Genomic DNA, 281,804 nt, shown 5'->3' on the forward strand with positions numbered 1-281,804 from the left:
TTTTTTAAAATAATTTTTAAAATATTCTGTACAAATAAAGAGATACTTTTCTTCTTATTATAATAATTTAATATTCTACTTGTGGATTTTCTGTTGTTATTATTATATTTTCAATCAATAAAGATTTATTTATGTTTTTGTTAATTATTATATTGAATTAAAATCTATTAAGTGGTCATATAATAATTAGTTGCTTCAAATTTTATTTTATTTTATGTAGACGTTCTGCGGAGCTTCTTGCACATAGGCCGTAATGTAAACCCCGTGGCCGCCAGTTTCCAATGGAAGGAAAAACAGGATTGGTTAATATTTCAAATTGCAGACTAAACCGGCCACAGGATTGGTCAATTTCCTTCGCTCACTCGCACACAAAAAAAAAGAAAGGAAAAGGCGGGACCGAGTCCAGCCCATCAATGGGCGGCCTCAGTTATTCGTCCGTAGTAAAAATGACGTTTTGTCTTCATTGACGAGGGACGGACCAATTACGTAGCTATTCTGGAAGAGGCGTGGACTTCTGACATTCTTTAGTAGCCGGTCCTTCCTTACCGGCATTCAGTATTGTCCCGGACAGGGCAGACGCAACTTTGTGATATTTATTTATTTATTGAAGTTTTAATTTACCAAAGATGCTCGGCCTGTGCCTTTACGTCCCCGTGTCTAACTCGGACCCGATTGAAGTGGAATATTTCGAGTCTAACGGACTTCCATCTGAGTTGAAGTCTCTTTTTAACAAACTCAGCGTGTTCCTGCCGTCCCAAGAGTTTTCAGCCTACCAACGATGGCGAAAGGTAGGAAATAAGTTAACTAACACAGTCAGAATAACCTAGTTCGTAACATTGATTAGTCTGAGCGCCACAAATCCGTTCACTCCGGCGACCGGAAAGATTAGCGCGCAGTAGTAAAAGCCTTACGACTAGGCCGCAAAAAAGACCGGTTTCGAGAAAATTCACGAGAAGATTCCGGGCATTTTTGCTGCAACTTTAACGTAACATCTGTATTTAACCTAAATGACATTGAAAAGTAATCAATATTTGTTGATTTAAGCCTGTTACTGCAAACTTTAAAACTTAACCGAGCCGGTTCGGGCTGAAAAAGACTGCCATTCAGCTTACATGGGGAAAATCCACCCTAAAAAGGAATTCCGGCCATGCGCTTACACTGAAAGAGGGCAGCTAGAAGCCGGTATCATTCGCTATATGTAACTGAGAAAAAGTAAATCGTGTGCATAAGTACAAAAGTTGTTTAATTAGCTGTTCCCGTTTCTAGGTCATGCGTTTCTCCCTGATGTCCTTGAGGTCTTTTACTACTCTGAAACTGATGGTTTTGGGGCAGGCAGATCCCATATAGCTATGACTCGTGGTGCATCTGTAATCCTAGGAATGCTGACCCACCACTGACTTTTCATGTTTTAATTTCACGATTTCATAACAATGTGATTGTTTTAAATGCATCTGTCAACACAAATTAAATTATTGGGAAGAAAAGGTTTAGAAACCACTCTAAAAAAAATCTGTCATTATTTCAAGTTTTAAAAGGTGCCCAGTGCCTTATCCAGTACATTTTATCTATGGGCCTTTTTGGGGGGTTAAGAGGCTGGGGCTCATTAGGATTTGCTCATAATTGTGTTTTTAAACGTGTTTTAATCAAGGTTATGCAAAGACTTAAAGTCTGCAGCAGTTTGTCTTTGGCATCTCAGGCTTCATGAACTGGCACAAAATGGCCCTTTTAGCTGTGCTTTAAGTCACACTGATGCACTCCTGCAGGGAGTAGGGTGCAAGCTGCAAATATCTGCAGTTTGGGTATCGGGTTCAGTCATATGCCTACAGGCGGTCTGGGCAGCAGGTCAGGCGGTATCAGTCAATGATAGCAGTATATCCCGGTCTTATTTTAGCCCTGCAAGTTTCAACCTAGACATGGATTAAAGCAGTTGGCTGGGTCAGCCTGCAGTTGAGGGTGAAGATGGACAAGGGTGTTATTACCTAATACCCTAATAGGCCCAGGAGAAATAGATGTCATTCAAGAAAGCCAAGAGGCTTGTGGCCTGGCAAATGGTCATAGCTGCCCTTTGGGTAATAAAAATCAAGCTGAGGGGACACCTTTAATGCGCCAGTGGGTCTCCAGGGCTGGTTTATGGTCACTTGTCTAATCATTTGGGAGGCATCAGTTACAAGGTACATTTCAAACTTGCTGTACTTGTTTCATAAGACATTGTTAAACTCTCAGGGGAGATGACTACTGCATACCATTGCTAAATGTCACCTTCTACTCCTCCATGAAGCTGACTCACTGGATTGGAATCAGTAAATCAGATTATTCAAATTCTGCCGTCTTGTCTGACTCTGGTTTTATTTCTTCTTCACAGAAAACATTAAAAAGGGAAGAAAACAACTCGGACGGACAGCTGGACTTTGAGGAGTTTGTTCACTATCTACAAGACTACGAGAAAGACCTGAAGCTTGTGGTGAAGAGTCTCGACAGGAAGAATGCAGGTATGTGGCAGGAGATAGAGTCATGCTCTTTGTTTCACACGAAACTCCTCGAGTGGTTTCGAATTTCACTTTGTGTCATTTCTGCAGCTTTAAGTGTGAAGGACGCATTTTCTCACAACGTGTCTTTGCTTCCTTTTAAAGGCCGCGTTGACCCTAAAGAGTTCATGCAGTCGCTCCGTGACCTTGGTGTGCATATTTCTCTGCAACATGCGGAGAAAGTCCTTAAGAGGTAAAAAAAATATATATATATATATATATATATATACATATATACATACATACACACACATATATACACACACACACATATATACACACACACACATATATACACACACACACATATATACACACACACACATATATACACACACACACACATATACACATATATATGTGTGTGTATATATCTTTTTAATCTTTGGGATTTTAGATTTTGATTTATTTATTTATTTTTAAGGAAACAATGTCTCATCATTTTATACATTTATTTATTTTAAAGCATGGATAAGAACGGCATGATAACAATCGGCAGTAAAGACTGGAGCAAGTATGCCATGGTGGAGAAGACGGAGAACATTCCTGAGATCATCCTTTACTGGAAACACTCCACGGTTAGTACTTCACACTGAAACCAAAAGTTTTGCCCAAAAAAGGGAACAAATCTGCTGCTTTGACCTTCAGAGCCTAAAACTAGAGACAAATCATTAATGTGCCAAAATTAACTTTATTAAAGAGAAGTAGAAAATTCTGCTCTTGCATAACCTTTCACATGTCCTACTTTTAGCTATTCTTGGTTGATAACTTTATCATCATATGCGATAACAATAACATAGCAAAGGCAAAAGTTCTTACACCCTCCTGTTGAGTGGGTCAATTAAAGAGCAAATTCCCAGAAAGGCCATGAGCACAAACCATGCGTCAGCAATTAAGCTCTTAGGCCATGAAAGGAATTGGGCTCTTTCCTGCAGGATTATGTTGGAAGGATTTGTCTCGGTGCTGTTATGTAAAGGAGAGCAGCAGCAGCGGTCAGAGCAGGTGCAGACTGGAGATGTAATATAGCACAGCTCCCGGAGGAACACATTCTGATCTCAGGGGCAGAACAAGTTATTTTAGAGCTAATGAGACTAGCAGACTCGCCTGGCGGCACAAGCCGGCCTCAGGCTGAGCAGAGATGTAAAGTGCTGGATCATTTCAGACTGCAGAAAGTCAGGTCAGATGTCAACCTGCACAGTTTTATCTCCATAAGAGTCCCAGAGAGAGAATAAGAAGGCAAAATGCTTGAGGTTTGTTTTGTTTTTTCTTTTAAAGGGGGGAAAGCTAGAGGTTTTAAACAGATCCCTGACCTATATTCTCAACATGTCTTCCTTTGAAAACAATCCCCGTGTTCTGACATTTGCTGTGCTGGTGGGGGGATGCTTACACATTTAACCTGCAGTCACACATGAGCTCACCATCATGTGGCCCACATGAGAGAAATGTTCAGATGTTAACACAAAGGATTTTTACCACATGTTGGTTAAGAATAGAAGCTTGACACAAAATGGGTCCTGTTCCAAAATGTTCAAGAGTGGTCCATGTGAAACTAACCTCCACTCTGTCCTTTGTAATCTCTTCATGTATGTTTCCATAATGAGAGTAATTTCTGTTAGTTGCCGAGACAAAATGACTAAAACCTCTACTAGGGGTTTTTTGCTCTCTATATCTGACCATTCCTGTAATCTTCTGATCAGATATTCGATGTTGGAGAGAATCTCATGGTCCCCGATGACTTCACCATTGAGGAGAAGCAGACTGGGATGTGGTGGAGACATCTGGTCGCAGGTGGAGGAGCAGGAGCAGTTTCGAGGACCTGCACTGCCCCCCTGGATCGACTCAAAGTCACGATGCAGGTAAGATCGACTTGGACCTCTTAATACACTTGAAGCAGCTGTTGATCAAGTGCAGGCACATGATGGGCCTGTGAAGAGGAAGTTGTGGAAATTTCTCCGCTTGTGGGTCTTATGACTAAAGCTGTCGGGCATTTAAAGTGTCCGCTGATGCATGACATGTTAAACGTTACTGAGATTTTAGCTCTGAGTATTTGTGACCATTATGGTTTGAAATTGCTCAAGCGCCCGTCACCTAACGCTCACAAGCAAGTTAACGTTTAACAGTGTGTAACGGCAAGGGGCCAGAGTCCAGGCAATGACCAATGACTGCTCTCAAACCGCTGTCACACCCTTGGCTTCATAGTACTCGCGTCATCCAAGCTCAAACTACCCATACTAAATGTGTCATCATCCCCATGGTGTGCGTCAGGAGACTTTGTCCTATTGATTAGATATTCACCCAGTTGGCTTAGATTTGGTTAAAAACATGATGACCCACATGGCACCATGCCCAAGTCATCCCATAATTAGTGTAGTAGTTTAATCAAATACAATATTCTTCCTCCCCCAGGTTTACGGATCCCGAACCAACAACATGTGCATCATGAGCGGACTCATGCAGATGATCAAAGAAGGTGGTACGAGGTCCTTGTGGCGAGGAAATGGTGTGAATATCCTCAAAATTGCCCCCGAGTCGGCCCTCAAGTTCATGGCTTACGAGCAGGTATGATGGATTTATCAAGGGACGGGTTTAATGGACGAGGCACAGTGTTCTTGATGTCATTTGCTAATCTGTTCTTTCTCAACTTGCTTCTCCAGATTAAGCGTTTAATCGGCAGTGATAAGAAAGCTCTGAGCATCCTGGAGCGGTTTGTTGCAGGATCTTTGGCAGGAGTGATTGCCCAGAGCACAATCTACCCCATGGAGGTGATTATCTCTTTAATTAGATCTATCCTGTAGCGTTGTGATGCCTCTGTCGCGACTGTACAGTCAAAGCTGACGTTATCTGTACTGAATCTGTTCCAGGTGCTTAAAACCCGTCTCGCTCTGAGGAAGACCGGCCAGTATGCTGGTATCACTGACTGCGCCAAGCAGATCTTCAGAAGAGAAGGCCTCGGCGCGTTTTACAAAGGATACGTCCCCAACATGCTGGGCATCGTGCCCTATGCGGGCATTGACCTCGCAGTGTACGAGGTGAGCAGTCACAAGCATACATTGTTTGGAAATCCCCAGAACTCCTACAAAATAAAATTCAAACTGAGACTGTAGATTGACCTTTTTGTTTTCTCTCCATAGACGCTAAAAAACACCTACCTCCAGCAGTACGGCACCAACAGCACAGACCCCGGTGTGTTCGTCCTGCTGGCCTGCGGCACAGTGTCCAGTACCTGCGGTCAGCTCGCCAGTTACCCCCTGGCTCTGGTCCGAACCCGCATGCAAGCACAAGGTGAGGCCTCAATACTGACCTGTTACTCCATCAGTAGCAGACGGTTTTATACATTTAGTAACTTAAAAATAACTGGATAGTAACTGTATTTGAACACAAGTCTAAGCTTGTCCATTTTTAACCCTTTCAGCTGCAGTAGATGGCGGCCAACAGCAGGTGACCATGTCCAGCCTCTTCAGGCAGATCCTGCAGAACGAGGGGCCCACTGGGCTTTACAGAGGCCTGGCCCCCAACTTCCTTAAAGTCATCCCTGCCGTCAGCATCAGCTATGTTGTGTACGAGCACCTGAAGACACAGCTGGGAGTGACCTCAAGATAAGGCTCCCTAGTCCCCCACCCCTCACCCTCCCAAGGCTCATGCTAGGAATCCCCCCGGGGGCTTTCAGGCCCCTCCAGAGGTTCGCGGAGCCATTTCATTCTGTGAATGTCAGCTGATGAAAGACTAGAAAGGACACGACGAGGTGGAGGTTATGGACTCTGTGAGCTCAGGATGTCGTGACTGCTGCTATTACCTTTAAAGAGAAGCTGAACGGTGACTGTATGAGAAGCAAGGACCAAATATTTTTGCTCTTCTCTTGAGTGAATCTTGGTGGATAAAGCATTAAAATGCACGGAGTGAAATGATTGTCCCAGACGGGAAGATTTTTGCACACAGTTTGAATTTCTCTCCACCCCTGAATGAATGACTGAGTGACTGACTGACCGGAGTATTTATTACCACCCGTCCTGTATTTATTGTTTTATTTAGAAAGGGAAGTAAATCTTGAGCCAAAATGTGCAACTACATAAATCAGCCTTAATGTTGATAACTACGTGTAGTTGTCTGAAATGGTGAAAACGGGGCGGGAAAAGAAACTTTGCTGATGCAATGAGATCGTTGATGTGTTTAGTCGCCCTAATTCTTGTTTAATTGAATGTTACTTAATGTTCACCTCAGGTTAAAGGGCTGCTTTTTTTTTTTTTTTTCTTCTTTTTTTTCTTTCTTCATTTTAAAGAAGAGCATGTGTATTTAGAAAGTGAAAAGACAGACGGCATAATGCACTTTAATTAAAGCTAGTAAGCCTCTAAATGATGTTGTCAATGCTGACTTAGTGTTTTAATGGACCATTTTCGATGCAAATAAATGGAAATTATAAATCTGTCTCATTTCTCTTTTTTTCTTTTCCCCTGAAATTCACACACTGAAGCTCAAAAAGGCTGAGGGGTACACTTCAGCTCCAAACAGCAAACTCCTCCAGACTGAGAAGTTTGGTAGTCTTACATATTTGTGGTGTTTGGAGGGTTTTCCTAATGCAGATCGTGCATGTGATGAAAACAGAAGTGGAACCTCAGCAGACAGGCTTCTTATTTTTAAACTGCACATGCCTGGGTGGTGCATCTGTAATATCCAAAAGTGGATCTTTTCATTGCTTCCAAAACAAGAATTGAGTGATTACGTGGTATATAAATGCACACAATGGCTACGATCAGCAACATTTATAGAGTGAAGTGACCCTGAAGTGTCTGGCAGATGTGATAACTGCATGGTTCCAGACAACTAGTCCAAAATATTACCTCCTACCTCCCTTTTCCCAATCACTTTTCCTTGAACTCATTTGTCAGTTTTTCTTGGGAAGGTTTGTGAAAGTATCTGGAATCACAAGCTTTCCTTTCACAAACAGTTCAGTTATATAGGAAACATTGAAGCTCTTTTTCTTTTTAGAGATTTTAACTAGCTCTGATTGTGGCTACAGATTTTTCAGGGTCACTTCACACCTGGGAACCTTCCTGGAGGATTTGATGTTATGAGATTATTTCAGAAAAACTTCATGTTTTGAAGAAGAGCTTTGTAATTCCTTTCTTTTATTCCTTTTATTTTCAGTGTCCAGGGTGCGAGGGGTCCTTGCTGATGATACTGGCTTTCTGTTGAAGTCTGCCAGTATAAATGTCTCTGAGGGGGATTAGTGAAGTGTCAGTTGCCCACTCTGCTGCCCTCACTGCCCACTACAGTTTTCTCTTGTCCTCCACAGTACAGCAGTAGGTCAGAAGGCTCTCGATGGTGGAGCGGTATAAGTTAATTAGCAGTTTTTGTGGTAACTGGGCCTGTCGCAATTTCCTCAGAAAGTATAATGTAATTATGTGCAGTGTTGTGCAAAAGTCTTGAGCCACTTATTTCTTTATATTTTAAGTGGTGTGTTTCTATCCAGGCATGCTTTTACTGCACTGACAGTGTTTTAGGGATCATTGTCATGGTGAAAATCTGATGCTTTTCCCACCCAGTTTCACATCTCAAACTTCACAGTTTCAAATGAAGCTCAGAACCATGACAGAGGCTGTAGACACTTACATACTGACTCAAACCAAACATTTTAGATTTGGATTCATCACTTCATAAAACCTGTTCCCAATGATTTTCTTCTGCTTTTCTTGTGCACGAATGATTCATAGGTCAATATTCATGATTTCCCTGAATACGGTCAGTTACGAGTACTGGACTGTAAATGAGAGAAAAAGCAGGGCATTCAAAAAGCTTGGAAAACTATTGCTCAAGGGCACCTAAAAAAATAGAAGAAAGTCTGGCTCCTTGGAAGTAAAACAAGAAGAAATGAAAAGACTTTCACACTGAACAGAGTAATACACACACCTGCATGGACTACACTCATTTGAATGTTTATACCAGTATTTGTTATCTTGTAAGTGTTCTGGTCTGTATCAGGTTTTGTCCTGTTCTCTGTCCTATCATATGTTTCAAAAACAAAAAGAAAGAAAAAAGAAAAGAAGGATTGGCACCCTGTGCACACTGGAACAAAATTAAAAGACTGTATTTTATTTTCTTATCTTGCATGTGACAAATTATTATTGTTTGCAAACAAAAACACTTGGAAGCTGCAAATCTTAAGTTAAAATCTTGAAAAGAGACATTGTGTCATAGTGAATACTTTCGGTTTTGATTACTTAACACAGGACATTTTTCTTTAACCTTGTGGCATTTTTATTTTTAAGTAAAGCACCTACTTATATCCACCACTGGGAAAAAACCCCCCACCAAACCAACCCCCCCCGATAATTATATTATTAATATTAATATAAATTTGTTGACTTGATAATTTCATGGCGCTCTCAGCAAGATGATTTGTGGCTTACACAACATTTTGATTATATGTCAGATTGTTTTATAACAACATCTTCAATAAGTGCTATATAATAAAAAAAAATACCTCAAATTTATAAAAATGATGTTGATTTAACCTCCCACTAAGTCTTACATATTTGTAAGTAAGTGTGTGGCACATTAACCCTCTAACAGTAACGTTTCTTGACACTTCCTGTGCAGTTTCCGATAATCAGCTGCTTCCCAGAAGCTTCAGACAGTTTCTAGAAGCTTCTCGGTGGCAGCCAAAGATAAAGAGCAGGCTAAACTCTCTGCGCTCACTTAATTACAGAAATGGATTAGCCATTACCCGCAAAACTACCTGTGAGTTAATGAAACAGATGCTCGTGTCAACCTTTTTTACACACACAAAAAGGGAGAAAAAAGTGACGTCACTGTTTTCTAAGAATTTTTATTGATGGGGAAAAAACGATTTTTAAACTCGAAATTAATCTTTTTAACCCTTCTTTGGCCCTGGGACCATTTTTGGTCCCTTTAGTTTTTCAGTTACAAGCCATTTGCACTGTGTTGAATGGAATATAGCCAAATTCTCTAAAAAAAAGTTTGGCATAATTTCATTTCAAAATTCAAGTCTGACTTCCTTAAAATAAACGGTGCTTTAATGTAACATTAGCCGACGTATTTTACTATTGCGAAAACCTTTTGCGCATGGTCAGTTCGAACGGTTTGACCTATACAGGCCGCCGTAGGGAAACAAGGAAGTAGACTGAATGAACAACATAAAAACAGAAGTCGGTTGTTTTATTTTTGATTGAATGCGTATTTACGCCTGTAATCGACTCCAGATTATTTTCTACATTTCTACATTTGCTTTGTAGTATATTTAAAAGTTTCTCGGTCTTTATTTAATATATATGTGTTTATTTCGGTAATGCTAACCTTCTTAGCTGGCTCGTTAGCAGCGGTGACAGGTGACAGGTGCTTTTATTAATATGGTGCAGAACGTGTTTCGGAGCGGGTTTCTGGTCCGGGTCGCTCACACACTGCTCACCTGGATCATAACCGTCATTCTGTTCCTGCACAACACTAGTAAGTCACTCAGACTGCAACCAGCTAGCTTTTAGCCGTTAGCAACAGGATGGAGCTGAATGGTAGTTGGGCTTCAATTACAAGGATTTTTATTTTACTTGAGCATTTTCGAGTATCTTTATTATTTATATTACCTACATTTATTAAGGGAAATTATGTAGTTGTTACCACCTGACATGTATCTGTCAGTTGCTGTTACAAGTTACTCCACAAATTATAATATTTTTATTTAAAAACACAAGAAATGAGCCTAAATAAAAATAGATACATAAACCTCCAATAAATATATATTTTTTGGGGTTAAAAATGGTCATATCATAATTAAATATTTTTAAATTAAATATTTCAATGCAACGCCTTTCCAGACTGAATAATTTGTCATATATATTCAAATAATAAAATTTTAAATAAAAATAAAAAAATAAAATCCAATATCTGATGTACAGTGGCCTTAATATACTCATATGAACCCATATAATAATATGGGTTTTTTTTAAGTTGTATACAAGTAGAGTTATAATGAAGAAAAAAGTAATTTCCCATTTGTTTTAACAACTTGTGACTTTACAGTCTCAACGAATATGAAGATTTTTTTGTTTGTTTTGTTTTTTTGTCTCTTGTACATTTTCAATATCAAGATTAAAATAAAGTATATTATCCCTGAGGGGTAGTGTGCTTTGTAGTCAGCAGCATAGATAACACATACACCCTGAAACCCCAACAAATCACATAATTAAAAATTAATAGTGGTAGGAACAAGTGAGAATTTAAATCTGTTTGTTCTGCAACAAGTCAAAGAATACCTCCGCTCTGAAGGCAACAGCTGATACTATGAAAACAGTGGATGTATGCTATGACCCAAAGTCCTTTCCGCTGTTAGGGTTGCCCTCTCTCTACACAGGAGGGCAAGATTATTTAGCTGCCACATTTCTACATAAATCTTGGAGAATATCTTACTTTTTGTTAGCTCTTACGTGTGTGTGTGCGTGTGTGTGTGTGTGTGTGTAGGCTTGCGGAGATGTGAGGAGCAGGGAGAGCTGCTGCTGCCGGCTCTCTTCTTCTTGCTGGTCGTTCTGTCAGTGCTGTTGTACTTTGCCGTTTCCCTGATGGACCCCGGCTTTGTGCTCAATGACACTGTCAAGGTGAGTTTAATTAAAAAGACTTGGATTACAAATTCAAAGTAGATCCTAATTTGAGGGCTGGCTGTGGCTCAGCAGGCAGGCAGGCAGAAGGTTCAATCCCTGGCTGCTCCAGTCTGCATGCCAAAGTATCCTTGGACAAGATACTGGACCCTGAGTTTCTCCTGATGCGTTTATCAGAGTCAGTGAGAACATTAGATAGAATGGATGAATGAGACATGTTGTGTAAAGCTATTTGAATGCTCAAATAGAGTTGAAAAGCACTATATAAGAAGCAGTTAATTGACCTTCTTTAAGGATTAAAACACTTTGTGAAAGGTTGGTTTCATAATGTTTTGTAATAGTGGTGACCACTAACTGCCTTTTCTCTGCTGCGGAGAGGTCAGCAGTGATGTGATGTTTTCTTATCAGCAAATGGACTAAAACCTGTACTAACCTGTGATTAATGCTGAAAGGTTGCAGTGTTTCTGTGTGCGTGTGAACACTTGTGACTGACGTCTGTTTGTGTTACACAGGGCGCTCAGAGTCCGAATGAAGAAATGGAGGCGATGATCCCTCAGTCATCGACCCCTCGTTTGAGGCGCTGTGGATACTGCCTGCTGCAGGTAACCAGCTGCTGCCAGCTGCTGCCAGCTGCCAAATTCCAGTGCTCACCAAGTTTGACGTGACCGCATTTCCAACTCATCAAATTCTGTGTGTTGGGTTTAAATGGTGTCTTTCTGCATCATATGTCAGGAGAAGCAGCTGATATTAAAATGGTGCCAAAGACACAAACATCCTCCTCCTGAAAGAAACTTGGCTTTCAAAATATTGTGAATTTGAGGCTACATCCACACGTACACGAGGATTTCTTAAAAACTGGAATTTTCCTCTTTTGTTTATAAGACCCCGTCAACAGCAACAGTGTTTTGCATCACAAGTCACAAGAAAAAACTCAAAAACAAAACGAGGCCATGAACTGTCAAAAGTGCCACAGCAACAGGTGGTAACATAACTCTAACCATACAGGAATGTTGACCAATCAGAAGCCTAGGTGTATCACTAACAAACAATAAGACAACACACAGTCTCATCTCACAAAAAAGGTGACACTGCAAAACAAAGTCTTAATTTTTCCTGAGACAAAAAGCTAATGAAAAGCTCAGTTTTCAGCAGCCTAATACCACCACTTACATGACCTGTGTGTGTGGACAGGACCTCAGGCTGACTGTTGGTTGGACTGCGTGAAAGTATTTGATGGGACGATGGAAGCTACATGGTAGCTGAGCTTACTGGAAAGCAAAAAGTAAATAAAAAGAAGTATCTGTTGGAATAGAGGCCATTTCTGTGGCTTTGGCTCTGCTTTTAACGCGCCTTTGTGCACCAGAAATCTGCCCAAGTATGAAACACGCCGAGGTCTTAAAATGTGAAATCGAATGGGTAATGTCACCGCAGCTTTGTCCAGCTTTTATTTGTTGGCACGCCTGTTAATCAAAGCGTCCACACCTCTGAGTTTAAGTTATATAAAAAAAACAAATAAAAAACATTATCTAAAAAGGTTAAAACTGTTTTTTTCACCAGGCTATAAACATGTTCTGCTTTGAAGTTCAGACTTTGCACCTGCCAGTCAAGAAGAGCCACAGACTCACCTTTGTCATTGTTTAAAGATTTATGATGTCCAGTCATTTTCTTTGGTTAACAACCAAACTGTGTTTTTTAAATTTGCTACATTAAGTCTCATTTTATTTTTTCTTCTATAATTAAATAAGCCCTGCAAACTGGCTCACAGACACTGTCAGAGTTTGCAAAGACTCAGTTGTAGGCCAGCATTAACCAAATTCCCCCTGTGCATTGGTTCATTCAAGTATGGAAGCTTGTTTCCATCATGAAAGAGAAAAAGAAAGTTTTGCCAGACAAAGCTCAGTCAAAACCTTTTGTACTGTATTTTTTCAGTGGCAGAAAAATGTTCTCTGTGTTGATCTCAGCCACACCCATGTATCTTACCCCTATTTCCTTATCAGGGACTTTTACAGCCCAACAAATGTTCTTACGGCCCTGAGGCGTTGTCTGCGAGTCTGTTTGCAGCACTGATTTAATTGCAGAAAGAGCTGCAGATTGATTTTCTTTTAATCAACTAATCAGTGCAGCTGTAGAAGGATTTAACTTTCTCTTTTGGTTGCATTACCCAAAAGAAACCATCTAAAAAATCTGGAGAGCGATCAACCTTTCCTAGTAACAGCACCTTTATTTTATTTTCTCTCCATGTGTGTCAAGCAGCAGCCAATGAGAGCGAAGCACTGCCACATGTGTAAACGCTGCGTCCATCGCTTCGACCACCACTGCCCGTGGATTGAGAACTGCGTGGGAGAGAGGAACCACCGCTGGTTCATCATCTACCTGCTGGTGCAGCTGCTCACCCTGCTGTCGGGCCTTCACGTCGCTCTGTACGTCTGCTAAATGCCTCCGCCCGTCTCCAGCCTCTAAGATAAATGTCCTTATCTGCTGGGAATATTTGTGGCCTCAATTTGCCTTCCAGCAGTGACTCAGTGAAAACTTATCTTGTACTGAGTGTACTCTGCTCTGCCGCTTTATCTTTAGAAGGAATTGGGTAACTTGTGACTTTTGGAGAATTGTGACTTTTGGAGAACATCACTGAACTGAGTGGTTAAATTGTGTAAGGATGATCTGTGACAGGTTGCTTAAGCACACTTATAAAGTTCAAGTCGTCTTCATTTTAAGGTTTCCAGTTAAAGGCACCGCTGTGGAGCAGAGGTTTATGTGCACACACAGAGGCAGAAGTAAGCTCTGTGGTAATTAAACTTTACTGGGTAATAATCAGAGATTATCAGCTGAGTAAAGCATAAAAGAAAACACTTGGGGTAATGTGGGCAAACCTTTCAACAATATTTCATGACATTTATTGAAACCAGTGTTGCCCTGGACACAGAAGAATGAATTTAAAAAAAACATGTCAGTTTACACTTTGCAAGCTTCTGAGTACAGGCAGCCAAACAGCTGGCAGCCAAACAGCTGGCAGCCAAACAGCTGGCAGCGTGGTTGTTAAACACCCATTTTTATACATCTAAATAAAATCTGAAATGTGCCTTTAGTCAGGAGAATTGGTGACAACAAAGATGATGTAGCATGTTCTGTTTCAGATTTTGTTAATTCATTCACTCTCAAAAATACATAACCGATATTTCGTGTTGCCCTGTGAAAAATGTAATATTTTAAATTACTCTATCAAGGTAATGTAATGTACTACATCCCGCTTAGTTTTATAGCAGATGTTTAAACATTGAGACATGCATGTATTCCCTCTGGCCTACAGCGATGTCCCCATCAACCAAAAAAGAAACCATTAGTGTTTTTGTCCTGTCAGGCAGCAGGCTTCTCATCAAAGATAAATCATAGACTGTATATAAGCGCTGGACATAACCACTGTGACGTGACCAACGCTGTCATTTTTAAAGAGTCATTGTTTTTTTTTTTGTGTTACCACTGCGTTGCTGTTTTGCTGTGTGCCGGTCTCTGTGGCAACACTAAAAATTGAAGTTCGTCCAATATAGTAATGAGTAAATGGGATTTTTATTGAACTCACCAGTTAATCCAGGTGTGCTGTAGCAGCTAGTTCTCCATTGGGCCTCTGAACTGAACAGTTTGAGCGTTTTTATGCTTTTGATGCCTTTTTCGAGCATTTTTAATGGATTTGACTAAAAGTTTGTGCTTCAGTTTTGGTGGTTGCGCTTCTAGTATTTTGTTATTAACAGATGCATATGTGGCTGTGCTCTGCAAGCGTCAAGAAGCTGATAACTTCTTCAACCTTGATTTCAGTTTCAAAATATGGCATCCAGATCAGTGGGTGACCTCACTATGGTTGCAGACTATCCATAGAAGGCAAGCAGTTTGTTTAAACTGAAGCAAGCCTCAAGTGGACTTTAGAGGAACTGCAGTTTTTTGCATTTCATCATTGTCTTCTGCTTTGTTTGTATATAAGATTAAAAAAAGAAGCATGCATTCTATACCTACTAGTCAGTATTCAGGGTGAGAACAGGCTTATGATGTTCAGTTGTTTGCTTATCAGCAAATTCTGTGAACAACCAAACTGATGATGATTTTAATCTTGCTAAATTATGTTTAGTTTTCTTATAAACAACTTTTTATGGGACAAACCAGTGAATTAGTCCAGATTTTTTTTCTTATGATGAACTTCTGTTATAGCCAAACAGATCTAAGTTTATTCCTGTTGTGTAATTTCCTTGTGTTTCAGGTCAGGCATTTCTCCTGCTCTTACGTGGGAGCAGTGGTTCAGGGTGAATGGCTTTCTGCTGGCAGCGTTGTGCATAGTCGGGATTTTCTCTGTGGTTGTGGTGGTGCTGCTAGGCTCCCACTTGTACCTGATTTCTATCAATTGCACCACCTGGGAGTTCATGTCCCGCCACAGGATCTCATACCTGAAGACCTGCAAGGACGAGGAGAATCCGTTCGACCGTGGCGTCCTCTGCAACCTGTGGGATTTCTTCTGCATCTGCAGGACGGTGATGTGGGAGAAGGTTTACCACAGAAACACGTTGAATCCAGTCTGACCCCACAGAGGCTGGAGTCAACTAATCTCTGACTGGTTTTGTATTTTCACAAAGATGAAGACAGGAGAATGAGAAAGTGTTTGTCTTTAATTGTTTTATCCAGATACAAAAATCAAAAGGAAACTTTTTGGACTGAAACAGCAGACCGTCTCAGGAGGATTGTAATCACTCTGGTGCTCCCAGCAGTTCCTGTTCTTGGCTGGAAACTCGGACTTGTTTTCATGTAACAAATTAATCCAAACCTCAGAGGTATCTGTGCGCAGTGTTGCCTTAACACAATCCCTTTACCCGTATTTACAGTTAACATTGAAACACACGTTCAGTGTTGGTGTTTCACCGTGTGATGCGCAACAGCTGATGTCACGGGTTTGCATGTGGGGGTGTTTTTGACGTGTGTCACTGGCTCCGTTTGATTATTCCAGCTACACTTTGAGGTCAGCGGACGTAAATAAATAAAAGAACCTGATAGTCCGCACATCTCTTAATATGGAAAGGATAACTGGAGTTGGACCTTGTTTCAGTCTCAGCACCTTGTTAGTGCTGCCTGTGATTTTATGAACCAAAAGATGCACTTAGTGTTAACGGCACATTAAAGGGCTCATTTTTATTCTTGGATTCTAGACTAGCCTTCCATGATTCAAGGCTCAAAATAATCTTTGGTACAGCCTCTCAGTTCGTTCTCTGTCTGAAACAAGCTGCTTTAACTCCTCCCTCTTTAAACCAACTGTCTTCTGTTTGGCTGTTATCTGCAAACAGAAGGTTTGAACACCCAGTGGGCGGGGCTTCTAAGCTAAAAGAGCATAGGCTGTGTATAGAAGTTGGATTTAGTTGATGTGATGTGACCACTGGTTTGCAAAGGCTCGTCTTAAACACTTTCCCCCATAAACAGGACATCTGAACACTTAATGAAGAGTTATTCTTCGTCTAGCTATCGTCTTTGCTTGTTGAAACCAGACACCAGTCACAAAGCAAACCACGCTGCATCATCATCATATATTAGGGATATACAAAGAACAGAAGAACAGTTTGAATCTGAGCATTAAGAGCAGTCTGAAATCTCAGCTTTTGGCTCTCAGTTATGTTTGACTCTTCAGTCAGAAAGAGGAAGAGAAGGAAAAGCAGATCCATGTTAAGTGTTTTCTGAATGTCAAACTGAGCTCTCTTGCCTTGAAGTTAGGTGGTGTTTAAAATATCAGTGTACAAGTGGCACATAAGTTGTTTGGGTTTTTTTAAAAAAGTTGAATAAAAGACAAAAATAAGCACTAAATGTGATTGAAACACTCAGGTTTGGTCACTGCTCTCTGTAAAGCACGGTTGTCAAATATAAGGCCCGGGGGCCAGAATTGGCTCAGCAAAGACTCCAATCTGGTCCATGTGTGAAATTTGTAACGCTGACAGAAGGGAGAAGTTTGACATCCCTGCTGTGAAGGTTTCTGTTGTTAAGTGATGAGAGTGGTGACCCCACATTATTTACACTAAATGCCTTTAAACCTGCTGATGTTTGGTACCTGCCTGTAAACTGATGTCAGTAAGTTCATTTTTTACCAAGTTTTAACTGTAATGTTCTGTTTGTATTTATTGACAACAAAGAGTACATTAAAACACAGATGATATGCATATCGTTATAGAGTACATCTGTACACACTGACATTCCCAGTCAGGATTCACGTACATACATAGAGTACATAAATACATACAGTACTGACACAGAAGTAACATGTAATATTCAGCAGCATAAACTTAAAGTGCTACAACAGTTAAACCACTTGACTGCCCTGCTATGGTTTCTTAAATTAGCTGACAGCAAGTGCAGCGTTCAGTGTCCTGCTCAGAGGTGGCCTTCAGAGCTGTTAAAGAGCAACATAACACCCTGAATACATCCCTTTATATGATCAAAATGGTGTGTGCTATGGTTAAATAACTGCAAAACAATATTTGAGAGAGGGAAAGCAGGCCCTCCAGTGCCAAGTTGATGCAGTGATGCAGATTTTTCTTTATTGGGGGCTTTAACTCCAGTTAAAAAAACAAAACAAAACTTGAACAGCACTGAGATGTGAAAGGTGGAAAGCTGCCTTTTTTAGAAGTCTTTATGTCCCAGCATGTGAATTCATCCAGCCATCTTTCTTTTTCTACCCATGTCAGGGTTGCAGGGCTCGGACTTGGCGTCCACAGATACAGGATCAACAGGGAAATGCACAACTACTGACCCTGAATTTAAAACCCAGCCTATAAGGTGACAGTTCTAACTACTGCACCACAGGTGTGAATGTAAGGTAAAATAGGAACTCTTGAGTTGTTAAAAAGATGCCTAGAATCAGTGAAATAAACCCTTTTTCCTCCCAATCCTGGATAATTTTTATTCTGGTGCTGTCACCAGTAGAGTTCCACTTTGGCACATTACGGCTCACCTGGTTGAGCAGGTGAGCAAGCCGCATTTAGGTCCTGACTCAAGTCTTGAACATGACACAAAGCCCCTTCAGTGTGTCATAATAAGTATCTTTGTAATTATCTGTTTTTTTTACAATACAAATGTGATAAAGAAGCTCTGAAGGTTTGAAGTTGTAACTTTGACTTTCCTTATTGAAAAAAAAAAACAAATCAGGAGAAAATCCCATTCACCCTTTGGGTAAACTTCTAATTTTGTCAACGAGTTGCTCAAATTAATGGCTTGTATGCAGTTTTGAAAGCTTGCTAGAGTAATCTGCTGCTCACTTCTGAACCTAATTCGACTGGATTTTGGCCTCAGTAACTGTGACTGTGAATTCAAGTCTTTGTAATAGCCAAAAAAGACATTTCATCTTTCACTTTATTGGATGTCAGTCTTTTTAAGCCTGTAACACACTGACCAGATTTAGCCCAGAAAACAATATTCATGGATGTCTCGTGCTTAGGCCGTCAATATCTCTCTGAAACCGGATCAGTGACCTGTACAGTAAACATGACTGAATATGAAATGCTGCTGATCAAACGATGGATTTGGTGTTAAGTTACACTTTAAAGCCCCAGGCCTCATCTGAACCCCAGCTCGTCACCAGCTGCAGGCAAATTCCAGGATTTCTAGGAGCACATGAACAAAATCAGGGCTTTTTCCTCCTCTTTTTATTTTTTATTGCCTTGATATCAGTAGAGCTCACTAAATATGAGTCACTAAATTCAAAATACAGATACTTTATCACTAGTATGGCTATAATAGATTATCTATGGCTTCTTTTATACTGCTAGTGATTACAGGATTTTCTAGTGCACGAGTTCACCACAGTGCCATGCGCTTCCTACTGCTGTAACAAAGGAATGACTTCACACATGTTGGACTGAAATTAACACTTTTTTTAAAAAAGGTTTTAAACCAGAAGTCAGAGTAGCTTGTTTCATCTGTTTGGTCAAGGCAGTGGGCAAAGCCTGTCACAGTGATGCATAGAGACGGCAGCACATACTGAACCTCTGCAGGAGAAGAAAATGATAAGCAAAGGCCACAAAGCGAGCTCTATCTGTCGCCAGCGCACAGGAGGCCTGAAGAGGCTATGAAGATGACTTTATGCTCCCAGGTTTATCCATGTTATCATCTGAGTGGACATAATCAAACTGCAAGCACATTTATGATAAATATGCATCAGGAAGAACCAGGAGGTAATCCCATCTGACCCCTTCAGAATCAGATGATTGTTTAATTATGACGTCCACATTTACAGGCCCACTTCAAACTTTATAAGTACCAGAGATGAGAAATTTAACCAAATTAATTCTATACTACAAAATCTGAACTTCACTATCATGTAAATGATCATAGTTTCAATAGTAAACCTGCTCTGGTTGAATGTGTCCGTGGCATACAGGAGAGGAACAGAAACAAGTGTTGGGACAGGTAGCTGCTCAGAACAAGTAATAGCATATGAAGTCAGCTTTTTACCTACATTTACTACTAAATTTGTTACTTTTGATTATCTCCTAGCTTTGGTTTCTTTAGTGTTAAAATCAGGACTTGACAGATGGCTTTGGGATGGCTCATGATTTTCCTTTGGAATAATCTAGTGTTCTTTTTACTCATTTTAATAAAGTTTCGATGGGATCTATTTGCTGCTCAAACACATTTTCTAAAACTTTGGTTAATTTTCAGGCTGTCGATTTAATCTGAGTCTTCTTCAGTGTTTTTGTGTAAGTTACCGCAAAGCGGTCTTCCTCTTTGTAGCTTTCCTGTGTGATATCATCATGCTTGTTGTGATATCATGTCATCATACATGAGACATTTCGTCTTTCATGCATGTGGTAATTGCTTGGCACTGATGCACGATCAAGTGAGAATGAACAGTTGGGGAAGTGTGTGACAGTTATTCACTTCATTCATTTATAAATAAACATGAAGGAACCCAAATTGTTGCTGTATTAGAGGCAAATTTACAAAAACCACTTAGTGTAAAACAAAGCTACTTCACAAGGATCGCCACAGCAGGCAGCTGCACATGCCTGGTTTTATGCACAACCCTCTGACGTAGCCGCTAAAGGAGAAACCCGTGTAGTGTCGCAGAGGAAATAACAGCGACATGAGGTGAAGTCGTAATAACAACATGTGAGGGCTTAGTTGACACAAGCCAGGATATTTGTAGTTCAGCATTTCTCTCAACAGTTTAAATGAAAATCTATTATTAGAGTTTAGCTACTGTAAATTCAGAACTATATTTTGAACCTCCTGTTTTTGATCTGCACATAGCATATTTATCTAGAGGTGATAAAGGTATAGACTCTTCAAGCATCCCGTGTCTGTCTCTATCAGATTTGTTTCAACCTTTCACCAGATCTCCGAAATAAACTACGAGCAGGAGGAGGTGAGAGCAGGCTGGCGGTCCGGGCAAACTTTGGCTCTCTGCAGAGATTATAAAGGGTCACTATCACTTTGTTTGCTCAGTCAGAAACACAAAAAAATGATGCTGCCTGGTTATTTATTTATCTTTGTTGTGCTGTCAGATCAATGACAGCATGAACAGTCAGCGTTTTTAGCCATGGGATCAGTTTGAACATGATGGAGCTGCAGAAACATTTAGAGTCAGCATCAAGACAGGCTGGGAAACTTTCATTGAGCTGGAATCAAGCAAGATTTATGCTCGCACTTTATTTTATGGCACACTAGTAAGACGAGAAAATAAATAATAAATATGAGTATGGACATTGGCAACCATGGATAATCATCCAAGAGTTATGACCTGTATCTGATCAGATAATTATATTACATTTACAAACTTCACAACAACATCCAGGCTGGAAGGGATTTGACATCCATCCACCCACCTACCCATCCATCCATCCATCCATCCACCCATCCATCCATCCATCCATCCATCCATCCATCCAGCCAGCCAGCCAGCCAGCCAGCCAGCAGACTAAACCTTTTCCTTTAGATCTTCTGGGGGGACAGCAAGGCAAGTCCTAAGCCAGCCAAGCGATTTATTCCCTCCAGCCTGTCCTGGGTCTGCTCCAGGGTCTCCTCTTACTTAGACATTCCTAAAATACCTCAACTAGGATGTGTTGAAGAAGCATCTTGGTCAGATTCCCAAACCACCTCACCTGGCTCCTTTCCATGTGGAGGAGTAATGGCTCTACTCTAAGCTGCTCCTGAATGACTAAACTCCTCGCTGTATCTCTAAGGCAGAGACATGATCCTGAGACTGACATGCTTACACCCTCCTCCCTTTGTGCATGCCTTAAAATTCAATCCAAAGAAGATTTGAACAGAATGGATGACAAATGGAAGCCTTGGCACTCACAGGGAACGATTTGAACTTACTGCCATCTCGTTAAGTCTCATCAGTGCGGCGTAAAATGAAGTGCAACCAAATCTGTAAAGTGCAGAGTCTCGAAATCGACTGATATCACTGTCTGAGCCTCTGCGCTTATTTCTCAAAATATTGAACTATTCGTTTAACCTACTCATTCGTTTTTTTGTAGTTTTTATTTACAATCTCTAAGCTGTCAAAAGGTATCAATCACAGGCCACTGGCAATCACAAGTCTGAAGTCAGACCTTAAAAAGGGATTGAAATTAAATGGTAAAAGGAATGCAATCCTCACAGCTGTAGTTATAATCTGCAAATGTTTCATTTTTATTTTTATTCCTATTTATTCTATTTATCCCCTTCGTATATTTTATTTATATTGTCTCTGTATTTATATATATATATATATATATATATATATGTGTGTGTGTGTGTATTATATATATATATATATATATATATATATATATATATATATATATATATATATAATATTCTGTAACTTCTGTCGGTGCTGTGCTTTTTTGGAAATCGAATTTCCCAGAGGAACCCACCCGAGGGATTAATAAAGTTCTATCTAATCTAATCTAATCTAATCTTCTGTACTCAATAAAGGACTCATAACTGATCGATTTTAATGATTGACTGATTAACCAATCAACTAACACAACAGCAGACCAAAATATAAAAATATAAAAGTCCTGTCATTGTTCTTGTAAACCCCTACTAATGCATTTTAATGCTTTTTATCTAAAAATATATAAATAAAGTAGCTTGCCATAGGAGGGTTGTGGTTATGATAAACGTGGGTTACCTGCCAGTGTGGACACTAACCTGGACATTCTGGTTGTAATTTACCCCTGCGGTCACGTCAGTTTAATTTTCACCCATGCAAGGCGCAAAAGTCAAAGTCCGCGAACACTTCCTGGTGCTCGGCGGAGAGGCTGAAGGGCTTGGAGGGAGGCGACAGGGTTGGCTGGAGTTGAGTGAACTCGCTGTCGAAGTTGCTGACATCAGTGGGCTCCTTGATCGACGGCAGGAAGGGCGGCGTTACTTTCTTCGCTAGCAGGGCTTCCCAGTCGATGGTCTGCAAAAGAGCCACAAAGTTAAAAAAAAACAGGTTATCCCTGTGAGACTATGCTACCTCCTCAGTTTCAGGCAGTTTTTTCTAATCCTGGCAGTGTATGATGTCATCAAGAAAATAGTTCAAACTTTGTGTTGTCGAGGGTGAGGCAGTAAGAAAAAAATGCTAAAAACAGCTAAAACAACTACTTTGTGAATGGAGTGGCTGCAACAAGGCCCAGTTTGAGATAAATAAGGATTATTTTGAACTGTGAATCATGCAAAGCTACTGTAGCAGAATCAGAGAATAAAAACATGGAGCAGAAAACAACAATAATAGGTTAGCTTTAGTACTTTGACTCATCAATCAATAATTTAGGAGATAGAGGTGCTTATAGAGCTTTGATGTGTCTGCACAGGTTAAGTCACCGTCTAATCAGTACTAATCCGTGCTTCATCACTCATCAGGCTGAATTAGGAGTAGTAGACACTGATTATAACGACTACTCAGCTTGTTTACATATTGTTTAGATGTTTACGTGTCGGAGAGTAGTTCAGTGGAAAGAAAGTAAAGACAAACAGTTGATATGGATCCGATACCTCAAAGAATTTCTCTCCTTTGACCTCGTTTGCGTCCCTCTCTCCAGCTCCGAGCCTTTTTAGTGGATTCTTCTTCAGCAGCTGTGAACAAACACGGATGTTTTCAGGTTTCTGGTTGAAATACATTACTCGCCGTATTTTATACTCAAATTTAAATCAGTAATTACAGGTTCTAGGATTAGGTTCTAAAAAGTGTGTGGTGCATTATGACGTTTTCACCAGAATCTTTCTGAAATATTATTCAGAAGTAAATATGAGTTATGCAAAAAAATAGTTCGATCACCTCATTGCAAAAAGGATCTACATATGAACCTCCTGGAGTAGGGATGGGTACCGGTATCCGGTGCCATAATCTGACATAAACAGTAGTAACCAGACCGAAAAGCAGCGCACATTTCGGTGCTTTCTTTCTGTGCTTTTTTTTCCTGAGCTGTCATACACTTTGGATTCTAGCCAATCATTTTACCTTTCCAAGGATAGTAGGCGGGCCCAGGTACGTATGTTCTTTTAGAGCAGAGCTACAGATTAAAAATGCCCAAGGCGAAGCGATCAAAAGTCTGGCTGTACTTCACAGCAAAAGAGGCAAACTCAGCAGCAACAAGTGCTTTAAGGTGATACTGTGCAAAAGAGGTAACACCTCGAATCTGATGAAACACCTGGCGACGCATAGCGTTTTTTTAAAAGCCGAGAAATGCGCCGTATTTGATAGCTTACTGCGAGACCTCACACCGTGCACATCTACTGCGGGTGTGGTAAATCTCCATTAGTGAGTTAGCGCGGATAGCCCCGTGCGTGGGGCTGGACAGTGCTTATCATTTTGCAGATAAAAAGAGACTGCTAAAAATAAAAACATGAGAGGTTTTTGGACAAAGTTTGTGTTCTCCATTCTTTAAGCACCAGTTCGAGCACCATTTAAGCACCAGCACCGTTTCAAAAGTACCGATTTGGCACCGGTATCGGATAAAACCTAAACGATACCCATCCCTACTCCTGGATGAAGTGAGTTTTCTCTGTGAACTCTAGCTGCCTTTTACAGTCATAAGAGATGTTTTTTACGGGTGATTCTAAACATGCTGTAGGTGCTGATGTGATAATGTGTGTTTATTAGCCTAGATGGGAAAATGGCTATAAAAATAGATGCTGGGGTTTTTGTGGCTCATAGCGCCCTATTTGCACAGCTGGTTGGTTGACATTTAGATAAAGCAATGAGTCTCTATTGCCTTATGGAAGAGTTATCTATGCATATTGTACTTAACATTTCATAAATGGCCAAAATGAATTAAAATCCTGTCACAACTTGATGTGTGACTTATAAAAATAATCGAGAAATGCAGGACGCAAGAGGTCAAATGAAGGCAAATACCTTCTGGATGATGGCGACAGCATTGGGAGGAATGCAGGTTGGATACTGCACGTCGTCATTAACGATGCTGTCAAACACCACCTCCTCATCTTCACCAGGGAACGGAGACTAGCAGGAGGGCGGAAAGATGCTGAGTTAGGCTTAACTGAGATGAACTGTGGAACTTTGCATTGATCACTATGATATTAAAAGCTTTCAGCAAAAGCTGAACTGAATATGAGGTTATATATGAATAACCTCTCCAACAAGCATTTCGTAGATGAGGACGCCCATCCCCCACCAATCCACTGCTCGCGTATAGTTGTCGTCTGTCAGGACTTCAGGAGCAAGAAACTCAGGAGTCCCACAGAAAGTTGAGGTCCGATCGCCGTGTCCCATCCCTGCCGATACATCACACACTTCAGTCCTCTCAGATGGAAGTATGGAGAGTTTAAATCGTAAAACTGATTCTGTTTGGGTAGTAGTATAAAAGGTAAGAATGTGGCTACTGCTACTTGTGCTGAGCCAGAAATTAGAGTACAGACAGGTGTGCTGAATGGATTCACCTTCTTTACAAAGTCCGAAGTCTGTGATTTTCACAAATCCATCTGCATCCATTAACAGGTTGTCCAGCTTCAGATCTCTGTGTAAAACACAGAGTACACAAACTGAAGGGTGCCAAATGTTTTCTTGTAACGTGAGATCACTTTGGCACTTATCACCTACCGATAGATGATTTTATTCAGATGCAGGAACTCTAAACCAAGCAGGACACATGCTGAGTAAAACCTGTACATGATAGCAACAACAGATCAGAGATGTTGGATAACAACACCTTAAAAAATACATTGATTTGATTTGTTTTCTTTGTCAGGGAAAGAAAACAAATCAATATTTGGAAATCCCTCAGGCAGTATGTTTACTCTTTTTATGCACACCTGGTCTGAGCCTCGTTAAACACATCATTGTGGATGTGGATCATGAGGTCACCGCCGGGTAAATACTCCATGACGAAGCAGACGTGGTCGCTGGTCTGGAAGCAGCCGTGGAGGTTGACGAGGAACGGGTGCCTGGACGCGTTGATCATCTCAAAGATCCTCTTCTCGCTCATAAGACTGCAGAAAAAAATACATCACTCAGCTATTATCCTCAGAGCTGCAAAGAGTGAGTTTTTCTTGTCAAGCTCAGTAATAACGTCCATGGCTGCAGTTCCACTAATGACCACTTGGGGCTGGCTCCAAAAGGAAGTCAATTCCCCTTGACTCCAGTGTTTAAATGTCCAACTTTACAGCATTAAAAAGCACGATTAGAAACTAGATACAAAAACAGTTTGGGCCTTTATCTATAGGCCATAACAGACACTGAGTGAAGGCAAAACTCAAACGCATCCCATTGATCTATAATCTGAGCTTTCTTATTGATAATCACGTAACGTGCACCTGCATGCAGATTTAAAGCATTCTTGTCTTTCCTTCCACTCACCTGTCCACTTCATCACGAGTCACAATGTCTCTTTTCTTCAAAGCTTTGACAGCATACAATTTTCCGGTCTTCTTAAACTCTGCCAGCAGGACCTGGAAAACATTCACAGCAAATCTAACCCTGATCAGCTGAGGACAAACAAGAGAAGACGCTTGGCTCAGTCACAGTGTTTTACAGAAAAGCTTCAAACTGTTACCTTCCCAAAGTGTCCTCTGCCAAGAACTGAGATATACTTAAAATCTTCCACCTGCATCCTTTTGGGAAAAAAAGAACAAAAATAGAAAACAAGGATGGTGCTTAATTCCTAATTTTTAGAAGAGGACGTGGAGTGAAGTGTGTGAAGATGTGTGTGTGTGTGTGTGTGTGTGTGTGTGTACTTTAGAGCAGATACAGGCTGATCTTCGCTTTCTTCTACGGAGGACTGCAAATAAAAATTCAATGGCAAATTAGAGCTCAATAAGAACATGTTTAGATCTTCTAAAAGCTGCTGTTTAAACCTGTGATATCAGCAGAAAAATTTATGTTTTTGGCCGTTATCACATCACAAAGCTGCCAGTGTGGCTTTAGATCCTTACTCTTAGTGCTTATAATCTGTTACTGGATACGGTTTCACTCTTCTAAAGCTAATTTGTCTCTCGCTACATATATAAATGTGTAAACTCTGAATGCACTGGCATGTCAACTATTGCTAATGACTTACCAGTTTTTCTTGCAGTGTGGGCACAGATGATGTTCGGTGCACTGCACTGATGATGCCAGCTGTGTTTTCTTCCTGGTCGAGGATGTTGGGAGAGGGCTGATCCTCAGTGATGCTCAGTCTGATTACTGGAGCTTCGCTGCAGCCCCACAGAGACAAGTGTTGAAAAATGTAGTGAGATAGTAGACAGTCAAAAAATACTAAGAGAGGCCAGGACCTGGAGGCAAACTACTGACATTATCATTGGAAAAATTTTATCTCCTCACAGTACTATATACATAAAGATAAAAAAAATCAAGCTAAAATACACAATAAGAACTATCTATCACAATGTGAGATGAACTTATGATTAGTTCATACCTTGGCAGTGAAGTGGTAGTTTGAGGCTCCTTTTCAGTTGCATGGGGGGCATTGTTGGCCACCAGGTCAGGGGTCGCAGAGAAAGATGAGCTGAATGTGGTGAAGGAGCTGTAGCGAGGGAGGATGCTCATCATCAGATGACCCCAAGTGGCAAAGTTCATGTTCATCTGGGCTGCTCTGAGAAAGTTCTTCCCTGACAAAGAAAACAAATCAAATCATCATTTCACTGCAGAAACACAAATTCAGTCTGAATAAATCTGTTTGGGGGCTTTTGTGTTTGTACCTCTCTCTTTAGTGAAGATGCACCGCTGACGTCTCAGCTTTGGCTGCCGTTCGAGCACAGTGTCAATAAATCGAAGCTGTAAAATACAAATCAAACAGATTTCTTTTAACTTTTGAGAAATTAACTGCATTTCTATCCAACTGGGATGAAGAAGCATGGCTAATATTGCACCTTATTGGCTGTGATAGTTGGCACTATCTGATTAATGTGTGGATTAATTTGAGACAGAAAAAAGGCAAAGTGTCACAGTGAAAGGCTCAAAGCTGTGAGTGTGGTGCCAAAGCTCACCCAATGTTAGATTTCTGTTCCTCGATAAGACTCTACTTTGTTGAATCAGAACATAATGTGGAGCATATTAGATTTCCTACAACCACACTGAAATCTGTCAACATGCAGCTCTTTATGGGACTCTGAAGTGTGTTGGATTAATGTGAGAATGTTAAAATGAAATAATATTGACTTTAAACAGCTCATTGAACACTTTTAAAGCACGTTTGCATCTGATTTTCCCTCCTCTCAGGGCTGGATGACTAACAAAAGACTGAGCAGATTAAGTTTGCCACTTACCACTTGCCACCACATCTAAAAACCTCCTTTTATAACCCTTCCAGAACAAGAGAAAAGGTTTGGAGATGCACAGTATTCTTTCAGTCTGGTTTCAGAGAGTTACACTCCACTAAAGAGCTCTCATTAAAGTCTCCAATGACCTTTTGATGGCTGCAGATAAGAATGACTGTTCCAAGTCTTTGCTTTCATCAGCCTTTGAAACCGCTGATCATCAGCTTTTGATCCACAGGTCAAACAGCATGGCAGTGATTTTGGTTTACCTCACTGGTTTACTGATTTTTGGGTTCGGTGGGTGAGTTTTGGTCTGATTTTGCTTCTTTATCATTCAGTTTTCTTGGTTAAGTTCTCTTTTATATTCACTGTATATCCTCATTAGGTCATATTATCAGCAGTTTTGAAATAGTTTCTTATCATTTTTATGCCAAGATCATTCGACTGTACTTCTCTTTGAAACCTCACGAACTGGATATCCAGCTCAATCGACTGTCTTAATGCAATCAGGGTGCAAGGCTAGGTGACAAATAATTGCTCCTGAGAACATCAGTGCTCAAGCAGCTAGTGGGGTCCCTGTCATTCACAGTAAACTCTAACATGTGGAACCGTGGGATCATTTTTGATCAGTCCTTGATGTTTGATGCTCACAAAAAGTCTCTGACCCACTCTTGTTTTTTCCAGTTAGTAAATCTTGTTAAACTTTAGTCTGAAAAAGTGATTTGGAGATGCTTGTTCATCCTCTCACTTGGATTATTGTAATCCACTGTTTTTTCATCTGTTAATCGCCTCCAGTCTTTTTGCATTGACTTCCTGTCAGGTTTAGTGTTTAGTTTAAAATCTTAAAATCTCCTGCCTTTCTGGATGTGACCTGTAGGAACTTGGTTTGATGCTGAGGCTAACTTTAGTGGATGACTTATCAGGCTTAATGTCGGCATTTACTACAACTTTTTCTGGTGTATATCTAGTATAATATGATTAAGCCGATTGCTCTCTTTATGCTGTATGTGTGCATCTATGTTTTGTTGTTCTTTGCCACTGCACCGTACACAAGGCAGGTGGTTGTATGTACCTTAGTGTAGAGGAGGCCCTGTGGCTCTAAAGTTATCCCCTGGTTGATGATTGGGTTTTCCATCATCTCCTCCAGTCGCAGGAACTTGACTGCACACATCGCCCTCTGGTCCCGCCAGAAGACACCGACCTCCAGCTCCCGGGACTGCCAGCAGAGCAAGGACCAGCAGAGAAAACACAGACTGAAGGTTTGAGCGGGAAGTGAGCACCACCATGACTGAAATGGTAGTAGCAACATGTTGTGATTCATTTCTGTTGCAATTGAGAATCTTTAGAAGAGGTTCAATCATGTTTGTGATCACTGACTCATTGTTGTGAGGCTGTTTTTATCAGATTAAAGGAAGCCTGTGAGTATTTGCTGGAGTCTTTAAAGTTTCACTGTGGATTGGTGAGAGGAGTAAAGTTACTTATTATATTTCAGTTTAACTGAGTGTTTCTAATTAATAGAGCCAAAGGTTGTTTGCAGCTGTTAGTGAATAAATCGTTGATGTTTTTAAAAATCAAAATGTCAAACAATATCTTCAGCAAAGTTAATTGTTCTTTGCTAATTTCAGGATGTTCTTCTTTTTCTTACTGTACTGCAAATTGGAAACCAAGTTCTTGAAACAAACAAGCATCTACAGTACTAAGCATGTCTTTAGCTCAGGCTGTGATGAACTAATACCTGCAGGTAGAGGGCGACCCCTGCTGCTCTCAGACTGAACTGCAACAACAATTTAGTCTATGGCGCAAGAATGTTCACTGCTGGAGTAATGGGTAGGAGGGTTCGGTTCATCATGATGCACAACAGCACCCACGATACACTAGAATTTAATGGCTTCCTGCCAGTGAAACATGGAGTAGGGCTCAGCAGATGAGGAAAAAACTCATTTTACTAGTCACTTTAACTTCATGGAAAAAGTGGCAAAAACAAGGAAAGACGTGAAGGAACATAACAAAGGCTGTAATAAAAAAAAGAAAGAAAGAATGAAATAGCTTATAGAGTGAAAAGATGAGTGAAAAAAGTGGAAAAACTCCATTATAACCCTAAAGACTGCAATTATAGCTCTTAATCTTTATTTATATCATGATTTTTATACATTAAAAATGTTGTCACAGCAAAGTAATGTTCAGAATTTATCTGTGGTTATTACCTGCAGTTGTAGGTTCAGATTATCATGTGAAATGGAAAACACATTAATGATGGCTCAGTGTATCCTCTGCTATAATAAATGAAGCACTGAAGCACCTTTCCTGCATATTTAAGAAGCTACAAGCAGCTCTTATTATGGCTGCAGATACGTCAGGGTCGCTTTACTCACTGCCCACAAAACTGTATTCATCTACAAGATTTTAATACAAGACCTTCATCAGGCAATCAGCTACTTTATTTTAAAGGTCATATCTATACATGTGTAGATTGTAGATTTTAACTGTAATTGTTAAGCATTTATTGAATAACTATTATATTAGATATAATTTTCATGGTGCTGGACTTGTTGTGATGGTTTTTGGAATTTTATTAATTATTTTCAGACCCCTTTGTTCTCAATCTTCATGGTTATTTGGTGATATTTTAATCTCTTAAGCTGGGATTCGTGGCTTATATGGTTGAGGCAAAATGAGGCGCTCGCTGAGAGTAAAATCTCAGAGCAGCACAGAAGTGTAAAGAAGCATCCAAGGGTGGAGTGAAACAATAATTCAATACGGTAACTCGACTCCATCACTGGCTCTGCGTTATTTAAGGTTGCAACCACATCAGATTTTCTCTTTCTTCCTCATGGCAAAAGAATTGCACTCAAAATAAGAGGATGTGCAGAGCATCTGTATCCATAACTGCAGAAAAGATCGCACTGACTGAGTTGTCAATGTGTGCTAAGGCTGAAAGTGCCAATCAAAGCTCACCAGGAACACATCAGTCCCACACTGACATGCAAAACCATCAGCCGACGTCTTATAAGCATTCAGATGGTTATGTTTATAGTAAAGCATCCAGCCAAAGTATTGTAAGACTTCATTCACACTCACCGAATTTAAACTACAACAATGCATAAAAGCTTAATCTATTTGTTTTAACTGGACTTTTTGACTGACCTGCTCTCTGAGATGTATTTTCACCATTTAGCTGCATCTATTTTTTTATTCCCCCTCTCTCATCTCCACTTTTCATTTGACCATCCATTACGCTGGAAGTCGCCTAATGTGCTGTGCAGAGAAGCACTTACCTACTGCAGCCGTGCCGGGTGAAAAACAGAGAGGGCTGGGCTGGGCGAGGGCACACAGTGTAAGGTGAATCTGACGAGATCCTTCTACTCCTGACTTTGTCTATTTTGTCCCAGTTCTTCTGAACTAAACTCAAAATAGTCAAGAAGTGTGCTTCAATTAATTGTGTTCTTTCCAAAGGAACTCGTTAAGACCTTGGGGCTGTGTTTTGGTTTTATGTTGTTTCTCCCAGTTCATATGTCCCTGAGAGGAGCCTCTTCATACTGTCATGGTCTTTGGCTTTGTGTTGTTTTGGGGTTTTGAATTCTTAATTAACATATTTGGGTTTCTGTTTTGGGGTTTATAGACTGGACTTTAGATTTCTGTGTTTGTTGTTTATTATCTTTATTCAGTCTTTGGTTCCAGTTTTATACTTTAAGGTTTTCATGGTAATAGCTTTCTGTTTTGTGTGTTTTGGCTCCTCTTTGGGTGTTTCTGGTTTCTTTTATTGTTATTCGTTTCTTCTTAGTCTTCTTGTTTCCACCCTCTTCTCTTTAGTCCAGCTTTCTTTATCATTGTCCTTCTGTTCCCCCCGAATTAGTCCATTCATGTTTAGTCTTTCTTTGTTTCAGAAATGGTTGGTTGTTCCTTTCCTGTTTTATTTTGATAGATGTCTGTCTGTCTCATTGTCCTCACCTGTGTCTGATCCTAATCAGCACTCTGTGTATCTGTGTATCTTCCCTCTTTTGATGTGCCTGCCCTTTGCTGACCTCTTTGCTTTTGTGGATTTTGTTCTCATTTGGACTTCATTTCATTGGCCATCAAAGCATGCTATTTGTTGGGGCTTTCTGACTTCTGCCTCCTACATGTGGGTTCTTATTCCTGCTCATTGCGATACATGTGTGTAGTCTGATTACTCTCTGACCTGCACAGCGCCCTTGTACAGTCTATATGGTTGGGTGCTTGCTATATTGTTCTTGTCAGCACATGAAGTGTTACTACAGCATGTACTAAGCTGCTGATGCTGTTTTTATCTGCATCAATGTCACACAGACAAAGGTCATAACAAGAAGAACAGATTGTAATGGATCTTGTTTCCTTGAAGTGTGCTGCACAGCAACTGAACAGTATTCAAACAGCGCCTCATTTCTGTAATTAGAAACAGGATGATTGGGAGGGAAGTAAATGGGCAGGAAGGCCAGTTTGAACGTGGGCGGTGTGGATTAGAGCGAACATGAAAAATGACTCACAAATGCTGAAAGCTGGCTCGCCGTCGCAGCGGTTTAAATCATGGGGAAAACGAGAGGAAAATATGTGCTACTCTGTTTTTCTGCAGTTTAACTTCCCACTATAACTGATATGATCAAAAAGTTTAGTAAAAGCTGCCAAACATGAGCGTGCCCTGACATGATGTTCCAGAAACTCGGAGCTAATTAATGCTGCGACTGGTAGCCCTGAGATTTTTGATTGCAGAAATGCTGATCAGAGTTAGTTCAATCAACTCTGAGTATCGTCACCCTGAGTTAAGGCCATGAGTAATGAAAGAAAGCCCTCATTAGTGGAGCTCGGGTAACTTAATTCACCACGGCAGCAAGTATTTAAAGGGTAGGGCCTTTTATTTTTTCTGCGTCGTCCAGTCATTATTTACCCAAATTTTCATTAACAGATGAAGCCGAGGGGTGTACTACGGAGTGAGACTGGTGGGTTAGGGAGCAACGATGAGTTTAAAGTCAGTTTTACAAGGGTGGCCGCGGTAAGTTATGCTTCTTTCAGTTTAAAATTGGAAGCGTCTCCTCTTAACTCATTCTTGTATTTACAGCATGTTTGAGCGATGATTGATCTAAGAGCGATCCCTTTTTGCAGAAGACAAGTCATGTGAAACATGAAATGCCCCCTTTTAGCCTGAAGCAGAATCCTGGTTTGACACAGACCGTTCATAACCCATGTTCAACTGGGGTTTTTCGTTTTGTCGAGCCAGCTAACACAAAGAAAGCCTGTTTTTACAGAATTCACTTCTTAATATATACCACTGGAATTTGAGCAGATTTTACATTTCATTTGTAAATCAAATTATTCAGCTGTAGCCTGACAGTAAAGACGTGTAGATCACACAGATTACATGGTAACTGAGTCAGAGTTTACGTTAATTCTCTTTCTGGAACAGAAAACCTAGAGTTTGCCTGATCTCAGGATTAATAAACTCTTTTCACTAAACCTGCTTCTGGAACAAAGCCCAGGTTTCTGACAGTCCCCTGGTGCTTAAACTCCAGTTGCTTTAATTCATGCCAACCTGTTGTTTCAGTTTCCTTGGTTCAAAATCTGATTCTGATTGAATTTTTTTGTTTTACTGGTGCAGGCTTCTTTTAAACCATCCTCACTGCTTTCGTCTCCACAGCTTGAGGTAAATATGTTTGATTGTGTGACGTGGCAGACTGCAGATGGTGAGAAACATGATTCTGATTCACTAACATGAGCTCTGTGGTCAGAACAAAAATGACTAGTGAACATGTTTCATGAATCTGATGGTAATTTTGAATGTGCACTTTGTGTTTAGTGTATTAACATTTCACTGAATGAGACCCATTATGACAAAAGAGATGAGCAACAGTCTGATAAATTGACATAATTTATGCTAGGAAATAAAAATGGACTATTACTTTGTTGTTTTCCCACTCCTCAGTTAACGTGGTTAACTAAGTATCTGATGGTGTGTAGGGACTCACCCGCTCTAGCTGGATGTAGAACGTCTGGTCCCAGCTCAGCCTGCTGACGGATGCCCAGCGCGTCCGGCCGACCACTCTGCCGTCCAGCCTGAGCACACCACTGATCTCTGCGGTGAGACAAACATTTACGTTTTACTGGCTGTGTCCTGAACAGGCTTGATTTTTACAGCAGTGAAGATTTACATGAATGTTCATTTTATTTACTAGGTGCTTTTAATTTGTAAATCCAACATAATTCTAATAATTCTGACAACTTTGTCTAACTAATCAGGGGCTTTTATACTGAAAATATGACACTAAATCATCCTGATAAATTTTGTATTACTAACTGAAGTCTTAAATTTTGAAAATCCAACATTCAACCTGAGAGCTTTCTATAAAAGGTTTTTATTTTCAGAAACTGGGGTTAGTCTGCTGGACCCACCAAAGCAGTAGAATATGGATGAATGAGTAATAAACAATAAATTAATGCGTACCCCTGCACGCAACTTTTTCTAGATATTATTTTTTGTACCTTTACATTGAAGGTTCAAGGCTGGTTTTGAGCAGCTGCAACGCATAAAGGTGCTTTGTACCTTAATGAATAAGAAACACCTGTCAATGGTCCAGCAGCACTACCTTAGAGGGTACCTCCCAGTAATTATCCACCGTACTCTTAATGGTACAAAAGTACTTTTCTGAGAGTATCATGTGAATCTGACTGGAGCCAGACGGTTCGCCTTCCAAAAGATCAAGCTTATGAAATCATGCTGGTTTATTTATCTTCTATTTTAGGAAAATAACAACTAAATGTCAGGGCATTTAACAAAGGACCTTTCAACATCCTTGACAGAGGATATGATATAATTTAAAGTAATAAGCTCACTTATTGTAATAGATTACCTTTAAAAGCACTCCATACTTCACAAAAAAGTAGGTTAACCCATTGAGCACGGCACCAGATTTCAGTGTTCGGCTGTGACACTGTGGCACTCTCATACTGATGTAAATGTCTTTTTAAAACAGAGACCGGGAGTCACACTATTCATGCAGCTAAATGTAATCTCACGTGAGCTGGAATTAATAAAGCTGTTTAATAATCTTTCTTTTATTGTGCAGAGTATGCTCTAAAGTGTTTGCATTTACTGAATCCATTTAGAATTTCAACATTATGCACTCCACTCCACACTGTATATAAATGCCACTTGTTTTGCACATATTCAACTCTGTATATTTTATATATTTTATTATTATTATTATTATTATTATTATTTTTTTTTTTTTTTTTTTTTTTTTTTTTTACTATTTAATTTGTAAAAATGTGTATACACACACACACACACACACACACACGTAGGAAAATATTTAGTATACACATCCAGAAATGCATACACTATTATATATTGTACATATATTTATTAGTTTCAGGTTGGCCATTCTTGTATTTTGCTCGTTTGTGTTGTTGTGTTTGCACATTTCTGTTGCTTGTGGGGCTCGCACACAAGAATTTCACTCGCATGTGCTGTGCCAGTGTGCCTGCACATGTGATGTGACAATAAAAAGTGATTTGATTTGATTTGATTTTGATTTGAAAACACTGTAAAAGTGACCAGATTGTCAAACCTTCTGCTTGCAAGAGACAGCCAATCAGAAGAAAGTTGGCTTGTTGGAGAAGTTAGGATGTTGTTTGAGCTTGTTTGAGTCAGAAGATGACCTGAAGTGCTGCACAAAGGCTCAGTGTAAGTTAAATAAAAATTATTTTGAATTGTTAATGATGCAAAGCTATCCTAGTAGAGTGCAAAAGCAAAAATGTGGCACTATAAATGAACATGAAAACGTCAATTTAATTATTTCCTTGTTCCAACTAAGATGAAATCACTCGTGTCCAAGGAAACATTTCAAAAATGCAAAATGTCTGCTTACCTGGAGGTCCGTCTGGTTTGTGAGCAGCTGGTGTCTCTGCAGGGTTTGGATGGTCTTCTTGCTCTGAATCTCCCAGAGGTTTCAGTAAATCCTCACATCCAAGAAGCCGGACTTCAAGTTTGCCTAAAGACATTTTTAAAAAACAAAACAAACTTTAAGATTCTAAAAACATCCTGAAATGATCACTAAACGATTATATTCTCACAAAATACTTAATCACTACATTATGTAACAATGCCTCCCCTTCCCAAGTCCTTAGTAATGAATTGCATTTAAGACCAAAATGAATGGAGCCTTTTAAAATAAAACCTTTTCTTTTTCTGCATGAATAAATCTCTCATGCTTCTAATCAGCGCTGTCTGGAGCTGCTCGCTGAGCATTCACATCCTCATTTTCTCCCTTTCTCCGTACTGCTAACAGCTGTGAAGCACAAAATCACCCCGAGTGAGACCCGATCTGAATGCTCGCCGCATACAGAGCAACTCCAGGATTTGTCTCCTCGTTACATCATCATCATGAGGCTTTTTTTTGCCTTTTTAGTCTCCAGCAGGGAGAGATGGGCTTACAAGTGAACTGTCCAAAACCAGCAGATTACATGTCTGATTATCCACTGCCAGAGGTCAGCATATGGTTAGCCATGTTCCAACACTGGGCAGGAATGGTGCCGCTAGAAAGAGCTGTGTGTTAGAGAGGAAAAAAACAAAGCTTTCTTTGAGATGTAGGTGTTTGATTTTTAAAGGTCAGTAATAATTTCACACAGATTTCCTGGGAATAACTACTTAAAAATAGTGTTTAATTAGTAGACTTGCAATTAGTTAAATCCAGTTATCTTCCGGTCTTCTGAATGTACTAACACATAAAATGTGTCTATAATTAAACATATGATTCTGTAATAAGTGAATGATTTGTGTTTAAAGAGAGCCGTTCCTTCATGAAATTCACTTTCCTCTGTAAGCTTGTTTGTTAGTTTCTTCCAGGAGCAGGAGGTTATTATGGAGCTAAAGAAAATAAAACGAGAAGCTGAATAATCCCTTAAAACTTGAAAATCAGGTCTGTCTCATAATCTCCAAATGACTGAGTGGGTTCATTTATGCACGCATTTTGTTTTTAACATTATTTTATTGTAATTTTCCACTTCTGATCACCACATTATGTTTAGTAGTGAACCATGGCCAACAGACTATAATAAAGATTAAAAACAACCTGATTATGATAAATTCGATAAGAGCAGAATGACCAGATTGGAGCAACGTTTCCTGGTCTGCTGTATGAGTAGATGGTGGGATCAGAATCTGACATAAACAAGAATTGTATTGATGGTTTAGGCTGCTGGTGATGTGACGTGTATGATAGTCAATCTTAAAGTAGTCATGGAGAGAGATTTCAATTTCAGGTATTTAAACCATCATTAATAATGACAGGCTCCTCCTCCTTTCAGCTGCTCCTTTTAGGGGTCGCAATTTAGATCATCTGTCTACATCTCAGCCTCTCGCTGGCATCCCCTCTGTCAAACCTCTACATGTCATCCTTTATTACATCAGGTGCCTGGAAGCTCCACATTCAACATCCATTGCCCAGTTTATCCTCCAGTTTATCCTCTCAGTCCCGCCTCTAACTTTGTCTCCAAACCGCTCATCCTCAGCAGTCTCTCTGATGTCATTATTTCTAATCCGGTCTATCCTGGTCATTCCCAATAAAAAACCTCGATATCTTCACCTCTGCCACCTCCAGCTCTGCTTTGTGTCTTTTTCTCAGTGCCACCATCTCTAAACCATACATCAGAGCAGGTCTCACTACCATCTTATAAACCTTCCCTCTCACGCTCGCTTCTATCCTGCCACAAACCCACCTGACACACGTCTTCACTCACTCCACCCTGCCGACACACTCTCCTTCCCCCCTCTCATGCACTGTCCATTTTAGCTTTAGATAATGCTGACAGGCTAATTCATACTTAATGCACTGTGCAACCTTCACTAAAAACTGTGTTATGTATATTCTTACAGATTTTTGGGGTCAAATTATTGAAACATTTGACCCATGACTATACCTATATCTGAGGTATGATCTAGTAAATTAATTTGCAAACAGAGCTGTCTCTAAAAGTACACTTTTAAATGTAGGTACTGCTCAGAAAAAGCATAGTTTGTGCTGGTACCGGTTAAGGAGGCAGGTCTGATGGAGAAGACGGATGGCGAGGTGGAAAGGGGACACCCAGTTGTGGGGTTTTGGGTAGAAGGAGGTCCCCCTCCTGCAGGCTGCTGTAGAGGCTCCTGTTTCTTTTCCTTCAGGCATTTCTCCAGGGAAAGCTGCAGAAGACCCAGTTTCTGGGAGGATTCCTGCACCCGAGCCTGAGCCTGCAAAGAAGATAAAGACTATATTGTTGTTTGGGCCTTTTAAATATAGGCTGTTTAGTATTTTTGGATATTGTTTGTGCTGCTTTACTTCCAACATAAATATATTTTTCAGACTTTATATTTTATATTTTTATTTATTTTGCTTTATTTTGTGTTTTTATTATATTAGCTAATCAGTGAAAGTGATGCTCAGAACACAACTAAACACAAACCAGAGCAAACATGAAAGTTAATATTTAACATTTCCATGTTTTTTCTTACCCTATACTATAATAGTCTTGCATGAATCACACTTCAAAATCATCTTTCTTTATCTGATACTGGACCTTGGTGCCGCCCCTCAGTTCATCCTCTATCTGAAAAAGCAGTTTTAGCTGCACAGTACAGCCAGTCTCAATTTTTTTCTTTCTTTCTTTCTTTTTTTTTTTTTTTAGAAAATTCTTCAGATTTTTTAGACATGCCTTAAAACAAACTCCTTTCTCCTCTGACGTACTTTAAAATAAATGTGACTGAGAGTCCTACCTCAGCCAGGGCCTTCCGGTCCAACGATGAGATCCCTTCAAGCTCCTTCACCACATCTTTGGCCAGCACCAATGCATCTGACTCCCTCTGCACATAGTGCTGCAACTCTACCAAGCGAGCATCCACGAGACTCGCAGTGAGGGGAGATATCCCTGAGAGGGAAGAGAAAGAGAGAGTCTTGATACCTGCTATCAGTATTCCTAAATAAGAAGTAAACCCTTTTGTCTTAAATGTCACTGAGTTAAAAACACTACATTTTCTATGTGTCTGGCATTCAGCTGACACTTTTTTGAAATGTAGAAAAGCTCTAAAAGGAAGGATTAAAACATCGCAGCTAGGGAAGACCCTTCAAATGTTGCTATGTTGATACAAGAAGAAGAACACTGCATACTAAATAAACCCAGAAGTGAAAGAATCCTGTTTTCTCTTGCTGCTTGTTTTTTTGGGGTGGGGGTTTAAACGTAATTCTTAAAATTAATCAAAACCAGTGACTGACAAGAGCTGCAGAGTAATTACACTTGTGTTCTATTCAATTGATTTTATTTTGTTTTGAATTTTCATTAGTCTGCTACTAAAAGTAGATGTTTGCAAACTGGATCCGGTGACCCTGAATCATCCATTAGTTATGCTGCTATAGGCTCAGGCAGTTGGAGAACTTCCCATGATGCACTTAGGTAGCATTTATTCTACCATGCCCATGCATTTACACACCACTACTGCATTAACTCGAGTCTTCTCTCTCCTGTAATTGGTGTTGTGTCCTTGTCTCTCTCTTCTTTCTTTTGTTTCCCTGCCCCCACCCCTACAAGTCTGGTTCTCTTCCTATTAAAATGAGTTCTTTCTTCCCACTCTCACCAAATGCTTGCTGACAGGGATCATCAGATCACTAGAGATCTCTCTCTTTTATTTATATACCTTGCATAGAGGTAAATGCAGTTCAGAACACTTCATGGATGACTGACCTAATTACTGATAATAAGACATAACAAAATGTAACAAAAATGGGCAAATTAAAACAGTGGTTGAAACATCGAAGACATTTTAAATAATTAAAGTGAACCAAATAAAACTGTAAACAATCAAAAAAAAAATACAATACTGAACAGAGAGAATCATTGTGCAATAGAATAAACTGTACAACACTCAAAAAGTGGAGCTGCACGCTGTGGCGACCCACTGTGAATAAGGAGTACCTAACTATTAGTAGATTTATGCTGGATGACCAGAGGGGTTGTACTGGTTCATTCGCTGTCACCATGTCTGACATATACACTAGAGTGAGACGAGGAAGTGCTTTAAAAAAAGAGTAAAAGGGTATTTTTAATTAATATGGATACATATGGAGGTCTACTTAACAATATAACTTGGTTCGGATGACTGTTGTTGTCACCTGAAACATGAAATATATTTAGGAATATTTTTGAGAATTAAAGGTATCAATAAATTTAACCAAAGCAACATCAATGGAAAGGTTGCTACCGCAACAATAATGCCAATGTAATGTATGGTCTCAACTCAACCATAAGTCAATGAATTATTATTGTCTTGGTCTCTGGGTTTGGCCTGTGACTTAGTGAATCACACTTTTTCTGGCCCCTCTGAGTCTGAGGTGATGGTTTTCAGTCAAAAGTGAGGAGTGCTCACTTGGGGTTGGGAACGAGTTGCTGTCTTAATTGAAGGCGTAGTTGAAGTATCTTGGGGCTCTTGTTGAGGGAAGGAGGGAAATAGAGGTTGAAAGGGGGATTTGTGCAGCTGCTGTATTATTTCAGATGCTGTACTGGTCTGCTGTAGGGAACTGAATTTGAAAGCAAAGGTGTTGATCTATATTACTGCCCTCACCTATGGCCACAAGCTGCTGGCAGTGACCAAAATAATGAGGTCACGGATTCAAATGACGAACACAAACTTTCTACAAAGGGTGTCTGGTGTTTGGTAGGGTCTCAGAGTAGAGCTGCTACTCCTCCACATCAAAAGGAGCTAATGTTTAGGGATACCTCCTGGACGTCTCCTATGAGGTGTTTTAGGAATATCCAACCGGACTTGATTATGTCTCTTGACTGGCTTGGAAATCCATCAGTCTCCCATCAAAACAGGTGAAGGAGGCGCATGGATGGGTGGATGGATGGATGGATGGATGGACTGAGAAAATCATTTGCTAGAGTCAGCCTTTGCTTTTACACATTCTGCTGACACTTGGATACAGTGAATGAAACTGCCTGCTGTAGTAAAGAGGGCCTTTATTAGCTGTAGATGATAACATTTTAAGAAATCAATGAGAGGAAAAGAGGTCAGAGGTCCAAGAAAGGAAATGGGACCTGAGGAGCCATGGTATAGAGTTACTTGTCTCATATTCCGTCAGGCAGGAATCGTTTTTTTTAAACATTACTTTCAGAGTTTCACAAATGGCACGTATCGCCAGTTTAGAATTAAATGTCACACTTACACTCTGTCTCTAATAATCCTGTCAGAGCAGTTTCACTAGTGCAATATACTCTCATCATAACTGGGACAGGAGACTGTTGGCAGGAAATGTTAAAGTACTCACGTCACAGTATCTCTGGATCAAAAATGCATACTTTTTCACTTACAAGAAAAGCTTTTGAATTGTGATCTGTTGTTGGAAAACATTAGTCAAACAGATAATCCCCTTTCAAAAAATGGAAGCTCTGGCAAAACCTTCATTAAAGCGCTAAATTTTCAAACCACATATCTGCATGCACTGGAAACTCGGTTGCTCCTTCTGGGTTAACGAGACAAGTTATTTGAAAATCTGACAGAATTGTTGTGACTGGCCACGGGCAATATAATAGATGATTTCACGCCTCTTTCAAGGTAATTTGCACACTTAAATAAAGTAGAAGAACAGAGTATTATAGGGGGACTCACTTGTCCCAGCACTCTGACCTCCATGAGTGGAGCTGTTAGGGTTTCCACCACCATCAACACCACTGCTGCTGCTGCTTCCAGCCTGGGCGACTTTTATAATCTGCAGTCGGATCAGCTCAATCTTAGAGCGGCTATCCTGAAGCATCTGCTGAGCCGTGGACAACATCTGATCCTGGATAACAACATCACATCAAGAGACAACAAGCCTCACTTCATCACAGACAGGTCAGCTGGGACTGGAGCAGCATGCTGATTGAACACAGACAGAGTTTAGTGGAACGTGTGGTGTAACGTGAGGAATTCACCAGAGAGAGGGTTGCACACACACAACTCATTTACATATTGGACCAAAACAAGAGCGAAAGTAGACATGGATTAAGTGTGAATAACCTGCACAGATCAGATGGAAACACTATGACTTTGCACTTCACTCACCTCGGGGTGATTCTTCGCTCCTTGCTGAATAAGGATTAATCTGTCATCCTCTGTGGAAGTGGCGGGAGGGGACTTCTCAGGTTGCGCCTCTCCACCTTCACTATCCTTGAACCACAACAAGTCCCCTGATGTGATGGTGCGTTCACAGACACACTGACTGCCTGCTTCCTGGGATGCAGCTCCTACATCTTTAGACCTTGATCAAACAGCCTGTCCTCTTGTTTGTTTTCCTCTTTCTTCCTCTACAACATGCCATTCCCACTGCATCCTCATCCTCCGGTCTGTAATCAAATCCAACCCCCCCTCCCCTGTCTCTTTTAGATGGGTTTCTTTCTGCAGAGTTCCTTTCCAGTGCCAGCACTGCTGCTGCTGCTGCTGCTGCTCTGACAGCACCGATTGCCTTCTCAGGGCTCGGCATTGGCCGTTGCATGACCACATGTTCCTGCTCTGCCACCAACCAAAAGGCAAGCAGAGCTGCTGGTGCTCTCTTTGGGACAAAGCAGAGAAGAGCCTGCGGTGCTTAGGAGATTTGTTTAACCTCCTCTAACAAGAATGAGATGAGAGACTTAAATAACTACACTGATAGCAGGAGGTGGGAAATGAGTTCCTGGATATAATGATGTAGCCTGTCTGGCTGTTTTTTACTGACAGCGTGGATTAACAGTCACGCATGACAGCTCTGTGGTTGTGGTCTCCCACTTTACTGCCTGTCAAATTGAAAGCAATTAACGTAGCTACACAATAACACACTTGAACAGACAATCCATCACACTTGCCCTAATTAGGCTGTTACACATCCACCAGCTTGAAATTGTCTCATTAAAACGTGTACATGCCAAAAGGTGATTTCTAGTATTTTTTTTATTTTTTTTTAAAAAGATTGTGAGTATTTAAAGTGCTGTAAATGATTTGTTGGCCTATAATTTGTCCAACATATGTCTCATGAATTATAATGAGTCATTCTGAGCCAGAAAGAACATTCCTATCAAAAGGTAGGTTTTTGGCAAAGTAACTATTTCATATGCCTTATTTATCCAAATATAAAATGTAAATTACATTAAAAATCAATTTTCCAAAAGAGATCTGTCCAAGAGGGCGCCACAAAGTTATAAAATAGCAGTTCTAAAAAGTTAAGTAAAGTAGCCAAAAAGGACTGGATTAATTATAATGTAGAACAATAGAAGGTACAATAACTCTGTATTAAATATACTTACTAAACAGGTAATTTCTTCATTTTATAAGTAAAGCTTTCATAAATCCTGTCGACTACAGTCTATTTACCAATATCAGTAAAGGTATTAGGCATAAATAACAAACAGAAACATTGGCAATAACTTTCTGGCAGACAGACACTTTTTGGCATGCATACCAAACGTGTTTGTAGTCGTAAACCCTGCTTATACAGTGAAGACTACAACAGTTACTCGACAAAACCATCACTACATTGTAAGATTTTTTTATACGTAAATCACAAAATTACTTTGGGTATAACTAACAAGAATACAAGAATGAAGTTTCTACTTTCCACTTCCATTCAGATGTAATAAACCTAATTGATGACCACAATTAATTCTTTGGAGGTTTTTGTTCATTTGCGGTGTGATCTGTAGAGGAGATGACAATAAATGAGCAGTTTGGGACCATACACGTGTTGTAATCAGGCTGTTACACATGGTACATTGTTTATCAACTCTTTAAACTTGCAAATGGAAACCTTATTTTTTTAATAGCTTTGTCTATAGGTAAAGTGAATAACTAAGAAAGCTACTGGACATAACCTTACCTAAAGTATGTTCTTTATTCTTATCAAATTAAACATTTACAAAAAATAGCTCAGAAGAAGAAGAGACTACACTAATAGGTGTGGTACACCGCTACCAGCTTTAATGTTTCCTTATTAAACAAGCAAATACGTTTTAATCATAGATTTGTTTATAAATGTGGTGGATAACTAAGGAAGATACTGGACATAGCCTTAATAAAATATCATCCTTATTCCAATTTAAATTTTAAAAATGTAGCTAATTTTCTAATACTAATTAGCACAGACTAGCTCCTTCTTCCAACTTACAGCTTTATTTTAAGTTTGCTTAACCGTAGCCTGAGTAAATATAACAGATGACTGTAGTTAATTTGATGATCAAATATGATATTATTAAGCTATTATTCATTTTTGTTTTTTACACTTTTATTTGGTTGGGATTCAAAGCGAACAGATGGCAGTAGATCAGTAAATAGGGACCTTACTTACTTACATCCACTACCTGTATTTTATTTTCCCCCTTGCCAAAACTGCAAATACAAATAAATTTTATCATAGCTTCATTTGTAAACACAGTAGGAAACTAATCAAGCTCCCGGGCATGACCTTAACTAAAATATATTCTCTATTCAAATCCAAATTTAAATAAAATAAATGGCGCTAGAGTCAAAACCATTCATAACAGTTAATTAACACAGATCACCAGTAAGGGGTTCCTTTTTCCAACTTACAGTTAGTTTTAAGTTAGAAGCTTAGCACTGGCTGAAGTACACACAACAAATGACCGGTTAATTTGATCATCTGAAATTACACACACACACACACACACACACACACACACACACACACACACACACACACACACACACACATATATATATATATGGCAGTAGATGAGCAAATAGGAACCTAAGACATGTAATTATGCAGTTACACTTCAACTAGCTTGTCTTTTTCCTTACTAAACCAGCAAATACAAATATATTATCATACATTCGTTTACAAGCACAGTGGAGAACTAAGCAACCTTCTGGCCATAACCTCAACCAAAATATATTTTGTATTCATAACTAAATAAAACAATTGAACTGGAGTCAAATCGTTCCTAACAGCTAATTAGCACTGACCACCAGAATGAGGCTCTTCCAACTGACATTCAGCTTTTTTTTTTAAGTGCGCAAGTGTGAGTCGGCAGCTTCGGCCTGGCCTGAGTAAATCTAACATATTACAACAAGTTAATTTCATAATCGAATATGACATTAATAAAAGTGATAATTGCAGGTTTTGCTCATTTCTGGTGTTATTTTAAGAGAAGAGACGGCGGTAAATCAGCAAATTGGAGCCAAGTAGTAAGACCTATTTTGAGAGGCGGAGCTGGTCTTCTCCATTCGGCGAGGCGTGTTCGTAATGAAAGGAGCGCGTGAGCGGCGCTTGCTCTGACTTCCTCGCTCATCGGCAGCTACATTGTGTGGAAAGCAGCACGTTGTTGGCTTCTGCACGCTGAACTTTACGCCGAATAAACGTTCTCCTGTTTAAGGAGAAACCGGATTCAAAGCTACCAGATATTTTCTCAGACGTCTGTAAGTTACCCCAGCTTGCGAAAACATGTCGGCCTCGGCGGCAAAAGTGAGTAAAAAGGAGCTGAACTCAAACCATGACGGAGCGGATGAGACCTCCGGTAAGGGGAATGGCGGCCTCCTGTTCACCGCCATTTTCACTTTCTTCTCTTAACATATTTTTGCATTGCCACTTTGTGCATTATTCCTGCTAATTATTTTGTGCACTGCTTTGATTTTTGCATCACGCCACGGGAGCTTCTTCATGGCTGGCCACGGCGGTTGCTGCGTGTATTCGCGCTGCGCTAACGGTGGCTAGCTCCGCAGCTAACATGCCGCTTCTCTTGCCTTCTGTTGTTCAATTCAGACCGGTGCTGAGAGGCCATGTTAGCTCCTTAATTTAGCATCATCAGCGTGGCCAGTGATGTCGAAGGCTCCTAACTGAGTGTCCGTGTGTAATCTTGAAAGAATATTTTTCTGTGTTTGGGAGTAAAATCACTCCACACTATCCGATAAAGGGTTGCAGCTAATTATTTTTTGTTTTAAAAGGGTTAAAGTTGGCCGTTTCAATTAGCAGTTAGCCAGCCTGTGTGTTGTTGTTGTAACGTTACCTAATGCTAGCAGACGACGCTGTGTTTTGTTACCGCTAAAGATGCATTTAAATCAACTGGTCACGCAGTCAGGTGAACCGGATAATTATTTTATGTGGACGAAAACACACAGGATTTCTACTGTATGGGGGACGGTTTCACAGTAATGGGGGGTATTCTGGCATCTGTCCCCGGTTTTGGTCCCTCATGTTATCGCGGCTCTGTGTGTGTGTGTGCACTCAGATGTCCCACATTTAAACCACGCGGCCTTATAGGTAGCAGCCGGCAGGAAACGGTGAGTGTCTGAGCCGCTAGAGCTGCAGCTATTGGCCGCTTACCTTACGTTAACCTCCGGGGGATTTAATCAGGCATATATCTTTACTTACACTGTACTAACGCAGAATTAAGTTGGGTTTTATTTGCGCTCCGGTAGGTGTTGGTATAAAATTACATTTGGTGTAAAAAGAATTTTCAGATAATGGCAAACTTAGTTTCTCTGTAAAATAAGTTTGTATGAAGGACTGACTAAAAGTAAAAAATAAATAAATGGATAATCGAGGTCCTACTTGACTGTTGCTGTGTGTAATTTGCATATAATAATCTTTTAACAATTTTTTGTTTCCCACAGAGAAAGAGCAGCAAGAAGCTATTGAACACATTGATGAAGTTCAAAATGAAATTGACAGGTAATAAACCTTTTAAGCTAAACGTGTCCTTATAGGGGTAGATTTTCTGCCTTTTAGAAATCTCGGTGATGTTTGCTACATGTTTTGATGAAAAGAGGAACTATGTCGCTAAATTAACATGCTACAATCTGGAAACCTGCATAATCACTGAACTGCATTAAGATGCAGTTATTATAGTGAACAGCCAGAATATTAAATATGACATAGCTTAAAGTGGAAGGGTTGAATAAATTGAAATGCAAGGCAGCATTGTTCATTGTGGTGAAAATGACACTAGAGCATAAAGTAAAATATCAATTAAATATAATTAAACATCTAAATATAATTTAGTGAGGGATTTAATAGGCATATGTCGAAATGTAAATTGGGTTGTTTTGGTGTAAGGCAGAGTTTGGGCTTTTCTTCTATTGAAGAAAAATGAAACTTTTCTTTTAAATTGAATGGTTTTCCTTCAATTTTAAGTACAACTCAAATGAATGTGAATTGAGCTAAATTGGATGATGTTCCAAAAGGTAAACTGAAAGCATATGAGACAATAAACCCTTTTTAAATAATCAATAAATCCAAAATGCAAATAAAGTTTGGGCACAACACTGTCCACTGTTGGACACGCATATGTAAATAAATATAGCATTTATCTATATGTTGACATTACACTTGGTTACCTGGATTGTGCAAATTTTAAACTTCTCTTTTTCTTGTTCAGGTTGAATGAGCAAGCAAGTGAGGAGATCCTCAAAGTAGAACAGAAATACAACAAACTCCGTCAGCCATTCTTTCAAAAGAGGTCAGAACTGATCGCCAAAATCCCCAACTTCTGGGTCACCACATTTGTCAACCATCCACAGGGTAAGCAGATAATCTAAGAAATTTTATTACTCTAATTTGTCTATATTTAAAAATGGCATCACAGTGCCAAGTGTGAGTGATGTGGACAGTGAATCAAGTTTTAAATCTGTATAACCATATGTTCTTCCTACAGTATCAGCCCTACTGGGGGAGGAAGATGAGGAAGCGCTTCATTACCTGAGCCGAGTGGAGGTGACGGAGTTTGAAGACATCAAGTCAGGCTACAGAATAGATTTTGTAAGTGTTTAATGGTTTCACGTAACACTTTAGTGACTATTTTTATTTTTTTAATTATTTTTCCTTTATTTGCAAGTTTTCTTACCTGGGTGCATTTTTAATTTTTCTTTTTCCTTTTTTTAGTATTTTGATGAAAATCCGTACTTCGAAAACAAAGTTCTTTCCAAAGAGTTCCATCTGAATGAGAGCGGAGACCCATCTTCAAAGTCAACAGAAATCAAATGGAAATCAGGAAAGGTATGCACAGCTTTCAGTTTGTCAACCAAAGTAAATGAGTGGATCACCACTTTGACCTATCATGTTTATCAGTGCCAGAGCAAGCTCATTGACTAAACACTCACGATTGACAGTACTCCTGTTTGACATAATGAAGTTAATTTTTTGTTTTGGATAAGACTTTAAACCTACAACTGGGACCATAGACTCATCAGTGAGGTGTTTACAGAGACCAGAGATAAGTCAGAAAGGTGATCATAAGGAGTTGCCCTCTGCTGGCAAAGAAGTAGTAATGCAGGTTAAAGACTACTCTATTTTCATAACCCAGAGCTATTAAATCTACAGTTTATAGATTTTATTCAGAATTGTAGTGAGTTTGTGACTTTTATATCTCACATTGTTAGTTTTAAATGTAATGTGCTGATAATGGGTAGTGCTGAGAATTTTTTTTTCCTGTACCAGTCACAAACTGTTTGGTAACTCCTGATGTTTTTAGGACCTGACCAAGCGCTCCAGCCAGACACAGAACAAAGCAGGAAGGAAGAGGCAACACGAAGAACCAGAGAGCTTCTTCACTTGGTTCACTGATCATGCCGACGCGGGCGCTGATGAGCTCGGGGAGGTCATCAAGGATGACATCTGGCCAAACCCTCTGCAGTACTACCTGGTATGTTTATGATGTTTAGTCTGTATTACAATGTTCTCACATCTTTCATCAATCCATGAAATGATAACAATGTAAGAACCAGAGCAAGAAAATGCTTAAGATTTCCTCATCTCTAGGTTCCTGATATGGAGGATGAAGAGGGTGAAGGTGAGGAAGATGAAGAGGATGAGGAGGGTCTGGAGGACATTGATGAGGAAGGAGATGAAGATGGCGAGGAAGATGAAGAGGATGATGGAGAAGATGGAGAGGTAATCTACTAAAAGCTGAGAAAATTGATGTGAGTGGTGTGGGGTCACCTCCCCTCCCTCTTCACTTGCTAACTGCGTGATGTCTCGCTCTTTCAGGACGACGAGGGAGAAGATGACTAAGAAAACCACCATTTACCAAGACCCTCAACCTTCTATTCCCTGTTCAGTTTTTCCACTCATGTTCGGGAGCAAAGGTTTTATTTTATTTTTTGTTACTTTTTTTTTCTTTTCTTTTTTTAATCCGTGTGTGCTTCATTTTCCATTCTGAAGCCTCTTTCACTTGTTGGTGCCATTTTTTGTTATCCCTCGACTCATCTAAGGCAAATGCCACTTTGCCCTGAATTTTGAGTACCATCCCCCTCAAGTCATCTAAAAATGATAATAAAAAAGTCTAAAAAATAGAATCAGCACGGCATCCTAAGTAGATTTGAAGACTATTCACACAGAAGTTCTTCTGTTCAAGGTTGTGTGGTAAATTGATTAAAGCCATGGTGTAGTGACCTAGCGCTAGCAGACCTCTAAATATTTTCTTTTCTTTCATTTTTTTAAATTTTATTTTATTTTTTTTCATTTGGGATGTTGAATCCTTAAAACTTATTTTCCCCTACGTGCTTAATGAGTACCAGCTCATTCCTTTGACTTGTAATGTTTAGAGGGAGGGCAGGGTGGGGCAGGAGTATGTTGGATATTGGGGAGAGTGGTTATTTTGACACCATTTCTATGGGACTTTTTTTTTTTCATTGTATTGTTTTACAGATATCCATGAGATTTGAAATGACATTTTTAATAAAGAACAAAATGGAAAAAAAAACAAGCTTGTAAATTTTGCCCCCCACTGCTTCATGGGTTTAAAAAATGGACCTGTTATCTCAGAATTTACATTTAATCACCCCTTTTCCTTTTTCGCTTGGGGTGGGGGGGAAGAAATTGTTTTAAATTTGAGGTGTACAACTTGCTTTGTTACGATAATAAAACTTACTGTGTATAAATGTGTGGGTGCATTCAAATTTAAGAAAATATAATTCAGGTAGTGGCAAAGGCACCAGGGTTAACTACTTGTAAAGTCTGTCAGCTGGAGAAGGATTTTGGAGTCATAAGCAGGCTGGAAGCAAAGTCCTCTGTTAGTAGGCGATGGGTGATTAAAGCCAAGAAGGTGTGCTCCGATTCCTTGAATTTGCTTTTTGTTATCCTGTCAGGCCAGTCACTTGGCTGGAAGGCCCAACCTAGAGAAAAGTGACAAAATCAGTTACCTGAAAGCAAGATGTAACTTGTTCAGGTGTTTCAGAGAAGTGGGATACATGTCAGTGCAGGTTAACCATAAAAGCCTGAATTCAGATGTACTAAATCCCGACTTAAAAATGAACTATTTTCCAGATCTGTATTTAATAACTTCAAGTGCTTTAGCTTGGATAAAAAACACACTTGAAAGAAATGTGCATGTCTCAACGTTCATTACACACAAATGCAGTCAGCTGTACCTTTAAAAAGTAAGGGGTGAGTATCTAAGGAAACATCTAACCTATATAAATTTGTTCAAAACAAGCATCTTAAAAGAAGGCCTAGTCATATCTCTAAAGTTGTGGCCAGGTAGGGCTCTATATGTGACTGAGTTGCAGTCATCTAAGGGATCAAATTCATGTTTCAGATTGTGGCACAGATGGTATAACACAAGGCCTTAAACCTGCATTCTTTTCAAAGGCCACCAGGGGGTAAATCTTGTGGCCTCAACGGGACTTCTGGTCCTTTACAAGTCTATGGGAAAACTACCCTCTGCTCTGCCCCTGGAAAACTTTTTTTTGTGGTGCGCTAATGGCTCAGTCGCTCATTTTGGGGCATAATAAAACATTTCATAAACGGGTCATTCAAAATGTCAAGATTATCCAGGATACGCAGATAGGAAATAGTTTGGCAGATTGCAAACAATAATTTTTCATCTGTTTAGATAAGGTTTTACTACTAATATACAGTTAAAATATATTGGATTAACTTGTTTATATGACTGTAAAGCACAAAAATATACAACTAACATATAAAGACGTAAAACAGAGTTATTATAGTTGTTTATTTCTAATTTATTTTAAGTTTTTATTTCCTCGATCAGTAGATCGACGTTTCGATTTAGCTTTCTCACACATGAGTTTAGTTAACTGTAATAACCCTGATGTGTAGGTTTACCCACCTAGGTGAGTGTTACACCTGGGACAGGTGGCCACGGTCCAGGAGAACCCCGGGAACCAGGAGAAGCGCTTGTCTGACGGCCAGTGCTGAGTAACGTCGGCTTTTCTGAACGTGATCACCTCAAACCGGTGTCCGTGGGGATTTTCAAACAGCTGAACGTTAACCCTTCGACCCCCGAGCAGCGTGTCGTTGCGGCTGGAGAGCGCCAGCCGGCTAGGCACGGAGCGGATGTCCGTCCCGAGTGCTAACTCGTGTCCGCAAGCCCTGCACAGGATCAGGGTGTCCGTGCTGCTAGCTCCTCGGTCCTGTGCCTCCGCTGCAGCAGCCGCAACACACGCTTCACCGAGCTTGTGGGCACTGGGGTAAAACAGGAGCATAAAGAAAACGTACTGCCCCAGCATGTTTGTTAGCAGCCACGCGCACATGGAAGGCTAACCACAAGCTAAGCTAACTGAAACTCTTAGCAGCTTTGTTTTTAGCTGACACGGCGCATGGAGCGAGAATCAATAATTGGCTGTCAGATATCAGCACAAATGATAAAACATATAAATCTCTGACCACTAAATTTTTGTGTACATTTATTATATCGTTTCGATTGGTGGACTTTGGAGCGGCTGGCTAGTATAAACGTGTTAGCTTAAGATTCGGAAGTGCCACAGAAATAAACAGGAAGTGGATTCATCTCTAGCTCATCTCAGACGTCGAGCACTGCGGTGTTATTTAACTGGAAAACGGCTATTTACTTTAGCAGAAAAGCCACCAGTATACATGATCTGAATTTGAAAAGTAAAGCATTTAACAATATGTTCATTTTTTTTGGTCTGGGTTTTTTTTTTTGTTATAACGGTTTTGTGCTGCGTTCACGTTACATGGTTTCAAACGGAATTCCCGAAACCGTCATAACAAAGGTATCTGCTGCAGCTCCATTGTTGCTATAAATATGTAACAACTGATCTCATTTTATAAAGTTTAAGAGATAGATTATTCCTATTAGAATTGAAGCGTGAAACCATTTAAGAAGGGTATTAATTTATTTGGATTTTTTCCGACACCACCTAAAGGCAGCGTGGACTTCACGATTACTTTTAATGGTTACCACGGACAACGCTTGCACAAAACTTTCCTCTCAACCAATCACAAAGCGGGATCTTGCAACCGAGCCAATCATCAGGCCGGTCGTTTGTCAAGCCAAACAACCGTTTTCTTTACTGGGAGAAGCTGAGATTCATCTTGGAAGCAGACTGTGTATCATGATAAAAATGTGCTTTTTAATACTTATTTTAACGGGTCATTAATGTGCCCAAACGGGGTCTATGAGAATGAAAACCCGGGATTCACCTCCGTCGCCGCCACCGGTTCACCTCCACGTACTGGAGACTACACCTATACATGTTCACATGAGGAGGAGTCCCAGCAAAACCCCACAGGTTACTGTACTTTATAGATTCGGGGAAAATACTGCTGATGTTAATCACATGTCGTATTTCTGCTGCAAAGATTTGTTAGTTTTCTTCTAGACAGCCCTCGCCCCACCTTTTCGCAAGCTTTCAAAGAGTTTCCAGAGGAACAGGACGCTACGTTAAGTCTTGAAGCGTTTCACCTGAATCTGTTTACCTTTTCTAAAGAGTCGGGAAAAAGGTGCCCAGGTGAAGGGCGACGGAGGTAGACCAAAGGTCCGGAAGCCGTGGATTCCTCCGGGAAGGCTGTCCTGCAGAAGAGATGTGGACTCCCACAAGTGCCAGGTCTCTTATTACTGTTCATCTCTGTTAAATGTACTGGGATCTGTGGAGAGGAAAGATTTTCTGGCAGCAGCTTGTTTCTTTAACAAAACAGATGTACCGAAAGTATCAAAAAGACTACAACCAGAACCTATACTCTCATTTCAGGGCTGATTTACAAATTAACAAAGGTAGCTGATATCCATTACCATGGACCATCCGAACTACCCACGCAAAGAGTATTCACATATCACTTTGAGCTTATATTCCTTATTTTGACATGTTCGAGCGATGTTTTTCTGTTATGCTGTCTACCTGCCACTGATGGCACAATATGCACAACATAGGGCCATTTACAAGAAAAAGTAGAAATGAAGTAAAATAAGTAGAATTTAAGCAAGACATAAAAAAACTACAACCATGGGACTTGAGGATTTTAAAAATGATGTCCAGAGCAAGAGAAAAATGTCATAAATATCCACAGACATAGAAAAAATAAAAATAGTGAGCTGAATAAAAGGAGTTGGATACATTTTAACCCACAAACACTTAATCACACAAAGAACAACTGCTACAGTGGCTAACGTAGCAGGCGTTAAAAGACTTCAACTCCCACAACACCCTGCACATCATAGAGAGCAAGGAGTTCCCCTCCTAAATAATATTTGCATATGACAGACACATCTGGTCAACCCCTCACTGACTGGGATGTATTAATCATAGAGAGCCTAAGACAGGACCACCTTTTTGGCTTTAATTTGAGGATTAAACATAATTTTATTTTTTCTAAGACACAGTCGAGGATACTTTGATGAACATGTACCTTGTTTCTTTTGGTAGGTGCAGCTGTTTTCAGTTTATTTCTGTCTTCTTTGAGGCTGATCCCTGAACCGTATTTCTGTTTGTCGTGATTAGACGAGCCGAGTGCGGCATCAGACAGAAAATGGGATCAGACATCAGAACGAAGCAGAGGAGCAGGAGGAAGAGCTGGATGCAGTGTCCAAGGACCTCAGCATCCTACTTAGAGAGCAAGAGAGCTTTCGCCGTTTGAGGAAGTACGTACAGCTTCAGCAGTCTGACACACAAACATTTGTACTACTGACCTCATATCCAGAGGAAGTTTAACCAAACTGGTTTAGTTGTACAGTTTCTCTGAATCTTCTCACAGGAGCACGAAACAAATGCTGAACGAATTCATGTTATAGCAATGATTAGGCAAAATGAATAATGAAATTAATGATGATGAGTGCCATTTCTCCTATTCCTATAATGTAAAAGCTGCAATGGAAGAATATGCAGTTAAATCAGATTTTTTTTTATTTGGTAAATCTGCCAAAAAAACTTTTTACTACAAAAGTCTTCTACTGTAATCTTTGCGTTGCAGAAGTCTCTTTAATGGGTGGCAACAAGTTTTTACACATATCTTTGTAAAGCAATAAAAGGAGGAGAACTAACAGTGAGTTAGTTACCTCTTGGGAGCTAATGTTCGTAGATTAAGGTGTTTTAGTTAATTTTATTTATTTTACAATTTAATGGACTTAACCAGCGGTGTCAAACTGCAGTCCTCGAGGGCCAGCAGTCAAGTTCTATAGTCTTGCTAATGACCTACTAATTTTATTCAGGTGTGTTACAGCAGGGACACATGGAAAAGTTTCACTACACCGGCCCTCAAGGACTGGAGTTTGACACCTGTGGACTTAATGAACTATACGCACCTGTATTGGTAGAGATTAGTATGTCAAATGCCTGATAAACTACCAGTGTGCATGGTTACCAGCACAACACTGAGAAAGATGACGTAGCAGAAGGCTGCTCACCCAGAATCAAGGGTGCCCTGAATAACTGCTGCACCTTTAAACAGGTGGTGTGATTGATGCAGGTCAACTGGAACGGGGACTGGGTACCAGAGGAATCACACAGTGTTGGCAGTCAGGGGAAGAGAAGGAGAACAAGTGGATTTAGCACAAGGAAATACAAGTTTCAGCTTTCAGTGACTCCTGCAACGATACTCTAGTAGAGGAAACGAGAATAATAAGGCCAACTTTTACTCCAATATACTTTCTGCTGATGCACACAATGATATTTCAGGTCTGCTTTGTTTACAGGTCAGATTCTCGAGGTCAACACAGAGGGGCAGATGTGCTCCTGAGAGCCCTCGTTGAAGCAGAAATTGACGGCGTAGCTGTAGCCAATCAGCTGACAGCTTTGAAGGAAACTATGGACAGCTTTGCCAAGGTAAAACCTGCACTGGAAGATATTTTACTGATAAATCAAGTGGATGAAGAAATGAGGCAGAAGGAATAGATTAGGACATGTTTGGATGTGCATGTTTATTTATGTTTTAGGACAAGACGCCATCAAAACTGCACGCAGCTTCTCTGGAACGGCAGCAGAAGTTGTTGTTGGAAAAGATCGAGATGTTTGATAACACACACCACGGCCTCCGACAGCTCCTCAGAGAGTGGAGTGAACATGAGGTACAGGAAGAAGACAAACATTCCCAGCCCACTGTTCCTTCAGTGGGCTGGTTTCAGTCATTATGCAAATGTACTGTTTATAAGATCGGGGAAACCTGCAGTCAGCTGAGACTGAAGAAGTCACTTGGATGAGTGACGAAACTCCCACAAAACGCTACATCCAGATGAACAGAATCAACTTTTGGAGATTAAGGAGTGGGACTGTCAGCGTGCCTTCATTCACTCCTGACTTTTACTGTATCCACAGCGGGAATCACTGGTGAGGTCAGAACAGACAGACACCCTGAGAAAGAGACTGGCCGACAGTGAAGCAGACAACATGGTGAGTGATTATCACCCGCTTTTTACCTCATTTTACATCAGAGAAAATTTCTGAGAAGACGTTTCTTCTTTTGCAGCGCCTTCTGGCCAAACTCACCCACAAGGAGAAAGAGGCCTCAAAGCTTGCAGAGCATTTGGACTTTGAAAAGGTTTTCCACAACTAACTGATACCTCTCAGACAGACGTGCGCACCCTTAATGATCTCTCCCGCTCATCCTCTGCTTCCCTCTCTCATTGCAGGACAATGTGAAGACAACCGAGGAGCTTTCAAGAATCCTGGAGTCAACTCGCAGCCACCTGGAGTCTCAGCTGAGCCGAGCAGAGGCAGAAAAGACCCGACTGGCCGCTCAGATTCAGGTCTGTTAACACAGAACGCGATCATATGCATTAACACACTGGAACAAGCAGACATAGACTACAACCAAAGACTTAAAAACCCTTTTGATATCTCAGGCCACATTTACTAGTCAATGCAATTAATGCGATCGCAAAAAAATGCACAAGTGAGAGTGCAAAGTTCTGCAATTTAACTGCCAAAAATGCCACATGAAGGAATCTAAAGACATATTTGGTGCAAAACCTGGGGTGTGCCATAGCAAATACTTGTAACACTTTATTTTCATCTACGTTTAAAAATGCCTGAAAACAAGTTACACTGAATGAATATACAATATATAATAAAATGAAGGTTGTAAAGAATAAAAAAGTAAAAGTAAAAACACAACCAGACCATCAGCCACTGTGTGGCTTCCTCCAAACTCTAATTCATTCCACCTGTTTAGCTGTGAACTTCAGTAAACAGGATATATGACTAATCTTAATACCTGTACCCCCAGGATGAAGTTACTACATCCAGTGTTTACACTGTTCCAGACATCAACACCAACTTAACACCAAATGACCATTGCAATTCCTGGAGGAATCTGCAATCTGCTGAAAACAGCACAAACTAGCAGGTCAAAAAAAGATTGACCCAATGAGGGAGCAACAAATCTACTGAAATAATAATGGAGTGTAGGCACTGGCACATGTTTCTCCCCAGAAACAGCAGTTAGGGTCAGTGAGCGCCAGCTGAAGGAGAATCAGTATGTTCTAACATGAAGGCAAACTCCTCTGGGACTGTGTGCGGATAAATGCGAGGCTCTGGATCAATCTCACAGCTCAGAAAGAGGAGGGCTGATTTATTACAGCTGCATAATCTTGAAATCTGTGAGTAAGAGCTGACTTACGTATGTGTAAGAACATGAAACAATATTTCTTTGACTCTCAGTTATCGTGCCAAGTGTGTACATTGCTCCTGTATTTTTTTTGCATGGCATGCGAGGCTGCATGTATTACATGTTGTACGATTGAGATATCTTGACACGCTCTGTGAACGTTTGAGTCACACAGATCTGATACAGAAGGGAAACTTGTGCGACTACAGTTTTCATTATGGATGATCTCTGTGGAAATGTGACTAAAACCTGGAGCAATGAAGCCTCCACTACGCTCATGTTCAGGTTTCATGAGTGTGGTTCAGTAATGGGTTTAGACTGGCCACAAATATACAAGTGTTCACACCTTTCAGTTACAAAACAGACACTGAAGCTCTTTCTTTAAGCCAAAAGAGGCTTTTCCCAGGACAAGTAAGTCTGGCACAATCTTTTTAAAGTTTATAGCAGCACTTTAGCTGCTTTGTTTCTCTCGTCCTTGTTCTGAACATATGTTTTCTTTCATGTATCTGTTGTAAATTGTCCACATAACAGTGCATGTCAAATAAGTAACAACAAGAGTCTTTTGATGTGCACACTTTGCCAGTGAAGGTAATTCAGAATCCTAAACTCACCCTTTAGCATTCATTACTCTTTAAACCAGCTTTCCTGCTTCTCTCTCTCTCTGTAGAGGATGCATCAGAGCCAGGAGCAGCAGCAGAAGGAGCTCCAGGTGCTTCAGGAGGAGCTGCAAACTCTTAGGGAGCAGAGGGAGGCCGAGGAGAGAAGTCTGGCCCTGCTCACCGAGCAGGGAGAGCGAGCCGAGGAGGCCGCCAGGCGGTTCGCGGACAAACTTCAGGAAAAGGTCAGTATGTGCAGCTCGTGTGATTAAACCTGGTCACTGGTTTCCTAAAGTCACACATTACCTACATTACATCCTGTGATGAACTAAAAGCTATTTTCCAATCCATATTTTTAAAAATCTTTTCACAGTATTTCATCATTTTCTGGTATTGCAGTAGATTATAGATGGAGAAGGTGGTGGAGAAAACATGTTGGTTCCTTTGTGTGACCGTCACACCTCTGTGTGGTTTCTTCTGCATGCAAATGAGTTTTCTCTGCGGTGTCTTGTCCGATCATGTGGTTTATGCAAATCTGATTCAAAGGAGAGCCGCTTGGCCAAGTGGCAAGTTTCCAGTGAAACACGCAAGCAACAGAGGTGAGGACTGCCTGCTGAAGGAACAGCAGTCTGACTGAGCCTGTAACAGGCATACAGACACTTCCTGCTTACTCTGTTCATTCTCTTTCACCTGTTCACCTTATTGAAGGTGACTTGTTTATGAGGAGCACTTGAAATAATAAATAAGGTCAAAAACAAAAGAAGAAAGTGTGTGAGTGTTTTTGTTTTTTCTTAAAGGAGTCCCAGCTGGCTCAGGCTCTCTCTACATCCAGTGACTGGTGCCTCCGTCATTCCAAGGAGGCAGCGGCTAAAGGACAGCTAGAACAGGAAATCTCTGCTCTCAAACAGTGAGTGCATTCATGGAAACACTCATTTAGTTCTTGTTTCTGTAAATAAATCGATAAATGTAGCCCAGCATCATCGGACAAAATGTGAGTCACCCTGAAAATTAAGGCGGCCGTGGTCAGTTTGAAATTTATGTCTTTATAAGGAATTTCAAGTCCAACTTTGTCTGGTTTGCTGGAGACCTGGAAGATGACAACAATGAGATGTGTAAAGCAGGGGTGTCAAACATAAGGCCTGAGGGCCAGAATCGGCCCTGCAAAGACTCAAATCCGGCCCACTAGACAGCTTTGGAAAATATGAAGGAGTACATAGATTTTGACTTTGTGACTGTATTTTCATAAGTTGGACAACTTTTCTTATTGATAAAGGAACCCTCCCCATTTCTATTTCATAGTACACCAAAGTAATTAAGTAACAGATAAACAATTACATGACAAAAAGTCCCTGCTTTTTCACTATCAACTATAGAAATGTCTGTCTCCTTATTTGATATGTAAGAAATGTTGTTTTTATAATTATGGGACAGTCTGGGGAATCAACAAACAGAACCTTTTCTGTAATTTCACACATTTATCACGTAGTTTCACTGGTCTGGCCCTCTTCAGTTCAAAGTGGGCAGAATTTCTAGTCTAAGGCTACCATGAAGAAAAGGAAACATCTTGCAATATCAGAAGTCATCAAGATGGAAGAGGAAAGCTACAAGCCCAAAGCTGTGAGCCAGTATTAGCAAGAGAGCTGGGGGCAGCGGGGCCATCACATGGTCCATATCTGGAGGATTCCCCAGGCACGGCTGAGCTCGCACTGAGCTGGTTCAGTTCCTCCAGATATCAGCCAGATATCCTGGTCTGGTCCACGTCCTCCAGAAAAGCCATGGTGGCAGAGCCGACTGTTCCATGGGAGGAGGAAATGGAAGTGGCTTTGGAGAGAAAAGCCAAATGCTGACAAACAGGGTGGAGTTGCGTTCACCTTTCCAGCTGGAGATGGATGCAGAGGTTTCTTAAATGTCTTTGTCACAGGTCGCATGAGGAGGAGAGCTCTCTAAGGTCGCACAGAGGAGCCAGAGCAGGGGAGCTGTAGTCTGTGGAGGAATGATGTTGTGGGATGAGGATCCTAGGACAGGCCGCAGGGGCTGCTCCGACACACCGAGACCTTCCAGGATTAAAGGAGAAACCTCGGGGGTGGGGGAGGGGTGGCAACACACTGACAACCCTGCAGCTTAGTCTGTAGCACTTTTGGAGATGCTTCAGTGTGCAAGGCAGGTGAAACCAGCTGTGCTTATATCAGACAAGCATACATTTACTGGACTTTAAACTTTTTTTTTACAGGGAATTTCCTTCCCTTAACATATGTTAAATGGAAACCCAATTTAAGAAATGAGGAGAAAAGGATGTGGAAGTGGTGGGCAGCGTGGGGTCATTTGGTTGGACCACAGACTCTTGACTGTGTTTTTTTACTGTAACCCTGTCGAAAAATCCCACCACAGCAGAACGTGTACGAGGCCGTAGAGATGCCCAGGTGGCAGCGGACTCGTGCACCTCAGCAGCTGATATCGTTCACTTAAGGTTGTTCATTACTGTAGGTAAACAAGGATCTGTGACTGGTATAATCTATGTTCCTCCTGTTCATGCTGGACTTGGGAAATCAGCTCTCTGGTGTCTCTTTATCTGCTTCTGCTTCTTGAAATCACTAGCAGTAAGATGACTGCTAACCCTCCCACCCTACAAAATCACCCATCACACAGTTTTTATAAAGGAGGGAAAAAGCCGGAAAAAAACAAAAACGTCTTTGTATCCGGCGCTTTTTTATTTACTTTTATTTATTTGGCACTTCTGTATCGGCTCCATTTTTCAGGCCCAGAGGGTGTCACTTGACACAAACTGGTACTGAAACTGAGGCTACTGACACTTTGGAGCTGCAGCATCTGTGTTATGGCCAGAAACTGAAACAATGTTACTTAGAAAATTGTGGTTGTTGAGTAAAGTAACCTTTTATACCTGTCTATGTCACAGTCAGGTGATCGAGCTGCACGCTCAGCTTCAGTCAGCGGAGGAGAAGAGTCGGACAGAGAGGGAGGAGCTCCGGGATCAGCTGCATCATCTCAGTGCCGAAAACGCCTCCACCAAGCTGCACAATCAAAGTCTCAAGGTATGTTCAGGAGAGTTAGCAGCACGCTATGGATTTGGTTGATATGAAATAAAAACTGTTAAAGAAAAACCAACAGCTAATGTTGTTTCAAAGCTTCTGTGGTCTAAGGGAAATGTATTTATGTGTAGTTTATGATAAACATGCCTCACATTTAGAGTCAGCTGACGTCTTCTGAGGAGACACAGCGAGGGCTTCAGTCTGAAGCTCGTCAGCTGAAAGCGTCGATCAGGAAGTATGAAAACCTGGTGGAGAAGTACAAGAAGAAGGTACAGATACGCTCACTTTAAATACAGATTTAACATGAAAGTCAGATGGTACTTTGTTCTTACATATTATAACTTTTAAAAATGACTTTAAAGTCTCTGTGCTGAAATCGAACCCGTGTCGGGGTGATAAACCTCTCTGCAGGTCCAGCAGGCTCGCCTGGAGTCCGAGGAGTACTGCCTGAAGCTGGAGGCGGTGCAGAAGGAGGCGCTAGACGTGCACGTCAGCCTGGACAGGGAGAAGGAGCAGGTGAGGCGGGAGCTGCTGGGGCGGCTCAGAGAGCTCGAGACTCTACCGGACAGATTGAGGAAGACCGAGCAGCAGCTCCGAGAAGCCCAGCAGGAGGCTGACGCACGCGAGAGGAGGAACATGGAGAATAACTCCGCCCTCTCTGAAGTCAGGCACAAGGTAGAGGTTTCATTCAGACCCAAAAGACCCAGCATACTTAAAAATCTGGAAAGATTAACAAGTTTGATGAATATAATCCATGCAGAGTGTCCCCAGGAACCCGTCATGGCTGACATGTTCCACTAAACGTTTTCCTTTGCAGGTGGAGCAGCAAGGCACTCAGCTGGAGACGCTTCAGCAGAGGAACCTGCTGCTGCAGGAGGAAAACAACGTCTTGAAGGAGAAAGTGTACAACTTCGAGAGGTAACAGTCACAGAGAAACTGCATTTAATGGACGTTATTCAATTCAAGTTTATTTATATACTGCAGAGCCAAATCACAACAACAGTAATACAGATAAATCTGTATTATATCTGATCTTTTCCAAGCTGAGACACTAGATTTGTGTGTTGGTTGCAGGAGGCTGGAGGGCTTGAAGGCAGAAAACAGAGAGATGTCTCAATCTCTCGCTTCGAAGGAAGCCAGTATCCACAGCATCCAGCAGCAGCTGGAGGAGAAGAGTCACGAGTGCAGCGTCCTGTCCAGACAACTGCAGCAAACTCTGGACGACGTACAGAAACAGGTACAGACACGTGGAGTCACGGAGGTCTCACAGTTCCACAAAACATCACACACCAGACGGGTGAATGGGTTAGCGATCTGCGATGAGTTTAAAGCCAGAGGTTTCAGCATCAAGACGGTGGCTCTCCTTCAACTTCTTAACAGCTACCAAGATGCTGCTGAACTGGTTAGAAGTGGAGTTTGGTTCACATCTACCTCACCCAATAAAATTCTCCTAATAGAATAACTGTAAAAGGAAATGCATGTAAGAGAAGTGATTTGACAGGTAGCATCACTCATGATCCTGGACTTCCCAAACTCTAAAGTGTTCAGCAGTGACCTGGAGGATGTTAAGAGATTGCCATGGTTACTGGTGCTGAACACTTAAGCTTTTCTGAAGCAGGTTGCGTTTGGAGTTTTGGTTTAAAATCAGCTGGAGGCTCCACAGTGTCACTAATTCTTTTATTTTGATTTAATAGCTTTTATACCTGTCCCCGGATTGGGAGGGAGGGATGGATGTTTTATGCACACTGCTGATCTGTATCTCACTAACGTCACTGAGTGAAGTCCTGCAGTGCAAACACTGACACACAGCTTGCACGCATTAACTTGGTGATGCAGAAGGTGTTTAGACTGCTGTTAAGTCTGCAATTAAAGCAGTAAAAACTTAGACTGCAATTGAGATTAGAAAATCAGTCAGTCGACTTTGTTACTACATACATTACTTATTGCAGGCAATATAAATCAGTACATTTAATTTCACATTGATGTGGTCAAAAAATCTAATGATTTCCATCTCTCCTTCATTGGTCTGTGGGTCAGTCAGAGCTGAACACAGCAGGCAATCTTTAACTTAAATGGCGAAACAAATGTGTTAACTTGTGATCGAGCAAAATTGTCCTTAAGTCGCGATTAATCCTGTTAGTAAAGTGTTAGTGCTGCTAATGTGGGTGAGGCTCAAAACTTTGGTTGGTGTTTCTGTTCTGTATTAAACTGATGATCCAGAGTTTACACCTCCTCAATGTGAGCTGTGTCCACGTCCACACTGACTGCTGATCATTGAGTTAAACTGGGGTAAAAACTAAAGCTTTGATTTAGGTGTTTGTACACACTCACTAAAGATAAGGTCAAAGAAACTAAATCATCAGTTTTTCCCTGAAGGATTTCGGTGCTCATATGTTTATTTTTCATGTTCGGCCTGCAGGTAGACGACAGCATGCAGAGGGTTTTAGCCAAAGAGAGATCGTCTCAGTCTAAAGCCCTGGACCTCCAGAGCCAGCTGAGCCGAGCCAAAACGGAGCTGAGCCAACTGCAGCGAAACAAGGAGGAAGTAAGTCACCGCTGAATGCTTCTACATATGCAGGCAGGCTTCGATAAAACCAAGAGGCCAGCACAAAAGTATTTCAGGAAAGCTCCTTCTGGCCCATTTGGGTCAGTGGCAACAGTTCCACCAACTTTCTACAGCAGTCAGCAGAGGAGGTGTTTGAAACCTGTGGCAAACATGGAGAAAGGTGGAGCGGGAGCCACTTTTCACGTTTCGCTCATTTGCAAATAAAAACATAGTTAGGACCACGTGTTCATGTAAAATATTTTAAGATTAAGGCCAACTAGCCTTTCAAAAAAAAGTTTAAAACACAGCAGCTCCTCCGTCACAGCTCACTGAGGAGCTCCAGCCTCGCGCAGCAAGTGGCAACATGACGGAGACAGCAAGCTCAGGTGTTGTGAACGTAAATGTGTTTTCAAATTTCCAGCAGCAGCGCTCGTTACTATAATCACTATAAAAACCTTCGCAGGTAAAAAGCCAATCACGGTCCTTCATTAAACCACCTGTTCAGCAATCATAAACGTGAAGACAGTCATCCTTTCAGCTGCTCGCTGTTTCACAGAGTTTCAGGATGAAGAAAAAGCATGAAGACAAACTCCCAGCTCGGTTTCTCACTCTGGAAATCTGGAAGTCTTTGTAAACTTTGCTGCAGGCTGACAGCAGCTGTTCACTTTCTCTCTATATATTTCTGTTACTCTGGTTCATTGTTCATTAATTACCATCAGCTCCTCACCCATAAATGCTTTGAAGAAGTTACTGTTGCTGTGACACGTGTAAATGTGCGCATCACTCCTGTTTTTTTTTGTCCAAAGACACACAGAGACTCTTATTGCTTTCACTGGTTTTGTCCTTTTAGTAAATCTGGGCAGATTTAAGGCAGCTTTGGTACTGAAACTGATACATCACATGATAATGATGCTCAAAGATGGTCAGAGAAAAAAAGGTGATGTTGTGATGTAGAAGTGTATCCCTGCCTTTGTTTCCCAGATGGAGCGGCGCTTCCAGAGCCAGCTGCAGAACATGAAGGACCGGCTGGAGCAGTCGGACTCGACAAACCGCAGCCTGCAGAACTACGTCCATTTTCTCAAAACCTCCTACGGAAATGTGTTTGGTGACTCTCTGCTTGGAAGCTGACAAGCAAAATTTATCCAGCCTGACCAGCAGTGATCCTCCCGAACTATCGTACGGGACATAAACCGCATTTATTAAAGGTCTGCTTTTGACTTGAAGGTTTCATGTTTTGTATGAAATGAATAAATTTGAATTTATGGATAAATTCTCAGTTATTAGTAGCCCAAACATTTTATTTATGTATAACTTACCAGTAACTTAGCAACTGCAAAGCCAAGATAAGAAACTCCAATAAGAGTTTTTATGATTTACAATATTCTTTCAGATTTACAAACATAAAAAATTATGTGGTTTATATTATAGCATTTTGTATTTTACACCAGAGTGTCATTAAAGTCAATGTAAAAAAAAAGAAGAAAAACAGACTTGTTTCATTTATGTTAGGAGGTACTTTTGGAACATTATATCTACATTGTAAGACTACAATGTAGAGAAATTGGACTAAAAAACCAGCGTTTTAGTTCACCACAGCATGTTTTACCCTGTTGTTTTATGCGTGTCAGATAAACGAGAACAGTCTGTGAAACATATCAATACAAAGACTGGATGTTTAAAAAAGAAGGAACATCTAGGGCCTGATCTGCTAACGGTCTGCGGCAGTGCAGTCTTCTTTTGGCCTTAAAAAGCATGTTTTATACCTGTTATGGTTATGATGTTTGGTTCTAGAAGTTTTTTATTTTTATTTTCAGTTTCCAGTCCTATGATCAGTACTACTTGGATTTTTATGAAGCAGCAGAAATGAACTTGTTTCTTGGTAGAATGCTGATTAAGTAAACTGGATAGTCGTATAGAAATTATAGAAATATTACTAGAGAACCCTGCGACTGCATGTAATGAAACACATGTTATTTTCTTATGTTTTCCTGCTGAGTACTGAGCCAGTAAAACCCTTTTCTTCTCCCTTGTTTAGGATTTCTATGACTGAAGTCAAACATCACAGTAAACATTAATTCATGATAATCCTACAGGCTCGAATGCAAGAATAGACCTTATCAATCCAAACTGAGTTATACTGAACCTTGAAAATACTTTGATCAGTTAATATAGCTCATAATCTTGATTTAGAGAGTTTGTATAAATCTATGTTCTTCACGCGAAGCAACTGGAAAAGAAGCAGATTTTCTTACAGCAGTTCAGCTGTGAACTATAGGAAGGCGTTTTCTAATTTCCTTTCTTAATAAAGGAAAGTGAACCTCGGGTCACGTCACTCAGTTAGGAATCTTTCTTAGCAAAATGGACTGTGGGAACCTAATAAAGAAATTATCACAGTGCATAATAGAGTTATCTCTATCATTTTGTGATGTGTGATTATACAAATAGCAAAGAAATAAATATATAAAGGTCCCAAATGGGAACTTAGTAAAGTCCGGTGGTTTCTCTTCGGATTGTATTTTATGTAACGCCGTATGGCGGATTCAAACTTGACTAGCATTACTGCTAATCAGTTGTAGTTTTTTGTGTTTCGCGATGCCTTCTGAAAGTCTACGATGGGAAACTTTACAGGCCTTAAAAAATTCACCAAAGGGGAAAATCTCCTTCGACCCATTCTGGTTGGAAAGGGGAGAGGTGAGTTGCCGCCAGGTAGCTAAAAAAAAACAACTAGAGCTAGCTAAACGGTAGCTAGTTAAAGTTAGCACGCTACGCTTGTTTAGAATAATCACTACAAGGGTGGATTTTATTCAAAGTGACAATTTAATCATTTAGATCAGGCAGTAAGACGTCAGCTCGGAAGCTAATCAATAAACAGTGGTTGAAAACAAAGTGTTAAGAGGCATTTACGCAAATAACGTAGTATAGTTGCGTACTTTTTTTATTTTTAATCTTCAGACATCCTTTTATGGATTTTCATCAAATGACTACTTTTATTGCTACTTTTATTTGACAGATAACTAATGTGACTTCGTGACTTCCGTTTATAAACTGTGAAGCATCTATCTATCTATCTATCTATCTATCTATCTATCTATCTATCTATCTCGCTAAGTCCAGTAGGACTTTCTTTGAAAGGTTTTTATTCTATTTTTTTTTTTTTTTAAGACCAAAGTTGATTTTTTATGGCGCTTTTCGAGTTTGGGAGGCTGAATTCCATTTTCGGTTCCAGATTTTCACACAAGGGCAGTGGACAATGGTCAACTATAATCCCGCTCTTCTTGTTTGCGGTGGTGACATGCAGGCTGTCAGATGAGGTCAGGCAAGAGTCTGTATACACTGTGAGGTTCAGGGATGACATTGTGAGACTAGTGAGGAGGGAGTAGGTGGCGATATAGGGAAAAGGAATGTGTGTGTTTGAGAAGGAGACTGGTGCAACAGTGAGGATGTAAGGAGCAGAGGTAGTGAAGGTAGAGGACTTTAAACCATCCAAAGAAATGGACAGCACACAAGAAAGGGGAGGCAGGGGACGAGTGTCAGGGGTGATTTGAAACAGATTTCTGTTGTTGAACTCCATGTTTATAAAAGCAGAGGTATGAACTCACTGATTCCTCATGAAGGTGTTACATGGAAAATCCAGTGTGTTTGTTTTGTTAAAATCATTTCAGGCTTTAAGAAGTCCTACTTTCTGAAAGGATATGGCAACATAAGTGATGCATACAGTTTCTGTGTATAAACCATCTGTAAACGAAGCCCGCTTGTGTTCTTGTAGCCTCTTTTAGCAGGTTGTAAAGACTCCCCAAGCTTGTCTCCAATCGCTGGTGTCATATTGGAGCGTCTCAGCTCGGCTCCCCTGCAGAAGTCATCATCCTTCCTGGGCTCCAGATCCGGAGACTCCAGCCCTGTTCTCTCAGAAGTCTCTATTTCTTCTACCGGATCTGTCGCCGATGTCAGCGCCAGGACAGCTGCATTTTCTGCAGCAGCGTCTGTAAAGAATGAGCGAGAACAGGCAAGTCCTCAATGTCTCTCTTATGTGTCATGTTGTAAAACAGTTTTCCAATTTAACTGAATATCTGACCCTGATGGTTTTTGCTTTGTTTTTTCCTCATGCTGATGCTCTGTAGAGTCTTAGTGATAAGGTGAAGGATGAAAGTCCAGAGGCAGATGTCAGTGGAGTTTCCAGTCCTACGTCACTTCCTGCCATTTCCCTCCTGTCTCCCAAAGCCATGGAGATGGCTGGCTATATCATCAAAGTTCAGGAGGAGCATCGAGAAAAGGCTAAGGTTCAAGTTTTTGACAGTGTTTTTTTTATTTTAATTTTTTTTTTTACTGAAAAACAGCTTAACAGTGATCATCTTTTTTTTTACATTTAATTTTATTTGCAAACCTAACTTCAAATGTTTTTTTTTTTTTTTTTTTTTTTTTTTTAACTCTTATGATTTTTGTCATTGGCAACTTGTTTTATTGTATTTATTTTAGTTTGTTTGCTTTCAGCTTTTGTTTTTAGAAACTAACATGTAATCTAAACATATGAATATGTTCAGGATTTCCAGTTACAGTTTATGGAAAAGCATGTAATGTTAGACGCTTACACATTACTGGAAATGGGTCTAAACTTCTTCATACTAACCTCTGCTGGCTTGCTGATCAGAGTTATATATTTTGCATGTTGACCCCTGCGTACTATATACTTGGTAAGGGTCTCACCAGACTGCCTTCTATCTATCGACTCAGTTGGCCCTCAGGGTGCGGCAGGAGATGCAGGAGAAGCTCGTAGCGGCGGTTGCGAGCGCCGAGTCAGAGCAGCTGAAACGCTTTGAGGAGCTCATGGAGCTGAAGCAGAGGCAGGAGTACCAGAGTATGAGGGACATGATGGAAAGAGAGTAAGGGAAATCATGACTCATTCGAAATGATTAAAATGCTTAAAAATGTCTGAAACGTTACATGCGATTAAACACCTGGTCTGGTTTTCCACTTCCTGTACTGCAGAACGAAGGAGAGCATCGGGCGTCAAGAGAAGCTGAAGGAGGAGCAGCGGCGTAGAATAACGGTACGTGGAAAGTTCAGGAAACGTGAAGCTTAAACCCCTGTTTGTCAAGTTGTTTACTGAAGTCTTTAATTTTGCTTGTTAACCTTACAAAAATTGTGCATGTTTCAAAGTGTGAAACAGATTGTGAGATGCTGGATGTGCAGAGCTCTGCAGCAGGAGAAGTAGATGCTCTTTATTTTTGGTAGTCTGCTGTAGTAATGATCTCCTGCACATACAGGGGCATTTCTTGTGCTCAGTGGGGTAGAAAAAGTTATCTCGTTCCTGTGCTGTTCATGCTTTTTGTTTGTCCGTCAGCTCGTCAACCTACGGCTGAGGGAGGCAGAGCAGCAGCGTCTTCGGGAGGCAGAACTCGAGAGGCAAAGGCAGGCGGAGGGCAGGGAGAGACTGCGTAGCCTCAACAGCATCCAGGAGGAGATCCTGCAGCTCAACCAGCTGCTTGAGCCCTCCACCCAGACCAAGACGGACCTCCCACCGGCCAGCCTCAGCTCCTACAGCACCCGAGGGAACCAGCTGTGCTCCCAGGTGTCGGAGGTGGTGCGAAAGACTGCAGAGGTCGGTTTACATCGAGATTTTTAAGGTTTATGCTCCTCCTAATTTCTGCTTGTACTCATGAAATGCGTGTGTTCTGCCTATTTCAGGGCAACTTCCCCAGCTTGGAGGACATGACTGTGGCAGAGCGAGCCCTGCACGAGATGAGAGCGCTTATTCGGCTGATGCAGGAGGAAGCGGCCAATGTTCGAGAGAAGAAAAAGAAGGAGCAAGAGCAGGAGGAGGAGCGCAGGAAACAGGCGGAGCTGCTGGCGAAGCAGGAGGGGGAGAAGAAGGCGGCACAGCTGGCCAAAGAGAAGGCACAGAGGAAAGGTGATGAAGGAGAAGGCTTAGCTGCGTCATGCATCTGTACAGCTGGAGGTGTTGTCAGCAGCTTGTGCACAAAACAAAACATCCTGTTTGCATAAAATAATTTGGAGAATAAATATAGACCAAAGTATGGATTTTGACTAATTTATTTATTTACCCCCCCTTATCCAGATATATTGCTGAGTGTTTTCACCATTTCATACTGAACCTCTTCCTGCAGGGTTGCAGAACAGCGCTGAAGACGTCACGCTGAAGTGGTACAAGGATCTGCAGGAGGCGGCCTCTCGGTGCGCTCAGTCCTTCGAACAGCTCAGCTCTGCAAAAGACGGACAGGTGGGTTTGTTCACATTCAGATGAAAGACTTTGAGATGACGGAGGAAGGACTGTGACATTCTTAAAGGTTTTTACCTACAAAGGTCCCAACAAAGACCATTCCAGCAATATTTTAATTTAATAGATTAATTCTTTAAGTAGTGAATCCATAATTTATGAAATGATGGACTTGGTTGATGGTTTCTGTGTCTGTGTAGGCTTTTACTTTAGGATCTGGACTTTGAACTAGGAATTATTTAAGTGATGACCTTAAAGATCTCAGTCCTGGTTCATGTATCATTACTGGTGCAAATGAGAAATGTTTTAACACCGCAGGTCACTGAATTCTCAGGGACATCGAAAGGAAATTTCGTCCTCTTTTAATAACTCTGTGACTGGCCTCTTTCCATTGTTCTCAAAGCATGTTTCCATGTTTGATATGAGGGGTTCCCACCTGACCCACTCAGCTGAAAAGTATTAAAGACAGCATTTGGTCATTAAAAATTCAAATTTAGCTTTGACACTGAGTGTTATCTGAGTTATAGGCTCACCAATTACCCAAGGACCAAAACTGCCAAAATAAATACAAAAAAGAAAGTAAAAAATATATACTGTTGCAATTCAATTAGTTCACATAAATATTTGTATAATGAATTCATAAAATTGATTTCTTTCATTTGTTATTTGCCCCCTGTTGTGGCACTCCTTGGACACAGCACTCTGTTGTTCAAAGTCTAGAGAGCTGTTTGTCCTTGAATAAATAAATAAAATGGAATAAAATAAAAATATTTATCAAATTATAAATAAAATAAAAATAAATAAATGCACAGAGGTTAAATTGAAAGGGAAGGAAAAATAAATAAAATGAATTAATAAATAGCAAAATTTACATGGGAATGGGGGAAAAAAAAGATGCTAAAACTGAAAAGTACACGTAATAAAATTACTGAATTACATTCGGAGGATTTAATAGTATAGATTTTTATTTATTTATTTTTTAATATATAATTACTCAACTTATAATATAATAAGTTGGGTTATTTATTTTTTAATAATAATTATAATAATAATTATTATTATTTTGGCTACCATTTTCGAGCCGTAATAACTTTATCATAGGAGCTGATGGTGTGAAATCATCTCAGTTTGAAAACTTCATTTAATTCTTTCATTAAAACATTTTTAAAAAGCAGCTCAAACACAAGCTGACACACACGAAACGTCTTCACTGTCTGTTTATGACTCGAGTGGTTTAATTTCTCCCAGACAAAGAAACTGAAGCTGGAGCTCCAGAAAGCTGCCACCATCCCTGTCAGTCAGATCGCCAGCAACTCCGGATCGCAGCTCCGAGAAATCTTCGACAAGATCGACAAGCTTCTGTCGGGACGGCCGGTCGTGTCTGGGGGGAAATCGGTATCCACCTCACAACATCCGCAGGGTCTCGATTTCGCCAGCTACAAACTGGCGGAGAAGTTTGTGGTGAGCGTGCGCACAAAACGAATGATTCGACACAGAAGTCTGTTTTTGTTTGTTTGTGAAGTAATCCTTTGTTAATTTGATATATTTTGTAGTATTTGTATAAGCAAGAAGAAGCTGTGATTTTTCAATTATTATTTTTTTAATATCTTTTATTTATTTATTTATATTTTGGCTGTGTAGAAACAAGGAGAGGAGGAAGTGGCGTCTCACCACGAAGCGGCCTTCCCCATCGCCGTGGTGGCTTCTGGAGTCTGGGAGCTGCACCCTCAGGTGGGAGACCTCATCCTCGCCCACCTGCACAAGAAATGCCCCTATGCAATCCCTCACTACCCTCCGATGAAGGAGGGCACGCCCGTGGATGAATACCAGAGGATTCTTGGTTACCGTGTAGACGACTCTGGGGTCGAAGGTCAGGACAGTTTCTTGAAGAGGATGTCCGGGATGATTCGCCTCTACGCCGCCATCATCCAGCTGAAGTGGCCCTACAGCTCCAAACAAGGGGTAAAAACGGTCCCGCTTCCTGCTTTTATAATGTCAAACAAGCAAAACTTCAGACTGAGGAGGCAGAGATTTCTTCCTGATTCTTATTAGGAAACGAGAAAGACTAAAGACGCAGTTTGAAAAAACAAACAAATAACGGGGGAAGAGAAGATATATTATTTCTGTGCATCGAGGAGGTTTTCAGGAGAATTGATTGGTCTCAATCATTGGGCGTAACTTACTCTGGAGCATCTTAGTTACCATGGCAATGAATTGTCCAAGGCTAAACCTAAAGTTGCCTATAATGTCTAAAAGTCCCTCACTTTTTCAAAAATGTAGTTATTTATTTTTTTGTTTCAGCCCGTTCCTCATGGTCTGAACCACGGCTGGCGTTGGTTGGCTCAGATGCTCAACATGGAGCCTCTGGCAGACGTCACAGCGACTCTGCTGTTTGACTTTCTAGAGGTGAGTCTGGACACATCCTGCACATTATCAGGTGTGTTTGTTGCTTCAAACAATCAGCGGCTTGCATTACCGGCCCATGAACCATGAAAAAGTGTCAGGTGAAATGACCACAGTCCCTGAAACTCTTTAAACCTAAATCTAAACTTCAGTTTCTTTGTCGCTGAAAGCAGCTGTGGATAACTCCTGAGCGTTGTTTCCTTCAGGTTTGTGGGAACGCTCTGATGAACCAGTATCGGAGCCAGTTCTGGAAGCTCATCCTGCTACTGAAAGAGGAATACTTCCCCAGGTAGAAAGCACGTTTTAACAGTAAACATTTCACCTGCAGCAGTCATGTGAGAGGTTTAACCTAGAAGTGTTCCTGTGCAGGATTGAAGCGGTGACCAGCAGTGGACAGATGGGCTCAGTCATCAGACTCAAACAGTTCCTGGAGGTATGTGACCCCCCCCGACATGTTGTGAAGGTTTGGATGTTAGCTCAATGAATCCTTAAAACAGACATGTGCAGACTGTAAAGGAATTTATGAGTACGTGAGTGAATCCCAAGCAGTCTCTGCTCTTCCAAATAAAAAGATTGATAACACTGATGAAAAGTGACTCCTGCTAGTTCTCTGGTACCACGATTGCATCCGAGAGGAGGGAAATGGTAAATGGGCCTGTATTTGTATAGTGCTTTACACATCCAGTCATCCACCCATTCACACACTGGTGATGGCAAGCTACATTGTAGCCACAGCTGCCCTGGGGCGCACTGACAGAGGCGAGGCTGCCGGACACTGGCGCCACCGGGCCCTCTGACCACCACCAGTAGGCAACGGGTGAAGTGTCTCGCCCAAGGACACAACGACCGAAACTTTCCAAGCCGGGGCTCGAACCGGCAACCTTCAGATTATAAGGCGACCTCCCAACTCTTGAGCCACGATCGAAAGTGGACATACTTGACAAAGGAGGTTTAATATGGAGCTGCCAGGCATGAGGATAAGGGGAAGACTACAGAGGCGGTTCATGGGTGTATTGTGACATGCAGAGGATGGTGGGATGCTGTGAGATGAAGGCAGATGAGCAGGTGTCAGTTTGTAGTTATTTAAAGAGAGGGCTTTTCAGTGTACACAAACACGTTCCTGTGCAGTCCTCTGGGAAACGCAACAGGGAAGGGAGCGGCAGGAAAACATGGAAAAGCATCAAATAAACATCCAGCTTGAAAACTGCAGACAGTATCTGCAGTGGAGACGTTGTTTTTATGGTCTGCTTCACTTCAGCTCTTCTTCTTTTTTCTTTTTCTTTTTTTTAATGTTTTTTTGCCGATATTAGATGGTCGAGAGTGAAGGGAAAATATTCAGTAAAGTTCCTCGGGTCAGATTCACACCCTGGCCACTCTGGCATATGGTCGCCTGCTCACCCCGTGAGCTAAACTGGTTCCCTCATTTTAGCTCTTTGCGTGTTTTAACTTCACTCTACTCCACGGCGAGCTGATGGACCGACAACGGCACAAATGAGAGTAGCCACCAGACCAGTTGACTCATACTGCGGACACAGCCTCCATCAACAGACGCTCTCTGCGGGTAGACGGGCTGTCCGAGGCTCCCTGCGGTTTTCCAAGGCACTGCCAGCGAGAACCATGCTGAGCCCTTCGGTCATCACAGGTCTGCAGCCATGAAGCTGCGACTGAGCGAACAAACCACACGATGGTTAGAAAATGCTTCAACAACAGCAGTGCTCATTACTGTAATCTATATAAAAAAACAAAACAGTAAGAGTTTAATAAGCTGTTTGGTAAATGTGAAATTTAACTGGCAAATAAAGGGAAGCGTCTGAAACTAAACCTGCAGATTAACGGCTTTAATATCGATCTGCTGTAAACCCAGAGAGAAATATTTCCTTCCCTGATAAAACTCTGTAATTCCATGCTTGGGTTTTTTCTCCTTCTTGCACCTCCTATAATTCAAACTGCTGAATTATTCAGAAATAAAATTAAATAAAGGCCAAAAAGAAGTTGATTTACAATTCAAAGTGCTGCATGGCAAACAGTAAAACAGTTGGGGGGGTAAATAATGATTGTAAAACAAAAGGGAACATAATTAAAACCGGTGTACTGTTTACAGAAACGGGTGTGAAGTAGATCTCGTCTGGATTATGAGGAGTGTTTACAGACTGGTGGCCTAATCTACTTGAGCACTTAAAAGTGAAGCTATAGAAAAGGTTTGACTTCAGCTACAAGTCTTATTTTAGAGACTCTGACTTTGAAAGCAGACGGAGCAAAAATGGCACAGATTTGAGAAATTCTGTAATATTTGAACTGAACTGGGTGACGCTGAGCTGGATTAAAACTTTGGAATTAAGTTGTATTCTCACTGAGCTGAGTTTAAACATCAGCTCAACATTTTAAGGGGCTTAATGATGAGATGCTGTCTGTTATTACACACAGTACCAGTGCAGTGTTATGCTTTTATTGAAATGATTGTTTTTGTGTTTTATCTCAGACATCGCTGCAGAGACGACAGATCAGTCCGCCCAGAGGCCAGCTGGGCTCCGGGTTCTGGAGGTCTTGACCGATGAGGACCTGCGCTGGGTGACGACGCCATTGTAGGACTGAGTCAGGCAGAAATGAATTGAGAGCATTTGTGAGTGGAAAGAGGGGAAAAAGTTGTCCTGTGGTTTTAGTTTTTATCTAAATGAGCACACTGACGTCACACACTGACGTCACACACTGACGACACACACTGACGACACACACTGGAAGCCTCACGAGTCCTCTGCGTTTGTGAGGTCACATTTTTGAGGTCACATCTGCTTCTGCTGACCTGAAGCAGACCTGTAGACACCTGTGGGGTACTTTTAACCTTAACTTCATTGGCTGCTTTTCTGCTGAAATTCTTGAGCTTTTCTTAAGGGTTGTGTTTTTGTTTTTTTTGTTTTTTTTAATTCCCAGGTGTGTCGAGTCATTCCTCCTAAAGAGAGACGCTTTCACAGCCTTAACTTTCACGTTAAATTATTTTGCTGATTCAGATAATAATTTTTAATAGTTTACCTTCTTGTTTTTCTCCTTTTTGTGGCACAAAAACAGCAAAATCTCTATTACAAAAATAACTGACCAGTTTTAAAGTGTTTCAGCTGCGCAGACACCGGCGAATGTCGTCTTATTTGTCGATACTTCGGTGCATTTCCACCATTGCTGCTCACGCGTCTATCGCCTTACTCACGCAGAGTCTGTGTAGGCAGCTGGCAACATTTGATCATTCAGATCTCTGACATACTGGAACAAAATGTGGTGAGATTGATTAATAAAAACTGGATTAAAAGCTACTGAAATCAGAAAGTGAAACAAAATTATTTGTCGATGAAGTAAAAATCAAATGATTGATGCTTTTAAAGGTTCTTCTTGAAAATCCCTCTGTTTTTAAAAATGCTTTAAAACCTTCCAAAATTGAAGCTACCAGCAGAACTGCTTTGACTTTATCATACTTTATTTTAGAGATGAAGAGAGATCTGCTGAAGTTAAACTCAGGCTGGGTTCTAATGCTGTGCAGTATCAATTTTATACCACCAGATGGTGCAGTGAGTAAGTTTAACCTTTATTTAACCAGGTAAACACAGCCTGACAAAAGGCAAAGCTTGTAGAGGAAATGGATAAAATAATAAAAGAGCAGCCGCACACGTCTCTAAACACTTCAGCAACGCTGCTGGTAAAATGCTGCCCCCTGGTGGTGAGGGGTTTAGATCCCGCAGAGGGCAAATTACAAAAATTACCTTTAAAGGCTGCTCTGTTAACATCCGACCTGAAGAAGCAGATTCGGGTCATCTGCTCAGGTGGCCAGATGTGCCTGCTTTGATTTCTGAGTGGAGTAAAACATGAGAAAATGAGGACGTGTTGATTTTAATGCGTCCAAGTCAGTGAGGTTTCCAGTGTCGTCGTTTTGTTTACAGCTCTCAACATAAGTTTCATCATCCTGAAGAGAGAGAAGCTGCTTACTTGCAACGTTTTAGCAGAGCAGGTAGAAATCTGTTTATTCAGCCTTAATATTTTCTGTTCAAATCAAATTGTGTCAAATGATTTGGACTTTTTATTTATTTTTTCACTGTGTGGAGCAAAAATTCATGGTTTGAAGTGTTGTTTTAAATCATTGTCCATGAGAGAAACCAAAGGTTTGATCCAGAAATGATCGCAGACTGTTTTGTAAAGTGAAACTCAAAGTGATTGTTTTCTGAATGTGATGAAGAATAAACAAATGTATTGGTACCAGAATTAGTGCAGTCTACAGTTGTTGAAAATGTGCAAACTAAATGAAATAAAATCAATCAACACTTAGTGGAAAATTTCCCTTTTGGATTTCTTGCTTTTGCTCATCGCGTTGTAGAAGTCTGTCACATTATTATTATTATTTTTTTGCTTTAATCTTCTAAAATCAGATTATTTGGGGCTTGTTCTGTGTATTTTAAACTGTCTGACATGACATTTTGAGCAAATTTGCAATGTACAGCTGTCAGAAGTTTATATGCACTGATGAAGATGAATGAATGCAATTTGGGGCTTTGATTTCTGGAAGGAATGTGCAGCTTGTCTTCTCACACAAGATCAAAACTGTAGATGCTATTTTACTATTTCTCTGAGAGATGTGGTCTTTGTATCTTAGCTTCCATTTAACTGAACCTCTTCAAACATGGCAGCTGTGTTTCAGAGGGTTACAGTATGTTTACTGCCAAGTTTGAGGTCATTTGGATGAACTGTTCTTATATTTTGGCTAAAGGTTGTCTGTTTGCAGTGTTTTATCTGCAGTGACTGCTCCCTGCCCCACTTTGCATGTAGGGGGCTCGACATGTTTGTCTTCACAAAGATCCAAGACCTGCTGTCATGTGTAGTTTGGAGATGGTGTCACTATGGAAAAGAGCCGAGCACAGCTGAAGATGCTTAGATTTTCACTGGGAGTGACCAGGATCAGAAATAAGTATTTCGGAGGCCGGGCAGTTTGGATGAGTGCAGAGGAACAATGGTGGATATACCTTCTAGAGAGACGATTCATAGATTTAGTGAAGGACATGCAGACGGTTGACGTGACAGAAAAGGTTGCTAGGATGGGTTGAGATGGAAGCCAATATGGCGAGCCCAAAAGGAACGCCATAAGACAAAGTGAAGGTGCTGACACAGAGGAATAGTCTAAGATTTAGGGTTTCCAGGAAGGCCTTCATAGGGGGACATGGTCCTAAAAGGACCTTAATTCCTTATGCTACAAATAAGATTTTAATTTGCATTAAAATGTCCTGAAACAATTTTTCGTAAGATTTTAAATGCCTAAAGTAGATGAAGTGAGACTGAAGTGTAATTCAGTAAAAACTGGTATTCAAGCATGTGGCTTAACCCTTTAAACCAGGGGTGGGCAATTCCAGGCCTCGAGGGCCGGTGTCCTGCAGGTTTTAGATCTCACCTTGGGTCGACACACCTGAATCACATGATTAGTTCGTTACCAGGCCTCTGGAGAACTTCAGGACACGTTGAGGAGCTAATTTAGCCATTTAAATCAGCTGTGTTGGTTCAAGGACACATCTAAAACCTGCAGGGACACCGGCCCTCGAGGCCTGGAGTTGCCCACCCCTGCTTTAAACTCTAACCTAATTTACCCCTTAAACCAGGGATGGGGAACTCCAGGCCTCAATGGCCGGTGTCCTGCAGGTTTTAGATGTGTCCTTGATCCAACACAGCTGGTTTAAATGGCTAAATTGTCTCCTCAACATGTCTTGAAGTTCTCCAGAGGCCTGGTAATGAACTAATCATTTGATTCAGGTGTGTTGGCCCAGGGTGAGATCTAAAGCCTGCAGGACACCGGCCCTTGTGCTGCGGGTTTTAGATCAGAAACACACATTTTTATAAAACTGTAACACATTAACTGCACCAACATGTGGTTTAAAAAGAGACAACCTTCATGTTTACCTTTTTTATTTGACCTTTTTACATCTATGCACACGGAGTCGTTTTTATTACAGTTACTTCAGCTGCGGCTGAAATATTGCATATTAAACACATTTGGTGCCAGCTCGATGATTATTCGTACATTTTTTTACCCAAACAGTCGCAGAACATATCGATTCGTCATGGCTTGACCGACACTGCATCAGAGGAACAATCATCTGAAATAAATACAGAGAACATGAACCGTTTTTCCACACAAAGCTGCAGAAACGAGCCTCAGACTCTGCAGTCCTGAGCACAGACGATTTTGATTTCCAAGATTTTCCCATGTGAGATAAGTAGGCGTAAAACTCTAGCTCAGAAATAAACAGTGTTACAAGAAATAATTTATACAGCCAGTTTCTAAATTCCTATGTTCAAAAGGACAAACCAGCGTAGGGAACAATCACGTCTTTCCTTCACACACCAGTCTCGACCTGGAAATCAGTTTAATTTTGTTCATAGCCACACTGTAGACTGCCTGATGAATGAGAATGGAAAAAACCTAAAGTAATTCAAAAATATGTGGATGAAGAAGACTAGCTGCATGAATATGTGCAGATTTCTCCTTTAACCGTACTCTGAAGATGTGACTTTTCTGTTCCTTAAAAATAACAAAACAAGATCAAGTGTTTCAGTGATATTGTTGTTGCAGTTTGTCTATTTCACCACTAGAGGCCAGTAAAAATGACAGACCTTTAAACGAGCAGATTTGATCCACAAAAGCAGCCCTGTTAATGATGGAGTCAATTAAAAACCCACTCACAAGAATTAACAGGTTCAGGAAGTTGAGTGACCACTACAAGACCTGGCGGTGGTCGTCTTCTGGTTGCCGTCCTTCAGGAGCTTTTACTGTTCAGTGTTTATAAGGCTCAGCGTTAAGACCCTCGTGGTTGAGCGTGGCGCTCTCCATGCGTCTGTACCAATATTTCACTTTGGTGTTCGCCATCATGTCATCAAACGCCTGCAGGCCCTCCATCACCCTCAGGACTCCAAACACTGACTGTAACAGAAGAGCACAGGTGCAAAGCCTGAAGATTAAAAATAACTTTTTTCCTAAAGTTTACTCACTGTTAAAATTGTGGCTGCTTGTATGAAACATGACCAGAGTTTCAAATAATTAGGCAATCCCTGTGAGCCAAAAGCTCAGGGACTGGTCGAAATGCCGTATTTCAGGGGTTTTTTCTGCTCTTGGATCTCTGTGATGTCATAAAGGAGTGGATATAATGGACTGTATACTAAGGATGGACATAGTGAAGCCATTTTGTCGTGTTTTTAAATTGGATGTTAGAATTGTGAGGTAGATCTACATGCTCATTGGCTAATGGTTGTCAGTCACACAGTAAAGTGTTCCATCCAGTGCTATCTGCCTGGTTTTGTTACATAAAGTAACTAAAATAAAAATACTAAAATTGTGTAATTAAAGTGTTACTTTTACAGTAACAATAAACATTATGCTTTAAAACAAGCACAAATACAAAGAGTAACTTTCTTGATGGCACTCACATTGATGTGAACACCAGCAAGAAAATGATCCTTTTGAACTACAGATGTTTAAAGGAAAGTACACACATTTTTTGTAAACGTAGAACAAACTGGGCACCAATGCAGCGCCTCCATCTGGGGGAGTGTAACCAAGTTATTTTTGTAACTGTCCTTTATAGATGGTCTGCAAACACATCACACACTGTGGCGAGCTCTCGCTTCTGGGGGTTAAGACTTAGTTTTAAAGTTATGTTAAGGGTTAACTTAGTGGTAAGAGGCTTGAGAGGGCAATAATGGGATTGAATGTCCTCACAATGTCAATCAAACCAACATGGATCAGCGTGTAGCAGGAGTAGTCACCGCAGGGGAAACGCTGATAACAGAAACCAACTTTTAGCCAAAATAAGATGAGAACAGCTCATCCACACAACATTAAACTTGTTACAGCACTTATTCAGCTCGTCAGCATCACACCTGCCGAGTTTAAGTGAGGTGGAGCAAATCAACAGCTGGAGATACACAACGAACAGGCACATGGACAAAATATTAGTAATCTAGACCTAAAATTTGTATTCGAGGCCATCAGTGCGTGTTTTCTAAAACATCTGCAGAACAAGATGTATTATTCAAGCACCTGCTGACCATTACAGAAAACAGGTTTAAGTTGCTTCAACACTGGCTTCACTTTTCAGACCTGAAAACTACCTCTTTCTATCTCTATCAGTCTGTGGTGAAGCTTTAATCAGGCTAATTTACGTACATTAAATTAGTAACAAGCCTAAGTTGGACCCTGGACCAAACCTGAGCTGGACCTAAGCTGCGTTTCCTCACCAGGTCTGCCAGGTTGGGCTGATCTCCACCCATGAACTTCCTATTCTTGCCAATGGCTGCCACCCAGTCGTTGACAGCCTTGTAGAGATCCTCCCTGACGTCGTCCTGAAGATTGTGTCTGTTGGGTCAAAGGAGTGAAAATTAATACCTCACGTCCCCAAAAACCTTAAAATTACCAGAAACGCGATAGCCTGTTATCTAACACCACATACCGACTTTTCAGCCTTTTGGAGATGACAAACATGGCCGCAGCGCCAACATATTTGGCGAAGAAGCCTTCAAAAGTACCAAACTTGCCCTCACGTACGATATAGTCGAAGGAGGCCAGGGCCTCGTTGGTGGTTCGGTACACGTTGGGAGATATGAGGTGTACGAGCCAGTCGTCAGCCCACTGACGCCACTTCATCTCCTCTCTGAAATCAGAGCAGAAAACATTTACGATCCACAGAAAAGATGGAGTCGCGGTCTGATGCGGACCACATGACTTTAGTTTGCAGAAAACTCCACCACCACCACCACATTTTCATGCAGATTTAAGATTTTTCCTTCCAACAGATGCTCATCACACAGATCTTCATTAGAATGATGAAAACAGAAATCTCCCATTGCTAAAAGTAGAGGCTTCATATCAGCTGACCAATCACAAGCCTGAGAGCAATAATGCTCCACAGTCTTTGGGTTACACCCACGTGCTACCTTTCAAAATAAGAGTCCGCTAATAATTGCGTGTGAGAAACAGGGCTTGGCTTACTTCTGCATTTCCTTCTGTGGGTAAACTGCGACGGTCTCGCCCTCGCTCAGCATCAGCCAGTACTTGTTGTTGTACTCGATCACCTCCTTCCCCCTGTCATTCACCGACTTCATCTCCGGGTAGCAGCGAAGGATGTCGGACATGCTCTTCTTCCTGCAAAAAAACCCCAAAGGTAAAGATTTTTTGATGCCTCCAACTCATTTATCCAGGTGGATGAGCCCCACTAAGAACTGTTATGAAGAGAGAAACTATCCACTCTATTTTTTGACAATATATTTCTAGTGTACAGTTTGACCATTTAACACGGGGCATCTATAGTGACGTGCTCACTTTTGGATCCAGCCTCATGTGGCCACAAGAGGAACTGCAGTTCCTCTTGTGGCCACACTGGCTTACTGATGCCATTTCAAGACAAGAACACTGAGCTGGATAAAAATCACATCCAAGTGTATTCCACACCAAAGGAAGTAAGAATGAAACATTAAATTATGTTTTTACAATTAGTATTAAATAACAACACACTTGCTGCAGTGGGTCACTTAACCCCCCCCACAGAAATTTTACAAATGTTTTTCTTAAAATATTAACCCAAGCATCCAAACTGTGAGGTTTATTTAAATGTATTGCATTGTTACTTCTTTGGAAACCAAAATAAGAAACCCTGCCCTCAGAACACAAGACCAAGGATTTAACTAGTCGAATAACAATCAGCATATTTTCTAAATTCTAATATTTTCTCAGTAAAATATAGAAATAAACTTCACATACATCAAGTACAATAATAACATTATAATAACATTTTTTAATAACAAGACTTTTAAAATAGTTTTTTTCTCCATTTTAGTTTTAATGCTCTGATCAGGGTGGGATGTATTTGAACCACAGAGTTTCCCACCTGAGATTTTATAGATTTTACACTATCAAATTATTTCTCAGAGCTTTATTCGAAGTGATTAACAGAAAATCTAAACAAAATTCCTCATGAAATAACAAGTGAAGGAAGTCACAACTTACTTGTTGACTAAATAGGTCTTGAGCGAGCTGATGATGACAGACGAGTCATTCAGTTGCTGCAGATTTAAAAAAAAGGAAATAGAGCAGGACATGAAGGGTTTCACAGGAAAAACCGGCACATTTTTTAGGTACTTAATTAGAGACTGGACAAAGGTTTCTCTTCTTTTTTTTGCGGACATGCTTTTCTTTATTTTCTGTCATACAAATTCTGTGAGTAAGTGACTCCTGTGAGCCAGAAGCCCAGTCCTCAGACTGCTCTTAGTGTTGGGATTTTAAGACAATATCCTTAAAATAATATAAAATATATAAATTGTGGTGAGTGAGGGTTATGAAGGCATGCCAGAAATTAAAATCTGTCTGAATGTTTGACAAAAACATAACAAGTCTTAACTTTGTTCTCTCAACAGTGCGCGCCCCCCCCCCCCCCCCTCTCAAAGATTTAAGATGACATCAAATGTCTTACCACCTCACCATCCACCATCAGGATGGGCACCTTTCTGTAGGTAGACCACTTAATCTCCTTCCTCATCACCGGGTTCACCTCCACGATCTCATACGGCAGCCCGTGGTAGTCCAGGAAGGCTCGCACCTTGCTGCAAAACGGGCAGGTCTTGTACTGGTACAGGGTCAGCTTCAGACTGCCTCCTGGAGCCTGGAAGGAGGCAGCAGAGGAAAGGAGAGCGCTATGAGGCTAAAGTATGTGGACACTTAAGAGCTGCCACCCCCAGCTTGGCAAAGGGCTGCTAAAAAGAATGCAAGCTTATTTTTCTGTCCATCTTTTATACTGTCTATGGATCTGAAAGAACTAATACTACTCCACAACAGGCTAATGGAAGCTGGCCAATCAAAAGAAAGTGGGCTTTTAATAAGGGGTGTGGGGCAGGAGGTGTTTAAAGAGGCAGGACCTGAATATAGCTACTGAGGGGGAGCATGAGAGACAAGTATGAGATAAGGATTATTATGAACTGTGAATTATGCAAAGCTAGTGGTGCTTGATAAGGTGATAATACTGCTTATAAATGCTAAGTTAAACCTGCAACACATTGCAGGTGGGTGAATAGAATACCTTTTATTATCACTATACACATGTACAATGAGATACAGAGCGTCTCCTACTCAGTGCAGGTGTGTGGGAAAGAAAGGAGGGTGAGGTGCACAATTCTGCGACACTAATAAATATATATATATATATAAAAAAAAAAAAAAAAAAAAAAAAATTATATATATATATATATATATATATATATATATATATATATATATATATATATATATATATATATATCTATATAACCATGTGCAAGAACACCTCAAGGCTTCAAGAGCAAACGTTTGTGAAGCACAGTGACTGCAAAGGTTTATTGCTGATGGCTATTACAGCTGTGCACGTACAGATAAAGGGGATCCAGGCCCAGAGTTTGGAAACGTTTGCAGACACACAGACAGCAGTGATCCACAGCATTTCTCCAGCCACTAACACACCGTAAAGCAGACCGCCTGTAGTTCATACAGAGCAGATCCAGTAAAAGCAAAACGTTACAGACAAATCTGTAAACTTAATTTTAAAACTAAACAACAGCGCATTTTGAAAGCTTTTATTGTGTTTCTACTCCAGTAGAAACACAATAAAAGGCAGTATTCAGAAGAAGTGGCAGATGTCCGCAGCCGCTGGGGTCTGACAAGTGACCCGGGCTGCACACACCTCAGGCAGGTGAGCTTACTGCAGGCAGACGGTGATGATCAAAGACACCCACTTACCTCACTGACCTTCCTCTCCTCCTCGGCCAGGTGCTGCTGGACGGACAGCTTCACAGTCTGATATAAACCCAAACCTCCACCCAGCAGGAAGGCGCAGCCCAGCACCCTGCCTCCCCCTTGGCGCACACCGGAGAGCAGTTTGGACCGGAACCCCGCTCCACCGGTGCCGTACGCCCTCCTGGATCCGTGCGCGCCCACATTCCCCAGCAGGTAGGAGAAGGCGCCGGACCGACGGGCTGCTGGAGACTCCAGAAAAGACAAGCCGACCTTAGTGAGTGTTCTGGCGCAGGAGGCTGCCATGTTGGCTTTACATAAAGTCCCAGAATGCACCACGAGGGATAGGGTTTGGGCGCCCTGAGCTGAGCCCGTCAGGGTGTGTGCCGCCCCCAGTGGCGCGCAAAGGCAAAACCTGAGAAAAGGTGCAATGAAAAGGGAACCAAGGGGGTAAAAAGACATCAAATAGATGCAAAACCGCTAAATGATGAACAGAGAAAGGCAAAATCACCACAAAGAGATATAAAATAACTGTAAAGAGACAAAAACAAACAAACAAGCAGATAAAGTTAGAGAGGTCAGGTTGAGATGGTTTGGACATGTGCAGATGAAAGATGGTAACTTTACTAGATAAATGATGTTAAATGTGGAGCTGTAAGACAGGAGAAAAAGAGGAACACCCCAGAGGAGGTTCATGGGTGTAGTGCAGAGGGCACGCAGAAGAAGATGCTGGGAATAGGGATAGGGTGAGATGGAGACAGATACAGATGTAAAACCAAGAGATGCAAACATGACATCATCACAGACCTCAGAGGACTACAAAGACCTGCAAATTACAACTACATGGAAAACAACAGGATGCGAAACCGCCATAAAGAGATGCTAAAAATAACCAAGTGGAGACTAAGAGTCACTGCAAAGATGGAAACAATAATTAAATTGTAAAAGCAACCATAAAGAACATAAAACAGACACAAATAGATGCAAAATGATCTAAAACTGATACTGAATAACAATAGCAAAGAGATACCTTTTTGTCTTTTTATTTTGTTTTGCTAATATTCACATTATTCCTCATTCACCTTTGTTTTACTGAGCTGAATGTTTTTGTTTTTTGTGTGTGTTGTAGCTGCTTTATGACAGGATTTTTCTCAACTTTTGGAATAAATTAAGTATATATATTTCCAGACCTGTGGAATTATGTGGGATATCACATAAATTAAATTGAACTGAACAGTAAATAATATTGGACTTCTGACGACTTCTCTGCAGTTTTAACACAGACATCCACTGGCCAAGTTTGCCCCTTTAAAGGGCTATTTCCGGCCCTCGTGCCATAGGTTTTACACGGCTTTGTGTTTAGATCGTCGTTGTTAGTTTTGTTTTATTTTAAATAATTGATAAATGTGTTTTAAATGCAAAATATTTACATAATTGAACTGAATTGCACTGAATTGAATTGAGGTGTGTTCAGGAGCGCCTGTTTTGCCCTGGATGCGTCGGTCTACGTGTGGTGCATTCAGGAGCGTCGTTTTTCCGACTTTCTCTGTGATCGCAGCAGCAGCAGCAGCAGCAGAGGACCGTCCTGCTGCCCTGCTGAAAGCGGAGAATCCCCCTCAGCCAGCAGCGGCAGCAGTACTACCAGCATCATCCATTTTCACTGGTCGAGCCACATCGCATCCTTCTCCGCTCGGACTCTTCGCTCCGCTGGGATGCCGCCGTCGAGTAACGGCGGCAGGGATTCGCTCGGGAGCGCCTGAGCTGGAGGACACCGTCCCCGTGCGGTTTTTGGAGCGTGACTGGGATGAAGGCACGAGGAGACAAATAAAAATCTGATCATAGCCGGCTAACGCTAGCACGCTAACGTTAGCTGCCCGTTTTCCCCTCCCTGCTCACTGACCGATGTGTTTTCCTCCATGAATAAACACTCCTTTAATGCCCCCCCGCCTTTTTTTTTATTCTTGCGAAGACATGCTGAAGTCACCAAGGACATTTATCTCAAGGATAAAACATCGCAGGGGTCTCCTAACCTCCAAAGGGTAACGCCAGTTAGCCATTAGTACCTTTTATTTTTTTACATTTTTCTCGCTCGTCCGTGGAGATGCTGGCTGAGGAGGAGTGTGTCTAGCGCTGAAGCAGAACTCGCATGGATACTCACTCCATGAAGGTCATGATACTGAGAGAATGATCATGCTGGAAAAACAGGTAAGAAATCAGCACAGAGCCGTGAAGTCAGCGGGTTCGTATTTAAATGCACACCTGAGCTCATTTGCGTATCGTAATTAGGCTACATGGGGCGCGTGCTGCACCCCTGCCACAGCTGTGATCTGATAGAAGTAACGGGCTGTAAAGGCGAATTTATGCAGGTGATCAGCACATTTTTAATGATAATAATCCCCCCCCTCTCTCTTTCTCCCCGGCTTAAAAGTCTGCCTCTCTCTGCCACTCTCTCTCCTGCTGCTCTTTAAGCCATAGACTGTATATAAAGATGTAAGACATAGCATTTACAATAATTAAATGTGTTTTTGATTTTGGGGGGATTAAATTGACAAGACATTATCAATGTTGTGAAGCTAGGGTTGCACGATTTTGAAATTTTAGGTCAATAAAGACATTTTGTAAAATAATTAGGACCTAAATCGGATCCCCCCAATCATTTATTTATTTATTTGTTTGTTTGTTTGTTGTTATTAATTCCCACTTGCGTGACTGGAAAGAATAGATCTGTACTATATTATTTGTTCGAGTCATCAGTAATTATGGTATGAAAAATTCTAAACATCTCACCTACCCAACTGAAATGGAATTTCTTCACAGATACAAAATTTTGTTATTGTTAAATTAGGTCCATGTTAACTCATTCACTGCCAGCCATTGGCAGTGAATGAGTTAAACCCATTGACTCATTCACTGCAATTGACGGCTATAGACGTCAATGGCAGTGAATGAGTTAAGTATGTTGAACCTGACACTTGGAAAAAAAATACAAATGGTGTATGTAATGTTGCATTTGCAGGGGGATGGTGAACATAATGTAGAAGACAAATCAAAATATAAAAACATTTAAAAAAAAAAACACATGTTAATATTTGATATATATATTATATATGTGCCAAGTTTTGTTCAGATTGGCCCACCTGGCACTTAAGACACATATACCACATATCTTACAATCATTATAGTAGGATTAGGGATTCACCAACTGTGGAATCATAGATGAATACCAATGTTTTTTGACAGATATCGGGTTCTGATGCCGATATTTTTTTCAGTCCCTTTTGGTTTTGTTGATATTCAGGGTTACCCTTGTTTCTGGGAGGCAAATTAATTATAAACTATTAGGGATGCACCAAATTGTGAAATTCTGGCAGATACCAACAGGCAAAAATAATAATCCAAAGTATATCTAGTTGTGATGCCAACATTTTCTTTTCATTTTTTTATTAATATTTACATTCACCTCTGTTCTATGGAACAAATCTTATAAAATTTTAGGAAGTCACTGCTTGTTAAACAGGTCAATTCTAATAAATAATATCTGATGTTTTTTTCTTTGTTTTCTTGTTTTTTATTCCCTCCCATGTGCCTGGGAGAACAAATAAATCTTCATTATAAAATATTTGGGATGCGCTGATTGTGATTTCTGTGCAGATATTTTATTAAGCTCGTGGCGATACCAATGTATTTTTTCTTTCTTTTTTTTTGTGTTATTTATGTTCGCTCTTGTTCCAGGTAAACAAACAAGCCCTCGTGCTGTAATGGGAATTTTTTGGCCAATACCAACATTTAAAATAACAGTTTGTCAGGCATCCGCTCCTGATGCCGCCATTTGTCTTTTTTATTTTGTTACATTAACTTTTGTTACATGGAAAAATAAATTGTTATTGTACAATGTTAGGTATGAATTGAATGAAGTCCTGGATGGATAAAATTGTTATAAAATACCAATTCAACCAATATTTTTTCACCACTATGTTTATCTCCAGTAAAAAAAAATAAAAAAAAATAAACAACCAAAAAATAAATAAATAACTGTCCTATTTTTTAACAGTTTTTCAAACAAACTGACAAATAGATTAATTAGATATTGAAGGTTTAAAGTTGGAAAATGGATAAAAACCGAACATACCTCAGTAAATTCACTTAAAATGTAAGTGGCAAATAAGAAATCCTAATAAAGACGTGTCTATGGTTACATTATTGGCCAAAAATTTCACTGAACAGTTTTTAAAACTAGTAGGCAGATGCTTGTTTGTCTCCTAGGCTTATAAACTGAAGTATGAGTTATTTTTAGTGATAGTTTTCTGCTTGTTGTTGCCTCTTGGTACTTGCTTCAGGAAATGTCCTTCAACCAATAGAACTCATAATCTTATCTGTCCAAGAACGGAGGGCAGGAGGTGGTGTTGACGGGATGTTGGTGGAGTTACTTCCTCTTGTTTGCTTCCATAAACAGAGCGTTAATGTTACATCTTACCGTCAGAGATGTGAGGAGGTGTGTCTGATTTTAATTCTTTCAGTCACTCAGTGGGAAGTTAATCAGTTTCCTTAAATTGTTCCTGTTGATTAATTTTGTTTTTGCAGTGTTTACTCTCCTGGTGTCTAAAGGCGTGAGCTGGAAAATCTGAATTGTATGCAGGTGTTTGTGTTACTTTTTGTAAAAATATTTTATGATTCTAATAATGGTATAAAAGTCAGTCAGTTACAACCAGTCAGCTCAGAGAGGCCCAGAGTTCGATATAAACTTTGGCCTAAAGTCTAGCTAAAAAGAATATGTTGGGCAAGTTGATTGCAAGCCTGTTTGGACTTGTGTCGGTGTTTCCATTAATTATAGTTAGAAGCACTGTTTTCAGAATCTTAATTAGTCTCAATAAGCCGTGTCATGTTCATTATCAGGATTAAATATATTTTGCAGCTTCCCGCTGATTTAACTAAAAGAAAAGGCCTCTCTTTTAGTGGGAGAGGTTGCTGTGATTTGATGCTGTCATGGTATTTTCTTGTCTTTTCTATTAAAAGTCCCAGCTCATAACTGTAAGACAGGGTTACAGCCTCACTGTGTTGTTTCTATAATTTTTCCATGCTAGAAATCATCAAGTAAACCCGATGAATCTGTGTCAAAGGTCACTGCTGAGCTTTGTCTGCGAGGCGAGCAGGATGGATGTGAGGCTTCCCACCGCCTCCGTTCAAAGGCTGCGTTTAACCCTCAGCTCTCACTGCCTGGATTTTACTGTAAACACCCTTATTCTTCTTTGTCTCCTCCATGTAAATCCTGCTTCCTGCTGCTGGTATTATTGATGTTTATCTGCTTCTGAAACATTTATTTGCACTCCCAGTTTTGGTTTTTTTGTACTATTGTAGGAATCGCAGATAAAGCTGTAAGCCTCTCTGTCGCTCCATTTTCTGCACAAACCACTCCATTCTTGAGCTTGACTTCACTCCAAGCATATCGGACTTTTTTGTCTGATGGAATGTGACAAGAATCAGACTTTTTTTCTCCAGTTTTTAGTCCTCGGGGTTTTTCTTTTCTTTTCTCCTTTTTTTCATTTATGTAGAGGAAGGGCTTGTCCTTGAAATCTCTTTTCTGAAGAAGCCTTTTTGCACTGCTGGGCAAAGTGTATGAATAGTGTTGCAAAGTGCAGGAGCTGTGTAACATTTCCACTCGTTGATGACACTTGTTTTGCCCCACTCTGTTTTTGTTCGGTCAGCAAACAGCTCGAATTTTTGTGTCAGGGCTGCCAACATTTGTCCACGTTTGTGACAGGATTAGATTTGAGTGTGTAGACACTGTAATCATTTGCAGGCGTGTTCATGCTGAGTGAAGGCAAATTTTTCCATCCAGAGACTCTGCAGGCCAGAAACAAGATGATTTCAGGATACAGAACAGGCAGAAGAGTCCGGAAATTTCTTTGTATGCCTGTCTCTGCTCTTAGGAATCATATGTGATAGATAGATTATATTTTTAGTATTTTCTTTCCTATCTGTATACAGTTAGAGCCATGAGTTTTTGAACGGTGACACTTCTTTTTTTGTAGTTTTTGCTCCATACACCTCCATAGTGGAAGTACTGACTTTCCGCTTTAATTCAGGGAGGGTAAAAAGGTATTGCATTAACTTTGTTAGGCAGGCATTTTATACACCACCCCCCATTTTCTGAGGTTCAAAAGTAAGTGGACATCGTTGACTAATGAGCTTTACTGTTGTTGCATGACAGCAATGAGTAAATGGTGTCTTTTCACTGGAACTCTTAGTATGAGGTCAAAAGAGACGCTGATGCAAGTGAAGGAGGCTGAAAGAAACAAAGTAAGCCCAACAGAAAGATTCCAGAAACTGTCCTGCTCATGAAAAACAGCTGAAGACATTTAAAGTGCATGAGAATTATTACAGAATTACTTCCATGGTTTATCATCCAAGTATCATAGAGGCTCCTTGAACTTATTTAGTCATTTTGGCTTTAGGCTTCATTTCAAAAATCCTGCTAAAAAGCCAGTTCCTTCCTCTTTGGACAGAAGAAGCTAATATGAACTTGGACCAGAATGATGGGAGGAGTAAAGCAGGGAGAAGGAGAGAAACAGCTCATGATATGAAGCATATCACATCATCTGTCAAACTCAGAGGAGGGATTGTTATTGCATGGGCATGTATGTGTCAGAGGAACTGGGTCACTGGTGTTTGTTGATCATGTGACTGCCGAAAAAAGTAGCAGGATGAGCTCTGAAGTGTACAAGGCTACACTCTTAGAGAAAAAGTCAACTTTCTATTTGTGCACATGGTCACACATACAGTTTACAGTTGGCACGGATCTACTTTAAGTCACAATTATGTAGGGCTGTTCGATATATCGTTTGTTTTGTGGCGTCGCAAAATAAACTGTTTACGGCAATATTATTTTTACACTTTTGATGGTCGCTGTAGTGGCTATATTCATTTCTTAAAGTTCTCTCTTTCTCTTATATTTAATATAACCACACTACCGACAGACAAGCGCCTGTTTTTATGCGTTGTCGTTAGCAACAACGACGGTAACACCATCGCGTGTCCGCTTGTTTATTTTCCACATAAACCTTTCACAATAAAGCTCAAGATCCTGTTGAGACTTTTCAAAATAAACTGAATCACGTGAAAAAGTATGCAGAGTATTTACGGATGAGAAACAAAAAAGAGGCGTCAGGTGCCTAAAAATAAACCTTAGACTCAAACGTTAGAACAGGTTTTTCCCCGCAGCACGCCGTGTAATAAATACTCACAAAGAAAACGGCGGCCGTTACAACTTATGTCTAAAAATGTATAGCTTCATGCATCGGTTAAAACACTCGACTCCAGCTACTCGACGCCCAGCTGGAAACACTTCACGTAAGTCGAGCTGCCCGAGATTCACAGAATTTACAGAAAATGTTAAAATTTTGTAATTTATATCGTTATCGGGACGATAGATGTCTTATGTCGGTCATATCGCACAGCCCTACAATTATGAGTGAAATCCTCGTTCTGTCCTGCACAACCGGCGTCGCCTTCCTGCTGTGTTTTCCAAAAGACTAAGAACAAACTGGGTATTTCAGTAACCTTAAACTCTTATTTCAATGTGTAATCAGGCTGCTGACATTAAGAATAAGAATTATTTGTTACTTCAGCCTGATTGCTCCCAAAAAAGGAACTCAAAGCTGTGATTGGTTGGATTACCATTGCATTCGGTGCCTATCCTTATACTACTTTCTTCTTCTACCCCATTATAATTTGGATGCAGGTTTTGTACTTTGCACTCCATGCCACTCTGCAGAAATAAACCTGCCAATATATGATGCTGTTATATTATAGATAAATCTGCAAAGCATTAAATGAGCAGTGTAAGCTGTCTCCAGCAATCAGATTTAAGTTATATACCAAGGAGTGAATCAATGATTCTAATCCAATAATATTATGAATATGATTCTGCATTATGAGTATGTTCAAGTATTTTTAGTACATTTTAATGCTAAAACCTTTGCACGATTCCAACTTTTACATAAGTACTTAAATGTTTGTCTCATAACTGTACAAAATATTTTTTTAAACCTTTCATGTATTTCATATGTATCAGAGCACCGGTCTGCACATGAGCCTGAAAACCTTAAAGTCATTCTGATCTAATGTTCTGCTTTCCTTTTAGCACCTCTCTCTCTTCATCATAGGAAGACATCATTCAAATGACTCATATTTAATGCCTTTTCAAGTACAGTTTGATTTACATAAAGCTCTAAACCATTACCCCCTAAAAAGTTAAATTAACTTTTATAACATTTAGTTAACCAAAGGAATATATTTGATCACAGTTCTACCATGGAGCCAACTCACAACCACCTGTTTCACAAGCCTGATGTGACAGTTAAGGGGTGGAATGGAACATTTTGTAAAAGCAAATAAATCCTGAAGTAAAAGCAAAATAATGAATTTTAATTTTTGACCTTGAAGATATGTTTACAAGTTCTTTGCAGCCTAAATATGACAGTGTCATAGTTGTGCAGGAAGTTGAACACATAAGCTTCACCCCTTTCCTTTTCCACCTCCTGACATCTTTTTCTCATTACTGATTGGTTCTTGTGTTTTCTAAGTGAAATCACCTGCCACACATTCTTTTTGCCTTCCATAACTTCCAACCATCCTGTCCATCTATCCATCAGTCCATTTTCTCACGCTTATCTGCTCATCTATCTAAGCATAGAAGCCCAGATCTCTCCTTCTCTCTCCCCAGCCTAGCCTTCTCCTCGAGCTTTGCCGGGGAAACACCCAGGCATCCCAGGCCAGCTGAGAGATAAAATCTCTCTAGCATGTCCTGGATCTGGCCCGGGCCTCCTCTTGCTAGAACGTGTCCAGAACACTTCACCCAGGAGGCATCGTGTCAGATGCCCGAACCACCTTAACTGGCTCCTTTTGATGTGGAGGAGTAGCAGTTCTAGTCTGTACTCCTATCAAATGACTGAACTCCTCAGCCTGTCTCTAAGGGAGAAGCCAGCCACCCTTAGGAGAAAGCTCGTGACTATAGGTGAGGGTAGGTATGTAGATCGCTTTTTTACAGTTCAGCTCTGTCTGACAGAGAAAGAGTGAGCGTAAAATACCTAATCATTTTTTCTGAAGCATGTTATGATGGCTATATCCTTTATGTATCTCATAGGATGAGCACATTGCCCAAACCTCCTCATTAACTTAAAACAATGTTTATTTATCCCAGCAGCCAAAATATTGAATATAGCCTAAAACGAAATAGCTTAAATAAACTAGAATAGCTCTATAAAAATAAGTATAGCATGACAGAAAATATATGAAAGGGTTGGTTTAATAAAAAAAAATGAAAAAAGTGAATGTTTAGTGTCATTAAAATAATCTTAGCCAAACCTTCAGCTATAAAACTGCCTGCACATAAAAGTGAAACTTGTCTTTACATCTCCATCATTTTGAAATTAGCTTCAAAGACACATATTGTTCTGTAGTTCTCTTTTCAGTTCATTGACTTTCTGAAGCCTGTTTCTTGTCAGCAGCACAATAAGCCTAACCCTCTGGATTGTGGATGCGAACATCAAAATGACAAATTTGATGTTTACAAAACAAAAATGATCTCATATCAAATAGATACGACCTCTTTTTATGCTCAGAGAAAATCAGATAAGATTAAAACATTTTTATTAATTTGCAGATTATTACCATTAATGTTGTTGAAAGTTGTGAGGAGCAAAAAATTATATTTAGATCAGTTTAAAAAGTGTGAAGGACCAGATTTACCCTGTCCTTGACAGGGTCTTAAAGATCTTCTTGATTTAAACTAGGTTACAGGCCAGTTTTCAATAGATAATTTCTGTTTGTTTCTATTCTTTGCTCAGTCTGCTGAGCAAAGAATAGAAACAAACAAACATAAAGGTTATATTTTCCTGTTTACATGTTTCTTTTGATCTTTCCTTGAAAGTCTCGTGTTAAGAAGTCAGAACAAGTACTGTTGTTGTTGTTGTTCTGTAATCTGTAATCATTTGTCTAAAAGCAGCGTTTAGCCGTAATAACAGGTTTGCACCCTGTAGTCGTGTCTCGGATGAACTGACTTCTCGTGTACCTGCACCGCCCGTCCTGTCTTTGTCTGAGTCCGCAGGAAGCCGAGCTGCAGGTTACACTCTGGCTTCCTGTCCTGGCTGTGTATCTATAGACGGAGGAGGAGGAGGAGGAGGTCTATCTTATATAGCCCTATGAAGAGCCAGCTTTGCCTCCCTGTTTCCATGACAACCGCTCTCCTACAGTATTCATCCGTGGGACGGTCTCTGCATCTGAAAGCAGTTCCCAGTGGTGTTTCAGGCCCTCTCGCTCTCTTTTCCTTCAGCTTCTTTGCTACTTCTTTTACTTCTTAATAGTGTTTTTAAAAAGCAGCGGCAGTTCCTCATCTTTACTGGCTGCTGTACTTTTAAATCTCCATGTTGAGGATCATTGAATTCAGCACTTTTTAAATCAATTCAAATTTTCTACTCAATTCAATTCAGTTTTATTTATACAGTGCCAAATCACAACAGCAGTTGCCTAAGGATGCTTTATACTATAAGGTAGACCCTGCTATAATTCTTCAAGTTCCTCAAAACCAGCGATTATTATTTCAAGAGTGACCTGTGCACAAAGGATGTGCAATAATATAGAGTCAGACAAATAATACAAAGACACATTATACATGTTCACAGTTTTAAATAAGCATGTGTAAGAATAACTGCAGATACATGTAAACTTATACTTCAATGAAATAAACCCCTGAACTGAAATAAAACCAGTACGCTGTAACAGAAAGAATCAAGTGCTTTTTTCCATATAAACAACACCACCATAAATATCTTTAAGAGTCAACAGTTTCACTTTTGTAACTATGAATATAACATACAATATAAACCATAGGCTGGATCATTTTAACATGCACTCAGTCTTATCAGAGTTTAGAACAAACTTATGTCTGATTAGAATTTTTCTGAAATGCATGAGATGTGATACATTTAGCAGATGTGGTAAAGTATTCTTTCTGCCTGCACTATACACAGTGCGGTGTAGTTTAGGTAGAGCACCACTTTTCCCTCCTGTGTCGCCTGATGGTTTGCCAGAATCTCTTCGAAGGAGTCTGAAATTCTTTTTCCGTGGCCTCTCCAAACTCCTCCCATGAATTTTTGCTCCAGCCACTGCCCGAGCTGCGCTCCGCTTGGCCTGTCAGGACCTATCGGCTGCCTCCGAAGTCCCACAGGTTAACCAAGCCCGATAGGACTCCTTTTTCTGCCTAATGGTTCCATTCACCACCGGAGTCAACCATTTAGTTTGGGCGTTAGCACGGTGAAAGGCACCGAGCACCTTGTGGCTGCAGCTCAGTGCAGCAGCTTCAACAATGGAGGTGCTGAACATGGTTTATTTGGACTCGGTGTCCCCAGTCTCTCTCGGACTGCTGTTAAAGCTCTGCTGAAGGTGGGAGTTGAAGATCTCGGAAATGGGAGCCTCTGCCTGGCGTTCCCAGTGATTAGAAAATCGACCCGCAGTCTAGGGTTTTCTTGGTGCCATGTGCACTTATACACCCCTGTGACCTGGAAGAAACCCAGAATAAGTGGAAGAAAATGGATGGACGGAAGTTTTGTTGATATAAATAATACGTTAGGCTCTTGGCTATGACTGCTAGGCACCATGATTACATCATAATTTCTGATGTAAATAAGAACCTTCAGGGGTCTAACATATACCTGTGCGCCAAGTTTGGTTGTTCATCTCCTGATTTCTTTTTCTAAAGTGTAGAAAAAGAACTGCCTGTAGCTCGATGGCTGCAGTTTGTAGGTGAATAAAAGTGGACCAGGAGAATATCCTTGTGGAACATCTGCAGGAGGTGTGAAACCTTTGGAGACTACTGTCTGAGTTGTACCAGAAATACAAGAATAAAACCATTTAATGTGCTGTTGATCTAAGCCAGCTGAGCATATCTTTTCTACCAGAATACCATAATCTGCCGAATCACATGCATGTGATAGGTCTACAAAAAATGCATGAGAAAAAATGAAAGACTTTCAGAAACAAAACGTGTCTTCACAACGCTAACCCTGTTTTTTCACGTCAAAGCAGACTTGCTTCCTTTCTATCAGCATTTCAGCCATTTAGGGTAACAGCCGTGTGACCTACATACAGCGACTTTCACAAGAGGTATTTTGAGTCTTTGCAGAAGCACATTAAAGCCTTAAGGTTCAGGCTGCAAACACGACAAAGATATTATATCAGAATGTCAATACGGAGTCCAGCTGGAGGCGAGATGGTTCCCGGTGGGCTCTGAATCAATCCTGCTGCTGTGGGGAAACCTGCACCTACACACAGCAAATAAAAACATGAAAGACACTCTGAGAATATGTCCTGAAAAGGTTTGTTTTATCTCAGCCGCTCCGCTCTAGTTTAAACTGAATACTTTACTTTTACTTCTTTTTGTTTGTAACCCGCAGCTTCAATAACAAGCTTGTAATTACCTCATGGATCAATAAACGAGCAGATAATCGGCCCATGTGTCTCCTCCACTGTCAGATAGAGCTGATTCACAGACTGTCGTCTGACACCTCCTTGTTTCAAGTGATAATTGGTGACATTTTCATGGTGCTGCTCAGTAATTTAGCTTCAAAGCTTCAACATTTGCTGGTTTAATGAAGCCAGAAGTGAGCATATTTGGAGAGGGTGGAGAGTTTAATTATCAGCTAATTCTAGCATACTCCATCCACACACTCTACAGGTATAAAAGTAGAATGACGCAAATACCTGCTAATTAGTGCTAAGTAAAAAACTACTCAGTCAATTTTTTGGATGGCTTATACTGTCCAAGAAAGACATTAAAATGCTCCAAAAGGCACCAACAACACAAATGTAGTTGAGAGGTCAAGTTCAGGGACAATGAGGCCCAGTCAATAGTGTCCATGCCCCTGACTCCAGTTTTCCCCTACAGTCATTGGAAAGGGGTAAACTCTGCATAGAGGCCAAAACCAATGTTTTGTACCAGGTAAACATGTTTAGTTAGATCGTGACATGGGGACACTTTTTGGAGCCATCCTCATGTTTCCATTTTAGGAACTCCAGTTTATGGGCTTGGAGATTTTGATTAGTTTGTTTTGTTGTCCTTTTATTTGACATCCAGTTTGATAAATTTGTATATTTGACAACAATAATGTTTTTTTAAGTACAAAGTGGCCACGCCCTAAAGCATTCTGCGGTATCATTATCTTTGAGTCTAATAATAATTGTTGCATTCAGTAAGACTAGTGCCAAAGATCATAAACCCATCAGGAAAATGTTTACTGAGGTCAAGAGAACATTTAGGTCATTTTTACCATAAATTTCTATGAAGTCTTTGTTATACTAGAGGCATCAACTGCATGTTGCAGGTTTGAGGCACACATGCTGTTTTTTAGTTTCAGGTTGTATTTGCAGTAAGTCAAGTTAAATGTGAGTTAATGTAAATTCTGCAGCAATAAAGCTAAAATTGCATTGTTGAAAATATCTGCAAAAGTCAGTGCTGCCCACGTGCAGTGAAGGAGCACAGCAAAGAGACCATCAAACATAAAATTTAACACTAAAATCCAACCCCAAAAAAAAAGAGAGAGAGAGAAAGGACTTTGCTAACATCCTGTTGAAAAGATCTTCAGACTTTTAGACTCTCATCAAACCCATAAAAGAAAAATAAGTTTTAGAATAAGGGCTGGTAACTCAGCAGAATGCGTGCCTTCACATTTACCAGCGACATTAATGAGAAGAGAGTCTGATTCATACATCAGCCTCTGAAGCAGTCACCCTGCTTCATCTTTAATGGGCTCACACAGACCGTCTGGCACTACAGGAGCAAAACAGAGCTGGTCCTTCTCTCCTGATTAAATCGCTGCAGCATAATGAAGCAGAAGCGAGTCAGACAGCAACTCGGAGGACCCTCTGTGTACTTGCTGCATTTTATTTCATTTGGCGAGGTTTTATTTTTTCCGGGCAGACGTGTGCTTTGGTTCGGTGGCGAGTCCGAGCACCTCCGTCTGAATGTGAGAGCACTGCGGTCGTGGCAAAACAGCTGAGTGGTGTTGGGCAATACCCCCAGAGGACGGACGGAAAGACGAGAGAGCAGCTGCTGACAGTTAGACGCTCCTTGGTGAGGAGGAGAAGGAGGGGAAGAAAGGCGAGAAGAGGAAGAGGAAGAGGAAGAGGAAGGGGAGTGGATGGTTGTTGGTGTTTGGGGAAAAGGAGGTGGAGGGGTTTCTTTGAGGTGGATTTCTTTGCAGTCCTCTGTGATAGGACTGCGAAGCGAGCAGCCAGACTGGGGAGCTCCTCCTTTTTCATTTTTTCTTCTGGTTTTATTTGTGTTTTTGTTGTGGTTGCGTGCAGTCGAGCGTTGGCTGCACGGTGCGTTCAGGGCACAGCATGGAAGCCAAATCCCTGTTCAGCCTGCACAGAGCGCTCGCTCAGCCTGTCAAGATGTGCATGTTCGATTTCCCCGTCACCATCCTGGACGACCTGGTGAGCTCTGATACCGCGCCAGGCTGGCTGGGTGTACGTGTGTGTGTGGATGCAGCGTGTGTGTGGAGAGGAACATAAGTGCATTCATACATACTGTATATGTATCTAGTTAAATTTTAATTGCTTGAGTGTGTGTGAGTGTGTTCCTGTGTACTAATTGCATATTTGATACTGTAGCATATATTCGTGCATGCTTACTGTAAAAAGAAGACTGAATGTGTATTTTAATGCAGTATTAACGTCTGTAGATTATTTTAAAATGGACACAGGTGTGTTTCTTAAGCTGTATACATCTATTAATTTGTTTACTTGTATGGCTGTAAATGATTACAGTATTGAGTGTGTGTGGTTTACAAGTGAAGCTCTTAGTGGACGCAGAACGATAACACTCACCATTCTCTGCTTTTACTTATTTTCTTTTTCTGGCCAGAGAAGTTAATTGCGTTGCTCTTTTATGTCTTCGTTGTTTTGTTTGACTCGTTGGAGCAGTTACAGCCACTTAGAGCTTTTGGACAAGTCCTGTGACTTACAAGCAGTCAAATTGAGAACATTTTTGCTGCCATTATTGGGTTAATGTAATTGGAGTGACTTTTTTGGTTCTGTTTGTTGGGACAGGTTATTTTTATTCCATCAAAGCTGCTGGTCTGTCTCAGTTATGCAGGAGGTCCGGTTTAGCATTAATGAGAAGGGCCAGTACCTTCCTGGTTATAATATATCAACACAACTAGTGTTGTGTGAAGATGAATATCTTAAGCCAAAAATGAATTGTGCCTAAATATAACTGAAAGGTTTCTAGTGGCTGAGTGAAAGGGACGGTGAAAAGCAATTAAAAAGGAAACAAATTAGCAAGTGGGCAAAGAGAAAAAACGAAGTATTACCTAACTGGAATATATACGTATATAAAAACCCTGGGGTTTGTCTGCACCCCTTTACTAAAGGTTCTGTCAAAATGTGCTGAGCCCAGGTTTGCAGGTTGCGTATGTTCACCTGTTGACCTGCATGTTTCCGTTACCTTTTCACCTGATCTGTCAGTTTGCCTTCAGGTTTTGCTTCTGGCTGTATTTCAGAGTCTGTCACACTCTGAAAACATGGTTTCAGGCTGTTTCTTCACATGAATCTGTTTGCATGGGGACGGATGCTTATGTGTTTATTACTGCCAAGTTTTTTCTTTTCATTGTTGCAGAGCTGTGACATAGCATCGTCTGTGTGTGCGTCTGTGTGTGTGTGTGTGTCGGGCTGCTGCTGATATAAAACTCTGCACACCCAGGAAAACATCTCCCTGCAGATAAAGGTGTGCCCCTTGAAATCCTGACATGTTTGGTCGTGTCTGTAATGATCCCATGGTGAATGTAGTGAATGTGTTGCTCTTAATAAAATGTGCGGCTGAAAGAAGCTCATGATTTAAATGGTTTACAGGGAGTTCTCTTTAGTTGCACGTACACTGGTGTGAGGGTTGCGGGAGCTTTATCTTCAACAGAAGGATTTTTTTTAAGTAATACGTTTTAATAGTTTGATTATTATTTTTTCAGTATTAAGTCGTTAATTATTCTGTTCTTGGGTCTTCACCTGCAGTTAGTCTTTGGCAGCTATTTAAATGATAGATTCTTGGCTAAAATGAAGCTGCAGTTTTAGACATGCAGGTATGGATGTAATATGACAATTGTGGAAACAATGTGAGCTGGCAGCCCAAGCAAAAACTATTCCAGACAGCCATTTTTCACAGTTTGAGCTAAGCCACACCAGCTTTATCAGTGTTTTTGTGCCACAACATCAAGCTATCCTCCAGCGTATTGCAAGCCCAGTGGCCCTTTAAACTTTAAACATGTCGTTTTCCCAATACGAAGCCAATGCACCAAAGAACCAAAGAAATTGTTTACCCCATTTATCCAGCATCTGTGGGATTAACTGGAAGACCAATCATAGGCCAGAAATTTTCACCTTATTATCAGTGCTGAATGTCACTAATAGATTTGTGTTTTAGTATCACTGCAGGCGGCTTAAAATCTTCCTGGACAACATCTTAAAAAATGGGGAGACATCAAGAATTAATGTAACAGGGGTGTCCACATAGTTTTGACCGTGAGTTATCCAGTCTTTCTGTTTGAGGTTTCAAGTGTAAACTGAATGAAGTTAGGTGTGATGGTGCGTTCGTGTGCAGGTAGGTTGGCTGCACAAACCGTCCTCCTGTGCCTTTGTTTGGCAGTCTGCTCCACCTGTGAAATACTGAACATGTTTGAACTAAACTGCAAAGTCTCAATGTTTCCAGTGTGTGATTGGAAACGACAACGTAGTCGCAGTTTTCAAGGTTAATCAAGGACAAGAAAGTTTTTCTTTCATAATGTTGTTGTAGGAAATCTGCTCTAACAAAAATATTTAATTAGATGTGATCCTCTGCTGTGCTGTCAGTGTGAGAGGTGGATATGTACTGTCAGCTGATCGTCTCTCTCTAACTCTCACTTAGTGGCTCAGCTGTATCACCGGATTGTGTTTCATGTGGCCCGAATTCTTCTCTGGGGTCAAACAAAGTCACTTGCGCTCCCTGCTGTTAGGCTTTTGGTGTAGTTACGGCTGGATGTGGCTGAAAAAAAGTGGAGACTTGCAGTTGTAAAGTCTTTTTATTATTAAAAAAATAGAGAATTGACTCTGGTCTTTTGTCAAGTTTGAGAAAGAAAAACTAATGAAATCACTTTGTGTTTTCAGGGTTAGCCATGGAGACTAGAAATTTATAACAAACATGTTACAATGACTTTAACAAAATGGTTTTAGGGGCTTAGAAAGTCACACCCAATGCACCAGCACACACATGTAATGGTATGCTAAATTAAATAAAGGCTCTGCATGTCCATACTGGTGTTTTGACTCATTAGACCTCAGGTTAAGGTTGTCTGAAGCTCTAGTTGTGTTTCCATCCACCTCTACTAAAAAGTGATGTGTGTGATAAAACACTGTGTATTCCAAGCAACAATGCTATACTCGGAGATCCCACTGGACCTGACACTGCTCTCAGATGACTGTAAGTAGTTGTGGTAGACTTGTAATAGACTTTCTTTACCTACTCAAATTAGTACTGGGCCTTTTCCTCTTTAATTTGTTGAAGGGTTCAACAGAGTTTATATGAAATTGCTCATTTAAGGCTACACTGATGTTTTCACTGACTAGATCGCTGCTCGCATTAAGGATGGCAACTCTCTACTACTGTATCATCCAGCTGTACTGAAAAAGGGTTTAGGTAGTATTAATAAAAGCCAAAAATGTCATGTGTAATACAGGTGAGGGTTTCAAACAAAACATTATTCAGTATTAACTGTGAGCTACTCTATAGGGCAAATAACACGTTACACCTTTGGATTGAAGCCCATGCCACGAAGCTCCTGGTGCACAGTTTTTGTGCTGTTAATGCCAGAGAGGACTTTCATGCACGAAACACCTGAGCAGTCAGTGATCCTGCTCCGTAATTTTGTAAGATTAAGTTTTAGCTCAATTAATTTGTCTATGTGGTGTTTTTGGCTGCTCTAATGTTAGTGCCATTTTTGTAACTGTACCTCATAGGCATTAAATTTGTTCAGTGTTCTTGTTAAAACTGTTAGATAACCCATGATATTGATGGTCAAAGTTCAAAATTGATTTGTTTGCAGCTTTTACCAGAGCTGCTTTTTTCAACCTACAATATGAAGAGGATATCTGTTGTATTTAGGACATTTTGTGGGCTCAATAATACTGGAAACTATAAGGCGAATAAGAGTTTTGACCTATTAACCCTTTAAAGCCGGTCGGAGCGGACACGCTCCATTTTGCGTAACTATTTTTAAATCCCGTAGCACTGCAACCACGTAAGCTAGCGCAATAATTTTTTTTGCATATGAAACCGGAGGAGTTGTACTTACATCTTATGCCATCAGCTTGTCCTAAGTCACAGTTTCCTTCCACATATAGCTTTGCAAAAACTGCATAAAAAGCACTTGCAGCAACAAAAACATAATATTCCAGAAACACGCTTTGCCGATCCGATCAGCTGTTTGTAACACTTCCTACGTCCATCAGCGTGAACTATCGCATGTCCGGCATGAACTGCCCGAAACCGGAAGTGACGTACATTGCGGAAATGTAGTTTTTTACCTTCGTGGCCATATGAGCCTCTACTTGTGTTTTTAAAAGTTATGTTTGACTTTATGACTTTCTGTGTCGTTTCTGGGATGCTTAGGACTCATATTGCACTGCTGGAAATATTTTATTTTGATGCATATGCTGTTATTTTGCAAATTTGCACTATAATATATTTTTTTGTTTTTCCTGCAGTATATGAAAATTGGTGTATCTCAAAAATAAAACTATGAAGACACTTAAAATAAATTTCCTGTGGTGGGAAACTAGTTTGTGCAACTTTTTTGTATTTACAGTTTTGAGGGATAAACCTCTTAAATTTCTCTAACTAGAAATATATGTTAAAAAAACAAAAACAATTTTAAATTTTTTTGTAGTTTATTGCACTTTTTTGCAATTTATGTAATTACTATGCACTTAATGAATACATATTATTAAATTTTGGGCTATAATGGTTGTATTGATGTATAGCAACTTGAAATACTCCAAAAAATGGCTCCACAGCATGTAAAAATATACTATAAGCTCTGGCAGACTTGGTTCTATGGTAGGTCTTAAAGGGTTAATAGATGCTTCTAAAGAGCCTGCAACTTTGTGTGGTTGCCATTTTGCATTGGATTGAGATTCCACACATATCCCCAAACAAACAAAACAGCTGATTCTGAGGGGATTAGGTTAATTTTAATGGAATAACTGTGCTGTAATAGCCTTGCTAGCTTTACCAGGCAGATTTCAGAGCTGTTTGGTGGCTGTAGTGTGTACCGTTCACAGAACATTTAGTATGACCACTCCATGAAACCATGCTTTATTGGCCTGTTGGCTGGTAGTGTTATTCTTAATAAAACGTCTATTCCAGTATTTGAAAATCACAACCACCTCTTGTGTTCCCTAGTGTTTCTTCTAGAAAGACAATAGCTTTCTGTATTTGTGGGGCATTGCTGTCTTTATTCTAACCTAACCCCAGCATGCAAAGCTGTTCACAGAGTGTAGCAGTATTTTATGGGCAAACAGCAAATATTGAATGCAGAATGCATTATTCTCCTGTTTTATGGGAAACAATGTGTTACTGTCAGACTTTCTTAGAGTGGTTTGATGCAGTTTATTTCCATATTTTCTGTTTTAGTTAAAAACTGTAAACTTTGACAGACTGTGATCAGCTGTTCCTGCAAACAACATTTGTTTTCTGAAGCAGGTTAGAAAACAAGGATGTGCAGCACACTGATGAGTTGCTTACAGCCAGTGATCAGGAAGAAAAAGTTTAACTGTCAGATGTTGTCAGTTGTCAAACTATCAGTCGACTCTGAAGGAAGCATCTGCAGACGTGTTGATAATGTTCACTAAGCAAGGCTGAGGATCTGAGCCATATTATAGCCATATTTAGAATCAACATTTAGACAGTTTTCAGCAGTTAATGAGTACGATGAGTGCAGCGTTTTGTTGTTGGACAACAGTATCCAGACTTTCTTTCACAGGCAGTCAGTGTACTATTAGTCCTTTGCTCTTAGCTCCCACTGCAACCATGAAGCCGTCAGCAATGATCATCCATTTCTGATGTGGGTCATTAAACAGGAAGTCCTGAGGGGCACACGCAGGCAGGCATGGGTCCAAAAAGAGAAAGAAGAAGAAGCAAAAACAAGGCGACTTGGCCAGACAGAAGGCTGGAAATCTACAGCTCAGATAGCATGATTGACAATTTGGCAAGGAACTCAAGTGTGGGTATGCTCGCTGAAGGACCCGAAGAGGAAATTGGAAGCAGGTGTGCAGGTGGATGTGGAGGTGGAGGTGATATGGAAAGGCAGGAGTACACCGGAGACATTTGGACTGAAATAAAGTGGCACAGCAGAGCAGGAGTTTCTTTTCTTTGCTTTTCCATCTGTTGCTGTGGTTTCTTTCAAGTGGAAGATGGTTTATACCCCGGACTCATTAAAGAGCAGAACACCACGGAAAATAACATTCCTGTTTCCAGGCACAACCCGGAATAAAATGTTGATGGTTGTGTTGCTTGGTTGTGCAAGTTTTGACAAGAAGGATAAATGTTTGATATAAAAAAAAGGGTTGAGTTTTCCTTCGTCTGCCATCTTGATATTCTGGAGCTAACTCCTCCAGCCTCCAGTTGTAGACCTTTTGGGCTTTTTAAAAGTGGAAAATTCTCACTTTAGGCATGAAATGGACACAAATCAGCACAGACTTACTGTAGCTCCAGACTCAGAGGCACTTAAACTATGTAAATGTGTAGTGGCTTACATGTTTGCCTAACAGTTTGATCCCAGGAGGTGACACACATCCCTTTGGGGTTGCAGTAGGAAGGGCATCAGGTGTAAAAACTCTGTGATGGGCCCTTGTGAATACAAGAGAAGCCAAAAGGATCTTAAAGTCTTGTAATGTATGTCAACTGACAAGAAGTGCACTCAGGAAAAAAACAGCAGTCCCAGGAGAGGTTAATGTTGACAAGGTGAATCTTCAGGATCCTCATACGGCTGACCCTGATGTTAGTTTAGCTGCTGTATTTGTAAAATATTGAGCTGACAGTGGACGAGAGAAAAGACCTACGATGATAAAGATGGACAGAGCAGAGAATACAGCCATGCTGTAGTTGGAGAAGAACAATGGGTGACTGTATAAGACATGCAATTAAGCTCACAATGAGTAGCCTCTTCAGACTGGTACCCTCTTCCCCCTGGTAAAAAGCAATATGGCGCAATTTCCCTAAATTTGGGGAAATTAATTTCAGGTCCTGTGTAATATTTGTCATTCAGTTGCATTAAAATGATATAAAAGTCACCAGCATCACAGAAAGACTTGAAAGGTCCAGTTCATTGACTTGAATTAGCAGAACTGAGACCTAGAAGGCCGTGATTGAGTGCAGCTACCTGTCTCTGCACACTTTTCAGTCAAAGCTTTTGCCAAATCCAGATGGGTGAGTTATAACCAAATCATCACAGGCTGTCATGATGGCTGAACATAGCTTTAGGGACCACAACAGGATTGTGCACTGTGGTGTGAATATGGTTACTGCTGCTGCAAAGTTGGACTTGGACATTGGAGTCTATGGGATTGAATCACCTTTCAAGCCTGCTTCTAGTGCAGGGGTGGGCAACTCCAGGCCTCGAGGGCTGCTGTCCTGCAGGTTTTAGGTATTACCCTGGGTCAACACACCTGAATCACATGATTAGTTCGTTACCAAGCCTCTGGAGGACTTCAGGACATGTTGAGGAGGTCATTTAACCATTTGAATCAGCTGTGTTGAATCAAGGACACGTCTAAAACCTGCAGGACACCGGCCCTCCAGGCCTGGAGTTGCCCACCCCTGTTCTAGTGGATACTAGAGGATCTCCCTTGAGGTTTCCACTCGATCACAGGAGTGTGATCCTAAATCTGTTTTTGAATGGGTGAATAATGCTTGTAGTATAGAGCGCTTTTAGAGAAGAACAGCACTATAAGAGCCATTTAGCATCTGATTTGGTTGTCATCGTGGAGAAGTTGTTACAAGGTCACTTTGTGCAGTTTGGACAGTTTCATTCAAACTGCTTGACTTAAACTTACCACTGAAACTTTGTGTGGTTGCCAAATGTGTTTGATATTGTGACGGCTCTCAGAAAGACCAGAAAAAGACACGGCCTTTAATTTGTGCAGGTTAAAGCCTTGAAAAACATCTTGGGCTGACAGAAATGTGTCACATCAAAAGAAAAACCAAAACAACAAACATGGCATTAAAGTGAAGGGAGTCGAATTTAAAGACGACACTCGGTTTGATGATCAGTCATCTTTAAAAAAAAAAAAAAAAAAAGCAGAATAATTTTTCTGACAATACAATTTCCAAAACAAACACAGGCTGGTTTATTTTATTCTCAGCCTGTGCGACGGTTGTCAGGATGCCTCAGAGCAGAGCTGCCGTCCCCAGGTGGCTGCAGTTGGCATGAGAGAGCATTTTTAAATGCCAGGAGCTTGGAGGAGCACCTGAATGGCTCGACTGGCTGAAATAATAGCAGGGGATACATCTAAAGGCTGTTAGAGGCAGCGCAATCTGGCAAGCTCTCAGAAGCTTCTTCTTGTATGTGTCTGTTACTGGGAAACTCTCCTGTGTTTGTTTGTTTTTTATTCTTGCTGCAGTAAAAAGAGAAGAGGCTCCGGAGGGACAAACAAAACCTATTATTGAATTCTTGAGAAATTAGGTCTAATTAATCTGTGATTTATAAGTTATTTTCTTGTTTTTCTTTTCTGTTTTGAACTACAAGATTAGATATACCAAAATTACTTCTGTTGCTCAAGCAGTTAAACAAGCTTTCATCATCTGTACAGAGAACACGCTGTTTATGTTTGTTTAATCAGCCATGCGGCAAATGTGCTCTGTAGTTCTTTCAACCAGCTCTGTGCACTTTGACAGTTCCAAGTCCATGAAAACTGTGTGACTACGATCCCATAAAACCCTGTAATGCTGCACTGTAAGATGTCTTTACCGGTTAGTCATAAAAAATGCGTAGAATAAAGAGCACATATCCAGGCAGGGTTTCATTAAAAAACAATATATGTTGCCAAAAAATGTATTTTGTGTGCACAGGACACACAATATAAAATAATCACCCAACAAAATAATAAATAATCTGCTGTTACAGGTACTAGTTTATCTGTTCTTGTTTGTTAATGGATCATTAAATCAGCTCCAGAGACATTCTTTAACAAATTATTGTTTATTTCATAAGAAAAAATGTAATCTTCTCTTTATTTAGTGCTGTAAGTTAAATGCTTTTTTTTTTTTACTTTAAAAATATTCAGTTTCAGAGAGGAGGTTCACACTGAGCACACGTGACGGGTGTGAAAGAGTCTGGAGGCGCTCTGGTGAATGTTATCAGACATCAGGGTACCAGAAGCAAAGCTGCCAGTTGTGGTGTTGTCTGCCGAATGCCGATCAAGCTGCGTGGGGCTGAGCTGCGAGCACAGGTCCTGCTAAAGGACGCCGGGACCCGTGTTCCCCTTCGTGGAGTCTGAATCTGACATTTTGGTCAGAAACATGAACCAGCGAGCCTGTCCAGCTCTCCTCACATCTCCATCTTGAAGTAGTAACCTGTGAAACCTGAATTATCTGCAGATACTATCGCATGATGACTGCAGTGATAGGGACATTTAGATGAAAAACAGTCAGGAGGGATAAGGAGAGGAATGGGCTGTAGCCACCAGCTGCTAAAACATTCCCTTTGTGGGGTTTGTCATGTTGTTGCCTGTCCAGTGGACCTGTTGTCATGACCATCTGCACCAAAGCAGCTGAAATGGGCTCACAGTGGGTTCTGCTTACCAACTGGAGAGATTGATAGCACTGAAGTTTAGCTTTGTTTTTTACTGTAATGGCTGAGTGTTCCCTTCACTTATTGACCAGTAAATGCTTGTCTCCCATTTATTAATTTATTGTTTTTTATCTTGATTTAACCAGGAAGGTAGTCCAGAAATCAGACTTTTTTATTTGTTCCCTGAGTTCTTGTGCTTTATTTGGATTTTTGTTTCTTTACTTTTTGGACTCGCCTCTGAGAAAAAAAAAAAGTGCAGGCCTTCTATATTTTTTTGCAGCATTAAATATGTGTATCTGCAAACTGAGTCAAACAACACTAATTAAAAAAACAAACACCTCTTCCTCTGGATCAAGGTGATGACAACAAGTGCCCTGAGGTGTCAGAGGAACAGGTTCAGTAAGTTGTTTTCAGTTAGAGGTGTTTGAATTTCTTAAGACGGTTCCTGTTAGTCTGTTTTCATTCGTCCCTACAGGTTGCCTAACGCTCACATAGCTTCAGATGACCTTGTTAAACACGTAAACTACCTGGAGATAATCCCCTCCTTCAGTTAAGCAGGAAATTTCTTCGAATTTTATTGCATCATGTTGAGGTTTCATTTTCTCTTGAGAGCGGTAACAGCAGGACATTTGAGCGTCGTAGCCTCACGGTGTTGTTGTTGTTGTGGAGGTCATTACCAAGCGGTCTCTCTCCACCTTTGACATACACGGACAGATGTGAGCCTCTTCTAGAAAGCCTTTTCCTTTTTTCCTGGCATAGGTTAATTTTTTTCTAGTGTTGTTCCTCGTGTTGTTGACACAGCTGTTAAAGTAAACATGCATGAGCTGAGCGTTGGCGGTTGGGGTTCGGCCAATCTGTGAAGAGGGGAGTGGGAGCCCTGGAGTCGCCTTCACTGAGGTTCTGCTCCTCCAGGATCCTCATGTTTTTTGGGACTGGTTGTCAGCAAAGCCGTGATGTGGTGCTGGAGCCGGTGGATCTGTGGACTGCTGGCCGGGACCTGGGATGGCGAGGATTATTACAGGACAGTCGGAAGAAAAGAAAGACAGGTTGGAGCTCTTAATGTTTGCCTTCACTCTTAAGTGTAAAGAGGCTGAGTTTGTAGTTCAGTGTTGGGCTTGAACTGAAGGACTGGCCACATTGGCTCCTTGCAGGTAAAATAATGCCACCCTCTAACAGCGAAGGAAGTTGTAGTGAAGCGGAAGACACGTTTAGACGGATACTGGTTTATAGTTCCAGGGAAAGCACTGGAATTTTTTTTTTCAAAATAAGTCCCAGTTTAAATTAAACTCTGGTTGAGTGCTCCCCAGTTTAGCCCCCCGGTATAAATAGCACTGACTCAGCATTAGTTACCTGTGTTTATTTTACTGTTTAACCTTTGCTACACTTTGCCGTTAATGCTAATGCAGTTTAATACCACGACTTGTTTTGAACACCCTTTTTATATTAGTGATGCATTATGAGTGATAGTCATATTTATGAGTCATAAACCTGAATTAATGATCTGTGCCAATGATCTGGGTGTGCTCGCTGCAATTTCTTTAAACTCTGTTGGTGAATGTAAAAACAAGCAGGATTGGTATCTGCTCACTTGGAAGTAGAGAGTAAAAAACAGCCAAACAGCTCACTGTTCGGCTGTTTAAACTATGCAAATAATTCAGTAGAAACTTGAGTTGTTTTGAAGTGATGCATGTGACACATCACAGTGGCACGCTTGACATTCTTCTGATTAACAGATATGACCTGGAGTGGAGAGGTTTTAAAGTGTGAGAGCTTTTTGTTTGTTTATTTGTTTTGCTTTTTACCAGTCAGATGCTCTTTCCATTTTTAATAATTTTCTATCTGTAATTCTGCTCTTGTTTAAATTAAGTTTTCCCAAGTGTGGGCTGCACTCCTCTGCTGGCCGTGTGAAGGATTTGGAGTCTTACGTTTAAGTTTTTAAGTGTAGTTTGTGATGCTGTTGTTAAAGGGACCTGTTATGGTTCTTTACAACTCCATGTTTTTGCTCTGACCTTTCCACATGAGCTTTGCATGATTCGCAGTTTAAAATAATCCCTGTTTATCTTATACTCGGCCTTTGTACAGGCAATCTCCTGTCTCTTTTAAGGTCCCTGTCTTCTGATTGGCTGGGTGGGGCTTCTGTGCCTGGGATAACCATATTAGGGGATCTTTGACTCTTAGTGACATCACACAGAGTCAAGAGTAGAAAAAACTGTTTAGGCTTCAAGCTTTGGACTCACAGGGATCACTAGCACACTGACCAAGATTAATATCAACCCGTTTAAGCCTGTGAGTGATTTTAAAAAGGTCTTACTTAAAATATGCTCCAAATATCTTAAAGATGTGGTACAGATACGCATCCTGCATGTTTAAAATGAAATATGTCCAACAGCCACATAATATTGCTGCAACAGTGGGAGCGCTCAGGTCGGCTCTTGAGTTAATCTGACTTCACAGCACGACATGTCTGCACCAAGAACCAATCGCTACATGTGAAATGAAAGAATAAAGGCCTCGCTTTCTATAATCTGCTCCCATTAGCTGTCATTACAGTGTGCTGGCTTCACAGAGACATGAAGCAGCACAGACGCCTGACCTCAGCTGTCTGTGCTGCTTAGAAGCTGTCAACCTCAGACGACAGGAAGTACAGGAAGCCAGACCTTTTCTTTGTATGACTCACACTCACTCGGGCCTTCAGATTACAGAAATAAGAAAAGATTTTACTGGTTTTATTGTTATTTATAATAGAAGGCAGCTCACAGGTGCGATTAAACTGTGCCAAGATTGGTTGAATGTGTTCTTTAGGCTTCTGTCTGTCCTCAGCTCTGAGCCTTTATCTGAGGTAGAAGAAAACCTGTGCTCTGTGCAGTTCTGCAGACCATGAATCAACAGCTGTGAACGCTGGTGTTTGTGTCACTGAAGTTGAATTTTACAGATTTAGCTGATTTCATTAGGAGGAGGGTTTTGAACATGAATCTTTATTTTTTTCTTGTATTAATCAGTTTATCGTGATTTATGGGCTTGTTATTTTCCTCTTGTTACATAACTCGATATCCAGTCTATGTCTGGCTCTCCCTTTGGCTTTTATTTGTTTCAGGTTTATTGTTCGTGAAGCACTGCAGGAAACATTGAGAGCCTGGCAGCAACCCAGGATAACCACCCAGCTTTAATGCCTTGCTAAATGGTCTCCTGACAGGAGGAATAAAGAACTTTCTGCACTGCTCAGTGTCAGCAGGACTAAAATAAGCCGCTGATGTCACTGCCCTAATTTTAATTTTACCCTCGTCGTGATGGGAATCTGTCTTTGGTTAGTGACGTTTGGATCTGCCCTCCTCACATACTTCTGTGAAACTTCTTCTGTAGGTCAGGGGGTGCAGTCTCTCAGTAAAAGCACGAGTGTTTCTGTGTGAGAAAATAAGAACGTAATGCAGGCTGTTAGCGTCACCGTCCTCGGGGAGCTGTAAAACATCAGCCAGGCCCGCAGCAGCAGCACAACAACATCCTCTGGTGTTGATTTCCAGCAGATGGAAAAAGAGCTTCAGTTAAATCGCAGCAGACTCAGAGTTGGCCGGCCCTTCAGGCTCTGTCAGATTTCTGGGATTCAGCCCATGTGGGTTATTTTGTAGGGCAGATATTAGTACCAGTGCTTGTTATTCTGTGACTTTCACTCTTTCTGCTGCTCTGTGCTCTGTGCAGATGAAACGGGGAATAGTCACGTCTTGCTCGACGCTATCTTTCAAACCGATCTACCATCCGGGTCAGGCTTTGTGTTCAACAGACTTTAGGATGTTTTTCAGGCTGTGTTTGCAGTATAGTTTTTGCTGCTCTGTTGTATCTTAATTGCCCCTTGGGGATAAATAAAGTCTCTCTGATTCTGATTAATGATAATAAATAAAGCCTCGTGTTTCTGTTGCAGCCTGGCAGAAAAGCACTGGACAGGCCACCGAGGATCTGGGAATAAATTGGTACTAAAATCTTTAAAACAATATGGAAAGTGTGGATATTTAAACATTTAAATAAGTGGAAATTTCTATCTTTTTTAGACAAAAACTTTAATAAAAAGCTTTCAAATAAACATCTTGGAGATTTGTGATAAGCGAAACAGCAACAGCCACATTTTATCATATAGCCTGCACGATCAGATGCAGCATGCAGAGCTTTTTATGAGGTCACAGAGCCTCATATGGACTCATATGGTTTGATTATTGATTATTATTTGCAATCAAGGATACTTGTAAGTGATTTGTCCAGTTATAAAGGAATGAAGTCCATCCATGCATCCTCTTTCTTCCAGTCTGTCGAAGGACTAACACACAGAAACACACAGCCATTTCGAATCACCAGTAATCATAACCCCAATGCATGTCTTCAGACTGTGAGGGGAAGCAGAGAGAAAACCTGCAGAACTCCACACAGAAAGCCCCAGCTGTCCCGAGGATTCAAACCCAGGACTTTCATGCTGTGAGGGGACAAAGTTAACCACTGTTTTGCCCAAGAGGTACAAGAAATGAAGTGAAATGAAACCAAAACCTTTCTTCAAACACTTAAAACATGTTATATCAGGAAACCTGCTTTTACAGGACCTGGCTCATTGGTGTGGTGACAATAATGGAAATATGTCTGGAAATATCTCCTTTCCCACTTCTAATCACTAGACTGTAATCTTCCACAGTGAACCATGGCTGTCTTGATTTATTGGAAACTTAAATCTGTATAAACCTTTAGAAAGCCGTGTTGCTCCCTCACTCGTCTTCTTCATGTCGGGCAGCTGCAGATTTCTGAGTTATGATGCGCAGCCGCTTGGCGAGGACAGGTCGGCGAGGTCGGACGTGCTTGTGGTTGCATTCAGCTTCAGCTGGTGCGGCAGATGTTTTCCTTAAATGTTCTAAAATGCTTTCACACCTGTCAGAGCCTTGGCGTGGAAAAGCAGTGGGTTGTTTCAAAAAAATCCAAAAAGAAAAACATGTGAATGAAAATTAAGGTTTAATAATGTAACAGTTAGGTAATGGTTTTGTTCTGCTGTTTAAAGCAGGCTGCGGTGAATTTAAAAGATTTGTTCTCACTGTGATTGGAGACGTTTGTTCCTGACACTGACCAGTAGGAGGCGGTGTTAGACGTCTTCAGGTTCTTTCTCTGAAGTCTTAGCCTAAAATTCCCCCAAGATGCATTTGTTGAACCACAACACAAACTAATTCAGTTTACTAACAGGGACTTCCTGATGGTGCTTTCAGGTGCTTTCTGACTGTTAAAGTCAGGTTGTTTGTTTTCATGGTGAGCAGCAGTGCTTTGACAAGGTGTGTGCAGGATAACATTGTATAACATTGAGATCTTTGTGTTGAGGTGGTTCCATTGAGGATTTTGTTTCATTTGCTCCTAATTGTTTGCAGCTGAAAAGTTTGGTCAGTGAGCTATTTCGATATTAATCTGTAATTTGGCTCATTTATTTTGGAAAAATTATTCTTTTCTATCTTTTCAGCTGAGGACCTGCTGATTTTCCCTGTTGTATTTTCTAAGTATAGTAAGATCAGACAGGATGTGTTTATTCTAAAAGTTGGCAAAGAATTACAGCAGCTTATGACAAAACAGCTTAAACAGACTAGAAAAAGTACAGTGACAAAGCCAAATAGATCAGTTGGGTAAAATTTACAAAAATGGAAAAAAATCTAATAAGTAAAATTTAAAAAGCAAAGTAAGTGAAGATCTAAATAAAAATAATATAATATAGTACTTGTGTAAAGTAAAAGCTCAGTACATTTGATTAATCAAAATAAAATGGAATAAAAATGTCTTAAACGCTAAAATGTAAGTTGAAAAATGCAGATTTTAGATACACAAAATTAGACTTTTTCCCCATTTAAATACATACTTATTTATCATCTTTCCACAAATATGTTTAAAACTCAAATCAGTCACCTAAAAAAGACCAAAAAAAACCCCAAAACCCTAAATAATTATATTTAAATGATGTCTTTATAGAGCTATAATCTCAGTAAAACTGCTGAAGTGTGACTTAGACTTTTATAACGAGTTAACACACTCACAGGTAATTAGTTTTTTATATTAATGCATAATCAATCTTTGGAAAACTAAGTGAAAAGCAGAAAGTTGCCCTTTCGAAAGGTGTTAGAGGAGCATGTACTGGTTTAAACTCTACGCCACCTTTAAGCTGTGCTTCAGTGTAACAGTGGAGGATCAGGTGGGGGAAGCGTGTTTGCTGAGCTGCTCTGGGCTCACGGTAAACGTGTAACTCCAGCAGACTCCACTGTTTTCTTTTCCCACACAGTCCTCCTGCCACAGTGAAGGCACAAACAGCGCCATCATTTCCCAGAGACATGAGTAAGAGCGGGGGAGTAAGTGCTGCCTTCAGGGACGTCTCGCAGACTCCCGTTTCATACATAACAACTTTATAGTGTGCTTGTGTCGCCCAGGTTACTATAGTTACCTTAATTTAGGTGTGATAAAATAAAATGTGGGAAACTTGAAATTAAAGTTAAAAGCAAATATAAACTTTTGTAAGTAAATGAAATTATTTTGTGACCTTAGAAAACTAATCACAATAAAATTACAATGCAGATTAAATAGCATTACTTCTAGTTTGTTAATCTGAATGATGAGGCTTTGGGGAATGTGCTTATTGAGATAATAGGCTGTCTGCACATCTGTGAGTCCACTGCCGTAACAAACTGTGTTTCTATTGTAATACTCATTCTAATTTTGGTCAGGACTCCCTTGAAAAAGAGGTCTTTGATCTCAACGGGACATTCCTGGTTAAATAAAGGTTAAATAAAAATAAAAATAAAAATTTTGTCCCTGATAGAGAATCTCCAGATTATAATATTTAAGAAAAATAAAAACCCAACAAAAAAACACAAACTAAAGCTAGGGCTGAAACTAATAAATATTTAAGTAAAAAAATTTCCAACAATGAAAAAATTACCTGAAATGACCAAACTCACTTTGTAAACTAACTGGAAAAAAGAAAAAGAAAAACTATTATAATTGGATTAAAAAATAACAACAACAACCGTAGAGTGTTAGTTTGTTTTTGTTTTGTTTTAGCACAAAGTAAAAGTCTGATATGGTGACGACCGTTATAAACATTAAAGTATGGTTAACAGCATTTCATTACATCTATGTAAATAAAAAATAACTAAATGAAAAGAAGTAGTTTGTTCCTTTTCCATGAAAAGTACGTGTTAGATGTTTAACAAAAATTTTGCAAAGTTGTATTCACGTTAATGTAATTAAAGTTTTAACTTCTTTTTTTTTTTAAAGTATAATGCGTGGGATTAAATACAAGACAAAACTTGTAACGTAATTTTCGCTAAAGCCATCCTGTGCGTTTGGTTTATCCGACAGCCCTGAAGGCACCGGTTGGTGGGGGCGGGGTTTAGAAAAGCCCCGGTGTGAGTCAGGGCCGTGATAAACTGTACTGAGAGAGGCGATGATCACACAGAAGCGTTAGTCTCAGGCGGCAGCGGCAGTGTGTGTCTGTGGGACTCCTAAAAAACATTAGAAATGTCAGCGCGGGGGTGTGACTGAACTCTGCGGGCATCCATGGTCTATTTCCCGGGGATGCAAGCCGAGGCGCGTAGCGTCAAGCCGGGCCAGCTGCTCGAGATGTTTGACTCTTCGTGGAGGGTGCGGAACATTTGGGACGGCGTGAGGCTAGAGGTGGTCGAAGACCGCAGCCCGGTGGTCCTGCACAGCTTCACCCACCTGGACCCTGACCTGCCGCTGGTGGAGGTGAGGAGGGTGAGGAGGCAAGGAGAGGTCCGTTAGCTGATGCGGTTTGCTGTGTTGTCATGAAGGAGGGTGATCGGGCGGATCCAAACAGGTTTTCAGGCTTCAGGGTGGCGATTCTGGAGGAATAACACAACACTTGTGCTCTTAAAGAAACATTTTCTTACCGTTAAAATAGAGATTTATGATGTTTCTCCTGTATCTCCACGTATTTCAAAGCTTTATCTACTTTTATGCCCATAAAACATGTTTAAATTTGCGTTAAATAAGCTTACATTCAACTTGGTGAGTCACCCAGGTGATGCAATGTGCCATAAACGCTCTAATCCTGTATTTTTAAGCCCTGTAAACGGATTATCAGTATAAAGCTGTTGATTGGCTGCAGCTTACAGTGTTAATACAGCCTCATAACAAACATAACAATACAGGGAAATCTAATATGATGCTGCGGTGCTGCTTGGCAGGAGAGTACAGTTACAGGATGACTTGCTTTTTCATGTTGTTATTGAAGCTTTCAGCCCTGTGGTTATCACCCCTCCCTCCCTCTGATTCTCTTTGATACTGAAACCCTCCTGTGCAGGTGTCGCTGAGTCAAACCTCACAAATGCTATGAAATATCTGCATGTTTCATACTGAGAGTGGTCGTTCTGTTTGTTTTTTACAGAACGATGCTTTCTGCATCGGTCGCTTGTACTTCTAGGGGTTTTTCCACATGTGCGGGCATACATTGAATCAATCGTGTGATTTACAGTTTCACTGGTTGTTACAGGAAGTAGTGGCCTGTTACTGCAGCAACATGATTCATTGATGGGTCAACAAAGTCACCCAACAAAGGAGCGAAGTTAAGATTTTGTTTTTGGTTCTGATCTAATTTAACAGACAGATATAAATCCATTTAGTTAGTTGTATCATGTTTAGGAAGCTCCACTGCAGTTCTAAATGTGGCCATGATTACTGTAATTACAGATTAATCTGTAGATTACCCCATTACCCCAGCTGTTTGAGTCATTGTTTCATTGTTAGAATAGCTGTCATAATAAAGATTACACATGGCTTCTTTTGTCCAATCAGCAATCTGAAGCAGAAATACTTTAGTGTAATTTCACAGAAAGCCGAAGAAACAAGCGGGTTTTCAGATATAGAAGCTGCAGCCAGCGAATCAGATGCTTTTACATGTTCAGGTCACGATCAAAGTGAATCTAAAAGTAAAAGCACACACGCAGCAGAATGACTTTAGAGTGTTTTACATCCAAAACACCCTCCGAGGGAACCGTGAGCCTCTGAGTTCTGGGTTGGGCCTCCGTGGATCGGTCCAGGTTTAATTGAGTGGATGCTTGATTAAATTGGGGTCTTTGGATCCCCGCTGTAGTGGTGACGTCATTGTCTGCATTCACTTATTACTTGTGCTCTGATATGTCTGCATCACTGGAGCCGTTAAATCTTAAGCAGCTGTTATTTTTACTGAAATGAAAACAAGAAAAACAGCATATTTCTACCATTAAAAGATGACAGCATCTCACATTATTCATCATTTATTAATTTGTATTGTGTTTTCACTACATATTACTAACAAACAGACCTGTAACAGCTGCTGAGGTGTTTGTGTGGTGTGTATTTACATTTCTAGGCGGGCTAAAGAGTAGATTTAACACATTAATGTTAACCCTCTGTGGTCTAAGTCAGCATAAGCAATAAAACCAACTCTTCACTATGCTGGCCCTAGTTTTTAGAGGTTGGGTTGATCACTTAGACCTCAGATGGACAATCAAGAATCACTCTTGTTTGTGTTCCCGTGGAGTTGAATTGTGATGCTAGTAGAGCTCAAATCATAGCCTGTACATGAAAGATGGACATAGCCACTAGTTGGCACTACAGATGTTAGTTGATTAAACAAATTATTCTTATTTCATTGAAGTACAACAGCAGTTTCCTGCTAGTTCAACAATGTTAGGACGCCACTGGCTGGTGCTCCTGTAACTTCAGTCTCTGTCACGTTTCTTTGAGCCAGCGTGGTTCTGCAGGACTTCTGCAGGAAGCTATGTGTGACCACATTCATGTTTTTGTTAATGAGGTTTTAAAGCCTCAGAGTGAACTTTTTTGCTGTCACCATCTTGCTGGTTTGAGATGAGATGGAACAAACTAATGAGATTGATGCTTTATGGTTTTTGAGTCTGTGTGGCAGTTTAAGTTATACAATTTTAAAAGATGTAAAACTAACGATTGATACCACAAACTCATCAGGAAAGCGTTTGCTAGGGTCATAGGTCAAGTGAGCAGCAGGGGTCTTTATTCATAAAGAATCTGACTAGTCTGTGCAACTAGAAAAGTCTCCCCCTGCTGGCCATTAGAGAGAATGCAGGTTAAATGCTTCACTCTTCAAACACATGGAGGGTTATTTTATTCTTTAGTAAACTAAACCGAAACATGTTAACATGTTTGACTTTAGAAGACTGAACACACTACAAACCCAATTGTGCCAAAGTTTTAATGTAAAATGATATATTTATGATATGCTTTCTGTGTTCTGTTGTGAATTAAATAGAGGTTTATGGGTATGCAAATAATTTCTTTGCTCTGCAAATTTAGAGCAGTTAATAACAGGAAATTGTCCCTGCTGTATATGAAGATCACGTGTGTTTTGCTTCTCTATCACTACACTGTTTTCATATCTCTAACTGTCATGTTCCCCCCGCCTCGCTGTCCTCTTTAAACCCAGCCTCATAGATATGGTTTCATTGCTATCTATAGAAATTGCCTTTGTTCTGGATTAAATAAACGTTTTCCAGCCTTGTGCTCCATACATCTCGAACATTTGATCACATAAGGAGGGCAGGATGAGTAATCATATTTATTGGTCTTAAACGGAGCCAAGGATTGGATGGCAGTGTCACCATGGAGACCATGTATTCCAGTCTGTGTACATGGATTACATGTTCTCTTCTTTTTACTTTTCGGTGTCTTCGGTCAGACTGGACTGGTATCAGAGGTTCATTATTAAACCCCCCCCCATTTGCCTCAGTGTGCCCCTGCTGGTCTCCCGTCCCCTGCTAACCTGTTCTGCTTCGTCCCTTTGCTCTAATCTAATCCTCTGCTCTAACACAATTACCTAATCCCCCTCCTGCGGAGGCTGAGGGGTTTCCTCCACAATCGCTGCCTTTATTCCCCTCCTGCTGCACATGAATGTTATTTGATGCTGAGGTTGTGTTGCAGCATGAGGGGGTCACTGGGGCTAATGTGGTGCTGCCGACGGTCAGATTGAGCTATTTGTTGATCCCTCTGACTCCGTGTAACCAGCAACATCAGCCTCAATGCACTGTATCGTATAGCTGAGAGGATCGAGTGGCTTTGAAATGGAGGTGTGCCACGAGATGAAGTTACTGCAGTGTGAGGCTAATAACAAAGTGATGCTGTGCTGTGTCACGGCTGGATGATTGTTTTGGGCGATTAATGGGCATTTTGGTTCTTTGTAAAATCGGATTTGTTATAACAAAGGCACAAAAATGATGCATGCCTGCTTAAATTTGAAGTTGAAGCTGATGTGCTTGACCAAGTTACATTTATCGACCTATTTCTACAACATTTTGTATCTTTCTGCAGGAACTGACCCACTGATATGGCAAGGTTGATGGAATTGCTTTTTTTCTACCCTATAATAAAACAGTTGCACTCATGCAGAGTTTTTTTTTCCTGGCTCAAAATGGGCCTCTGAGGGGTGACTGTGCATACAACCACAACTCGTCCACGTGTAACTGAAGAGGATAGTCTTTGTTAACCTCAGTTAGCAGAGGGTTTCTTGTTATTTTTTTGCCATTTGATTGGTACAAATGTATTGCATTAAGAGTTAAGCGGTCTCTCTGTGTAACAGTGTGTACTTTGGCTGTTTGTGCATCGTGCTTTGTTTCTTCTTTTTCTTTACCAGCTTTGTTTGACTTTATGTAACCGTGTTTTTGCTTCTTCTTTTTTTTTTCCAACCCTGTATAATCTAATTTTCACAGGAGCCAAGAAGCCCTCTTGGCCACAGATGCAATAAGCCAAACGGTATACAACAGTGCATTCAAGCTAAAAATAGTCATAATTACCAACGATGCAGTCCGTTAGCAAATCAGCAGGATCAGGGGCCGAACCTTTCATAAAACTCTGCTGAACAAAGACTGCTGCTTATCGAGCCCGTCTCAAGAGAAACAGTGAGCACTTTGAACTGTCAGCTTATTCAATTACAAATCAGTTTGCAGAGAACATCAGAGAAGCAGCGAAGCAACTCCCAGAGCAATTGGTTCAAGGGACTCTGTTCACCTTTGTGCTTAAAGGATCTGATTCGGTTTAGGAAGGAAGGAAGTGCAGGGACTTTTTCATAGATCATTCCCCTTAGTGTTTAGTGAATGTTCTCCATGTTATTGCAGCACCAGCTATCAACATATTTAAAAAATAAAATAAAATCTGGGATTTCCGTCTATTAACCAAAAATATCCCCTAACTTTAGAACAAAGCAGGGAAATTGGAATTCCAAGCTTAATTAAGGGGGTATTCAAAGGAAGAAAAACAATGCCATTTACCTTGGACAGTGTTCAGCACGACGTTGTCATTGTTTCCCTACAGGAGCAACAGAAAATATGTTTTATTTTTACTTAAAAAGGCTGCTGCTGCTGACACGTGGTGCAGTAAACAGAACAACACAGAACTGAACCGATGTGTCGATCGGACTGATAATCAATCAAATATCAGATCAGTCCATCCCTAATAGACACACACCTCCAGTCGTCCATCTTGTTGTGTTTGTAGTTGTTGCTATGCCAGTCGCACCGTAACCGCGTGAATGCAAACAGACAGAAAGCCCTTGACAGTGAGGGTAACCCCTCAGTGGGCAGCTACCCTCGGGGAGTACTTAGGAGTCTTTAGTTTTAGAAGCGCAGAGTGACGGCGAACTGAGAGACTCCGAGCTGCTGAAACATTTTCCATGAACTTCGTTCTTTCTGTCATCATCTGATTGTCCTCGGAGCTAACAGTGACTCAGCCTTGCTTGTGAGCAGTCCCAGATGTATGTTATGATACTGCAGCGCAGCACCGGTTAGCCCCACATGGAAGAAATGATCTCAAACACAATCAGAATAAACCAAAAACTGGACAGTGCACAATGCTGGATTACGGTTTCCTCTGTGCATGTCTCATTGTCTAATTATATCCACATGACCCGGATTTACAGTGAAGAAAAAGTGACTTCAGTCAGCTTTCTCTGGCCTGAGTCACGGGGATGCCATTTATGATGTGCTCTTATTTAAGATAAGCCCCGACAGCCGGAACTTTGGTTAAGTGTCGCTGTGAGAATCAGGAGCCGGACCGTCCGACTCGGCACAGAGGAGCTTTTGTTTCTGGGTTCATTTTGAAGAGAGAAAGTCGAGTGGCTGAGGGCTGGATCGCAGCAGCAGACAGAAACTGGAATGTGAAGGCCAGACGCCTGGAAAAATACTCGGTTCTCCAACTTTGCTCAAATTGCCTGATTCTGCACTTGCTGTCTGTCTGCTGCAGCATGTTTATCTAAACCTGGAGAAAAACTTTGACATCAATATAATCTTTGCGGAAACAATATTGCGTTGCTTTATTTTGGTAGGCGTTAGAACATACAGAGGGAAAAATGAGCCGGCTGGCTGGTGTCCCCCTGTAGGCTTTAAAACTTGTGAGTTCATGTTAGGTGAAGTTTATTTTAAGACACAAAGCAGTTACAACCCTGTCGCGTTTAAAGCAGCTATTTTGTTTTACTGAGCGAGTTACAAAGTGGGTCAGAGCAGGAGAGAAGGTTCTGGAGGGATTTGATTTAATTCGGCAGGATTAACTGGGAGCAGAGGGGGAGGATGGAGGTCTTTAATGCGCTGTGCGTGGACACAGCTCAGAGGTTTTGCTTGTAAGAAGTAACGTTTAAACCTCCTGCGGGACAAAATGATCAAAGTTCTCGTTATCACTTGAGAATTAATTGGGATTTCCGTCACGCTGGTTTTGTAGCCTAACCACATGTTTCTGGTGGATCGCTGCTGGTATTAGTTACCTGACCGTAACTCTTTTATGAGGTTGTGAAGAGTCACAGAGGATGGTTTTTCTTCTTCTTCTCTTCCACAGGTTTCAGCCGTGCTGAAAGATTATCATTAGAAAAAAAGTGACTGTGATAGTAACAGGAAAACCTCCAGCATAAGCTAGTGAGCAGACCTTGAGTCAATGCTATTTGCATCAGCAGGGAACTTCACGATACAGACTTGAAGTCTGGGAATGCAAAATTACTGAAATCTTTTGTTATATCCTTCAAAATATATTTTAGATTTTAGCGCAGATGTCCTCTGACTCCCAGAGTGTAAAGCAAGAAATCCTAACTGCAGGTTGTCTTAAAAAATAAAACGTTGCTTGTTCTGGAGCCTTCCCACGTATCAGACAGTCCTCATCAGCAGAACGAGCTTGCTCAATGGAAATGTCAGCGTTTAAACTTTCCACGACACCAAACGTCTGCATAGATATGTGCAAAAGCTCCAGAGTCAACAACAGAGTGGACTTTGAGTCGGGCTTGTCTGACTCAGGGTGACATAAATGACTGAATCCAAGTCGTGTTGATATTTGAGGAGTTTTACAGTCAAATTTAATTAGCATTTAATTTGCATCAACGGTGATTTATGGATATGAAAATCAGCCCTGTTTGAACGGGATCAGCATAAGAGGCTCATTTTCCCAATTAAACTGTGAGTGTGATTGATAATGGCAACGCTAAAATGAGCAAGCCAGCTTGGCTCGGTTAATACCTTTCTCTCTCACATGGGCAGAAATGTCCTAAGCCGAGGGTTAAATCAAGGTCTTATTTTAGTTTTTATAGAAAAAAAATAAATTTGAGTGAAATTAGTAGAAAGTATAATTCAAAAAACATGAAAGAAAATAAACTCCATCCTCCATCGTTTGCTGATCCACAGTCACTGCCGTCACTTTGAATCTTCTTTGACACTGTAAACAAGCCAACTTAATAAAAACAAAATCTGATTACAGGAAATGTAGATTGAGGTCATCTCCTAAATCTAAGCAGAAGTTCTGTGACCCACGGCTGGTCTGTCAAATTAATTTCTCTCCAAAGTCAGCTTTTGGACAGCAGAAGCACAGGGATAAAAATAGACCGTTTGTGTTGTTGTTAGTTTGGGAAAGAAATGATGGAGAAACTGCTGGAATAAAGGTAATTTGGAAGTAAGGGGGCGTGTCTTTATGTATTTTTGTTTTATTGATAAGAAGAAGTTTTGTTTTATGATTTTAGCTCCTTTTTTGTTCACTAATACTTGTGACTTAAATTTATATTATCTAAATATTTATCGGGTGATACATCCCAGTGTCATCTCATTTTCTCTCTGCTGCCAACAGCTGAAAGTTATTTGAATATCTACCTGCTGCACTGGATGGGAACTAAAGTCTTTGGTCGCCTCGTGACTTTGCCAGCACCTGGTTACATTTATTGTCTTATCCAAGAAAGTATCTGCATGTCTACCTGCTGTAGTGTTCATGGTGCTTGATTAAAACTAAAACATCAGCTCTTGGACAAATTATTTTAAAGAGAAGTTGGAAATTATATTGTATGTTTGCATTTGCGTCCCGACACTTTAGCTGTTCAGAAGCATCAGTGGGAGATGAGTAATGACTTTGGCGCATAAACCAGCCTTCTGCTCGCAGAGACCCCCTCAGTGCCTCAGTGTTTACCAGCTAAAGAGCTCGGCTACACCCTCCTCCCCTCTTCTGTGTCTTACCCCGCTTCCAAATGATCTCACCGCCTTTCAGCATTCATTGTTAGCGAGGGGAAGTCACCGGCTTGTGCCGTGGAGTTGAAATGGACGCGTTGCCTTTGTTCAGCTGTTGATTGTTTTTGGGGGAGGGGGCAGGTTTTCTCTTGAGAGTTTCTCTTGATCTGCATTTAGACTTTGCCTCAGAGGGGATTTCTAATGGTCACTTTCGAAGCAGGTGTGTTTGCTGTTGATGAGCCCTGTAGCTTCACTCCTCCGAACACACTCCCAGAGGGCTCTTTGGCCTTGGGGGGGATTTGGCGCAGCCCCAAGGTTTACTTCAGCCCTTATGTTTATTTTAGCCTGTTCCTGTGCCAGTTAGCTGTATTTATAAAGCCTATACACTATCAGATAGAAAGAAGGAGGTTTGTTATTTGAGATAAACCTTTTTCTTTTTTTAAATTTTGGGATGTGATTGTCTTTTCGAACTAATGAAAAGGTCAGCCGGCTGCTGTGAAGAGGCTGGGAGTTGATGCTGATGCTCTCGACTCTTCTAACTTTTAATTTCAATAGAGAATCGTTCCTGTTTATGTCTGCTTGGGTCATTAGAAGTGTGGCCATTGTTTTTGGTAGTGCTAAGAGCTTTGTTAACAAAGGTTATGTTTATGATCAGGAGACATAAAAACTTGTTGGGAAGCAGGAAAATTATGATCCAAAGCTTGTTACCTCATGGTATGCCTTTCTCAGTTAGAATGTTATGGTTGTTTTATAAACTAATTAGCATTAGTGATGTTTGCTATGAAATTAGACTAGTTGCAGAGTCTAAAAACACAGAATCCCTTTAGAAAATGTTTAATACTGATCACACTTGAAATCCACAGATTTAATTAGACAAATAAACATTTATTGTATATTTTCAGAGCTATATGAAACCTTTAATTGAATCGTGTTTTTAAATGTTGCTGAAATGTTTGGGCTATGTATAATGTTGAAAACATACACAGTGTGAGATGAGTAAAGATAGCAGCTTTGAAATGTCTGTTTGAGTATTTATGCACATCTAGGGCTGTGCTATATGACCAAAATCTCATATCCCGATATAAGACATCTATCGTCCCGATAACGATATAAATCACAAAAATGTAACATTTTCTGTAAATTCTATGAATCTCGGACAGCTCGTCTTGCGGGAAATGTTTCCAGCTGCGCGTCATGTAGCTGGAGTGTTTTAACCGAAGCATGAAGCTATACATTTTTAGACATAAGTTGTAAACGCCGCCGTTTTCTTTGTGAGTATTTATTACACGGCGTGCTGCGGGGAAAAGCCTGTTCTAACGTTTGAGTCAAAGGTTTATTTTTTTAGCACCTGACGGCTCTTTTTTACTTCTCATCCGTAAATAATCTGCTCCTTCACGTGATTCAGTTTATTTTGAAAAGTCTCAACAGGATCTTGAGCTTTATTGTGAAAGGTTTATGTGGAACATAAACAAGCGGACACGCGATGCTGTTACCGTCGTTGTTGCTAACGACAACGCATAAAAACAGGCGCTTGTCCGTCCATAGTGTGGTTATATAAAATATAAGAGAAAGAGAGAACTTTAAGAAATTAATATAGCCACTACAGTGACCGATGAAAAAATATTGCCGTAAACAGTTTATTTTGCGACACCACGAAACAAACGATAGCGTAAAATGAAACGATAGACTTTTTATATCGTCATCTGATATTTATCGTTATATCGAACAGCTCTATGCACATCCCTAATTAACATGAACACACACAGCTGAGTGCATACATTTGTGTGTGTGTTTTACGTTATTAAATCATGAAAAGCTACACGATCCTTCATGATCAGTCATACTTACCTAGCTGCCATGGCAGGTGCAGGAAGGAGCTAGTCACCTCGTCCTGCTGAAGATAGAATTTAGCACCAATTGTCGCCTCCTTGTTTTTCCTTCACCCTTTGATAGATGACTGTGCATGTAAGTATATCTGGTCCACATGTAGTTAAGGCAGTGCAAGAGTCTGTGCTGCCTTTTTAATAGAAAATACGTGAACTTTCCTGAATTGACTGTGTAATCAATAAAAACTTTTCTCATTTGGTTTACTTTTTTAAAAATTAGAATCCTGGTGATTTTCCTTTTTGGATGGAGTCATGCAGGAGTAACCCTTAAAGTCACTCAAGGTGTTTGTGCCTAATCCTGATGCAGTCAGAAGCTCTTCTCCATCTATATTTACAGATTAAATAAAGTTTTACTCAAAGAAAATCTTGAAACTCTGCAGCCTTCTTGGTAATAGCCGTGAGAGAGCCTTTACTTTCAGCTTGGGTCATTTTGTCAGTGGTAATAAGTTTATAATCTAAGTTTATGTTTTGGATCAGGGTAGAAGATAACCTCAAAATCTGTCATGGAAACAAAAACAAACACCAGAGTTTTTTGGAAGCAGGAAGACAGGGACTCAAAATGGTTGAAAACATCCATCACGAATGCTGGTTTGACCTCCTTATTTAAAAGTACAAGTTTAAAAACTACCCAGCAACTAAAAACTGTTAAAAGTCTTTGACCAAAGTGCCTCCTTGGGTATTCTTGGCCAGCAGGAATCCTTAAAAACGACCCTTAGCAGCTGGACAAGCCTCTTTTGTTTCAGCCCTCTGTAAATCTACTAGGATTTTGCTTTGGTACATTCGTGCGGTAAGATTACCATTTAATGTGAGGGCTGAGCCGACTCCTGTACTGGAACACCGGGCAACAGTCAGGCCAAAGGAAGCCAAGGAAAAAAACCCACTGTGTTTAATATAAACCAGTTTGTTTGAGCATTAAAACAAGTCTAAAACAAGGATTATGTGGCTTAATTTTCCTTTTCCTTCCTTCTGGAAACGTATCCTCCCTGCCTCGTGACTCTGTCCTGACACTTTTACTCGCCTCACATTCCTCCAGCCCACTTTGCATTCATGGTCATTCACAGCCAGGACGGTGTAGGTGAATGTAGAGTGTGGAGGAGGCTGTTTCTAGATGCCAGACATTTCCTGTGGACCCTTCTGTAGTTGTGTCATTTATATTGTTGTCAGTGTAACTGATTCAGAGCAGTGTTCGAGGAATATTATTCAGCTCAGATGCTCCAGATTATATTTACAATTATATCAGTTCTTTCTTAAAATGGTAGCAGCATCATCATCACTGTCTGTTACTTGTAGACAGCCACTTCACTTTGAATATGTTTTAATCACTGCAAAGATTTTCTTGTAAAACAAAGGATGACCTAGCAAAAAACGTTTGGGAGCCACTGGGTTAGGGTATGTTCATGCTTTGGAAAATGTGATTGAGAGCATACATTTTGGACTTTTAACTGTATTTTCATAAGCTTTACAGCTTTTTTACAGAGAGAGAAATATATGGTACATGTTCTGTGCATTAGCCACCTTGTCCTGCTTTGTGATCAAAGTGGGCTAAACAATGAAAGAAAGCCGTGTTAAAGGGAGGATGATCTTTAAAAGAGAAGAGCTAAAATGGCTTATTTCAGACAGGAAGGTCCAGCATGAGGTGATCAAGGATTATTATGAATGTCGACTCAGAGAAATAAGCAGAATAGGTTCTGTTTAAACTATAAAATCTGTATGCCATATTAATAAGCATCAAGTTATTTCCCAGAATTGACTATGCCTGAACATCGTGACACATCAGGATAAAAGAAATAATTTGTATAATTCACTTTGAACATCTTGTAGTTTTCAGTGGAAACACTAAGAGACTAAATTTGCATCGCTATGTTCAGGAGAGCTGCCGGTAAATTAAAAATAACCAAAACCCCTTCCTCTGCTGTAATGACTGTGACGCAGTTTGTTTAGTTTTGTTTTTAACCACAGTGGGTAAATTGGATTCTATAAATAAAAGTAATCAGTGCTTCTGGTTCAGTGTGATTTCTATAATTAACATCTAACTGTGACCCTGCTTTGTCTGGCGTGTCATTAATTGTTTATAGCAGGGATTTTAAAACGCGGTGTGGTGTTGATTTTATTGATGAAACACTGAGTCAGGCTGAAGGAATGCGAGGAAAAGATAAATGTAAGTGAAACGAAAAGGGCTGCTTCTGGATTTATGAGATTTTATGAGAAACCCCCCACTGAATGTCTTATCAGTGCTTTTGAGCTGTTACATCAGTAAACGATGCTGATTAAGTCAAACTGCAACTGAACCTGATTTGAAATAAACTTTTTTTCTCATTTTATTTACAAGGAGAGTGATCGAGCCCAAATGTTCAAACTGTAAAACTGTTTTCAGTTTAAGAGGAAAACTGAAAACGCTGTCACCTGCTTCATGGCTCTCGTAGGAAAACACCCCAGTTTTCAGACTGAAGACTAAATCTCTTATGGCAAAAGCAGAGTCACCTCTAGATTTAAGCCTCAGTTTTAAAACATGCTGAGCTCCGAGATGGTTCACAAGGTGTTCAACATATCAGCTGTGCAGCTGAGACCCAGACGAGTCACTGAGACGAGCATTTCTGTCCGTTTTCACTGGAGAAACCTTCAAATGAACTTTAAGATTTCATTTTCACCGACATTTTGAGTCTAGATTCAGCTTCTAGTCATGTTGAAATAGACAGTGGTGTTTCACACTTGGTAGTTTCCTCTGTTGAAGCCATTTGGAGATGGCATTGAACTCCCCTTTTTAGAGCATCAGCCTCTCACTTATTTTTCTACTAGCACGGACTGTTTGGTTTGCACGGCAACACTTACGGGAACATGAATAGGAGCATTATTCTGGGAATCGATTCGCCCGATAGAGCGAGGAGCTGCCCTTGAGCGCTGCATTTTTCGGGCCGGAGGTGATGGTGGCGCGGCCTCTGCGGTTTGGCTGATAAGAGCCGCTCCTGCTGTTGAGCCTCTCAGCTGCAGCTGTGCCTCGGCCATTATATCCAGCAGGATTTACAGCAGTCCAGGGGTTTGTCTCCTCTCTTTATCTGTCACATACACCCTCCCTCAGCTGTCAGGGTCTCTTCAGGGTTACTGAAGGTCACCTTCTGTGTACAGGACTCTTGTTTATTGGGCAGAGGTTAGATATCCCAGTTAAAGCCAGTTTGATTTGAGTCTTTTTTCTGCGTTTATGAAAACATTGTTGGTTATCAAGTGTGTGAAATGGCATCGCCTTCTGTCCATAATCTGTTTGTTAGTAGGCTGGTTCTGACATAACACTAAATGATTGGGCTGCAGCTCACGGTTATGCTCATTGTTTTTTGGCCATTAACTGTTACTGTTTCACTCCATACACGTAAAATAGTGAAAAATATCACAGTTTCTCCCAATTTAGTCTTTGTATTATTACTCAGAGAATGTTAGCTGTTTGTTGACATTTAATTACAGCTCCAAACGGTGCTGAGCGTCTCTCAGCCCCGAGCTGAGATGCTGGAAATGGACTTGAATGACTAATTCTCTGAGGATCCACGATAAGTGGCCGTGACAGATGACTGTGGCACTGCATGCCATTCCTCCATAGTGATTCACACCGCCGTAGCTCTTCCTGTTAGGTTTTAATATGTTCATCTTTCTTGGCCCCTCAAACAGCTAATGTTTATTTTACAGTGGTGTTTCCCCACTCACAGACAGTCCAGGTATATTTGGTTGTTCAATTTAGCATTTTAGAAAAATTATCCAACCGTGATCAAGTTTCTAGAAAACTAGAAAAAAGTGCTTCTTGCTCTTATTTTGAAAATGAACTCATCTAATTATGTTCTCATCTTTATTGCTTGGGAGCTGATCTTTGCTTACATGTTTAAGTCATCCTCCAAAGGTCCATTTAGGTCAATTAAATTCAAGAGGCAGACATCCTTATTGCTGATATCTCTAAAACTGGGCAAGCTAGATGGGGAAACAGCACTGCAGGCCAGCTGAAGAACTATCCCAGTGCATGTTGCATTGTAGGCAGCTAAGCTAGAGTTTGGTGTTTTCAAGGAAATTAGTGTTAAAGATCTAATTTTACTCATAAGCCGTCAGAGGTAACACTTTTGTTTCTGTTGTGTAACCACGAGCGGTGCTGATGAGGCATCAGGTGAAGTGGAATTCGTATCCTTACTTTATGATGATCCCCGTCAGCATCACAGTTCATGGTTTGTTTCATCTTCGTTTTTCATGTTGAGGAGAAAACAACAACAAACTGTTGTGGGTGGTGACCTGCAGCGGCCCACAGAGCCCTCATTCAGGCAACAAGCAGCTTGTGTTAATTCCCCGTTTGGGTAAATGCAGGCTGCAGCCTGTATTGTCGACCCAGTTATCCAGCAAGCTCTGTTTGGTAACAAGCTATTGTTTGTTTGTGCACGCACATGATTCACGAAGTATGACTCAGAGAGAGGGACCGAGCAGAAAGGAGAGGGCCAGGTCACACAGATGGTCATAATTAAAGGGTTTAGTCCCAGAATTAGATGCCGGACATTTTTAACTCCACGTTCTGCACGGTAAAGATGGCTGCTCCTCTCAGCCTTCAGCTCCCTCTAATCTGGTCCCTTAAACACTTATTTGAAGCGCTTGTTCCAGCATGAAGAAACCGCCGTGGATCCTGGGACAAAATTTCACCCAAACGAAGTCGACAGTTGGAGTAAAATGTTTTGTTTTCCTTGTCTGCCTCTCAGAGCTCGACGCAGGAGATCGGCGAGGAGGCCGAGGAGGACGCCATCTTCACCATCACACTGAGGAAGGTGCAGCTTCACCAGTCGGCCAGCAAAGGGCAGCGATGGCTGGGCGTGGACACGGACTCCGCCCTGAGCCTCTACGAAACCTGCAAGGTGCGGACCATCAAGGCCGGCACTCTGGAGAGGCTGGTGGAGTACATGGTGTCGGCGTTCAAGGGCAAAGACTCCACCTACGTCACCATCTTCCTCTGTACCTACCGATCCTTCGCCACCACCAAGCAGGTGCTCGATCTCCTGCTCAACAGGTACGGTGACACCAGACGACACACCGGGTGGAAAAGCAGATTTGTGCTTTTTCCAGACTTTTCTGATTTAAATTCTTAATCAGAAATGAATGTGAATACATTGAGGTAGAAGTTGTGTTTAAGTACAAATTTTAGACACTTTACTTGAATATTTTTGTTTTGTGACACATAATCATGCTCAGATCCATTATTATAAAACAAACAGAGAAAAAAATTCAGTATATCAGAAGATTAAAATAGCAGATTTACTTAGAAATAAATTCTCCAAATTACAAGAAACAAGGGAATATTTCTTAAGATTATAAAGGACCAAAAGTGCCAAAATGATCACACTGTAAATGAACCCCATCATGCCTACACACTGTATACAGAGGACTGACGTAACATTAATTAACAGACTTATAAATTACTAGAATTTCTCTCAAAAAAGCTGAACCTGGTACCCCGAGTGATATCATGGTTAATTCAGCTGTTCAATGCAAAATTATCCAAAAGGCACCAACAGCACACACAGCTGAATATTTCAGTTAAGTGAGTCGAATTAACAGAGATAAGGCCCGGGACAACCGCCTGCGCCTGGACACCTGTCAATCAAAAGGACCACACCCCTGAAAAGCCAATAAAACAAAATATGTCCACCCAGCAGTTGTGATGAAGGGAAAAACCGCACATACACAGCAGATTTGTAGTAAATGTGTTCGTTTGTGCTGTGAAGTTGTATTTTTTTAAACGGCCATCGTGCACTTAGTGGATGGACCCTGCGCAGTGGTCAGAGGTCTACAACTACGACTAGTTTTACTACTCCTGTGCTTTTGCTACAATTGTTGTACTGCAAAGCAAAATGTAGTAAAAAATAAATATGATACAATAATAAAACTGCAATAAAAAATAAAAAGATGCCGATGACAGTAAGGCTCAATGAGTTTAGCAGTATCACCGTATGTGACCCACATGCCGAAGGCTACTGCAGGGGCGTGGGTTCAAGTTTGCCTCAGGACATTTTCTGAGTGTTTCATGTTTTTCTGTTCAGAATAATTTTAAATATTGCTCAGTATTACAAAACACTGTTACTAATGCCCCTGTGCTTTTAAAATGTTTAGCTTATTAGGGACAACAACAAAAGAGAGAGAGAGAGCCATCAAACCTTGACATGAAAACTCAGACTGAAGCTTCTTTCTTTTTTGGTTGTTTTGTTCATTAGTTTGGTTCATAAAATGAAACTGGTGTTTTTTTTCTTTCTGTTTTTAGGTATGCCAAGCTCCAAAATGTGCCTGCAGCCACAGCACACAGAGTCTCCCAGGACGACTGCACAGAGCTGAGAAAGTAAGCGTGCTGCGACCTTCAGTGTCGAGCTTCCAACATTAATCACAGAGTACATTCACAGCACCGAGCCTCAACCCCCCTCCTCCCCGGCTTAAAGGGATCCTTTTCTTCCCCGTGGCTGGATACCTGTCAGACTGAGGGGGCTGTTTGGGTTCAGGCAGCCCTAAAAATGTGATAAATCACAGAAAAATAAACAACTTATTCATTTTCTTATTCTCTTTTAAAAGAGCTTTAGTTAAATCCTTAAAGTCAAGACAGTGTTTTCTGAGAAATGCTCCCATTGACTTCAGGTAGCTGTTGTTTTAAACTTCATGGAAACATTGTGCAGTTTTAATTTTTTTCTAAATAAATGAGATATCTTCAGATACTCAAATCCGCGCACTGGGAACATGATTTCATGAGTAAAAACCACCTCCTCCATCTTGTAGCCATGTAGTGACCCTGAATGCATTTTATGATAATGCATTATGCATTATTTGCGTCATCCTTATATCCTGAATGAAGGCTGTATTACTCAAAGGTCCCATTGTTTCAAATCTAAGCCAAAATAAAGCTGTATTAAACTAAGTGGAGGGTCATTCATGTTAATGACATCGAGCTTTAAGCAGTAGAGGCTCTTTTAGGGTTTCAAGATGGCTCATTAATTCAGTAAAACAGGGCTTTTTTTTTTTTTTTTTACTCTTGTGTAACAGAAACCATATTTGTTTAGATTTAGTTTGAATCACAAGAATGGAAATAACAAAGGATGGAAAAACAACCTGACCATAAGAGTCACCAGTTCAGATAAACACTAACATACTGTAGTAGATAATTCTCTCAAGCGCACCTTAAAATTGAAAATGTGAGAATGTCTTTCTATAAATTTTGTTTTTCTACTTTCATATTGTTGCTTTGTGGGTTTCCTAAGGAGGCTCTTTTCTTATATTTTATTTCCTGTGTGTTTCAGCACTGTTTCGTCCATCCTGGGCGCGTGGCTGGACCAGTACTCTGAGGACTTCTGGAGCCCTCCCAACTACGAGTGTCTACATCAGCTCCTCGCTTACCTTCACCTCCACTTCCCTGGCTCGGACCTGGAGCGCCGTGCCCGCAACCTGCTGGCCCACTTCCACCGAAGACAGCAGTGTGAGCCTGATCCTGATGGTATGAAGGCAGGACAAGAGAGGGACACCAGAGCAGGCAGGGACTCCTTTAACATATCAGAATGGTGGTCCCACAGTAATAAAAACCTGAAGTGTTAGAATAAACCAGTTGAAGGCTGTGCACATTTCAGGTGGCTCTAGATGTTCAGTTTCAGTTCAAACGCTGAGATATTTGTTGCTGTAAAGAACAAAGAAAGTGTTGGCTCAGAAAAAGTGCAGGAGCTGTGTTAAGGTTGAGCTCGGGTGGAGTCAGCTGTGTGAAAAATATATATTTTTTTATTCTCTTTAGGGGAACACATCGGCTGCCCTTTTGCTACGCAGGAAGAGAGCGGCTTTGAGGATGAGCTTCCTGCTTTCAGTTTCCTGTCGTTTGACCCCATCATGGTGGCAGAGCAGTTCACGCTCATGGACGCGGTGAGAATCTTTCCTGTCCCTTTCAGCACAGTTACCTGGTGGTGTTGATTCTTAAGATCGTATCTGCACCGCCTCTCTTTAAATTAGAAATAAGTATCGATTTTAACTCCCCTCTTTCTCTGCGTCCATTCAGGATCTGTTCAAGAAGGTGGTTCCCTACCACTGCCTGGGGGGGATTTGGTCTCAGCGGGATAAGAAAGGTAAGGAGCACCTGGCTCCCACCATCAGAGCCACCGTGGCCCAATTCAACTCTGTCACCAACTGTGTCATCACCACCTGCCTGAGCAACCCGGCACTGAAGCCCAACCAGAGAGCCCGTCTGCTGGAGAGGTGGATAGAAGTTGCCCGGGTGAGACTTCTGGTTTGCTGAGCTCATGTGCTCCTGGGACTGACGGCCGTTTTGGTTTGTTTCTGACTGAACGATTGCTGTTTTCAGGAGTGTCGAATACTAAAGAACTTCTCCTCGTTGCGAGCCATCCTCTCCGCCCTGCAGTGCAACGCAATCCACCGCCTAAAGAGGACCTGGGAGGAAGTGTCACGGTAGGTTTCGTGCCCGCCTGCAGGCTCTGCAGAGTGATTGTTGTGCGCTGACCTCTTTGTCCGCCTACAGGGAAAGTTTCCGAACCTTCCGCGAGCTGTCAGAGATCTTCTCTGACGACAACAATTACTCCCTGAGCCGAGAGCTGCTGGTGAAGGTGAGTCACAGCAACAGATGTAAACATAACACTGAGGGGGTGCACAGTGAAAACGGAGGTGGTGTATTTAGCCGCTGAAGGAAAAGCCATCTTCACAATAATACGCAGACAAATCCGTTTATGAGTTACATAACAGTAACACGTGGCAGCTGAGCAGGCGGCGGGAGGATGCACGGCTAGGTGACCCTTTACTGTCAGTATCCTTCCTCACAACAGCTGCAGCCAAGCTTCCTGCACATCAGAGCACCTTGTTCTGTTACTTTTGGACAACAGGATCCATATACGATGTCCAGGGTGGGCTCTGTGCAGCTGACAGGTTGCTGTCATCATTAGTGCGATATAGTGGGTTTAATGCAGAGACCTGTTGACACCGTCAGAGTGTTTTGCTCGTATTGACGCATTCAGTGGAAGGTCAGCAGGAGCTGATTCATAAATTCAAGATATTTGAGTGAGCAGGAAATGAGATGACAGATCAACAGGCTGCACATGCTTTCCGCTGCTCGTCTTTACTCTTTGACTTTACTACACAAGCTTTGCATGATTCACAGGTCAAAATAATGATTATTTTTCTTGCACTGGGGCTTTGCATTCGTCCTCTGTCTGAAACAAGCTGTTTTAATTCCTCCGCCTTTTACACCAACTCGCTTTTGAGTGGCTGCTGCTTGTAAACAGAAGGTCTGAAGAGCAGTAGGGATGTTTGGCTTTTATCGCACAAGAAACTTAGACTGAAACAGGACTTAGTTGCACTTATGCTGCAGCGCTGTCCTTACAATCAACAAGTTTTTAAGTTGTCACATTCTGACATTTGCACGCTCATAAAGACTGCTCAATTTTTAGGAAAAAGCTCATAATCATTGTAAATAATTGCAATCACCTATTTTTAACCTGAGAAGTTTTCTGATGTAATGCTGAGTTAGTTAACACCCGCGGCGTCCGCTGAGGGAATCCCTGCTGACGTCACAGGGAGGAACCCTTTGGCAGGTGTAGATAACGGCTCCAATATGTGAAAGCAGACCTCAGGGCGTCGCCTCTGTCTATCTGCTCGGGACAGGCCGCGTTGACTCGACTCAGTTGGCTCGAGTTGCACGAAGCTCCGGAGGCCTCCGGGCATTACATCACTCTGAGGAATGCGCAAGGAACGGCAAGGAGGTGGATTTTCTCCCAGTTTTTACTTTGAGGTCGTGCAGATGTTTTATTTTTTATTTCAGAACAGGTTTTAAAGATCTAATCTGCTGTAACACATAAACGAAGTATATGAAGTTTAAAAAGCTTTTGGAGAAAAACATCCTTGAAGGGAGGTTCCTGGTTAAAAATCGCTAATGACAGGAATGAAATAGTTATAGTGTTTCTAAAGCTTGGAGAATGTGTCAGGTTGGAGTTGAGTTGAGTTAGCTTGTAAGATGTGCGTCATTTCTCATTCCTGGATTGCACGTCCTCGACTCCTCTCCCTGGTCTCAGTTCCTCCCACGAGAGATACGAGCGGAGGAGGCGAAGACGAGGCATGAGGAAGAAGGAGTCGAGGCGGAATGAGACGTCCTCGCTTCAGAGCCTCATTTTAAAGCGATGTCACTGAAGACCACATTTGAAACACCTGCATCTTAAATGTTATAGCTCGACTACAGCTATGTTCAAAGTTGCCTAACATTATATTTTAGAAAAGACCAAAACTGAGCATTTTGATCTGGGTCAGTCAGAATGATTATTTTTCTTTCAGTTTATATATGTTTTATTGTTTAGTGTGTTATCTGTCATTTTGTGGTTTTGGGAAACGCACAACAAAAATTAATCTAACTGTATTACAGGAGAAATGTGTGTATTCAGAAGTCGTTTAAAGGAAGACAATATGGGATAAACTGTGTCTGATGTTGAATTATGTAGCACAGGGATGTTTGTTGTGGGGACGTTTGTTTTTCTGCAGAAGTGAGTGAGCAAAACTCACTTATTGCGCCTTGGTGGAAGGAGGGTTGGGTATTTTTAGTGTTTGGCCTCTATTTTGCACATTTGTGATTTTTAGCATCCAGAAAAACTTATCATGTGTTGTTTATTCTGCAGGAGGGCACCTCCAAGTTTGCAACTTTAGAAATCAACCCTAAACGCGCTCAGAGGAGACACCAGCAGCAGAGAGACCTGGTGAGACCACATGCTATCTGCTTGATGCTTTTCCACCAAAGCACTGCTTCAGGCGCTGAGTCAGCCTCCATTTACTTATTTTTCTTATGCTAACAGGCACATCTGCTGCAACCAGTACTGTATATCAAATCCACTTAAGGAGTACAATCACATTTTGAATGGGGGATTGGCAGCTGCTCTTCAAATTTAGCTTTCTGGAAGTTTTCTTACAAATTTCAACAAGCAGTGATTAGCCTAAACTCCTGCAGATTGCAGGACTACTTACTGATGAAAATCAAATTTTTCCTGCAGCACTGGTTTAAATAACGTTGTTCTAGAGAAATGGTTACTTGCACTCTAAATGCATGTTCATCTCCACGTGTTCCGTAAACAGGGAGTGATGCAGGGGACGATCCCTTACCTGGGGACTTTCTTGACGGACCTGGTGATGATGGACACTGCCATGAAGGATTACACTGAGGTCAGACGTCAGATGGGAGTCGTTACTGTGATGATTTTTGGATTTTAAACCCTCTTCCTGGGTTTGTATTTTTTATTTTCTATCACTGCTAATAATTTCTTTTCTTCTTTTTCAGGGTGGTCTGATTAACTTCGAGAAGAGAAGAAAGGTGAATTATTTCTTTTTGTTTGTTTGAAGTCATCATCAAAAATAATCTGGCGGTCCAAATCTCAAAGTCAAACCCTTTTTTCGGCTCTGCCCTCTTGTTGCAGGAGTTTGAGGTGATCGCTCAGATCAAACTGCTCCAGCTGGCCTCCAACAACTACAATTTCACTCAGGACAGCCACTTCAGGGAGTGGTTCGCCGGCGTGGACAAATACAGCGAGGCAGAGAGGTCAGTCATCACAGGCTCCTCCCTCTGTCTCTGACCCCGGAGGAAAGCAGGAAATCTGGCTGTTATTTTGATGGTGGTTGGATATCTGCAGTCATCCTTTAATTCTGACAGTGAAAAGGGGAATTTAACAAAACTTGGTGCCGTGCTTTAAAAACAACTAATATATATATTTATATATATATATATATATAAACCCTCAAGTTTTGGCAGGAACACATGAAATGTTCACATGTTCCAAGATTTTTAGGAGTTTATGAAATGATTCACAGCACTGGCTGCCAGCATGAAGCGTGGGTTATTCAGTTTGTCCTCAGTTTTGCCGTCAGGATTAAAATATCTGCGTTTTGATGAAAATGGTGAAAATATCATTTCAGAGGAGGCAGTGAGGGGTTTAAAATAATACAAAACCATTAAAAATGACAGAATTATTTATGGAAGCAGTGGTGAAACCCACCAAATTTACACATCTGCAGGTGTAATGACCCAGCTCAGTGTTATCGGTGCTAACCGTGTTATCCTATCTCATCCTTGAGTTTATGTCTTTGAATTCCCATTTTCTCTCTTGCCGTCCTGACTCCCTCCTGTTCCCGCAGCTACAATCTGTCCTGTGAGATCGAGCCTCTGTCAGAGTCGGCGAGCAACACGCTCCGAGGCAAGAAGAACGGAGGAATCATGAAGCGCTGGAGCGAGTAAGTCGCAGTGTTAATACCATTGTTTTAAACTTGACCACCAGTCTTATTTTCATAACCCTCCTGTTACGGTGTCATCTGCAGCCGACAGTTGACGGAGGCCGGTTGCAGCAGTGCCGCAGGCTCTCACTCCAAGTCCTTCGACCACTCGCACTACAGGCCGTACCAAGGAGGAGGGGGGGACAGCGGCGACGCTCTCAGCGTCACCTCTGTCAGCTCGAGCGGATCAGACCTGGAGGATGTGAACGCCAGCTTCCTGTCAGACTCACCGGAGGGACACGAGAGAAAGGTAGAAAAAGCTGCACATAGTATTTTCTGCCACAATGTAAAACATGTGACAGCCACTTTTAAGCAGCTGTTTGTGAGGAGGGAAAAAACAACAGTGGATCTGCTGGAAACGTTTCCTCATGTTTGAAGTCTTTGCTTTGAACATAAAACTCGAAAGAAGGACTCAAATGGAGGACAGGGAAGCAGGCTGAATACAAAAGGGCGAGCCTTTATTGGACAATGTTAACTGCTACAAACTACAAGAAAACTTCAGCGGGGAAAACAAAACCGAAATTCAAAACAGGGCAGAAGGAGAGTCAGATAATGAAGGGCAAACACACACAAAACAAAAGGAAATAAAGACAAGGAAACACTTTAGACAATGGAAAAATGTAAACACAAAAAAGAAAATCAGTAAAATCAAAAAAGGGACCAAAACACACCGAAACTGAACAGAAAACCAGGCCTGGGTGGGACCTGTAGTCATTTGTACTGAAGTCGTGTGACATTGTGACTACACCAAGGTTTAGCCTTCAAAATCAAGACGATATGAACGCTACGAATTATAAACATGTAGTTTAACGCTGGGTTTGACTTCACTGCTGAAATTCTACAAACATGAGTAAGAGTAGCCCACGCTGCCCCCTGGTGATCACTCACAGTTACAACAAACAGACGTGAGTTCCACAGTGTTATACTTAGAAAAACTCCCAGCGCACAGCCACACTGGGAGCTTAAGTCCTTAAGTCACAGGGATTATTCACAGAGCACATTTGTTCCCACCTAAAGTTCAGTTTATTTGAGCGTGATCTAGGTGTCCTGTGTGGAGAAAAATAATGGCTGTCATCGTGTCAGAGTGGTCTGGGGCCGCGCGATGACTGGTTCTGTTTTGTTTTCCTTTGTCCTCCTCCAGACGTCGACTCCTTCGGTGAAACTAACTGTCTCAGCACTGGGAAGAGAAGCTCCAGCTGCAGATACAACCTCAACGGTAACGGCTGCTATGTTTTTCTGTTCATTTCACACTGAAAACCTGAAATGGCTTGGATGACTGTCTGCAAACCAGACAGGGTGGGGTGGGGTGGGGTACTCGATTTAGAAAGCTGCAAACCTGCTCAGTAATAATTGTCCAATAATAATTCCCCTTATTATTAAGAAGAAAATTAGCTACAGATACCAGAATCGCTTACTGTAGCTGTAAACATGTTCATGTAAAGTTGGAAACTTTAACATGAAGCATTGATGGGGACTGACTTGCTTTTGGAGCCGCAAGTGATCTTTAGAGGAACTGCATGAGGTTTTTATTTCTTCAGTATTGGCTTCATTTTTCAGCCTCTCCCACCAACCTCTCCCTCTGATAACCTTTCAGTTCTGGGAATGTACGTCTCTGTCGTCTCTGGACACGTCCGGGATGGGCTCGAGCTCTGGTTCAGCCTCCGGCTCCAGCAGCGCCTCCTCCTCCTCCGTCTCCTCCTCCACCCCGTTGTCGGCCTCGCGCTCACACAAACGCTCGGTGTCGGCTGTGTCGAACTACTCGACTCTGTCGCTGCCGTTGTACAACCAGCAGGTGGACGACTGCTGCATCATCAGGGTCAGCCTGGACGTGGAGAACGGGAACATGTATAAGAGCATCCTGGTGAGGGCAGAAAAACAGCTTTCAGGCTTTTTAAGAGGCAGTGAAGTCAGAGTTTTCTCTGTGTGTAAAGTGATGGTTAATAGTTAGGAACAGATGTTGATGTTCTGTCTGCGATTCAGGTGACGAGTCAGGACAAGACTCCGGCGGTGATCAGGAAGGCCATGATCAAACACAATCTGGAGCGAGAGAAGACCGAGGACTACGAACTGATGCAGAAAATCTCTGAGGACAAAGGTGATCATTTCTTTGTTTCATGTATTCATTATTGGTTTTTAACAGTGAATTTAATATTACGCTGCTTTTATGATACAAGTTCCTGATGCACAGTGAAAACTTCCATAAAAATATGAGAGTAATTAATAGTACACATGTGTTTTGTCTTAGTTGTTGTTAATTTAAAATGAATTTAATGACCGATGTGTTGACTTGCATATATTTACAGTTTCTCATGTGGTGAAAGATAAAGAATTGATTTTCTTTCATGTCCCCCGAGAATAACACTGCTTAAACTCGTTAATCACCACTTGTTGCTTCTCTCTTTCTGACCTCGTCCTGCAGAGCTCCGGATCCCGGACAACGCCAACGTCTTCTACGCCATGAACTCCACTGCCAACTATGACTTTGTGCTGAAAAAGCGCGGCTTGGCACGGCCCATGCGGGCCAAGAACGTGGCCAGTTCGACGCTGCCTCGCATGAAACAGAAGGGACTGAAAATCGCCAAAGGGATTTTCTGAGGAGACTTCCTCTCTCCTCCTCCTCCTCCTCCTCCTCCACTCACCCTCTTCCTCCTCCTCGATCACCTTCTCTGGCCTCCACTCGTCAGCTTCTGCTCAGGTGCTTGAGTTTTTGTTCAGACAAAAACTGGACACGCAAGAGGAGGAACGACCAAGCGCACCTCGGGAAGCAGAGGAGCACCTTAACACTTAACTGTCGCGTCGTCGGGACCCTGAGAGGACGTTAAAAGGAACAAACAAACGAGGCGTGTTGGCTGCTTCAGCCGGCTCATGGAAAAGCATCAGATCTCCCGGTCCTTTTACGTTTCGTTTACAGCTGTTTACATCTTAACATCAGTTGGTCAGATCAGTCGTTTCTGCACCTTCGACAAAAACACTTTTTTTTTCCTGCTTTTTTTTAAACCATGTTGCAGAGCCTCGTCCCTGTGTGATCACTCTGCGGTCTTCATGCTCGCACCCTCCTGCGTGGAGCAAACACTAACGGACAGAAAGGTGTCTGAATGTGATTCTACTTTTTCAGGGAGCTTTTGTTTCAAGCGCACCGCCGCCACCGCTTTTGCCCCGGTGGTCCCTGATGTCGACAGTGCCTGCAGGACTGCAGCACTTTAAGGTTTCGCTCTCTGCCGCCTCAGCATTTTAACACCAGCGACGCTGACGCGAGCGTGGAGAGATCTGGACTCTATAAACTCCTGAACGCTGCCATGTTACACATACACAAAAATAAAAGGTCACGTGGCCTGAAACAGAGACGTGGTGTCAAAACCAGTGGGCGCAGCCATGAATCACATGCCACTGTTTTCTTTTTATTATTATTATTATTATTATTATTAATTAATGAATCGTAACCACTACATGGAGAAGGATGCCACAGAGTGGGACAGAAACATGAGCTGAGAACAAGACACAAAAAAACTGAGTGTATATATCGATTAACACCATCTGTGCAGTATATTCTTTTCAAACGGACCACGAGATTTTGTTAACAGACTCGACGCTTTGTTCTTTTCTCTTTGTACATTTGTTTGCATCTCTCTCTTTGATATGGTGCTGCTACTTATCTTTCTGAAGACGTCATAATGAGCTGCACCTCACGTTTTTGTTTTTTCTCTTCCTCCTGACCACCAGCCGCCATGTAGGAACACAGAAACGTCTGAGGGACACGAGGCATTACAGAAATAATAAGTAAAAAGGGCCGCTCTGCCCGGTAGAGTCGATACTCTCTGTTTTAGCTGTGCTTCCAACATGGCGGCTTGGCTTTCATAACCATCAGTTTCCAAATGTGCCATGATGGGCCAGGTGAGCGCTGCGGTATCATCTGTGGTTTTTTACGTGTCTGTGATGGCAGCAGAGTCTTTCCTCTCTGGGCTCTAACTAACAGCACATGTGGGGGGGAAAAAGTAGCTTTGGGTGATTTTTAGGTTCTCTGTTCCTGTTAGCGTACAGAAGAGCTCCTGAATGTTTCGTGCGTAGGCGCCCAGGCGAAAGACGGTGACGCTGCCAGACTGAACACAGGGGAACAAACTCTTCTCTTTATGCTCTCTGTTTCTTTAAAGGTAAAAATCCAACCTTAAACACACTCAGCGCTGGTTTTTTAACAAGCAATTTTTGGTGACTTGCTTCAAATATTTGTGGTTGGTATTTCCTTCATTTCCGCAGGTGCTAAATGACAAAACTGAGTTGTTTCTTACAGCAGAAACACATCTGATCACAGCTAAACCGATGCCAGACTAATGTGGCTTAACCAAGAACATTTGCCAGATCTAATACAAAGCGGTGCAGAGGTGATAAACATAAACTGTATACTAAAGATGGACATACCCACTGTAACGAGCCATCAGTAGCAGGGGGTGAATCAGCTGAGCGACTAAGAGACACCGTCATAGGCTAGGGAATGACAACCACCTCTAATGGGGACCATGGTTTCCAAAGACTTACACAATATTATATGCACTAATACTTGAATCTAACAATTGAGACCATAAACTTAAGAGGAAACTGTTTCCTGAGGTCATAGGTCATGTGAGTAGTGTGGTCATTTTCTGTAATAGAAGTTTATTTGCAGCTGCAGGCGTCGCCCACTGCTGGCCATTAGATACAATAAATGACATCAGAGTATGTCTGTCTTCTTTCACACTGGTGAAAAGAAAACATCAAAATCTGTTGCAAAGCATTCTGGGAAGTGGAGGAAATGGGAAATTAAAAAAAAAAAAAAGATTAAGTCATCGGAAACACGCTAAAATCTGAGGTTGGACTTTTTCCTGATGTGTTATTAATATCGCCACAACAACAAATCATCTGGCCTGTGCTGCGACCATGTTTTGCCTTTTTTTGTTTGTTTTTTCATCTGCATGAAGGTCACGTACAAACGATCAAATGAATGAAACGCCTGTTAAAAAAGAAAAGAGTGATAGCAATATGGTGATGATGAGCTGGAGGCACGGCGTCCGGCTGTCGTGGGTGTTGTTTGTTACCGCTGTGGCGTGAAATCCTTCGCTGTTGAACACTGTGACCTTCGACCCTTTCACTCTGCCCTCTCTGCCTGTTGATCGGCGCGTCCTGTCGAGCACTGTGAACCCAAACGTCTCATTCCCTTCTAATGATGTCTTAGTGAACATCCGCCCTTTGCTCATCTCTCAGGCGAGCAGCAAAGGCGGCAGGCTTGACCCTACATGTGCCAAAAAAAACAAAACAAAACATGTAAAGACAGAAAAAGGTTGAACAGACGGGTCCTCTGCCTTTTCACAGTTTGTTTGTTTACTGTTGTTTTCTAGAAGAAAAAAAGGGGAGAACACTATGGAAAAAAAAAAAAAATGTGTTGACCCATTTCCCTGTGGAGACTGTTGTCCGAGAAACTTGAAGCAGACGTGTTTGTCAGGCGCTGACGTAAAAACTGCACTTTCATGAAAATGTTTTTCATGTTTTAAAATCTTTGTTTGGCATGTCTGAATCTTTTTTTCCAACCAAACATCACAGGCTGGATTACACGACGTGTCACACCAGACTTTGAGATCTTATGACCAATTTCTAGTAATGAAAACAGCTACAAAACTGGCATTTCTATGCGGGTGAAATTGGGTCAGCCCCAAGTGGCCAATAAAGGAACTGCAGTTTTGCCACTTTTGGAATAAGTTTAACTTTTTCTTTCATCTAAGCAGTTTGTAACTTCCAGAGGACCCGCTTACACTTTATTAGTGAGCTGACCTGACCTCAAGTTTGAAGTCTTACCCTCTTTAGCCTCAACTTCCTAGAGGAAAATAGTACACACAGCTTCTTCTAAAACCAAAACTAGCAACATATATTTGAATATTTCACTCGTAGACTGCGTCTGATGGCATTTTCATGTGTTCCATGGCCTCAACTCAGCATAGTCACAGCAGCATCTGTTCTTTTTTACCTCATGCTGTTGGGATTTTTATCCATTCTTTTCTGGTTATCTATCAGGGTCGCTGGAGCCTATCGCAGCTAACATAGAGGGTGAGACGGGGTACACCCTGGGCTGGTCCCCAGTTTGTCGGCTAACAGATGGATAATCATTGACGCTCACAGTTGCACCTGCAGCCAATTTAGAGACACCAATTAACTGAACATGCAAACAGTGGGAGAAAGCCAGAGTACCCGTAGAGAGCCCACGAAGGCACAGGGTCTGGCCGGTCAGTGGATTCAAACCCAGGACCTTGTTGCTGTGAGGCAATGGTGCTAACCAACATATTGTTGTGATATCATCCAAGCCAATCAGTGCAGCATGCAGCCTTCTCCCTTCCTCTTTACACAACAGGACCTTGAAAATTTCATGCTATTTCTGTGAAAAATAGTTTTGTCTCCTACATGTCAGTAATTGATTACATAAATATAAATGAGAGAACAAATCTGACAAAAACAATCATTTTTATAAACAATAAGGCTGTGTTATAATCACTATTTGTCTTACTGTCAACATCTATCACTGAAAAGATCAAAACGTCCAAGCGTTAGTCTGCTTCTGAACCATTTCCCCCTTCACATAAATCCACATTCGGCTGACAATAAGCAAAACAGAACATCCCCAGCCTTAGAGTTTCACTTTTCCAAACGTGACCTGAATGCAGCATCAGTTCCTTCTCTGTACTGTTTGGTTGGAACGAAACTTTCACACTTTGAGTCCTGTTTTTTCTGGATGTTTGGAGTAATCGGAAAGCAGGTTTTCTGCAGCAGCTCCATCTCTTTGTGTAAGTGCGCGGACCTTTGTGTCAAATTTCCTGACCCTGCGAGCATTTCTGTGCTGGTGAGGTTGACGTGATGGACCAGTCTGTGTTTCGTTGTAGCCCGTGCTGACAGTGACATACCTTTTTGTGATTTGACCTGATTCTGTGCGAGTTTGAACAAAAAAAAGAAAAAAGGCTGCGTTTACAAGGAGAAAAAATACAACAAACTGGAAACCAGCTTTTGTGTGTGTGTGTGTGTGTGTGTGTGTGTGTGTGTGTATTTTAATTCTTTTATTTTGTTCCCTGAACTGTGCTCGGGTGCCATTTCCCATTTTAACAAAAAGATTTCAGAACTTTTTCTAACTGCTTCTTTGTTTTACTTTCCCCAAGAACACAAAACCTGTGTAGAAAACAGAAACTGTCCTTGATTGTCTTTGTTTATTTATTAATTTGTATATAAAGATTTTGTTTTGCATTGTACATTCTCTCCTTTCTTGGTTATAGATTAATATATTCATGTATATATGAATAAACATTAAGTTTATAAAAGTAAAAGGACTTTCTGTGTCTCTTTTGTGCTTATTTTTAAGGAGAACCTCTATAAACTTTCATGATTTCTGTGGTTTGTTTTTTTTAAAACAGTACATCCTTGGTCGATTTTTAGGTATCGGAACATAAAACTGATCTGGCCCTTACTGGGTATTAAACTTGAGGTAAACAGAGCTTTTGATGACCAACATATTACATCATGTCAAATTCTATTTAACAATAATGAAGCCAAAATCTAGAAGCACTGTGTGGAAAAACTTCAGTAACTTGTAGAACCACCTGTAGCAGCGATAACTTTAAGACCTTATCTCCTAAATGACTATCCATCTCTCACATTGTGAAGGAATTTTGGCCCGCTCTTTTTTATAACTTTCTTAAGTTCCCACCACAGCATTTCAGTCAGGTTGAGGTGTGGCCTGAGCCATTGCCACCCCTTGATTCTTTCCTTTTTCAGCCATTGTGTTGTAAATTTGCTGCTGTGCAAAGATGGCATTTCATACAGAGGAGTTAATGGTTGACTCAAAGACTGTAAGGGGCCCTGGGCCCGTGGTAGCAAAACTAGCCTAAGTCATTAGCCCTCCACCACCATGCTGACAGCTAGTATGAGGTGTTTGTGTCCTCTTTGATGAGATGCACCTGAGTGCTTTCTACATGTGTCATCTCAAACTGGAAATCATAGACTGATGTCATAAAGCTGTTTAACACACTCAAAAATGCTAAACATGAACTCCTGTGTAAGATACAGGAGGTATGATTATTACCATGGTCATATTTAGGGTCTTCTTTTGTAAAATGTAGCATTTTCATAGCATGTCAATGGAAAATTATTATTTCATTTATTTTAGTGTTTTTTGGGATGATTTTCGATGCGGTGACACCTAAACAGAGCTGTTTAAATTGTCTCACTAAACATAAAAAAATTCAAATAGGCTGCTCGACGCGTATGTTCTACGTCATCTAACTGGGACAGAACGAGCTCGTCGTCACGTGCGCCTGCGCAGTGGCACAGAGCTTTGTTATTTCAGTATGGCGCTGAGCAAAACGTTTGGACAAAAACCGGTAAAATTTCAGCTCGAGGAGGATGGAGACTATTACATGATCGGATCGGAGGTCAGTATTTAACGTATTCGACAGTCTGTTGTTGTAAATATATACGTGTTTGAACGGATAATGCCTCGTTTAATCTGGTGACCAATCCGTTAGCTTATCTTAGCCTAGCATAGTTTAGCTAACGACGCCAGTAGCGCTGAAGCTCATTCATTGATTTCAGATCTGTTGCTAAATAATTTTAGAACCTTACCACCGGGGAAGAAAGTCCACCTATGTTCTGGTGTTTCAGATTGACATTTAACTTGAAAACTTGCACCCGGATGTTTGCTCGGTTTCTGCTCCCGAACTGCTAGTAATCAGCTGGGTAGTTAGCGGTGTTTAATATAACAAAAGAGATAATTTTACTCGATTTGTGTCGTTTCTGGGTCTGTAATTCAAGATGGTGTATCACCTGACACTTCACAGTGTTCTTACGGGTTTGTTGGTCTGTTCGGAGTTACGTAGCTTAAATGAACGTCGCACCGTTGTAAAATTGTAGGGCTCATTGTTGGCAGGGCAGGTGTTTTCCAGTACTTTTCCTACATCCTACCTTTCCAGCTTTTAGCTAGAAACATCTTCATGAACAGTTGCAAGTTTGTTCTGGAAGCTTAAGATTTTTCTGCATTCATGAAACAAGGCCTTTAAAAACGTGTCTTTAACATGCACATTGTAGGCTGGAAAAAAAGCAGCTGTTGATAATGCATATTTGTTTTCCTGGCACAAATGGAGAGTAGAAATGACAAAAAAAATATCCAGAGAAATGGTGTAACTACTAATTGTCAGTCAATCAATAGTCCTGATTGAATTTAATATTTACATATTTAGGGATCATGACAGTTTGGTGACTAAAATGACAGAATGGGGCTGTCATTTCATTTAATGATTGCATTTCACAATGAGAATCAGAGACTTTATTAATCCCAGAGGGAAATTGAGTTGTCCATATGTCTGTTAGCAGCAGGAAGGAATGACCTCCTGTAGCGTTCCCTCAGACAGCGAGGTTGAAGGAATCTGTTGCTGAGAAAAAATTGTGTTTATCAAACGAATACTGTCTCTGTTATGTCTCAAAAGGTTGATTCTGTTCATCTGGACGTAGTGTTTTTAGTTGGAGAAATGTTTTGTCACTCATCCAAGTGACTTCTTCAGTCTCAGCTGACTGCAGGTTTCCCCAAACGTATAAACAGCACATTTGCACAATAGCCCACTGAATGACCAATGGGCTGTGAGGTGAGTGACGAAATGTTTCTCCCACTGAAAACGCTACGTCCAGTTGAACAGAATCAACCTTTTGGGATTTACTGGATGATTGAGCATGCATCAAGACAGTCTCTGTTATCTGTTCCTTTGTTAGCCATTAACCAACATATTGTTGGTTAATTTAACAATGGTTTTAAATTATTTGAATGCAAAACGTGTATTAGTTGTCAATACCTTATATCACCATATTGCTGCCTTCCTGTGTTTTACACTTCCTTTTAGGTTCTGGCACACAGAAATGAGCCAATTCCTGTTTATAAATAAAAAAAATAAAAATAAAAACATCTGTAGAAGTAGGAAGCATGCCATTACAAATCCCAATAACATACATATACACCCCAGTGTTATGCAGAGTGAGAGAGCATCATTATTTCTACCTGTGGTTTCTGGTTGGAGAATAAATCGAAACAGTCCATTTCCTGCTGCTATATTTACTTTTGCACTGTTCAGCAATAATGAGACCTGAATCTCTTTTGGTTTGGCGTTACTCTGGCATATGAACAACCCGATATAAGGGCAGGGCATAATATATTCCCCATAAAAAGTATAAAATATACAAAATGCACTACAATACAAAAAAACTTCTTTTTTTTATAGTAAGAAATTACCTAAATGTGAAAACTTGTTATTGAGATTCTCTTCATGATCGCCTTGTCCATGTCTTTGTTTGTCCAGGTGGGAAACTACCTTCGCATGTTTAGAGGCTCCTTGTATAAAAGGTACCCGTCATTATGGAGAAAACTGGCGTCGGTAGAAGAACGAAAGAAAATCGTGGAGTCATCACACGGTCAGTAGAGAAAAGCTCGGTTTCCTCTGAGGGTCTTTCCAGATTTATACAGAAATTGCTTGCAGTCCAGCAGGGGGCACTGAAGAGGTAGAACACAAAGAGTCTGAGTCAACCAAGCTGAACTTCTGCTTACATTTTATTTTTTTCTCACAGCACTCATAATTTGTCTAAACTGAAATAAAGTGACACTTATGTCATTTAATCTTTCTTGCATTGAATGTGATTTTGCCCACAAAAGGATTTGTGACAGGACCAGTACCTTGATGGTGACAGTTTTCCAACAATAACTCATTTAAATGTCAGAAGTGTTCATGTTCATCTGTTTGCTTTTGCAGAATTACAGATTGTAATCTTTTTTTATTTACAGATGTGGTGAAGGTTATGTAATCTGACACATTGTTTTATTTGTTCCGCTCAATCTCACCTTCAGTTCATTGGCTGCTGCTTCTTTGTTGATTTGAACGACCTCTTTCTTCTCATTCAGACCATGGCTACACTCAGCTGGCCACCAGCGTGACCCTGCTGAAGGCTTCTGAGGTCGAGGAGATTCTTGAAGGAAATGACGAAAAGTACAAAGCGGTTTCTATCAGCACTGAGCCTCCCGCCTACCTCAGGTACCCCCATTACTTATAAAATTTACAAAACAGGACAACATCCCCTACTGTGTGTCATTATAATTTTAGTTATTTATTTGTTAGAGATGAGAGATCTGTTTTCAGTCACGTAGATAATAACACAAAAATATAGATTATGTTTTGGGTGAATCGTGTGGACGTAAATACATAAATGTGTAAATAACACCTTAATATCTATTAAGGAAACAACAAACAATTGCATTAAAAGAGGAGAGGAGAGCGGTCCAGTTCAGAGACTACCCTTACAAACAGGAGGAGAAACTATCCGGAGAGACCGAGAACACTGGCTGTAAACATGCTAGCTTATTCTTTTAACATGATAATCCTTTGACTGACTCACTTTTGAAGCCATCCTAAAGTGGCTGTTAGAGGAAGTGCTGGCACTTCTGTCATATTAGCTTTTTCACTGGTTTTTGCTGCGTTTTTATAAAGATGTGCTGCACCAGGTATGCTGATCCACTTGTGAAGCTGTGCTCTTACAGAGTTTCATACACCACCTCCTGCCTCAACCCTGCAGATAAGAAAATCTAGTCAACAAGGAGCTAGAGCTGTCATTTGTTTTGTCTGCTAAAAGGCCTCAAGGACAGTCGAGTCCTAAAGCTCCATTTAGGCTAACCCTTTCCAGGCCTCCCGGATAGGAGTCAATTCCAGAGACTCCATTAAATACATAACATCGCACTTTATTTACTTTAGATCCTAATCTCTCTGTGTTTGTCTCCCGCCAGGGAACAGAAGGCAAAGAGGAACAGTCAGTGGGTTCCCACGCTGCCCAACAGTTCCCATCATCTGGACGCCGTGCCCTGCTCCACCACCATCAACCGCAGCCGACTGGGCCGGGACAAGAAGAGGACCTTCCCCCTGTGGTGAGCATCGAGCTGTTGGAGAGACTGAAGAGCATTTAGTATTGGAGTGCACGAAAATCAACACACATTCTCTCCAGTAGAAGATGTTATACTGTGGATCTCTGGCTAAAGTTTCTATGTTTTAATAATAATAATAATAATGGGATTCCTTCTTAATATCTTTGATTGTATCTGTCAAATACAGGTCATTTAAAAAGGAACATAAATAAACACAAATAAATAATTGTGAGGCAGATTAAAACAGATTTTAAATAATGTATTTCCAATAAAGTGAAAACATGCATTTCTTTTTATTTTTGGTACATTTGACTTGTGCCGATTGATGAAAAGAGCAACACATCTTCTCTTTTAGCAAGGATAAGAAGGGTGATTTTTCTGTTTAAAGTTTTGTTATATTTAATGAAAAGGTTTTATTTTAATATCTGTTATGAATAATTTCTAATAATATTGAATTTGCATCTTCAGTGCTTAATGTCGTTGCACACAGAAGCAGATCTAACGAACTAAATTTTAGAGCAAAGACTAACTTACAGATAAAAGTTTTATGTTTAAAAATAAAATCTATCATTTATATCTTTCAGACCATCCGGATATTTAACTGTTGATTTTTATTTTCTTTGGTTATAATTTCTTATTTCTTGGGGTGGTTCTTTCCCAGCTTTGATGACCACGATCCAGCAGTGATCCATGAAAATGCCACTCAGTCCGAAGTCCTCGTTCCGATCCGCCTGGACATGGAGATTGAGGGGCAGAAGCTCAGGGATGCGTTCACCTGGAATATGAACGGTAACGTCACCACATCCTCTCAGCTTGGAAATTTAGTAAGTCAGCACGAGACTATAAACTTGTTCTCCTTTCCTGGAATTTACAGAGAAGCTCATTTCACCCGAGATGTTCGCTGAGATCCTGTGTGACGACTTGGACCTCAACCCGCTGGCCTTCGTCCCCGCCATCGCCTCCGCCATCCGACAGCAGATCGAGTCTTATCCGACAGACAGCCTCCTGGAGGACCAGACGGACCAGAGGGTGATCATCAAGGTGATGCTCACTCCACGTAAACGGACGTGTTCATACCTGTAGCACAGAAAAGTTTACCCAGTCTTCTTCTCTTCTTGTTCCAGCTTAACATCCACGTTGGGAACATCTCTCTGGTGGACCAGTTTGAGTGGGACATGTCTGAGAGGGAGAACTCTCCAGAGAAGTTTGCCCTGAAGCTTTGCTCTGAGCTCGGCCTCGGCGGGGAGTTTGTCACTACCATCGCCTACAGCATCCGCGGTCAGCTGAGCTGGCACCAGAGGACGTACGCCTTCAGGTACGGGATCACAGAGGCAATCTAAGCAAGGCGAGAAAGCAACAGAAGATTTGTTGGAGAAATAATTAGTTTTGGTATTTAATAAATATCTGTCTAATAGTTTGATAAAATGATTTTATTCTGCTGAACATTACGCATCCATGAGCTGAGGATGTGCGGCGTTTCATCACAGAGCCTTCATTGAAAGCTAAATGTTGTAAACGCCAATTCACCCGACTTGGATTTAAAGATGATTTCAATCCAGTTCAGGAGATAAGGATATGCCTTTCTTTACGTATTAATTACTTACAGAACCCTGAGGTATGTATAAGTATCCCCTGTGAGGCTTCAGACTGAGTCAGTATGTGACTCATGCAAAGCTGCTGTAGTTAAGTCAAAGGATAAAAAATATAGAGGTGGAAATGTGCAGAAAACATAATATAAAGCTGAAAAGACCATAGTGAGCTGATAAAACGGCACCTTTCCTTCAAAATGTAATTGGTATGTCATTTAATACAATTTATGGGAAAAACATTAACATGATGTTATAGGCTGTAGTGTCATTTTATGACCTCCTGACAGTTTCCTTAAATCCAGAGGAGCAGTGAACAAAATTCCCCCAAACACTGACACGTGAAATTGAGGACTTCCTTGATAATGTGGTATCCAGGCTGCCTGCAGCTCGTAGCCAAAATGTATGCGTACCCTTTCAACAGTGTTATTTCGTGCAGTTGAATGCTAGGAACCCTGCACAGCAACGATGTGCACTTACTGGGTAATTTCATGAGTTGTCATCTTTACAAGTATTACATTTATTTTCTGATATTTGAAAGTCTTTAGTTAAACTCTGAGCTTGCAGAAACCCAGAGCAGCAGATAGTGTTGAAATTTTTGGGTGTGTGTTTGCTGTTGGTGCAGTGGCCATCTGGCTGCGACCTTTGACCGGTCAGAAGTGGAAGGGTTTTGGATTCGGGTCTCTTTGGGTGGGTGCATTTCCTCTGCCCTCGGCTGAAATGTCGCCGCCTGTCTGCTGCCGTCAGACGAGAAGTGATGAAATGTTTGAAACCCAGACGGCAGCGCTGATCTCTGTCACAGCTGGACTTCAGCTGTGGAAGAACTACTTTAGGACCGTTTGTTTTGCTGCTTCTTTCATGGCAACGAAGAGTGATTGATGAAGTGTTTTCACTGCAAACAGTGCAAAGAAGAGTCACACTGAACAGAGTTCAGCATCAGGGAGTGTGGTAACGAGCTGCTTCTGCCAGCGGTTGCTCACGACGGCGGTCAACAGTTACAAAAACATGAGTTCAGGCCGTTTCGGTGCCTCATCTTCTGCTTGTTTCTACATCAGTTTTCGACTTCTTGTGATGTTTTTAAAATATCTGCAAAGTCAGGAATGTTATTTGTTTCATGATCAAAAACATGACAAACATCGTAGCTGCAGAAAACTGTATTTAGTTGGTGTAACGGAAACTGTGTCCGGTACTCGTCTTTGAACCTCATGACTGGAAAACATTTAAACTCAATGACATCACAGTGTGAGCTGCAGCAGGAAGCGGTCGTTGTAGTAAAGGAAACTGAATTAAAGTCTCTGTTGGTTTTTCTTTTGCAGTGAAAACCCTCTGCCCACAGTGGAGATAGCAATCAGAAACACAGGTGATGCTGACCAGTGGTGCCCCCTGCTGGAGACGCTGACAGACGCAGAGATGGAGAAGAAGATCAGAGACCAGGACAGAAACACAAGGTGGGTGTGGCCTGTTATTTTAAATCATTATTTGATTAGCTGGAGAGAAAAAAAAAAAAGGAGTCGGCTGATAAACTGAATCAAATAAACTCCAGAACGTGGATGAATGATCCAACCTCATCAACTGAAAACGAGACATCACTACATTCGATAGTTTGGATTCTGTCCCTGTTATCATGCAGGCTGACGTTGGCCAGCATCAGCCTGAAAAAAACACCAAATGATCCAGAGAGGAATCAGAAGTCCTGAAGTTGAGCGTAGTTTTTCCATTAAAACTAAGCAAAGGTTAAATGCTAGTATTTATTTATTTATTTTTTACAAGAATATCTTGCAGCCGTTAACGGTCCCAGCTTTTAATGGTGGTTTCTTACATGAATACAAGGTCGCTTTAACCCTCACGTTTGTCTTCGTGTGTCTTGCTTGAAAGACTTTTCACCGATGGTTAAATTTCAGCCAAATTATTCTAAATGTGAATATTTTATTTCTCTGTTTTGAGAAAAAGAAGTGTGGATTAAACAAAAAACCTTTTTGGATACCTCTACTGATGCTCTGTTCTTTGCTGCACAGGCGAATGAGGCGACTCGCGAACACGGCTCCTGCGTGGTAAACAAAGCAGCACTGGTGCCCCCTACTGGAACAGCGCTCATACCATCGCAGTATGACATCATCTCGGTTTGCAACATCGGCCGTGAAGAAGCTCCTCCGTCACAGGATGGAGGGTTTTCCTGCTCTGCCCGGACCTCCGTCAGCTGTTCCCCATGTTGTTGTTATTTTTTTATGATTAATATTGATAATTCTGTTCAGTTTGGCAAAGACCCTGGTAGGAAATTCGCCTCCTTTGTGTTTCCCTTTGACACTCAGCGTGGAGAAGCTGCTCTCTCACTTTGACCACTGACTGTCTTTACCTGACCACAGAGGGAGGGAAACACACACACCAGTCTCAGATAATATATTATGTTGTGTTTGTTGTCTTTTTTTGTACATTTTAATAATTCTTAAAAAATAGTAATAAAAAAGACAAAAAACAATAAAGCACTTGGTATTCTGTTTAGTTTATCAGTGAGTTTGCTGCTGTTATTGCTATTAAATCAAGTTATTTTGTTGTAGGTTTATATAAAGCTGAAATTTCCCAGGCATCGGCTTTAATTGAGTCTCCTTAAAAAGATGGAGCGAGCGATCATTTAAAGGATCATTACAGCTTGTTTAAAAAGTCAACATGCTTCTCATTTATGTCTTTATAGTGGCTCTGTGGGTCCTGCATGCTCTGATGGAGAGTTTCAGGGGTAAAAGGAGCCAAATGGTGCCAGTCTCCCCCCCCCCCCCAAAAAAAAAGAATTCCTAAAAAATTCCCTATCAATCAGTTCAAATTGACTGTAGCTTAAATGTTTTCCAGTCATGGTTTTAAGGCCTCTCCTGGAGGCCTCCTAGATGGTCGTGGTCTTGTCCAGCCAGGACGGCTGCATAACATAAGTGTTACATAGATAATCTTCTAATGTTTGGAGTTTCTATCCATAAATCCCCCATAAAATTCAATTTAAAAAAAAATAATTTGGAGATTTCTGAATTATTCCCCAAATGTCCTTTCATGTGGAAACAAACCAAAAAACAGTCTGACCCCTGACTTGATACTTACGAGCAGCACTGTTGCACAAGATGATGAAGTGCTTGTTTTGTTGTCGGGGTCCCACTGAGGCTGGTTGCTGTGTTGTTGTGCTAAGCAGTTTCCATTTTGTTCCCAATGTTTGAGTCACAAAGGCGGTGGGTGAAAGTGCAGCGTGTGCAGGCGGCTTTCAGGCCATCGGCAGTTCAGTCAGGCAGCAGCAGAAAAGCAGAGAGCAGAGTTACGGGTCAGTCCTGCTCCTTTCACTTCGTCCTCACCTGAGATTACACATCTGCTTAATAAAACAAAAGCAGGAGGTCAAAATCAAGATGCTCCACAGTTCAAATTACAGATTTGACAGGGGCCAGAACCAGCCTGCTAAAGGGGTGTCAAACATAAGGACTGGGGAACAGAATCTAACTGTCAAAGACGCCAGTCCGGCCCACTGAGCGGCTTTGGAAAATATGAAAGAGTGCATAGATTTTTAACTTCTGGCTTTATTTAAAGTTTTACAGCTTTTCCTCGTATGCATTTGTTTTACCTGGCCTTAAAAAGGAATGAGGCTGTATGTGGCCTAAATGCGTGCGACACCCCTGATCTAGATAGTTTTTCTCTTGATCAACAGTGTTTTCATTTTTGTTTAGCTCAAAAGATTATTTAACAATTCTCGACCATCCATTTTCTCCTCCTAGAAATCAGCTCAGGTAATGTTTAGAACATTAAGCTTGCATGTAGGCACCAATGCAAGTTTTGTTTTGGAGCCTTTTTTCCAATAAAGACTGGACATCGGTAAGAGATGTTGTCATTAAACGTGTTTGCGGCGTACGCTGGACTCAAAATCAGCTTTCCCAACTATAAAAAGAAGAAAACCAAGATCAGAAATTCACTGAATTGGTATTTATTGGTAAAATAACAAAAACAAACTTTAAAAAGAATTATTGCCATTCTCCTAATTTATTTGCAGTATTGTAACAGAGTTTTTCCTGCTTTTTTTATTTTATTTATGTAATCGGTTCCATGTGTTCATCATATAATTTTCAAATTTTACCAATAACAATGCGAGCTGAGGAGAAACCATATCGAGTAATACATCATATATCATATCATATGAAAGGGCACGGAGAGAGCTGTGCAACAGGCTTTTTATTTTTTCAACATGACGCTTGCAACGTCACAACGATGCTACAACAGGCTGATGCCATGATACTGTAAGAAAAACAGGCTGACATCAGCATGTTGGAATAAAAACTTCATGAAACAATGTTTCAGTATATCCCTCGCCCTTCGGGGGGAGTTGCACTCTGGGTGCTCTTGTTTTATATTTGTGCTCATTTCTCCTTTTCCTGCATCATGTGTGGAGCAGACTGAGGTGAAATATTAACTGATGACAACGCGGTATGTTTGCCATCAGTGTAAGAAAAATCCCAAACAATTGTGGCATTTAACCAATGTCTCCTTACTGTTGACCTTATTACAGCGTCCCTCTGACTGAGCTCGTCATCCACATCATCTCACTCAACCAGTTTGCTGTGAAGTATAAAACCTGCACATGTACAGAGTAAAGCTGTTGGTGTAGCAAACTGTGGACCCTCCATGTCCATCCATAGTGAAAAGTTTTCAGCTTGTTCTTCCATTTCTGGTCCTTTTTTCTTGTTAAGGCAAATGAAATCTCTGTGGTTACAATACGCTGAACAAAGCTAAATATTCAGTCTATACAGCTTTACAGTCCTGTGGCGGTCTGTGTCTGACTTTTCACAGCTCTCTGGGCTCTCAGTTGTGTTGCTCCCCATTCGGCTGCAGGGCTCCACCCTGCTGCTGCTCCTCCAGGAGGGGACGGTAGTCTGGGTCCTCTGGCCGATCAAACATGGCCCGTCTGTTAGGAGAGAACAAAACGACGCTTGTGTTCATTTTCACCTCATACCGTACCGTGCAAAACTCTTGAGTCACCTCACATTTCTTCATATTTGGATTCCAAGGAGTCAGACTTTTTTTATTGTGCCTTATCTTAAAGTGCTGTTGTCTAGTCCTTGTACCTGACCATTTTAAGGTTTCTCTTTGGTTTGCTAAGTTACTTAACAATGACGTGCTGAATTGTTTAAGCATAAAAAAAGCACAAAACTTAAGGCACCAATGTTGTGTGTACATATAACCCACAACTTAGCAAAGAACCAATTGTAAATGTTATCTTTAGGCATTTTGTTACTAGCAGTCTGTTACAAAAACACATAATTTGTTCACATCTCTTTGACTGAAAATGTTGCAGTTTTGGAGGCATAAAACAGAGTTCACTAACAAGATGATTCCCAAAGAGCTGAAAACACATCTCAGCATGGTGTGCAGTATGTCCATAAAAAAAGAAAATCTGAGAACACTGAACAAGTGAACAGTACCTAAAAGTCATGTATTTAAGGAATTGGAAAAAATACAGCAAAGACCTGACACGGGACGTGAGAGATCTGATCCTTCAGTTGATCATTTACTGTTCACTGAAGCCTCATCGGAAAAGCAATTCTTAAGAATGGGAAACAGGAAGGAAAGTCTGAGGTATGCCGAACTACACAAGAACTGTGTGTGTGTGTGTGTGTGTGTGTGTGTACATCCATCTGTAAAACATGGTGGAGGCTCTGTCAGGGCTTGGGCTGCATTTCAGCCAGTGGTGTTGGGAATTTCGTCAATAGTTATGGAATTATGAATTCAGAAGTAGGATGTTGATCCACCATGCAATACCATCTGAAAATGCATGTGATTGGCAGCCTCATTTTTCAGTATGGCAATGAACCCAAACACACAGCCAGTGCAGTATAAGCATCCCTGGACATAAAAAACAAAAAAAACAAACACATAATGGAGCACTGTCAGTCTTGGTTTGGCCTCCCGAGACCCCGAACCTCAACACTGAAGCAGTGTGGGATCATTTTGACAGAGAACAACAGAAGGGAGAGATTTGGATGTCCTTCAACAAGCCTGGGAAACTATTCCTGAAGACTACTGAAAGAAATTAAGAGAGAGCTGCCCCACAGAGTTCAGACTGTCATAGAATAAATGTGGTCATTCCAAATACTGCCTTTCAAGCTTGTTATAATTGTACAAACACTTTTGGCTTATATGCTGTATTTCCATGTATATTTGCACGTTTCAATAAATTGCTGCACCAGTTTCCCATTTTCCTAGCAAAATATAAAAGGTGTATAGGTGGTATAACCAGTATTGAGACCGAGTTTTCAGACTGTGCCTCGACTGGTCATCTCTCTAAGAAAAGAGTTTCCACATGTTGGACTTCAGCTGAATAAACACTGGTTCTTACAGAAGTTCTGGAGTCATCAGCAGCTTCCTTCCTCCCGGCTGGTTTGGAAACACATCTTCAAGGAAATAGTACATGTGACCGACACTGATACCTGAGGAGAGAATAAAGTCAGACACCCGAATTTCAAATAAACTATTGGATCGGATAAGGGGAAGAATTAGTTAGTCGGTTGAGTCAGCCGGTCTTTTCCTAAAAAGCGCCTTTTGCCAACCATTCATGTTAACTGGTGTTAAATGAATGAGCAGAATTCGAGTCGTCTCATACCAAGCAGGTCGACCACGATGGAGTTCCCGAGCAGCAATGAAAATCCCATGAGCACCCAGGGAAGAAACGGGGCCTGAAAGTTCAGGAGGCCGAAGAAGTTCATACGTATGAGCGGATGTCTTCTACTCCACACATACACCAGCATGATGATAAAGGCCTGACCCAGGAAGAAGATGTTGGCGAACAGACCGAACAGCTGCGGGACTTCAGGTTAAATAAAAACATTCACCTATTCATCAAGAGTCAAAGTTTAAGAGGACAAACTAACCTGAACAGTTGGAGCTTTAGTTTAAGAGAGAAAGCTATTTATTTGAAGAAACAGGGTTTTATACATCTGTTAGTCAGACAGAACTGGAATATAACCCCACAGTAGCTGATTAAGCTAAACAAAAAGAAGAAACAAGTTTTTCCATCTCATCTCTGCAGGTAGAGACAATGTTATTGTTTAATGAATGCTAAACCCTCCACAATAAAAGCCAAACTATGACATTCCCGTCATTCCAGCCAACCATGTTACATGTTTATAGCAGAATTAATCCTGCAGTTCAAACTCCCCATGAAACACAGCATGACTGCATAAACCTGCACAATAACTGTTTAACAACCACCCAGAGACACGTCTGTGGTAAACCCACTCACAACAGCATCATTAACCTGGAATCTGAGCAAACTGCTGCGCATCATCAAAAAGAGGTGCACTCTGTACAGCGACTGACTTTACACACTTGGAGCCTGCAGACGTCTGCGGAAGTCTCTGACTGACATTTCTGATCAAAGTGGAAATAAGTCTTAAATTATCCGTGGAAAATCTGGGAACAGGATTTCACAACTAGTTTGGATGCCGCCAATCCAGGCAAATTACACAAGTCGACATACAGTGGGACTTTCAGTGACAGAGAAGAGAGCTTGTGTTAAAGTCAAAGGATCTTATTCCAGATTTTCTTCATCTTATGCCATCCCATAGCTGTGGTTGTTTACCCATCACTCATCCTTCGCCTAAACACGTTAAAGGATACAGTGATCACGATCCCTCCAAACAGGAACATGAAAACAAAGTCCGCCGTCCTGCCCCGAAAACAGCCTTCCTCCAGCATCCGACAGTATCGATAGCTTACTTTCAGTTAAGGTCTGCTCAGCTCTGCTGCAGATTTCACCATAATGTGAGCTTCAATTCGGTAAACTTTCATATTAAGATACAGAAAAAGATACAGAAAGATGATGTTGAACACGAAACTAAATCCGAGAGAGCCGAAGAACAGGAAGCTGGTTATCAGGCGCCATATCTGAGAAAGAGAGGGAAGAGGAGTGTAACAGTGATGATATAACACATAATTAACTCAAAGTTTCAGTTAAATAGTTGGTAAATGGTACCTGGTATCTCCTGATGATGAGCTCTGGGTTAAAGTAGAGCTGAAATGGGCTGATGAACTCAAGTTGCTAAAAAGTAAAATACAGCCTAAAATTAATTAATTCTGGGTAGCTTGTATGATTATTCGCTATAACTAACTGGAAGTTCACTTAAAAAGTCCTTGTTGTCATTACCCTCTGCAGAATTTAAATAAAACCTTCACCACCACCAGGGGGCAGCATTTTACCAGCAGGTGTGTTGAAATGTTTTTAGATGTTTGCTGCTCTTCTTTTACCTTTTGATAATTGTTCTATACCTGGTCTTTCAGCTGCTCCTTTTAGGGGTTGCCCCAACCAATCATCTTCCTCCATCCTATCCTAGCCGTAGCATCTGCTTCTGTCACGCTTACCCTCACATGTCCCACTTCACGAAACCCATGGATCATTCATTACTGTAGTGCCCCCGTTTTCCTGGCAGCTCCATCTTCATCTTCTTTGAGTATATATCCACTCTTCCTGCTCTGCACATGTCCAGCTTTGCCACCTGTCTTTTGGTCAGTGCCACTGTCTCCAAACCATATATCGTATCAAATCAGGTCTCACTATCATCTTGTAAACCTTCCCTTTCACTCTTGCTGCTATCCTTCTTTCACAAATCACCCCTCACACTTGTTTTCACCCACTCCACCCTGTCTCCACTCTCTTCTTAACCTCTTTTGTGCACCATCCGTTGACCCCAGGTATTTAAACTCATCTACCTTCACTAGATCTTCTCCTTGCAGCTTCACTGTTACACCTGTCTTCCTCTCATCCACACACATGTATTCTGTCTTGCTTCTGATGACCTAGTGTATTGTCTTACTTATTTTTTCATTGATTGGACTTATTTGTATTTCCTTCTGATATCTGTACCTGAGCTGAGGTAACGCAAAAAATTTCCCCATCGTGGGATCAATAAAGTCTTATCTTATCTTCTCAACACTGCTCCATAAAAAACTCTTGACACAAACATTATATCTGTAATGTTCTTTGTTAGCCTGTAGCCATACTACTACTCGCTGATTGTCACCGCTCTCCTTAGCCTAGCTTCTCTCTCCTTCCTATATCTTCACGGTGTGGCTCATCAGCTTTATCCCTCATAGTTACTACAGCTCTGCAGACCACCTTTGTTCTTGAAAATCAGTAACAGTAAACGTCTTCTACATTTCTGGTCAAAAAGTCCACTTCCTTTTCCCCTAGACACCCTCTCTTTACCTGCACAGGTATGTCATCTGGACCAAATGAAAGCAATAAAACTGTCATTTCAAAAGAAGTGCCACGCAGGTGTTTGGTGTATCCTCTACCATAGGTGTCAAACTCTGGTCCGCGGGCCAAATTTGGCCCGCAGCCTAATTACATTTGGCCCGCGAAGCCATACCAAATTACTATTAGAGCTGGCCTACTGGTGTTACCGTTTTGTGCTAGTCCTGGTCGTTTTTCTCAGTTTATTTAAAAATAAATAAATAAATAAATTTTTTTTTTTTTAACAAATTTCCCACGTGTGGGACTAATAAAGGTTATCTTATCTTATCTTATCTTATTATACAGCTAATATATATATTGTTTAGTATTAAGCTTTGCTTGTTCCATATTCAGTTTTCCAGCAAAACTTTTTTGAGTCCATAAGAAAAGATTCATTCTTATATCTGGAGGAAGATTTTTTTTCCAATAAATATTAATGTTAGCCCGCGACTTTGTTCCAGTTTTGAATTTTGGCCCACTGTGTTTTTGAGTTTGACACCCCTGCTCTAGACAGAAGATCCTCTCACTCACTCCTTACTAATCCTCTACTTATTTCATTCATCAGCTCCCCAGAGTGCCCCCTCCATCTTCTCATCACACTCCTTTCTTCACTCACATCCTAACCTGCTGCACATCCTTTCCAGCTCGATCTCTCTGCCTGGCTAATCAGTACAAGTCCTTCTGTCCTTCCTTAGTATCCAGTGTCCCACACACCTCACTGTAACTAACTTTTTCCTTTGAATATTTTCCCCTTTCCTCTGTCTAGAGGACACACCAAACGCCTGCGTGGAACCTCTTTTCAAATGACAGTTTCATTGCTTTCATTTTGAAATTATTTACCAAGTTCAGTGGTAACACATCAACTGATACTACAGGTACTTTCTATTACACGTGACTTGCTGTCACTTCATATCATATTAAATAATAAAGTACTTCAGATATAACCACGATCTCACTGACACTTTCTACATGAGGAGGCTACAACTAGATTCAACACTTGTGTGCTAAAAGGTGCCTAACTTTACCACTCAAGTGTTTCCATAACTTTTACTTAAAGTGCAGCAAGTGCTTAGATCTCCTGACTAAGACTCACAATCTCACAGTTAAAATGTTGTAAGAGTCCAAGAATAACAAAAGGCAACATCTCTAATTTGCACAGTTTGAGGACAAAACAGGTTTTCCCCTCTGATCGGCAGATTGTAAATTGAAGGATTTGTTTCTTACCACAGCAGCAGTGGTGAGGACACAGGCGGTCGTGTACGCTCGGGTCACCACAGGGATCTGAAAATACTCCTGAGTGAAACTGTGAGCCATCCCTGCTGCTGCTGCTGCTGCTCCTGCTTCACTGTCAGCCATGATTTACTCCCCGAGTGAACAGCACAGGCCACGCCCCCTCCCACCACCTGACAATCGCATCCACTCATCAGCTCTGGTCTTTAACTTTAAATAACTTTATATAAAAGCATACATGACCATCAGGGAAAGCTCAAGTGAACAATTTAATGCCATTCTGTGTTGTGCAACAAACTTGCACTGGACACAGAGGTCTGCAATCCACATCATGCTTTATTCCTGGCAAACACACAGTATTAGAGTTTGGCTTCCCTACCCTGCCAGCATAATTTCTAATGTTTGTTGTACTTTTGGTCGGTCTTTCCCAGATGGAGTTTCACTGGAGTGATGTAAGATCCCTGACTTGCAGAGAAGGCTGCTTCAAACAAACTCCAGCAATATTATTTAAAATCCTTGTGAGGAGTTTTTAAGGCTTGCATAAGCACAAAAATGTCAGGCTGAGTTACGGGTTAAAACTGTAATTACTTTTACAGAAATATATCTTATAGAATGTGAGTTTCTGTTTTAAAGTGTCTGAATCAGTTTCTGAGCTTGAATCTCCCCAGAGCCAGACGGATAAAAAGGTTATGAATTTATTTCAGTAACTTAGAAAAAACAGAAAACAATACGCAGGTCATACATTTCAATGAACAGGGTAAAGGCTACAAAAGATTAAAAACAATATTAAAGACATGTATATACAGGAATATTTTCCTAAGCTGTTTGTGTATAAATATGTTTGAAAGCAGAGTTCACGGGTTGCAGAAATGATTCAAACAACAATGAGAGCTGTTAAAACTCGCCAGTGTCCTGCACTGAGCCTTCAAGCGCTGCATCAGGAGGCAGCAAAGGAAATGATGGCGCAATGGTTCTCAACCTGGGGGGCGCTGACCTACAGAGGAGTCGCAACCAGAGTTTTTCATGTCCTTAAATTGCTTTTACTTTCCGGCATTGATGGAAAGAATTTTCTTTACAGTTTTATGTTAAATATTGTAAATTTTCACCTCAGGCTGATCCTCGAACACTTTTGTTTATTTAATATTTCAGACTGTACCAACATAGTATTTGAAAATGACTCTGGTGCAGACGAAACCAAATGTAACTTTCTTATTGCTGCAACAAAATTTTCAGCTCAAATTTAGTTTTAAATCCTATTTTTTTTAAAAATGTTTTATTTACCAGGTTGATCTCCACAGCCGCTGCTATTCCCAAACCTCTTACTAATGAAACAGAAAAGAGCACCATGTGACAGATGGTGACGCAATGACTTCAAAGATGGCACAAAGAGTGACCACGGTCTCTGAGGTGGTTGACAGTGTTGCACTCTAGATGGCGCCCTGAAGCTTTTCCTGCAACAGGTGCCTGCACGCTGAGAAAGTGAGAACTTTACACCATCATGCTGGAAGAGTGACATCAAAACGTGATGTACAGCAATGGCATTCGCTTTTCTTCTGCCTTTTTAAAGACCCTGCACTGTATAAAACATAAAATATTTACTAATGCCAGGAAGAAAAGTATCTGAAAAACTCTTGTTCAAATATAAAAAGTAAAGGCAAAACCTCCTCGTCTCAAACAGCAGGGGAGCGGACACTGATGAAACGTTGCTGGTGTTACATGTTCTGACCCAGAGGAGAGGCTGGGTTTCTTATATTTATTCAGTGACTCACACCTGAGTTAGCTTAAGACCTCTGAGCAAACTTTAAAGAAGAACATACACGTTATTTATGGCAACTATTACTGGCTGAAAGTGACCAACTAACTGTCACATCATGGCTACCTTTGGTTGTGGCTAGCTTCACCTCTAGCAAGGCTGACATGAAAAAAGCTGTAGGAGGTGTATCGGTATGTGGATTCTATCTGTCAAAGCAACTCGAGTGGTTACAGTGTTAATTTTTGATTCTTCATTCTTTGGCTTTTTGTTTCATTCACTTTTGTGTATCTAATTTTATCAAAACTTTCTATTGGTGTAAGGAAAAGAATTGAAATAGGAGCTTGAAACATTAGAAACTTCGAATGCTATAATCTTGGAAGTTTCTGGTTTTCGTACGGATAAAAATTTAAATTAGATAAAGTGCAAAGGAAACGTGGCATAAATCATCATGACTCAGGTGTCTGAAAACATCAGTTCTGAAAGGACTCACTGAATAATGCATGAATAATATTATGGTAATGCTATCTGCACTATATTTTTGGTATCTAACAGCAATGAATGTTTGGCACAAATGTTCTTTGGTCCAGCAGTGATGGTGAATCTGGCCAGATGTTGCCCAAACCAAATCTGTGTCCTATCTGAGACACATCTGGCCCACACTACATTTGCCATAACTGCCAAATGTCTCTCACATCTGGGTGTGTTTTGATCGTAGGCTGTATATAAGAGATGCACATAAAGCTACATCAAATATAATTTTAACCTAATGAGTTCATGGCCTCGTTTGCCAAATTAAAGCCATACAGAATACAACACGGGGTATAAATGATACCTTTCCCTGCAGTCATAAAGGACGATCAATGTTCACGCTTGTGAGATTGTGTAACATTGCGTTCTTTTGAGAAATGCTCAGCTCGAGGCTTCAGAATGGGACTATCTGGTGGGCTGTCCATCTTTTTATAGATTTGGTGATTTTGAATTATGGTTAATGGGACTCAGGTTGGCAGGAAAATCAACTACATGTGCAATCATGTCTGTAAGAAAGGGAAGCATAGCTGAAATTGTTGCTCGCTGACATTCCTGCTGAGTGGCTCCTGGGTTTCATCGTTCAAACAAAACTCTGATCGCCACCTACAGCAGCTCATGTACAAAGTTTGATGTCGCTCTTCAGACCCTCATAGGGTTAGCAGAAGTCCGTCCATGATGAAAACACACAACTGCTGGAATGGAAAACACAGACTAAGGAGGACAGTCTGCGGACCAAAATCTCACTTTTCGGCTCAGAGAAAGGAGGTGAGAAGTGTGCAGTTCACAGCACACATCGTTAGATAAGGGCCCAGAACTCAGCCTTACTGTGACAAAAATGTGCAAAATAAATATGAGTATAGCTGCACAGGAGGTGCCAAGTCTGAGGGAATACAACTTGGTTTTCCTGAGAAGAAGGTGTACTTGATCTGTGTATCAATAAATGAAAGATAAACAGATTCAAAGGAGACGCTTTCGTCTCCTTTGAATCTTTCTCCAAAGATAAAAATGTCTTTGCTCCAAAAAAACCAAACAGACAAAAAGAGAGACTACTCCATTGCAAAAAAACAAAAAGATCCTCAGATTCAGAATCGCCCGTTTCTGCAGCCGAAGAAATCCACGCCGACGTAGCGAGGGTAGCCCTCCAAAGAGTTCATGTTAACAGGGTCAAATTTCCAGTACTGTCGTCCTCGGATGAAGTGAGCGTAGCCTGAAACACAGAGAGCACAAACAAAACATTTTTTATCAGCGCCACTGCGAATGTACCCGCGTTGGCCCAACAGCTGCTCGCTCTTGGCCAGATGTCAGATAAGCAAGTGAAAACCTGAAGCAGCAGAACAAGGAAAACAAGCAGCGTGCAGAGCAAAACATCCACAGGAACACATGCAGCAGCTTTTATGATAACTGGGTCATTCATAAATGACATGTTGAAGATAAAATTATCCTTGTTGTGTTGTGTGTACAGTTACACTTACAGCCTCTCTTACTCTCTCCATGCATTTGTGTTTTTAGTTTGATTTGCTTGAAATCAAAAGGAATCGTTATAAACTGATAGCGCTCGTGTAAAACATGAAACCCGACTGCGGCGTGATTCTGAATCAGATTATCTTAATGCTGAAAATCATTGTTTGTTGCAAAGCTGAAAAGCTGTTAAAACCACTGCTGAGTTATTTTTAAAACTTACAAAGCTTGTAAAGTATTTTAAACTGTTTATTATCATATTTATAGCATGGTAACGTTCCTGCGTCTTAATTCAACAATCACATGTAGCGCTCCAAATGTCATTTTATTTCAGAGACACGCGCACGTACCGTAGATGTCTCGGAAAGCGGCGTCCACGACGCTGGGGATGCCGATCCAGTCCTGCATGCTGCGAGGGGCAGACTCGACTCGGTTGTCCTGGGGGCTGAACCTCCAGTAGCTGCCTGACTTGAAGAAGTAGATGTTGTAGTTGGGGTCCTGGCCCCAGCGCAGTGCTGCCTGGATCCCAGACTCATACAGGCCCAAATTCCTGATGGACTCCGGCCCCCTGATCCGCCTCTCAGCATCAAACACCCAGTAGTTTGCACCTGCACAGACGGTGGGCTCCAATTAATATTATTTTTATATAATAAGATGACTTGTAATTAATGTACGTTCATTTTTTTGGTATAATGTATTTTCTAGCTACAAAAATGAATCGGTTAAGTATGACGTGAATTCTGAACGCTGTATGCTGAGCCATGTGTCAAGTTAACTAAGACGCTTCGCCATCTTGTGGTCCAGTGTGGTATTACACGAGAGTACTGCCTGGCCTTATTTCAACCTCATTTGAGATTTCTTAAACGCATCTTGATGGTGACTTCAGACCTGTTGTTTCTTCCACTGATAGGTTAAGTTAACTTTAGTAGACATTAAATGTTTTTAAAAAAAGGATGTCAGAAGACTTTTTGACGGGCCCGTCCATAAAGCAGACGCTGATCAAGCAGCTGACGTTTGTCAAGATAAGAGCAACAGTTATTTTATTTAGCTATACGTAGCTATACGTATAATTACGTATAATTATAAAAACAGCTTTTACAGTGTTTCTGGGAGTCTATGGTGGTTTGGTACACTCGACTGCAGCAACATCACAGACCCATGTTAATTAACATTTTTACATCTATTTAAACATGCCCATACATGGGCAGAATGCTTTACTTCTGTGTTTCTGTACAATTATCGCTCCCCTGAACTGCGCTTACATAAAACCATAAACCACTTAAGAGCAGCTCAAATGTCTTTACTGCTCACCTTGAAAGAACCAAATATTCCCTGACTTGTCTTCAAAGGCGGCATCGATGTTGTTGGGAATCCCCCGCCAGTGACGGGACGCCAGTGCCGGGTAACCGCTTTCCAGATGCCCGTCCCTGATCCTCCAAACGTAGCCCGACTTAAAGAAGAACAGCTCTCCTCGGATCATAGATACGGCATCAAACTCTGTCCTGCAGGCATCGGGCTGGAAAAAAGACAGATCGAATGTTCATTTCCACATGCAATCATCTGCTTACATGTAAGGTTTGAGAGATTTATGCTGCACGTAATGAAGTGTTAAAGAGCCGTTTTATTGTCTGAAAAGACAAGCAAAGTGGGTCTTTGTGCTTCGTAAGGCTGAAGACTACTTTTATTCCCACAAACGATCACAGGGAATTTCAGGGATTTTCAGTATAAGTGAAAATCCTCTCAGTTACAAATTTTACACAAAGAAGTGATGTGAAGTGGAAACAATTCCCGGTCTTCGCCTGAGAGAAACTCTCACGAGACTAAAAGATTACTTTTGTGTTTGACCCCCATTTATCTTGTATGGTTGATGAAAGAAAACACTCATGTCTAATGTGGTATAGTTTCAAAGACACGCACTGTCAGACTGGCATGCAGCCTTGAAATATATTTTGCAACATAAGCGTCTCCTGACCGCACAAATCGATGCCATTCACAGGATGAGGCTTGTTGAAAAATCCCATAAAACTCAACCGAGCTCCATTGTTTTCCCAAAACAAGCCATATGTCCCATTAAAAACACACATGTAGGTTATCCGCTGGAACTCCCTAATGCAGACTGAGCCCCTAAATATACAGTATGTCTAAAAATAAAAAAGCACAACAATGTGATTGGTTAGTGGTTGATTAGGTGGTCGTGGAACAACAGTAATTATACTGTTGTTGGAGCAATACCAACACAAAGAAATCAGGTATGCTCTTTAAATAGTCAAGAGGTGCCACTGTGTATATACCCCAAATAGTTCATTGGTTGATACACTGATTATTTTGTCCATATAGTGATAATTTATCAGACATCTACAGCTTAGCAAGCTAATACATTTTATTAAGAAGCTAATTAATCAGTGGCAATATGCAAAAGTTTTAACAAAGCATGCATGAACATAAGTCTCAGTTATACACTGTCATGATGTGACGATCGTTTGCTGTTTTGTTTTGTTGTTTGGCAGCTTTCCATCCTTTGTAACTTGATCAGACTCACCTGTGTTCTATTAGTCACTTTCTACTTTATTTTGAAATCTCTATTTGTCTTAAACTATACCTTTGTTCTTCTTGGGCCACACCTGTGTACAATTAGCCAATTGCCCTCCTCAGTATATGAACCTATGTTTCCCTCCCAACTGGCCAAATCATTTCATCGTCTTTGCAGTGCTGCTTGCGTCTGTTCATTCTTCCTCCCATTCATAGTCGTTTTCTTGTGTGTGACCTCTGGATTGTTTCATGCTTTTTGCCTGTAGCTCATTAGCGCTTGCCATGCTGTCAGATTCGACTGGAAACACTGACTCTGAGTTTTAAAACAACAAAAAACACCTTTGACTTTAGTGAAGAGGTGAAGACTGAGAATAGGACAGTTGACTGAAGCTCCTCAACCTGTGTTTAACAGTAAAACTGTGACTCTGCGTCAAAGCCGACCTGGCCCAGTGTTGGGTCCTGACCGGGCCTCCCTCAGCGTAACGAATAATTCAATATGACTCAATTCATTCGTTTTATCCATATAGCACCAAATTACAGCAGCAGTCACCTCAGGGCGCTTTAAAGTCTCTCCTGACACAGAGAAGGTTAAACTCCCTTTAATCACCAATCAGTAACTGATTGATATTTACTGTGCCACATGCATAAATGTGCGTGACTCTCTCACTTTTGGATTCATACGCTATGAAAGTGCAGGCATTTAATAAACAGCTGGAAACAACACGTCAGCTCCAGCTTAAGTCTTATCAAAGCAGGATCAGCTGCGTTTACTGAGGAATCTGATTAATAAGCTCTTACAGTCAGATTGTCAGACATGTAAACCTTGTTTGTTTTTTTGCATTCTCCTATGTTTAAGCTCCGGAAATGCCTTTTTAAGGCCAATCCTTATAAGGTGTAATGTTTGTTTGGGCAGTGTGAGCATGAATGCAAAAGTGTGTTTCATAAACCAGAAACGTGACTATCAGCAACCCTGATGATCTTGAAAACAATAATATGTTTAGGCTATCATGATCCTGTTTAGGTAAACTTTAACTTGTTTAGGCTAACGTTGTCCTGTTTAGAAAAACCATTATCTTGTTATGGTTCTTGTTTTGGAAACTATTCAACTGTTTATTAAATTGAATGACAACTAATTTGAGTCGTACAGCAGAAATATAGTAGAGTCAAGATATAGTATATTCAGATATAACATATGCAAATAATGAAATCCTAACAAAAGTTTTATCCTCTGGGTACCACGAATGCCTGCATAAAGCTTCAGGGTAAAGGTTTACTTCACACCTCTTGTGTAGATTTAGGTCATTTTCATGACTCTGTGATTGTTGCATCGGTTTCACTTACTCCAGTAGGGAAGATCTCGTTGCTCTCAGTAGTAGTAGTAGTGGTGGTGGTGCTGGTGGTGGTGGTAGCGGTAGTTGTGGTAGTGGTTGTGGTGGCGGTTGTGGTTTGGGGTTCGGGGGCTCGAACTCTCCGAGATCCGTACAGGTGTTGGATGCCCCACTTGTCGTCATTGCTTATTCTGGGTGGAAAGTCGGCGAAGAAGTAGTGTGGGGACATGATGGCTCCCTTCGTACGGGTGTGCTGCAGGCCCAGGACGTGCCCGAACTCATGGGCGGCAACCTGGAGAAGGTCCATGCCTGCAGGGTGGAAGGATGGAGGGGCACACCTGGTTCAAACAAAGTCTGAAGATAGTTTTGTTTGTTTTGACCTGCTTGCACGGTGGGGATTTTGTTACCTAAGCCCATCCAGTGCCAACGCTCCTGAACGAGTCATAAAAAGTACCTCTCCCTGCTGACTCATATCTACTCTCAGCCACACATTTCACCGACACACAGACGTTATCAGTGCTGCAGCAGTGCACGGTAATAAGGAATTCGATTTGAATCTGCACGCCTGCACGAGTTTCTTTTGGGTACTCTGGACGATTCAGCGACATACTTCTTACTGGCAATATTAAATTAGCTGCAAGGTGTGACAAGCACTCTATGAATGCATGACCTCAAGAAAACATGATTGAAAAAGTGACGTTGTCTCCCCAGCCAAAGCTGGTCACAACAAGACAACAAAAACATCTGTGAGTCTAAAACAATACACAGATGTTGTTGATCATGTTTCCAGTACAAACACATTTATGTCATTTACGTGGCTGTTTTACTGCCTCATTTGTGGTACAGTGAACTTATTTTCTGGACTGTCACAAACATTGGGTTTAAGAAACTGACAGCAACATGGACTATTTTTGTCAGTTTCGTACTTTTCTCATATAAAAGTATGCCTTGCTTTGTTTTGGTCTTAGCGATAACACTATTATCTAAAAAAACTGCAGCATGAAAGTTTAGATATACGTCAGTTCAGCCCATATATTAAAGTAATGTACCTGACAACTATGGAAGCTCCTGGAAACTACTTTATAATTTGATTAAACAAGTAAAAAAATGTCCATCAGTCCAAAAGTCATCCATCCATCCATCCATCCACCCATCCATCCTCAGCTGCTTATCTTATCTTAGTGTCACAGGGAACTTCTCTCCCCTGGGCATGTCATCCAGCTCTTCTGAAAGGAGGCTACACGCTACCTCATGCAGCACGTAGCAGATGCCCTCATTTGCTCATTCCTGCTGCTATCTGCAAACTCATTCCCTCTGTCACAACCCAAAGTGAGGCCAGGAACTTAAATCAACCATAAAGTTACAATTCTACTTTCATGTTCATCTGTCTTTACCGTTAGACCATCTGCATCATTGTAAATGTTGCACAACCCTCTCCATTGATCTCTTCCACTCTTTCTTGCCCTCTTGGGACACTTCTTCCAAAGATCTCTACCCAGAGTACATACCCCATCCTTTTCATGCTGAGAACCACACGGCTTCACACTTTAACCAAATTCCCAATCAAGGTTCTTAACACCTGACTTCAAGCTGCCCAACAGAACCACATCATCTGGATAAAGCAACGACAAAATCCTCTAACCACTGACCCCCTCTGTCCCTTTGCTGTGCCCAATAATTCTGTCAGTAAAAATTATGAACTAAATCATCAGTATGAATTATTGCTAGCAATGAAAACCAAGCTCCTGTTATGGTATACGGGGATCAAAAAACCCATAACAATAGGCTGGATATTACTGAGAGCCACAGATGAATGCCTTCTGCAACTCCACAAAACATGGCAGCTATTTACTGAAACAAATGTTCTGCTGGGAAACAAGTGACAGCGACAGCAGCAGACAATGGAGATATTCAGACAGTAATCACAACTGTAATTCTATTCATTTCACAGTTTTTATGCACAGCTTCCAGCAATAAAAAATAAACTCAGCCATACACTCACCCATGTGGTTTCCGAGTGTCCATGACTCATCAGCGTCAAAATGAATTTCACCTTGTCGGTGTGTTTTAGGGAAGAAAGCGTGAGCAAGAATGCCACCCCGGCCATCAAAGGGAAGGTTGTCTCCATGCCATAAACTGCAGGTTTTTATAAAACAAACACTCCGATGAGCAATAAAGGCACTGAGCAGAAACCTTTTAACAGCTTTACAGACAAAAGATTCTAAACATTCATCTGTCAGCTTCAGCTTTAAGGGAGGATTCAACACTAGCAGAAAGAATAAGCACATTTGGATAAATTAACAATGTACTGCTCGTCTCTTCTTTTGCTTGTTGTCCCTCAGTGTTGTGTGTCCCCCCCACTCCTAGATCCCTGTAGTTCCCTATATCCTTTAATGTGTGCATTCTAGTGGTGCAACGGATCATTATTGATCCGTGATCTGAACAGTTCCCACTCCACGGTTCGGCACGCACGTGATCCGAAGATTCGAAAAATAAAATAAAAATGTGTGTATGGTGCGCGTGGTCAGTCTGTCAAGCGATAGTTATGGCCAGCGCTAGCGGTCCAAGTGGAGGAGCAGAGGAGTTTGCGGCATTTAAGCAGCCCTTTGCTGCCCAATCCGACCGGGCTAAAGCTATTAAAAAAGGTGTTTATGGCTGCAGACATGAGGCCATATTCCGTTGTGCAAAACAAGGGGTTTAAAGATATGATGAACGTGCTTGAGCCACGCTATGACATCCTGTTGCGTGTCCACTTTGGTAACAAGATCGTTCCAAGCATGTATGAGCAGGAAAAGTCTAAAGTTATGGCTGAACTGCCCCAGGCATCACTAAACGATTTGCTGATTATATATATTTGAGGAAAATGAACCGTATGTTTTGGTCTTTGTAGTCATAAATGAACAACAATGGGACATCTTGGATTAATGTGTGACCTCACTCTCCATCACTACTAACGCAAGAAAAAATAAGAGAATATATTTGGGAAGAAAGGTAATCAACCCTCCAGATGTGCTCATAGACCTGAATAATCGAGCACCTGGTGGCCGTAAAGGTTACTGGGGCATTTAATGCTGGTTTTTCCTTTATCTTATCATTCATCTGTAGTTGGTTCTATAAGAGTGGATAAAAGCAATTCAAAAGCAAAAACACAACCTGATTCAAAAGAGGAAAAACATAAAAATCGCTCCACTGATAACCAATCAAAGCTTTACAAAAGAATTTACGTAATTCCAAGGATGACACAGATCCCCCACAAAAGTCCAGTTTTATATCTCTGGTATAATCTCCTCGTCTTTTCTTGCTCTGTAATCTCGTGTTTTCATCTTTGTGATTCTGGAAATCCCTCTGTAGCAAAGATCTTTGTCTTTAGTTCAAAATGATCTATGCTGGATCTAACTCACAACTACAACTACAACTCTAAAAATGTCAATGTAATCTCATTTTATTCACAATAGAACTCAGAAAATGTTTAAAGTGAGACAGCATTATCTTATTTTGATTTTGATGGCACCAACGTGTCTCGAAAAGTTGGGACGGCGGCAATAAAAGGTGGCAAAAGTAAGTGCTAAAGCAAGAAAAATGGAGGAACAGTTTACAACTAATTAGGTTAACTGGCAACATTATCGGTCAATATTAGGTATTTACCGATATGTTGAGAAATTGTTTTCATTCATCAACCAATAAATGATAGCACGAGAACATAATTCATGAAATAAACATCTTGTATTAACCTGAACTAGTGTAGAGTGTTTACTGCAATTACAAAGCAAAGGTTTTATCATGGACTTCTATACTATCTTTTTGCATACAGAGGTGACCTGCTGGACTTTACAAAGAAAGCAGATATAAGTCAGTTCTGCAAAGGACTGGCAGGTGGGGGTATAGCTCAGTGGTAGAGCATTTGACTGCAGATCAAGAGGTCTCCGGTTCAAGTCCGGGTGCCCCCTGACTTTGAAGCTAGCACATCTTGGATGCTGTTCCTGTACAATGATTAGTTGGGTCTTTGTGCATTTTGGGGCAGCAAGAAAAAAACCTCTTCTTTACCAAATTACACATTTTCAATTCCTCTGCTTCTCTTTTTTTTTTTGCTTTACTCCCTCCCACCAGAGATGCAAGTGGAGGAGGCGAGGAAAAAACACAAGGAGCGGGAATCAAGGCAACAGATATTAAAGAAAAAGGAGACAATGTGTCCTTTGAGTGCCATTTTAAAGCAATGTCTATTAACCATGATTTGTGGCATAACCGCATCATAAACTATATTATTCTAGCTCAAATGCAGCTGTATTTCTCAGGTGTAACGATGCTCACGTTTTATATTTAGGCCTAATTAACTATAATTCACAACATGGTGTAATTTGACATTTGCTCCTGATCTTTTTAATATTTTTTTCAGCAATTCTTCCCACCTTCTGAAGTCGATGCGAATGTCAGCGTGTCCGTTACGGACCTCGGTAAAGGTGAGCGGAGTGACGTCACTCCAGATCTTTGCTGCATCCCGAAAGACACCTCGAACCCTTTCCTCTCCAAACTGCCAAGGAAATCCATCAATCCTGCAGGAAATGAATAGAGGTGTTACATACACACATATGCACACACATGTGCACACACATACGCACACACAGGATGTACAGTAGCAAAGTGAGACCACCAGCCTTGCATCCCCCTTTTAATCAGATATCTTCAGTTGTCTCTTTAGTGGGGAGGTGTTCTTCTACCCTCAGGCTTGCTAACAAAACACTGCGGTAAAATCTCCTCCCTTTCCTTTTAGATAAAACCACCCAGTGTGATAACCCACAAAATAAAACCAAAAATCCACAAAATATCACGCTTTACCAAGAAGACTGAAACGCTTCATAAATCATATGGACCAACACTGGCTTTGCATCAAATCTCAATGTTGCTTCTGCGGTAAATGAGATTACTGTGACATATTATGGAAATGCACAGCTGTCTGGGGTTGGTATGAAGCAACAGCCTCTGGCAAGCAAAGCTTTGGACGTCTTCTGAATGCAGCAACATTTCCAACCACACCGACCAAAAAAACTGTAGCATCACCTCCAACTACACACAGTAACTACTGACACGAAACTGACCACTGAAACTAAAGAAACTGCAGCAATTAAACCAACTAGCAAACTACAGAAACGTCTGTCAATAACCTACCCACTGTGATTACACAACTATACACAGTAATTACTCTGACTAACCCAGTCACTGAAACTTTCTTTCGGATGCGTTCTTATATCCCGAGAGGTCACTATAGCAATGTTTGTCCTGGCACAGATTTTACACCGGATGCTCCTCCTGACGCAACCCTCGCAATTATCCATGGGACCGGCCCTGGGAGCTCACTGAGTACCCCATGAGGCTGGTGCTGTGTCTCCTCCCAGGGAGGAGCCAGGAAGCGTTAATGTGTAAGGCAAATGTGCTAACCACTGCACCACTGCAACTACAGCAATTAAACCAACTAGTAAACTACCAGGAAACATCTGCCACTAAACTGCTCATTGCAGCTACAGAAATATCTGCACCTAAATATAGCAACGTCATCACCTTCAACTAAATACATGAACCCTCTTCATGCAAACAGAGCAACATCTGCAACTAAAATACCTGCTGTGACTACTGCAATGCACAACTATAAATGGCAAAAGCAACAGGTAAAGCAACCACTGCGAAAACAGAAACATCTGCAACCACACACTTAAACATCTCCAGCTTAAGTACCCACTGGACTACAGCAACATCTGCAGAGAGGCATAACTGCTGAAAACAAGCAGCAAGCTGGCCTGACTGTCCAATCATCACAGTGCAGAAGTGTTAAACACCTGAATTTGGTTGTTACCATGGGTTTAAAAAGGAGATTACACCCCATTAACTGAAAGTACTCTAAAAGAAGACACAAATGTGTGTCCATGTGTTGCTACACTTTGTACGGTGCTAAGTGGAGAACTTTAACAGGAATGGTACTTGAATTCTGTAAAGTATGATCTAGACTTACATGAGGTTTTTTGAATTACATGAGTAAAGTTTTTTAGAACTCTGTGAATACACAGAGAAGATTGCTCAGAGCTGTCAGGACGTGCTTAGCTTGTATGTAGCGCTCCTGGCTATATAACATTTTTTGGCACAGTGGTACCAGACCGCGCAACCTGACTGTTCATAATGAATAGCTTCACTGTAAAGAGTCCTCTCAAGCCACAAACTATGGTTTTAAACTTCCTATTGTATAAAGACATTAAAATCTAAAATGTTCATTAATGTGACATATGAGTGGATGAAACCAGGCTAACTCTTCCACTGTTTAAGCTAAGCTGTCTTCTTCCACTTCTCTTGTCTACGGTGTGCCACAAGGTTCTGGTTTGGGGCCTTTTGTTGTTTCTGTTGTTTCCACTCCCTCTTTAGTACATTTCAAGCACTTTTATTTCCTATCAGTGCTGTGCAGATGATGCTGAATCTATTAAAAGTTGGATGGCAGATAATTTTATCCAACTTAATGATGAGGAACTCTAGGCCTCCTACCACATTTGAAAAATCTTATATCAGGAACCTTGGTGTAACTTTTATTATTCTTTCTTTTATTTTTCAATACCAAACTGTCATAAAACACATAGGTACATATAGAAGTAATAATCTTTTCCTTTTTTATAACATACAAAAAAAACCATAAATGGGATGAGTACCTGAATACCCCCCACTCCCTCCCAATAATGTAAAAATGAATATGTTATAGAGAAAATGAATTGACAATTCATTGTTCACGTCTTAACAAAACCTCCCTGGAACACGTGCAGGTTGTTCAGATTGCCGCTGTGAGACTTCTGGATAAAGTAAGCTCCCCATTGCCTTTAGAATCCACTTTAAGATTTTGACTTTTAGAGTTCTGCATGGACAAGCGCCAGTGTGGATCAGAGAAATTTTTCACCCATACGTCCCCAGCAAGTCCCTGAGGTCATGTCATCAGGGCCTGCTGGATGTGCAGCACAACAGACGGAGAGGCAAAGGAGACAGAGCTTTTGCAACAGACCTCTCTCGCTCTGAGCATGACATCTGTGCACTTGTTTTTGGGCAACTTTTTCTTACCCAAAGACTACAAAACTACAGTTGCTGTTAATTGTTGTAAAACTACAGCAACTAATACTGAAGCTACACCAATATTACATTTAAACTACAAAAAAAATTAAACTAACCACTAAAATTCAAGCGACTGTGAAATATGGCAACTACAGCAGCTAAGCCAAATGCTGCAACCACAGTAACGCCTTCAACTGAACACGGCAATGGCGGCAACTAAAACCAGCAGAAAAGCAACATCTGAAACTAACCATTGCAACCATTTGTACCAAACAAATCAAAGCAACTACAGCAACTTAAAACCGAGCACATTAACGGCTGACAAAGCCCATCACTAAGAATTTAGTGCATTGCTTCAAGGAACTAATCGAGAAGACAGGACACGTTTCCATTATTTACAGTGGTCGTTATCAGCTCCTGTTCTTTGGGGGTTTTATGGAAAATATGGTCTTAATTTGGAGACACACAAGCAGTAAAAACTCCAGACATTCATCCCAATAACTGCCTTTTTAGTTTGCCCTCCAAATAGCGTAAAAAAAATTCTTAAACCTCGATGTGTGGGAAAAGAAATACCAACAGAGTGTTTACTGAAAAATGAAAAGTGTCTGATTCTGAATTTAGAGTGTATTTTTACAGATACAAAGTGTACAGGTATTGATCTGTTAAGAGACATCTACCTGTATGGCTCAAATATTTTATACATTAGAAGATATATATAAATAAATCTAAATACGACCTAGGTACTTAGGTACTTACTAAATAATAAATTATTCCCTTTAAAATACATATTTCAGTCTTTTGGACTGTCAGTGCGCCCCAGTGTGACTGTGGCTACAATGTAGCTGCCATCACCAGTGTGTGACTGTGACTGGAGCACTTTAAAAGAAGCAGGTGAAACTATCACAGCCCATGCTCTCAGACTTGGTGGAGAGCAGTGCAAAAAGAGAGAACTTTAGACTGCGTCGATCTGTTTCCAAATGAATGGTGTTGCTCTGTAACAGCTGGATAAATTGCTGTTTAATACCATAAACTGTATAAACATGGATGCAGCTTCTGGGTTAAAAGCCAAAGATATACCTGAAGTGACTTAAACCAGCATTCTTCCTAAAGGGACGACTTCTTGTTTCCTTAGAAGTCCTGAAGTGAAGCAGTGACCACAGGAAACACTTTCCCTGTGGGTTTTATGATGTTTTTCTGTCTCCTTTACAGTCAAAAAGCAGCAGGGTTTGGTTTACTGTATGACTGACAAGTCATTACTCCATGTGTGTGCAACGTTTGTCACTGCAGACCAGTTTAAGCGAACCTTTTACAACTTATTTTGCTTCCTTGCAGTAGACAAAATGTTTTTAACATAAGAAAGTTAAAGAATGAAGTCTAACATATATAAAAAAAGCAAACTCGTGGAATCTATCTCCCTTAACGCAGCCCTGCCATCCTTTAACCTTTTGCAGCCACCTGAGACCTCCTTTTCAGTTGATCTAAAAACCATTCAAGCGGTTACAACAACAGCGCTCTCAGCTGAGCCAGCTTGACTTCGGTGTCATGCCAGAGCTTGCCTCACAAGCTCAAAACGCTGGCTGGTTCTGAATAAAAAATAAACACAGGGCCTCATTAGCATGGCTCCACTCTCATATCAGACTCATTTACAACGGCTGGGGAGGAACGAGGGCCTTATTATGGTCATAACAGTGAGAGTTTGACGTAGTTGGGTGTTGCCTTGATCCTGGTAAACCACATCACTCCGTCAGGTGTCACCATGAGCTGGTCCTGTGAAGCAGAATCTAATTAGATTGTGGCCAGTGCTGCTATTAAAATCACCCTCCTACCTCTTGCTTTCGCTTTGCCTGTCTTCGTATAGTGTTAGGTTGAAGAATGAGTACAATGAAAGGGACACCGGGTGAGCCAGACAGAGAGGCAGCAGCCAGACCGCCAGACGCTCGATGGTGCCACGGCTTTAGATTAAAGAAAAGCACCACCCCTTTTTCTGAAGGTCAAGTTGACGACTGAAAGTGCTCTGTAGGTTGTGTAATTTTTGATTATTTTCCTTATGTCCTTAATCCAGTCTGTCTCAAGAGCAGGAACAAGATGTGAACACAGAGTGATGTTCATATGTTGAATGTGTATTTTCTCTCTTTTAGCTCTGCTGTTACTCTCTGCTAATGCTTAGATGACAAATTAAAGGAAAACAATCAAGACCACAATCAAAATGCTGCACTGCACGCAGTGTCCATCTTTTATATACAGTCTATGACAGGCAGCAAATAAGGACATGGGGGTATAGCTCAGTGGTAGAGCATTTGACTGCAGATCAAGAGGTCTCCGGTTCAAATCCGGGTGCCCCCTCTTTGAATAAAGACTGATTTAGTTATTTAATTGCTTAAGTTGAAAACAACCTTTCAAAGCTGGACCATTCGGCAGTTATGCCCAATATGGCCATATTGGGTGGTGCGAATTTCGCAGGGGTCAGCCAATCAGAAGAAATTTCCCTTAAATGAGAAGCCTAAGATAATGTCACAGACAGTGGATAAAATGCAGCCTATCTGACTGAAAAACCAATGGATACTGGTTAATCGAAAGATAGCAATCCTCTAAACCAGGGTTGGGGAACTCCAGACCTGCAGGCTTTAGATGTGTCCTTGATCCAAAACAGCTGATTTAAATGGCTAAATGACCTCCTCAACATGTCTGGAAGTTCTCCAGAGGTCTGGTAAAGAACTAATCATTTGATTCCGGTGTACTGACCCAGGGTGAGATCTAAAACCTGCAGGACACCGGCCCTTGGGGCCTGGAGTTCCCAACTCCTTCCCTAAACCATATGCTTGTGCCTTTTTTGTGTATCATTTTTTAAACTTTAACTGGGAGCCTCTCCCATTATCAATACCCAAATTGCACATGCTCAACTCCTCGTCTCCCAGTGGAGATGGGAACACGGAAGAGACATGAGGAAGTGAGTCAACACACATTTAAGTAGAAGAGACATGACTTTAAAGTGATGTCACTTGATATGAGAACTAGGTTCATTTTCTGAAAAACCTCTATACAACTGGTCATTACAAAGAATGCAGCTTTAAAGCACAGCCACATCACCTTCACTTTTAAAGACTGGACCCTATGTCCATCTTCTGCAAACAGTCAAGACCATTCTGTGGGGGTATAGCTCAGTGGTAGAGCATTTGACAGCAGATCAAGAGGTCTCTGGTTCAAATCTGGATGCCCCCTGTTTAAATAAGAACTATATGTTTAAATAAGGACTGTTCCTTGGAGCACCCTAAGGCTCACTGGGCCTTGAGTTCCCAACCTCTCCCCTAAACCATATGCTTGTGCCTTACTGTGTATATTACTTTAACTGGGAGACTCTCCCATTATCGTTTCCCAAATTGCACATGCTCAACTCCTCGTCTCCCAGTGGAGATGGGAACGAGGAAGTGAGTCAACACGAATTTAAGTAGACGAGACATGACTTTAAATTGATGTCCATTAATTAACTTAAAGTGATGACACTTGAAATGAGAACTAGGTTATTTTCTCAAAAACTTCTATATAACTCTGGAGCTGCTCATTTCAAAGAATGCAGCTGTAAGGCACAGCAACATCACCTTCACTTTCCAAGACTGGAACCTATGTCTAGCTTCTGCATAAAGTGACTGGCTGAGGGGGTATAGCTCAGTGGTAGAGCATTTGAGTGCAGATCAAGAGGTCTCTGGTTCAAATCCAGGTGCCCCCTGTTTCCCAATTTACATGGGAGGTGTTGATGAATTCATTGCATTTTGTTTGCATGTAATTAGTCCTTTGGGTGTACAAGTAAGAGGGAGTAGGTTTCATTTGAAAGATCAGTGAAGTTCCTGTTTTTGAATGCTTTGCAACCAAAAAGTTGGGGTCCTGAGGTTTTTAAAAAATGAGCTAAAGGTACACAAGACATGAACTGTATAATGGTATAATGACACACAGTACTTTAACTTGAAAACAGGTTAATGTGTCATCACTTAAAAGCTGATGGAGGGAAACGTCACTGCAAAGCATTTCTTAGTGATCACATTTATCCAGTGATGAAGTATTTTTATGCTGATGAGAGTGGACATCACCCACATCCATACAGTCATAGCTTTCTACTCCTTCACCACTTGAATGAATATCTTTTGGAAGAATGATGTTTCGAGATTTGGAGGATCAATACCAGGCTGCACTGAAGTGTTGTGATCATTGTCCAAACACTTTACTAAGACGCTACAATTCCTTTACTTTCTCAGTCTCTATATTTGGCTCATTGTTCCTAAATACTCCACCATATTCACCATCTAATCTCTAACTGCGTCCATCTGCTGTTCGGGTTTGAGAAAACAGTTTTTTTTCTCGTCTGAAAAAGCCGCCTGCTGAAGCAGAAAAACAATCGTATGTTCGTGCACCAAATGGTAACACTGCAGGACGCTTTTTCAGCTGCACATTTCGGATGAATCCCGTGGCTTACATCAGCACGGAGTTCTCTCGGGACTGTAGAAGTTCACGTTTTATTATTGTAAGCTTTATTTATGATCAAACACAGCATATAGTTACAACACAGCTAAGGGCCCCAGTGTGTACCTATAGGTGAGGTCCGTCTTGTCCCAGCGTTGTCCATACAGGGTGTAGCGTCTCTGGCGGTATCGCCCCCGGTGCCGCCACTCTTCCTTGGTGGGGTAGTCCGGTACGCCACAGCGGGGATGGTTCAATGTGCTGTTTGTCAATGAGTATGGCTCTTTAACCAGTTCCTGAGTTTGAGGTGCTTTTGCTCTCTTCTTCAGCTCCTGAAAGTTTTCAGAGACCTGAAACAACAACGTGGTTCATTTAGACAACGTCATGCTTTCATAGGCAGGGACAACTCGGCATGTCTGTACGTGACCTTGTGGGTCAGTACTTAGTAGTTTGCTGTAGGCAGGGTTGGATCAGATTACTTTGAACATGTCAGTGAATACAAATTACTTGGCAGCTTTTTGTAAGTAGTAACTTAACCCACTGAACTAAAAGCAATCTGACACAATTACTTACCTAATCTGATTACATAGGCCTCACGGCAATATAGAGTTTGCATGAGCCCCAGTTTCTCCTGCAATTGATATCACAGCCCAACACACAAAATTGACCTTTAAGCTTATGTTTATTTTAGTTAAATGGAGCAATGCATATTAATTAACAGGGAGACTGAAGTCTGTCATGTAATTGCATCCAATTTGGCAATTATTTAGAATTGATGCATTAATAAGAGGCACAATTACACAAATAACAATATTTGATTGTTTCCAAACTACTGTTTCATATATCTGAAGAAAGAATTATCGGATGTTTGTTTAGTATGTGCTGCTCGATAACAGAAGACTGACTGCCCAGAAACACCAGAAACTTCCTCCAGATGTTATCAAAGACAAAAAAAGAAAAAAAATCTTGGCAATTAAAGTATAATGTCATTGCACTTCTAAAAATGTTGTGGTTGTAATAAACTTCAATTCAGTTTCACGACAAAATCAGCCACAGGGCAGGTTTTACTTTAACGGAAAGGCCAGTGCGGAAGTGAAAAAGATCTGCTTTGTTTTAACAGGAAGAGACCTTCAGCAGAACAAGGCCTCACTGAGATGACGGCAGCGGGAGGCCAGTTGTTAAGATGGTGCCTTTCCGATGACCCACTAGATAAGCCCGTATTTTTACAATTGCTGTTTTGTTTGCAGCTGTTTGTGAGATTAGTGAAGCCAGATATGATGTCATGGCGTTAGATGGAAATGCAGAAACATGACAGCTTAGATTAAGTGTGCTGTAGCTATGTGGTGGTCCCACACTGTGCTGCCCATGCTTGAACCAATCATTTTTAGCACGTGAAAGAACTGGTGACTTTTCAAACCTGACTCTTTCATCAGTGGAAAACCTACTCTACCTCCTGACCCACAGCTGCCCCCCTTTTAGGTTTCCATTTCTACTCAGTATTTAGTCAAAGAAGTATTTGCAAATCCCATTTGCGCAGTTCTCAAGTGCATGCAGGAAAACTCTCCCTGTGGAGAGCAACAGAGGCATGTGCTGATATGCAATCTCAAAACCAGATTTTTAGAAATGCTCTGCATATATAGTCTTAAATTAAACTCTGATGGACGCATAGAAGAGGAAGTGTTGCTTTATTCTGATATCTACTGGCTTTATCAGAAGCCTTACAACATTTTTCATTGCCTCTGCAGGCAATCGCTAATGTTTCAGTCTGAATGACCTAAAGTTTGCTGTTAGAGGGTGAATGCTTGGCTCTACACACACAGTTGTTGCTATAATATGTGCATCTTATCAGTTGTGAAGTTGCTACAAATTCACCAAAAGTGGTTATGATTCGTGGTGCAGGGAATGTGAATGTGTGAGGCTAACTGAGTGATAATCCAACTATAAGTTGACTATGATGACTTGGGACATAAAGTTAAAAAGAACAAAGAAGAAAGGAAGAAACAAGACAAAGAAAATAAGTAATAAGAAGGGAGAGAAGCAAAAACAAACTACAGAAAGCCCTGAGGCAGAGGTCAATGTTCTCTGGATTTGAATCATCATCATTTTGAACCCCGAGGTTAATGACAGCATAACCTCATAATCAGGTCACTGAGTCATGTATTTTTCCTCAGTTTAAGAGCCAGTTGGTCTCAGAATGTCCCATTATCATTAATACCACCCTCCCCCCTGTTAGATCAAGAGGAAATGCCTCTGCTTATTTCCACAGAAGCAAATTACAGAGTGGATCTATCCCATCTGCACCTCCTCATCTCACTCTGTCCTCAGCCTAAAGCAAAACTGCATCTGCAGCTCTGCAGTTGCAGGGAACAGTTGGGTGTACTCATCCTATCACAAAATGATGTGCATTTCCTTTTCCGGTGCCACTCAGAAAAACCTGTGGGAAAAGACACTATCGATATACGTGCAGATGAAACAAATTACCTCCATTATCAGTGCCCGTGAATCTTCCCACAGGCCAGTGCAGCTCCGACATTTGCGGATATTGTCCTTTTATGAAATAATGAAGCATGCATGGATGGATGCATCTTCCCTTTGAGCACTAGTTCTCCTTGGCATTTAGGAATTAGCATTTGGTTATCAGTTTACATGCTTGTGGGATGTTTCAAGATGAGACTTTTGCTGCACAATTAATATAAAAGGTGGGAGATCTGTAGGTTTTTAAGACTCATTGTTAGTTTAAAACCAGTTTAAAATATGTGTTACGTTTGTTGGTGCTCAGACTAAACATGGCCCAAATTCAAAATGATAAGGTCAATTTAACACAAGACTCAGATTGCCCTAAATCTTCAGTTTCATGCAGTTTTTCTACTCTTTGATCTGAATTATGTCACAGGAAAGGGATATTGCTAATATAGTCATCTCTGCCACAATGGCTCCACCTACCTGCTGTTTATTAAACTTTATGCTTTAGGCAGCCAATCAGAAGACCCAGAACCTGCGGCAGGTGGAGACCAGGCTTAAGTGTTGCTATGCTAAGCTCACTGAGTCTGCAAAAGAGAGCAAGGGCCAAACTGCAGTTAAAGCAGTGGAGTTTGAATATGTCTTCAGGAAGAGAAACTCAATGAAGAGACAGCAATCTGTGTGAGGCTACCCGTACTCCTGTCTCAGAAAGTGGAACTGCTATGCTTTGCTCCTAGACTCACTGCACTTGGTTGCACATCTTCACTCTTAACCTGCTGTTTGGACCTTGGTTTTTTGATCTGCTCTGGTTCCTTTGCGGTCTTTCCAGCTTTGCTGTTTTAATTCTTCTTCTCATTGGTGTCCTTCTGAGGGTTTCTGGTTCCTGCCTCCTCTAATGCTGATTGTCCTCTTTCACGGCCGTGAGAATGTGCAACCCAGCAGAGCACTGCACTGAGGTAACCTTGACCTCAAACACAGATAGACTTCAGCTGGGTGTGTTGGTGGTTACTGTCACCATACATGGCTATGTTTTTTGGGAATTTGTGGCTTAAAGGAAGGGCGAGAGGAGCTAACAAACGCCATTTTGAGACTGGGGATGAACTGAGGGGTGAACCAAGATAAATATAATAATAATAATACACGTTCTGACAATTGGGCCATGTTCATTAATATGACAATAAACCATTTTATATGACAGAAAAGACAGAAAGGAAAAGCATAAAAAAGTTCTCCTTAAGAGTTTTCACCACTGACAGAGGAAATAAATCAAACATGAAGCATTAAACCTGCTTAAATTAAATGCTTCATTATGACTGAGGATTTTGCAGTTATAGCCACAGAAAGAAGACGCTACTTATTTACACTTAAGGTGCAGGATAATGAAACAAAGCTATCCAGTGAACGGGTTCTGCAAAACTTTATGTCACCTGATTGCAAAATTAAAAGGCCAAAATGTATTTCAACCCGTCGTGCATCATTACTTTGATGTTACAGAGGTTTTGCAGTGCTGACAGAAAGCCAGGTCTAACCTTTACTATATCAAAAGCCCAACATGAATTCCCATTAAAGCCACACAACCTGTAAAAGCAAAATAATTAAACGAAGAATGCTTATCTGAGTACGGTCACAGCGGTGCATGTGCTGTGCTTAAATGAGCCTGACTCGCTCTGCTCTGCAGGACTCTACTGTGTCGCTGTTAGGTAGGTTATGGGGAACAAAACCCAGCAGGATTTGTGGAATGTGCTCCAGACTGCAGAAACGCAGTGACTGATGGATCTGGATTGCAGAACAAACACTACGCATACACGGCCCTCCACCTCCCGCGTTTCACTTTGTTTAAAGGAGATTTCAGCTGCTTGTTTTGTTGCAGAAAGCCCTTATTCGTGTTCAGGGGAATGTTTCTACTCATGTCCTGCAGCTTTTCTTTAAATGGCTTGTTAGTGTTGTTACGACTGAACAAAAAGGCCTTTTAAACAGAGTCCCCCCCCCCCCATGAGATTTCGAAGGCACCCTTGGAAAGCTTACACCTTGTTCAGCTTCTTTCTGCTCTTCCTTGAGCACCAGTCTGATGCGAGCTTTCTGTCTCTGCGCTATTATCTGCCTTCCTGCAGTTCATACTGACAACAAAAACTTCAGATAAACAACAAGACCCTTATCACGATACGATGTGTTCTGAAACTTATCTATCTAATGGCTGCTGATCTTAAACTGGAGGAAAACATTACAAGCACAGAACATATCTTACTTGGCAAAGCCTGTGAGTTCATGTTCATTTAGTTCAATTACAGATTATGCAAAATGTATCAGATATTTTTTTTATCATGGCTTTGAGGTTTTGTTTTCATTTTTTTGGTCATTCTGTTGCACTTTTGATGTTTCACTTCCTCTCTGCCAGTTCGCCTCAAGCAGAAACAGTAAAACAGTACAGCTGGTAAGTGCCAAAAAGTGCAGTTCCTCTAACGGCCACTTGAGGCTGTCTCCACAAGTGAGTCAATCGCCACAGATTCCCATGTTAACATGTCCAACTTTGCAGAAGAAACATATGTTTGCAGCCCGGCATAAAAAAAGGTTTTTGTCGTCATGTACAGTTCCCTTCGCCTTATTAACTGTATGGATGTTTTTGTTGTAATGACTCATCCATTTGGAGACTGGTGAGGCTTAAAGTTAGCGCTGTGGCTGCTTTAACTGACACACATCCACACAAATGACTGCAGCTGCTATCCGTCTTTTAGGCCTCACCTCGGTAAATTGGAGTCACTGAGGTTGACCTCTTGCTCGTGTTTTTGTTCTTGAGATTGTTTATCTGTGCAAGTGATAATTACAAGCACAATGCAGCAACGCAGACAGATAAAAACTCAATTTAAAACACCTTTTCATCATCATAAGAGGTCATGGCCTGTTCTAACCTTTAGGCAGCTCTGGGGCAATGTCTTCTGTGCAAACCATCCCCAAGCCTCACATAGGCTAACTTAAAAAACCCCCAAAAAACTTTAAAGGTATTTTGTGATATAAGTTACAATCTTTGCCTGATTGTTTTTCCACCCCTGGTCGTTATCATCTCAGGTGTTTGAACATAATAACGATAGCTGTTTTGCTGACAGGACAACACGAAGCCTCTGTGGTTTGTGTTGATGACGGGGATTTGAACTGTGAATCACCTGGACACCAGCCAACCCCGGGCTCTAAACGAGACAGTTTAGACTGAAGCTGCCCCCCACCTGATCCCAATCACATCAGTGCTGAGGTGAGCGAGTGTCGGCTTTCAGGGTCGTAAAACTATACCTGGCGCTGGGTACACGGGGTTGGGGTGTGGGGGGCACTGCTTGGTCATTTCAAAGAAATCCTGTTGAAGACTAAGCCTCCCCAGCTGTGTGTCAAATGGACTGTTTGACCCGCGTGACCCCGCAGTCATAAATGCGCCTGATTCCTAACAGGTTCACTGACGTTCAAGGTTAAACCCAAGCACAGGTATTATCTTCACCTAAATGTGTTTTAGTTTGTACTCGAGATGATATCTTAGCCGATGTCGTTGATGAAATGCAGTGAAACAGAATCTGACGTATTATTTTTCCCAGTTAGAAAACAAGCTGATGGATTTTTAATCTTCAGCAGATAAAAAGTTAATTTCAGACTCAGAGTGCAGCTCCAAACAGCATATATTTAACCTAAAAGAAGAATCTTTGGAAAACAATGAGTTTTTTGGGGGTATATTTTAGGATAAACGTGTTCTGTCTTACCAACATTTTAGGTTGAGCTCAGTTATATGAAAGACCGCTTTGTTTGATGCCACCTCCACAACTTTGCTGATGAGACTTGGATGTTGCAGGTGTGCACACACAGACAATGGAAATCCTGCCAGGAGAGTGTGTGATGATGTTTGAGAAAGAAATGAAAAACTACCTTCAGGACAATTAATCTGTCACTTTCTGCTGAGAATGCAAGTTAGCGATGAGACACGAAATCTCCAAAAAGCCCGAAGGTGCTCACTCACGCTGAGAGCATGTGGAGGGGGTGTGCGATGGTGGCGGCGAAGGGGGTCATCCGTTACATGCACGGACACATCTAGCTTCTGGTTACAGTGTTGACAAGATCTGCAAGAAGCAGTGCAGGAGATCTGCGAGTGGTATTTAGAGAGCACAGAGAGACAAGTCTGGGCACGGTGCGTCTGAAGAGCGTCTCCAGTCTGACAACAAATCCACCACAACCCCCCGCCGGGTCACTGATGTGACAGAGAACCTCCAGGGAGATGGTTTCCACTCGTTTGAAGAAGAAAAACACTTTCATCCACAGCACATCTTCACACGAGCAGAGAGGTCCCTCAGTTAATATGTTACAGACATTTGGGAAAGCTGTTAGTGAAAGCACATGCAACTACTTCTGGAGTAGTTATTCCAACTTCATATTTTTTAACTGAAGAAGGAAATTACCAGAGGAATGTACCTGTGATTACTTTAGTTTATATGTTTATACTTCAGCTTTTTGTGAATGTTTAATGACTGGTTTAACTTTAAAATTTAAAGCCAGGTTTCTGCTGGGCCACTGACATTCCTCAGTGTCCTTTTGTATAGTCTTTGACAGACACAGAGCATAGACACTGATCGAAGGAGAGTTCCTATTATAAATTTAACTCTTTTGTTCAATTTCATACTATTTATATAATTATTTCACCATCACAGCAGACAAAACCTTTCAAACGCTAACAAACACAGCTGGAGTCAAGAAATGCACCTCTAAAATACTGAATAAAAGTCTAACACAGTAAAAATGTTACAATTACCAACCAAAAAAGCACAAACGTAGATACTCACTCACTTTTCTCTGCATCTGAACCACACTCCATAATACCATGAAAAATATACTATTTTATGCCTAATTTAAACTGTGTTATCGCTGGCATTTTTCATAGATTCAGCTAAAGAAATGGGGGGAAATGTGTTTTTGTGTTGAGTTGCTATAACAAAGTGCTAAAAGATACTATTTGAAATTGTTACTTTGCTCAGTCGTCTGTTATTGGAAAACACAACATTATTTCATCACTTAAATTCGGTGTCTTTTTATGCTTCGATGATTTATAGTCAGAGTTTAGGACAGCCAGTCTCCTTGGAAGCAAAATATAAAGAAATAAGGAGTGGCTCAAGATTTACTGTATATATTTGCCAGATTTGTTAACTGTAGTTTTAGGATAGACATTGTTTTTATTAAAAAATGCATCTGGGGGAGATTCTTCTGAAAAAGTCACATTTTTATAGACCCTTTGCTTCAGTACAGCAGAGTGAATTACGTCCACACAACATGTGTTTTGAATAAGGACCGTAGAAAATCTATAACTGCAGCTTAAGTATAAAGGAAATTGGCTACATAAAACAAGGAAATTATAAAATTTGATATGAAAACATCTTCTTGAAACTCAGAGAGTAGCACAGACTGGTGAAAAGGAAAAAGGACCCCAGGGTGAAAAAAAAAAAGTTTCAAAGAGGCGACAGGTGATGCTGCCAGTGCTTCAAACAATGGTCTTTTTTATGGCAGAAAAACAAGAAGTGTAAAGATTTTTTCATCAACATGATATCTGAGTATCCAAAAGAAACAGTCTAAACCTAATCCAGATAACAGGAAGTAAGTCATAAGTGAGTGTTTACTTGAGGAGACAGATAAGGATTCAATTTGAAGGGTGTGCTCTTACTGAAACAACGGGGAAAAGGATTGCTTACAGTAGGAGAACATTTATTGTACTAGATGGGGGGTGGGGGTGGGGATGGTGGGAGTATAACAATTTTTCATCAAGAAATACTTTGTTATCTTCCTTCTTACTTCGCTAATCCAATTTATCTTCTGATGATCAGAAACACCCGGCAGTTGAAGGTGATACAAACCATCTGGGCATCTGCTTGAATCTCTTATCTTTCCTGTCAAGAAAAAAACCCAAAAGGCTTCCTCATATGACCTCAGACTCGCAGATCTCCTGTTCGCCTGGCCGCAGGATGATTTCACTGCTGATTGTGATTATTAATTAGAGAAAACCCCCAGGAGAGCCAACTACCAGGAAAATCAGCTGGCTTTTCTTTAAGGTTACTGTGGTGTGATTTGCTATTCGGCTTTTAGAGAAAAGTAAACGACACAAGTAAGACGTGCCAGAGTTAAAGTGAGGACATCAGGTACAAGGCTTCAACATCTGGACTATAGTTTGAACAGGATTTCTTTCCAGAGAAGGGAAAAATCCTGCAGCAAGGCACCAAACTTCCTGTTTAAAGGGGGTTCTTCTGCCCCGCTGTTGCCAAGTGCATGCACACTGGCTGTTGCTGATCTTGCTCTGATACTGTTTCTAACTTTTGTTGTGTAAATAAATTTTAACTGAGCATTGCTGTAAGCTACAGAAACACCTCACACGTACGGCAAAGAAGGGCCAAACACAACATGTGTGCAGTCTAACTGAACTTAAACGATAACATTAAAGAGTCCTGGATGTCCAATAAGCAGTGGCCTTTTCAGTAGCTATGCTATGCTACCTGAATTCTTTTCCTTACCTGTTTCTGAGCTGCTGTGGGTTAAAAATCTTTAAAATCTTTGTTATGCCTTTCAGCCTTCAATCTTCTCCTCCTCTTTTCTAGCTAGATGCTACTACTACTGCTCTGCAAGCTTCTATAATTTGGCTCATAGACAGTAGAAAAGATGCACGTAGCCTACAGACCTGAAAAGTGAAGCCAATAGGGAAGGGCATGACAACTTTTTTACCAGCCAGCGGGGGGCATCACCTTTCATTGAGACATGACTCCAGCTCATGTGATCCATGAGCTCTGTAAACTCTTCCCTGACGACTGTGGTCACTTTTTTTGCCATTTCACAAATCACAAATTATTAGCCAATGAGCATGTGCAGTGCCCTGTTTCTCGCCCCTCGCTCATCACATCTGGTTTCAAAACACCAAGATGGCGACTGCAAAAATGCTGTGCTCAAGGCTTCACAATTACAGAACTTCACCACCGACTGATGTTCAGCCTGCATCAGTCACGACTACTTAGTGTACGGTTCTAACAGAACAAACAGCAAATCTGGCACCAGAAGGTGTTTAACTCTTGAGAAGAACGTATGCGCTGTGTCTAACAGATGTGATTGATTGGTCACGTTCCTACCACAGATTAATCAGGCTCAAGTTTTATTGGGGACTGGACCAGTAAAATCCAAATATTGTTCAACAGATTTGTTTTTACAGTAACGCAGTTTGAGCTTTAGCACCAACCTGAAACGCTGCATGCCAATACTAACAAGTGGGTGACATCACTATATACAGTCGCTATATATACTTTTATATGTAGGCTATGCACTCATAACCTTTTTGGGTGCATGAGCAGTGCTGCTCGAACTGTGTAAATTGAGTTTTCAGTTGTTCTTTATTTAGTTTAAGACAACAAAACAACAGGTGAGACCTGCTCCTAAAACACCTGAGACAGAAATCCATAAATCCATCTTAGAGTCTTAAAGACTTTATTATGAATACTTTATAAGTGAGAATCAACAGATTTTTCCCACATTACAATATTATTGCAACGCTTCCCTCTCGGTGACATATTATTGCGATTTTTAATATATTCTCACATGCTGAGTGCATTATGGTGAATTACTGCTTAATCACATTTTTTCAACTGCAAATTATGTCCTCAAAGTAAAACTTTGTCTTTATCTGTTTTATCTAATGAGATAAAGTTATCAGATTTCAGTTATTGTTTTCATTAACACCTAAAGACTAAAGATGGAGTCTGTCTGATATCAGTCTGTGATTACATTATTTTTTGATGCCTCGCTGAATTTGTAGATTTCCTCACTTAGAAACAAATAAATAATCTCTAATTTCATTTAGTTCTAGTTTATTTTGAACCAAGACGAACAAAATATCAACCAAAAATCCATAAATAACACATTATATAAAAGTTCTGAACTGATTTGGGTGTCATTTTGTGACATACGTATTTGATGCCCTAGAATTCAGCCAGAACTCCGACTCCCAGAATTCTGTGTTGGAGGTTTTTCTGTTGAGCCGATTTAATGTAGATTTGCTAACATTAACTCATAAATTTGATGAATGAAATGAACCCTGTTATTCATAGTAATCCCAGAATATTTTAATAAAATAATGATAATTGGTGTTCCTGTATTGCCACTCAAAATATCACGATACCATTGCTATATCGATTTTTTCCCCCAACCCTTTCCATAAAATGTTTGCCTCGAGGCACGCTGCTTAGGTTACAGCCTCGATGTCATCCAGCTTTCTTGCATCTACACTTGCATCTAACCAGAAACTGCTGCAGGTGGGCAACTGGTTCATGTGCCGCTATGACGAGCTCACCAAGGCTGCAAAGTGAAACTACCTCCTGCAGCAACAGTCCAAGAGTATGAAGTCTGATCTTGTGTGTGCACACCTACTGCCCCACTACAGACACAAATACAGTGTAATTCTCTGGGAGACATTGCATTCAGTCAGTAGAGTAACCTGAACTGGAAATATAAAGGTCTGATACCCTCCACCTCCTCTCACCTTATCAGTAAAGGATTCAGAATGAGGCTCCTCCTCTTAAATAACAAGTTTTTAAGTGTATCCCCTTCCTGTGGTGTCTCATTCGACAATTTCAGCCCGCTGCAGCTGTGACCCAGATCCGCTTGATGGGAACCTAGGCTGGCTCTGATGTCACCATTGCTCTCACGGTTCCCCGGCCAATCCCTTTGCTTGAATGGCATCAACGTGATGGAAAAAAACAGACCGGGAAAACCAAGGGGCACTCCGGTTTTGCTGACAAAAGCGAAATGCAAACAGTTAGCTCTTACGGCCCCCTTACCCCAGAGAAAACAGGCGCTATGTATCCCACTGCCCTGAATGCCACAGACACACGGGCCTGCCCGGGCTTGTGTGATCGCTCACTCTGTTGTCAAAAAACAGAGAAAGAGAGAAAAAAAGTGACAACACTGCAGATTACAGTTTCCCATGAAATGACCAGGAGTCATAAAACCATTTTCGCCACAGGTGCAACATAGTTCTGACAATGTGTTGCTAGTATAGCAATATTTCTTCACACCGTGACAATGTGTCATAACAACACTGCAGTGATCTGATGTCTGATTACTTTAAATTAAAAAAGAGGAAAGAATTGAAAGAATGTGGAAAACAATATGTGAAATTATTCAAAACAATGGAAGCACAACAGCAGGTTAACATGTCAGGCTGCGATCAGCTGACCAATGCTGCTAGCTCAATATTCACTGCTCTTTGTGGATTTAGCCAGCTATACTTTACTCTGACTACCACCAGTGGGCAATGGGTGAAGTGTTTTGCCCAAGCACAATGACCGAGCTTGTCCAACCCGGGGCTTGAACCGGCAACCTTCGGATTACAAGGCGAATTAGCAGTAACACGCAGTCAGTAACAAAGATATGCATAACCCAGACCCAGGCCCCACACTTTGAGCTGTAATCGGGTCCTGCTGAACCGTCCTCTTTACATCATCCTAAATGTCTCCTGTAATTCAGTGGGAGAAAAGTGTGGCTAAAGAACTTGCCTCTACCAGTGAGAGGAAGTTACCATAAAGTAGAGCAGACATCAGATCATGGATAGCTCTTCTGTCTTAGACAATACTGCTCCACTGCTTAAATAAAAAATCTTGTTTACTATTAAGAAAACTAGAAAAGAAATACTGGGTATCTTCTATTATTGTAAGCAGATTCATGTTATCTTAATTTTTCACTTGAATTCTTGATTTTTGCTGCACCCTAAACAGCCATTAGAAAGTTACTTCTTGCTTTAACTTAAAATATTGAATGTTGAAAATGCTTAAAGATTATATGACTCTTTAGACTAGTTTCCAGTTGTGTAGCAATGAACGTATTCTGTCTGCTTGTTGCAAAAAGTACTCAGACTGTATAGAAATCGATGAAGAATTGGACCCTACTCTTTACTTGCTGATGGTATTTGCTGATATCGCTGTTAGTATTTGTGACAGCTGAAAAAGGAAAGTTTTATGTAAAAAAAAAAAGAGCCGGGAGAAACACCATTCAAACATATAATGAGCTGATGTTGCATAGTTTGTCCACCAGAGGGCACTCTGCAACTTCCCTGTGTTTGGACTAGCACAAACACAGTAACCAGCTGCCCTAAGCCGAGTCAGGCAGAGTGTTAATGGGTAATCTTGTTGTAAAAATAAAACATTATTTTTAAGCTGCATTGTCATATAATTTCATTTATTTAATTCTTAAATAACTACACATAACAGATATGAGTGAAATCTGTTTATGTTGTGCGTGCCTGAAAAATATCACTTCCTGGTAATAAATAAAAGGCCCTCATTCCAGGATAAATATTAGGGAGAGGACGTGCTACCAGTGTAGTTATCAAGAGCTCAGTCGGAGTTACAGGCAATTGGAAACCAATGACAACATATTTATAAATGCTGTATTCCAACCATACCAGTAAATCATGCCAGGGCAGCAGTCACTGGCACGAGTCCTGAAGACTCGTACAACAAAGTGTATGAACCTGCTACCAAACTAGCTTGCTGTTATGGTAGACCAGTCCTGGCATGTTCTCACCTGATCAAGGACCTGGTGTTAGCTTGGATTAAGACCTTTACAGGAATAGCTTTCCCTGCTTTAAAGTTCAAAACTCGCCATTGCATTTCTCATGAAACAATTGGTTGTTATTTCCCAACTGACAGATACACTTGCCTTAAAGTATTCTTATTTCTCTGGAAATCTCTTGTCAGGAAATCTTTACATCTTGTGCTGTGCAACTTTTGTCCAAATTGCACTGTGTGTAAAACATAATGCACATTATTTACTCTACACATCTGAAAATAGGTTAAAAAATTCTTGTTAACTTGTAATCAGCAGAATGTAATCATTATTCCGGGTAAGGATTACGTTCTTCTCTGTAACTACATATGCGAGCTGCCAGATTGTTTTGATAAAATGCGTTTTTGCTGTATACCTATAAACAGGACATTCCTTAGAACAAGCATCCGTGTTAAACAGGCCTTCACTGAGTAAATAACAGTTAAATAATCTAGAAAGGAGTCACGTGATGCAGGAGGAGCCGTGTAAATAAAAACACGGATTAAAGGAGTAGTAAACATAGCTGAATCTTAAATTACAATGCTAGAATAAATAGTTACATTAAACAACACTGCAGCATGTGGTCAAGTCCCCCATAATGGCAACAGACCAAACAACTGCTAAATTAGAAAAGCCACCACAGCACATGACAATGACAGAAAGACGCCATCATGCCGGGGCCATATGGAGGACCCCTCACTTTTATGGTGTTGTTGACAAAATGCCTTTAAGAGCTGTTATTACAGCTTCCTGCCCTGCAGACAGACTGCAGGAACCCTGCAACCTTTATTTTCTCTCTCCCTCCTCCCAAACCATCAGATCCTCATTACATCTGAGTCAAAACCAAAACACTCTGCTGTCACCCTGCGTGCATGCAATGCAGAAGACGTCAGGTTTGGCTGCAGTCACGCTCGTGGATGCTGCTGCTGAGCAGACAAAAAGTAAACAGTGATGATAGTAATTTCTTCAAAGTAAGAGCAGCTCTCGGGCTAATTACAGTGACAGGTCAACTGCTGTGCGCCCCTAAAATAGCCATTTTCTTAATTACAACACAAAGGTCATTGGTCGTGATGATTGAAAGCCACGCGCGTGCACGTGCGAGCACTTTTGCAGCTGGAGAAACACGTAAGAAAACCTGGAAGTAATTTCAAGTCAAGCCGTTTTTATGCAACAATTAATAGCGTGTTTATTCTGGAGCAGACTCTAAAGTCTGCACGGTAAAGCGGGCTATTGTGCACGACTGTGTGCACATGTGTCCGTGTGTGTTTTAGGGGGCGTTGGGGCCGATTGTAGCAGCAGAAAGAATGAAGAAAGCAAACACTGCACAGTCCTTCAAAATGAAAAGCAACAAGTCATGTTTGATACGTGCAACAGTGTCAGAGCTGAACCACTCATTCAAAGTTTACAAACTTCTGCAAAAGCACGGATGCTTCGACTCGGCGACAAGTTACAAAAATAGGGAAAAAACAGGCGTGCTCCAACTCACCGGTGCCTCTTTGTACCTGCTGGACCCCCGCGCTGGAAGACAAAGCATGACCTGTAAGTACTGCAGCGCAAAAACACAGCAGCACACGACCAGAGAAGTCCGCATCATTGCAGCCATCGGAGCCGTGGTGGTGGTGCACAGGAGAGCTGTTTTGCGCAGTGCAGAGCCCGGAGTCACACCGCTGCAGGATCTGGGGCAACTTATATAGACAGATTTCTTTGTTCTCAGTTTTTTTTTCTCCAGATAGACTTTCTTTTTTTTCTTCTTCTTTTTTCTACAGCCCCGGGCTGATAATACCACCCGCTACCATGTGACTCGTAACCCTTTCACTGCCACGCCTGTCAACGCAAAACAGATGATGTTGATGGTTTTGGGATTTTCACCCACCTGTTATTTTTTATTTATTTATTTCAGAGACAAGATTAAGTTTAACCCAGGATTAAGTTTAAGTGGGGAAAGTGCATGAACTATAAACTCAAACACATGTACAGCGGAACTATTCAGTACTTTTAGAAAAAATGCAATGCGATTATTCTGAAAACAAGATGAAATAAGAGTGAGTGGGAGAATTTTTTTTAAAACTTAATTTCCATAATCACGCAGGTAGCATGTAATCGGCTCTGTCTGTCTGTCTGTTTGTTCGCAGTTAACACTTTTCAAGATATCATTTTTAAATTCTGTGTGATGGTAAAAACCAAAAACAGCCAGAGCTGATTTATTCTTCCTGAAAATATGTTCAAGGTCAAAGTCAAAGTGATCTACAGCAAATGTGAAAATTAATAATCCCACTTTTTAAACATTATCCTCAAACTTCACATCAGTATACTATTGAGTCATATACCATATGGAGAAAACTGTACAGCACACTTTTTATTAAAAAAAAAAAAAAAAGACCTACAAGATCACACTGGCGCCATAAAGTTGGCAAATTCACACAATGCATGAATGTATCTTCAAACCTCATTTACGTTACAGCTTATAGAACCAAAGTTTTCAGCCAATTTGGCTCCGACCATATGTGCAAAGATAATAAAATAAAAACATTTCAATATGTAATTCTTCAGTGTCACAGGTCAAAGGTCAGGGTCAGGTGAATTAGGAAAAAGCTTTAGTTTCCATTGGATGATGCCCTAAATGTAACGCAATAGATTATGTTGATGTCATTGGGCGACGTAAGCATTTTCTTTGTTTGAGATCTGTAGAATCTGATTTTTCAACACATAAATGTATGAATTCACAATAACACACAAAGATTAATACACTACTAGATTTCCGTAGTACCAATCCTGACATCAGCACTAATAATCTATAAAAACTGTTGATATCATCGCATTGTAATAAAAAAAAGGCTGACATCAGCATGTTGTAATAAGAATATCATAAAACATCAGAGTTTTAGGATTGTGTTCGGCCTTCTGGTGGAATGTAATGGTATCACATGCAAAGCAGGTGTGATTTAAACTTTTTGTGTTGCCTGACACCAAACCCCCTTTTCTTGGTAACATTATGGGTGATTGTGCCAGCACATTATTGTGTTAGGTTAGGGTAAGCACTTATACAATGACATAATTCTGAGTGCATCATTAAGAAATAAGACTCTGAGTTCATTTCCAATAAGTGTTATTACTAAAGATTTAAAACCTGTAAATCAGGGTGTCCTTACTTTCACAAAATTCCCTTATTGTTGGAAGTGGCTGCAGTGGAACTGCTGCCAATCTCACCTCTGACTGTCATGTCATGGAAACGTTATTACTACATTAGCTACAAACACCTGGAAGGGGTCCAGCCAGAACTCTAGAAGCTTCAGGTGGGTTTAGTGGGTCACTGGTGAGGACTGGACCTCAAAGTTTGTAACATTTAACTAAACAAATGAAAACTTTGTGTCTGTACATGGTTTTTAATACTCTATTAAAGCGTAACATGTCTAAAAGTAGACTTGTAAGTGATAACACTGGACCTATATGACCTTTATAGATGAGTGATGTACCCCAAGGAAGAGAGGTTATCCAGAGATTCCAATGGATTCAGTGTAGAGTCTGTAAACATATATAACTGAGTCATTTTAATTGTAATAAAGCTTAAAGTTGTGTATGAATAAGGACAGGCCTCCTTTGATTGACTGGTGTGCCAAAAGATATAACTGATAGATGTCTGCTTTTACACACCTCTGATTATTTGAGCTGGTTTTCTGTCCACTGTTTCAAGGTTGTGAACACTGCTGCAGTCTATCCTGGCTGCCATGGGGCAAGAGGCGGGTCACCTGTCTGTCACAGCGCTAACACATTGAGAAAGACAAACATATGACCAGCTACGAATGGCCAATTAACCCAACATGCATGTAGTTGGACTGGGCGAGTGAACACAGGGAGGAGGTACAAACCCAACCTCTAGACTGCCACGTCGCCCGCTTTGGAGCATTTTAATGCAATTTTGTGACAACTAATATGAAATGATGTGTTTATTGTAATAAGAGCCCTGTTTGTGTGTGTGTGTGTGTGTGTAATTGAACAACTTAATAGCCAAATAATATCATATAGGCAGGTCAAAAAACATCAATTTAAGATAAGATAAGATAAGATAACCTTTATTAGTCCCACACGTGGGAAATTTGTTTTGTCACAGCAGGAAGTGGACAGTGCAAAAGTTATGTAGCAAAAATTAGAATACAATAAGAATAAATACAGTACACAACTGTACAGAATAGAATAAAATAAAATACTATATACAGTAGAATAAAATAAAATAAATATACAATAAGATAAAAATAGAATACAAATACAAATACTATATACAACTGAGTAAAAATACAACGATGACAGAAAGGATTATTGCACTTAGTATTATTGCATATGTATGGATGTGTGTGTTTGTTCAGTTAAAGTCTTTATTATGGAGTCTGACAGCAGTGGGGAGGAAAGACCTGCGAAATCTCTCCGTCCCACACCGTGGGTGCCGCAGTCTCCCACTGAAGGAGCTGCTCAGTGCTGTCACAGTCTGCTGCATGGGGTGGGAGATGTTGTCCATCAGGGATGACAGCTTAGCCGCCGTTCTCCTGTCACTCACCACCTCCACTGGGTCCAGAGGGCATCCTAGAACAGAGCTGGCCCTTCGGATCACCCTGTTCAGTCTCTTCCTGTCCCCAGCAGAGATGCTGCCGCCCCAGCAGACCACGCCATAAAAGATAGCAGAAGCCACAACAGAGTCATAGAAGGTCTTCAGGAGTGGGCCCTCCACTCCAAACGACCTGAGTCTCCGCAGCAGGTACAGCCTGCTCTGCCCTTTCCTGTAGAGGGCGTCTGAGTTATGAGTCCAGTCCAGTCTATTGTTCAGATGAACACCAAGGTACCTGTAGCTGTCCACAGCCTCAATGTCCATACCCTGGATGTTCAGTGGTTGCAGTGGAGAATGCTTGTGCCTGCGGAAGTCTACCACCAGTTCCTTGGTTTTACTGGCGTTGATCTGGAGGTAGTTCAGCTGGCACCAGTCCACAAAGTCTTGGGTCAGACCTCTGTACTCCTTGTCGTCCCCATCAGTGATGAGGCCGACTATTGCAGAGTCATCAGAGAACTTCTGCAGGAAGCACTGGGTGGAATTGTGGGAGAAGTCTGCAGTGTAGATGGTGAAGATGGTCAATTTCATTGACTGCAAACTTTATTCCAAAACAGTTTTGTTTCATAAATGCAAACTAATTAAATTCATGCGTGCTTCACTTTAATGTAGCTAGCAGTAAAGCTCTAGCTAACAATTTACATAAAAAGCGTGCTTGCATGTGGTTTTCTCTCCTTGTGGTGTCATAGTTGACCCATCATTAATACATTGTTCATTACTACATTACAGCATTAAATATAACACTGATAGATTAATCCTATTAAATCCATTAATAGAATTTTGTATGAGTAATCTGAATTTGTAAAGTAATTAGTAACTGAAGTTACAGTGACCCCTGTCTAGGGCAGCCCTGTGACACCTGTGACAGCTGTGGCTCCAGCCCCCTGCAGCCACGAATTGGATAAGCTGTGAATGGATGGATGGAAATCGAAGTATTTTAGTTGCACAATTTAGCTTGTACTTGTTGTACTTTGTTACTTTCCAGTACTGCTAATATTTGCCCAATAGAGTTTGATGAAAGGACACTTAGTATGATAATACTTGACCTCTTAGGGAGGAGTATGAGTGAGGTGAAGTTTTTATAGCAATTCAAGGAGTGTGTGAGTGTGTGTGTTGACGCAAAAATACTCCCTTCGTGAGGAAAACCTCTTTGTGAGCCGGTGTGAGAACACTTCTGTAATTATAACCACTAATAGCGGTAAAGAATTTAGCAGTGCCTTTCTGTGTAATGACTGTCAGGTTTCTGAAGGCTATTTGAACGTGTAAAAGGGTTTCAATAAAATCTGATTGGCTGACAGGGAACTGCAAGCCCTGCACCACATCAGGCCTGTTATCTGCAAGTGTAATGACAGAGAAAAAGGAAAGGCTCTGTAAGAAAGTAACACTACTCATTTCTGGACAGGAGACTGTAATTAATGTTACTGCATGCAGATGAATTACGTAAACAGGCTGATTTAAAGCTTGCACTGGGCTGATGAGAGTATATATAGAGAGAACCACAGCACGACACGGTTGTTTTTGTCCACGGTGACAAATTAAACTGTAACTGACAGTTTAATTAATTAAACTGTAACATTTATTATGATTAAAAACAAACATTTGAAATTTCAAATCCTATAATGAATAACACCGAAGTCTTTCAATGTAAGAAACCTTTATTCTTTTGAGCATCACAAACTTTCAGGGGACACCCAAAAGTCCAGTTATTTTACAAAATAAATTTGTATTTTACGCACTCTATGCAGTCCGGCGATAAACATTGTGAATCCCAGGAGTTTGTAGAACCAAGTTCAGCAGTAAAAACTTGAAGTAAATATTTTATCGTTCTCTCACATCACTGAGGAGGAATTTTGGCCCACTATTCTTTGCTGCTTCAGTTCATTGAAGTTTCCACACATTCATTTATTCACAGCTCTCTTAAGGTCCTGCCAAAACCTTGATTGTGCCTTTGCAACATCTTCTTCTTTTCCTTTTCAGCCATTATGTTGTAGATTTGCTGCTGTGCTTGGGATCATTGCTCTGTTGCATTACCCAGTTTTAGCCAGGCTTTAACTGTCGGACAGCCTCGCATTTGTCTACAGAACACTTTGGTATCCAGACGAGATTAGACTCAAGCTGTCCGATCCTCACACCTCCACTACAGCTTGACAGTTGGTATGAGGTGTTTGTGCTTATATGCTGTGTTTGGTCTTCACTAAACAAAGCATATAAGTACTGTAAATTGTGTGCAAATGTAATTGGGACACAGTATGTGGTGCTTTTGGTCCAGATGAACAGAATCAACCTTTTAGGATTTACTTACCTGGATGATTGAGCACAGATCAAGACATTTATTTAGATGCAATTTTGCAAACCTAAGGTGCGCTGCCGTGGTCTGTTTAGTGAGAAGAGCCTTTCTTCTAACAACTCTTCCAAAAAATTCAGTCTTTTTCTTTTTGCACTATCACAAAGTTTAATATTTAACATGCAAACTGAGGCCTGTAGAGTCTGGGATGTAGCTGTTGGGTTTTCTGCAGTTTCTCTGAGTGCGGTCTGATCTTGGGGTGAATTTGCTGGGACGTCCACTTCTGGGAAGATTGTGGTGTTGTTGTAACATAGACTGGAAAGCTTCAGACAATCAAAAACTGTCTAAATGTTTACTTTTTAGAGGTAGTGAAACTTCAATTAGTCAGGTGTGTTTGATTAGCTCCAAATGGCTGATACTGTCCTACGTTTTTGTAGGACTGCTTTCCTGTGAAAATTTCTTTCTTCACATGACCGTAAATACCAGCAAGGCATAAAATGCTGGAAATATTTTTGACTCCCAGGCTTTCTAGTAAATAATATAACCACCAGCCTGTCACATGTGCCTGCAAAATGCTTTTCAAAATGACTAAAAACTTGGGGGGAAACATTAAACTGAATAGAAGTAATGAAAGGCTGTGTTGAAACATGAATTTCAAGGGTACAAATTGATGTCTTAGAGTAAGATGGGCTCTTTTCTCCCCACAACCACTTATTTAGAAAAAGTGCTTACGCTGCAAACCGGAGCTCAACTTTTGCTAATACGGTCACATGTTTTTACTCACTGGCACTTCATCAGCATGTGATATAAAGCCATGGTCGGAGATAACAAGCTTTTGACATGGAACTGATAAAATCTGTGGTGCCAAGAAATGCTTTGATAGGCAAAAACTGAAAAATATGTTATCTATTAAGTTCTGCCATCCACAGAAAGATGAAAATTGAAAAGGAAAAGAAAGATGGTTATTAAATTTAGATTTAAGTGACTAGAATGATGTATGGTTTCCCAGATATAAGCAGTGGATCAGCTTTCCTACTGGCTCATTTTAGCCCAGTAGCCCTTAAACAGGATTCCATGAAGCAAACGACCGAGATGGAGGAAGGTTAAAGAAACCATCATGTCTGCATGGAGAAGAGGATAAGATCTGGACAACTTAAAGCTCCTGTGGCGCTTTTAATATAAAGAACAACTTCACTTCTTGACCGAAACATTTCAGCCCCGATTGAGGCCATAAGCCCAAACACAAAGAAAAACCATTGTTTTTATAGTTCGGTGTCGCTGGTGCTTTAACTTATTCTATTTTTAAAAGTTTGCCAGTTTACTTGGACTTCAAAAGCTGCATATTTGTCTCCATCTATTACGACAGAACCAAACCAATGAGATAATTTTTGCCTCAGGCAGGCATCTGAGAGTTTGTAGCTGAACCTCAGATCTACTGCGTTTTGATCACGCTCCATATATTTTTATTGTGTTTGAAAGAAGAGTGTTCCTGATCTCCAGCAGGTCTGTTATTTCATTCTCTCCGTACTTTCCACAAATGTGTTATTGTCTAAAGTTAGCGCATACTTAAAACAGCTCTGGTAACTGTACATAAACCTGTGCTGAGCTAGCCAGTGTCACTGTGTGAATTACATGAATGAGCACTTCCCCACAGATGGTCCCAATACATTTTGCTCCTCTGTGTTTTATTTTTCTTTTTTACAAGTGGTGGCACTGCTCCAACACATGACAGCAGCTCTCAATTAAAAAAGAAATACGCCTCAAAAGGATCCAAGTCACTGCCAAGTCCAATAAATATGAACAGGAATCTGCTGGAGTGACACTGGTCAAAGGAAACAATGGAAACTTGGCGTTTCATTTAAAATGCTGATTAAGGTGCTGCAGAATGCTGATGCATGTAATTAGAAACACAGCCACCGGTAAAGGTTTAAATGCCAGCATCCAGGACTAAATGTTAACACAGGCTGCTTCAAGGTAGTTTTTCTAGTGGCTGCAGATGTGAGCCATGTGAGAGTGGCTGGACTCTGTTGTACTTGGATGGCATTACTGGTTAGTTCACTGTGTTACAAACAGTTGAAGATAAACAGAAGATGCGTCTTCATGAATTTGATAGTTGTCAAACTTTTTGAAAGAGCCAGCTGATATATTTCAGTACACACCAGTGTGCACAGAAAAGCTTCTGTCCTCTTGCATCTCATCTTTGTTTTCTTTTTATTGTTTTCTTGAAATCCAGAAAACCGTCTTCCTGGCTCTGTTCAGAACCTTCCCAAGTGGTTCCTATGTGTCTCATTTCTTTGCTTAACACTGCCGTCTGAAAAAATGTTTTCCCTTTTAATGATAGGTCATTAGTCATCTGCGCAAAAAGAAATTGGTTCTATTGATGCATCTGTCTATCCATCCATTCATCCATTCATTTATCCAGGTCTAAGTCATGGGAGCAACAATCTAAGAAAAGATGGCCAGACCTCTCGTGAGTGGACATGCCTGAAACGCCTCACCCATGAACCATCCCAGTCCGAGGGCTCACAGTTCTATCTGACAGAAAGTTTCTAAGGATTATTGCAGGGAAATTAATTCAAAGTAGTGACACATAAAAATCATTTATAATTTTGTCTGGTTGGATGTTGAAACAGTAACACACTGTGACAAAATCCAGTGATGCGCTTCATGAGTCACCAAACCAGTCCACCTCTGAATCCTCAGATTTATTTTCACATTTGTACTTTTAATCAGTTTTTACTTCTAGTCGTCTTTTTTAACAGTTTTCAGTTCATTTTATTTTCAGATTCCACACTAAGTCGACTTGTTCCAGTTCTAACTTAAAAAGGTTTTTATCATTGTGCTTTTTGTATTTTCTCCTCTAAAACAGGGATAATTTAATAGGTTCTAAGTGTGAGTATTACAGTGGACGTAATTTGTGAGGCAGTTAGGACAGAGATATGTAGGCATTACAACACACCCAACCCACCAGTGTCTCCTTGCTTTGCTTACTTTCTGCTAGAAATGAAACACAAACCAAGACATTTTTTGTAAAATGTGAATTTATTTTGATCCATGTACAGTATATAAGCTTTTTTTTTTTTAAAAGTAACAGAAATCTGCTAAATTCAGTAAAGTTCAGCTTTTTTTCTACTAAGATCTACTTTACCAGTTAACGTCCACATTATGAACCTGTGGTTAAGTTAACCTACTTATTTCTCATTCAGCATTTTAGGTTAAACACGTCACATCCACATTAAGGAAAACAACATCCACGATCATGCTTTTAAATATTTGACACACATAACAATCATCACAGCCTAACAGCTGCACGTTGGTTCCGGGCTTATGTCCAATCCTTATTTATGCCATCTCTTTGTAAAGGTGAAGTCAAGCCCAGGATGTTTTCAGATGAAAAGGTTCCCATCTGGTCCTGACCCAGCAGCTGGTGCCTTTTGAACAGAGGCTTCAATCTGTTTATTATCACACGCTCTGATTATGCTGATGGAGCTCCGTGTTTTTCCTTTTGGTAAAAATGCAAAAACCATAAAAAATAGACACACAAACAATTGTGCGGCGTGACATGCCAGTGACATAATGCTGAGCTGTTGTTTGCATGTGTGCGATGGTTGTTGTTCCCTTATCACATCTGCCTGAACACAAATACATATTTGAAGGGTTTTTGTATGTTACAGCATAAAAAGACCCAGCAGCCAGTTTGTCACCGCCCCTCTAAAGCGTAACAGTGAAAATCTATGGACGTTTTTCTTGATCTTAGGGTGTTTTTCTTGGCTTACTGGAGTGTTTACTGGTTACTGGCAGGAAAGCTCAGCCTCCACTGCAGAATAAAAAGAGGACAAGGATGCTGTTTTCCCAGCTGCTATCAGTAGCTTTCCTCGGGTAAATGGAGTGGGGGATGGTAGATTACCTGGACTAACTATGGAAACTGTACTTGGCAAAAGAAAGAGCCCCATTGTCAGTGAAGGCAGAGGCGGATAGTGATAGAAACCAAGAATAAACACACACAGTAGATAAAAAGGTATAAAAAGTTCTGAAAAGTGGATGTGTGGAAGTACAGTCTCAGTTTCAGGTCTTACTAAATATCGCATGGTGATCATTTTGTAAATTATATAAATAATCCCATTAGATTCAAAATGTGTGATAAACCTTCAAAAAACAGGTGAACGAGGGTACGTCTTGGGGCAAATCTACATTTTGATTGACAAGTTGTTTGTAAGCTTACAGTGTTGCTAAGTTTCTCACTGGGATTTGTTGGATCAGCCTATAAGTTGAATTGAAAGGTTCATAAACCAGTGGGTGATGTGACGGGCACTAGGCCTAACTTTTCATGCAGTTTTTGTACAGGTGGGTTCTGGGAACGAGGGATATAGCTCAGGGTTTGGTGTCTAACTGCAGCGTAGGAGGTCTCTATGCTAATTCAACTGTAACTATGATGGGATGTGTTGCGAGGGCTTTTGATGCACACTTCCATCAAGTTGAGTGATCACCTTTACCCTTCTGTTAATAAACTGCTAACCTGATGCTAAGTTTTTCAGTGCCTTCAGGCAGCTGGGGGTATAGCTCAGTGGTAGAGCAATTGACTGCAGATCAATAGGTCTCTGGTTCAAATCCAGATGCCCCCTGAGTGTTTGTTTGTTGCAAGGATGAGGTATTTTGTCAGGGCTCATGAAACACTCCCCCTGGAACAGGTGATGATAGTGTAGCACTCAAGAGCAAAGTGGCACTTCAATTAAAAGAAAAATAAATTATGCCTTATAACTTTTTAATCTAAAAACTGAGCTGATGGAGGGGAGAGGAAGAAGTTGCGCAATGACACCTTGAAGCAGCAGTGCGTAGGTTTTAGTGGCAGCTAGTGGAGAAGTTGCAGATTGCATCCACATGGTAACCACGGGGCTGAAAAATAAAGTTGGTGTGGAACCAGCAAAGAATTGCAGTTTTTCTAATGTGCACTTGAGACTGTCGCCAAAAACAAGGCCCCTTCAACCTTTTAGTAGAAATAAGCATGGCAAAAAAGATTATCTTTCATTGGTTTATGGCCATTTCCTCCTTCACAACAACTGCAGAGAAGGGTGAATTTATTTCATCCAAAAGGCTCAAATTTAGGAGCATAGGAGGTCATATAATCTCTGTTAATTATCTTATGAATATTTTGACCTGCTGTGGCGTTTGTTTTCTTCAGAGTGAGATTCTAGCATTAATGTCACTAATAAAATACTATCTGGTAGAGCTGAAGTTAATGCATGAGGTAGGATGCCACTCATGTTTCCAAAACCAATGGTTTACATCAAGGTGATTGCGTCCATCTTTTATAGATGTATGTGACAGCAGCCAGGACCGAGAAGTAAGCTTGTGTCTCCTCTCTGAAGCTCACAGACGACTGACAAAATCAAAGCTTCATCAACACTGATCTGTGACTGCACTCAGACTACTTCTTTGCAACAGCCAATTTAAAATAGCATAGAGCAGCGAGTCGCATTATACAAGCAGGCGATGCTTGTGAAATGATTCAGGGCTTTGATTTGTCTTGACTTGACAGTCTTGAAACCCCAAACTTGGAAACTCGCTGCTAAGAACCTTTTGAACTTGGGTAACTGTGTGTGTGTTCCTGCATGCCACATTAGACTCAGTGAGTTGAGAAAACTCTTCCTGTTGGTTTCAGGTGATTGAAGGGAAGCAGGGTGTGACATTATGCACCAGTGCTGTTTCCTTCACGGCTACTGAAAGTTTGATCTTACATTTTGGAAACTATTTCCTGTATTTTAGGTAAATTAAGCGCAGCTCACGAACTCCCCTGAAGGTGTAAAATGAGCTGTGATGCCTGCAGCTATGCAAATGTCACAGATAGCAAATCATGAAGGAACATTTCAGCTGTGTGATAACTCAAACAGGCTCCAAAAGGATCCTTTAAAGGTTGATCGTATTCTGTTCTTCTTATCGTCTCCGTATCCCGAACCAACAGTGGCTCTATTCATAATGAGGTTGTGAGCTTCATTTTATCCAGACTTTATCCCACGTCACTCAAACACATGGCGTCTCCCTCGAACTTTAAATAGTGTTTTAGCCCTGCAGCCACTCGAACACCTTGTAGATCAGACAAAACAACACCAAAGGCGAAACGTTTCAAGATGCTGCGCTCAGCACAACAAGCTATCCAAACTTCAATCTTTTAATTAAACACTTTTGCACGTTTAACAATGTTCTATAAATATGTCCCACAAAGTGACTTCTTTTACAGTCATGTCTTCAAACACATATTTATGGGAAAGTCCCCTCATTTTGCTTTACTTTTAATATAATTCAAGCAATCTTTTGTTTTTATTCCAGTTTATTGGACCTAATGTTGTCTTACCTATCCGTGTTTTTATTTTGTAGCTTCTGTAAAGCATTTCATGATGTGGATTTACAAAAGTACTATATAAATACAATCATCTGGTGGGTGTGCCCTAGTAAGTACACCTTCCTAGTACCTTGTTGGATCCCCTTTTGCTGTCAGTGCTGCCTTTATTCTTTGTGGCACAGAGAGAACAAGGTGCTGGAAACATTCTTTGACGATATCTGCAGAGTGTGGGAGGTCTCTGGTTCCCCTGCTCAAGAATTAAATACAGAAACGTGACAAGTTAAAGGAAAAACGTGGCTACAGTCAAGCAATCTGCTGTGCTGTGTTTGCATTTTGCTATTGTGGAATTGGGTCTACTTGTCAGTTTAATTGAAAAGTTCATAAACCAGTGGGTGGTGTTATGCAGGCAAAAGACCAGAATGTGGGGGTATAGCTCAGGGGTAGAGCATTTGACTGCAGATCAAGAGGTCTCTGGTTCAAATCCAGGTGCCCCCTTCTATTTTCACTGTTACTAATATACACAGGCCAGAAATTGTACTCAAGTGATAGTAGCACTACCTCGACGTAGTTTTTACTCAAGTAAAAAGTAGCCATCCAAGAAATTACTCAACTAAGAGTTAAAAAGTATTGGGTGAAAAAGGCTACTTGAGTACTGAGTAACTGATCACAACATCTGATTTAATGTTTAAAAATGAGATATTCAGACAGACAAAAATATGTAGTTTAATACTGAAACGCAAAATGAAAATATTACAGATAAATAAGATGATTACAAATTAATAAATCTCAGCAGAGGAAACACTTTTCCAAATCATTATGAAACTAATATTTAGAGAAGGTAATATAAATATATGTTAGAATAGAGTAAAGTACTTCAAGTGACAATACATGGTGATACTTTACTTCTCCAAAGGGCACGACAGGCTCAGCAGATAGAATAACATTAAAACACTGTAGGTTTGAGTCTGTGTCTCATGCATTTATGGTTAAAATGTGTTTATTATTCTATAGAGTAGCAAGAATCTTTTCCCAAGTAAGAGTAGTGAGACTTCATAAAAGTCATTTTTTCTCAAAAAGTTACTCAAGTAAGTGTAACTGAGTAAATGTAAAATGTAAATAGTTGCTACCCACCTCTGCTAATATACGATCAGCACATGCTTCCGTCAAGATGCAGTGAACGAGCACCTAGCCTTCTGATAATAGAGTCAAATTCTGTCATTCAGGATGACAGAGCCCACATCCGTGTAGGCTCTTGATTTTCAAACATATTCTGTGCCCCAGAGAAGAAAGACCACACAGAGATAATGTAAGACAACGACTGTATGATGAAATAGGTGAGATTGAAGCTGGATACCACTGCGTTCAGAACGCAATGTTTGGTAAATTATGATACGCTTTAGGGCAGACCTAAATTGCGATTGAGAAGTTGCTGATAAGCTCACAGTGGTGCTCAGTGGGTCTGCTTGTCAGGTAAATTGAGATATTCACAAACCAGCAGGTGACATAATGGGCACAGTCTGTCTCTTATACAGTGTTTTGTTTTCAAAGTGGCTTGAAGGAGAGAGGGAGTATAGCTCAGTGGGAGAGATTTGACTTCAGATCCAGAGATCGCTGGATTAAATCCAGATTCCCCTCCTGCTAGTTTCCCTGCTGTTCACATGGGTATCAGCGCATCCCTTTTCTTAAACACAGGCGTGCTGTGGGGGACCGTCCCAGCTGACACAGGATGAGAAGCTGCAAACACTCTTTAGCTCATCAGTCGGACCTCTGGAACAGACAAAAGACCTCCTTTGTGCATTATGCCCAACATCCACCTATCTGTCTATCTCTTCTGTCTCCATCAGTCTCTCTGATGGAGACATTTAGTGAAAATGCTTTAAAAAACTGTGATTCCTTGTCTTGGTTCTTGTTGGAAGTCGATGAACAAGGGTTGTTTTAAATTGTGAATCATGCAAAACTGCTTGAATCCAGCAGGCTGGTGCTGGAGTCTACAAGGTCCCTCCTAAGGAGCTTCATTAAAACATTTCATGGCTGTTTGGTGCTTTAGGGTGGTTTGGTAGTTAGATAAATTGTTGGGTCACAGCTTTAGCTCATGTGTCCATCAACTTCCACATGCTCTCGAGCTGAACACTGAGCTATTATTCTGCAGAGTATAAATCCTGGTCATGGACAGAAAAGTCGCCTCTCTTTTACAGCAACATGCGGGTGTAGAGCTCTGACATGTGATATATGAGGTAGAGCTGCAGCATCTACTGGCTTTAGATTTATATCTATCTGCTGACCCGCTTATAAAGTTCTTCTCAGATCAACTCTTCCACATTGGAGGCATACTCTACCCGTCATTCTTAATGAAGTCAAATCATCCGCTTCCTGTCGCTATGACGCTTCCTGTTAAAAGTCCCTGAACAAAGTTTAGCCTCTGCCTGAGAAATCCATCTTTCATGTGGCTGGTTATAGGTCCGTGTCAGCCGCACTTCTCAAAACAAAGAGCACATGTGTCCATTTAATGCAAACCAGACCGTGGACTGACTGGGCGGAGAGCTATGAAAAATTGCTCTGAAGGGGGCTAGAGAGGACGCGGTGGGGGTTATTAGTGGGTTCGAAGGCATTAAGCCTCGTTCCCTCGTTTTGGCGTGACCCCGGCCGACCCGTGGCAGCCCTCGCCACAACAAAAGGGCCAAAGAGGTGAAAGCAGAAAGGAAGGAGATCAAAACGGGGAGAGTAAAGTGTTCTGCTGCTGCTAATCTTTGATTTCCATTTAAGGATGTTTGGTTTCAGCATCCTTTGCAGTCAAATAATGGGTTTTCCCATTATAAGTTTACATCAGCAAATGTCAGTTTCCTGTAATTTCTGGGATGAAAAAGAAGTTTGAGCTTGTGGGTGTTCAAGACCTTTGATTGCTAGAATGATTGAAATCTGCAGTGGATCTAAGCAAGGCCACACAGTTGAATTAAACCTTACTTTCCTTTGGAAGTGGCGTTATAGTGGCTCTTTTGGTAAAAGTACTAATGCTAGTAAATGGTGACTCAACTGGTTTTGACTACAACTTCTTTACTCTACTGCAACACTTCATACAACTTGTTCCACTCAACTATTCACACAAGAAATTTTGTACACCTAAGTGTTTTTGATCTAACATTCACACTTGGACAAATGAGTCAGGAGCAACTTGGGGTTCGGTGTCTTGCCCGAGGATACGCTGGCATGCCAGGGATTGAACCACCAACCCTCCAAGTAATGGATGCCCTCCTCTACTTCCTCATCTTCAGCAGGTTTAGCTTCCAGTGAAGCATATACAAAACAACAACAAAACTATATGTTTTTTAACTTTTTGAAAACATTCTGACCTCAGAGTCCCATTTCAATACTTTCACAACACTTCTCTATTTTTATTTTTTACTTTTATTGACTTCTTTGTGAAAATATGTTTGATTGTTCTGCGATGTGTTTGCTTTTTATTTATCAGATTTGTTATTTTCAGGAACAGACTGTGTTTGTGTTTGTTTTAAAAATAAAACACGTTTCACAACAGAAGTGATGCTTTTCAGTTTGACACTTCAAAGAAGGCCTTTTGTAGACGGCTCAGTTTATCAACCGCTTCTTTCTTTCTTTCTTTCTTTCTTTCTTTCTTTCTTTCTTTCTTTCTTTCTTTCTTTCTTTCTTTCTTTCGCTGAAGTGTTGAACTTGTAAACCAATGTTACAATGAACGTTAACAAATGTTCAGCTTTAGGTGTTTTTTAAAAATGAAAATTCCTCTCAAATTATCAAAATGCACACAGGAAGGTTGTTGGTAAGTAACTCTTAAAACCTGGTGAGTTTGAGAGTAAAAGAAATTAATAAAGTGAATTGTTGTTTTTTTTTTTTACACATATGTGTTGATTCCAAATATTTTAAGCTTTTTCCCACTTGGAGGTTTGTTTTCTGAGAACGTGAAAGAATTCAGGTCAAGTATTGGAAAGATGGAATTTGTATACTTGTACAAAACAAAACAGAAAGATAACAGGTTGAAACACAGGAGCAGAACTGCATATTACAGAAAGAGGTGGCGGTAAAGCCAAAAAGCCCAAGAGGGAAATAACTAAGACAGCAATAAATTTAGACTTAATTTAAGGATGGATTTCTTCCTTATAACACTTCCTTGTAGACCTGTCTGAGCACCATGCCTCCTTCAAGCTCTCCAGCTACTGTTTCATATACGTACCATATAAGCTGATGTGCAGTTTATGTGAAAAGCTTCAGTAATGACTTTGTCATGACTTTCACTGCTTCTCTTGACTGCCATTTGTCAGGGATGGTTCAGAGAGTTGAAATAGCAAGCCGGAAGTACTTTCATATCTTTTTATGGTGTTTGCCTCTTTTAGAAACATCAGTAAACTTTATTTTCAGACCCCAGGGTGGTTGTTGGGTACCATCAGTGTTTGAGGAGACAGAAAACTAATCATCTGGAATGTCATCAGCTGATAATGATCCATGAAAGTCCTGAAACGTTAACAAAGGATTCCCAGTTCCAGTAATAGTGCACTAACGTTTAAAGAAAGGCTCATTTTGGCTCAGTCATCAAACTATTTCCTAAATATGTCCAAATATTTGCTTCCAGCTTAACATGCACACAAACATGTTGTGAACACAAAGGGGAATAACGAGGATCCCAGCGTCTCTGCTGACCTCTGTTGGTGGTGACTTGGAAATGCAACCAACTGGAAAATATCTCTAAAAATACCCACTTAAATCTCCCTTTGTGAGACAGTCACACCAATTGTCTTCAGTCTTTCCTACAAAATGTTAATGGATGAGTGATTAATGAGTACACAACCAATCTAATTAACTGAGTCATACAGTTAAGTCTATAATTTGTTGGATAACTACACAATTGTGTAGTTTTGTCTGTACAGACTTTAGAGAAACTGATCAGGAACTGGACTCATTTTATACACAGAGCCACATTTTCAGATCCTCAAAACTAATTAGACAACCAATCAACAGGCAGTTTCAGGTGAGGCCTCTTTCTTCATTTCAAACAAATAAAGTAAACATGATGTTTGAGCTTGATTCAAAGTGCTGAGTTTAGAGTGTAAAGCTTTTCTCCGTGATTTTAAATATGAGGATCAAAGAGAGACAAAAACAACATCTACTGCTGAGGAGGTCGGCATGTCATCATCTTGGGTTCACAACAAGGTGCAAACCACTGATTAAGTTCAAGAACAGGAAGGACAGGTAAGATAAGACAGAGATTAGCCACCTCATTGCATTTCCAATCATAGGACAGACCTCGACAATAAATCAAGTCAATCTGACATACTGTCTGACCGTATATGTGTGTTTTATTCTTCATATCTACAATTTGATGTGTAAGTGTAGTTATTACCAGAGTCTAACTACTATTATATCATCCATGCAGCAATATCTGGGCTTATTCTTCTATTTTGAGTTGGCTGTTATCCATCCACACTAGGAATGGGAAACCTTTAATTTCAGTGTCTATGTGACATGGTGTATTCGAAAACAATCAGCGATGGAGAGGAAAGGAACAAAAACAGGATGAAAAAACAAAAGAAAACACATGTGAACTCAAATCCATCCAAATATAAAAGGAATAAACTAAAGAAAAAGATGACATCAGCAGCTTAAAAGCATAGATGTTAAAGATAAACTGCAGTCACTATGTATTGTATGTATAATCAACTAATGATGATCACAGTGTTGGCACTGTTTCATGGGGGTTTGTATTGCTTTATAAATATTACAGTATGGAAAAGAAATTTATATAACATAGAAAAAAGTTAATTTATAATAAGTATAAAATAAAACAGGAATTTTAAAATAAATTTTTCTTATTTAAGAAATATGAAAATCTTACATATATTTCTATATAAATTTTAAACTAGAAATAATAAAAGGCTAAATCCTCAAAATAATAATATAAATAAATAAACGCAACCACATAATATTGAAGTTAGATTGTGAAAACTGATCTGACAAACGGTCCCTGAAAGCATCACTCGATTATAACAACCTATTCCTTTTCTTCTTCGTTTTTTTTTCTTTTGAAAAACACCATAAACTGGAATGAAGATATGCACAAAGAAGAAAATGCCACTGATATCGGATAAAATAGATAACATCGATTTAATAATATTTAATGTTTAATTAAAGAGTAAAGTTTGACTTGAGAACTTCCGGAGCGGTCAGTTCCTTAGTAACAAGGACAGTAGCCAAACGGTTTGTTTGCAGTTATCGTTTTCTGCTTAAACTAGTTAAATAACTAATAAAACCGGAAAATACACAGGAGAAAAAAGCAAGCACAGCAGATAAAATGGCTTCCGATAAAGAAATGGCCTCATATTTGAAACAAATTCGATATCTAGAGGAGCAGCTGGATAGGTAAGTCTATTTCTCTTTAACTTTTATCGAAATAAATCCGTAAGAGTTCATTTATACAGTGAAATATGAGTGTAATTGTATCTTTCTTTCCCACTTTTAACATATTAATGTTAATCTTATCAAAAACACTTTGAGCTTTTCCCTTCAGTATTGTCTACTTGCCTAACCTAAATCTCGAAATTTAGATTATTGGGAAGCAAATAGTGTAGTATGCAAATAAAATTGAGAGAATACTATATTTACGTTAAATATAACAGAGAATTAATTTAAAGTGCAGTACCAGGCAACAGTCTTGAGGCACCGCCCCCATTTCTTTAAGTGTTGCCTTCAAGGAGCCAGTTCTCCTTGTAAATGTTTTTAAAGCGGCCTTGAGCAACAATTAAGTGAACAAGTGAATGCAATGATGCACACTGTATGTATAACAAAGGTCAAACTAGATTCTTGACTCTAATCCCTGAGCCTGCCGTGTCCCTCTTCAACCTGCAGCTGTCGGCCTAAACGAGAGCAGATGGAGAAAGAATACCAGGAGCTCGTCTCTGAATTCGCCGTGCTGCAGGAGGACTCAAAAATCCAGACTGGTCACCTGAAACGCATCCTGACTGCAAAAGAAAAGAAGGTGTCTGAGTTGTTGGAACAGCTGGAGAATGAGCATCAGGAAGCCAAACGCTACAGAGACAACCTGATGCCACAGCACAGCAAGGAGATGCAGGAGATGCGTGAGCGGATTGAAAAGCTCAAGTCAGAGAACAAGATAGAGGGTGAGAACATTTTGACAGCAGCACCAATAGGAAAAAAGCAAATTATCAATGAGACCAAAAAGATTATTTGATATTCTTACAAATTAATTCTTCAGTACCTGAAAACAGGACAGGAAGCACATCAGAGCACTTCCTGGGTTTACACTGTTGTTGTTTGAGGAGCTCTTTGAAAAGGGAAAGATAACCATGTGCACTCATCAGCCACATTATTAGGTACACATCTGCAGCTGCTTTTTAACACAAATATCTAATCAGTCACTCGCATGGAGGTGACTCAGTGCATTTAGTATTCACTGATTTGTTGTTGCGATGTCAGAATGATTAACTCTAGTTCAGTCTCTCTCCACACAGTAAGCAGACTTTTCCACACACTCCGTGAGGCGTCATCTAACCATCATGGCCAAGATGACCGACTGAAAATCAAACCGAGCACATAAATGGGGAACAAAGGGGATTTAAGTGACTTTGAATGTGGCGTGGTTGTTGGTGCCAGGTGATCTGGTCCCAGTATTTCAGAAACCGCTGATGTCCTGGGATTTTCCCCACACAGCTAATACTAGGGTTTACGGAGGATCGGCTAAAAAAGGGAAAATATCCAGTGAATTCTCTGGGAGAAAATGCCATGTTGAGCTGATAATAAGGCAAAAGTAACTCAAATAACTACTCAGCAGAACCGAGGTATGCAGAGGAGCATCTCTGAATGCACAGAACTTCGATGATAGCAGATGAGCTACAGTTGAGTCCATGCCACGAAGAATTAAGGCATCGCTTAAGGCAAGAGGAGTTTAATCCGAGTACTAGCAAGGTGTAACTAATGAAATGGCCGGTGTGTGCATGTACAAACGTTGGATACGTATAGATGCAATAACTTAGTAAAGGGCTGTTTACAGTGTGATGTCAAATAGAGAAATTTAGAATAAAAATAAAATGTAAGAAGCAGTGAGGACAGTGTGGTCACAGTCCCCACTGAACAGGTGGTGCTTACACACTGTTTCAAACACCTTCGAGTGGAGCGTCATCTCTTCTCTAGCTCAGGGAGACATATTTCGTTACGTCATTAAATCCCAAACCTTAGAAACGACTAAAAATAGCACTATTGTTTAACAATGAACCACAGGCTTAGTTTTAGAATCAACTTTTTAGATTTCCTTACCTGGATTACCCAGCATGCATCAATAATCTCTTTGCTACCTGTACACTCCTCTCCTCCCCTCAGTGAAAAAGTTGGAGCAGCAGAAGAAGGACCTGATTTCAGTGAACTGGCGTCTGTCTGCCATGGAGTCTCTGTGGAAGCAGCTGGAAAAACAGAAGGAAGAGCATGACATTGCCACCAAAACAGTGAAGGTGGCAGAACAGGTGGAGATGGACAGGTGAAGTCCAGTCAGGATCTCACTGTTTCTTCACAACAAGCAATTCATCCATTATTCTCTCTCGTCCACTCACCAGGAAAGTTGAGCGATTGCAGAGCATCGTGGCGCCTACTGTAAAGCTGAAGACTGAAAAAATACTTACGAAAAACAGGGCTGAGCACGAGGAGCGGCTGGAGCAGCTTCACTTTCTGAAGAGTGAGCTGGTGCCCCTGCAGGAGGACGTAGACGCCATGCAAGCCAGACAGAGGGATCTTTGTTCTGAACAAGATGAACTGGAGAAAGATTTCATTAAGATTATTCAGCAGAAATCCATCCTCAAGAAGGTGAGAGGACAGCTGTTCGTGACAGTAATGTCACCTCACTAAGACGCTGGATGTTTCATATTAAAGCGCCTTCCAAGTGTTCTCAGGAACTGCGGACAGCTCACAGCAGCTTCCCCGAACGGGTTTGAGACTGAAAGTTTATATAAATCTACTCAGTTTCAGTTTTTTTTAAAAAGACAGTCAACTGATGAGAGTGATTTTAAGTAGGACTGAAAAAACAAACTTATACCTATCATTCAAAGTTGCTGCTTCCCAAGAAGTTAGCAGTATTTTTGAGATTTTTGAGAATTCGCAGTATTTTTTATTACATTTTTTTTCTCTACATCAAATAAGAAATGAACAGCGCATGTCTTCCATTTCCTGTGAGGACCAAGCACTGGTCTCAGTGTTTTGCACTTACACATATACTTAAAGATATCTGTTTTAGTGTCGAAAGTCAAACCCAAGAAGAAGATGGAAAATTGATGTTTTATCTGATAGGATGTATGAAATCATTATGTTTGCAGCTTCTGCAACGAGAACGCCTGAAATATATCAGCTCCCAGCATTGAGCTTGATATTGTTTATGACTATGAAATAAAAGTAACATTAAATATCATTAATTAAAGCACAATTATCACTAAAATCATTCACTGTCTTCCATTTTTCAGAACGTACATGAGCTAAGAGAACAGTGCCAGCAGTTGACTACAGAGCTGAAGGACTGTACGCTGGATAAGCTGCGCACACTGGCTAAAATCAAGACTCTCAGGTAGAAGACAAATGTCTTTTTAAATGTCCACAGAACAGGATCAGACACATATTTATTTTAGTACCAACTGACAGACTTACATTAAAAGAAAAGATTCAGGCTATTAAACACATTTTCAGCTCATCTCTCGTCACACATTTAAACTGAGCTATGCTCTAACCGAGTGTTTAACCGTTGTTTTCAGCCAGAGTCTGTCTTTAGTGCACGAGGAGTGCCGTCAAAAATCAGCCAGGATAACTTCACTCTCAGACCAGATCCAGAAAGTCAGGTGCAAGAATTTGAAGCTGGAGGGTGTCAAGCAGGAAGCAGCCATCATTCTCGGACACATCCTGTCGGTAAAACACAGTCAGGGTATCAGTGCCGCTGTTTTAGTGCCCCTGGAAACTCAAACTCTGGATATGTGTGGCAGCTGCAGGGCAGGAAAATATTGGTTACTGTCCACGAGAGCTGCGTTTGTTCAAGAGAAGGCAAACATCCCATTTATATTCTTAACACACGCATCAAGTGGTGCAAGAGTTGTAGACAAAGTAAAGATTTATATTCAGAACTTATAATATTTTCTTTATTTTCAGAGTATTTGTTTGTAAATTAAAGACAGATGTCACGAAGACAACAAATGATGGTTTCTTTAAAAACATTTGAATTTGCAGCGTTTCTTTTGAAAGGTTGGAGAATGTCATGTTTACAGGTAAGTTTAAAATGTCAAGTTGTCTTTTTGCCTCCCAGAGGAGAAAAGTAATAATAATAATAATGGACTGGATTTATATAGCGCTTTTCAAGGCACCCAAAGCGCTTTACAACACCACTATTCATTCACTCTCGCATTCACACACTGGTGAAGGCAAGCTACGGTCGTAGCCACAGTTGCCCTGGGGCAGACTGACAGAAGCGAGGCTGCCATATCGCGCCATCAGCCCCTCTGGCCAACACTAGTAGGGTAAAGTGTCTTGCCCAAGGACGCAACGACCAGGACAGAGAGCCCAGGGATCAAACCGGTGACCTTTCGGTTACAGATATGCTTCCCAACCCCCTGAGCCACAGTCAAACAGAAAAATATCAAACATTATCTTAAAAACACACAAGACATGGTTAGACTTTAGTAAGAGCTGAAATACAGCAGTAAAAATGGAGTAAAACCTACAGTTAGAAGAAAAAAATGAACTATATTTATAAGCTCATGCTTACTCACTTGTACCTGCACCTCCTTCCTGATTTAATGCATTAGCATATCCACTACTGAGAAGGATTAACTATAATCTGTTAGATTCTCACAAATGTACTGGGTAGTCGTTTTAAGAATATTTAATATTCAACTAGATCAGATATTTGAGTAAAACTTTCTCTATGCCTCTGTCCACTGAGATGTCTGTCAGTCATTATCAAAGCTTTGCATTTTCTGTCATCTGCAGGATGCAGAGAAGTCGTCTGAGAATCAGTGGAAGGTGCAGAGGCTGCTGGAGATCCTGGAGAGCACCGCCGTGCTCTGAAGATGACCTCTGGCCTCATGCCAGTCAGGTACTGGAACCGCTCTTCACTGGATTGTGTGTCATACTCTCATGACTTGTGAAAACAACAGTGCGGACTCTGCTGGGAGCTGATCTCTTGTTTTCATTGAAGCTGTTTCCTCTCAGCAGCTCAGTGAGCTGGATCAGAGCCCTGCGAGGCCCGAGTCCTAACAGAGCCAGAATGGCTGTTAACACTTCTCATCAAAGTAGCTGAACAACAATGCATTCCTCACTAAATGAGGCTTCAAGTTTAACACACAGTAGAGTAAGCCAGTGTCCTGGGCCTCAAACGTTCTGCCCTTTCTGCATGAATGCCAGATATTTAGAAAAGTAGTTCAGCACCTAAATTATTTTCCTTTAAATAGGAATAAAGAGTGAAGGAAGAAGAACAAAAGGATGGGGCTATTTTATGGGTTGATCTCACTTAGAAGTGAATCTGCAGATGTTAAAAGACGACTGCAGACAAACCAAAGACCACTGAGTGGTAATATTACTTTGATGAATGTGGAAATAAGCAGCTGTTTGCTAACAAATTCCTCCTTCCAGTTTTATAACATGATACTTCTAATGTGGCCTTCCTAGTGTGTGCTGCACATATTTTGCATTTTTCTTTGACAAATAGTCAAAATGTGTTTTAGTCTCTGTAAACGTAAGGTGTTAACGTTCAGCAAAGAATCTTAAGGTAGTAAATGTAACATTCCTAATCTTGTCCTGTGTATGTGTGCAGCGTGTAAAATCTGTTTCTCCCTCAGGAATCAGACACAGGAGCTTCTGCAGAAAGCTGAACAAAATCCTGTCAAAAGTGAGGAAGAAAAAGTGGTTATGAGTCCGTCACCTGTGTGAAAATAAACATCTCTTTAAGCCTGTTCTGGTACTATTGCAAATGATCACCGTCGTTTTGCTACAGAACATTTACATTTACAGAAAGTTATGCGGGCGGTGTGGCGGCGTGGTGGTTTGCACTGTTGCCTCACAGCAAGAAGGTCCTCAGTTTCACTCCACAGTTTGGCTGGGGACTTTATGTGTGGAGGTTTGCAGGTTCTCTCCAGGTACTCTGGTTTCCTCCCACAGTCCGAAGACATACAATTAGTTGGGGTAGGTTACTGGGTGATTCTAAATTGTCCTCTAGTTTCAATCCCCACATGAAGCTGATAAGAGGATGGATGGATGTTCTTTTGAGTTCCCAACCATGAGTTGGTTTTTAGAGAGAAGAATATTCCCATGTTGTCCTTTCCTGGGACTCCTCCATGCAAAACGGCTTATAGATGCGTGACAACTGTGGGCTTATTAAGGCTGCTTAAACAGCCCGCTCCATATGACATCTCCCAGTGGTTATGTAGAAACCGTTAGCTGATGTGGCTAGCTTTGAGATCAGCTGATTTACCAGGAATGCTGCTGAGCTTTACTTTACAACCTTCTTGAGCCATAAATCACAATTAGCTTAATCAGTGGAGTTAAAGTTGTATACCTCATGGGTGATTTGTTCCAGCAGTTTATTTCAGTGAGTGGTTGCACAGAAAAGTGTTAAATCCAAATCTTCTAGCTTGAAGTTGTGTCAGGAACTTCAGTCGTAGGAAAACGGCTGGTATTATTATATAGTTGCTGCCCTGAAAATGTGCATCCGATTGCAAGCACCAGTAGGTAAAAGTGATAATCTCAGCATTTTTAAAAAATGGTGGCAAAGCTAAGGGCAAAGCTCAGCTCACTCTGTCGCAGTGACCTCCTGCTTTGAATAGCTGGCACCACTTAAAAGTCAGTGAGGTGTAGTGGAAGGAGAGGTGGAGTTCTGGACAGATAGAAGAGGAGTGAGAAAACAGAGGAAGGTCGGTGGAGACGAAACCTCTGCAGCCTTCACTCTCCGACATGATAGAGCTCTATCTCGACCTGATCTCGCCACCCTGCCGCGCCGTCTTCCTGTTTGCCAAAGCGCTCGGGATTCCCTTTGAGTTCAAGTATGTCGACCTGAATGCAGGTAATCTCACAGCAGCTCACTTTCGGCAGTAAAATGGTAATTATTATTTACAGTTTGGAGATTAACAGAATGCAACTGAACTTGGAAGTTTGCAGCTCTGCAACTCTACACAGAGACTCTTCAAGAGTTCAGGGGACTAAAATGTCCTGCATGCTTTTTCATTTGTACTGTAACCATTAACAATAACAAAAATGCTCCTTTGGGCTGCTTTTCTTTTTCACATTTCACCCAGAAAGCTAGATTTACATTAAGTCTTAATGCACAACTTTTCCTTTCCTGACTGTGTATAATGGAGACGTGCTGGGGAAAGAAAATTAAGAAAACTGTTTCAAAGCAGATACAAAGAAGAAAAAGGGGGGTTATGAGTCATTAAAACCATTGGCATTGAGACCAGTTTGACATTTTTGTCTTTATTATTTCTGCGTTCTCCACATGATGCCAACACAAACAACTTCAGCACGCCTGTGAATTTCACGTGTTTGTGTCAGGGCAGCAGTACAGCAGTGAGTTTGGGAAACTCAACATCGTGGTGAAGATTCCTGTCATGAAGGATGGAGGCTTCACCCTGTCAGAGAGGTACAGCAGGGCGTCGAGTTTCCGCTTAGCTTTGTTTCAAATAGTTTGATTCTTTTTCAAGCTGCTGCCTGAAGCTGCTTTGGGAGTCTGGTCGGTTCATTTGTTCATAGTAAGTTACTAATGATGAAGATCTAATGGTTTAATGCTGCTGTTAGTACTATTAACACTTAATAGTGCTATTATCAGAAAAACAGTAATGGATGATTCTGCAGTTAATTGAACAAAATGACCATCCAGCCACTCTGCGCTTCAGTTTTAGCAGAGTTTCTGTCACATTTCCTGTCGTTAAAGCATCATTAGTTTCTGTTCTGTCTTGTCTTGCAGTACTGCAATCCTGAAGTACCTTGTGCAGAAATACTCAGGGTCAGTGGCAGATCACTGGTTTCCTGCCGGCCTGCAGCAGCTCGTGCCAATGAAAACTTGTCCTGGCAGCACGCGAACCTCAGAGGTCACTGTCAAAAGGTCTTCCTGCTCAGGGTTCGTGTCCCAGTTTGACCAAGTGCTGCGTCCTCACATGACACGTTTCATCAGCTCATTTGCTAGATTAGTTCTTATCTGTAGCTGATTTTATAAGGTATATAATACTTAATATCCTTCTTCTCCTACTATTAATGTTGCTACAGTCATGTTAGCAGCTCTGTGAAGCTCTCCTTAAGCCCAACTGTTCTCTGAGGTTACAATAGAATAGAACAGAATACAATGGAATAGAATAGAGTAGAATAACCCTTTATTATCATAGTACACGTAAAATGAATTTGTGTCTGCTCCACACCAACTGTGCTGAAATAAAATATAAATAATAGTCAGGAGAATAATATACAAAATATATACAAAAACAATAGAAAGGTACACATTGGAGAACAAAAGATAACATACTCATATAATTCCTTACTATGTTTGTGTTTTATGTTGTCATATTTTGACCATGCTAACAAATACCTACTGGTCTTCCGGCCACTATAAGCTGCCACGCTGGATCCGTACTGCTGCTTACTGATCTTTGTGTGTCTGTTTGAGTAGACTCTGTTTCCGGTCATCATGGGTCTTGAAGTCCCGGAGGTGACCATGGATGCTGCTCTTGAAAATATGAAGCAGTCGCTCAACCTGTTGGAGGAGAAATTCCTCCAGAACAAACAGTTCATCCTCGGGGACAAAATCTCTGTGGCAGATGTGGTGGCTGTAGTGGAGATCATGCAGGTACCACAGCTTCTGTCATTACTTCTATTTGTGTTTCTTGATTAAGTTATATTCTTGGATTTGTGGTTTTTCATGGTTTGGATTTGAATTCCTGGTCTTTAGGTTTCTGTCTCTGTGCCTCTCCTGTGTTCCTTGCGTCCTAGTCAAGTTATGTTTTCATGTCTGTGCTTCTCCTTATTTCAGTGTCAAATCCGTGTCTCTGCGCCCGTCTCGTGTTTCCTGTTTTACTTTGACAGTCTCGCGTCCTTTGTTAATGTTTTCAGTTTTTCTTCCTCCCCGTCTCGTTATGTTTGATTACTCCCAGCGGTGTCTCTTTCCCTCATTACTCCCTTGTGTATTTAAGCCCTGTGTTTTCCTTTGCCTGTTGTCGTGTTGTTCCATGTGCTGTAGGTGTCTCAGTTTTTCTGGTTTCTGTCATTCTTAGTTCTGTGGTCCTCAAATCCTAGTGTTTAGTTCTTAGTTTCCATGTTCAGGGTTTTGGTTTGTTTTTTTTGTACGTTTATTTTGTGGAGGATTTTTCCAGCAAATAAAGCTGCTGTTTACGTTCCATGGATCCTTGATCCTGCATGCCACACATGACACCTTATTTCTCCCACATTTTCAGCCCAAGATGTCAGAGTTGTTTTTGTTGATGGCTACATGCTCAAAAGCTACATTTTAGGATCTAAATTATGTAAATAGGAACAAAAAGGTTTGAATTTTTGAACAGGAATAGATCCCACATACCAATAACTGCTTTTCTCAATGTGTGTTTTACAGCCTCTTGGAACTGGTGTAGATGGGTTTGAAGGCCGTCCGAAGCCAATTGCTTGGAGAGGGTGAGTGAAGGAGGAGCTCGGTGAGGAGCTGATGGACGACGCTCACAAAGCGCTCATGCAGTTGAGCGGCTTGCCAGAGAAGCTGAAGAGCAGCAGCGAGTTTCAGAAGTTCAAACTGAGACTTCAGAGGTTCTTCAACTGAGGAGGTTTACGTGTACAAACAGACACAATAAATCTTTGACTGCCTGTTGTGTTGCATCTTAAAGTTTACTGCTGTATTTCTTTCATACATGAAGAAAACACGGGGAGGATTCTCTGTTTTGATTGATGAAATGGGTGAAAAACTGTGTATAACAAAGCCAGTGGTTAACACATTGTAGAGGGAAAAGAAAAGAAACTTGTATGTAGTAGTACAGCACACTCTCCCTGAAAATGACAGCACCATCAAGCAATGCAAGTTCATAACTTAATTGATCATTTACTGTAAATTTGACCATCTGTGATTTCTTAAGATAAATCTATTTTGGAGTCTGATGGCTCGTTATGGATGGCTGGACATGTTCTCTGCAAAGAAACTTCAAAATAATTATAACTTTCTCTATAAAGCATTTTTAAAATATGCATCCCGTCGCCCTGTTTCCATTCTCCTATGCAAACAGGGCAACAGCACAAACTGACACTCCTAAGATAGCCTATTAATTAACAATATTGCAAGACTTAAGGGATTACTGGTGAAAAAAGTTACAGAAAAACGTTATATATTTTATTTTATTTTTTTCAGTAGGCAACTGAAAACCAATCAACACCACGAAAATGGACCATATGACACGAGTCATCAAATCGCTGCAATGGCTCCCTGTGTATAAAAGGAGAGATTTAAAAGTCGTTCTAATAGTTTTACAGGCCATCAGGAACATGCTTAGGACGAAGCAAAGCCAAACTGCATTTAGTGTTCATGCTCCCCAGATGTGGAAAAACCCTTCACACCTGATGTGTGTGGAATCTGTTAGCTCATTGAAGTCAGGGCTAAAAATGTTGTTTCCTGCAACTTTTAGGTGATTTTTAACTTGTATTAATCATTAAGACAAAAAAACAATATTCTGTGTGTGTTTAACCTCCTAAGACCCGAACTCTTTGATGCCTTTTTAATTTCTCTTTGCTATTTGGGCTGATTGGGACCTGATGAATGTAAAGACAAAGAATTATGTTTTTACCTGATGTAGTCTCTGAGAAGAGTATATCAGGCAGGCCCTTGTAGAGCAAAATGTAGTATTGTGGTCTTTTATTTTTTTTAAACTTAGACAAAACAGACTACTGCCCACTGCATTTAGTTGATCCTATCACTCTTTTACATCTTGGGTGATTTCGTACTACTATGAGTGGATATGAGGTCTCACTTTGCAACGCTTCTCCCGCTCAGGACGATTATAATACTCAAAGGCCTTTATTCAGCATGTCTACTTCTGTGATGTAGACATATAAAGTCACAAGGGTAAATAGATCCACGTTCTGAGTTATATTTCAGCTTTTAGCATATATGTGTTTCATTGTTTCCTGGGAGAAGACCAAAATGTAACAATCAAATTCTTGGTTGTTTTGCAGTGAGGACAACGTTTCAGTTTGACAGTAGTTTTAACTCTTTTATCCAGTGATCTAATTTGAGTCGCTTATTACCAAAGCTGAGCAAACACTGCCATCTAGAGCACATGATTAAAAACAAACAAACCAAACAAAGAAGGCCTCAAAAAGATGTGCAAAAGTCTCAGATCATTTTAATATTGCATTTTAAACACTTAACATGTTTAACTTTAGCAAAATTAAAGCTCCTTAAGGGGAGAAAAAAGAAGCAATGATAGAAACCACCAGTTTCCACAGACAGCAGAGGAATTTATCATTACTGTGTTGAACTTTTAGGCTCAGCCTAAAAGTCATACATACATACATACATACATTGTTTCAGTCATACAGCTCTGCAGCTCTGTGCTAATTTCAAGGTTGTTTCAGTTCATCTGTGAATCAAAAAGGTCTGAAAGGTTTAAATGAATGTTAACCTCCTGCAGGCATTTGGAGAGGATCATGTGTGAAGTCTGATGTGTGAGGAAAAAAAAAGAAGTTTCTGTGTGGTGTGTGATAGAACTGTGTTAATGTGTTAAAAGCAGGTTGAAGACGGCTCAGAAACATTTGAAGATTAAAATTCAGCATTATGGCTGCTGGTGGTTTGTAAAGCCTCTACTCAGCTGTATTTTTGTTACTAATTTATGTTTGTTGTTGTTTAACACAGATTTCAGAAGAGCAAATATGCTTAATAGTTTAACTAGATTTCATTTGTCAGTGTGGGACTGCTGAGTCACCTGAAGAACTCATTTCATTCATTCTCCACATGATGTTCATTTACAGAAATGTTTCACAGGAACTGATTTCTCCCAAAGGTTGAACTAGTGTGTTTCCATAGATTACCTCTGTATGAATGTACTTCTTAAATGAAGGCAAGTGTTTGTCCTTTTTTGTTCCTCAGGTACAGTACGTGATATCAAGGGCAGGCGGTCAACACTGGGGGTAGACAAGAAGCAGACGTACTTCCAAGAGGGAGCTGCAGTGAGGTCAGAGGTCAGAATCTGAAACAGCTCAGGTTTATATTTTAGAGGTTATAAAAAATCAAAATGTATTTATAAAGAAACCTTTAAATAATAGTCATAATTATGATTATTATAAGAAATATCAAACATTTAAGTGGATTTTCTGTTACACATATTGTGTTAGCCCTGCGATAAACTGGCAGCCTGTCTTTGTCCTGTATCAGCTGGGATAGGCTTCATCCTCCCGCGACCCTGAATTGGATACATTGTATTCCAATTATGTAATCTGATCATTTACAAACTCAAGGTTTATAATCAAAATGTAAGTAATAATTATAAAATGGGAAAGCAGAAATAAGTGTGACATAAATGTAAATGTGTTAGCTGACATAGAGGACAGCTACATGCAGTCTGAAAAACCTTTGTTGTCAAGTTTGCAGGTATATCAGCACGAGACATTCTTACATAGAAGAGACATTAAAGTCTCTGACTCAGTGAAGCATTATTGGTCCCGTCTGTTTGGATAAATATAGTAAGTTGATGTATGTGCATTTATTGACACATTTTCTTAAGTGCTTATCCAGTTCAGGATCACAGTGGAGCTGCAGCTGGATATGTTCACTAAATAAACCTTACAAAAGTTAACAATAAACCTGCATCCATGTACGTTGTTGTCCACAGGATGAGAAAATCAAACTGGAACACTGTGGAACATGTTAATAAATGTTTGTGTGTTTATGCCTGTGTCTTTCACAGGAGGCGCTGGAAGGTTTCCCTAATAGTTCCTGGTGAATCAAAGCAGAACCATAAAGGTTGCTGGACTGCATGATGGCCTTACCCCTGAGCAGTCATCCTGTTAAAGGAGGAACCAGTTAGAAGCTGTTTTCAAAGTAGCTGAGCAGATTTCATCTCAAGTAAGCGATTAATTCAATTTTATTTATATAGCGCCAAATCACGACATAAGTCGCCTCAAGGCGCTTCATAGATACAACTGTTTGTTCATCTGTTCCGCCACTTAAAGAGCATTTAAGGACGTCTTTTGAGTGTCCAGTTGAATTAATTCTACTGGCTCTCATGGTCATTTGTTATTATAGACATATTTTTCATGTTCATCCAGCTATTTAGTAAATTCTATCTATTTAGTAATATCCGTCAGCTATAAAATGTAATATAAATATAAAAATATCTAAATATCTCCTGCCCTTTATATTTTAATGATGTAAGTCTGTTATCGTGTTACATTAGCATTCCTCACATATCAATGAGATGCTGTACAGTACAATCCTACTGACACAGCAGAGGGATAACGACAGCTATTCAACATCGTTACACGACACATTCGAGCTGCACGACGCAGACAAAGTGACTAAATCATCTTTTTTGTGGTTTATTGTCTTCAAAGCAGCAGACAAAGCTGATGGCAGAAGATGTCAGAGAAGAACTTCAGGCCGTGGACTGAAAAGGTCTTTTTTTCTTGTTATCAAAGACATTTGGAGTGGCAGCTTCTACAACTGGTTGTGCTAAAGTAAAGCTTACAGTCTAAGAAATCACAGTGTTGATATTCAGCACAAAGAGAAAAGCTCACTTGTTTGAATTTATTTACAATCATAGTTTTATAAATTCTGACTGTAAACAGCTTTTACAGCTTTGATATTGTTTGACACTCGATATCAGGTGATAGGGTTTAATTTAAAGGTTTCTGTGTCCCAATGAGCCATTTACACTGATCAGTGTCAGTTTAACTGTAACACATTCATTATTTAGATTCAACAGAGAAATAACTGAATGTAAAAAATGGCAGCCCTCAGGCAGGTTTATAGAGATATATGCATGCATTATGAAATTTATGTATCCCAGATAATTGTTATTCATCTAGTCATGGCAGACCTACCTCTTCCTCCCAAGTTAACTGCAACCCAAAATAACTAGTGGGGCTATTTACACACTCACAACCAGTGTGGGGTAAAAAGAGCCACCAAAAAACTGTCAGCCACAGATGTGCTAGAAGAGTTAGAAGCTCTACTTATGGAGAAACTTTCTAAGTCTAACAGGGGACAGGTACTCCTGCCCAAGTAACATGATATAACCCCACATACAGCCCAGCCATAAAATGAACCAAGTTAAAGACAGCATGGGACCAAATGCATGTAACCAGCCTGCACCCACCTGACATTTCTTCCTCCTGAATTAAATGAATGAAGGGATGAAAGTTAAATGACTACAAACCTAAAGCCACTAGTTCCCACACTGGAGCTCCCTGACACTGTGTGTTAACTGTATTTAGCTTGTATCAACAGTTGTAACAGGCTAAGCCACCTGAGACGCTGCATTGAATTTGTTCCTGTCTTACTGGTTTCAGCTGACTGGTTTCAACTCAGATATTCTGCTTTTTCCTTTCAGTAGATCAAAGCAGCTCGTGCTCCTTCTGCTTCCAATTTAGAAGAAGAAGAAGAAGGCGAAGGCTTCAGCGAAGTGGCGTTCATGGTCTCAGTGAACAGTCACGGTCACACACTGCATGTGGTTTTAAAAGCAACATGTCTGTTCACCACAACAATGGAGATGTGTAATATTAGTGCAGCTACGGTTTGTTCTTGAACATCAGTTCTGTTTTCTACTTTGATCACTTAGACCAAAAAAGTGTTGTTTTCAGATTCTTTCTTTTACATCTATCAACCACCTGCTCATTTTTTTATTACAATTAGTTTCACATAAATGTTAGTGTTTCCTTTATGATCTTTTAATGCTTACACTACACTGTACACATTAGAGACATTTCTGTTACCTGTTTCTGTTGACTCAGAGTTGTGAAATGTTCTTTTATTTGATACACAATATGAAGTTCATAATTTTCTTACAAATAAAACTAATGACAAACATGAACATCTGTGCTTATTTCTGAGACATGAGTTTTTGAGTGTGTTCATATTTAGACAGTGTGCATCTGTCTGCTGAAACTGTAATGGTGAACCTGAGGTGATGGTCAACAGAAGGCAAATATATATCAGTATAAAACAATATTGAAGTAATGTCTTTACCCCCTGCAGCGTGTACACGCAATCACCTTATTCACTGTAGTAAACATGCACCGCTAGCTCACGTGACTGACTGTCTTCCATGGTTACATCGTATATTATTAGCTATGTAAACAGCTTCCAAAGATACCGCCATAGCTCTCTGCAGCTATACTTTCACACTTTGCAAATCATTTCATGTTTTTGATCGTTATGAAGACAGAATATGTTTCTAAGGTCATGCTAGGCGGTTGCAATGGTGGTTGCTGTGGACTCGGGTGGACCGCGTCCGATTCCTGTTATTAGCTGTCCGCCGTAGGGAGGCTGCGTTCCACTTACAAGTAGTGACAGTCTGTCGTAACTCGAACTCAAACCCCGCTTTGTTCTTTAATTATAGGCCTTTTATAGCCGTTCATGACACGCACGCACACACACACACACATAAAGCACTTTGCCTCACCATGAGAATGCAACTTTACCTAACCTAACCTTAAAGTGTCTGATATAGGATAGAAAAATGAAGCAACCAGAGATTTAATGATGAAGACTCTGGGTTCTGTAGTTCACGTTTTACAGTCCTGAATGACTCTTTGCATATGATTTATTGAAGAGCAGTTTAGAATACACTTTACATTTAGACTGTTGCTGTTTCATTTTTTGCATTGTTGCCATGTTATGTCATGAATAAGGTTCACCTGCTGGGGGTTTGATGGATCAGCTGGACAATACAGTCAAAGACAGACTTCATTCATCACATGCAAGAATCCTAGTTGGATTTTTGTTGTCACTCATGTTTTTGAACCAAATATTGAAAACAATTCTGACAGACTGGATACCTGGTCAGGTGTACATTACCTTTCACTCAAGCATCCCAGGACAGAGCCCTGCCCCACCATGAGCCTGGGTGGATACGTGGTTATTAATATAAAAGGACCGATACTGAATATGAATATTTCATGAAAATTGAATTATAATACAAATTAGTAATAAGGGTTTCTCTGTGCCCTTATCTACCCCATACTCAAAGAGCTGCGTGCAGAGAGGGTGACAGGAGAGGATGGCACTGAAGAGAAGATGCTCTGGTGATGTCACCATGAAGGAACAGCATCTGGCACGTGTTGCTGAAACATCCCAGTACGCTGGTGTAGTTTCCTCTCCAGCTGTTTGACATGTGACACTTGAACATTAAGGGGAAGAAGAAGAAACAGTGTTAGGTCAGGTGACCACATGGTTTCTAAAGTAACTGACAGGAAGTAACCAGGCCGTTAGAAATGGATGGCATGTGTTTAGAGTTACTGGAGTTGGGTAACTCTACTTACAAAAAGCAGAAGCACACAGATGACAGATCAGATGCTGAATGTTGCAGGAACATGCTCATGTGCGGTGGTCATTCAGTGCTGCTCCGGCAGGTTTGACAGTCCAAGACTGATATCCTGCCCATCTGAGAGTTTGAAAACACACATGCAAAGATTTATTTTGTATTACAGTCAAAGTTGGATGTTCATTTTTGTCCTTTAAAAATGTTTGTGTATTTGAAAGCACTAACATTTAAGGATGACTTGGATCGCCTCCTTTAAAGGGGAGACAAGTGTATCCACTGATCTACGTCACTTAAACTGGATGATGACTCCTCTCTCCCTCACTCAGAAACACTCCTAATATAACCAAGCAAATAAATAATATTGAAGATTTACTTACATCATTACAAAAACAGCAAAAACATCTCCCTTTGATTCTATTTCTTCATTCCTGCTGAACATCAGGCAACAAATATCCCAGAAAATCACAGTAAAATGTAAAGCACATATTTGCTCTGCTTTGTCTAACCTCTGCAGAACCTCTGTCAAGAAAAACATAACTGTAAGCATAAAACAAATATACAATTCATAACACGTCACTGGACAAACCTCGGTCAGTTGATTTACTCTGTGCAGTGCAGACAAACATCAGTCAGCAAGTCAAGGTGGTGAGATGGACTGGTGTCCTTTGTGACTCTCTTCTGAGGAAACACCACCGTCTCTCCACACCGTCACCATCTGTGAGCACAAACTGCTGCTCTGCTCTGCCAGCATGTAGGAATCACATATCACACACAGGAGTGAAGAAACATTAGAGCTCAACTTTGGATACTTTAGATCTAAACAGGTCAAAGTAGCTCTTAGTTTCAGCAATCAGACAAACAATGATACCAAACTGATTCTGTATGAATACAATATGGTATTTTCAATACAGGTGTCAAATTAATTTATTAAAACTAATACAGATATATGTACATTTTTTTTTGATAAATTAGTTTGCTAAATTATAAGAATATATATATATATTTTTCATTTAACAATTGCAACTGAAAGAAATTAAATATTGAACAAAAATATATTGTCACATTCTGAGCATGCTCAGCACGCTGACAGACTTGAAGTTGCTACAGATTTTAAGTGATAATTATAGGGAAGAAACTTCTCTTTTTCATCCGTTTAATCAAACATTTGATGCCTCAGCTGTCTCAGTCCTATAGCGTTCTGCAACTACAACTAACCTGAAGCTTGGATTTGGCTGCAGGTGCCCCTGTACATCCTTCTCAACATGTGGGTACCATTTAATCACACTTCTTCCTGAGCTTTGCTTCATCACAAGACCAAAGGTGGCATCCCGTGTCATCATCCAGAAGAAACATTTGAAGAAACATCATGGAGAAGAAACATTTACGCACCTCCTGGTTTTGTTTTCTGATCCTGCGAAAAGACTGAGGACAACAAAACCCAGAGAACACGAGATACACAACATCCAACATTCAGACTCAACAGCCTCCATAAATGAAGACCACCGCGTTTGTTCAGTTATAGTAGATATAAGCATACTTCACATTACTGGGTATGAATAATAATGAGGAGGCAAACTTTGAAGATGCAGAGCATGATGTCCCACCATCAGACTGTAAACAAACATCCACCAGGCTTCTTTGTTGCCAAAATTGATGATTCTCCCATCAGGGATCAGTAGCGTGTATTAACCTGTGGTATAAGCAGCAGTCACTGAAATATTACTGTTTCAGATAAGAAATCTAGCACATAAAAACCAGGGTGGGAGGAATCTCTGCCAACTGACTTACCTCTACAAGTGTGAAGTTCAACAAAAATCTGACTCTCCAGTCACAGACAAACAAAAAACTCCAGCTGGGAGATAGAAAACACTGTCTGGGTCTTGCGGGATGTTGCTGGTCAGAGTCCACACATTAGCAGAGTGCTTCTTGGTCCCACTGACCCATGTGGACAGTGACTGTGGAGAACTGTTCTGGAAAACAGAGAAGAGAATTAAAATAACAAAAAGCCAAACAGGATTTCCACAAAGACTCTCTTGGAATCAGCAATCAAAAAATCACTGGTTCATATTTCAATTAAATATGAACAGGTTCCTTAAATGTACGCAGTTCAGATCTGATTTAATTTAATTTCCTTCACACAGCACATTCGTCCAGGCTGACAGGTAAACATGGAATTAATCTCAGGTAACATGACTCATAGTAGAGATTCAGTAAGAAAGATTGCAGGCTCTAATATTATTACCACACAATCCAAGGACACACCAACAGCTCAGATTTCTAGAACTATTTAAAGAAATGTCTTCTGAATATTCAATTCAGGTTCGCAGTGGGAGGGTGGGGGGTGTTGTGGAATTTTTTAAATAAAGTCTGCAACACAGAAAGAGCTGTGATCAAGCTATTTATTACTGCACCAGCACACATCAAACATCACAGTTCACAGTCAGCGCTGCCACAGAAGTTGTGCTCCTACTCCATTATGCATTCCAAGGAAGAGGGAGGAAGTTACAAACTGATCCTACCACACTTCACGTGTCTCGCTATGAAACCTAACAGATCAATGGTTAAGCTGTTTTGTGCCCTTGGCCTTATCAGCACCTGTAAAGGGAGTTGTTTTCTCAAACTGCTGACGGTGAAGTAAGTTCATCTAGTTTTAGAAACTTTCACTGAACAGTAACAGCGTCACAACTAAGCATATGCATAAGCACTTAAATACTTTAAATGAGAATAACAGAAAATTTCTATTACAGAGGCTAGAGCCTGTCCCAGTAGTCATAGGTAGAGCACACCTGGACAGGTCACCAGTCTGTCAGAGGACTAACACAGAGACAGACATCAGAGTAACAAATCTATTTAAAATTAATGTAAGTTTGCTGCAGCTGTATGTATGAACATGTGTTTCTGTGCTCACAGTTCACCTCTCAGGAACCTGCAGTTGACTTTTAGTCAACTTTAAACAGACCTCACAAAAGGCTGATGTGGCTGGATCAGTAGTCTGATTTAAGTACGATACCTTTGGCCAGGGATTAATCTGGTACATCGCTTCACTGCAGTCTTACGTATTTTCCCCACACCTGAATAAAAAATACTGATATATACAAATAACAGCTTCAGCTGATGCAGCCTGACTCAATCCTAAATGTTCAGCACACAGAGGTACCGTTTAAAGTTTAGTGTTAACCTGAGTCACTGATCATTTGCAGTATTACAGAGTCTGGCAGTCTTTGCATGATGTCCACGTCACTGTAAGTTTCTAGCTGACTCTCAGGTGTGACAGGTGTGCCAGCAGGAAAGAGTAATAATAACCTGCATCCTGAGGTTTGTCATGCAGGATTAAAGGAGCCAGGCTTTGTTCACACAGCTAGGATTGTATTTTACACTGACCCTGGGTCAGTATAAGTATCATACAGTTTAAACGAAGCACTGAAACTTGCACATATTTATTATAGATGCACTGAAGCTAATCGAGATATTTGCTGTCAATCTGTGGCTGCGATTAAACACTTTACTGAAAACTTTATTAACTAGTAACTTCATCAGTCATGACAGAAGCTAATATTTCTGTGCTAACATCGTTTAAACAGTAACAGCTTTACTCCAATATAAGCTAACGTTTACACCGTAACTTTAAGCTAGCACCATAAAGACGGTAAAACACGTAATAATATCTACAAATGCATCTTAAAGCTGTTATATTAGCACTCGGTGTATTACTAACATAACCACATTAACATTACTGACACTCGCTGACTTTTAATAGTCATTCTATAAATGCTGTCAGTTTAAATGGTCTTACCTGTAAACACTGCTGTATCCACCGGATTCCAGCCAGAGTGGATTCTGGAGTCTTCCACGCTCCTGTTAGTGATCCTCCATCTGGATGGATGAGAACAACCTTCTGAACAATCTAGCAGGAGATGGCCCATATCTATGGGACTGATTTGTGCTAATAACGCCCATTGTATGGACTGATAACAGCCGAAGCGGGTGAATAAAGTCACCCAGTAGCTAGCTGTGCCATTACCCAGCATACATCACTCCCTCCATAAATGCAATAAACGACCACCGAGAACACTCACATTAACCTTTATCGAGTGGAAAAAAAGTTAGCTTGTTTATATTATGCTAACATAGCTGTGTCGCTAGCGGTCACGTAGCACATCATTATATACCAGCTAGCCCAACTTCAGTAACCCTACAAACGTCACTGCTGTTTAGTTTTCTGTCTTCATTTATGCTGGAAGTGATAGCAGAGTTGTACGTTTTAATTTGTTTCCAAAACCCCGCAGTCGGGACATGCTATATTTTATTTAGATAGAAGCTAGCGAGCTAACTCCCTGCTAACTTCTAACTCCGTTAAATGTCATAAATTCCGTTTTCATGGATGCCTGGATGTTAAACTCAATTGTTACACCTGGTAGAGCAGAACGCTGATCATTTTATTAAAGATGAAAGACTTTAGACAGTTTTTCAACTCTCAGTAATGCCATAGTGATCGTTTGATATATGGACCTGCAGCGGAGTTTAGGCCCAGACACGGCTACTGACGTCAGACTGAACAACTGTCTTCACGATCGTGAGATCTAACGTTGCAACCAAGTACAAAACACGTACGAATCATAGCTGAAGCTGTATCCTTTGTCTGGCCTACTGTCATGGCGGCGGGGGGCGTGGCCCGCCTCCTGTGACATCAAGGTCCAAAGCCCTATTCGGCTTACAGGATGATGACGTCACATATATTTAGAATCTTACAACAAATTTGGTCCTATGATGCTTTAATCCGTTGATCCGCAAAAGTCTATAAATAGGGGTGAAGAGCAATGACTTTTAGTTAATTAATTGCAGCATTTATGTTAGCAGAATTGAAACATTCACCAAAGAGGTATTTTGAAACACCTGGATCCTTTTTGGAGTAGCTGTTTACAGATTCCAACATGTCTCAGAGGAAACAACCCTACAGATTTCTAAGGTAAGTTTTCTTTCTTTTTTTCTGTTTTTAGATTATTCACTGACAGAATAAGAATCACACAAGCTCACCTCTAGACAGCTGCCCTGCATGGTTTGAAGCAAAGTTTTCTTTCTTATTTCTCTTGTTCTTGTATATTTATAATTATTTATATATTTTCATGTAGGTAATGTCCTCAAGTTCTGTATAACCACTTTTTCCTCTCTCTGTGTTTGTTTCTCGTCTGTTGTTGTGTGTGTTTGTGTGTATTTGTCTCTTTCAAACAGGTGCCGGTCCTCACCTCTGCAGTGCTGCCGTCTCCTGTAGCGCTGCATGGTTCTAAGCTAAGTTTCCTTTCCTTTTTCTGTTCTCTTAGATTTGTCTTCAGGTTTGAAGTGTCTGTGTTGTGCAGCTGGTCTGGTCTGTCTCTAGACAGTTCAGGCTGCACCCACCAGGAAATGGTGGAGGCTCACAGCGACATACTCAACACACAAGTTTCTGAACTCTGCATGAGGGTTTCTCCGACGAAGTGAGGGCCGTGAGGCACAGCTCCCCGTCCCCCGGTGACCCTGCTAGGTCCACCTTCTTAGGGAAACCCTCTGCAGAGGAGCCGACAGAGCCAGGAACTTGTGAGTTGTGTGTGTCCACTCAGGCATCATTCATGCTTGTTCTGTAGGCAGTTCCTGTCAGAAGGAGGAGGAACAGCAGGAGCGTCGGGGGGCGGAAGACGGTGCCTCAGTGCCTCTCTCCTTCTGACATTGTTAAAGAAAACCCAACAAATTTATAATTATTTATATATTTACATGTAGGTAATGTCCTCAAGTTCTGTATAACCACTTTTTCCTCTCTCTGTGTTTGTTTCTCGTCTGTTGTTGTGTGTGTTTGTGTGTATTTGTCTCTTTCAAACAGGTGCCGGTCCTCACCTCTGCAGTGCTGCCGTCTCCTGTAGCGCTGCATGGTTCTAAGCTAAGTTTCCTTTCCTTTTTCTGTTCTCTTAGTTTTTGTCTTCAGGTTTGAAGTGTCTGTGTTGTGCAGCTGGTCTGCTCTGTCTCTAGACAGTTCAGGCTGCACCCACCAGGAAATGGTGGAGGCTCACAGCAACATACTCAACACACAAGTTTCTGAACTCTGCATGAGGGTTTCTCCGACGAAGTGAGGGCCGTGAGGCACAGCTCCCCGTCCCCCGGTGACCCTGCTAGGTCCACCTTCTTAGGGAAACCCTCTGCAGAGGAGCCGACAGAGCCAGGAACTTGTGAGTTGTGTGTGTCCACTCAGGCATCATTCATGCTTGTTCTGTAGGCAGTTCCTGTCAGAAGGAGGAGGCACAGCAGGAGCGTCGGGGGGCGGAAGACGGTGCCTCAGTGCCTCTCTCCTTCGGACATTGTTAAAGAAAACCCAACAAATTTATAATTATTTTTAAATATTTACATGTAGGTAATGTCCTCAAGTTCTGTATAACCACTTTTTCCTCTCTCTGTGTTTGTTTCTCGTCTGTTGTTGTGTGTGTTTGTGTGTATTTGTCTCTTTCAAACAGGTGCCGGTCCTCACCTCTGCAGTGCTGCCGTCTCCTGTAGCGCTGCATGGTTCTAAGCTAAGTTTCCTTTCCTTTTTCTGTTCTCTTAGATTTGTCCTCAGGTTTGAAGTGTCTGTGTTGTGCAGCTGGTCTGGTCTGTCTCTAGACAGTTCAGGCTGCACCCACCAGGAAATGGTGGAGGCTCACAGCGACATACTCAACACACAAGTTTCTGAACTCTGCATGAGGGTTTCTCCGACGAAGTGAGGGCCGTGAGGCACAGCTCCCCGTCCCCCGGTGACCCTGCTAGGTCCACCTTCTTAGGGAAACCCTCTGCAGAGGAGCCGACAGAGCCAGGAACTTGTGAGTTGTGTGTGTCCACTCAGGCATCATTCATGCTTGTTCTGTAGGCAGTTCCTGTCAGAAGGAGGAGGCACAGCAGGAGCGTCGGGGGGCGGAAGACGGTGCCTCAGTGCCTCTCTCCTTCTGACATTGTTAAAGAAAACCCAACAAATTTATAATTATTTTTTATATATTTACATGTAGGTAATGTCCTCAAGTTCTGTATAACCACTTTTTCCTCTCTCTGTGTTTGTTTCTCGTCTGTTGTTGTGTGTGTTTGTGTGTATTTGTCTCTTTCAAACAGGTGCCGGTCCTCACCTCTGCAGTGCTGCCGTCTCCTGTAGCGCTGCATGGTTCTAAGCTAAGTTTCCTTTCCTTTTTCTGTTCTCTTAGTTTTTGTCTTCAGGTTTGAAGTGTCTGTGTTGTGCAGCTGGTCTGGTCTGTCTCTAGACAGTTCACGCTGCACCCACCAGTAAATGGTGGAGGCTCACAGCGACATACTCAACACACAAGTTTCTGAACTCTGCATGAGGGTTTCTCCGACGAAGTGAGGGCCGTGAGGCACAGCTCCCCGTCCCCCGGTGACCCTGCTAGGTCCACCTTCTTAGGGAAACCCTCTGCAGAGGAGCCGACAGAGCCAGGAACTTGTGAGTTGTGTGTGTCCACTCAGGCATCATTCATGCTTGTTCTGTAGGCAGTTCCTGTCAGAAGGAGGAGGCACAGCAGGAGCGTCGGGGGGCGGAAGACGGTGCCTCAGTGCCTCTCTCCTTCTGACATTGTTAAAGAAAACCCAACAAATTTATAATTATTTTTTATATATTTACATGTAGGTAATGTCCTCAAGTTCTGTATAACCACTTTTTCCTCTCTCTGTGTTTGTTTCTCGTCTGTTGTTGTGTGTGTTTGTGTGTATTTGTCTCTTTCAAACAGGTGCCGGTCCTCACCTCTGCAGTGCTGCCGTCTCCTGTAGCGCTGCATGGTTCTAAGCTAAGTTTCCTTTCCTTTTTCTGTTCTCTTAGTTTTTGTCTTCAGGTTTGAAGTGTCTGTGTTGTGCAGCTGGTCTGCTCTGTCTCTAGACAGTTCAGGCTGCACCCACCAGTAAATGGTGGAGGCTCACAGCGACATACTCAACACACAAGTTTCTGAACTCTGCATGAGGGTTTCTCCGACGAAGTGAGGGCCGTGAGGCACAGCTCCCCGTCCCCCGGTGACCCTGCTAGGTCCACCTTCTTAGGGAAACCCTCTGCAGAGGAGCCGACAGAGCCAGGAACTTGTGAGTTGTGTGTGTCCACTCAGGCATCATTCATGCTTGTTCTGTAGGCAGTTCCTGTCAGAAGGAGGAGGCACAGCAGGAGCGTCGGGGGGCGGAAGACGGTGCCTCAGTGCCTCTCTCCTTCTGACATTGTTAAAGAAAACCCAACAAATTTATAATTATTTATATATTTACATGTAGGTAATGTCCTCAAGTTCTGTATAACCACTTTTTCCTCTCTCTGTGTTTGTTTCTCGTCTGTTGTTGTGTGTGTTTGTGTGTATTTGTCTCTTTCAAACAGGTGCCGGTCCTCACCTCTGCAGTGCTGCCGTCTCCTGTAGCGCTGCATGGTTCTAAGCTAAGTTTCCTTTCCTTTTTCTGTTCTCTTAGATTTGTCCTCAGGTTTGAAGTGTCTGTGTTGTGCAGCTGGTCTGGTCTGTCTCTAGACAGTTCAGGCTGCACCCACCAGGAAATGGTGGAGGCTCACAGCGACATACTCAACACACAAGTTTCTGAACTCTGCATGAGGGTTTCTCCGACGAAGTGAGGGCCGTGAGGCACAGCTCCCCGTCCCCCGGTGACCCTGCTAGGTCCACCTTCTTAGGGAAACCCTCTGCAGAGGAGCCGACAGAGCCAGGAACTTGTGAGTTGTGTGTGTCCACTCAGGCATCATTCATGCTTGTTCTGTAGGCAGTTCCTGTCAGAAGGAGGAGGCACAGCAGGAGCGTCGGGGGGCGGAAGACGGTGCCTCAGTGCCTCTCTCCTTCTGACATTGTTAAAGAAAACCCAACAAATTTATAATTATTTATATATTTACATGTAGGTAATGTCCTCAAGTTCTGTATAACCACTTTTTCCTCTCTCTGTGTTTGTTTCTCGTCTGTTGTTGTGTGTGTTTGTGTGTATTTGTCTCTTTCAAACAGGTGCCGGTCCTCACCTCTGCAGTGCTGCCGTCTCCTGTAGCGCTGCATGGTTCTAAGCTAAGTTTCCTTTCCTTTTTCTGTTCTCATAGTTTTTGTCCTCAGGTTTGAAGTGTCTGTGTTGTGCAGCTGGTCTGGTCTGTCTCTAGACAGTTCAGGCTGCACCCACCAGTAAATGGTGGAGGCTCACAGCGACATACTCAACACACAAGTTTCTGAACTCTGCATGAGGGTTTCTCCGACGAAGTGAAGGCCGTGAGGCACAGCTCCCCGTCCCCCGGTGACCCTGCTAGGTCCACCTTCTTAGGGAAACCCTCTGCAGAGGAGCCGACAGAGCCAGGAACTTGTGAGTTGTGTGTGTCCACTCAGGCATCATTCATGCTTGTTCTGTAGGCAGTTCCTGTCAGAAGGAGGAGGCACAGCAGGAGCGTCGGGGGGCGGAAGACGGTGCCTCAGTGCCTCTCTCCTTCTGACATTGTTAAAGAAAACCCAACAAATTTATAATTATTTTTTATATATTTACATGTAGGTAATGTCCTCAAGTTCTGTATAACCACTTTTTCCTCTCTCTGTGTTTGTTTCTCGTCTGTTGTTGTGTGTGTTTGTGTGTATTTGTCTCTTTCAAACAGGTGCCGGTCCTCACCTCTGCAGTGCTGCCGTCTCCTGTAGCGCTGCATGGTTCTAAGCTAAGTTTCCTTTCCTTTTTCTGTTCTCTTAGTTTTTGTCTTCAGGTTTGAAGTGTCTGTGTTGTGCAGCTGGTCTGGTCTGTCTCTAGACAGTTCAGGCTGCACCCACCAGGAAATGGTGGAGGCTCACAGCGACATACTCAACACACAAGTTTCTGAACTCTGCATGAGGGTTTCTCGGACGAAGTGAGGGCCGTGAGGCACAGCTCCCCGTCCCCCGGTGACCCTGCTAGGTCCACCTTCTTAGGGAAACCCTCTGCAGAGGAGCCGACAGAGCCAGGAACTTGTGAGTTGTGTGTGTCCACTCAGGCATCATTCATGCTTGTTCTGTAGGCAGTTCCTGTCAGAAGGAGGAGGCACAGCAGGAGCGTCGGGGGGCGGAAGACGGTGCCTCAGTGCCTCTCTCCTTCTGACATTGTTAAAGAAAACCCAACAAATTTATAATTATTTATATATTTACATGTAGGTAATGTCCTCAAGTTCTGTATAACCACTTTTTCCTCTCTCTGTGTTTGTTTCTCGTCTGTTGTTGTGTGTGTTTGTGTGTATTTGTCTCTTTCAAACAGGTGCCGGTCCTCACCTCTGCAGTGCTGCCGTCTCCTGTAGCGCTGCATGGTTCTAAGCTAAGTTTCCTTTCCTTTTTCTGTTCTCTTAGATTTGTCCTCAGGTTTGAAGTGTCTGTGTTGTGCAGCTGGTCTGGTCTGTCTCTAGACAGTTCAGGCTGCACCCACCAGGAAATGGTGGAGGCTCACAGCGACATACTCAACACACAAGTTTCTGAACTCTGCATGAGGGTTTCTCCGACGAAGTGAGGGCCGTGAGGCACAGCTCCCCGTCCCCCGGTGACCCTGCTAGGTCCACCTTCTTAGGGAAACCCTCTGCAGAGGAGCCGACAGAGCCAGGAACTTGTGAGTTGTGTGTGTCCACTCAGGCATCATTCATACTTGTTCTGTAGGCAGTTCCTGTCAGAAGGAGGAGGCACAGCAGGAGCGTCGGGGGGCGGAAGACGGTGCCTCAGTGCCTCTCTCCTTCGGACATTGTTAAAGAAAACCCAACAAATTTATAATTATTTATATATTTACATGTAGGTAATGTCCTCAAGTTCTGTATAACCACTTTTTCCTCTCTCTGTGTTTGTTTCTCGTCTGTTGTTGTGTGTGTTTGTGTGTATTTGTCTCTTTCAAACAGGTGCCGGTCCTCACCTCTGCAGTGCTGCCGTCTCCTGTAGCGCTGCATGGTTCTAAGCTAAGTTTCCTTTCCTTTTTCTGTTCTCTTAGATTTGTCCTCAGGTTTGAAGTGTCTGTGTTGTGCAGCTGGTCTGGTCTGTCTCTAGACAGTTCAGGCTGCACCCACCAGGAAATGGTGGAGGCTCACAGCGACATACTCAACACACAAGTTTCTGAACTCTGCATGAGGGTTTCTCCGACGAAGTGAGGGCCGTGAGGCACAGCTCCCCGTCCCCCGGTGACCCTGCTAGGTCCACCTTCTTAGGGAAACCCTCTGCAGAGGAGCCGACAGAGCCAGGAACTTGTGAGTTGTGTGTGTCCACTCAGGCATCATTCATGCTTGTTCTGTAGGCAGTTCCTGTCAGAAGGAGGAGGCACAGCAGGAGCGTCGGGGGGCGGAAGACGGTGCCTCAGTGCCTCTCTCCTTCTGACATTGTTAAAGAAAACCCAACAAATTTATAATTATTTATATATTTACATGTAGGTAATGTCCTCAAGTTCTGTATAACCACTTTTTCCTCTCTCTGTGTTTGTTTCTCGTCTGTTGTTGTGTGTGTTTGTGTGTATTTGTCTCTTTCAAACAGGTGCCGGTCCTCACCTCTGCAGTGCTGCCGTCTCCTGTAGCGCTGCATGGTTCTAAGCTAAGTTTCCTTTCCTTTTTCTGTTCTCTTAGTTTTTGTCTTCAGGTTTGAAGTGTCTGTGTTGTGCAGCTGGTCTGGTCTGTCTCTAGACAGTTCAGGCTGCACCCACCAGGAAATGGTGGAGGCTCACAGCGACATACTCAACACACAAGTTTCTGAACTCTGCATGAGGGTTTCTCCGACGAAGTGAGGGCCGTGAGGCACAGCTCCCCGTCCCCCGGTGACCCTGCTAGGTCCACCTTCTTAGGGAAACCCTCTGCAGAGGAGCCGACAGAGCCAGGAACTTGTGAGTTGTGTGTGTCCACTCAGGCATCATTCATGCTTGTTCTGTAGGCAGTTCCTGTCAGAAGGAGGAGGCACAGCAGGAGCGTCGGGGGGCGGAAGACGGTGCCTCAGTGCCTCTCTCCTTCTGACATTGTTAAAGAAAACCCAACAAATTTATAATTATTTATATATTTACATGTAGGTAATGTCCTCAAGTTCTGTATAACCACTTTTTCCTCTCTCTGTGTTTGTTTCTCGTCTGTTGTTGTGTGTGTTTGTGTGTATTTGTCTCTTTCAAACAGGTGCCGGTCCTCACCTCTGCAGTGCTGCCGTCTCCTGTAGCGCTGCATGGTTCTAAGCTAAGTTTCCTTTCCTTTTTCTGTTCTCTTAGTTTTTGTCTTCAGGTTTGAAGTGTCTGTGTTGTGCAGCTGGTCTGGTCTGTCTCTAGACAGTTCAGGCTGCACCCACCAGGAAATGGTGGAGGCTCACAGCGACATACTCAACACACAAGTTTCTGAACTCTGCATGAGGGTTTCTCCGACGAAGTGAGGGCCGTGAGGCACAGCTCCCCGTCCCCCGGTGACCCTGCTAGGTCCACCTTCTTAGGGAAACCCTCTGCAGAGGAGCCGACAGAGCCAGGAACTTGTGAGTTGTGTGTGTCCACTCAGGCATCATTCATGCTTGTTCTGTAGGCAGTTCCTGTCAGAAGGAGGAGGCACAGCAGGAGCGTCGGGGGGCGGAAGACGGTGCCTCAGTGCCTCTCTCCTTCTGACATTGTTAAAGAAAACCCAACAAATTTATAATTATTTATATATTTACATGTAGGTAATGTCCTCAAGTTCTGTATAACCACTTTTTCCTCTCTCTGTGTTTGTTTCTCGTCTGTTGTTGTGTGTGTTTGTGTGTATTTGTCTCTTTCAAACAGGTGCCGGTCCTCACCTCTGCAGTGCTGCCGTCTCCTGTAGCGCTGCATGGTTCTAAGCTAAGTTTCCTTTCCTTTTTCTGTTCTCTTAGTTTTTGTCTTCAGGTTTGAAGTGTCTGTGTTGTGCAGCTGGTCTGGTCTGTCTCTAGACAGTTCACGCTGCACCCACCAGTAAATGGTGGAGGCTCACAGCGACATACTCAACACACAAGTTTCTGAACTCTGCATGAGGGTTTCTCCGACGAAGTGAGGGCCGTGAGGCACAGCTCCCCGTCCCCCGGTGACCCTGCTAGGTCCACCTTCTTAGGGAAACCCTCTGCAGAGGAGCCGACAGAGCCAGGAACTTGTGAGTTGTGTGTGTCCACTCAGGCATCATTCATGCTTGTTCTGTAGGCAGTTCCTGTCAGAAGGAGGAGGCACAGCAGGAGCGTCGGGGGGCGGAAGACGGTGCCTCAGTGCCTCTCTCCTTCTGACATTGTTAAAGAAAACCCAACAAATTTATAATTATTTATATATTTACATGTAGGTAATGTCCTCAAGTTCTGTATAACCACTTTTTCCTCTCTCTGTGTTTGTTTCTCGTCTGTTGTTGTGTGTGTTTGTGTGTATTTGTCTCTTTCAAACAGGTGCCGGTCCTCACCTCTGCAGTGCTGCCGTCTCCTGTAGCGCTGCATGGTTCTAAGCTAAGTTTCCTTTCCTTTTTCTGTTCTCTTAGTTTTTGTCTTCAGGTTTGAAGTGTCTGTGTTGTGCAGCTGGTCTGGTCTGTCTCTAGACAGTTCAGGCTGCACCCACCAGTAAATGGTGGAGGCTCACAGCGACATACTCAACACACAAGTTTCTGAACTCTGCATGAGGGTTTCTCCGACGAAGTGAGGGCCGTGAGGCACAGCTCCCCGTCCCCCGGTGACCCTGCTAGGTCCACCTTCTTAGGGAAACCCTCTGCAGAGGAGCCGACAGAGCCAGGAACTTGTGAGTTGTGTGTGTCCACTCAGGCATCATTCATGCTTGTTCTGTAGGCAGTTCCTGTCAGAAGGAGGAGGCACAGCAGGAGCGTCGGGGGGCGGAAGACGGTGCCTCAGTGCCTCTCTCCTTCTGACATTGTTAAAGAAAACCCAACAAATTTATAATTATTTATATATTTACATGTAGGTAATGTCCTCAAGTTCTGTATAACCACTTTTTCCTCTCTCTGTGTTTGTTTCTCGTCTGTTGTTGTGTGTGTTTGTGTGTATTTGTCTCTTTCAAACAGGTGCCGGTCCTCACCTCTGCAGTGCTGCCGTCTCCTGTAGCGCTGCATGGTTCTAAGCTAAGTTTCCTTTCCTTTTTCTGTTCTCTTAGATTTGTCCTCAGGTTTGAAGTGTCTGTGTTGTGCAGCTGGTCTGGTCTGTCTCTAGACAGTTCAGGCTGCACCCACCAGGAAATGGTGGAGGCTCACAGCGACATACTCAACACACAAGTTTCTGAACTCTGCATGAGGGTTTCTCCGACGAAGTGAGGGCCGTGAGGCACAGCTCCCCGTCCCCCGGTGACCCTGCTAGGTCCACCTTCTTAGGGAAACCCTCTGCAGAGGAGCTGACAGAGCCAGGAACTTGTGAGTTGTGTGTGTCCACTCAGGCATCATTCATGCTTGTTCTGTAGGCAGTTCCTGTCAGAAGGAGGAGGCACAGCAGGAGCGTCGGGGGGCGGAAGACGGTGCCTCAGTGCCTCTCTCCTTCTGACATTGTTAAAGAAAACCCAACAAATTTATAATTATTTATATATTTACATGTAGGTAATGTCCTCAAGTTCTGTATAACCACTTTTTCCTCTCTCTGTGTTTGTTTCTCGTCTGTTGTTGTGTGTGTTTGTGTGTATTTGTCTCTTTCAAACAGGTGCCGGTCCTCACCTCTGCAGTGCTGCCGTCTCCTGTAGCGCTGCATGGTTCTAAGCTAAGTTTCCTTTCCTTTTTCTGTTCTCTTAGTTTTTGTCTTCAGGTTTGAAGTGTCTGTGTTGTGCAGCTGGTCTGGTCTGTCTCTAGACAGTTCAGGCTGCACCCACCAGTAAATGGTGGAGGCTCACAGCGACATACTCAACACACAAGTTTCTGAACTCTGCATGAGGGTTTCTCGGACGAAGTGAGGGCCGTGAGGCACAGCTCCCCGTCCCCCGGTGACCCTGCTAGGTCCACCTTCTTAGGGAAACCCTCTGCAGAGGAGCCGACAGAGCCAGGAACTTGTGAGTTGTGTGTGTCCACTCAGGCATCATTCATGCTTGTTCTGTAGGCAGTTCCTGTCAGAAGGAGGAGGCACAGCAGGAGCGTCGGGGGGCGGAAGACGGTGCCTCAGTGCCTCTCTCCTTCTGACATTGTTAAAGAAAACCCAACAAATTTATAATTATTTATATATTTACATGTAGGTAATGTCCTCAAGTTCTGTATAACCACTTTTTCCTCTCTCTGTGTTTGTTTCTCGTCTGTTGTTGTGTGTGTTTGTGTGTATTTGTCTCTTTCAAACAGGTGCCGGTCCTCACCTCTGCAGTGCTGCCGTCTCCTGTAGCGCTGCATGGTTCTAAGCTAAGTTTCCTTTCCTTTTTCTGTTCTCTTAGTTTTTGTCCTCAGGTTTGAAGTGTCTGTGTTGTGCAGCTGGTCTGGTCTGTCTCTAGACAGTTCAGGCTGCACCCACCAGTAAATGGTGGAGGCTCACAGCGACATACTCAACACACAAGTTTCTGAACTCTGCATGAGGGTTTCTCGGACGAAGTGAGGGCCGTGAGGCACAGCTCCCCGTCCCCCGGTGACCCTGCTAGGTCCACCTTCTTAGGGAAACCCTCTGCAGAGGAGCCGACAGAGCCAGGAACTTGTGAGTTGTGTGTGTCCACTCAGGCATCATTCATGCTTGTTCTGTAGGCAGTTCCTGTCAGAAGGAGGAGGCACAGCAGGAGCGTCGGGGGGCGGAAGACGGTGCCTCAGTGCCTCTCTCCTTCTGACATTGTTAAAGAAAACCCAACAAATTTATAATTATTTATATATTTACATGTAGGTAATGTCCTCAAGTTCTGTATAACCACTTTTTCCTCTCTCTGTGTTTGTTTCTCGTCTGTTGTTGTGTGTGTTTGTGTGTATTTGTCTCTTTCAAACAGGTGCCGGTCCTCACCTCTGCAGTGCTGCCGTCTCCTGTAGCGCTGCATGGTTCTAAGCTAAGTTTCCTTTCCTTTTTCTGTTCTCTTAGTTTTTGTCTTCAGGTTTGAAGTGTCTGTGTTGTGCAGCTGGTCTGGTCTGTCTCTAGACAGTTCAGGCTGCACCCACCAGTAAATGGTGGAGGCTCACAGCGACATACTCAACACACAAGTTTCTGAACTCTGCATGAGGGTTTCTCCGACGAAGTGAGGGCCGTGAGGCACAGCTCCCCGTCCCCCGGTGACCCTGCTAGGTCCACCTTCTTAGGGAAACCCTCTGCAGAGGAGCCGACAGAGCCAGGAACTTGTGAGTTGTGTGTGTCCACTCAGGCATCATTCATGCTTGTTCTGTAGGCAGTTCCTGTCAGAAGGAGGAGGCACAGCAGGAGCGTCGGGGGGCGGAAGACGGTGCCTCAGTGCCTCTCTCCTTCTGACATTGTTAAAGAAAACCCAACAAATTTATAATTATTTTTATATATTTACATGTAGGTAATGTCCTCAAGTTCTGTATAACCACTTTTTCCTCTCTCTGTGTTTGTTTCTCGTCTGTTGTTGTGTGTGTTTGTGTGTATTTGTCTCTTTCAAACAGGTGCCGGTCCTCACCTCTGCAGTGCTGCCCTCTCCTGTAGCGCTGCATGGTTCTAAGCTAAGTTTCCTTTCCTTTTTCTGTTCTCTTAGTTTTTGTCTTCAGGTTTGAAGTGTCTGTGTTGTGCAGCTGGTCTGGTCTGTCTCTAGACAGTTCACGCTGCACCCACCAGTAAATGGTGGAGGCTCACAGCGACATACTCAACACACAAGTTTCTGAACTCTGCATGAGGGTTTCTCCGACGAAGTGAGGGCCGTGAGGCACAGCTCCCCGTCCCCCGGTGACCCTGCTAGGTCCACCTTCTTAGGGAAACCCTCTGCAGAGGAGCCGACAGAGCCAGGAACTTGTGAGTTGTGTGTGTCCACTCAGGCATCATTCATGCTTGTTCTGTAGGCAGTTCCTGTCAGAAGGAGGAGGCACAGCAGGAGCGTCGGGGGGCGGAAGACGGTGCCTCAGTGCCTCTCTCCTTCTGACATTGTTAAAGAAAACCCAACAAATTTATAATTATTTATATATTTACATGTAGGTAATGTCCTCAAGTTCTGTATAACCACTTTTTCCTCTCTCTGTGTTTGTTTCTCGTCTGTTGTTGTGTGTGTTTGTGTGTATTTGTCTCTTTCAAACAGGTGCCGGTCCTCACCTCTGCAGTGCTGCCGTCTCCTGTAGCGCTGCATGGTTCTAAGCTAAGTTTCCTTTCCTTTTTCTGTTCTCTTAGTTTTTGTCTTCAGGTTTGAAGTGTCTGTGTTGTGCAGCTGGTCTGGTCTGTCTCTAGACAGTTCACGCTGCACCCACCAGTAAATGGTGGAGGCTCACAGCGACATACTCAACACACAAGTTTCTGAACTCTGCATGAGGGTTTCTCGGACGAAGTGAGGGCCGTGAGGCACAGCTCCCCGTCCCCCGGTGACCCTGCTAGGTCCACCTTCTTAGGGAAACCCTCTGCAGAGGAGCCGACAGAGCCAGGAACTTGTGAGTTGTGTGTGTCCACTCAGGCATCATTCATGCTTGTTCTGTAGGCAGTTCCTGTCAGAAGGAGGAGGCACAGCAGGAGCGTCGGGGGGCGGAAGACGGTGCCTCAGTGCCTCTCTCCTTCTGACATTGTTAAAGAAAACCCAACAAATTTATAATTATTTATATATTTACATGTAGGTAATGTCCTCAAGTTCTGTATAACCACTTTTTCCTCTCTCTGTGTTTGTTTCTCGTCTGTTGTTGTGTGTGTTTGTGTGTATTTGTCTCTTTCAAACAGGTGCCGGTCCTCACCTCTGCAGTGCTGCCGTCTCCTGTAGCGCTGCATGGTTCTAAGCTAAGTTTCCTTTCCTTTTTCTGTTCTCTTAGTTTTTGTCTTCAGGTTTGAAGTGTCTGTGTTGTGCAGCTGGTCTGGTCTGTCTCTAGACAGTTCAGGCTGCACCCACCAGTAAATGGTGGAGGCTCACAGCGACATACTCAACACACAAGTTTCTGAACTCTGCATGAGGGTTTCTCCGACGAAGTGAGGGCCGTGAGGCACAGCTCCCCGTCCCCCGGTGACCCTGCTAGGTCCACCTTCTTAGGGAAACCCTCTGCAGAGGAGCCGACAGAGCCAGGAACTTGTGAGTTGTGTGTGTCCACTCAGGCATCATTCATGCTTGTTCTGTAGGCAGTTCCTGTCAGAAGGAGGAGGCACAGCAGGAGCGTCGGGGGGCGGAAGACGGTGCCTCAGTGCCTCTCTCCTTCTGACATTGTTAAAGAAAACCCAACAAATTTATAATTATTTATATATTTACATGTAGGTAATGTCCTCAAGTTCTGTATAACCACTTTTTCCTCTCTCTGTGTTTGTTTCTCGTCTGTTGTTGTGTGTGTTTGTGTGTATTTGTCTCTTTCAAACAGGTGCCGGTCCTCACCTCTGCAGTGCTGCCGTCTCCTGTAGCGCTGCATGGTTCTAAGCTAAGTTTCCTTTCCTTTTTCTGTTCTCTTAGTTTTTGTCTTCAGGTTTGAAGTGTCTGTGTTGTGCAGCTGGTCTGGTCTGTCTCTAGACAGTTCACGCTGCACCCACCAGTAAATGGTGGAGGCTCACAGCGACATACTCAACACACAAGTTTCTGAACTCTGCATGAGGGTTTCTCCGACGAAGTGAGGGCCGTGAGGCACAGCTCCCCGTCCCCCGGTGACCCTGCTAGGTCCACCTTCTTAGGGAAACCCTCTGCAGAGGAGCCGACAGAGCCAGGAACTTGTGAGTTGTGTGTGTCCACTCAGGCATCATTCATGCTTGTTCTGTAGGCAGTTCCTGTCAGAAGGAGGAGGCACAGCAGGAGCGTCGGGGGGCGGAAGACGGTGCCTCAGTGCCTCTCTCCTTCTGACATTGTTAAAGAAAACCCAACAAATTTATAATTATTTATATATTTACATGTAGGTAATGTCCTCAAGTTCTGTATAACCACTTTTTCCTCTCTCTGTGTTTGTTTCTCGTCTGTTGTTGTGTGTGTTTGTGTGTATTTGTCTCTTTCAAACAGGTGCCGGTCCTCACCTCTGCAGTGCTGCCGTCTCCTGTAGCGCTGCATGTTTCTAAGCTAAGTTTCCTTTCCTTTTTCTGTTCTCTTAGTTTTTGTCTTCAGGTTTGAAGTGTCTGTGTTGTGCAGCTGGTCTGGTCTGTCTCTAGACAGTTCACGCTGCACCCACCAGTAAATGGTGGAGGCTCACAGCGACATACTCAACACACAAGTTTCTGAACTCTGCATGAGGGTTTCTCCGACGAAGTGAGGGCCGTGAGGCACAGCTCCCCGTCCCCCGGTGACCCTGCTAGGTCCACCTTCTTAGGGAAACCCTCTGCAGAGGAGCCGACAGAGCCAGGAACTTGTGAGTTGTGTGTGTCCACTCAGGCATCATTCATGCTTGTTCTGTAGGCAGTTCCTGTCAGAAGGAGGAGGCACAGCAGGAGCGTCGGGGGGCGGAAGACGGTGCCTCAGTGCCTCTCTCCTTCTGACATTGTTAAAGAAAACCCAACAAATTTATAATTATTTATATATTTACATGTAGGTAATGTTCTCAAGTTCTGTATAACCACTTTTTCCTCTCTCTGTGTTTGTTTCTCGTCTGTTGTTGTGTGTGTTTGTGTGTATTTGTCTCTTTCAAACAGGTGCCAGTCCTCACCTCTGCAGTGCTGCCGTCTCCTGTAGCGCTGCATGGTTCTAAGCTAAGTTTCCTTTCCTATTTCTGTTCTCTTAGATTTGTCCTCAGGTTTGAAGTGTCTGTGTTGTGCAGCTGGTCTGGTCTGTCTCTAGACAGTTCAGGCTGCACCCACCAGTAAATGGTGGAGGCTCACAGCGACATACTCAACACACAAGTTTCTGAACTCTGCATGAGGGTTTCTCCGACGAAGTGAGGGCCGTGAGGCACAGCTCCCCGTCCCCCGGTGACCCTGCTAGGTCCACCTTCTTAGGGAAACCCTCTGCAGAGGAGCCAACAGAGCCAGGAACTTGTGAGTTGTGTGTGTCCACTCAGGCATCATTCATGCTTGTTCTGTAGGCAGTTCCTGTCAGAAGGAGGAGGCACAGCAGGAGCGTCGGGGGGCGGAAGACGGTGCCTCAGTGCCTCTCTCCTTCTGACATTGTTAAAGAAAACCCAACAAATTTATAATTATTTATATATTTACATGTAGGTAATGTCCTCAAGTTCTGTATAACCACTTTTTCCTCTCTCTGTGTTTGTTTCTCGTCTGTTGTTGTGTGTGTTTGTGTGTATTTGTCTCTTTCAAACAGGTGCCGGTCCTCACCTCTGCAGTGCTGCCGTCTCCTGTAGCGCTGCATGGTTCTAAGCTAAGTTTCCTTTCCTTTTTCTGTTCTCTTAGTTTTTGTCCTCAGGTTTGAAGTGTCTGTGTTGTGCAGCTGGTCTGGTCTGTCTCTAGACAGTTCAGGCTGCACCCACCAGGAAATGGTGGAGGCTCACAGCGACATACTCAACACACAAGTTTCTGAACTCTGCATGAGGGTTTCTCCGACGAAGTGAGGGCCGTGAGGCACAGCTCCCCGTCCCCCGGTGACCCTGCTAGGTCCACCTTCTTAGGGAAACCCTCTGCAGAGGAGCCGACAGAGCCAGGAACTTGTGAGTTGTGTGTGTCCACTCAGGCATCATTCATGCTTGTTCTGTAGGCAGTTCCTGTCAGAAGGAGGAGGCACAGCAGGAGCGTCGGGGGGCGGAAGACGGTGCCTCAGTGCCTCTCTCCTTCTGACATTGTTAAAGAAAACCCAACAAATTTATAATTATTTATATATTTACATGTAGGTAATGTCCTCAAGTTCTGTATAACCACTTTTTCCTCTCTCTGTGTTTGTTTCTCGTCTGTTGTTGTGTGTGTTTGTGTGTATTTGTCTCTTTCAAACAGGTGCCAGTCCTCACCTCTGCAGTGCTGCCGTCTCCTGTAGCGCTGCATGGTTCTAAGCTAAGTTTCCTTTCCTTTTTCTGTTCTCTTAGATTTGTCCTCAGGTTTGAAGTGTCTGTGTTGTGCAGCTGGTCTGGTCTGTCTCTAGACAGTTCAGGCTGCACCCACCAGGAAATGGTGGAGGCTCACAGCGACATACTCAACACACAAGTTTCTGAACTCTGCATGAGGGTTTCTCCGACGAAGTGAGGGCCGTGAGGCACAGCTCCCCGTCCCCCGGTGACCCTGCTAGGTCCACCTTCTTAGGGAAACCCTCTGCAGAGGAGCCGACAGAGCCAGGAACTTGTGAGTTGTGTGTGTCCACTCAGGCATCATTCATACTTGTTCTGTAGGCAGTTCCTGTCAGAAGGAGGAGGCACAGCAGGAGCGTCGGGGGGCGGAAGACGGTGCCTCAGTGCCTCTCTCCTTCTGACATTGTTAAAGAAAACCCAACAAATTTATAATTATTTATATATTTACATGTAGGTAATGTCCTCAAGTTCTGTATAACCACTTTTTCCTCTCTCTGTGTTTGTTTCTCGTCTGTTGTTATGTGTGTTTGTGTGTATTTGTCTCTTTCAAACAGGTGCCGGTCCTCACCTCTGCAGTGCTGCCGTCTCCTGTAGCGCTGCATGGTTCTAAGCTAAGTTTCCTTTCCTTTTTCTGTTCTCTTAGATTTGTCTTCAGGTTTGAAGTGTCTGTGTTGTGCAGCTGGCCTGGTCTGTCTCTAGACAGTTCAGGCTGCACCCACCAGGAAATGGTGGAGGCTCACAGCGACATACTCAACACACAAGTTTCTGAACTCTGCATGAGGGTTTCTCCGACGAAGTGAGGGCCGTGAGGCACAGCTCCCCGTCCCCCGGTGACCCTGCTAGGTCCACCTTCTTAGGGAAACCCTCTGCAGAGGAGCCGACAGAGCCAGGAACTTGTGAGTTGTGTGTGTCCACTCAGGCATCATTCATACTTGTTCTGTAGGCAGTTCCTGTCAGAAGGAGGAGGCACAGCAGGAGCGTCGGGGGGCGGAAGACGGTGCCTCAGTGCCTCTCTCCTTCTGACATTGTTAAAGAAAACCCAACAAATTTATAATTATTTATATATTTACATGTAGGTAATGTCCTCAAGTTCTGTATAACCACTTTTTCCTCTCTCTGTGTTTGTTTCTCGTCTGTTGTTGTGTGTGTTTGTGTGTATTTGTCTCTTTCAAACAGGTGCCGGTCCTCACCTCTGCAGTGCTGCCGTCTCCTGTAGCGCTGCATGGTTCTAAGCTAAGTTTCCTTTCCTTTTTCTGTTCTCTTAGTTTTTGTCTTCAGGTTTGAAGTGTCTGTGTTGTGCAGCTGGTCTGGTCTGTCTCTAGACAGTTCACGCTGCACCCACCAGTAAATGGTGGAGGCTCACAGCGACATACTCAACACACAAGTTTCTGAACTCTGCATGAGGGTTTCTCCGACGAAGTGAGGGCCGTGAGGCACAGCTCCCCGTCCCCCGGTGACCCTGCTAGGTCCACCTTCTTAGGGAAACCCTCTGCAGAGGAGCCGACAGAGCCAGGAACTTGTGAGTTGTGTGTGTCCACTCAGGCATCATTCATGCTTGTTCTGTAGGCAGTTCCTGTCAGAAGGAGGAGGCACAGCAGGAGCGTCGGGGGCGGAAGACGGTGCCTCAGTGCCTCTCTCCTTCTGACATTGTTAAAGAAAACCCAACAAATTTATAATTATTTTTATATATTTACATGTAGGTAATGTCCTCAAGTTCTGTATAACCACTTTTTCCTCTCTCTGTGTTTGTTTCTCGTCTGTTGTTGTGTGTGTTTGTGTGTATTTGTCTCTTTCAAACAGGTGCCGGTCCTCACCTCTGCAGTGCTGCCGTCTCCTGTAGCGCTGCATGGTTCTAAGCTAAGTTTCCTTTCCTTTTTCTGTTCTCATAGTTTTTGTCCTCAGGTTTGAAGTGTCTGTGTTGTGCAGCTGGTCTGGTCTGTCTCTAGACAGTTCAGGCTGCACCCACCAGGAAATGGTGGAGGCTCACAGCGACATACTCAACACACAAGTTTCTGAACTCTGTATGAGGGGTTTCCCCGACAAAGTGAGGGCCGTGAGGCACAGCTCCCCGTCCCCCGGTGACCCTGCTAGGTCCACCTTCTTAGGGAAACCCTCTGCAGAGGAGCTGACAGAGCCAGGAACTTGTGAGTTGTGTGTGTCCACTCAGGCATCATTCATGCTTGTTCTGTAGGCAGTTCCTGTCAGAAGGAGGAGGCACAGCAGGAGCGTCGGGGGGCGGAAGACGGTGCCTCAGTGCCTCTCTCCTTCTGACATTGTTAAAGAAAACCCAACAAATTTATAATTATTTTTATATATTTACATGTAGGTAATGTCCTCAAGTTCTGTATAACCACTTTTTCCTCTCTCTGTGTTTGTTTCTCGTCTGTTGTTGTGTGTGTTTGTGTGTATTTGTCTCTTTCAAACAGGTGCCGGTCCTCACCTCTGCAGTGCTGCCGTCTCCTGTAGCGCTGCATGGTTCTAAGCTAAGTTTCCTTTCCTTTTTCTGTTCTCTTAGTTTTTGTCTTCAGGTTTGAAGTGTCTGTGTTGTGCAGCTGGTCTGGTCTGTCTCTAGACAGTTCAGGCTGCACCCACCAGTAAATGGTGGAGGCTCACAGCGACATACTCAACACACAAGTTTCTGAACTCTGCATGAGGGTTTCTCCGACGAAGTGAGGGCCGTGAGGCACAGCTCCCCGTCCCCCGGTGACCCTGCTAGGTCCACCTTCTTAGGGAAACCCTCTGCAGAGGAGCCGACAGAGCCAGGAACTTGTGAGTTGTGTGTGTCCACTCAGGCATCATTCATGCTTGTTCTGTAGGCAGTTCCTGTCAGAAGGAGGAGGCACAGCAGGAGCGTCGGGGGGCGGAAGACGGTGCCTCAGTGCCTCTCTCCTTCTGACATTGTTAATACATATACAATGGCGTAATGTGTAGTCTTAATTTGCACTAACCGATTTAATTAGCTTGACCTTTCTTTGACCTATTTAACCCCGGTTAAATGGCACATGTGCGTTTATTAAAGTAAAAGTTTTAAGGTTTGCTATTAATTAGACAGCGTTAACTAAGAACTGTTTTTGTCTTTTTATAGCTTAACTACAATATATTACGTCGTAATTACTTTTGGATTGGTATGTGCCACACCCTTTTACGCAGGTGTACCCACTGTTATTTAAATTACATATGTGGAAAATTACTGACAGCAGGAAATTTGGAATTAAACTACTTCGAATTGATATTTGCATTAAAAATAAATCCATTATATCTGAAGGCCATTAGTCATAATGACTTTACACACCCATCACTTTTTTTAGTATCAGTAATACAGTCTTGTGTGTGGCATAATCTTTTTGGTTTCTGAAGTAGTCATACTGTCATAAATATAGATAACCAGTCCAATAGTCACCCCAAAATTATATCACATACATAATTGATTCATTACATTCAAGATGTATTGTCATGACTTTTACCACATATAGACCTGTCGTGGTTTAAACAGCTATAATAAACTTTTCTATTTTCTTGTTTATGTTTAGGGGAGCAGCTGTTTTACTGGCGCTACAAAGGCACAGACAAAACCATAAAGACAACGGTAGTTTGTGGGGCTGATGAGGCAAACACAATTTTTTCAGATTTTCATGCCAGTCCTACTGGGGCCCATTGCGGGCAAACAAAAACAAGAGAAGCCATTTCAAAGCGGTTCTACTGGCCAGGGATGTCAGTGGACATCAACAATTGGGTGGGTACTCCAAAACAAACTCTATGTAATTTGACTACCGCTAAATTATTTTAAGAGGAACACAGCAATGTTTCTGTATCTCTCAAAATAAGTTATGTAAACCTTGATCATCAACTATTGTGTTTGTTATTGAATTGCTTTTATTTTTGATTAGGTTTCACAGTGCGCACTTTGCCAGGCAAGTGCTGCAACAATTAAAAAACCAGCAGAATACATTCCGATAAAGGTTAGTCATCGACCATAGCAAATAATCACATTTAATCACACAATGTTTTCATTGCTTAGAAACCTACTGATTATATACTTGAAAAAATTATAACAGTAGACTAGCATTCTGTGTAATTTCAGTATTATTAACTTAACTATGATTTTCTTTTTAAGGTCTCTCAGCCATTTGAACTGGTTGGGATGGACCTCATTGGAAAACCTACTGAAACCAACAATGGACATCAATACATATGTGTTTTTATTTATTATTTTACAAAATGGCCACAAGCATACCCTTTAAAGTCAAAATCAGCCGGGGAAGTGACAAACTGTCTCATAAAATTCGTCCACCAGTTCGAAGCCCCGAAAAGGATTCTTACTGACTGACCAAGGCAAAGAATTTGTCAATTCTGTAAGTACTTTAGTCTTTGGCAAAAATATGTGAACTCATATTTGAATAATTTTTTGAAAATGGTTAATTTTCTGGTCTTTATAAATCTGTTGTTGAGATATTAGTATGACAGCTGTTTATTTAAATTCTTATTGTAATGTGCTTATAGCCAGTGTATATAACTTTCTTTTGCAGCTCAACAAAAGGGTTTGCGGACTGTTAAAAATTAAAAGAAGCCTCTGCTCCCCTTATCACCCTCAAACGAATGGGCTGGTGGAGAAAATGAATGGCACCATCCAGAGGTAAATTCTTGGAGTACATGTTATACATTTATGGGGGTTCCCTTCAAACAAAACATTAATGCATGACATTAAACTATTAAAAAATGTAAATGATCTTTCATATGAATGTCTTCTATGTGCTTTCATTGTCAGAGCCCTGTGTAAAGTCGTTGGCGACCAACCAGAAATGTGGGATGAGTACCTGGATGCTGTAATGTTTGGACTCAGAACTAAAAAACAAGTGACCACCAAATACTCGCCTTATTACCTAATGTTTGGCAGAGAGGCTCGCTATCCTTCCGAAATCCCAGAAGAGTTCATGGTATGTCTTTTTGTCTGTGACAAACTACACGGAAATCCCACACAACGAAACTTTTTTAGTTTTTGAGGCGCAGGCAGATCAGTTTCAATGGATGCTATGTCACCGCCATAAAAGGACAACAACACTGAATATTTCTATGGATTGTTCCACCCCTTAATAACAGTTTTCTTCATGTCCAATCAATTCCAGGATACACTGAAGCTTTGCCAGAAATACATTGTGTCTTAAAACCTTACCAAAGACACTTAATGTAAATTTTCACTGTATTTCTCAGTTCTTTTATGTATTATCTGTGTATCATACACAAATTATAGTAATGATAGACATGTCTTTTGATTCAAAGGTTGATGAGACTGTGGAAGACATTGTGGGGCAGGAGGAGGTGTCGGAAGACATTCAAAAGCATCAAAAACTGTTGGAACTGGTGAAGGACAACGTGGTCAAAGCTCAGGAAAAAACAAAGGGCAAAATAAAAATGATGAAGAGAGATGTCGTCTTCAAAGTTGGTGACAAAGTTTTAAGAGCTAACATAAGAAGCCAGCAGAGGAAAGGGGGGAAACTTGAAGCAAACTTTTTAGGCCCTTACATTATTACAGCAATCCAAGGTAAAAGTGCAGATCTTCAGGATTCCAATGGGACAATCATTCCAAAAGTAAATATTGACCAACTAAAGTTAAGCAAAGACAGCATGCCAAGAGTGCCACACCGGGGTTTAAAGAAAACAGCAGCCACATTACTAACAGCACAACCAGGTCCAGCAGCACCAGCATCTGCTCTAGCTTCACAGGCTACAGCAGCACCAGTGGCGGTAGCACCAGCACCTCCTCCTAAAGCTACACAGGCTACAGCACCAATGGCATCACTTACATCACTACCAGTTCAAACACAACATCCATCTCCAGTTCCACAAGGTATACCAATAACGGTATCAGAACCAGAGTCAGGAGCAACAGCACAGAAAGTGAACGAACCACCAGAACCAGCCACAAGTGCTACAGCACCAGAACACGCTACAGCTCTACAAACCGAATCCAAAACAGCAGCCGACCCAGCCTCAAAGACCATAACAGCAGACCAGGCCTCACAGACCACAACGGCAGACCCGACCACAACAGCAGACCCAGCCTCACAAACCACAACAGCAGACCCAGCCTCACAGACCACAGCTCCAAATGCTACAACCACACAAGCCTCAGGTCCACAGATTACAGCCCAGCAATCTACAGCACAAACCATAGAACCAACAGTTGCAGAGAAATGTAAATAAATATGCTATTTTTTTATTTTTAAAAAAAGGACTTTTGTTCCTATGACAGTGTTTGTTTCAGTACTCTGTAGATCATGGCATAGGAAATTTTACACCTTTAAAAAGATTTTGTTAGGTATATTTCCTAACAGAATATTTAAATTTAACAATATGTTAATGCTTTAAAAAAACATTCATGGGGCAAAACATTATAGAAAACTTGTAAAAGGATGTAAGCCACATGTGTAAAATTACACAAATGAAAAAGTGAGTCCTTCAAAACTGTGAATCTTTCTTTTGTTGTTGTGTAACCCAGAATGTTCATGATTGATATTGTACATCTGATGTACACTAAGAGTGAAAAGTTTGGACACACCTTCATTTTAATGTTGCTTCTTAATTTCCTTGTCTATTTTGTAGATTCATTGTTAGAACTCGAGGCATCAAAACTATGAATGGACACATATGGAGCACTAACCCTAACACAAATGATGTAGTAAACCAAAAAGTATGAAAGAACCAAAAATATGTTTTATATCTTAGATTCTTCAAATTAGCCATGTAGCTTCAACTAAACATAATTTTAAAAAATTGTTGTAATAGGTGTTTCTGCTGGAAAAAAGATATGATAGGGGGCAAGAGCATTTCTATTGCTATGTATTTAAATTTCTTTTCTTTTATTAATATGAATTTATTTAAATTTCTTTGTAGAACATTGCAAGTGTAACTTTACCCCCAAATAAAAGCAAATTTAAGTTCTCCTTTTTTTTTTTACAAAATACAATGTTAAACCATGTGCCCATTTTATCAGCGTCTTAAAAGTATTTACCCTGAAACACGTCTTTTGTCAGACAACTACATAAGAAATTATGCATTTGAAATTTTGATTTACATTTAGTCCTGCTGACTTATCTCTTTTTCTCATTACTTTTTGTAGATATAATGGATGCCTGGGCTGGAAAGAGTCCTCACATTCTACTCTCCAGAATTGGTGCTTACAAATTATTCTACTGGGATATCCAACAAATTGGTCCAGACATGGAGTTGGAAAGTGAGGTACAGTGATCTTTACTGACAACAATGCAACTATCAGTGTTTTATTCATTGACAACAGTTAACAAATGTTTACATTTTGTATTCGCAGTCTATTAATGCATATCTTGCGATCATGGTGAGACAATGCAATCGTCATAATTCAGCAAAAGCAGCATTCATTGATTCATTTTCAATGACTGCCATTTGGAAGAGAAAAGCTCCAAGACTCAAGGTAGGTATCTCTAGAAAGAATCTTGTGTGTATTGTTTAAGTATCTCAGATCATATCCACATCCAGATTTAGATTGGATAACAGCTTATGCAGAAAGAATGAATTGAGACTGGGGTTAGTAGATGTGGATAGTTTATTAGACTTGACAGTTCTCTTTTGTTCTCTGCTTGTCTGGTTTCCTCCTCTTTTTGTACACACTCCAATCAATGCTTGATTTGAGATTTTCAAACATTTGGGCTAATATCTCTTTTGAAATCATCAACACTGCTTCATCTCTTTAATAGGTACCTTTTTATTATCAAGTGATTCATACGTCACTGTTAAAGAGGCTTAAGAAAGCATTAAACATTATTCTGCAGATGGTAAAAGGATCGCATTGAAAATGATTGAAAATGAACTCCATGTCCAAAAAAAATCCTTAGAAAGACCTTTATTAGTCTTGGAGGAAGTAATGTGCAAAACCACTTATAAAAAATATAAGATAGTCCAGCTTCTTGCACAGGTTAAAGAAATGAGGGGTGAATCATGGCTGTCGCAGAGTACTTTATAAGTGGATGATATATAATATATCATAAATTGCTTTAATAAAAAAGGACTCTAAACAACATGTTATTGCATTTCTTTCTGAAGTGAATATTTTTATTGTTTTGTTTCAATTTAAGATCAAACCCATGGAGCATGAAGTCATTCTGGGAATTGTAAATGAACATCATCACTGGACATTAGTGGTAAAAAAATAATTGCATTTACAATATTCATCAAATCAGTTTTATAAGACAAATGCATGGCATGCAGATAATCTTAAGTCTTGAATTATTACATGTAATTCTCCACATAATTTTACTGTAGGTCATTTACCCACAAGAAAAGAAGTCACTGTATCTTGATCCACTCGGAGAAACTAAACAAGGTATCCAAAATTGTTTGGAATCAACAAGGTAAGGATAAATGTTGAAATGTATTTTGACCCTTTATTAAACGCTTTGTTGCTGTTGTTATTTTTGTGTTTATTATGACAATTATAAGTATGATGTCAATCAAAAAAAATTTAAAAAAAATTGGCACTCAAAATTAAAAAAATAGCAGCAACAGGTTTGAATTTTTGTGTTGGCCTTCTGATATTGTGGTGTTATGGGTTAATTTTGCCTTTACAGAGAAGTCTCCCCATGTTTCAATGTTTATTTGAGGACCTGATGTCTGTATGAGATGATGTTTTTACATTAGAAAATATAGCACGGGGAGAATAATGTTTAGTAGTCGCATAAAGTGTTGCGGAGGTTTAGCACTAAAACATCAGACAAATGTCTAAAATAATTTCACATAGGTTATACATGTGTGAATTTCATCTTTGCTCCTCCTCCACATCTCTTCAAAGTGTACTGTGTAAGTGATTGATTTCTATATCATGGGCGGAAACGGGAAAAAAAAAGCACAAGTAATTGTCCACGGAAATGCGTTGTAGACTTTTAAAAAGTAATGATTTTAACAAAACAGTGTGGTCAGTTCTTAACTTGATGTTCAACAGACACTTAAGCTCTCCATACTGTTCACCTTCTTGTGTCACCAAAATTTTAAAACATGTTATTTGTTTTTATTGTACTTATCTTTCAGGGCATTCATGCGAAAAAAAGGATGCAACGTCTCAAGATGGACTTGTGACACAGTCAAACACCCAAAACAAGTGGACGCTACCTCATGTGGAGTCTTTGCATTGAAAGTACGAGTCTTAACCGAAATACATACATATATACGAGAATATTGGAAATGTTGTGTTGTAATAAATGTTAATGACAGGAAAAGGAATATAAGATAATTACACAATAAAAGAAAGAAATTGATTCACAGGAAACAAATTACTATAAAATAACATTTACGATATTAGCCTATTTAGTCATCTTAGAATCTCTTTTTCAGTTTGCTGAAAAGATCTTGCGAAAAGAGTCAATAGACTTTCCGTCTACAAAAAAGGCCATAAACACACACAGGCTGCAAATTGCCACCACTCTTCTCCTAGAGACAGGTAACTCATTTTCCACCATTCAATGTTCTCACATCATGAATATTTTCATCATGATGGCTGTAGAAACAAACCATATAGTTGTTTGAATGAAGTAATAAGTGCAGTAGGTAGTATACTCTATGTGCTATTTTTTCACTTTTTAAAACAGATGACTTGACAAACATCTGTCATTTCTGCGGGGAAGAAGAGCATGAAACTGACAACAAATGGGTAATGACATCAAGAAAGACTGCTAAATGTTATGATCAATTCCCATAAATGAAATTTTAACATTGGGATTTGTAATTATTTATTTTTTTACAGATTCAGTTTGAGATGTGTTTGCAGTGGTTCCACCAGCTCTGCGTGAAAAGCCCACCACCAGAAGATGTGTTTATTTGTCTCGCTTGTACATAGTTGACACTAAAGGTCCACAGCTAGTGTTCTTATGGCACACATTGTCGAGAACACATATCTACATATATAGATGTTAAATTAAGAAGTCTAAAAAAACCAAATGGTCTCCAAAGTTACTGTAGTTATTAGTTATACTGTTATTTATTTTGCAAATAAACTCTTTCGTGATAGCAAAACCAAGGTGCATTATTGATGGGGGGGGGGCACACATTTTGGCAGCCGATGCCACACAGCCTGATAAAATCTGTATCCCTCCATAACTTTTGCTGTGAATAAGACTGAAGGAAACTGTTTCCAGGGCCTACTCCGTGGATCGGCTTCCTCCGAGGCGTGGACGTCTATCAGCAGAGAATGTACCTTCACCTATCAGCAGAGAATGTCCCTTAGTCTGTAACACAGTCAAATATATTCTCAAGTAATATTCAAGCATGCCATTCAGCGTGTTAGTACGAGCAGCTCGGGAGCAGCTTGGGAGAACAAGAAAACAGAGACTGCTTTAGATTGTCTTCCCAAAGTGACTCAACTTTATTCACAAGTACAACAGTTTATATAGAGGGTAAAATTCATGAGACAGCAGATTTATCAGTTTAAACCAGTACAGACCAAGATAAGGCAGCGTCTTCCTGCCCTTGGGTGAAGAAGCATCCTTTGTGTAGTTTATTAGTTCAGCTACAATTGTGATTATCTCAGCGACATATTTTCAAGGCACAAAACGAAGAGTTCTTTCATTAGTGAAATCTGAAACAAACCATTTGGCCTTCAACAGGCGTCTAAAAGATTAAGAAACTAATGTAGCTGAGGGAGTGATCTCTGTGGTATTTCAACCTTGTTGAATGACAGAGTTTTCCTGTATAATGTCACTATAAAACAATATCCAGTAAATGCTCCCATGGTACTAAAATACCTAACAAAGACATCTTCTCCAAAGTTACTGTACTTATTGGTTATACTGTGACTTATTTGGCAAATATACCCTTTGGGATGGCAAAGGCAACATGGATTACAGATGGGGGGGGGGTTGATTTTGATTTTGCAAATAAACTCATTCGTGATAGCTTCGCTACAAAATGTAAACCGAGTGTAAATTCACTGGAGAGCGACGTGTTTCCATGATCGCATCTGGTTTTACAGTATTATAGTATCAAAGTCTTTTTCTAGACAAAGTACTCCCAGCAGGTTATTTCAGTGTACAGTATAAGGTAAACTGTCTTCCACACGGCACATTACAATGTCACGAAACTAATATTAAATTCATCGAGTCTGCTGTTTTCCAGCTTTTACTCTTTATCGCGTCGACTGCAGATCAGTGACAAGTAGCGTACAGAACGGAGCTGGGCAAGTGGCTCCTCCTACTTTGCGCGCTCCCGTGAATGGGGAAACAATTTTTGACGGGGGTAACTACTTTGGCACTGTACTAGTTTTATTTTGTTGTATTTATCCGCGACCGGTCCGTGAAAATATTGTCGGGCCGTGGCGCAAAAAAGGTTGGGGACCGCTGAGCTAAGAGACCCATAAAGTAGATGAAAAAGTGACTAGAGTTCATGAAATGTTTGGTTAAGTTGAGACCAAAGCTCAGATTGCTCAACCATTGCTTACTTTGAACGATCACTATCACTTAAACGTTAGTAGGTCATGTAGCAAGTAGAGGCGGAGTTCTGGTCAGACTATATCAGGCTAGGCAGGAGAGTAGCCACAACACAGAGGGAAGCATCTGCAGCCGTCACATTCCGACATGATGGAGCTCTATCTCGATTTGATATCCCCACCTTGCCGCTCTGTCTTTCTGTTTGCCAGAGCGCTCAGGATTCCCTTTGAGTTCAAGGTTGTCGACCTTGCCACAGGTAATCTTGCTGGGGACAGAGATGATAGTTTATATTTGACTCATGCATGCTTTTGTAAAAGTTTCAGCTCACATTCTAAAATAGTAGCATTTGTATATTTTGGAAAAAAATATAGAGCTAAATGATCTGTAGACTTTGAACTCCGCTTGTTCTCTTTGTCTGCGAATAATTTGGACTGGAAAAGGATTTCGCAAGAGTTCAGAGGAGATGAATGCCCCCACGGCTTTTAACTTGTGCTGTAATTGCTAACATTCACAAAATCTCCCTCTGGGATATCAGTTTACATTTTTCACATTTCACCCAGAAAGAGTTTTGTTAACTCTGAGATACCCGACTCTTTAAGACAGGGACGTTTTTCAAGCAAGTAAAACAGGGAGAGAGAAAAACCCAAGACAAAGGAACAGAGAAACATTGCAATGCTTTCTGCTTCCAGACAGTTTAGTCTGTTTGATCTCTTTTCCCACATTCTGAAACAATTTATGGAGTTGTGCAGTCTAGACCTGTTTTTTTAACGTGTTGTAACGTGTGCATGGATTCTGTGTTTGTCTCAGGGCAGCAGTACAGCAAGGAGTTTGGGGACCTCAGCATCGTGAGAAAGGTTCCTGTCATGAAGGATGGAGGCTTCATTCTGACTGAGAGGTACATCGGGCGTCTGAGTTTTGGTCTGGCTTCTTTACACATTATTTAAATGATATAATTATATACATAATTTAATTGAAATACTTTACTTGTCCTGTATCTCTGACATACTTTACTTAGATTGCAGCATAGCTAATATCACATGTTCCACATTTGTGCCTTTTGGACCATTGTGCATGCAGTTCTGTGCCACGTTAAACAGCTTCCTGTGCATTTACTGTAATTGTACTAAGAGTACATCTAAGAAGTCTATGCCTCAGTGTTGCTCAGTGAGTTTTGAGTTTTTCACTTGTTTGATACTTGGCAGTAATTGGCAGATATTTGTGAGAGTAATCTAAATATGGTCATTTACAGCTCAAAAAACAGGACTGTGACATCCTAAATGCTAAAACTGAACCTACAAAACAGAGTTTCTCAAACTAAAAGATAATTAAGAATCGTTAAATTCAGCACTTTAGCAAGTAGGGGTTAAAACATCATTTGTTTTTGTTCTCTCTTGTGTTGCAGTACTGCGATCTTGGAGTACCTTATGCAGAAATACTCGGGGTCAGTGGCAGATCACTGGTTTCCTGCTGATCTGCAGCAGCGAGCACGTGTGAACGAATATTTCTCCTGGCAGCACATGAACCTCAGAGCTCACTGTTCAAAGGTCTTCCTGCTCAGGGTTCGTGTCCCAGTTCAATCAACTGTCCTCACCTGACGCTTTTCAACACACACATTTCATCAGCCTCGTTTGTCTGATTGGTTCCTTTTGTAGATATGATATGATTTACGGTCCCCACTGACACGTCTGTTTGGACGTTTCAGTGGACCAGTTTCACTTTGGATTTAGACTTTTGCACCAATTTAGAGTTGACTCTTCTTTCAGAGAAAGGCACAATGTGGCACAAAGTCAGCAGCTTTGCATGAAGTTTAAATGACACAGGGTGGCTGAGCTGAAAACTGGCACTTCTAAAAAAACCACAGAATAAGCACCATTAGTACAATGTTTTGTTTGTAATATTTACAGTAATACTTTCCAGTAAACAGTGTGCCAGGATATCGAGATACTTCACAGGATCACCTGCTGGTGCCACAAAAGGAAAAGTCAAAAAGTGTATCCTCTGCGTGCTATGAATGTCCATCCAGTAAATGTTGAGTTTATGACCACCTGGCAGTCAGACACTAACAATTAAAGATTTTAAGCATAACGATATCCAAAAGAACATTTGGAAATCTATGCACATTCCACACGGAAAAACATTTAAAAGAGTCAACTAAGAAAAACAGAAACAAAACTAAACAGAAAAGTTTGAAGCTCTTTCTTTGGATCAGCAATAACTACCTCTCTTAGGCTCTTGACTGCATTGCCTTCTTGAGCTCTCAGCGAAGGCGGTCGCACTTTCTCCTCTCCTCCTCACCCTTATCTTCCCTGCTTCGCCTCTATGTCCTTGTCTTGTCTTGTGTGAATTTACTTTCCCTGGAACAGTCTCTCACTGCCCGCTGGATTCGAAGCGACGGGACGAGGTGCGACCTCTCACAAGAACGTAATATGGTCAACACCTTGGAGACGCTTACAGCTGCTGTGAAGGCTCAAAACAACACCATTGAGCGTATGAGGGGAAACATCAGAGAGAGGCCTGCTCAAAATGAGACCCTTGAGCGACAGTTGGAAAACATCGCGGAACGGATCACTGCAGTTGTGAGGTCTCAGAATCAAAAGACTGACAACACCACGGAACAGAAGTTTGATACCATCATGGGGAGGCTCGCAGCTCTTCAACGGGAGATCGAGAGACCAGCCTCGGAGTGCTAGAATTCGAGCTGCTCACAAAGGAGAAATCAACAATATTCAACATTTGGACACCACGGCCCCAGCTGCAGGCCCAAGGCTGGAGCCACCAAAACAACTCCCTGATAACGACTGTGTGATGACTATTCTTCCCGCCCCATGAAGGACACCTGGATTGGCTGGAGGACTGTTTACTTAGCCTGATAGGCCGAAGGACACTGTCTCAGCTAAACTATGGACACACACACACACACACTTACACTGATAAGCACTCACTCATCCCCCTCCCTTTCCAACGCCTTCGATGCTTGTGCCCTACCGGGGATGATAGCAGTCAACTGGACCAGCACAGATGCTGCAGGACCGGATGCGCTGTCTACGCCGGCTCTCTTACCCTTTACCCGCCCCTGTTGCTTGTCTCGTGTTTCTATGGTGTATTGATAGTCATGTGCTTTTGTGCTGAGGTGTTTTTTCTTTTATCAAACTGTTCTCCCACTAGGAGCTCAGTCTGAGTGGAGTTTTTTTTCTCCTCCTCTTACCTCATGTAGTGTATTTTCGTTGTTTTTTCCTATCAGCCTACCTTCTGACATGTCTCCCCAATGTGATGTTTGTGTAAAGTTGGTCAGAAGGTTCCTTTGTGAGTGCGCATGCGCCATTAGCGTGCTGCCTGCTGTAACCCCTAATTTCCCTCGGGATGAATAAAGTATTCTGATTCTGATTCTGATTGCCGGTGCCAACAGTTAATCTCTGTGTGTCTGTGATGGCAGGCTCTGTATCAGATTGTCATGGACTCTGAAATCCCGAAGGAGACGATGGACTTTGCTGTTGAGAATGTGAAGCAGTCGCTCAACTTGCTGGAGGAGAAATTCCTCCAGAGTAAACCGTTCATCCTCGGGGACAAAATCTCTGTGGCTGATGTGGTGGCCATAGTGGAGATCATGCAGGTACTAATATTTCCATCACTACTACTGCTTCTGTCGCAGGATTTCTACTTTGCCTGTCGTAACTAATTTTAAAACTAAAATTATAAGTAAACACTGCGTATACATTAAACTCCCACAGCGTGTGTGAAGAGGGAGCTTTAAATCTCTTCTCCAAGAGTCTTGTCACATTTAAGCCAATTGAAATCATTCGTGTGTACAGGTTTTAATCTTTAGTCTTTAGTTTAGTCATATCCATGGTACTGTGCTCAGTTGGTTTGTGTTACCAGTCCATTGTGGTCGAGTTAAGTTGTCTTAAACTGCAGTTTACTCCGGGTCTAAATCCCTTGGACTTGGTCAAAAGTCGTATCTAACTGTTTTCATGGACAACATTTGGCCTTGACTGGCAGCATTGACTTGTGATGAGTTTGTGATGAGTACCTCAACTCATCTGCATGTCTAGCATATAAAACCATATTTAAATTAGGGCCACTCCTACATTAAGCCTGCTTCACATGGAGCACATTAGGGCCAGATGATAAGCGTGTAGCTGGCAGACAGTCATAACTGCAGTATAGTCCATCAGGTGAATTGTCTGAATGAAAATGATATGCTCGGATTGTTCTAACTTTATTTTGTCTTCTGAGTTTTTATTTGTTGTTAAATTCTAACAATTGCCAGCTGATTTCCACAAATATAACTGCACTATTGTCTGTTTTGCAGCCTTTTGGAACTGGTTTTGATGGGTTTGAAGGTCGCCCGAAGCTGATCGCCTGGAGGGACAGAGTGAAGAAAGAGCTCGGTGAGAAGTTATTTGAAGAAGCTCACGAGGCGCTCATGAAGTCCAGCAACATGCCACAGAAGCTGAAGAACAGCGGCAATTTTGCCCAGCTTAAACCTATACTGCAGAAGCTTTTCCACTGAGGAGGTTTCTGTATGCAAACCGACAAAATCAAACTTTATTGGTCGGACTGATCAGTCCAGTTTGTTTTTATTGGGATGTTTTCATACTTAAAGAAATCATGAGCATTTAACCATCTGCACTTTGTACAAAGAAAAAATAAATAAATTTACATCTGATTAAAACTAAGTTGTCAGCCAGTCACAGAATTTCTGGAAATCACTTCTTATGTAAGAACAGATTTAGACATTTTTCCATTTAGACAAATGTAACGGGTGAAATACTTTGAATAACAAAGCCTGTGGCTATCACAAAGTCAAGATAAGGTCACAAGAAGGCTATCCTCCCCAGAAAATATTTTAAAACCTGATCTTCAGCTTTTCCCCCACAGATCTGTGATACTGACAGACACCATCCTCCAGCAGTGAACGTCTGAAATCAAACATTTGTAGTGAGTTTTTAAGAAAACTGATGCTCACCATAGGAGATCCGCAGCCTTTTAAAAAATACAATAATAACCTAATTTCAGTATCACTTTTTTTTAACTTACAGTTAAAAAATGCTTCACAATTTAGATAAATTCTACACAGTAATAAAAATATCCCAAACTAAATACACTGACACGAGCTTAGGTTCTTGCATATGTTTGTACACCACGCACGTGCATTTTCAAACAAGATGAATGACCAAGAAAAAGCCAAATTATAAAAATTTCTCAACAAACTCAAACGTTGCCCCTGGATTTAAAATAAGAGTCCCTTATAGCATGATTGGAGAGGTTGACAGCTGAGTCTCCATCTCCGTTCATGCACCGAGGGTCTTGATGGAACTCTGTTTGGGACGTCTAAAGCAAAAAGGTTAGATCTAATTTTAAAAGGATGAAAAAATATTGTGTAAGATGTGTAGATTCTAAAAAAATTTCAAATTGAGGGAAAACAGGATTTGAGCTGTAATTCTGATATGAGAGGGGGCATCATGTTTTATTTTTATTTTTTGGAAAATTAGATGTAGGAACTTTGGGCAAAATGGACAAATAAAATGAATTATTGAATCCTGCAGTGAGGGGATGCCATGGCTCTGTGATACTTTTAATACCACTAAGAGAAGAGATGTCAGGATTGGAGCTCTTTGTGTGTCCTCTTCTCTGTATGATTACGAAAGTGCTGCCTTCAGGCTCGCTGTAACCCACACTGTATGATGGGCTTGCACAGGGCTGGGGACATGTAGGGTAGAGCTCAGATGTAGAGAATTTGACTGCAAATCAAGAGATTTTTGGTTCAATTCTGGATGCCACCTTGATCTTATTTATGCTAAAGGCACATTTAATAAATATGATACTGGCTCTATAGTTCCTGCTTTAAACTACTGCATGGAAAGGAAAAGGTCTGACATTTAATGCACTGATAGAAACCCTGACCTGAGTGAAATGTTCTCACTGACATTCCAGCTCTGCACACATGACTGTTTCATTGTTTCCTCATGGGAAAGTCTGTCCCGTCACAACAATCCATTTGTCCTGCTGGGGACAAGAAGCTCTTTATCTGGAAGATAAGCAAACATGGAACAACCAAATTCTTCATTTTGTTGCTGTTTAGTTTTCTCTCTTTGCTGCATGGAAAGAAGTTTCAGTTTGGTATTTTTTAATTTAATACATTTTTAAAAATAATTTTAATAAGCCTGCATGGAGACAGAGAGAGGTAATCCTTCCACAGTGATCTGATTAGAGTCCCCTAAACTCATTCGAGACAACACTGCCATCTAGAGTACAGGAAGGCGTTTATTTAAAAGACGAAGAAAAAAACAGAAGAAAGATTCAAGTCTTGGTACCTTTATTTTTCATGTTTGTGTTACACATTGAACATAAGAGCTTCACACCTTCTTCTTTATTCTTCGTCCTCTCAAAAATCATTTTGATGTCCTCATCTGGAACTTTTCTGACAGTCCTAAAGTGGTTTCTCCCGATCCCCTCTGCATCCTGAACCTCCTTTCATGATTTTGAACTATGAGTTCACAGAACAATCGAATGAGTCTAGAGGTAAATGTATTTTCCTCTACAACTACACAAACACAGTGTCAGCAGTGGCACAGCATTTCCTCTCCTCTGGCTCTGTGTACACAGGCAGGTGGACAAAGGCAAAACGCCAGAAGGAAAAATTCGATTTTTTTTTCTTCTTCTAAAAATCAAGTAAGTTTGTTCACAAGAGAGACGAGAAATAAACACACACACAAAAAGACCTGGTTAATTTTGTGTTTTGAAATTATATATTACTAAAAATATGAACGTATATTTTCCAAAACTGTTGAGAAAATATTCAACAACATGAGCTGCGCGGTGCAGCAGCAATTCACAACTGCAGTGGAATAACAAACATGGAAAAGCTAAAATACTTTTTAATGATTTTTTATTCTTGTGTCACTTTTCATTTTCCATATTTTAAAAACATCCTGTATATGTCCTGTGTGCTACTTCCAGTTATTGAAAACGGCTCAGACTCAACCATCTGTGCACATTGATCTCTAAGCTGCTCGGTGACGGTTGTGAGTTAATAAGTGCGTTGCAGTCTTAGTAAAAGGATAAATGATAAATTCTAACCTCCACACACTCTCGCTTATTATTATTTTATTAAATCAGCGTTCCGGTCCAACCGACCTTTATCATGTACAAAACAAAAACCAAAACAGCAGTTTCAGTAAGATGAATCAAAAATAAATCAACAAAAAGCATAAATATGTATGAACATGCAAACATTTTATAGAATAAACACACCTGAGCTCATAAATTCGCGCTAAAAAGAGTCAAAAGCAGCCTGATATCAGACTTAATGATCCCTCATTACAGGAAACATTTCAACTAAACATCACAAATAAAATCAGCAGAACAGATTAAACAAATTATCTAGGAGGGGAATGAGACTGGGAACCGTAGGAAGCTTTTCCCAGTAAATGAAATTAAGGGCTATCATTAATATTGGAACACTAAATAACGACAGAGAAAACTAATTTGGATGTCTAGGTTACCTTTTACATTTGTTAGACATACAAATCCTGATATCGTGACATGCGCTGCAGTTTAATTCCCTCCGTGAGAGCGCATGGTGCATCTGCAGAAGTGTGGCCATGTGACCATCCACACAGGAAGAGGAGTTGAGAAATGAGTCAGAGATTCCTCCTCCGCACAGAAATCAGACAAAAAGTCCTAAAAATCCAGCCCGGAGCGCCTTTCCATCATCACCATGCCGTGCTGCAGGCTGCGCGCTCTGTGTCAGTATGAAACCAACAAGCTGGTCCGGATCCAGAGCGTCCGGCTCGGCTCACTCAAGTGGAGTCTGAACGGAGCCATTCTGCTCTTCATCTGGTGAGTGGATGTGAAATATCTGAGCCCACGCACGCACGCACAGTGCGGCTCAGCTGACACTTCTCACTTCTGCACTTTCACAAGTCCCGTTAAAGCTCGAAGCGTCTGCAGGGAGAAACAGACACGAGTGATCGTTTATGAATATCTGACTGAGTCTGAACTCCAGTTTGAGATCCTTAAAATTATCTTCAATTAGTGGAGGAACAAATTTAATATCCAGCAAGTTTTTAACTCATTTTGGTTGATTTCCATTTGGAAAAGGAGCATTTCTGTTGCTTCCCACCAAACATCCTAGTAGCATAGCTAGTAGCAGAGACAGCTGCAGGAAAACATGACCTTTCTGTTATTAGACAAGAAGATATCAAAATGGCCTTTGATTAATCACCATAAAAGCTAATTGCAGCTTTTTTTGTGCCTAAAACTGGTTAAGCTACAAAAAGCTGACCGTCAGTGTCCGGTAAATATCTACAACTTGAACGTATTCCTTCAGTTTTGAGTCTTTATCCTCTAAACCAGACAATGTGACTCATAATCCCCAAGCTCTAATCATTTAAAAATTTCATTTATTTCCTATCTTGCAGTATCATGATGTTATGGAACAGGAAGTACCAGGAGTTTGACCTGGTGGTCAGCTCGGTTACCACAAAGGTAAAGGGTGTGGCTCAGGCGCCCCTGCCCGAGGTCGGGAACATGGTCTGGGATGAGGTGGACTACAGCGGGCCTTGGAAGGTGGGAACTTGATCCTCTGGGTGCTGAGCTGTGAAGGTTTTTTTTGTGGTTGTTAAAAAGAAAAATTCCTTTATTTATTTATTTAAAAATCTTTGTAGGGGAAGAACACCTTCTTTGTGGTGACCAACGCAATTGTGACAAAGAATCAGAAGCAGGGGAAATGTGCGCAGGTGCTTTTTCATCATTTATATTTTTTATTATTATCTGTGTTCATCTTGTTTTAATGACATCACATATTGTATTGCTAACAAAGACTACAGTAAATAGAAGATGTTGTTAATAAGAGTAACTCCAATTTTCTGCACTGTCTATTTCTCAGGTTCCTCTCAAAGGCAGATTCTGTCACACTGATAAGGACTGTGAGAAAGGAGCCTGGGACCAGCAGAAACACGGTACAGTGACTTCTTTCAATACACCTTGTTTCATGTCCAGGGCCAACAGACTGCAGGTTTTTTTAGCTGCTAGAAGGGCAGCAAACAAGAAGGGGTCCAGTTCACCTTAAACATGTTTGTTTCTACTTTAAAATTGGGCATTTTAACATGAGAGTCTATGGAGATTCACTCAGTCTTGGAGTCAGCCTCCACCAGTGATATGGGAACTGCAGTTTTTGATCCAACTTTAGTTTTTAATTAGTATTTAATTAGAAATTCAGTAGCAATAAATAAGCTTGAAGCTAAGAATAAAGACATCATTAAGTATTAAAAGATAAACTGACACGTTGTTGGTGTCAGTTTATCCCGCTTTTGTCAGTTTAAATAGATTTTCTGTAAAGATTAGAAATGTAAAACTAACTTCAGGTGGTTCATACACAACAGTAGAGCAGCTAAACCATTTTACTGAAACTGTGAGACAATCGAGAGTAACAAAACATAAAAACACAGCATTAAAAATATTGTATGTTTCATTTTATACTGACCACTCAAAGTGCTTTAGACTACAAAGCACCTTTAACCATGTGTTTATATTATATAATGGTTACTTCCCACATTACAACTCACATCCACGGCCAATTTACAATCACCGGTTAATCTAACATGCATATCTTTGTGTGGGAGGAAGCTGGGAGAAACCCACACAGGCCCAATGTGAAGGGAGAACTCCACACAGAAAGGCCCCACTGTGACGTGACTCTGCTAACCACTGGATCCCTGTGCTGTTCCCAAAATGAGAGTGACGTCCTGTGTCCACAGAAATCAGAGGAATTAATAATTTCTGGTTTGCAGCTCAGATGGTTGTAGTTCTGTGCAGCTCTGAGTTTGCTGTAGGAATCAAACATCCTTTAGGGTTTATACGACTGCTTCCCTTTTGCAGGGATTCAAACGGGATCGTGTGTGAAGTTTGATTTATCGAAGAAAACCTGTGAAGTTTCTGCGTGGTGTCCGATCGAAACCAGATCGACTCCTCCAAGGTAAGAGAAATGTTTTTTTTCTACACAATGTGACATTTCAGAAGTCTTTGAAGTTCACTGACAGCCACATCATGTGAGCTCGATCTAAAAAACATGGGTACAACATCTAGTTAGATGCATGTAGACTGTGCAGTGGTTATACCAACTCAATCGGGAGCAAGAGACACAGCTGTTATTCTTCCATGATTTGTTCCCTTCTTTCCACACCCTCTTTGGCTCTGTTATGATAACAGCTGGAAGACACATCATACAAGTAGTCCTCTGCAAAAGCTTGGACTGTAAAGCAGGAGAAAAACATACTAATACATGCCATCACACCCCCTCCAATAAGTAGAAACCAAGTTTAAACCACCACACAATCTTCGAATACTAGAGTCATACATTTACCACTCATATAAATATTAACATCTATGGATTATACAGAGCAAGAAGCATTTTGAGAAGCTGACAGGACTTCCCAGCAGTTTTTAATTGGCCTAGTTTGCTCTCAAAAGCGTTTTGGCTAATAATCATCGCTTCATGTGACGCAGACCTGCTCTGCTGGCAGCAGCTGAGAACTTCACTGTCCTCATCAAAAACAACATCCGATTCCCAGCTTTCAACTACATCAGGTGAGACTGCTCTGTGCCTGCGGATACAGCAGATTCAGTTTCTCCCCTTCAGCTGCTTCAGTTAAGAAATGCAGAGATTTTGTATTTTTTCAATGAGTTTGTTTTTTCAGGGTTTTTTTTTTTTTTTTTTTTTTTTTTGCATCAGCAGTTTTGGAGTTAGTTTTTAATTCTTGGAACTTGATCATTGTGACAATTTCTTTTTAATGCTAAGGAGATTTTTTTTATTTTATTTTATTTTTATAGTTCATCTTGCAGATCTTTATCTTCAATGAAAACAATGATGTTATATCACTTAAACTGGATCACAGTTGTTTCACTTCAGGTTTACTGTGCTGTTGTGCAGGAGCAAAACTGTTCAGCAGTCCATGCATCTACAAATCTGTTTGCACAAATACATACAGAAACCCCTATGCTCCTGTGTTACCTTTGCTCCTTGTTGCTGGGTTGCTGCAACTGCACATTGTGTTTAATGATGCTAATATTTTGCATTTGGCATAAAAAAAACATTCAGAAAGACCCTCTTCATTACCAGGGAACTGAAACTTCAGATTTTTAAATTAAATATTGAAGTCCTCTTTCTTTTACAGAAGGAACATCCTCCCAGAGATGAACGACGCCTACCTGAGGAACTGCCACCGAGGAAACGACTCCCTGTGCCCCATCTTCAGACTGGGAGACATCGTCCGAGAGGCCGGGGAAAGGTTCTCTGAGATGTCAGTGGAGGTGAGTTAATGTGTTCACGGGTCTCTCAGGTGAAAGCAGAATTCATCCCCAAGTGGTTTGGTACCACAATATTTCTCCATCCTGAGATTTTAACTTTAAAGTCAGTAAAATGGACATCCTTCCTCTTTGTGAGCCATTTCTGTCATCAAATAGAAACGAAAAACCGCTGATGGGCGAAAAAGAAAGAAAGAAAAGGAAGCGTTGCCACAACAAACTGTGTGTGGACATAAAAATAAAGAAATAGTTTAATTTTGTTTTATGTTCTGTTTTCAGGGTGCACTTTGTTTTAATTGCTGCTATTGTCCTGCTTTTTTTTCTTTCTTTCTCAGACATAAGTAGAAATACTCTTATTTGAAGGTTTGAAGTTTAATATGTTGGGAAAAATATACCTTATTACACAAGCACAGTAATCAATAAAAACTCTAAATTCTGAAACATGAACTGATGTAAAAAATCAGTTCTGGGTTTTCCTCTGTAAATGTTGAGCTTTTGTAGTCCCGCTTTTGACCACAGGGAGGCGTCATCGGCATCCTGATCAAATGGGACTGCAACCTCGACAGGCTCATGCAGCGCTGCCTTCCCAGATACTCTTTCAAGCGACTAGATGAAAAAGAGAGCAACAAGACGCTCTATCCAGGCCTCAACTTCAGGTGAGCGCAGGTCAAAGGTCACCTTCATCGTGCTCTGTGTGCAGTGGACAGTCAAGAGTCACCAAAGGAACAATGAAAACAATTAAAGCTATACACAAGCGGTGACAAACCTTCTCTTGCTTTAATATTTACGTCAGCCCTTCAAAGTTATTGTATCTGTCACATCCTGTGTTTTTTCACCAGGTTTGCAAAGTACAACACTGTGAATGGAGTGGAGGAGCGAACACTCTACAAAGCATTTGGGATCAGATTTGATGTCATGGTATTCGGACAGGTGAGGTTTTTATTTCCTTATTGTTTCGTCCCTCTGTTAAAGGGTTAAAGTAAAGCTGACTGCTAATGCAGAACAATTAATTCATCAATGAGTAAGACTGCTGTTCGTTAGAAAATCACAGTATTGAGCCATTGAATCGATCTAACAATGTACTACTGTGGCCCAGAGGAGTAAAAAAATACAATATTAATATAAGACACCACAACAAAACTGAAAATTTCTCTTTTGTTGTCATGTTTTCAGAATAGTTTAATTATTCCCCCCTTGAGATGATTGTTTTGGGAGAAATCAATCTGCTCCTGCTGCTGTTGTTTTTTTGTTTTGTTTTGTTTTTTTGTTGTTGTTTTTTTACTGCATATTAGCATGACTCTCATTAAATGAGCAAGAAACCATAAAAAAAAAACCCCAAACCATGATATCGATCATGGTAATGTCAAAGAACTTCAGATTACAAATCATATTAGAACAAAACACTCACAGTATTCACCTAAAACACTACTACCTGACACCTACAGCCAATTTAGCACCACCAGTTAATCGAGCATGCATGCCTGTGGACTGTGGGAGGAAACCCACGCAGGCACAGGGAGCACACTGTACACACCTCCACACAGAAAGGCCCAAGCCAACCAGGATATTTGAACCAGCAACCTGCTTCCTGCAAGGCAGCGGTTTTAATCACTGCACTGCTATAGTCCTTGCATACTGTAGCCACACTGGCATGCTAATTTGGGAAATGTTTGGTTTAGATCAGCTGATGGGTTCCCAGTGGGAAAAATGTGAGTTTATGATATATTTTCAGTGGCCCTGAGAGGCCAAACGGACTGCAACTTAACAAAACACCAGCAAAAAGAAAAACGCTGTAAAAGTGCACAAAACACAATGGACATAGGGGGGGAAAAAAGGAAAAACGACAATGGATATACAAAAAAAGAAAACAGAAATAGGAAAAAACACAACGGAAGTGTTTCTGGGGAGACTATTACCCGACGGACCAGTTGCAGGAACCCAAAACATGGTAGATGTATTTTATCATGATTCATATAATACTGATGACGGGTTTTTAGGCTAATAGTTAGGCTAACACACTTACCTCTGATCTTTTCTTTCCTCACAAAACCGATAGATCCTCCACTTCTTTTAAGTGTCTCCCAGGGCAATTCTTAGCATATTTTGGTTCCTGCAACTGGTCCGTCGGGTTATTGTCTCCACAGAATCACTTCCCCTGTGCTTTTGGAAATCTGTTTTTCCTTTTCCTATTTCCGTTGTGTTTTGTGTGCTTTTGCAGCGTTTTTCTTTTTGCTGGTGTTTCTTAAGTTGAAGTCCGTTTGGCCTCTCAGGGCCACCGTATATTTTCCTCCTATTTAATAATTTATCAAAAAGCCCTCATTAAGACAAAAGTTCCAGGACTGTGGCTGAAAAGTGAACTTTTCTCAGGAAGGCTCTGAAATGAGTGAAGTGACCCTGAAGTATCTGAGAGCTGATTGTTGGTCAGTGCTTCCTTTATTACCTCTTTTAGCAGTGAATCCACTTAGAAGGCGATAACGGCAATGCACAGCAATGAGGTGCTCCGTTAAACAGTCAACATCACTGACAAATGTAAATGTTAATAGTTAACCTTTCTATTTCATACCAGTCATTTCTGATATGTTCTGAATTCTGAACTTCACACAGCTGTAATAGAACCTGCTTCCTGCCATTTTGTTGCCTTGTGTGAAGAAATTGTGGTCATTTTAGATGTACTTCCAGGAGATCAGATTTTCTGCAAACCATTAGTTCACTGTATAATGTATTACAGTTGGGTCATTTGACCTTGCATGTCAAACAATTTTTGGATTCAAAGAAATCGGTTGCATAAGCCTCCAGTTTTTTAACATGACTTATTTTTTGAAAAACTCTTTCAAACTATTCTCGAAAAACTCATTCATAACCTCTTTTTTTTCTTTTACTTTCTTTGCCATCCCCCCCCCCCCCCCCCTTTGTTTTAATGTAATTATGTATTTACTTCTTCCCTACTCCTGTTATGCAACTTTGACTCCATTTAAAACTGTGCAAATGTCAAGTCAGCTGGAATCTGAATTAAAAAATGCTTAAAATTGGACTGATTGTGTGATGCTGTAGGAAATAATCTAAGTTTAACACTGGAAAATTCAAACTGATGTTGGACAGAGAATCAAAATGTAATCAAATCAGACAAATCAGATTTATATGATTGGTAATATTTTTAGACTCTGTATCTGTGAATTTTGGCTTTTATGTTTAGCGGGCTATGTGCATTTTTTTTTTTTTCAGTTGAAAGAGAAAAAGTTTTGTATCTTGTTAGTGAAATAAAATTACTGACAAGTCATACAAGATGTACTTTATCAGTAACTCAATTTGTGCTTGCCTGTTTGCTCTTGGGGAATTTCTGGCGTCAGTATATCCAAATTTTTGGCGAGAGGAGAATGTAAAGGGGAAAATGTGATTTGTTTTTCAGGCGGGAAAGTTTAGCTTCATTCAACTCATCATCTACATCGGCTCAACGCTGTCCTACTATGCTCTGGTGAGAGACCACACACATGTCCATTCATGCTTTTATCCTCCTTCAGGAGTGAGCACAGTGGGACTCAGTGTTAAAGTCCAGAGTGGGAGTGCAGCGCATGGAAAATATATTCAACTCCTCTGCAGATGCAGGGGAGCAACCATAAATATCAAAGCAAGCTTATTAATGTCATTAAAAAATCGAGAAGTTATCCATGATTTCATAAAATTTACATGATTTTAATCTTCTTATATTGTATTAATTGCTCACAGTAAAAAGTCCAAATAAGTTTCATGTGTAGAGTGTCTTTTAACGTAAGACTTAACATTAGAAACATTTTTGTATGTATACTTTTACCTTAATTATAGTTTTATAACATTTTTACATGATGTTGTCCTTTGAATGTCATAGTTACCTTATTATTTAATACATTTTAAGAACTTATTTAAAAACTTTTGAAATTGTCTTTTGACAGATTTTTAATAAAATTTTACAAAATTTATAAAATTTTCAAAAAGTTAAAAGCTTACCTTTCAAATATCCACAGTAAAAAAAGAAAAAAGAAATTAAGTAATTTTAGTTTTGTTTACATATGGCAAGTGAACCTTTTAATTTGTCAAGAAAAGTTTGGTCATAAATGTGGGTTTTATGTCCAAATTGTAACTTTTTGACTTAATTTTGATTTAAACAACTTGATTGTATTTTGTACATGTCTAATGTAATTTATCGTATTTAGTGTAAAGTTCACGTTTACTGAAGGAAAGTGTCCCTCATCTCTATTTATGTGAAAGTCTGTCTTTCCGTCCAGACAACCATCCTGATCGACTGGTTGATTGTAACCAGCTGTTACTCTGCAGAGGTCGGTCAAAACTACTCTGAAAGGAAAGTGGAATCAATCCAAGATCAAGTGAAGGTGAAGGTGTTTTGATTTGATTTTGTGTTTACTGCAGCTCTGAACCAGTGACAAAGAATGTAATAGATTAATGTTATTTCATGTGACCGTGTGTTGCAGTGCATCCTTTGTGTTTCCTACATTGATGAGAACAACCTTCGACTGGTAAAACGCTCACAAAAGAAAAGTTTACAGGTCATCAAACCGATGTCTGTTCAGCCACGTAAGGTAAACCTACAGAGCACAGAGTGCAGAAATCAAAGTGTAAATGAGGAAAATGTACAAAAAAAGATGCTTGATAGTAGCCTGCACATACAACCCTACAGAAAGAAACGGGAGATGCTAATGGATAATTCAACTGCTTTTAAATACACCATATGAGCAAACCCAGATTATAAATGGCAGCGAGATGAGAATAATATTTGTGCTCACCTGTAGCACATTCTTCACTCACAGCAGGTCTTTTCTACTCCCAAAACACAAAGAGGTCGTAATTCATACCCTACCGCTGAAAATTCTATTGTGAATTGAATTATATCTGATAGACACATGATGTAAATATAAGGAAAGTTTTGAGCATCTTCATCAAAAAGAAGTTCCCTCCATCCGCAGAGATACCCTGACCTCCTCCTTCACCAGTTCTTCTGTTGGGAGACATGTTTGCATGCCAGCTGAGAGACACAATCCCTCTCACGTGTCCTGGGTCGGCCTCGAGTTCTCTCACTTGGACATTCCAAGAATTCCTCTTGTTTGAGGCATCCAGAGTTCTCCATGAATCACTACCTTATTGTGTTTTAGGGGTTTTAGGTGATCCCAGGAACTTGGTACTATCTCCTAAGGCAAATCGGTCCTTTTTGAGGGACCGGAATAAGCACAATTTAAAAAAATAAAACAAAAAAAAATGATGACAAAACCTAATTGTGTGTTTTTTGTGTGTGATGTCATGCAACATTATTTCTTGCTGTAGAGACAGATTTTTAAAATGATGCTCTCATCTCTGCAGGAGGATCCAGGACACTTGAGAGCCATTCTCTGCCTCCTACAGCCAAGTGATGACACCAATGATGATGTTCAGCCTTCCCTTGGCAAGAAAACCGATCCAAATGCCAAACCCCATCGTCCAGCCTGGTGTATGTGTGACTCCTGTGCTCCTTCCTCCCTCCCAGAGGAGTTGTTGTGCTGCAGGCGGACCGAGGGCACCTGCATCACCTCGTCTCCTCTGTTTGGGCAGCTGGTGCTGCGGCGCTCCCTGCTGGAAGCAGTGCTCCTGTACCAGGATCCCCTGTCTCCTTCAGTGAAAAAGCTTCAGACTGCCGCCCTGCGTCACTGTGCCTACAGAGAGTACATCAGCTGGCGGTTTGGGGTCCCACCCAATGACACCCATCCTGCCATTCCTAGCTGCTGCGTGTGGAGAATCAGGAGGGAGTACCCAAGCCCAGATGGACAGTACAGTGGTTTCAGACCTGTAAAGATGACTTCCATGCAAGCCTGTGAAAACGGAGAACTATGAAAGGAGTGTTTTCAATTTACAGAGCAGGGAAGCCCTCACTAACTGACCTACTAACAGTGTTCATGTACTGTCTGCCTTACAAAGCAAAACAAAAATGCAACAACTTTACTCATTTGTCCGGAAAATGAAACTTAATCAGTTTGTCAGCTTGTGTTCGGTGAAGGAAAACTTCACTAAGTCAATAAATTACTGCATTTTCTCAAATCTGTCAAGTCGTTTGGCTGCTTGGCTGCCATTTTTCTTACATTCTCTCTCTTTATGCTGCTTTTTGCCTTTATAGGGCAGGAATAACTCTAATCGGGCTCAGACAAAGATTTTCTCCTGCCAGGAATGTGTTCACATTCATCAAATTATATGGAAAGATGGAGAGTTTTGTTCCAGGATGGGAGAGAAACAGCCCTGAGTAGATTTGACATATTTTTCCTATCTCCGCTAAGGTTCACTAACTGCAGTAAGGTGGGGAGCCTGAGTGTGTATTTTCATTTGTACACAGATGAGACTAAAAACAACAGCTGGTTTTTTGGGTTAAAGGAAAGTCATCGTGTTATTGGGGTTTATGTTTTTCAGTATTGCCATTTCACTCTGTACTCCTGATTTCATTCTGCATGTAAAGAAACTGTCTACTGCACAGAGGGTACATTTTTATATAACTGACCAGTTTAACTTTTATCAAGCTTACTGACAGGTGCGCCCATATAGGCAGTCTGCTGGGCTTCACTAAGCAAATTCATGTCACAAAAATGGAACACTTGACTATTTTTGTGTTGTTGGTGCCTTTTTATATGATTTGGACTGGACTGGTTCTTTTGGACTGGACTTTTCTTCCCTACTGGAGCATTTAAAGTGTTTTAAACAACATTCCTCATTCACACCCATTCACACAAGCATGCTTTTCTACATCTACAGGGAGTGCAGAATTATTAGGCAAGTTGTATTTTTGAGGAATAATTTTATTATTGAAGAACAACCATGTTCTCAATGAACCCAAAAAACTCATTAATATCAAAGCTGAATGTTTGTGGAAGTAGTTTTTAGTTTGTTTTTAGTTTTAGCTATTTTAGGGGGATATCTGTGTGTGCAGGTGACTATTACTGTGCATAATTATTAGGCAACTTAACAAAAAACAAATATATACCCATTTCAATCATTAATTTTTACCAGTGAAACCAATATAACATCTCCACATTCACAAATATACATTTCTGACATTCAAAAACAAAACAAAAACAAATCAGCGACCAATATAGCCACCTTTCTTTGCAAGGACACTCAAAAGCCTGCCATCCATGGATTCTGTCAGTGTTTTGATCTGTTCACCATCAACATTGCGTGCAGCAGCAACCACAGCCTCCCAGACACTGTTCAGAGAGGTGTACTGTTTTCCCTCCTTGTAAATCTCACATTTGATGATGGACCACAGGTTCTCAATGGGGTTCAGATCAGGTGAACAAGGAGGCCATGTCATTAGTTTTTCTTCTTTTATACCCTTTCTTGCCAGCCACGCTGTGGAGTACTTGGACGCGTGTGATGGAGCATTGTCCTGCATGAAAATCATGTTTTTCTTGAAGGATGCAGACTTCTTCCTGTACCACTGCTTGAAGAAGGTGTCTTCCAGAAACTGGCAGTAGGACTGGGAGTTGAGCTTGACTCCATCCTCAACCCGAAAAGGCCCCACAAGCTCATCTTTGATGATACCAGCACAAACCAGTACTCCACCTCCACCTTACTGGCGTCTGAGTCGGACTGGAGCTCTCTGCCCATTACCAATCCAGCCACGGGCCCATCCATCTGGCCCATCAAGACTCACTCTCATTTCATCAGTCCATAAAACCTTAGAAAAACCAGTCTTGAGATATTTCTTGGCCCAGTCTTGACGTTTCAGCTTGTGTGTCTTGTTCAGTGGTGGTCGTCTTTCAGCCTTTCTTACCTTGGCCATGTCTCTGAGTATTGCACACCTTGTGCTTTTGGGCACTCCAGTGATGTTGCAGCTCTGAAATATGGCCAAACTGGTGGCAAGTGGCATCTTGGCAGCTGCACGCTTGACTTTTCTCAGTTCATGGGCAGTTATTTTGCGCCTTGGTTTTTCCACACGCTTCTTGCGACCCTGTTGACTATTTTGAATGAAACGCTTGATTGTTCGATGATCACGCTTCAGAAGCTTTGCAATTTTGAGACTGCTGCATCCCTCTGCAAGATATCTCACTATTTTTGACTTTTCTGAGCCTGTCAAGTCCTTCTTTTGACCCATTTTGCCAAAGGAAAGGAAGTTGCCTAATAATTATGCACACCTGATATAGGGTGTTGATGTCATTAGACCACACCCCTTCTCATTACAGAGATGCACATCACCTAATATGCTTAATTGGTAGTAGGATTTCGAGCCTATACAGCTTGGAGTAAGACAACATGCATGAAGAGGATGATGTGGACAAAATACTCATTTGCCTAATAATTCTGCACTCCCTGTAGGTACTTGATGCCATACTAGTCAGATAGTGATGGATTTGAACTGGTGATTCTTGTTGAATGTGTTGAATGGGTAATTATCGTGGCTTGTGGTTAACTGTACTAACAGCATGTCTAAGGGGTCTGTGCTCCAGTTTTGCTGACTGAAAGTGCTTTTTATTATCTTAAACGTGGCATTATTCTGCTACCAAATCTGCTAGTTTCAGGACTTTGGGGACTCCAGCTTTTTCACATCTTCTTCACCCTTTTTTAATGTGTATGTGTCTATGTGGGGTTTTTTTTGGTTTTTTTTTTTTTAATACACCATCTTGATAATTAAGTTTTGACAGCAACACATCTTATCCTTATCTATCTAAGGTCAGTGAATGCTGTACACGAAAGTTTACACATCTGGCACTTCTTAACCAAAGCTGGACCCTTTAAAATGTTACAATGTAGTCCATTTGGATGCCACTGGTCTCTTAAAAGATTAAAAAGCATGGTAGCAGCTATTGAGCCTTCAGGGTGATGTCACAACGCTCACATCCATCTTTAATATGCGGTATGACCGTTACAAAGAGATTTTGTACTGCTGCTTTTATGTTGATTAAAATATCTGGCATTTTCTTTTTGATAGTGCAGTCACTGTTGCATGTTATGCTTGCTATGTCCTTCTAAGCCCTCACATTCATGGGCCCTGTACATAAAGAGTGAATTGTTGTTTATACTAATAGATTGTGACATATTGATTGATTGATTGATTGGTAATTTATTTCAACATGTGAACAATATACAAGTACATTTAGAAAAGAAATGAGAGAAAAAAAAATATACTATACAAATTACATACAAAAAAACATTCTGATTAATTTACATGTTGAAAGGGAGTGGGAAGAAGTATATTGAACTTTGAGGTTCAATCTGCTGATTCTTTTCACATCTGAAGGGAGTCAAACTGTCTCTTTCCTGTATTCACGCCTTTAATGAGGTGCTAAGTGAATCAGCTGCTGGCTGTGTATTTGCTGTAAAGTGGTTTCAGTCCTGTCGCCTAATCTCAGCCAACAAATGAGCTTTTTATCCCCCAAACTGTTAAATTTCAGTACCAAGACATTAGTTTAGACTCACTCATCTGATTTTAGATTCTAGAAAAAAGAATAAAGCTATTTCTTTAAACCTTTGCTGTTTTATCTTTGATCGCTATCTTTTGCGTCTTCCC

General features: G+C 41.1%; 15 protein-coding genes, 3 long non-coding RNA genes and 1 pseudogene across 41 annotated transcripts; 13 read left to right on the top strand and 6 right to left on the bottom strand.

Moving 5' to 3' along the window:
- The first annotated feature begins 503 nt into the window (after positions 1-503).
- Positions 504-6,947, top strand: slc25a25a (solute carrier family 25 member 25a). Its single transcript, XM_082553385.1, has 10 exons — positions 504-788; positions 2,363-2,489; positions 2,631-2,718; positions 2,992-3,103; positions 4,223-4,381; positions 4,932-5,084; positions 5,180-5,287; positions 5,387-5,554; positions 5,657-5,807; positions 5,938-6,947. The coding sequence occupies exons 1-10, from the start codon at positions 627-629 to the stop codon at positions 6,123-6,125; spliced, it is 1,416 nt and encodes a 471-aa protein (XP_082409511.1). The 5' UTR covers positions 504-626; the 3' UTR covers positions 6,126-6,947.
- A 2,468-nt stretch (positions 6,948-9,415) lies between these two features.
- Positions 9,416-18,384, top strand: LOC309718558 (palmitoyltransferase ZDHHC12-B-like). The gene is made up of 5 exons (XM_082553927.1): positions 9,416-9,986; positions 10,995-11,128; positions 11,641-11,730; positions 13,382-13,548; positions 15,375-18,384. The coding sequence occupies exons 1-5, from the start codon at positions 9,890-9,892 to the stop codon at positions 15,688-15,690; spliced, it is 804 nt and encodes a 267-aa protein (XP_082410053.1). The 5' UTR covers positions 9,416-9,889; the 3' UTR covers positions 15,691-18,384.
- Positions 18,385-21,915: 3,531 nt separating this feature from the next.
- LOC309718735 (serine/threonine-protein kinase N2-like) lies at positions 21,916-42,110 on the bottom strand. 2 transcript variants are annotated; one of them, XM_082554251.1, is made up of 20 exons: positions 41,916-42,110; positions 41,481-41,652; positions 38,595-38,746; positions 37,874-38,072; positions 35,716-35,838; positions 33,814-33,920; positions 28,911-29,054; positions 27,281-27,356; positions 26,998-27,190; positions 26,641-26,776; positions 26,318-26,361; positions 26,137-26,194; positions 25,941-26,032; positions 25,397-25,573; positions 25,185-25,247; positions 25,025-25,101; positions 24,717-24,859; positions 24,480-24,587; positions 23,117-23,197; positions 21,916-22,541 (listed from the first exon to the last, which is right to left on the bottom strand). In XM_082554251.1, the coding sequence occupies exons 2-20, from the start codon at positions 41,644-41,646 to the stop codon at positions 22,338-22,340; spliced, it is 2,343 nt and encodes a 780-aa protein (XP_082410377.1). In that variant the 5' UTR covers positions 41,647-41,652; positions 41,916-42,110; the 3' UTR covers positions 21,916-22,337. The 2 variants fall into 2 exon arrangements, with proteins under 2 accessions (XP_082410377.1, XP_082410376.1); XM_082554250.1 differs by having other exon boundaries at positions 41,499-41,652; positions 41,916-41,997.
- Positions 42,111-45,053: 2,943 nt separating this feature from the next.
- Positions 45,054-49,715, top strand: seta (SET nuclear proto-oncogene a). The gene is made up of 8 exons (XM_082554260.1): positions 45,054-45,355; positions 46,452-46,509; positions 47,216-47,358; positions 47,492-47,595; positions 47,719-47,832; positions 48,308-48,478; positions 48,595-48,726; positions 48,823-49,715. The coding sequence occupies exons 1-8, from the start codon at positions 45,283-45,285 to the stop codon at positions 48,844-48,846; spliced, it is 819 nt and encodes a 272-aa protein (XP_082410386.1). The 5' UTR covers positions 45,054-45,282; the 3' UTR covers positions 48,847-49,715.
- Positions 49,716-51,188: 1,473 nt separating this feature from the next.
- LOC309718736 (outer dense fiber protein 2-like) lies at positions 51,189-64,101 on the top strand. 3 transcript variants are annotated; one of them, XM_082554252.1, is made up of 17 exons: positions 51,189-52,331; positions 52,530-52,646; positions 53,538-53,677; positions 54,728-54,857; positions 54,968-55,099; positions 55,347-55,421; positions 55,498-55,569; positions 55,661-55,777; positions 57,305-57,478; positions 58,031-58,140; positions 60,148-60,283; positions 60,439-60,549; positions 60,692-60,955; positions 61,098-61,198; positions 61,355-61,517; positions 62,700-62,825; positions 63,807-64,101. In XM_082554252.1, exons 1-17 carry the CDS (start codon positions 52,218-52,220, stop codon positions 63,951-63,953), a joined length of 2,229 nt encoding a protein of 742 aa, XP_082410378.1. In that variant the 5' UTR covers positions 51,189-52,217; the 3' UTR covers positions 63,954-64,101. The 3 variants fall into 3 exon arrangements, with proteins under 3 accessions (XP_082410378.1, XP_082410380.1, XP_082410379.1); XM_082554254.1 differs by lacking the exons at positions 51,189-52,331; positions 52,530-52,646; positions 53,538-53,677 and adding an exon at positions 54,497-54,635 and having other exon boundaries at positions 54,711-54,857; XM_082554253.1 differs by lacking the exons at positions 51,189-52,331; positions 52,530-52,646; positions 53,538-53,677 and adding an exon at positions 54,497-54,635.
- Positions 64,102-65,309: 1,208 nt separating this feature from the next.
- Positions 65,310-75,765, top strand: gle1 (GLE1 RNA export mediator). Of its 2 annotated transcripts, none has more exons than XM_082554259.1 (14): positions 65,310-65,516; positions 66,592-66,828; positions 66,944-67,102; positions 67,554-67,702; positions 67,809-67,869; positions 68,164-68,421; positions 68,508-68,730; positions 68,948-69,060; positions 70,306-70,518; positions 70,699-71,019; positions 71,359-71,463; positions 71,667-71,749; positions 71,830-71,893; positions 73,940-75,765. In XM_082554259.1, the coding sequence occupies exons 1-14, from the start codon at positions 65,418-65,420 to the stop codon at positions 74,006-74,008; spliced, it is 2,154 nt and encodes a 717-aa protein (XP_082410385.1). In that variant the 5' UTR covers positions 65,310-65,417; the 3' UTR covers positions 74,009-75,765. The 2 variants fall into 2 exon arrangements, with proteins under 2 accessions (XP_082410385.1, XP_082410384.1); XM_082554258.1 differs by lacking the exon at positions 65,310-65,516 and adding an exon at positions 65,990-66,136.
- Positions 75,766-77,371: 1,606 nt separating this feature from the next.
- On the bottom strand, positions 77,372-85,668 carry ptgesl (prostaglandin E synthase 2-like). 3 transcript variants are annotated; one of them, XM_082555744.1, is made up of 8 exons: positions 85,392-85,668; positions 83,240-83,648; positions 81,945-82,133; positions 81,482-81,537; positions 80,468-80,620; positions 79,929-80,129; positions 79,717-79,834; positions 77,372-78,403 (listed from the first exon to the last, which is right to left on the bottom strand). In XM_082555744.1, the coding sequence occupies exons 1-8, from the start codon at positions 85,403-85,405 to the stop codon at positions 78,257-78,259; spliced, it is 1,287 nt and encodes a 428-aa protein (XP_082411870.1). In that variant the 5' UTR covers positions 85,406-85,668; the 3' UTR covers positions 77,372-78,256. The 3 variants fall into 3 exon arrangements, with proteins under 3 accessions (XP_082411870.1, XP_082411871.1, XP_082411872.1); XM_082555745.1 differs by lacking the exon at positions 85,392-85,668 and adding an exon at positions 85,297-85,384; XM_082555746.1 differs by lacking the exons at positions 83,240-83,648; positions 85,392-85,668 and adding an exon at positions 82,874-83,004.
- Positions 85,353-142,293, top strand: LOC309719569 (ral guanine nucleotide dissociation stimulator-like). 9 transcript variants are annotated; one of them, XM_082555742.1, is made up of 18 exons: positions 85,353-85,438; positions 129,193-129,497; positions 130,746-130,820; positions 131,767-131,996; positions 132,249-132,373; positions 132,507-132,722; positions 132,810-132,913; positions 132,984-133,068; positions 135,121-135,198; positions 135,572-135,658; positions 135,774-135,806; positions 135,910-136,031; positions 136,625-136,720; positions 136,805-137,009; positions 137,901-137,975; positions 138,354-138,620; positions 138,740-138,854; positions 139,179-142,293. In XM_082555742.1, the coding sequence occupies exons 1-18, from the start codon at positions 85,418-85,420 to the stop codon at positions 139,352-139,354; spliced, it is 2,415 nt and encodes an 804-aa protein (XP_082411868.1). In that variant the 5' UTR covers positions 85,353-85,417; the 3' UTR covers positions 139,355-142,293. The 9 variants fall into 9 exon arrangements, with proteins under 9 accessions (XP_082411868.1, XP_082411864.1, XP_082411866.1 ...); XM_082555738.1 differs by lacking the exon at positions 85,353-85,438 and adding an exon at positions 97,465-97,723; XM_082555740.1 differs by lacking the exon at positions 85,353-85,438 and adding an exon at positions 97,466-97,723 and having other exon boundaries at positions 131,767-131,960.
- A 2,749-nt stretch (positions 142,294-145,042) lies between these two features.
- smarcb1a (SWI/SNF related BAF chromatin remodeling complex subunit B1a) lies at positions 145,043-152,778 on the top strand. Its single transcript, XM_082553748.1, has 9 exons — positions 145,043-145,194; positions 147,106-147,217; positions 147,702-147,831; positions 148,578-148,715; positions 149,374-149,501; positions 149,587-149,753; positions 149,837-150,027; positions 151,615-151,746; positions 152,314-152,778. The coding sequence occupies exons 1-9, from the start codon at positions 145,111-145,113 to the stop codon at positions 152,351-152,353; spliced, it is 1,122 nt and encodes a 373-aa protein (XP_082409874.1). The 5' UTR covers positions 145,043-145,110; the 3' UTR covers positions 152,354-152,778.
- Positions 152,779-154,235: 1,457 nt separating this feature from the next.
- LOC309718806 (derlin-2-like) lies at positions 154,236-161,151 on the bottom strand. Its single transcript, XM_082554377.1, has 7 exons — positions 160,767-161,151; positions 158,286-158,351; positions 158,124-158,197; positions 157,931-158,024; positions 156,915-157,110; positions 156,651-156,741; positions 154,236-155,219 (listed from the first exon to the last, which is right to left on the bottom strand). Exons 1-7 carry the CDS (start codon positions 160,896-160,898, stop codon positions 155,117-155,119), a joined length of 756 nt encoding a protein of 251 aa, XP_082410503.1. The 5' UTR covers positions 160,899-161,151; the 3' UTR covers positions 154,236-155,116.
- A 300-nt stretch (positions 161,152-161,451) lies between these two features.
- Positions 161,452-195,155, bottom strand: LOC309718994 (stromelysin-3-like). The gene is made up of 8 exons (XM_082554699.1): positions 194,431-195,155; positions 180,021-180,241; positions 172,775-172,918; positions 170,371-170,504; positions 168,382-168,677; positions 165,823-166,027; positions 164,862-165,119; positions 161,452-164,260 (listed from the first exon to the last, which is right to left on the bottom strand). Exons 1-8 carry the CDS (start codon positions 194,545-194,547, stop codon positions 164,136-164,138), a joined length of 1,500 nt encoding a protein of 499 aa, XP_082410825.1. The 5' UTR covers positions 194,548-195,155; the 3' UTR covers positions 161,452-164,135.
- Positions 195,156-212,153: 16,998 nt separating this feature from the next.
- LOC309718203 (uncharacterized protein) lies at positions 212,154-219,077 on the top strand. Of its 3 annotated transcripts, XM_082553224.1 has the most exons (8): positions 212,154-212,540; positions 213,027-213,298; positions 214,515-214,668; positions 214,745-214,991; positions 215,642-215,742; positions 215,927-216,077; positions 217,152-217,257; positions 218,000-219,076. In XM_082553224.1, exons 1-7 carry the CDS (start codon positions 212,473-212,475, stop codon positions 217,227-217,229), a joined length of 1,071 nt encoding a protein of 356 aa, XP_082409350.1. In that variant the 5' UTR covers positions 212,154-212,472; the 3' UTR covers positions 217,230-217,257; positions 218,000-219,076. The 3 variants fall into 3 exon arrangements, with proteins under 3 accessions (XP_082409350.1, XP_082409352.1, XP_082409351.1); XM_082553226.1 differs by lacking the exon at positions 215,927-216,077; XM_082553225.1 differs by lacking the exon at positions 215,927-216,077 and having other exon boundaries at positions 217,152-219,077.
- A 29-nt stretch (positions 219,078-219,106) lies between these two features.
- LOC309718204 (glutathione S-transferase theta-1-like) lies at positions 219,107-223,252 on the top strand (annotated as a pseudogene). Its single transcript, XR_014280718.1, has 5 exons — positions 219,107-219,219; positions 219,708-219,795; positions 220,120-220,272; positions 220,816-220,992; positions 221,752-223,252. The product of XR_014280718.1 is annotated as a glutathione S-transferase theta-1-like (transcript).
- Positions 223,253-223,260: 8 nt separating this feature from the next.
- On the top strand, positions 223,261-228,514 carry LOC309718207. The gene is made up of 4 exons (XR_014279919.1): positions 223,261-224,357; positions 225,083-225,240; positions 225,732-225,789; positions 226,727-228,514. It is a non-coding gene; the product is annotated as an uncharacterized lncRNA (long non-coding RNA).
- LOC309718206 lies at positions 226,725-232,728 on the bottom strand. Of its 5 annotated transcripts, none has more exons than XR_014279914.1 (8): positions 232,452-232,728; positions 230,447-230,628; positions 229,874-230,348; positions 229,245-229,399; positions 228,884-228,992; positions 228,657-228,778; positions 226,837-228,514; positions 226,725-226,788 (listed from the first exon to the last, which is right to left on the bottom strand). It is a non-coding gene; the product is annotated as an uncharacterized lncRNA (long non-coding RNA). The 5 variants fall into 5 exon arrangements; XR_014279916.1 differs by lacking the exon at positions 226,725-226,788 and having other exon boundaries at positions 228,433-228,514; positions 229,874-230,080; positions 230,263-230,348; XR_014279915.1 differs by lacking the exon at positions 226,725-226,788 and having other exon boundaries at positions 228,433-228,514; positions 229,874-230,080.
- A 19,424-nt stretch (positions 232,729-252,152) lies between these two features.
- Positions 252,153-259,573, top strand: LOC309718546 (uncharacterized protein). Of its 2 annotated transcripts, XM_082553907.1 has the most exons (15): positions 252,153-252,305; positions 253,067-253,269; positions 253,424-253,495; positions 253,651-253,888; positions 254,063-254,169; positions 254,302-254,470; positions 254,814-255,729; positions 256,654-256,772; positions 256,861-256,983; positions 257,645-257,710; positions 257,832-257,920; positions 258,594-258,699; positions 258,897-259,002; positions 259,151-259,212; positions 259,306-259,573. In XM_082553907.1, the coding sequence occupies exons 5-15, from the start codon at positions 254,150-254,152 to the stop codon at positions 259,396-259,398; spliced, it is 1,869 nt and encodes a 622-aa protein (XP_082410033.1). In that variant the 5' UTR covers positions 252,153-252,305; positions 253,067-253,269; positions 253,424-253,495; positions 253,651-253,888; positions 254,063-254,149; the 3' UTR covers positions 259,399-259,573. The 2 variants fall into 2 exon arrangements, with proteins under 2 accessions (XP_082410033.1, XP_082410034.1); XM_082553908.1 differs by lacking the exons at positions 252,153-252,305; positions 253,067-253,269; positions 253,424-253,495; positions 253,651-253,888; positions 254,063-254,169 and adding an exon at positions 254,660-254,720 and having other exon boundaries at positions 254,365-254,470.
- Positions 259,574-260,757: 1,184 nt separating this feature from the next.
- On the top strand, positions 260,758-265,670 carry LOC309719571 (glutathione S-transferase theta-3-like). The gene is made up of 5 exons (XM_082555747.1): positions 260,758-261,239; positions 261,791-261,878; positions 262,386-262,542; positions 264,417-264,593; positions 265,293-265,670. Exons 1-5 carry the CDS (start codon positions 261,131-261,133, stop codon positions 265,491-265,493), a joined length of 732 nt encoding a protein of 243 aa, XP_082411873.1. The 5' UTR covers positions 260,758-261,130; the 3' UTR covers positions 265,494-265,670.
- On the bottom strand, positions 262,441-264,488 carry LOC309719572. Its single transcript, XR_014280267.1, has 2 exons — positions 264,378-264,488; positions 262,441-263,228 (listed from the first exon to the last, which is right to left on the bottom strand). It is a non-coding gene; the product is annotated as an uncharacterized lncRNA (long non-coding RNA).
- A 2,229-nt stretch (positions 265,671-267,899) lies between the features above and the next one.
- On the top strand, positions 267,900-278,351 carry p2rx7 (purinergic receptor P2X, ligand-gated ion channel, 7). 2 transcript variants are annotated; one of them, XM_082553538.1, is made up of 13 exons: positions 267,902-268,825; positions 269,407-269,554; positions 269,653-269,724; positions 269,874-269,946; positions 270,866-270,962; positions 271,493-271,573; positions 272,161-272,296; positions 272,810-272,946; positions 273,130-273,220; positions 275,697-275,762; positions 276,550-276,654; positions 276,754-276,861; positions 277,637-278,351. In XM_082553538.1, the coding sequence occupies exons 1-13, from the start codon at positions 268,704-268,706 to the stop codon at positions 278,141-278,143; spliced, it is 1,743 nt and encodes a 580-aa protein (XP_082409664.1). In that variant the 5' UTR covers positions 267,902-268,703; the 3' UTR covers positions 278,144-278,351. The 2 variants fall into 2 exon arrangements, with proteins under 2 accessions (XP_082409665.1, XP_082409664.1); XM_082553539.1 differs by lacking the exon at positions 276,754-276,861 and having other exon boundaries at positions 267,900-268,825.
- Positions 278,352-281,804: the final 3,453 nt, after the last annotated feature.

This window comes from Aulonocara stuartgranti (genome assembly GCF_965226115.1).
Source record: "Aulonocara stuartgranti genome assembly, chromosome: 12".
Taxonomy (NCBI): Eukaryota; Metazoa; Chordata; class Actinopteri; order Cichliformes; family Cichlidae; genus Aulonocara; species Aulonocara stuartgranti.

Bases quoted from the DNA above. Each gene is read 5' to 3' on its own strand.
- LOC309719569 (XM_082555735.1), top strand. From the start codon at position 114,658: ATGGTCTATTTCCCGGGGATGCAAGCCGAGGCGCGTAGCGTCAAGCCG. The intron at 135,199-135,571 runs GTGAGACCACAT...TTCCGTAAACAG, and splicing joins ACCAGCAGCAGAGAGACCTG to GGAGTGATGCAGGGGACGAT. The intron at 136,032-136,624 runs GTCAGTCATCAC...CTGTTCCCGCAG, and splicing joins AAATACAGCGAGGCAGAGAG to CTACAATCTGTCCTGTGAGA.
- LOC309718558 (XM_082553927.1), top strand. From the start codon at position 9,890: ATGGTGCAGAACGTGTTTCGGAGCGGGTTTCTGGTCCGGGTCGCTCAC. The intron at 11,129-11,640 runs GTGAGTTTAATT...TGTGTTACACAG, and splicing joins TGCTCAATGACACTGTCAAG to GGCGCTCAGAGTCCGAATGA. The intron at 11,731-13,381 runs GTAACCAGCTGC...TGTGTCAAGCAG, and splicing joins GTGGATACTGCCTGCTGCAG to CAGCCAATGAGAGCGAAGCA.
- smarcb1a (XM_082553748.1), top strand. From the start codon at position 145,111: ATGGCGCTGAGCAAAACGTTTGGACAAAAACCGGTAAAATTTCAGCTC. The intron at 150,028-151,614 runs GTACGGGATCAC...TTTCTTTTGCAG, and splicing joins CAGAGGACGTACGCCTTCAG to TGAAAACCCTCTGCCCACAG. The intron at 151,747-152,313 runs GTGGGTGTGGCC...TTTGCTGCACAG, and splicing joins GACCAGGACAGAAACACAAG to GCGAATGAGGCGACTCGCGA.
- LOC309718806 (XM_082554377.1), bottom strand. From the start codon at position 160,898: ATGGCTGACAGTGAAGCAGGAGCAGCAGCAGCAGCAGCAGGGATGGCT. The intron at 158,198-158,285 runs GTACCATTTACC...TCTCTTTCTCAG, and splicing joins TCATCATCAGGAGATACCAG to ATATGGCGCCTGATAACCAG. The intron at 156,742-156,914 runs GTATGAGACGAC...TTCTCTCCTCAG, and splicing joins CATCGTGGTCGACCTGCTTG to GTATCAGTGTCGGTCACATG.
- p2rx7 (XM_082553538.1), top strand. From the start codon at position 268,704: ATGCCGTGCTGCAGGCTGCGCGCTCTGTGTCAGTATGAAACCAACAAG. The intron at 270,963-271,492 runs GTAAGAGAAATG...CATGTGACGCAG, and splicing joins ACCAGATCGACTCCTCCAAG to ACCTGCTCTGCTGGCAGCAG. The intron at 276,862-277,636 runs GTAAACCTACAG...TCATCTCTGCAG, and splicing joins TGTCTGTTCAGCCACGTAAG to GAGGATCCAGGACACTTGAG.
- slc25a25a (XM_082553385.1), top strand. From the start codon at position 627: ATGCTCGGCCTGTGCCTTTACGTCCCCGTGTCTAACTCGGACCCGATT. The intron at 3,104-4,222 runs GTTAGTACTTCA...TCTTCTGATCAG, and splicing joins TTTACTGGAAACACTCCACG to ATATTCGATGTTGGAGAGAA. The intron at 4,382-4,931 runs GTAAGATCGACT...TTCCTCCCCCAG, and splicing joins GACTCAAAGTCACGATGCAG to GTTTACGGATCCCGAACCAA.
- LOC309718736 (XM_082554252.1), top strand. From the start codon at position 52,218: ATGAGAATGAAAACCCGGGATTCACCTCCGTCGCCGCCACCGGTTCAC. The intron at 53,678-54,727 runs GTACGTACAGCT...CTTTGTTTACAG, and splicing joins AGCTTTCGCCGTTTGAGGAA to GTCAGATTCTCGAGGTCAAC. The intron at 58,141-60,147 runs GTGAGTGCATTC...TCTATGTCACAG, and splicing joins GAAATCTCTGCTCTCAAACA to TCAGGTGATCGAGCTGCACG.
- LOC309718546 (XM_082553907.1), top strand. From the start codon at position 254,150: ATGAATGGCACCATCCAGAG. The intron at 254,170-254,301 runs GTAAATTCTTGG...TTTCATTGTCAG, and splicing joins ATGAATGGCACCATCCAGAG to AGCCCTGTGTAAAGTCGTTG. The intron at 255,730-256,653 runs GTAAATAAATAT...TACTTTTTGTAG, and splicing joins ACCAACAGTTGCAGAGAAAT to ATATAATGGATGCCTGGGCT.
- seta (XM_082554260.1), top strand. From the start codon at position 45,283: ATGTCGGCCTCGGCGGCAAAAGTGAGTAAAAAGGAGCTGAACTCAAAC. The intron at 46,510-47,215 runs GTAATAAACCTT...TTTCTTGTTCAG, and splicing joins GTTCAAAATGAAATTGACAG to GTTGAATGAGCAAGCAAGTG. The intron at 48,479-48,594 runs GTATGTTTATGA...CCTCATCTCTAG, and splicing joins ACCCTCTGCAGTACTACCTG to GTTCCTGATATGGAGGATGA.
- LOC309719571 (XM_082555747.1), top strand. From the start codon at position 261,131: ATGATGGAGCTCTATCTCGATTTGATATCCCCACCTTGCCGCTCTGTC. The intron at 262,543-264,416 runs GTTCGTGTCCCA...CTGTGATGGCAG, and splicing joins CAAAGGTCTTCCTGCTCAGG to GCTCTGTATCAGATTGTCAT. The intron at 264,594-265,292 runs GTACTAATATTT...TCTGTTTTGCAG, and splicing joins CCATAGTGGAGATCATGCAG to CCTTTTGGAACTGGTTTTGA.
- LOC309718203 (XM_082553224.1), top strand. From the start codon at position 212,473: ATGGCTTCCGATAAAGAAATGGCCTCATATTTGAAACAAATTCGATAT. The intron at 212,541-213,026 runs GTAAGTCTATTT...TTCAACCTGCAG, and splicing joins CTAGAGGAGCAGCTGGATAG to CTGTCGGCCTAAACGAGAGC. The intron at 216,078-217,151 runs GTAAAACACAGT...TGTCATCTGCAG, and splicing joins TTCTCGGACACATCCTGTCG to GATGCAGAGAAGTCGTCTGA.
- LOC309718994 (XM_082554699.1), bottom strand. From the start codon at position 194,547: ATGGCTGCAATGATGCGGACTTCTCTGGTCGTGTGCTGCTGTGTTTTT. The intron at 170,505-172,774 runs GTGGGAAGAATT...AAAAACCTGCAG, and splicing joins ATTCGCATCGACTTCAGAAG to TTTATGGCATGGAGACAACC. The intron at 166,028-168,381 runs GTAAGTGAAACC...TCTTTTTTCCAG, and splicing joins ACGAGATCTTCCCTACTGGA to CCCGATGCCTGCAGGACAGA.
- gle1 (XM_082554258.1), top strand. From the start codon at position 66,005: ATGGCGCTTTTCGAGTTTGGGAGGCTGAATTCCATTTTCGGTTCCAGA. The intron at 67,103-67,553 runs GTTCAAGTTTTT...CTATCGACTCAG, and splicing joins AGCATCGAGAAAAGGCTAAG to TTGGCCCTCAGGGTGCGGCA. The intron at 70,519-70,698 runs GTGAGCGTGCGC...TTGGCTGTGTAG, and splicing joins AACTGGCGGAGAAGTTTGTG to AAACAAGGAGAGGAGGAAGT.
- LOC309718735 (XM_082554251.1), bottom strand. From the start codon at position 41,646: ATGTTGTCCACGGCTCAGCAGATGCTTCAGGATAGCCGCTCTAAGATT. The intron at 38,747-41,480 runs GTGAGTCCCCCT...CTTCCCTCTCAG, and splicing joins AGGTCAGAGTGCTGGGACAA to GGATATCTCCCCTCACTGCG. The intron at 29,055-33,813 runs GTGAGTCCCTAC...CTCTGCTGGCAG, and splicing joins TCTACATCCAGCTAGAGCGG to TCCCGGGAGCTGGAGGTCGG.
- ptgesl (XM_082555744.1), bottom strand. The intron at 81,538-81,944 runs GTAAGACATTTG...TTAAATCTGCAG, and splicing joins TGATGGTGGATGGTGAGGTG to CAACTGAATGACTCGTCTGT. The intron at 80,621-81,481 runs GTAAGTTGTGAC...GTTTTTTTGCAG, and splicing joins AAGACCTATTTAGTCAACAA to GAAGAAGAGCATGTCCGACA.